We start from the raw sequence: 288,358 nt of genomic DNA on the forward strand, positions 1-288,358 counted from the left end.
ACACAGCAGCTCACCTTTCTGAGCTTACACTATTGGAGGAAGAATGGATGTTGTTGTCATGATTCAGTTTCTTTACAATTACTCTGTAGATACTGGTGACAAGCAATACTCTAATTTAGCACAAAGATCTTCTCACTCACGTCTTTCATACAAGTCTCAGTGCAGCAGAGGCACTTCCACACTGAAACACGCCTATGCTTTATTGAGCACAGTTGGCACGGTCTGAGCCAATGATGTCATCCTGGTGAATGGGCCAGCAATATGGGGATCAGCAAGTTTCTGAAATGAGAAACGGTAGGGTAGCATGATATTGGAGTTGTTATAGTAGAAAGGTAAAGTTGCAGCATTTTGGCGTGTTTTTCTTCTTCCCCCTCTGTAAAAGGGACAATGGTGAGCTTTGGAGACTGTATGCCCACAAAAGCTGGTCTCAAATTACATGTTGCAAGTCTCAAAATATTGAGGCACGGTTGGAGGTTTTCATGTGGCGGTGCTGAGGAGTTTTGATAAGTGGTTTAAGAGTCTGCCAGTGAAATCTGTTGTTTTCAGCCCGGGCTTGTAACATTGTATGATGAAGATTATAACCATCCATTTGAGACTCACTTTTTTAGAGATGTGTGTGTGTGCTGAGGTGGGGATAGCATTATCAGTTCTAAAACTAGATTGTGAGGTCCGGGGCTTTGGTCATGGTGTTCACCCGTCTGTCCCGTGAGAACAGGCCAGGGCCCCCGTCACCTCCACCTGCTCCAACCTCCAGAGGGGACCGGGGGCTAAATTTAGACCAACAAGGAAGCTCGTCTGCGGACACGAAGCAGGATTGAGCTCCTCCAGATTGTTGGAAAACTGGGGCCCTCATCTTTTTGCCAAGCATACAGGGAGGTATTTACTGCAAAAAATAGAGAGAAGTGTTTCATTTTTTCAGTTTTTAAATATTTATGTAGCATTATAAATGAAATTATTATCAATGTTAGTGGCATGGCTCTTGAGATGGCAACGTTGGTTAGTTTGTCCGCCACTTTGATCCAGAGTGAACTATAACAACCATTGGATTGGTTGCCATATACAGACATTCATGGTCTCCACAGGATAAATCCCAGAACTTTTTTATGGACACATTCAACACTCACATTTTTGCTTTTAGGTGAAATGTCTCAACAACAATTGGAATTTCATTGCCATGAAATTCCATACACACCTTTATATCCCTCAGGATAAATTATAAAAACACTGATGATCCCTTAATTTTTTACATAACTCCATAGCAGGTCTACATTTTCATTTGTCCAATACTTTGGTTTACGACTAAATATGTACAAAAATATGAACATTCCCATCCCTCTCAGCTTCACTTTCTGTTTATTGCTATTTACCCACTGTTAACATGCTAACATACTACATCAATGTGAGAATGTTAGCATGATGATGTTAGCATTTAGCATTTCTGACCATATTTCTACGCTTCTATCATCTACACTGCCATGAACAATGAACCCTTTCACTTACACACAGTAAATGCAGTGCAGACGTCAATAGAGGTTTCTAAGCGAGACAATCTTTCAGTCTATGTGTATAAAAAAATCAAAATGTTAATGCTCTGATGATTTGTGTTAAAATGTTGCCATGTCCCTTTTTATTGGGTGGAAATAATCTAGCATTAACCAATGCAGCCTGACCCGTTTTTGATAAGCACTGTAGAGCGAGAACACGCACACACACTCAGACACACATGCACAAGCGCATGTGCACTCCTGCCTTGCATGCACCTGTTGTCTTATATGGAACATGCAGCTCTCCCTTGAACAGGAGGTAGAGCACTAAGAATTTCCACCTGTGCGTGGGTGGGGTGTGTGTTTGTGTGTGTGAGTAAGTGACAGATAAAGAGGGAGGAAGTAAAAGAGGGAGGAGAGCGACAGTGGTGTTTTATCAAGGGATGACTTGAATAAATTCCCCCCTTTTAAACACACCCTCCTTAACTCACTCCTATGCCCTTCAGCTGCTCTTTGTCCACCCTTCGGACCCCCTCCTCCTCCTCCCCCAACCTCCCCCTTCCACCCCGTGGGCCCAAACGTCGCCCTAACATTGACATGTTTTGGGTCATTTCATCTGATGGGATCTCCTGGGAGGAATTAGCATGTGCAAAAGAAAAGTCCACAGTTTTAAAAGCTCAGTGTTTCCAATTTGCCGCCACATGCTTCAAATTAGCCACGTATTTACTAAGGTCAGGCACTGGGCATAGAGCCCGTGGGGGAGCCTGTGTACGGGTTTGAGAGAGAGGGAGGGAGAGTGACAGGGAGAGCGAGCAAGAGAGAAGCAAGTTAGTTTAATTGCAATCCACTGCTGCCATCATAATACCACAAAATTTTAGTTCAGTCTATCTAAATGAATGCACAGAAGCATAACCGTTTCAACAATTTGTCATCTGAGCAATGCAGAAGTTGAGTTCAGATAATATAATCACTCATGGCTCTTTTCGCACTCACACTGATTTACTGCCAATTGTTTTATTTTTACTTTGTGAGGAAAATTAACACAGTGGCTTATAATACTATATTGGGGTATTTTAAAGGAGGCTCAATAGGATTGCATTTAGAGTCTGATTTAAAGTAGCTTTTTTTCCTGGCATGAAAGAATATGAGAAGCTGCGGCCTGGCTTCTGTCAGAAACCTGAAGTTTTACAAGCTTATTATCAGGCATTTTTAGTTCTGGAGACTTGCTTTATTTGTTCTGAGGCCAAATTACATCCTTATCGCATCTGTTGTGTGTTCATCTTGTTTATATCACGACTCAGTCTTGGGTGAGGCTCCTTGAGTGGGTTTTATGCTTGTCCCTGTGTCTATGTGTGTGTGTGTTAACATGCACACGCTTTAGTATGTATGTGTATGTGTCTGTGTGTGTGTGTGTGTGTGTATGTGTGTCTGTGTGTGTGTGTGTGTGTGTGTGTGTGTGTGTGTGTGTGTGTGTGTGTGTGTGGGTGTGTGTGTGTGTGTGTGTGTGTGTGCCGCCAAGCCTAAAAGCATTTAAGCGGGAATGGGAGAGGGTCTGGAATCCTGGGATGACATCATTATCCATGATGTCATTTGTGCAGGGTGACTTTGGCACATGTGATGGTTTTGGGTGAGGTCACACTTTCACTTCTAACTCACTGTAATTGACAATGAAACAGCAGGTCACCGCTGGAGATTGAGCAATGTCAAATTTAGCAGCAAATTAGGTAGTCAGAAATAACTAATTTAATCATTTAATTTGCCTTCAAAAGCACAGGATTCATTTTTGTCAAATTCACGTGCCAAGTCCTTCAACCATAAAAATCATTAAACACGATCAAGATTAGATACTTATCAATCTATAAATCATAAAAACTGTATTGATGTGAGAATTTATGATGTGCTCCGTGTGCGCTCCATACTACTGCTTGTGCACAGCTTTTGTATGTAAGTGAGGTCAAAATTTTCTCCATATGTGCACTCATAAAAAAAGAGTTAAAGAAAATTCTTATGCTAGCTTTGCCAATGGTTACTGAGAGCTTTACAGGATGGCAATAATTCAACATTAAATGGTTCAGAACTAAAATAATTTGACACCCATATATGAGAAAAAGAAGAAGGAATGAATGCAGAGATGTTTGAGCTATTGCGCTTCAGTGTGCAACAGTCCTTCAGCTTCACGGTCAACTTTTTGATGTGAGTGTTACCTATAAAGATGGAAAGAAACTCTTTTTTATTACTTTCAGCCCTTTCAAAGCTAAAATGAGTGGAGCAGTATGTTATCATGAGACATTTCTGATTATTTTTATTATTACCTTTTATATTGCATTTAAAAAAAAGAACAATCCTTTGAGTCCTCCTCATTGTGTACTGGCTGACCTTTTACTTTCTGATATAGAGGCCAAGTCAAGGATCACGTCATATAAGACAACTAACATATCTTTCTATTTGTGATTAATATATGGGGAAAAAAAGAGCTGTTACTCTGGTTTCCAACATTTGTTTTTAAAGGACCATTATGTAGGATTAAGTGGTATCTAGCAGTGAAGTTGCAGATAGTAACTAACTGAGCACCACTTGCGTCTGTATTTGACAACCTGGACTCCATGGAATGAGACCCACGGCGTCTGCAGATAAAAACAGCTCATTATGAGGTAATGATAACACAACGATTTCTATATTCAGGTGATTATACACTGATGAAAACATACCTATGAATATTATATTCCATTTCGGCCAATAGGTCCTCCTAAATGTTACACACTGGACCTTTAAGATGTAATGTGCTTGGAAATAGCGCTCAGAAAATTACACCCTCTATTCTTATTCCATCGATTGAAATAAGGAGAAACTCCCCACCAACAAAAACCTTTAGGAGGAAAAAAAAGGAGTGTAGTAAAGTTAGCTGGTCCACCTTATAGGTCAGTCCACCTCAAGCCTGATTAGGTTCGAATAAGTACGAGGTACAGCTACTTTATGCTCCCCTATACAGTATAGAGCAGGCAAATTCTCAAGTTGCAAAAGACACTGTTGCTTGCCCCTTGGGCCTGTGGTGAGTTAATTTGAGGTACTTATTTGTTTATCTTTAGTGTATGTGTTATGTACGAGCATACTGTCTTCCCCTAAATTTCCCCACTGCTGGGTGAACTGTGACCCTTACTGTGGTCAGTATATCCTGGTTGACAGTTATACACATTGTCTCTGTATAAACCCACCAGTTTGTTTCCTGTAGCATAAATAAATTGTTATAATTTTTTCTCTTAGTATAAGTTTTTTTTTTTTTTTACCTTTTTGCCCTTAAAAACCTGGTCTGTGCTATTCTTTCTGTGTTTTATGGGTCAAACACTGTCTGAGATGGTTAAATCCCCACAGTAGGGAACCTCAAAACATCAGAATAAGAATCCGTCTCCCAGGGCGGACCAACGTGCATTATACGTTGTACGTTCAGAGCAGACGAAAATAACAAATGACACTATGGACTAACAGAATGACAATGACATCCAGCAGTAAAATAAGCTTTGATTGCTTTACTACCAAACTAACTAGCAACCAGAAATCAAAACACTGACGCTCAAGGCATTAAGTTCACAGCACTCCTGTGGCTGGAAGGATTATGTGTGAGATATTGTGGTGATTGCTCAGACCACAAAGAGTAAATTTGGAAATAGACTCAACCTCTGGTTATTTTGACTGACTGAGTTCACAGTGACACTCATCTGATGAGTGATTTTTGTCTGTATTCTTTGCTTATGAGACATAAATGTGTTAGTGGAAAAATTATTCAGATTCATGTAAAACCCACATGCTTTCCTCATGTGTCCTCCTCTGGTGTGTAGCTGTAGGTCATTTGCATCAACCTCCTCTTGACTACGTCATTCAGCCAGTAACCATCAATTTATCATAGCATGAACATGAACACACACACACACACACACACACACACACACACACACACACACACATACACACAGGCACACATGGATAGCTTGAGGTGGGCCATCCATTCTCATTAGTACCCTGTTGCAGTCGGCTGACGGTAAACTGAGCGTGTGCCAAAGTCATAAACTTGCACCCCCCTGTTGCCGCCATTACCTCATAATTATGATATCACACAAGTGTCTCATAGTGATGACATCACACCACCAGATTCACGGTCTTGGCTTTTTCGATTACATTACACGAGGCCAGTTCATGCCAAGACCCTTATCCCTGAAAAGCCAAGGACAAAATGCAGACTGTGAGACTGGGTCCAGTCTGGAAAGTAATTACCAATTTTACTATAGAGATGAAAGTGTCTGGTTCAGCTATTGTTGTCCACTTAGAAAAGCTTATTGGTAGAATTTAAACTCTTGTTCACACTCTGAGATAATGGTGTTGGCAAGTAAAGTTGTCATTACCTATAGCATGGAAATGTGCCAAAACCCTCACTGTATGAATAATGTTTTAGTCTTTCTGGTCACGAATAATGAAGTCATTGGTCTTACACACTGTCTATCCATTCATGTCTCTATATAAATATTTGCTGACATACAGCATTTCATACATTACTTAAAAATGATTGTGTTTGAAATGCCAATGTGTTTATTGAACATGTGCACCCCTGCCGCGAAATTCAGCACCGCTCTAATGTGAAGTCCTTCAGAGCCCATGAAATCATGGCGAGAGTCGTTTTAGTCTAGTGGAAAAATGACAGTTCTGACATTAAAGCATAGATCCATCACGGGAACAATTTCACTAAGAGACTGACTAGTTATTTCATGAAGCAGCTGGGTCAATCCATCTTCTGAGGTAAGTTAAAGGCTACACGCCGGGCTCTCAGCCATCCGGTACCTGTCACTGCTGTGTAGCCACTCAGCCTCCCTCAGCACGTACACCTTCATGTGTTCGCCTTTCTTTCAGTCTGTCTGTCTGTCTGTCTGTCTGTCTGTCTGTCTGTCTGTCTGTCTGTTTGTCCTTCGCTTTCATCCAGCATCTGCTTTTCTGTTCCAGTAATGATTCTCAGAGTATAGAGTGTGAGAGAACTGAAAAAGAAATCAAAATGATTCAAATGCAAAGCTGCTTATAAACACTCCAAACTTCATTGTTAAATTATTCAGCATCCTTGATAAGAGATGATGTGCAATACACAGTAGTTTGGTATCAAAATATATTTATATCAAAAGTGTCCTCCAAAGCTGAGAATTTCTCTAAATACTGGAGAATTTATGTCTGAAGGGAGAATATGAAATAACAGCACATATACTGCAAGACACACATTAGTACACAAATACATTGTGTAATGGACTGTTCCTTTCCCAATGTGTCACCCTCTACCTTGTAGATTTATATGGAATGAATATAATGACTTTGCGCCCAAATTATCCCAGTATGCTGGTGAAAGATCCAGATAATCTTTTAATGGCCAGAGTTGTCGACTGTCTCATTGCGCAGCTCATAAATCTGGGAGTGCAGAAAGTGCCCCTCGGCAGCTCTGGGTCCCATTGACTATTTTGTGTCTGAAACTGGATCCCTTCAAAGTGAAATGGGAGACGTGCTGCTGTCAGTGAAGAAGAGGAAACAGCGGGTCTTTGCTCTGTCCGAGAGTTTCACTGACTTTTGAGAGTCCCAGTGGTGGACTTGTAGCCTGAGGAAACAGTTGCTATGGAGGTACTGAAAGTGTGGTTGGCAGATGTGTCTTAGTTCAGACGTTTAGAAAAAAAAAGTTGAAGATGAGATTTTGTAAAAAGAAATGAAAAACAAAATCTACAACCACTTCCTATGCTCTTGTAGGTGTGATGGGAACATAATCCATATTTTCTTGCAATGAAGCAAATTCAGTTTTATTTATATTATTGGAAAAATATAAATCACACCAAAACCATAAAAACCTGCTTTAACAATAAATACACTGGTGCTTAAGAAAAGAGCTGCCACTACAGTTGCATACTCTCCATCAGGGGGTTCTGGTGCACATCCCCTGACATGACCCAGCCTTAGAGAGTGGAAGCACAGAGAAGTGCCCTGGAATTCTGGGGTCTCATAAATAAACAAATAAACACATTTCATACACAGAGTACTTATTCTAATTACAGCCCTGGACATGCGCTGAGCAGTCTCTAATTTCTCTCTGAGCAGAGAGACTTGCGGAGCCGTCTGCGGCAGACCAGCAGTCGGCAGATGTAATTACCACATCATCTCTGGTCCCTGGTACACTGAGGGAGAGGGAGGAAGAGAGAGGAAGACAGTGAGTGAGAGAGAGAGCGAGAGAGAGAGACAGACAGGGAGAGCGAGACTGATCCTAGTAAACAATAATTAGGGTTGGGGATGGTATATTGTGGGACATCTACTCGGCGGGACAGAGTAAAGAGAGGGAAAGAAAAGGGAGAGAGGAGACAGGCAGGGATCATGGGCACATGAAAGCCTCTGGGACAGACAGCCCCCCCTGAGAGGGTGAAAGTTAAAATTTTATCAGGACCCACACACCAGTGCTCCATGCAAGGCTACAACTAACGGGTATCGATTTGGAATCATCCATCAATCATTCTTTAGATTCATAAACTAATTATTTAATCTATATATTGTAAAGAAATCCTTAAATTGCTTGTTTTGTCCAGCCAACAATCCAAACCCTAAATGTATTACCAGTAAATTAATAATAATATTAAAACATAAAATAACAGGTAATTTCAGCCCTCATTTATAAACAGAAAAAAGGCACAATGAAGAGACACAAATTTCACTTACTAAAAAGTAAAAAACGCCTATTAGTAAAGTAATCTGTACCATATATAAAATGTTTTACAATACATGTATAAACTTGGTAGTACACTGTTCCTTCCAGTTTTCAGTTTTACATAGAAGGGGCCTTGTGCAGTTTGATTAAAAACAAAGAAAGTCCTGTTAACCTTCAGTGTTTCTCACCAAACTCCTGTCTCATAAAAACCTTTCAATGCTGATGTTTTTGAACATTTTGAAAACTAATTTGTTTACATCCATTTGTGCAAGCTTGTAGTCTTCCTCCTCCCTGGAATTTACTGCCCCAGTGTTACTTTTCTTGGCACATTATAATCAGTGGAATAGTGTGAAGCTACTGGCAGGAATCTATATTGTGTGACTCTCGTCCTCAGTGGTGTGCAGGGCCGGCTCCGTGGCCATTTTGGTGCCCTAGGCGAGATTGGGATTTGTGTCTAGGAGGCAGAAAGCGATTCTAGCCTTGTCAATGATTTGATAACATTAAACAACAGAAACAAGAACTCATGAACACAGTAAGCAAAATACAGCTGAGAAGAACAGCCTTCTCACTAATGGTTAAACCGGTACAAAAAGCTATTACCCATTACCTCGTGTTCTGAACAGACACATTACAAACACTATAACAAAAAGTTAGAAAAATTTGCATTTTGAAATATAAAACTTGTCCTGGCATTGGCCTCGTATTTCATATGGCTCCATTCTCCTATCCCCTTCGCTACAGGAAACAACAACCACCTCCGAGCTACCAAACCTAAATGCTAAAATTACCAAGTTACCCTAATATTGTCACTATTGGTAGGAACATTAGCAGCTGTTTGTGTCCATGTGTAACGCTGACTTATTCTAAAGGTGGGGTAGGCAATTCTGGAGGAATCCAAAACCATGACACATAACATGGTATAGTGAAGAAAGACACAGCAAGTAATGTAACTAATATTTGCTGGGCTGTGGGTTAGTAAACTGTTGCTAAAGTTAAGCAGCTTATATGCGCAGAGGACGCACACTGGCTCCAGACACAACTCCCCTGCTACTACAGCTAACGTCTCAACAACAGCGTATCAGATGAATGTCCGTGGGAAAATAATTCATTGTTACCTGACACACAAATCCTGGCTGGAATGGCTGGAATAACAAGTTAGTGTTGTGTGGCTCAGTCCAATCCACTTTGTTGATTTTCCATTTACAGAGCGAGAGCTGGGTACAACCACCAGATTCTTTTCAGTGCACACACACAGTGATGGTAGACCGTGACGAGATATTCACTGAATTTGAAAAAAGAATCATATTACCAAGAATCGCTTACCCCACCTCTAAAGGTGCAGTGTGCAATGTGGCAGAAATGGATTGTTGTGTGTTTGTTACCTAAAGACCTTTTAAATACTTGCTTGCGAATATGTTGCATCAAAACGATTCATACCGGCAGCGATGCAAATTTGTGACACATTAAAATTGTATTGTATTTTATCACTTGCATTATTATTGGTTGCTGATTTTAATGTGTTCTTGCCCATAGTGTTTTGTTTTTTGTTATTTTTTGTTTCTTGGTTTCTGTAGCACTTTCAGATTTTTTTACAAATAAAATGTATTATTATTATTATTAATAAATATAAAATTAAATCCACACACACTGCGGAGCAGGACAGTGGTGATGAGAAACAAACAATTAACAGGTCCACAACACCGCCATCAGTTGTGATGTGACGTCTCTTCCGTACAATGTGATTGGTTGATGCCTTTATTTGCGGTGTTAAAGCTCAGAAAAATCAACCTCAATCTCAGTCAAACTCCCCCAGTGTGTAAAGGCCTTATAGTTTTGATCTACGGAGCTCATGGGTCCTCTTCAATGGAGGCCGCCCATGGATGTATAAAGAGAGCTGGATACACTGTTGTAGGCAGCACTACATTCATTCCTCAGTGCAACATGAAGCCAAAAAAGCCACTTCCAAAGAAATTACCAGGATGAATGCATACAGACACTTCAGGGGGCCAAAATAGACAGGAAAGGGGGCGAGAAAGGAGATGACATGCACCAAAGGGCCTCAGGTCAGAGTCAACCCATGACTCAGCCTGGTTGCAGTAGGTGAGCTATGCCAATGGATCATATTCTGATACTACAATGATTCATTAGGGGGTTGTAATGCTCAAAAAATTTATCCAATGTTTTACAGCTGCTTCTCTCGCAATGTAAGTTCATGGGAAAATGTTTTTGGACCAGTGTGCATCATGTGATAGACGCCATTGCTGTAATTACACGGTTTGGCCACTATGTCAAGTCTGGCGCTCATCCTCTGAACCACCATGTTTCAACCAGAACGGATAGACCAAACACTGGGAAAGTAATGGGAAGGATTGCCGTATCACCTGCATGCAAAATTTGACTTTGGGGTATACTGCATGCAGTTTTAAAGTCATGATTGCACCAAAGATACTTTTAGCTCCTAGTTTAGTTCCTGAGATCAGTAGCCCTGATTCCATACCATGTGTTACTAGTAGTCACAAACTAAGCCTACCCTTTAACTTGACAGGGTTGATGGTTAGGTCCAATGCTACATTACCGACCAGGCAAATCAGGCACTGCAATGGACCTCAGACATGTAGTCTGAAAGCCCCCTGATTTGGCAACAGTTTGTAGTAATTTGATCAGTTGCAAATTTGTACTGAAGCACAACATAAACTTAAAATGGTGAAGGCTTTAATGTGGCTCTTGCATTTTTTCCTATTTTGTCATGTCAAAATATAGTTTAAAACGTGTAATTGTACTTAAACTTAGTAAATGTAGGAACTCAATGGGTTCTTAAAGGTTGGCTAATTTATGTGCTGGGGCCACGTAGCAGGTTGACACGGCCATGGGTAGGTGGTTTAAACATAAATTCGCTTATTTTAAGTTCTGCAAACTAACTACAGTCCTCAGATATGTAGTAGAATGTAGCGGAGTTAAAAGTAAAATACTTCTTTTAAAAACATATCTCCAGAGTGTGCTTAAGTACTGTAGCAAATGAATATCAGGATTTTCTACCAAAATATAAAAATCGATATATTTTCTAAATTATTACTCCAAGCAACACAACAGTTTATGTTTAAGCCATCACGCCATTCTCTGCCTTTGAGGAGAGAGGAAATACCACATTCAACCAGAGGCCTCACCCAGAGCAACTCATGCTGGGAATAAGGAGTAATCATCTTGTGGGGTGGGTCGGGGGAAGAGGAATAATACTTTACGGGAAGGAATATCTCCCCAGTGAGAGGATTGGCGAAGAACACAATGTGTGTGTGTGTGTGTGTGTGTGTGTGTGTGTGTGTGTGTGTGGGGTGCACATAAGGCATACGTGCTGAAAAGTCAGATTGTACAAACATGCATGTGGAAATAGCATTTCAGTGATTCTTGCATTCCTGGCATTCCTTCCTGTGAATTTCCAGTCAGCATGATGCTTGTTGTTCCGGAGCTCTGACATCACGAGGGGGTTCCACTCTGCCGTCCACATTCTGCCTCCCGCTCTCTCACAATCTCACCCATATTTGGAAGTGAGAGGAAGGGAATCCCAGATGATGACTCAAAGGCTTCTGCTGCCAAGGGGAATTCTCTCCACATCTGTTTTTGTGTGCGTATGTGTGTGTGTGTGTGCATGCCTATTATTAATGTGTATCAATGTATACATTACCTCCTCGAGCTGTTGATGGAGTTTTCATCTGTAGGGAATTCAAAATGGTAACGTGGCTTCAACGGCTATGAGAAATAGCCCCGTGTTTGCATCTATACAGAAAAAGTGGCACCCAGAGTGATGTTGTCTTTCTATTTATAACCTGCTTCTCTTGGCAGCCATGATGGTTAAAAAAGAACTGTAGTGAATATGCATGCTCTAAAATCAGCTCTTTTCACTCTAGAAAATCCTCTAGATAGACAATGAAGGGGGTAAAAATACTCTCTTGATAATGCACAGCACATGGTGGTGACATGACAGCTCAAATCCATGTGTAAGCTGTAACCAGTCATCCTGCATTGGACCACCACAAATGAGGCCACAGAGATAGATAGGACCATGGGCTGTTCAATGTGCTCAGCAGAGTGTGACCAACTGTCTACAGCCTGCTGGCTGCAATAAACTCCTACCTCCACAGAGAAGTTTATTGGAATCGTCTTATTTCTAACAAGAAATAGAAAGCTCAAAAGTGAATTACATAGGGAAGCAGGAAGTAGCGCTTGAATGGTAGACTGAAAGAACGGACATGGCTCTGGCTGTGCTGAAATTCTCTTTCTTGGATGTTATGATCGATGAGGATTTGGGTTTGGGAGAGGATAGAAGGGTCTCGGACTCCGGATCTACGAAGCCATATCGGGGCCTAAATTTAGACCCACTTTGTTCTCGTCTGCATGCTGGTGACAGAGGACTCGGCTCTCTGGGGTTGTCTGTGGTCCAGTGTATCAGAAAGGCTGCTGTTGTTCTCCCTGGCAGACAGAAACACAGACGTTCCCTCAAGCAGCCCAAAAAGAAAGAAAGCTTTCATGGAATATTCTGTTTAGCTGCAGACTGTTGTGTATGATACTCCCGGGACCCATAAAACAAGTAATTCACAGACAATATCTCACCCACGCTCTCTTTGCCACAGACTACAGCAACATAAATCTTACTGATTTCAAGGAGTTGAGACAGTGTTCAAAGCATTCAGAGCATGTGTTGCTCAAATCTGGGAAAATGGGCCTGCAAGGCAACATTATTTTTAAATGGACAGAGAAGAAAGTGATACAATTCCCCCAAAAAATGATATGCAGGAAAAGGTGACAGCATGAAAATGATCAAGGCTGAGACACTTGAAGCCACAATAGTCCCTCCAAATTGGCTCTAGTTTTCCTCTACATCATGCTACTCCCCACAGGGACACTGTATGGCGATGTTTAAAAGCTCAGTCACCCAGCACACAAATCCCTCCCTTCCTCATTACCAAAACAAGCTAATTAAAAACCTGTTAATGAGCTGTGTTGTGGGTGTCTTTAGGAGAGAGGGAAATCAACAGCTCAAAAAAGCTATATAAACATATCAGAGGGACCCCTGAACAGTTAAACAAATTGATGACACAGCTATAGTCATCTTATGGGAATGAAAACACACACAATGGGATGCATGCATCCCCATTTGAGCATGCATTTACACATGAACAGTACAGAAGGAAAAAAAACAAGTGACTCACTGAAAACCAACTGGGACACACAGTGTCATATCCTGAGAGAGCGAGTGAGAGATGCCCTCCTCTTACTGAAGGACAGATGGATCCCCCAATCTGTTGTGTGCCAGTGTGCCAAAGGACAACTGGTCACCAAACATCCTGCACCTGACAGTGGAGACCTTTTGGCTCTCGGTGAAGACCAAACCATATTTCACAAATATCAGCTAAGTGGCTGGTAGGTAGGTAAACTGTGCAGGACAGACCCAAATGTTACCATGTTATTTTTATCAAAGTTCTTGCGCGACCTCTAGCGGCATTCATCGGAAAATTCACGTTGGCGTGACGTCATCGCGGACTGTTCCACTGCGTTAAAATCCAGGGGGAGTTAAAAGTCTACCGAGGTGTCTTTTTCTGCTTCTTTTTGAGCTTGTTTCGACGCAAGAATATTTACGTATGCTTTTAAAAACGTGTTTAGTATTGCTTGTTTAAAAAATGATGGAATTGAGCTGACAGCGCAACAATAAAAACATCTTGTTTTCTCCTCTGTGACACAAACAGGAAGTGCACAGAGAGAGGCGCCTTTTCTGAGCTCATGTTGTCAGGCAAAAAGTAACCATTACGACCTGTAGGCCGACCCTGTATTTGGCCCAAAGAAGCTTTAGTTATATGTGAACAACAAACCACGTCAACAGAAATTCCTCCACTTACAACATGGCTGCTAAAAAGAAGCGAACCCCTAATGTGCAGACTGACAGCTGGGTTGTCATTGCCGCAGGTATGTTTAAGCAGTTTGAGCTAACGATAGCTAACCTCGCTATGTGCTGTAAGTTGCACAGGTTATAGTTATAGTCTAAAGTTATTAGACATTCATACCTCTGTCAGCACAACATTTAACTAGTGGCAGAACTGTTAGTCAATGTAGTAGCACGCCCCTAACTTAAGCTACATGTTATTACACGTTACTAAGTTACAACCAAAGTTAACTAACGCTAGTTAATGTTGTTGGACTCCAACAAAGTGAACGTCAGTCATTAACTAGTGCTTGATTCAGTGTTTAGTGAGATTAACGTTAGGCCTTTTGTTAATGATGGACCTTCCTTTTGTTTTGGTGTCCACAGACTCTGTCATCGACACACAGAAGCACGACAGTGACCCGGCTTTTGTGAGACTCAGGAATCCCTCTACAGGTCTCTGTTTTTTTTATTGTTATATATCTGTCTAGGGCTGCAACTAACAATATAATTATCCTAAGGTCTTTAAGCTACCAGAGGTTTCCAGAGCCCGAGGTGAAGTCTTCAAACTCATTGTTTTTGTCCATAACCTGATGATGGTTTAGATCCAGTTTGCTGTCACAGAGATTATAAAAAGCAAATATTCACATTTGAGACACTGTAATCATGTAATGTTTGGCATTATTGTTTATAAAAGGACTTAAATGATTGAAGGTTCCCTGTGGAGTTTTTGGTCCAGTAGCATGATGGACCATGATGGTTTTGTTTTTCTTGCATGCACATGAGGATACACACGTGTTATGCATCAGTATGACAACAAAAACAGAGAGGAAAGAGACAGTTAAATATGGATGTTGGATTGAAAATGTGCAACTTAGCAAATATTTTATGAGGAAGGAAATGCGTTCAACACATCTTTTAACACTGGGTTTAAACATGACTTTAAATAGTTTATGAGAAAATCCCACAGGGCACTTTAAATCAATGATCATGGATGCTGCAAATCAATTCTGATCATTATTGCTGCAGTCGTAACAACACATTAACATTAAGTCAAAATATAATAAAAGATAAAGCCAAGTAAACTTCAGCCTTTGACTTCTCGCAGCAGTCTAATTCAGTGAACTGACATGCATTATTTACAGATGTGTTAGTGAAAGTAACACAGTTCTCATTTTTGTATCCTGCAGATGCTGCGTCTCTGTATATGCTCGGTAGTGGCGATGTTCAGCTGTTTGAGGTCAAAGCGTTTGATGAAGATTTCCACTCCTGGTTTGTGGGCCAGACTGTACAGAGAGGTTGGTCTCACTCCTTATTGTTGTTGCTGTGTTCCCATTAAAATAATAATTTATGTGTGTTTTGAAGAATCACATTAGAAAAGTTAAATTTTCCTTTATTACATCATCTTTTACATCACCTTGTTCTGGTTTTCCGACTGGAGAACTGGCGCCACCTACTGCTTATCTCAAGATCCTACTCTTAATAATCGCAAAACAGTAGTAGATGGAAACAAGCATTCATTCACATTTTCTTTGGCCAATTTACTTGAAATTCGGTTAAAATGTGCAGTATATTTTGATGGAGACATGGCTGGTGTAAACTTCAAAACACTCCCAAGGTGGTTCACATTACCTTGAATCCCCATTAGCAGTGTTTGTCAGACGTAAAAAGAGTTTTTGTAATCAACACTTACAAAATCATATTTAGACTGTCTAGAGGAGTGTCCATATATCATGAAAACATACACCACACACAGACAAATAATATTGCGAAAGAGGACCTGCTGATACAAATTAAAACTAACCAACAGGTCTTTGACAAACTGGTTCAAGTTGTTTGTTGTAAACATGATGATGTTAACTGTGTGCATTTAAATATTCAGAGATGCTGCACTTTTATCCTGTAATTTCAACTCCTGGCCATGTGTTAATTAATTGTTCACAGTTGTCTCTTTTTTTAACAGATGGGAGGCTTCTCTTTGTAACACCAATGGATCCTCTCTATCTAATTTTGCCCTATTTGATTAAATCTGGCAGAGAGGTAAGAAACAGAACTCTCTGCTGTGATGTTTTCATGCTGATCATTGTGGTGTAATGCAGTCTTGCTCTGCGCCTTAACGGCTCTGCCAGAGCAAAGAGTTTGATTCCCTCTACAGTTTCACAAACCGTGCGATATATTGTTACAGTGTTATCCAGGGCTAAACAAGATCAGTAAATATAAATCAGCACAATTAGGGGAAGAAGGGGAAGTGGTAAGCTTAGGTGTAATAAAACAAAAAAACTTTACTTCTTCCAACTGTCTCACAGTAATTGTATCTTATTAATTTAGTACACACAGAGATTAGTGCTGTCAAACGATTAAAATATTTAATCGCGATTAATCAGAACTGGGCCCTCATTAAATTATGGATTAATATATATATATTTTTTTTAAATAGGCCTATTTGTGGAAAGAATGTACAATATTTGAGTTACATAACATCTTTTTATTTGTGTTCTTCCTAATTGTCCTTGAAATGGTGGTCAAGAACCCCCCCACCCCCAACACAAAAATGGTTTGGCCACTGATCGAAATTTGATGTTGTGTTGATTTGAAGTTCAGTACGCTAAAAAGGTCCGGTCAGCACAAGTCCGGTGCTCAGAAAATGAAAGAAAAGAGAAGAGAAGAAGAAAATAAAGAGGCCTTAGAGATTTTAAATATTTAAAAAAAAAGGTGGTGACAGTGAAGCTGGAACTAGTAAAGTTAACGTAGAGCAAAGTAAGAAACAGCGCAGCCAACGTTTAGCAGCCTTGTAACGTAACCTAACAGACCAGCTCTAATGTTAACGTCCATCAGCTTGTATAAGTGCCTGACACAACACGTTATCTCCGACAGAAACAGCTGAGTTTGGTAGCTCCGTCAGAGAGGATGAGACAGAGAGGAGAGAGATCCAGCTGCAGGCAGGTGACAGAGAGAGTGATGCAGGAGGGGCCCGCTGCCCCGCAATGGAGGGACAGAGTCAGGCTACCGGTGAGAGAGAGAGAGAGAGAGAGAGAGTCACAGTGGAGCGGGAGGGGCCCGCTGCCTCGTCGGAGAGTCTGAGCAGAATGGGTCAGAGATCACACACTTAATTTCAGCGATCCTGCATTATGGCCAACTAGAATGACCGACTGATAGAGTGAACCTCGTACGTGTGATGGCGCCTTTCTCAGAGAGGGAATTGCCAGCAGATGCAGAGGGCAGGGAATTCCCAAACTATCTGACATATTCCACATCCCACAATGGAAGGGAAAAAATCGATAGGGACTGGATAGTATAGCAGCTCAAAAAAGGCCTTATTTTGCCTACCATGCTTGCTGTTCTCCTTTGAAGTAGAGAAAAAGTCAATTAGGGCACTAAATTCCAGAAATTTACAGAAAGCTTTATGAGAGATTTCCAGAACATGAAAGAAACCGTGTACACAAACATTGTTATTGGAAGGAGAGGAAGAGCAGAGGAAAAGGAGAGATCTGGGCGTGGGGGGGGCCCATCTAAGATTATCTCGTCCCGGGCCCAGGCAAGACTGTCAGCTGGCCTGCCTTGCTTTGAGGAGGGGCGGAGAATTCACATCAGCTGTGTGTTTGGCCATCAAGTGGTAATTCAGACTGGACGTGCTGCGATGATAGCTCAGTTCACAACGACAAAACACACACATCACTTTGGTCTTGTCAATGAAACCATTTGGCAACTTTTAAAAAGTAAACTTTCCATTCAGAATATTATTTGCATCCATTTTGGCGTCTCGCGCTCGCCATCCACTCAAAACATAATGTCTACTACTCTTAAACAAGTGTGTGCCGCGTGCCTGTTTCGTTGGTTTCCGGTCTAGCTAGATACGGTGTGGTGTTGTAGTTTTTCTAACGTTACTAGTTGTTGCAACAGCATGTGAAAAAACTACAAAGTGTGCTAGGCCAAACGTTAATCTCACGAAAAAAAAATTGACGCCGTTAATAACGCGTTTAACTGACAGCACTAATAGAGATGAATGTTAAAACATTTCCTGGTTAATGTGTTGGAACTATTTCTTATCAAACAATCATAGGGAGCACCATTTCGAAAGCTTTGTATTAGGGATGTCCCAATCAAGTTTGTTTGCCCTCAATCCGAGTCATTTAATACTGAGTGTGTGCCGCTACTGAGTACGGATAACAAAGTGGACTATAAAACAGCCTAACAAACCCTCAGTGTAATCTTTTTTGGACTTGTTGTCATCTTGAGTGAATTTCTTTCTCCATTTAAAAGTGTCTTGCAGTGTTTTCTGCTTTGGTGCAGCCTTTGTTTGAGTTACCTGTTGAATGTTTATTTTCATCTGCTTAGTCTGTACATCTTTTGCGTCGATTACATTAATAAATTACTCACATAGGCTCTTTGTTGGCGGGGCATTTGTTGCAATTGCAAAAAAGTGCACACAGAACTCAGGAGGAGGAGAGACAGACAGCGGAGAGAGCTGACAACGGCTACACTGCATGAACTTTTGAGAGTGCGACAGCTGATGATTTAAACGATTTCTCTTTGATTGGGACATCCCTACTCTGTATTCATACAGCGGTTGCCAGGTTGAGATTTCTTCTCGCAGTCAAAGTGTCAGGTTGCTAATGGTTGTCAACACATGCTGTAGCTGGGGATGCTGTGCAGAAATGGCTCCACATGTACAACTCCTTCAAGTTTTTTTCCTGTTTTATCTTTGTCATCTGTTGCTCAGGGGAAGTTCCAGCCTGTGGATCAAGTTGTTATGGATGAGGAATTCCCAGCTTGTTCAAGGCTGCTGAGCTGCACACGTTCCCTGACCTCCCTGCACCACATTACAGAGGAGAAAGGTGAAGTTTACTTTTGAAGCTAATGTCACTCAACTATAAAGTTATGTTGATTGCAATGTTTACATGCTGTGTTTCATACTTCTAGAGGTGGGAAAACTGAAGTTCCACCGATACAGTCAAGAGAAGACAATGGATTGGTTGAAGAAAAAGGTACTCCAATAATGTAGACATACCATTATCTTATATGAAAATTAAGACAAATCCTAGACAAATCCTTTTTACTGCACTGCAATACAAAAATGTTAGGAAACATGTGTTCATGTGAAACATGCCAAGCTGGCTTTACACAGTGGAATTACAGACAGTTTTTGATTGTTGATGTAGGTGGAGAGGACCGTCATTGTGCTCAAGAAGAGAAATATCTCTGTGGGGGAAAGAGTCAAATCCACAACATACATCAGAGTGAAGTCAGAGTCAGACTACCATGAGGGTAAGTCACCTCAGCTTCAGGCCACTTCACTGTTCCAGACAAGTACTGTCTTAATATTGTGGGGAATTCTAGTCTCACCTTCCTGTGAAAGGACGACATATATAGGTCTCATTTCTATTTTCTTCTCAGTTCCTTTTTTTGCAGCAGATAGGATGTTGACCAACAGATGGCAGTAATATTGCATAGTTTATATTTATGACTTATGATCCTCAAACAACATTTCCCCAGCCTCAAACTATATAAAACATAAAGTATAGTTATATTGCTAATTACTGGCACTGTCATTCTCTCTTTATGATACAGAGGACTACCTGCGCTATGCCCATGGCCTGATATCAGAGTACATCAGTGAGGACCTGAGCAAAGCCCTCCTCAAACACTTGCAGTAAGTTCAGACATCTAACACTTCCAAATTAGGATCATTATTACAGCTAAAGGTATGTAAAGGATGCAGATCAAGCATATTCTACTCCACAGGTTACCAGAGCTCACAAGCCCAAAGGAGACAGAACCTCCTACCAAGGTACGTTTGTGTCTCTTAAGACATGACTGAAGCCTGTATATCAGACTCTCTTGTCTTTCTTCATGCTGCTGAAACTGCCTTGCATGTTTTCTGTAGTCCTCCACCTTGCTCTACCGTGGTTGTGTTTGCATATTTTTGATTATGCCTTAGAGATATGATCCTCATATGTGTGTTTTTAACTTGGGTTATAAGAGTGTGACGTCATCCCAGCTCACGGTGGCGTGTGTTTCTGTGGTCTTTGTCATGAAAAGCATTTCTTACTTCCTCGTTTGGCAGAAGCGGAAACTTTCAGACAATCCGGTGGAGGCCGGAGAGGACTACACCAAATTCAACAGTGCAGACTTTGTGCGGAAAGTGAGTGTGTACGGAGCAGTCTGGCTGAGTGGACCAAACAATTATTGGAGGAATATGTGCTTTGATCATCAGCATTGATTATGTGATAATGGCTAAAGTGATCCTTTGTTTGCTTTCATCCCTTTTCAGTCTTTTTTTACTATTTTGTCCCGAAGACCTTGATTTCTTAGTGTTGCTCTTGCTTTCTTTAAGCTTTGTCTGTAGAGTATACAAATGGGTCAAAGGGGCTTCCACCTCATGGAAATGTGTTTCTCCTCAGCCGGATAGATAGAAGTTCATGATGTGTAACGCATTACCTGCTGTCTCTTTGCAAAGTTGTTGAGTTATGTTGATTTTTTTAATTCCCCTTATTCCAGCCGCCCAAGAAGATGACTGCTGCTCAGAAAAGTCTGGCTAAGGTGGACAAGTCCGGCATGAAGCCTATGTCATCCTTCTTCAGCCCCAAGGTCAAATCAGAGAAAAAATGATTGTTGTATAGTTTCTGGTTTTGTATGTGACACATTTGTAATAAAGAAAAGAAAACTGATTCGACATGATTTTCATTTTAAATGGTTTGAATGAAATGTTGAGATGAGACTGAGTAGGAAAAAGAATAAGTAATTTTGCATTATTAATTTTAACATTACCACATTATTGTTTGTATTTTGCATAATATCAGCATGCTAACATATAGCCAGTGGTATGTAAGCATGCAGATTATTCAGAGTTTATTTAATATTCAATTAACTTTATTTGAACTATTCCTTCAACTCAGCCTTTGAACTGAGCGTGAACCTCCCTCTGAAATGAAAGTATTAATGCCGTACTCTGAGATATGTTTACCTTTCAGCCATTCTTATTGCCAGGAAGGACAGTGCTGCATTTTTCCGCTGGCTTTGATACCTTGAAGGAATGCGGTCTCTACAGATCTGAACCATAAACTGTACTTTAAATTAAATTCCATATAATTCAATATTCAATGTTTATCTTATTTAATTCAATTCAATTCAAAAGCACACTTCAAAGAAATGCTATTAACTGATGGGTTAGAGTAATCTTGAAATTTCGGAAGGAAGTTAGGAATACTGCATTAGAAGTCATCAAGTATATGTTCTCATTTAAAGTGGCATCCTATATGAACTGGATATTGATTGAGACTGAGCTTTATATCAATCTGTATCGTTTGCTTCAGGGAATTAAAATAATCCCTGAAGCAAACAACACTGGACAGGCCTTTTTTTAAAAAAGAGACATGCTGACATTTCACCGTAGGAAAAACATTTAATTAATGAGGGCTGGATTCCATTTAGCTGCTTCAGTTTGAGGGTCCTGGTATTGTGCATGCTGGTTCATCCTCACACTGTCATGACTTATGGGGACACTTTATCAGAACAGAGCAATTGTTCATGTTATTAGTAACATCTGTGCACTTCCTGATATGGCAAAAGATCTTGTGTGAAAAAATTGGGACCAAGAGGAATTAACTTTATGTAATCGGTGTTTTGTTGTTTTCAAACTTTACTTTATTAAAATTCCTTTAAATGTTTTATGCTAGTATGAATTGGCTGGATGGATTTTTAGCCACGCATGGTGTCCATACAAACTAAGTTGACCTCTACGTCAGCAGTGTGGCAGTGCGGCTGGTTTCAAATGTCTATCAAGCTTCACTGCTTTTTTAATTTGGGCTTGAAGCGCAGAGTCTGGAATGCGCTCTCGACCACTTTGGGCAGATGGATCGGGTTCCTCTGCAGCCGCAGTCGGCTACTCGTGGACCCGCTCTGGTTTTTCTTCTTCGGGGCGCTTTCCTTGGCACAGTCATGAACTGCTTTCTGTTTGGAGTCACCTGTGACCCGAGGAACCCGCAAGACCCAGTTAGAGTGGAGGTCGTGTTCGGCTGAGCTGGAGGCCACTGTGGGAGAGAGGAGCACAGAGCAAGAAACAGAATTATTTTTAGGCAGTGACCGTTTGAATGAGACTAAATAGCTGGTATAGATCATCAGCTGAATGAGACTAAATAGCTGGTATAGATCATCAGCTGGCCCCAAGAAACAGGAGCAATGCTGACACACTATGTTTGACTTCCCAAATCCGTAACCTCACCTACCTACCCCATCCAACCAGTTGTGGAATAAGAACAGACTTCACAGCAAACTATCACAGTGTTCACTAATAAAAGTAGTGATATAACAATCTACAAACAACCTGAAATTACATTTGCATATGAAAAACTGCAATTTAGAACTACAACTGATATAAGAAATAAAGTGCACAATATTCCCATTTTAAAGGGCTTGAAACTAATAAAACATCTAAAAAGTTGTTTTTAAATGTATTCCAACTGGTTGCTGTCTGATCATATCAAAACTGAAGTTGTCAAGCTCATGTTGTTATATTTATATTTATAGGTGCAATACAGGTGTAATTCATCCCGCCCTAACAGGTGCAACAACACTGACAGGAAAGTGATTGAGATGGCAATTAAGTGTAGTTTGTACACACTGACAGTCCAGACAGGAGTTCTAATCAGGGGCGATCAGTGAAAACTTCTGTGTGGGTGTACCATGGACGTGTTTAAAGCTTTAAGGAGTGAATGTTCATCTCTGACCTCAGCTATCTCAGAAGATCCATCAGTAAAAGTAACAATAAAAGCAAATACTGTCAAAAGTAAAAGCCTTGCAGTTAAAATATTACGTAAGTAAAAGTACAAAGCCTAAGTATTATCTGCTAAATAGAGTACTCAATGTAGAATGTCCCTTTTCTAAGTGTTATATTATTGTATGTATTGTCGAGGTAGATCTAATTTATTTGGTATCTTTATTATATTTATTTTCTACTCCAGATAAATATAGTGGACTAGAAGTGGAAGTAGTAAAGTGCAATGCAATACCTCAGATTTATACAGTATTATCAAGTATAGTTTTTGAGCAAATATATTAAGTCTGCCTCCACTGAAAATATGTTTTTCTTTTTGTTGAATGTCGGAGCTTTGTGGTGCAGGATGATGTATGTGCAGAGTTTGATACAAATGGATAGATTGTGGAATGAAATGTGGTAGAAGGAGTGGAATTTAAAGGATTTTAATGCTTTTTTTAAAATATCTATCTAAAGGGGATCTTTAAGGAAATATTCTGATTCAGAAGTAAAATTAGGTAAAATGATCAGCAAAATGTACAAAGAGAAAAAAATACTCATTATGGCATATGAACAGCCCCTGTTATGTTTAGATTTAAATATATTATATAAATATAACATATTACATTAACATGTAAATAACATTTTAATGTCACAATGGAAATCATGCAACTATTCTACTTTGAATACTGTTGTGTTGTTGTATGTAAAGCAATACATATTCACATAATCCTCTTATATTTTATACACAATCAACAGTGCTTGAGTAAATCTACTTTCCACCAACTCTAACCTAAACACAACTGTTTGCAACTTAATACATATATATATATATGTGACAGTCTCTGGGTACGACTGTATTAGCATTTGACTCCAGGTCAGGTGATATTTATTTGTTTCACATTAAAACGAATCTAGTTAGAGAAGGATTTTAAACTCACCTATGAAGTCCACATCTGCGTGTCCATCATCAGTGTAAGGTTTGCACAGAGGCTCGCTGTCGCAGCTGGCGATGACCGCATCAAAGAACTGCAAAGTGTCCTCCTCATCGGGGACTGGAGGGGCAGAGGGTTTGGCCCTTGATATCTGTGGTTCAAACAAAAAGAATATATGGGAGGACATTTGTCTTTGATATCTCCTGCCACGCGCTCTGGGATACATGATGTAAACTTACCGGTTCTTCCTTTTTAGGCGGCGGGGGGCAGGCTTCTTCTTATTGGAGACTGTGGCCTTGGTGTCGTTGCTTTTCAAGTCACTCACACTCTTTGTGTATTGCCGCCTCAAAGCCACAAGTGCCTCCAGGTACTCCAGGCAGTTCTGATTCTGAGAGTAGAGCCATATCCTGTCCTCTTGTCTCTGATAATAGTACAAGGTCGACTCGATGCTCACCGTGCTTTTGCTCCGTTTTAAAGTGGAGCCAGCGGCTGCCTGAGTCCTCTCTCCCACCACCAGCATGGAAGTGCTGCGGACCAGCCGGACGGTGCAGGCGTTGTGGTAGTCCTGCTCGGACCGAAACCCACCACCACCTCCATTATCCCGCCCTCTGTGTCCGTGATGGTTGGGACGGAACACATTATTAATCTTCCTGAACATTCCTCTAAACGCAGTCTCTCAGGGTTGTTACACACTTAGATTCCTTGGTGTGTGTGAAACATACATCCATATTCGTCTCTTCAGGACAGCCAATACTTATCAAAACAAACAAACAAACAAACAAACAAACAAACAAGAGCTCTTATAAACCTGCCTGGAGCTGTTCACTATGACCAGTCGCTGTCCAGGGTGCTGAAATCGCCAAACTGCTCTCCTATTGGGACACAAAAACAAAAGCAGGTCTGAGCCTCTTGTCTAACCTGATCTCAACATGTCTTTAATGTTATCGGATGTTGCTGAGCAACATTGCTGTAGCAACGGGTCGGTAACTCTACACTTGGTGCTACCATTACTACCGAGCAGCAGTCCTGTGTCAGATATCCTGACTCATCCCAGACTTAGTGGTCAAAATAACAACAGCCAGCAATCCAACAAACTCCGGGCCTGTAGTTTCACTCCTTGTGGCCGTGAATCCACCTGTTCTATATATAACATGAGCCATGTGTTAGACAAGATAGAAGAGATGGAATAAAAAAGTATGAAAGTCTAATTTTGGGTTTTTTTAAAAAAAAAAATGTGTACAGAAGCAAAATAACAAATTCAGCTGTATGAATGACCTGGATATTGCAGCAGACTCGAGAAGTGATATTACGTTTGGCTTATGTCTAGGTTTCCTCGCCTAATTAATAATAAATCATTTTCTCTCGTGTTTCATGCGCATCTATTGTCGGGCTTCCCTGTCACATGCGGAGGAAGTCTGAATACAAGAGTCATATGAAACAGGCAGGGTACTTTCATCTCGGAAAAATCCCGGCCATAAATATAGCCTGAAAGTTTCAATCACTCTCATTAGATGACTGATTTAGATTTGCCTGTGAAAGACATAAGATTCATGCAGAAGTTTCTACCAGAGGAGGAGAAGAGAAAAACACTTTCACAACTGGTGAAATAAAGTGTAATTTCAAGGTCTCAGGCAAAGTTCAGCATTCACTTTAACATGCCGAAGAGAGGGCAGGGTTTCAAGGAGGAAGTGATGACTTATAGTTACATAACTGAGCGTGAAGTCACACTTCTGCTTTGGTGCAGACACAGATAACAGGAGGAGTGAAGCTATAAGCTGTCCTCAGAGAGCTAACTCAGTATTTGGGGTGTGACCTATCAGAAAACGAAAACAGGAATCTGTCGAGCTCTCTGTTTCCTGATATTTTTATCATATTAAATATGACTTTCTTTTCTGCTTTTCACATCACACCCACACCTGTTTGTTTTTACAAAGAAACAAAACTCCTCTGGTTTCTTATTGCAGCCTATTTTGCATCCATAAGAATAACAAGTGCAGTTTCACTTCATTTGGCAGGAAGACAAACTCATGCAGAGGTAGGTACATTCTTATTTATGCAAGGCTGTAAAATAGGTATAACTTAGTAAGAACTGCAGGGGAAGATGCCCAGCCTGTCTGTAAAAATCATATAAAAATAAGATATATTATTTGGCAAGAATATATTCATTAATCCAGATGCAACATTAAGTTTGCAGAAATCGGAAGAAAGACAATATCTGACATTCCCACTTCCTCTTGGGGTGGGTATAAAACAGCCCTCATACATGCATGTACAGTCTTGAATTAAATACAGTATACACATTTTGCTGGCTGTATCGATAGAAATTTCAATATTTTTAAGAAGTACTTTTCTCTAAAGACTGTGGAAGGACACTTAAAAGCTGAGAGACTGTGATTTCTGTCCAAGGTAGGAAGCTCTATGGTTTATCTGTATGATTGTTAAAGTAAGTGGCCCTTCTATATCCTCTTTTGGACATTTGCTGTTTGTTCAGGAATGAATACGATGATTAGAGTTGAAACCACTTTTAAGGAAGACTCATTCATGTAGTAATTAAAGTGATTGTTTGTGTATTTGTATACAGGCTCTAAATTCTGTGGTATGTGGCATTGGTCCATGCTATAAATTTATGCTGATAGTTGCATCTTTGTACATGTTGAATACTAACATGCAGTTCAAGGTTGTTGTTTTTTAAATTTTGTCATTATAACGCAAGATTGCACAATGCAGTGCAGTTATAGCCCCCTCCATGCTACACACACAGAACATGTAAAAACAGATATTCAAGTATTTAATCATTAGAACAGAATATAAACAATATGTGTGTGCTATTTGTTGCAGCCATGCTTTGTGAAGGCAGATTGTTTAGCATGATCTATGGTGAATTGGGAGAGCTGGATCCCCTCCCTTCTCAAAAGGGTCTCCAGAGTTCTCATGGGCTGCCGAGAGCAGCTGCTACCCTCATGCCAGGCTCCACCAGACACGCTCCACTCGTTCATCACAGTTCCCCCGAGCAGACAGGTTGTGCGGACAACAAGAGTGCTTCAGTGGAGCTGTACAATTCTCCGCTGCTCTCCTTGGATCTCCACAGTGCCCAGCCAGGCAGACAGATCTCTCCGGAGATAGAGATCCCAGCTCAGGCTTACTCAGGTGGTGACTCCCCTTTCTTGGTTCCCTCCTTCTGTCAGAGCATCTGCCAAAACTACAGTGACCTCCATATTGGAGGCGACCAGGTGCTGCCTCTCTCAGCCAACGACGGCGAGCTCCGGCTCTGTCCTGACGCCCAGGTTGTCGGCCCCTTCCTCCAGTCCTGCGATGTCCTCCCAGCTGTGGAGGATTCCCCCCCAGAACAAACATCTCAGGGTGGACTTCTGCATCCACTGAGGGGAGGTTCAAATCGCTGGAGGCTGGGCAGTGCCCGTGATAGGAGCTTTTTGTTTCAGGGGCGTGAAGGTCCATTCTCCAACTCTCTTCTAAATCAGTATCTGGAGCAGAAACTCATGGATTTGTACCAGCAATACATGATGGAGAACATGGCCAGGGAGGGGGCTTCAGGTTCGGATTCTGACACAGGCCCCATTTGCCCTCTGCTGGGCTCAGAGCTGGTCCTGACCAGCCTAGACCAGATCACTTTGCAGCTGAGTCGGGAAGGGAACCTGGAGGCCGGCCTGGCCAAGGATATGGTTCTCAGCTGCCTGTTACGGGTGGCTGGTGACAAGCAGTCAAGTGAAATCAGTACTCCCTTTCTGCAGATTTCAAATGAGACATCCAGGGAGCAGCTCACAGAGAATAAAGAGGAGTAACCCCAGTGTCAAGGAACTCATTCATCCAATTCTCCCTTTCATTTTAGTTTTTATTACCAATAAATAAGATGAAACTGACAACTGCATTTCATTAATTTTTACAAGCTGTTAAGTAGATGATGCTGAAAGCAAATTCTGTAGTAATTACCAGGAAAGTGTTCTGTATTTATGTATCCTCATTTTGACAGGCAGTTATACAACTGGTGTATGTGCATATGGTGTGCTGTTTTCAGTTTTGCAAAGGACAATAAAAACAGGAACTGAAAATTTAAACTTATCTTTCCTATTTTTCCTTCAACAGAACAACACGTCATCATCAACATCATATTCCTACTTTAACGATTAGCACATTGTATGTCTGATCATCATTTCTTCAGCTGATGTAAATGTATCTCTGTGGTTAAGTGCATCCTTGTCATCTTGGAAAATTATTCAAAATAATTTAATAGTTTGAAAATCATCAGTTTTGCTCCAGGTTTGTTTATTGGAATAAACTCTAGGATTAAAGTCCCCCTCCTGAATGTGTATGTGTATGTACGAGCATGATTTTTTGACTGAAGCCAATCGTGGCTCACAAACACTGTGAATTAACTTTCAAGTGAAATAGGACACATCTTGTGTCCAGCAGTTTGTAATATTTTTATTAATAACTTATGTAAGTGAAGCAAATTTCCCCAATCATTTTTTGTAAACAATATCTCTTAAAACATGTATTTTTATGTTCAGAGTATTGACATGTCTGTTGGCCCTACAGGGGAGAAGTACAGTACAAAGCCCAATGGAATAATTTCATATTGTGCCTTTAAACAGATAATATAGAATGCCACAATTAAATCAGTTGCTTATAAATATGTCATTTTGTGCCTAAAGATATATTTCATACATATAGATTGAATAGTTTATTCACATGCTGCCCTGTTAATGATGATGGTATCATGAATTACATGCTTCAAAATCTGCTGTTTTAATAAACAGTCACAAGGGGGAAGCATTATCACCAAACTTAATAACCCCAATGACTTTTATACACGTCTTCTACTCTATTTTCCTTTATTCCTCCTCTTCACTGTCAGTCCCTCCTCCCTCACCCAACTATCTATCCATCCACCTAATGCTTCCTATCATCTGCACCCTGCTGCTGCTGCTAATAAGGAGGCATAAGTCATAAGGACTGGGTTGTAAATCTGCAGCTCACAGGCAGTCGAGCACTAACACCAAGTTTTTACACTGTGTTTGTGATACTGGTTCCTCTACCGTGTATGCAAAATACAAGTTTAAGATAAGAGGTTATCTGCACTACGTGATTTATTTTATTTGCTCCAGCACAACAAATGAGAAACTCAGCAGGGCTGCAGACCAATGGATTTGCACACTCAAAGTGACATGTTATTTTTCACGTTTCCCCCTATTCAAAGTGTTTTGAAAGACCCGCGACTCCATTCCAGCTCAGTGCAGCCGTGGCCTTCTGGGCCAGTGTTTGATCAGCTTCCTTGTTTCCTGTCCAAACAGAGAGCCACAGGAGGAAACTGTGTTTACCGAGCTGAGCGCCGCAGTCGGAGCCCTGTGAAGTCTCAAGGCCACAGAGACACATGTTTGGTATTTCTGCTTCTATCCGGATTGAACATTCCAGGTACATGTTAAAGGAACCCAATCCTTACAGACCTAAACAAAAACACGCTCACATATAAATATGATTCACCCAATGCCAAGCCCAGCAGCGTGAGCATATTCAAACAAACTGATTTCCACAGACCTTGAAAAAATGAAAAACAGACCTCTTGTTCCAGCGGAGGTTGAGAATTGTCTGAAGGTAAAGCTACATACTGCAGTCTCTCACACACACAGGTTGTGAATATTTACTCACAAGACCCTCCACTTCACCAAATTACACAAATTACTAACCTACGATTGACAAAGATCCCACTGTGTTTTAGTTTTTTGGGTGCAACTACAGTATTAATATTAATAAAAGTTTTTTTAATTTTCTGTAATTAGTAGTAGTTTTTCCTCTCTAAGAAAAAGTGACAATAAGGCCAAAGAATTAAGGAGAAGCCATGAAATAAGAACAGGGAAAGAAACTGATTAAAACGAATGGCAAGCTGCAGTGATTTCAAAAACCCTCCACACTTCTCTCATAGTCTAGCGATGAAACTAACAGGGAGGTTGAAGTGTTGGAGCGTCTTTCAGAGGTTCATAAAGTAATTTCCTTGTCACAAAGAGCTTTTACCATGGAGTGCAGTAAAGGCAAGGCCACAAGATTTCATATCAAAGCCAAGGTCCCAGATACACTCTCACTATTGTTGGTTTAATGCTCTGTAGCACTCTGTGGCTTGCTTTTATTTAAAAAGCTTTTAGTATGTGGCCTTGTTAATTGGAACAGTCATATACTGTTTACTTATATTTCTTCTTCCTTTGTGACTGTGTGATTTAAGAACCTCTATCACAATTTTTCCAAGGCTTATTGATATTCAAGATCCTTTGAAGTTCTTTATCGGATTAGACATGGATACACACACACATATGCAAACAAGCACACACACAGATTTCAAATTTTCAAAAATTATTTCTTATTATTTTAACCCATGAATCAGTTTAGGTCAGGCAGGAAAATAATGCTCCCTCTCACACAATGGTGGCAACATTTTAGACTACAGCTGGGGTGTCAAAGTACTTAATTTAATTATCATTTGTCCAGAAGCTGAACTCCTCCTAATTTCTAGGGTGGCCTTGAGCGAATGATTTTTAGTTTTTTTTAGATTACATCTACTGGAGTGACCTAATGTCCAAGTGGCAGCATGCTGGAACATTTAATGACAATCCTGCTCTGTATCTGGCTGATTGACACCAGGATATGTAGGTGGTGGAACGGGAGAACACACATTTCCCGGTCAGTTAGCCGCTCAAGGTTGCAGGGAGCCTGCAGCGGCGCGGGTGACCTTGGCTAAGCTAGAGCAGACAGAGAGAGACCTTGAGAGACAGCGGGGCAGCAGGATCTGGCGCTCAAAGAGCTGGGGAACATAATGTGGTAATGCATGACTATATATCACAGCACACAGTACCCATGTGACTGTGGATGGCAACTGGCTGGAAATGAGTGGATTTTTATCCACTCACATGTTCTTCTTTACTAGATATGTTTATACTGGTACTGGTGGTTTTAACACTATGTTGATTTGTGGATCACTGACATTTCTGGCTCTATATGCTTCTGCAAAGTGGGCAAAGCATGAGTGGGAAATTTCTCCAAATGTATACTAATACTTTGTTCTCATGACAAATATATTATATCTGTGGGTTTATCACACACGCAAACGTTTTGACCCCATTTTCTAAAGTTTGTGACATACTTGTTTTTTTATCCCGTGTTATTGTCTCTGGTTTTTATCTGTCTTAGTCCTCTTTACATGCTATCATAATAATAAATAATAATAATGTATAATACATTATCTTACACTATCCATATTCTTATTATAATCCCATGAACCTTTTACTGTGTATTGTGTACCAGCACTTTTAATGTTACAGTCGTTTATTTTTTTGTGCTGCTTTGCAGCTGTAATGTTTTATGTGGGCCAATTAAGATCTTTAGTTCAGAAGTTTTGAGCATTTGTTTTGAGTATTTACACACTATTAAAAAACTTTCACTTGCTCATATAAAAACTGTGGAAAATTCAATACTATTTTAGTTCACTACACTGCCACGAAAAGCTCAAGGTTAATGTGCTTGAATAAAATGGGAAAATTGTACAGGATTTTTCCTTTGGTGCAAATGTTGAGACTTTTCAATAAAAAAATATGTTGTGTTTGTGCACTATAATGCAAGTTTGAATTAACTTGTAACTCAGGTGTAAGTGAAGTTCACCATGTGGTCATTGAAAAACTGTATGAAAAGAAGCTCATAGAGCCAAATAGCAAAGAGATGTAAGTGTTTAAAATCCAAAGGTCTCAGTAATAGTTAATCTTTGATTACTTTATACAAAAGGTAACTAAAGAGATGCAGATTGACATTTGACATGTAGTGGAATAGAAGTGCTCTATAAAGGTGCATTAATATAATTGTCTGGAAAACATTTCTGAGGTTGGCAGAAGATGATGAGTAATTTCATAGTTCTGAAAAACGAAGAAAGTTTGATACTGTCAGGCTGGCATACTAAATGATAAAAAACATTGCATTTTCAAGGCCTTGTGGATCTTTAATCACACAAGTATCACAGAAGCACAGAAAAGTCAGACAGTATGACTCAAAGCCTGCTGGTAAATCACTTCATAAGTCTGAAATTGTGCTTGTTGTTGCTCTCGTTGTACATTTCTCAAATGAAGAACCTCACTGACAAATTTAATGAGAATTCTTGATCGTCTTTATCTCCTTTATTTTATTTTTAAATGTGTTTCACCTACCAATGTTTTTTTCCCTCACCTTGGTCTTTCCCATATGTGCGCCCTTCCCTGTTTTCCACTCACCCCCTCACCTCCTCCCACATCTCTTCCTTGCACGCCAACATTGTTATTAGTGTCATAATTTACCTCCTTATGCAAACATGACCCTGTCCTCGATATGCTATAAGGCAAAATATTCATACTGTAGTCACTGTGAGACCAATAAAGAATGAGATAGGAGGGACATAAATTATTGCTACACAGCTACAATATTTCATATTTCACTCAGTAGCCTCACATCACATGACACACATGCACACACACACACACACACGTACAGACACACACACACACACACACACACACACACACACACACACACACACACACACTGATGCATGCGTGTCGTACATGTGTTCTCAGTAATGGCTATACATGTGAAAAAGGAACATTATTTCATAGTGTGACATATATTTGGATAAGATAGGTAGATCAGCAAGGACAAGCGGAGATGAGAGGAAAAGAGGGATGGAAGCAGGTAAATAGGATATGCATATAGGAGCCAGGTGAGGCAATCTGCATTTTGATTGCTGTTATGTCTAAACGTGTTTTTACAACGCTACTGTCAAGTGAATCCTTTGTGACTTACAGGGGTAAGAGTGAGATAATTGGAATAAAGGTGTGTATTGTCAAAGTGAAGTATTGAGGAGACTGAATGAAGTGAACCCATCAGAGTGGCACTGGGGGACCATTGAGCTGTATGATTTCGGTAGCACATGCACACTCATTGGTTTGACCTTGGCAGCCTCTCTTTCCTCCCTCCTCCTTACATGTTAACCCCCCCCCAATCTTTCACCAACCAACCCCCGAGGGTCCCACTCAACCTTGGCTAATTAGCTCACGTCCCAGCGGCATATGTTCAACACACAATTTATCCACAACAAGGACATTACAACTGCAGTGTGCCGCCTCTGCACAGTCTCCCCCTCACTCCCTCATTTTGTTTTAGTGGGTTTCTTTGTATTTGTGTTTGTATGGGTAGGATACAGGTAGTACTGAGTTATCTTAAACCTCTAAATCTGACTTTATGTGCACCTTTTTGTGTTTTTTTTAGGACATTTGAAGCTGCTGTAATCAATATCTTTTATATTAAGGAGTTGAAGTCTGTTGTATAAATGTATGTAACCCTCTGAGCAGGCCTCTCCCTCTAGGAGCCTGGTGGGCTGAGTTGGATTGTCAGGAGATGCAGCTCATCTGGTCTGGATGCAAGATATATAAGCGGGTGGCAGTAAACCAGTGGCTCTCTTCCCTGGCTTCCACCCTGTTTAGCTGCTGGACCTCTGGATCATGTAGTGGGGATGAAAAAGAGTCCTTTGATTAGAGCAGAGCTGATGCACCCATCTAACCAGCAACAGTTTAAGACAAACTATCAAATACTATCAAATCTCAACTACTTTTACACTGCAAAAATATCCACAGTAGAACTGGGGTGATCTCAGCCATCGGTGGGTAGAACCACATGGTACAAACCATACATACTCTTTCCAGACTCCATGCTCTTTGGCAAACTATGTCACAAATCAGAGACAGAACCCAAATGCAGGCAGGTCGGTAAGTGAAAAACTGATGGTAGGCTGGCAGGAGTTTGGGCTGAGGTGAGTCGGATGGTGTCCAGGGGCAAATGCTTTCAGGGGGAAATCCTGGGAATGAGAGCTGGTTGGCAAGCTGGTCTGGTGAGCTGGCAGACAGGTGATCCTGGAGACTGAGAAAACAGGTGTAACACTAGGTTTACACTGCAAGCCCTAACACTCAAATCTGATTCAGATTTTTTAAAATGTGGCCCATATCAGATTCCAGTATGAACAAGTCCTTAAGTGACTTGCATAACAAACGTAGATCCAGAGTGACATAAAAGTCACATGAATTCTGATATGACTGTTGAAGACCTGTATCTGATTTGGACCGCATATGGAAGTGCCCTGAATCTCTAATTGAAGAGATCAAATTTCATGTGATTTGTGATGTTGATGGGAAGTAACCCAGGCAGGCAAACAAACTAACAGGCAGACAGACAGGGTGGAAAACTAGACTTTATATTGAGCTTGGAATGGCACACAGACAAACTGTGTATGGCATAACAATCCAGCGGGGACTGGCTGTTGGAGCAGTGTACTTGTAGTGAAGAGGTAATGGCTTGATGATGGACAGGTGGGCAACAAAAGGGAGCGAGAGAGAGAGAGAGAGAGAGAGAGAGAGAGAGAGAGAGACTGAAAAAGGCTGAAAATAACAAGAACTCACAACAGGCAGGTGTAGTGACGCTATAAGGTTTTCCCTACAGATTCTATCCAGCTAAGTAAATAAATAAAGCTGGAATACAATTGGTGTTCATGTGACACATGTCCAAAAGGCTGCAGAATAAAAGGATGAAGACACATGTGACAACCTACACACAGATGGTTCTTGTTGGCAGCTGGTTGCCAAGTGGTCTGGCTGAACTCAAGACTCCCATGTTCGGCTGGAGAATGGCCCGAGTCTGCAGTTTGAGGGGCATCGTGCCCCGGATCGATGTCACTGTGGCTCATCACTCCCTGTATCTACTCACCACTGGGATCTCAGTTAGAGAAATGTTAATGTATAAACATATTTTACACAGAATACTCAAATTCCTAAAACTGAAAAACATAGTTATCTGAAAAAAAAAAAAAAAAAATCAGAAAACGCTTTATAATAATAACAGTCCTCCCTAGCAAAGTCAGAAATAGTGTGATGACGTTATTGCACATAATATCTAATAAGGAAGGAAATTGGGATGGATGGTTGTGGCGACAAAGTACGTGACTTTGACGAGAGAGACATTTTCCTAACCTCAAAAAAACTCTCCTATGAGTTTCGTCCATAACAATGAGGTCCATTTTATATAATAATATCTACATTTTAATGTTATAAAATTTTGAAAATATGTACTAAAGTTACTTTGGGTATAGAATGAATGTATGATACTGGCTAGCACTCACAACACAAAACCCAACAAAAATATAATTACAAATGAATAATGAAGGAAACTTGACGTGATTTTTTTCTCAAACCTCTCTTTCAGTGGGTTAAAACACAGATGGATAACATCACCATGTAACATGACTCATTACCACATATTTTATCACAACATGTTAGCAGCAGTGGGATGTAATAGCGAAATCATTTGTGCCTGGCCTAAAAGCTAGCATATCTGCCGCTTTGTTTGTTATAAGCAGGGTGACCTTGTGTTTATATGCCGACCTTGAACACTGTTACAAGAGGAAAGACAAATAGACTATGGACCATCGTATCATCAAATGTTTACCCACATTCAGAGAGAGGTTCACAGTTAAACAATGAGCAAAGCTGTGTTTGTTCAAGGAGAGGTTATGTGTGTCACTGAGCTGTTTTTATTAATTGATGGGCTTGCTAAACACAAAATAAAATAATGTAAATCTAATGCCCAAGGACCATTTTGGAACAGACACAGGGTTTTGATGTCCCTGCCCCGCACCATCTACGACCACGTGGTATCACCTTTTACTTAAATCACGTGAAGAACAGTGAGTTATCTCCATGTCAATCCTCTGTCTCCTCAAATATCTGTTGAAGGAAACGCAACATCGACCAAATTACGTTTTCTATTAAATTATGAGGGGATATTGTTAATCAACAGATATGGAAAGTAGCAAAAATGTTAATACTGATCTTAACAGTAAAATGTTCACTGTGAACATAGTTAATTTTTTTTCTGCCAAAACATCCGATCTGGCAATGCAATATCCTCTCCTACTATTAAGCTTTTTTATGGTCGTGTTTAGGCACTGGCATCACTTAAGGTTAGGGAAAGATCTCATTTAGTGACAGTGAGACACAATGTATTTCTTAACACTTAACTGAATCCATGATCTTTCCCTGACCTCAACCAAAATGCTTTTGTTATATAAATATAACCACAGACAGGAGTCTGGATGTGAGCCTGGTCTCTGATGTCAAAGTACTGCACTTTGTACACCCACCATCCACTTTCTATGTCCACCTTCCTGTGACTTCAATGCGACCGGCAAATCTAATGTTTCAATCACTGCCTCTGAACACAATACAAACTGCATCCCCTGTGGCCCTTGAGTTAAGATTATGTGATCAAAAACTGTTCATCCACTAAAGGGATTGAAAGCTGTTTCACAGGATGTGTTTCACTATCTTTACATGCATAACCATGACCTTAAAGTGTCTTTTTAGGATTGAAGTATATTTGACTGTCTTTTGAGAGAAGATTTTAACTTGTTGCCTTGCTGCAGTGATGTACAGGTGTACCTCAAGGCTGTGTGACATCACTGTTGGGTATGTTTACGGGTAAAACAGCCTGGTGTTAAGTTACTCTTTAAAGCATTACTGTGGTTATATTTTAAGTTTTTATTCTTCAAATCCCATAAAAATACCAAATCCAAGCTTATTACTCTTTCCTAAAGACATCCAATGAACACAGCTACTGTAGTTTATTTTGAGTTAATCTCACCTCACCATCCAGCTTTCATACTCACAATAACAAAATGTGAATTAATCCACAGCTGAAATCAGTCCCCAACAGATGCACTATTTGCTCCTATTTAAGTAAAGTTTGCCAAAACCACAGTGCCCAGCTTAAAAAAGGAAACTACTGAGCCTTTTTAAACAATGAAACAATGTATTTGTGAGTGCGTTTTGGTTGTGGTCTTTTCATGGGATTTGAAAAGAAACATGATGCGATTCCTCAAAATTGAGAAAAACAGGTATGATTTATAAGACTTGAACTATACTAAGTACACTACCTTGGCATCTATAGATATCTTATGTGCTTATTTGCATTCTGAGTTTTCTATTGGAGCTATGATTCAATTTCTAGTTAAAATATGAATGGTTGGTGGACTGACTGGGCAGTCCTCATCTGATCCATTAGCAATAAAAGTACGAGTTATGCCTAATAATAATTCTGATGTACCTTGTAGTCCTTTTAAATCCTGTCTTTTTTTTGTTCTTTGTTGTATCTTTACGTATTTGGTTTGTTACATTGATTTCACTGTTTGTGCTGTTTATGTAATTGCATTATTATTATATTATTATATATTATTATTATATTATTATTATTTTTGTATCGTCTAATTCACAGAATAAATCAAGACTAAGTAAAAAAACATTTTACCTCACATTCATCACATCTAATGCAAACTTGTCTTCTTTCTTCCTCTCCAACACACAAACACACACACTCATACACTCACTCTGCTGTAAGTTGGTGACATGAGTCCTTGGAAAGTGCAGTATTCAATTTGTAACTATTATGGAGACAAGGACACAGTCCTTTATGTGAGCAGCCACAGAGAGAAAATGGAGGCAGTCACTATAGCAACCGCCAGAAGAGTGCCCAACAAATCAACAAACAATGCAGTACAAGACTTTTCCAGGGGAGCCATTTGATGCAAAGCCTTGAATCATACAAAGTTGTCCTCTTAAGTTTCTGAGACCTGTCTTGGAGTGTCTGTGGGTGTCCAAGCCCCAAGTGTTTGGTAAAAACCTTGTGTTTTTCTCCACCCTTGTGTTTCAAGGCCGACTTGGCTGAATGTGCCAAAGAGCTGTCTTCTTGGGTCATGGCAACCTCAAAATTTCATTTGTGCAATCAGCCTTCAGGAAATGCTTACTGCTGCAAAAGCACATAACGTAACAATACTCACTTACTGAAAACATTTTGTGTATTTACCTGGCACATTGAAAAGGAATTGCAAAGTATTAGTAAGTTGTAGACATTACACAGAGTTACAAAAGAAGTTCCTTCAAACGTTTCAGCTGAAAGGTTGCGAAAACTCCAGGTGAAGACTGAAGTTGACACAATTGCACTTGTCTTTTTAAATTATTGCTTTTAAAGCAAAGTTTTTACTAAACCTACTCTCCATTGTCAAACGCTGAAAACTTAAAGCACTGGAATTTATTTTTAATGGTACTTTACGCTGTCTTTTCTTCCCACTTTAATTCCTGCATGTGCTCTGCGCTCACTTTCCCATGCCCCTTGTCCGAGTAAATAACATCTTTGGTACTGACCTTGCTCTAAATTTCAGCACTAGACACAAAGCTGTAGTGTGGCTGATGCTGTCTGACTCTGACTGTCTGGGTGCCACAGCAATTATTTTAAGAAGTGCAGATCAAAGACAGATGAGAAAGTTGTGTGTGTGTATGTGTGTGTGTGTGTGTGTGTGTGTGTGTTTGTGTGTGTGTGTGTGTGTGTGTGTGTGTGTGCACTTTTACAGTTCAAACTTTTTGTTATTGTGCGTGCAGATATTTACGAGCAGACCAGTCATTGGCAGAAGGGAGTTGGGGAAGAGAAGAGAGCTTAGTGTTTTGTCTGCTAAATAGTAAAAATACACTTTAGCATCATAATAATTTGGTAAATTTAGCCAAGAAGACCAGTTTTAAGAGCCTTGGTCAGAACTCATATTTGTAATGCTGAAATATGACAGTTTACTAGCTGTAGACAAACACTAACAGGGTGCTGTATTTTGTGGGAAGCGTGTTCACATCCTTAAAGTTATGGGATAGGGCTGTGAGAAGTCCTCCCTATGCCGAGCCATTTTAAACTGGGCTTGGGACCAGCAGGCACTGGGCCAGAGAAAGAGCCTGCTCTATATCACAGAAAACTAAGAACAAACTGGATCGCTGAAGCTGATACCATGATTGTGGCTCTGTTACTTGATGGTATAGCCTCTAGAAAGCTAAATGTTCTTGGCAATTAGTCCAGTATACAGTAAACTATGTTTTTGATGTTAAAGCAACAATGTACAAGAATTGGTATTTTTTGCAATTTGGAGCTCAGTTTCAAAGACGCCACTGTAAATATGGACAGCTGCACATGTGCATTTGTTATGACTTTCCTAACACAGCCGAACATCAACCACAAAAGATACAGCAAACCAGCTAACAGCAAGAAGGCCAGCTTGGCATCTGTCTTGCAGCTTTTTATTTCACAACACACTTAACAATGACTAAAAAGCCAGACCAGGATTTACTCTTGGTTGGTCACTCCCTCCATTTTTCTCTTCTTAGCTTCCTCGATCCTCTTCAGTCTCTTTGTCTCTGCTGATGATGTTTGTAGAGGCTGCTGAGCCTGGTGCCGTTCCAATTTTTGGCATATCCCCCACCCCTTGAGACTCCCAGTGGTCCAAAGCTCCTGTGCCATTGGTGTAAACACCAACACTCCCCTAGGTTGTCCGAGCTTGTAGTCTGGGCAGCATGGCTAACTGAGCTATCTATCTATCTATCTATCTATCTATCTATCTATCTATCTATCTATCTATCTATCTATCTATCTATCTATCTATCTATCTATCTATCTATCTATCTATCTGGAAACGCCTTACATCACTGAGAATCAAGGCGGAGCAGCTGGAGGGCATCAGAGGGAAAAAACAGAAAACCTTTTCTCCATAAAATTAATCTGATCCAGTTTCACCAGAATGATGTAGTGCCACACTCGTAGGAGACACCCTGTTAAAACAAGTTGGGCATCATTCAACAATTAGATGCATTTCCAAGAACTACCTAGAAGTCCCAGTTGCACTTTGGCTCTCTAAAGTAACTTTAATGTTTGTGGCAGAGTCCGCCATTTCCTACATGCTCGTTTCAGACTGCCTACCTATACACAAGGGAGTCAGAGAAAATGATGCACACATGTAATCAAGAAAAAATTTATGACAATGTATTTATCCCCACTGCTTTCAGTGGATCTCTTTAAATATTGGGAGTAATGGAACAAAGAAGGTGTTTTTAGTCACCTGTTTTAATCTATTTTTCCAACATAAAATACTTTGTAACTAAATTCTAATATCATATATAGTATATTCGGCATCAAGTGAAAAATTCAAACCCAAGACTTCATGTATTTTATGGATTCTTCATTCAGTAAATGTTATATTCTTGTTCATTTTATACACATTTTTTCTTCTTTTTTCTTTTCTCTTTATCTTTGAACACGTTTGGATTTGCGCTGAATTTAAAATAAAGTCTTGTTAGTCTGAACAATATTTGGATACACATCATGCGCTGGAGGCCAGTGGATTCTCACTATATTAAAGGAATATTTTAAGACATATTTTATTTGCACTGTCTGAGGGAAGATGGTGGAGTGGAGAGATACTTAAGTACATCTTGTACAAATTTGATAAATAAACAAAGGAAGCCGTGAGCAAGACAAAGAGCGTCAGAGAACTGTAGCTGTCTTTTCAACTCTGTGCTTTTGCAACAATAATGGAATCTCTCCTTGAGACAGAAGGATTTTTATAACCTGCGCTGGCTGGGCCTTGAGCGGGAGAAGAGACAGACTGGGCGAAGGCTGTTTATCCCGCGGTGTCCTTGATATAAACATGTGAAAAATCTCTCTGTTTTCTCTCTCAGCCAAATCAATACAAAGACATTCATCCTCTGAACAATGTTGTAGCACTACTGCAAAAGTTTTTCATCCTGCCTCCATTCACAGCCGTGTCCTTCAATGCAACAGAGCAGGGGACACTGAGGTCCTGCTTACTGCTACATGTATTTCATGAATGTGGCCATGCACTCATTCTCCACATCAAAGATAACCTTACACGCAGACCCTGTGTGGCAGTGTGGGGTTATTTGTTTGAGGGTATTTGTCAGGTGCTACACCAGAATTTCCCGAACCTGTTCCCAACATACTGTTTAGTAAGTCAGGACTTCAGCTTGGTACCTTTGCATCATCCTCTCAGTTTTTCTCATTCTGACAATTAAACTCCACTGTAATCACCTCTGATTTCCCCCTAAGCCCCCGTCCAGCCTGTCTCTCTCAGGTAGCAGCCAACCCTAACCTGTGGTCCCTCTTAGGAGCATTTAAGATAAACCTCTAATTCATCTGCTTTACCCCGACCTGTCTTACTCAGTCTCTCATTCACTGACCTCCACTCCTCCCTTCCTTTGCCACCCACCCTCCCTGCTCCCCATCCTCCTTCAGTGACAGAGGCAAGGAGAGCATTGAGTCATGACATCATAATTCACCAGCTCCTGTTTTCACGGTTAAATCAATATCAGTGTGTCCGAGTCAAGGTTGGAGGCTGGCCTTCACAGCTCAGCTCTTCCTACTTCTTTCTCATAGAAAATCATATAAATTGTCCCTAAAATAATTAAGCCTTCAGATCCGTCGTTGGCCTATATTTTTTACCGGCTCCAGTCTGATAAACAGCACTGCCAGAGAGTCAAGGTAATGCTGAGAATAGAACTGGGCTCTGATTCCTTGTCTGTCTTTGCCTCTCTCTTTTTCCCTTCTCTCTTACAATCTGTGTAACTAACCAGGTCTATTGAATGTTGCCTTTTTTGATGATTAGATTATTGTTTGAAGTTTTTTTTAAATAGTGGTGTGCCTTGAATATGGGCAAGTATGTGTGTGTTTTAGATGTGTGTGTGTGTGTGTGTGTGTGTGTGTGTGTGTGTGTGTGAGAGAGAGAGAGAGAGAGAGAGAGAGAGAGAGAGAGAGAGAGAAGGGGGGAGAGTAAGAAGAGGAGGTGGAGAAAGAGGAGGTGCCTGAGCCTGAGGAGGCGGAATATGCAGAGTCTGAACAAGCTCTCAAAGCGCGGGTACAGACGGGAGTTAATATAAACGTGCTGCCCTTCACTCGGGGCTATCAGGGGCTAAGAAAACAGCGCTACCTCTGTCACTGACCTCCGGCGCTTCAAAGAGACAGCGGGACGCGCTGAGCTCCATCCCATGTAGAGCGGCCAGCGGCCATGGCCACGCTGGAGGGCTGCCGCTGTCGGGGTGCCAGCGGCCGAAACAATAACAGCATCCTCTACAACATTTTGAAGAGTGACAGCCTTGCGACTGCCGAGGAGCAACAACAACAACAACAACAACAACAACAACATCCCCAACAACAACAAACCCTGCAACAATTGTTTCACAAGACCTCCTCCACCGCCGCCCCAGCCTCTCTGCAGGAGCTCCGGCAGCAGACTTGCTCCTGCGGCTCGACCCGGCGCAGAGGTATCCTCCGCTTCCCACAGGTGACGTGCAAAGCCGCCTCGGCGGTTCTGGTGAAGACGCTGCGGTTCGTGAAAAACGTCCCCTGTTTTCGCGAGCTGCCGGAGGACGACCAGCTGATGTTGATCCGGAGCGGCTGGGCACCCTTGCTCGTGCTGGGACTCGCACAAGACCGAGTGGACTTTGAGACCACGGAGACCGTGGAGCCCAGCATGCTGCAGCGCATCCTCACGGGTTTACCAGACAGGCAGAGCGAGGTGCCGGCTGGCCAAAGCAGGGGGGCAGCCGGGGTCTCTGTCGTGGATATCGAAGCTATCAAAGCCTTCCTGAAGAAGTGCTGGAGTGTAGATATCAGTACGAAGGAGTATGCGTACCTGAAAGGAGCTGTGCTGTTCAACCCAGGTAGGCTCTTAATACCTGTGCGTCAAAGTTATTTTACGCAATAAAGTGCAAACTGTCAGAGCATTTCTCAGAATAGGTTTATTATATGCTTATTGATTAGCGATTATTTATGTGTTAGGTTCGGTTTATTAGGGTTAGGGTTAGATGATGATTGGTCAAATATCTACAGAGAAGATATAATAGATGTAATTAATCTACTTAAATAATCATGTCAAGCTGTTATCATTTTGAGACTTTGGGATTTGGGTAACAAACTGGTTTATTGCGTCCTCCTACTGACAGCTGTTACAGCATGATTGTATGAAACCATACTCAACTTTTCCTTCCTCTCATTTCACTCTCTGTTTCTCCTCTCCTTTCCTGTCCTCTCTTTTTCCTCCAGATGTGGAGGGTTTGCGCTGCCTCCACTACATCCAGTCTCTGCGTCGGGAAGCGCACCAGGCTCTGAACGAGCACGTCAGGCTGATCCACCGCGAGGACACGACGCGGTTCGCCAAACTGCTCATAGCTCTGTCCATGCTGAGGGCCATCAACCCGCTGGTGGTCGCACAACTCTTCTTCAGACCCGTTATAGGGGCCGTCAACATCGAGGAGGTGCTCATGGAGATGTTCTACGGGAAATAGGTCACAGTCCACAGTGCACTGAGGTGAATTCAGCAGATTCAGATGCCAGATGGACTGAAATGCTCCAATCTCTTATTGAGTATGAGATGTGGGAAGATGAAGAGGATAATAGGGACTGAATTTACAACTACTGTGTGTTGGAGATCTTCAAGGACTGTGACAGTGACCAACACAGCCTAAGTGTGTGCGTGTGTGTATGAGAGAATGAGAAGAGAGAGTGTGTTGAGGGCAAACTATGTTATAATAGAGGAAAAAACAAAGCAGCTGCTGGAATTCATAACTTATTTGTTTTTATATAAACTATTTTTCTATAATAAAGAAATACTCTCAGAACTGTTTTTTTTATTTGCTGTTCTTGTGCATTTGTGTGTCTATGTGTGTCTATATGTGTGTGTGTGTGTGTGTGTGTGTGTGTGATATCAGCTCTGTCATAACTGACACACTTTTCACTGGGTAAAATGTGAAATCAGTCCCAGACAGAATCTTATGAAGATAATAAGTTTCAGTTCGTGAGCACTGATAACTATAAAGCTGACGTAAGTCAGCTTGAAAAATCTGAGTCACACTGATTAATTTCAATGTTATTAACAAAGGTTTATTCCATCAGCTTTAGATTAAGATGAGTCTTGGGAAGCTATAGTTGAGTTACCTACACAGGCTGTTTGCTGTACAGTACGGCATAAGGTGGGAGTTTAACAGTGGCACTGTGACTTCTAAATACTGGTGAAATGCCATGTCAGACCACCAGAGTGCAACAGTATACCACATGCAGCAGTTGTGCGTGCAAATGCATCACCCTCCCCATCAACATCACACACACACACACACACACACACACACACACACACACACACACACACACACACACACACACACACACAAACAAACACACACAGACAGACAGATTCAGAAATGATCTAGTCAAACTGCCCCAGGTAATGTTCTACCTGTCCCTCCAACTTTGGCCATTACAGTGTGGAATTTTGTGGATGCAGACTTAAATGCCCCTGGCAGAAAGTAGAGGAGGGATGGAGGAAAATAAATCGTGCAGAGGTAGAGGATCTGGAAAAGGCACATGAAGGCAAGGGTAGATACTGTAGGCTTATGGCCTCATCATACAACATTAGATTCCACCAGTTCAATAGAGATCTATGTGATGAAACACCTGTACAACTGAGAGTTTCTCTTGGACAATGCGGCAAGATTTTCTGCAGTTGCAATGCATACAACAGTGTGACCAAATTATCTCTGAGTCCCTGAACACCTGATTCCTGCTTGCAGCATCCACACTCAGTCACTGTTCAAAGGCCAGATGGCAGCCTGTACCTGTGCACAGTCCCTGCTGCTTTGTTTCGCCCACCACTGACAAAAGAATCTGTCCAGAAGGTTATTATTTTAGATGTAAATCTAACCCTAACCACTAATTATTATACCCTAGATGGGCAGATTCTCTCAGTCAGACAGCCACTGGACCATAAAAATACCTCTTGTTCCCAGGTAGACCTTAAAAGTGAGAGCATTGTCATCAGTGGCTGTGCACCAGCCAACAGGAGGTGGTACATGTTGTTATGACAAATAAAAGAAAGGTGAAATACTAAAAATAGACATATGGATTTTCCAGTAATTCAATCAAATTTCAGTCTATCTTCTAAACAAAAAACTCAATGACAAGATATTTACAAGAGCCAGTGGGGTTTTCAAGTGCTCCTCAAAGTAGCAATGGCTTTGTCTATGTGTTATATCTATTCCTATTCAGCACTGATTAATCTCATGCAATCGAAATGGAATTCCACAGCAAGGAAGAACTTGAATACAATAATAAGCAGCATCAATGAAAACATGAGATACATAGTTAATGTTCATGTGAGACCATCACTAATGCTCACACACCTCCCGGTGGTGTGATAAGGCATTGCAGGAAAAGACAAAAATGAGACACACACACACACGCACACACACACACACACACACACACACACACACACACACACACACACACACACACACACACACACACAGCCCCCTCTTACATATGCCACTGTGGACTTTGCTCTGAAGATATGCTTATTTCTGTCTATCTCCTCTACATGTTCCCTCTCGATGGGGCCTATTTTCTCTCCAATTAGGTCCTTAATTGCTCTGGGTAATAGAGTCTATTAATCCTGTGTCTGCTAATAAAACCCCAGCTGTCTGGCAGGAGGCTGCCAACACGCAACAGTCACCGGCTCTACTTGTGGTTGACAACATGTTGTGTGTGCTTGCATGTGTGCATGCCTCCAACTGTTGGCGTCTTTATTCAGCCAAAGCAAATTCCAGTGGTTGATTTATGTTTTCATCGCTGCAGTTATATGTGTTTTTTCCCTTTTGTGTTTGCATAGTCTGAAACCATCTGTGCTTTACAGCTTCTTTTGGGCACCCTGGCACCAACAAATATGTCCATATAATGTCTTTTATAGTGACAAACCCTTTCATTTGCTTTCTCCCTTCCTCTGCCTTTAACTGTGTCCCCGTCTTTTTCCTCTGCCCCAGTTTCTCTCTTTCTCTGTCCTCTCCTGGGATTGTCAGGAGAGTCAGTAATTTTTTCTGTGTTTCTGTGTTTACCAGTGTTCAATCATAAACAGCGCCCGTAGATATTGTGAATCCCCAGGAGATGGCACTGTTTGGCAGCACTCAACGTTGTGTTTAGGTTGCCAAGCAAAAGTCAGGCATCAAATGAGAATCCTTGACTTTAAGCCAAAATGTTTCCTACATCAGCACTTTTCTTTGGCATTTCTGCCTCTATCTGACAGGAGAGATAAACAGGAAACATGGGGAGAGAGCCAGGGGATACCATGCAGCTGTCCCCAGCCAGTATTGAACCAGGGAAGATTACATGGTGTTCTAGACTACAAGGCCTCAGTGACCCCCATATCAACACATTTTAAACTGTGAGATTCCCATCATGACCTCGTCATTACATCGTGTCTAATTGTTGGCCTTTCTTTCCTTTGCACACTGCACTGACTTAACCTGACTGTGCCAGATGGTTTATTACACAAAACCGTCTGGAAAGTCATTGTCGGAAAAGGGCAGGTTCTAAAAATAGTTGGCAGGTGATTGGATGAACCATCTATCACATCCATCACAAGCGAACTTCAATCAATCAGATCAACGAACCATATAATGTAGTCAAACTCTCTAAACCAGTCGAGAGAAGATTGAAAACATGTTTTCTATTAAGAAAAGCCTTCACTGTTGTTCTTTGCTCTTCTTTCAGTGAATAAATACTCTCCAGTTCTGATAAAACTGATGCTTGAAACATAAAAACAAACCTCTTTAGGAGCGGCCATTGTTGCTTTTGGTCACTTCTCACACATATCGTCACACACACACCTAGTGTTACCACGCCCTCAGCTCATTCCAGCTGCCAGTAGTTTCTCACAGGACGCTGATTGCTCTGGTATCACTGTGGTTCGGTCTCCAGCAGCCCAGCAAGGTTAGCACTGAAATTATGCTGTAATGATAAAGTTGGTCAGTGTTGTATTATGTAATGTGTTTCTTAAAAGCAAGATAATTACTGGAAGATAGGAACACAAACAGTCCAAACATACAACTGGACATTAGTTCCTATAGTCTCCTTTTGTTACAGTGTAGTACAGTATATCTCTCATGATTCATTGATTCGTTCATTGTTGGCTTCAGATACTTGCTGGAATACAACTGGAACTATCCTTTAATAACCTGTAGTTATTTATGAAAATAATCCGAATGAGCACATGGAGAGAGAACAGTTGTACGCACATGCACACAGTGCTCTCAGGCTGTCTTGTACTATAGTCCCGGTGTGTTGTCCACTACTAGAGGAGTTGGCAGGTTAAGGCACAGTTAAGTTCTGCAGTGTTTAGAGGCATTTCAGAAGCAGCAGTACTCCACCAGTGTCACCACTGAAGGCATAATGATTGATGAAAATGCCGTTCATCTGACTATTAATGTGGATTTTATGAGCGTAATCAGTGCGTGAAGCAGATGTTATGAATTACTGCCAACAAATGGTCAAAGTTGGACACAAAAGGAAAACATCAAAAGGAAATCAATGTTTTTAATGTGCAGTGAGAAAGTAAGGGCAACTGATAATGATTGTGTTTCTATAAAGATAGACATTTCTTTCCAAGTGAAAATCGTGTTTATATATTTATATAAATATCTATATTATATTTAGAATACATATCTATTTGCTATGCATACTCAAAAATCACACCTTCAAATATATTTAAAAAGTCTTTCAAAACACAAATGTATTCTTTTCTTTCCTTAAACATGAACTATCCATATGAACCAAAGTAATTATCAGGATGGGAATAATATTATGTTTTAAAAACCAAAACATTGAAAATGCTTCACTTTTGAATCTAGAACAGTAGAGGACATATTTTTTCTTGTGGAATTCAAAAGCCACCTTAATCTCTTAACAAACCAGGAACCACATTGCAAGTGTACAAAACCAGCATAACACTTATACACAAATCCCCTTTCTATGGTAGATGAAATGCAAATAAGTATGACTTCTCAAGCAAACTCTTTTCTGTTACAAAAATAGAATTCTTTTCAAAATAATCTACAGATTTCTTTTTAAGGTGAGGCATTTCACTATCACTCTAAAACAGCAAGGCTGTTTGTTTCAATAGAAAATATGAAGCTTTAGAGAAAGATCTGCCAGTCTATCGGTCTATCTGATTGGAGAGGACTAATGCGGCCCCCCAACTGCTCCTCCTTCTCGGTCCCACAGGACGGTATATTTTTGCCAGCTCGTCCTTCTTTTTGCATATTCTATGATTTTTTAAAAGAGAGTTTCCATTTAAACTAGATACACCTTTTACAGGTAAACAAAAAGAAGTTTCAGCTCCTTGAAGCTCCTGAAATGTCCAGGCAATTCCAAAAGTGTTAAAAAATGTTCTCTTAAACTACACAAAGATTTAAAAACAAACAAACAAACAAACAAACAAAAAAAATTAAAAAATCCACAACAGCGCAGGTACATGACATACTGGCTTTCCAAACGAACAAATTGAAATAAGAATAAAAAACAAACTAAAAAGAGAAAACAATAAAAAATATACAACTCTGTATAACAAGTTAAAGCAAAGTCCTACAGTAGAGAAGGCAACAAACATGATTGAATAGAACAAACAAAAGAACAAAACAGGAAAACACTGATGCTACAAATAAATTGAAATATATATACAAGACCCTGTTTTCCTTTTGTTTGTATGTATGCACATTTGTGTGTGTATTTTTATGCAGGTGTATGAACAATTGCCATAGTGTGTTGGTTCTTTAATGTGGAGTTCTTGCAAGTCTGTGTCTCGCTAGTTTATGAAACAGTGTTTTTATTATATCTCCTGTAGTTCCACATAGAAAACATCCTCTGCACCAGAGGCGCTGTCCACTTGAAAAAACAAGGGAAACTGTCCAAAAACCTGCTGTATCTCTTCTGCCAGTTGGAACCAAAAGGATCCACAACACTTTTCGCCCTTATCGCCACCAAAAACTGTGTTCCTAAGAGCTACCAGACTGAACCTATCCATGTCTGATCTTGACTGACCTCCCTACAGCTGATGCTGAGTCTGTTCATCATTACCAGATGACGCTGGAGATGCTGGTTTCTCTTGGCAGCAGAGGGAGCATGGCGTTGTTAGCATGTGCTTCCTCCAGGCTATGCTCTCGGCTCTTCCCAGGAGGCCTCTGTCCGTTCAGCAGTGTTAGTGGGATGTTGCAGTAGGTGTGCTGGTTCCCCAGAGAGGAGAGAGGTGGCAGGGTCCCTCCAGGGGGTATGTCATACTCGTAGCTGCGGTAGTAGTGTTTCTGCCTCATGGTGGTGTGGTAGGTGTTGTGGAAAGAGGAGCGCAGCTCGGGGTGGGCGGTAGCCATGGCGGTGGAGGTGGCTGCTGCCATGGAGATGGCGGAGACGGTCTGCAGCTCTCCAAAGGGGCCCTGCTCGCTGACGTCCAGCGCCGGCTCGTGGGTGAGCATGGGCTCTGTGCGCCTGAATGGCATCTCGTACTGCAGCTGCTTCCAGAACTTGGAGTTGAGCTTGTTGCTCTTGGTGCCACGCCACTTGATGACAGTAAGGGTTTTAATTGTATGCTTGAGAGCCTCCACCTCCTGGTAGTTCATGATGCCGCGCAACTCGGCACACTCGATCAGGATGACTTTGATCTCACCAGTCACCAGCATGTTGCGCAGCCGCGTCTCCAGCTCAAAGATGCTCCAGCCTCGCCGCACCACATAGTTGGGTGTCATCACTATAATGAGGCGTTTGCTCTGGTCCACACAGCGTGCAACATCCTCTATGTAGGCTGCAGGTAAAAAAGAAAAAAGAACAAAAATGCATAAGACATAGGAGTGGCAAAATGGGAGAGTAATGTACATTCAGTTGCAATAAAGATATGATTAAATGAGGACACGACCACAACACTTAACAATGATGGATGAACATAGATCAACAAACACAAAACACGAGACAATGACAGGTGGCTATTTTGCTGTCCACCTCCAGCATCCGCTTTAATTACACTAATTTAATAGTGTAGAGGAAGACATAGGGGCTGTATATGTGCGTATAGATACATATGTACATCTAATTGCATGGTGTTTGTTTAAATAAATGAATGTGTCTTTTGTTCTAGTGTAGTGTAAAGTATTATTCAATCAGTTTTAATCAATACTATGGACAGCAGACCCACAGAGTTTAGTGCTGCACAAAATGGTAATGTTTGATAAAGCTGCACAGTCTCCGAGTCTATTGAACTGGGCCTGATGTTCACACAACAGTGCCACTCTCTAAGCGTCTCTTTGAAACTTCCTAGGAGCAGGTAAATGACAGCAGCTGATACAAGAGGAAAAGACTGAGGGCGAGTACCTCCAAAGAGTCGTGTGTCATCCTGGTAATGCTCATTGGTGAGACCTAAACATAAACATTTTAACATTCAGGTCACAGGCAGAACACAGTACAGACACAGAAACATACTCAACACAGTCGTAAAAGTGGTTGCATCTCCTCTCACTCATCTTTTTATTATTTCACATATGATTAATCACATACCATGTTTTCCCTGATTGGACATTCATCTACAATGATTTTGCTTGGCACTGATGCTGGTGGCAATTTTCTTTTGATTAAAGGAAAGAGGCGGCTCAGTCAGCAGGGCTCAGAGCCTTCACACATTTCCCACTGATGTTTAATTCTGTCTGGGCCAACTAGGTTTGCGTGTTTGCGTTTTATCTGTTCCACATGAAGCCTACAGTACAAACACACAGCATTGCTACTAACTAGAGCACACTGCATACCACTGGCACAGACGGAGTACTAAGCAGAGTTAGCATGCATGAGAATATGTTCAGACAGAATTTTCATGGATTTTTTAATGCATGGATGAAAACCAGGGAGGATGAGAAATTTGTTAAACATATCAGTTCCTGATAAACAGCATGTAGTGTATGCCCATATATATAGTACCTAATATGAGAACAGCAAATGTGAAATACTATGAACTTTTATCCAGAGAGATTTGAGAGGATACAGAAAAAACTATTTTGTTGACAGTATTGGACTGAATATTGCCTTTTTCTTCTTCCCTTATTTGGAAATTTGGAATAATCATTCACTTATCACTTGTGAGTGTACTGAATTTTCCAAAACAGCACGAAACATTGAAACACAGGACAGTGACAGTGAAAAACAAAACTGAAGACAAACTAAACACAAAACAAACACTTCAAACTAATGAAGTTAACCTGGGTTGGGGAGCAGGGCCACGCCTCAACCACTCCTCTGATCACCTGTCAAGCTTACTTACACATGGTTAACTCATCTTGTCCTGTTTGTTTCAGTTTTCCTGACAGACCATGCTTTGCACTTAATTGCACACTTGCATCAGTCTAAAAAGTTAGACTAATGCCACCTTTGATTACACCAAAGAATCATCTCACCATGGATCCAAACTGCATCTGATTCAGGCAATGATCTTTTGTCCACCCACTCCAGGGCCAGGGACCAGGACCTGGTCTAAGGCTTATCAGGGCTATGTCATTTTGCCCTGCTCCTCCTAATATTTCCATGCACACACATCATTTCATACCACCATCCCTAACCTTCCTTTAGCTGTACACAGCAATATGGCCTCTGGTCCTCCTAATATTTCTCTAACAGCCAACCAAGAGCTCCATGCAGCAACCCAAGGGGCCCCATCACAGGCTCCTCTCAGCATCATTTGTCATTTTCTACTAGTCGATCTTTTCTCCCCCTCGCTCCTCGCTTTAGCATACTGCCTTAACCGCTATATAATTGGCTCAACTTTTTCAGAACAAAGATCCGAGCTGGATGATTATATGTCAGTTGTACTACGCATGGTTTTACGTTCTGGAGGAACAGGCTTTTACACTACCATGTTATTTTTGCTACCCAGGCATCAGGGTGACCACACCAGTTTAACCAAGGAACATACTGGGGAAACCTCCATTCGGAACTCTACTGCAACACTTTCAAAGCTCCAAGATTCCTCTCCAGCATGCTATGTAGCACCACAACCCCCCATCACTGCATTGCTTCCCCACCTGGCTCACATCCCTCTTACTAATGCAACCATCCCATCACAAAAGGAAATGACATCAGGGAAGGTCAATTCTCTACGAGGGTGGCAGGATGGTGGGCAACAATTTCAACCACCTGGGCTGCATCCTTTCTAACCGCTCTCCTTCTGCATGCCTACTCCTTCTGTGGAAGTGCCCACGCAAGGAATAGCTGCCCTTGCAACCCAACCACACCTGAAGATTGACTAGCAAAGCACCTCAGTACACTCTGTAAGGTAAATGTCCCAGTCACTGCTCTACAAACACATCCCAAAACAGAGTTTGTTCACTTTCTCATCAATCATTTCATAAATGGAAGTCATGCCTGGCACTTCCCATATCTACCACAACCTCCAGTCTGCTCTCACTGAACCCCTCCAAGGTCAACTTAACTTTAGAATCCATGTTCTTGCTTGCTTTCTGGCTTTTCTTTTCTCAGCTACCTGTGGTAATCTGAATTCTCAAACAACATCTACCTGTAAATATCCTCTTCATTACAGTCTATCTGACAATGCCATTCACACTTCTGACCAGTCCTGCACTGTGTTGGGTACCTGGCTCGCACATACTCTTTGAGGAAACAAACAGCTGCAGCAGGAGCACAGGTGTTGCCCCAGTTAACAATATATTTGTCCAAGAACATAACTCACAAACCGCCAAAACAGGAGGACAAGGACGATGTAACTCAGTTAGCGCTAAAGTTTATATGCTGGGACATCAGATCGTTTGAAACTGGCACAGGGCTTGATTGACATCAGCGCCCAGTTGAACATATTTGGTGATTAATTCAGCAAACAGCAACAGCAACAGACTACATTTAATTATGCTTTGAATTCACTTTTCTGCATATTCATCCTCAATCTCATGCTCACTAGATTCTGGTGTCACTAGCATTTTCACCAAGTCCTCTGTATTTCTGGCACATCTTCAGAATGCAGCAGCCAGACTGGGCATCTCAGATCAAACCATTTAAGTCCTCGGTCACTGGTCGTCTCTGGCATAGTGCTCTGACATTTTCAACAACAAATATCCGGCAAGCTCATTCTCACCTCAGCTCCATTTAAATGTGTTGACTTTTTTGAGGGGGATTAAATTGGCTCAGGCTACTTTACCCTGAGTCAACTCCACGTTCATCCTCTTCCTCACATCCATTCATCAAGCCTCAAAATTGAATACTTCATTCATTTCATCAGACATTAAAACTCAGTGTTGTGGCGTGGTCCCTGCTGGTGAATGACAGTGAACTGTAACAAATGTGCCAAACACTACAGCAACTACAGTATACGAGCAACTGTAAATGCCCTCGCACTTCAGTACAACAAGTTACATGAACGTATGTGTACAAACTTATATACGCAGACATGGTGCTTACTTCCTGTTGGAATGAGGTCTCGATCTGGAATGAAGAGTTTGTAGCCGTAATGTTTCTCTAGGACATCAGGGAGGATCTCCAGGGCGAAGCGCTCCTCCTCCCTGGTCTCCTGACTCCACTGGTCAGGGTCCACTTTGGTGTAAGACAGATACGCATCATAGTCTTTGTTTTCTAAAAAAAAAAGAGAGAAGCAAAAGGGAGGAGCTTATTACAAAGGTACACTGAATGCATTGGCAGCTCAAAAGGGCAGAATCTCCCATGAGTCCTCATGGCACAGTCAAAAACGTGTGTACACATATACTAGATGAACAAATCTGTTCTGGATTGACAAGTTTGTTTTTATTCATAACACCAAAACATTGAACTTTTAAAACCACTTTTACCACTTATAAAATGCTGCCATAACAGTCTCTACTCGTCAGGGAGGGCTTCTGGCTGAATGGGAGCATTAGTGGGGTCAGCCACTGATGTTGGGTGATAAGATGATAAAGCTTGTCTTGGGGTACAATTTTCCAGTTCATCAAGGTTTTATATGGGGGTGAAATCAGGGCTCTGTGCAGACTGGTCAATTTTTTCCCCACACCAAACTTAGAAAGCTATTTCTTTCTGGATGATGCTCTCTGCACAGAGGCACAGTCATCTTAAAACAAGAAAAAAGACTTTGCTTTATGCTTAATTGGAACAAAGTGGCCTAGTTGAAAAAAACAGCCACCTATCAAAACTATACAGGATTATTTGGACAAGGGTGTCCAATACCTTTGGCCATATTTTGTATATGAGGTATAAATTGGGGTAAATACAAAAATACCCAAATCAAAATTCAAGCAATTACCCTCTTCCCCATCTCAAAATGATTTCCCAGAAGACAGTGGGAAAAAATGAAAAAGGGGAAAAAAGATGATGGGAAGCCGTACTGCTGACATGTTCAGTAAGTCCTAGTCATTATGCTCTGCAGAAACTTGAGTGTGGGCCATCCAATAAGGAATGTGGGGTTTTTCACAAACTCTTTGAGCAGCACACACAGCTTTGAAACTAACTGGAAAGGCCAGGGCTGCGCTCGATAGGATCCAAACATCAAACAAAGCTTTCAAATTAGCAACCAACCTCGCAAATTAACCACCTAGCAAACTTGGAAAATCAAAAACAGCTTGTATCGGCAATCCCTGACGGTATGACTTAATCATGTGGAAGTTTGAGTCAACAAAACAGTGTGTAATAGATAATTCATGCTACTGTAGAAACAAACCAATGAATCAAAAATGAGTTCAGTCTTTCTGGAATTTATGAAAAGAAAGCAGAAAGAGCCAAAATACAAAGCAAAAAGGGAAAATACTGGGACACGTACAGACAAATCCTTAACTAAAGCAAAAGTTTACTATGTACTGTAGCAAAAACAATAAGATGCCCTCCAATTTCAGGCTGTTTACGCCCCTATTTGTCACTCAGGGAAGGAACCTGCCCAGTCCCAATGTCCCGCTATTTGGCAACCGACAGAGGAGGGTGGGCATCATTCCATGACATATTGAGACTGATCTCTTTTTAAATGGGCAACAAATTGAAAATCTGTCTCCTCTCTTCCATATGCAGCCATTGCAGCAATGTACACACACACACACACACACACACACACAATCACGTGCACCTTTACACTGAAGGATGAGAAAGAGAGAGAGAGAGAGAGAGAGAGAGAGAGAGAGAGAGAGAGAGAGAGGAAATGAGCTGCTGTCACTGAGATAGGACCGGAGAAGACATTTGTATCAACCAGGGAGTCTGTTATGGATAGAGGCTCTGACAGAACATGTGTGCACACACACACACACACACACACACACACACACACACACACACACACACACACACACACACACACACACACACACACACACACACACACACACACACACACACACACACACACACACACACATTTTCACATCCTTGAAAACAAACCCACTCAGGCACTGCTGACGTGGAAAAGGCGTGGTGAAAAAAGTGAGAACAAGTTGAAGGTTAAAGGGCTTCGGCCAGAAACAATGAGAGGATTTCTTTGTAATGCTTTGTGTTGTCTTTACCTCCATCCACATCCTCGCTGCCAAAGTGCCTCCTATAGAAAAGCATCAGCTCTATCTTGTAGCATTTGTAGAGGGAGATGAGGAAGATGAGTAGCAGCAGGATCGCTCCAAGCCCTCCTGCCAGCTCCACGGTGTACATGAGCTCTGCTGAGAACGACACATACAAACCAGAAAATATTTAAAACTGCTGAGACGACCAAGGTTTATGTCTTATAAATACACAAAAATAGACTAGTGACGTATTTCTGCTCCAGGTTGGAATGAGGTTGTCTTTGCTCTTGTTGTTTCCCTGTTAAACTTAGGGATGAGGCACTGATAGGGCACATTTACATTTTCTGGGAGGCTGGACAATCACCAGGATGTTCAGAGCTCAACTCAGAGTGAGGCAGCATCAATCTTCAGGGGGGAAAGACATGAGGCTTATAATGACATTGGGAGAAATGAGAGGGCACAGTGCACGGAGACACATGGGGAGAAAGGAGATAATGAGAAACTGGGTTCACTTATTTGGAGCTGCGCAGCAATGGTACAGCTCTGCACTTGGTTGTTGTCCATTGTGGGACAATCCTGGACATGGATGGAGGCCTTTTCAAAACAAGAGACTTCAGTTGACTCATATCACTTTCTCTCTTCTCCATCATACCTCTTCCCCCCCCACCCCTGCCCCCCCCATCTCTACATTCATTTCTCTTCTCTATTATCTCCTCTCCATCTCCCTAGAGACCTAGCTTGGGGAAGAATGAATTATGTTGTGTATGAAAGCAGGATTTACCTGGTTGGCTCAGCTGGAACAGGTTCACTTTATATCTCTGTCACTGTGGGCTGGAACACTGCACGGCTGCTATGGCAACCACAATGCAACTGCTACATAATCACAGATTATATATTCCACATATATAGATGTATCTTTTATAAGTCACAATTCAGCACCAGTATAGAGTCATATAATCGTATTTCTTTTATTTAAACAAGTTCAAATAGCACCAGCAGCTGAGATATTCTTTTCAATGCAAGCCATTTTATTTTAGTAAATTTTCTCTCCACACACTAAGTGATTGTTACTTTTAAGATAATGGCACTTATTTGAAGAAAAATGCAAAAAAATGTGGGGCTGCGTTGGAAGTTATTTCACCATGTTTGCCACTTGAATAAACAGTTTAAGACTACATATTTATTTGATCACAAACAGGTTTAATTTAAGGCTTAAAATTAGACTAAATTATACCACTCACATGTCATGTATGGTTAATATGAAGCTACAGCCAGAAGATATTCGTTTGGCTGAGCATTAAGACTGCAAACAGGCATTATATTTCATTTGTTTAATCCATGTAATGTAAAAATTACACAGTGAGGTTTTATTTGGGTTTATGGACTGGACTATTTCTTGGCCGGGTCAAGAAGAGTCCAGGAAATTGCTGTTTCCATTCTTTATCCTAAGCTAAGCTAACCGTCATATGTCGGTACCTTAATTTAAGGTCTTGTAAAGACAGATTTTCTGCATCAGTCTGCACATTATCCTTGATGTTTTTTCATAAACAACTTATACTCTGTGTCAGAAGGACAGCACTGTTGTTTTGGCCCTGTAACATGTAATTTCTGTAATTTAATGCTTTTAACTAATTAACAGCAATCATTCTCACTCTTTAAGTTGTTTATGTTTCACTGGCCACCCCTTCCCTACTGTCTTCTCTTATTCCATTTCTCTCTTTCTTCTGAGATGGAAGGAAAGGGGACATTCCCAGACCTGCTGCAGGGCTTATGAGTGATGAAACATGAAATAAACATCAGAATAATGTGGGGAAACAGAGAGAGACAGAGCTCGACTTGAAGTCTTTCTTAGCATCCCTTATCATGGAAATGCTGCTTTGACAGAGAGAGTTAAATGAAGCTGTCTAAAGTCTACAAAGACCACTCAAATGGAATTGGGCCATCTAAAAAAGACGGTCACAGAGACAGAGATTAAAGCGGGGAGACAGACAGATAAAGACTTAAAATGTAATTGTATGCTGAACTTATTGGCCTGTTGGGAAAAGCTGAGGACCAATTTGCTGTTTAAACAGCCATCAAATTACCTCTCTTTGCAGGGTGACAACCAGTGCATGAAAAGAGCTTCAGACAAGTCATGCTAGAGAGCCAAAATAGCTACACAACTGTGGAGCACATGCAGAGAGAAGCGACAACCAAATGGAGCTCAAGCACGGATTGTTAATGCAATTGTGGATGGAAGAACAAATAAAAAATGGACAAGAAAAACAAAAGAATGCTGTTTAAGAGTGCTGTGAAGTATTTGTGCGGTATGAAGGGTGGTATATGAAGCCTTCTTATCTTGTGAAAAGAATAATCCAATATCTGAATTGGATTGAAAGATTGAAAGAAACAGATGTGTCTGTACTGTATACACCTAAAAGCTTTAAACCTGCAAATAGCTGATCTGACCACTTGGGGGCAGCAAAAACAAGCTGTCAACACAACATTGATGATACAGTCCTATGACCTTAAAAAGGTTTGCGTTCTGTTGAATGTAAGTCCAATATTTTCTCTCCTTTTAGCTCTAGCGCTATTTTGGTCTCCACCAAGTCTTGAGGGAAATATCCAAGTCTAACCTGCTGGGCTGGTATCATACAGTGGGTTTATTAGAGCTTCTGAAAATGGTGTGATTGGTTGCACTGATGAGAGCAAACAGAGTCAATTAAAACAGCAAAGTTATGGACCATCAAATAAAGCTGAAAGACACTAAAATGTTCTGTAAAGCTGAGGGAAACTGCAGAGTCAGGTGATAATACTCTGGGTTAGTGACTATAAGTGACCCCTATCACATTACAGATAGTCATTTGATTCATTATTAATTTAAAAATATTGATAAGAGCAGCTTTAACCCCTTTAACCTCAATGAAGCCGTGAATGCTTTGCAGCCAAACTTCAAAGCACACACTTTTGAATTAGCGGAGATCCTGGAGTTAATATGTCAGGCTGAAGTTTGAGGAAATGATATACAAGACATCTAGAATATATCCATTTGATGAAATGGTGCAGCCTGAATGCTTTAAATAATTTATTTATCATATAGCTTTAATGAAGATTTGGAACAAGCTAATACAGAATATATATGATAGTGTTAGACAGCGAGGAATAATACGTTTTCCAACCTAAAACCCACTTACGCGGAAATACAATGCAAAAACTGGTTGCAGTGGGAAATGTCAAAAAGCCCTTACCCCGTCTGAGGAGCTGGATGGTAGCTTGGCGACGGCCGTTACCATTTTCCACATAACAGGAATAATTTCCCAGGTCCTCCTCCTCCAAGGAGTCAATAGTCAGGGAAATGGCCACTTCCTGCTCACCAAGATGCTCCTTGACAACCCTGCAAGACAAACAAAAACTTAATGAGCAATACTTTTCTGCAGCACCTGTTTTGAAAACATTAGAAGGGAAATAGCTTTTATTTAGCACATTCTTATGATCTGTGCTAATGTACAAGAACATGTAATCAGTGCAAGTGAGTGTGATGGGGCTTCAAGATCAACAGTGCACAAACATATTGTGTAACATTTCACAAGGGTTAAGCACTAAAAATGCATGTGAGCAGCGTGTTTTCTGTACAACTGTACCTCAATGAAGCTCCTTTTCGTTACTGTAAGTACTTCATGGTATGTAAATTTCTTTCTCTCCACTCAAAACATATGAGAAATGAAAATCAATAAGGGCTCTTCCTCGGAAGGGTGTGTGTGTGTGTGGGGGGGGATCAAATACTGGCAATCAGAAGAAAATCTTTTTATAGCGGATGCCATGGTAACGGAGAGAAGGAGAGAAAGTAATATTCCATAAAGTAAATGAGTGTCCCCCGCTGGGCTGGTTGAGCCTGATGGAGGAGAGAATGGGGAGATAATGCTCCCTCATACCTTAGACACACTACTTAGCCCACTTTTACAGCACCCTCAGCACAAATGACACTTTGGAGGAAACAAAGTGCAAATGAGAAAGAGATCTCCTCTGTTTGTATGTGTGTGTTTGTGTGTGTGTGTGTGTGTGTGTGGGTGTGTGTGTGTGTGTTTGTGTGTGAGAGAGAGAGCATGTGTACGTATCATGTACTGTATGTGTGAATAACGGCTATGTGTTGAGAAGGAGGAGTGGGATGAGGAAAGAGGGGAGTGAGTGTGAGTGTGAGTGTGTCTTTGAGTGTGTAGGGGGATAATGACTCTGTAAAGCATCTCTCTTCTCTCTCGCCTTCAAGCCGATAAACTCCACATAAGGACAGCTTGTTGGGGAGATTTGGCATCAGTAATTGAACGTGTATCATGGGCTTTGCGCGGAGAGGCAGCGCTGATGATATTTGTAGTTTCAGCTGAGTTTGTTGTGCAGTGAGGTGGGGGCTGGGGCGCTGGGAGAAGGAGGCACGGGAATAATTCATGTCTCTCCAGGGAGTGGTGGGTACTTTGAAGCCTCCAGTTTCATATTATCACACTATATGAGCCAACACAGCTCGGTGGCACACAACCTGATGAATAATGACCAACACTGTTCAACCTGAGCCTCAAATGGAGATGATGAGGGCCTGAAGTTAGAGCAGCTGGATAGAGCAGATGAGAACTGACTGACAGCTCACACACACACACACACACACACACACACACACACACACACACACACACACACACAGCTGGGCTGAAGTGTGAATTTAAACAATACCTGTAAAGCTGCATCTACTGCAAGATATTGATGAATCAGATTAAATAAGTGTCAGATTTGTAGAATTCATTGTAAAAGTGCAAATAAAATCCTAAACTTTTCTGTTGAGCGATTGAATTTATCAATATAGAGTTAGCAGAACGAGTAAATCACAAACGTGTTCTCAAACTATGGCTGCAGCCACATTTTCTTTTCAATGTTATCTCCCTTCCTCATTAGCAAAACCTCTGTGTTTGCTCATTCAGTGATCAATTTCCAAGGTATTCATTCCTTTTATACATTAAATTCAACGTACACCTGCAAAACACCAACTGAATTGGGTCAATAACATATCGATCACCCTCTTCATTATGCTGAGCCAGATTTGTTTAGCTAATTTATTAATCTCTCCACGCTATGCTAATGTCCAGTCATCCATGCTATGATAACAACAATAGCCCTGTCCCGGTGGTGTAAATGAGAATTTATGGGCTCGGGTTACCATAGAAATGAACTCCTCCAAATCAATAGGCTTGGAGTTGGGTAAATAAATGCCTGCAGAAACTGTGAGCCAAAGGTATGAGTGTTCCTCTCTATGCTCAAGTTTGGCTGCCGATGCATTAGTAATAAAGCTAAAAGTGTGTGGGTGCCTGCCTGAAGAAGAGAGGTAACCAATAGTAACATGCCCACTGTATCATCTGAAAGGGAGACATGGCTGCAGGGTAAGCACAGATTTGTTCATGTGTAGTTTCTCCCATCCTTTCTCTCCATTGCTCTTTGCCCGGTCCGCATCTCTGGCTGACTTTATGGAGGCAAAACCGAGGCACTGGCTCGATGCGAAAAAGCTTACGGTAGCAGCATCAGCAACAGAGAGTGGATGATCAAATACATTATTGATCCGCTGCATGAAATATTGGTATGAATTATTGAAAAGATAACCCCATAGCCAGTGAGTGGGGGAATCCTGGTGTCAGGGAGTAATGGAGGAAGAGGGAGAGAGAGAAAAAAAGAGGAGGAGAGCTGTGTTGGTGGTTAAAATGAGATTTGCTTCTGTTGTATGTTCATATCAGTGCACAAGCACACTCACTATCACAGATGTGTCTTCTCTACTTTCCTCCTCAGTGAGTTTTACCATATTTACTCTTTCCACTCATTCCCCGTCTGCTCCCTCTCTCTTTCTCTACCTCTCCCTCTCTTCCCATGCAACCCCTCCTCCTGAGTTCCCTGTGGCCTATCTGCATGGTGCTATAGGTGGGTGCAGCGAGGGAGATAGCGACAGTGGCAGCGGTGTGAAAAATGGCGGTTGTTAACCATCTGACAGGGCTGTCTCCCCAGAGCTGCAGCCTCTCCAAACAGCCCTAATGGGAAACATGCACATGGACCAGGGAATGGACTTGTTTAAATGTGTTACACCACTAGGGGGGAGACACATGGAAATGGGCTTGTTTTAAATGTCTCAGACAGAAAGTAAGGCTTTTTGGGCAAATTTTACAATGTTACCTAGAAAGTAAATAGAAAGGAACGGCAACTTAAATTCTTTTTAAAGATGTGTTAAATGTTCAGCACATATGTCCTTGGTGCAAAATGTTAGAAAACAAATACATGTATGTGGACAGAAAGCAGACATGGACATGCAAATGGATATTCTGTCCTGCAGCTGTTGAACAGAAATTGCTACAATGCTTGCTATGGAAATAAATGGTTAGACAAGCGAAAAAAAACCCCAAATTGGATCCCATGTAACAACTTGCAGTAGAGACATACTTTCTAATAATGTGCCCAATACAATAATACTGACATGAATTCCACGATTTCTCCTCCCTTTTCCTTGCAAGAGAAAAAACTACAGTAGATTTGACTGCTTTGATCGAAACATAATAGGGTGGCCATTCGTCTGGCTTTAGGCCGGACAGTCCGGCTTTCAAACACCCTGTCCGGCTGCAGGCGCAGCCTTAAGCCGGACACTCATTTGTCCTCCTTTTGAGAAAATAACAAAAAAGGTCCGCCTTTTGACACATTACCTCGTTAGTTTAATACTTATTGGCTAAAAATGTGTCAGACTAAGTAATTTCATTGGTTACATTTTCATGTGACCTATCAACACATGGCTAATTTTAATATTCAAATGAGCCATGTGTTGATTGCAGATCACCATAACATAATGCCAATTAAGTGTCACTGAAACTAAAATTGAGCCATGACAGATTAGTGAAGATAGTTCATGGAAGGCAAGAGTTTAAAGGACAGTACTTACATAACAATGGCATAAGCTACCAGTTTCAACTAATTTCAGTATGAAAACATTTAGAAGAGACAGATTTAGCATCACACACAATTCAGCACCTGGATTGTTTTCATTGTTTTTCAGGGACTGGTTCAAAAACTGTCTTTGTTGATGGACACAAGGACAATTGTACGTACCTGATTTGAGTCAGCAGCAGAACAACCAACTTTTTAATCCAAGAAACAACAAAACAGAACAGTTTTCTTTTCTCATTGTACAGATTGTACAGATTTGCTGTTTTTTTTGGTCTTGACTTTTGTCTTGACTTTTCAACAGCATATTTGGTAAACGCAACGAGGCACTGCAGAATACAGCACACTGGCACCAATATGGCAGCATGTTGTGATGATATAGTATTTAGCCATATTGAAGCAACAATGTTCAAAATTCAAAGTTTGCTAAAATATATTTGTCAAAGCTTTATATTGTACATGTGTTGTGTGTGTGTTCCTATTCACTCACACATACAATATGTTGTGATATATAATTGATGATTATCTTGCTTTGTATGTGATGTATACAATTCTATTGTGCACAGTGTAGCGTATAATAGGTTTCCTGTTTCCAATTGCTTGCTAATGCATTTTGACAGGACAATAATGTAAGTTAAACAAAAAACAAAGGTGATAAAATGATTGAATAAAGATTTAAAACATGCTCAATGTCCCTGCATGATGTTCACACCATAGGAAAAAAAAGGAAAAAGAAGAAGGAACCTGCAGCTGCTTGAAAGGCAGCAAATAAATCTCTGGAAAATGGTTGCTTTAGTGTATGCAATTTGAAGTTAATGGGCTAAACCATGCAAAACCTTTTGTATCATCCTTTATTATTTTCCAGTGAATTTATCTACATAGGCTATTAATTCCTCATTACTACCACATCCAGTGAAATGATTTCAACTTCTGCAGTGTTTCTTACTTGATGTCGCTTTCCTGGACTCTCTCTTCGTCCAAGTCCTCTATAAACTTCTCTCCCTTCATCCAGTAGATGAGTGGGCTGACGTCACCACTGTAGCCGAAAAATGCCCGGCAAGTCAGGTTCAAAGCACTTCCTGCAAAGACAGAAGATAACAGGCTGTCACACTTGAAAGGCTTGTTAAAAAGGTACTTGTTTCATGCGCACAGTCCAAAACATATTGTACTATTACCAATACCATTATCATTTCTATGCCTTCAAAGTCAACATCAACAGAAACACTTGATGTTATGTTGTTGGTGATGTGTGCATGCACAATTCTGTGTAATTTGTCCATCATACACATGTACTGTAAGCCAGTAAACCCTCTTGCCTGCACTCAGACATACAGACATGCACATATACGTGCACAAAATTAATTTCAAAAGTGGTTGCGTGAGAGAACATGTAAGCTGGACACTCAAGAAACTTTGAGGAATGTACAGATCATTGAAAGAGACAGAATTTTACACAGAGTCAAGGGGAAACTATTTTTGTATGTGAGGAAATGTTTTTATGTGCTAATGCCAATAGCACACACATTCAGTATACTGATCTGAACCCAAGTAAACAGTAATGAACACATGAGGGCACTCAAGAGCTTCCCTAAAACCTCCCTCGAGACTTAGGGGGAAAAGAAGGCAAAAGGAAGTGAGAGGAGACTGACTCTAATATTATTTTATTTAGAGCTGCTGCTGGGTATGACGAAGGGTCAGGAGTCAACAACTGCAGCTTGCTGAGAGTTGATATGTGGAAGAAGAAGTAATTGTCACTGAGGAGCCAATAGGGCCTTTTGTTCAATGAATTGATGGATTATCTCTCTGGTTCAACAGAGAGGGCAAGTATTCAAAAGGAAGAACACGGTGATACTTCATGCACCATTAAAAACAAGTTTTCTTTTAAATCCATTCAGATAACACTGGTGGTTATTAGTGTGCAATTTTAGAAAGATTGGAGATTCAAAATCAGGGGTAAAAAGAGGAAAATGTAATCCTAATATTACATGTAGCACTGGTATGAACTGATTAGAGTTAGCATAAAGAAGCCCTTTTTTACCTCGTGCAAGACCTTCAGTGCCCATTAACTGTGCATGTATTAGGCCGGTGAACATAAAGAAAGAGCACTGTTGGCATATACTATGCACATGTTTATTTTGCATTCCTCTGAAGTGGCATTCGCAAAAGGCCTGGGGTGTAGCAATCACATGCTGCTGCCTCAAAGCAACATGTAAACAACACACTGATGAGGGGGGCTCATCTGAGTGCAGCTGTATGCAAACTGTATGGTGGAGGGAACGCTCCTCTTGGGAGAGCCAATGCTGTGTCTGGCTTCGAGGCATGTGATTTGGGAAGCACTGGGAGAAAGGCATGAAGGGGATAGGGGTGAAGGAGATGCTTTTCCCTGTTTTCACAGCAGGATTTATGAGCACGAGTGCAAGGTAAACTGTACTGGTATGGGGCGTGTATTCATTAATCCTGCTTAGCATACGACAGCACCATGGACAGCTCCCCACAGTCTAGTGCAGGGAATGGAAGGCAAACTATGGTACTTAACTACAGCTTCAAAAATAATTATGTTTGTCAAATCCTCTGATACAGTCAAAACAAAGAAGTCATTGCAACTGCTCTAGTGGATATTTCACCAGGGTTTCCATTTTTATTTGACCTTTTGACCCATCGCACTCGTCTTCACAGCAAAATCGGGAAGGTTATCTTTGAAAGACTGTTTGTGTTTGAACTAAGGCCATGTATCCTCTGTGCGCCTCCTGCCCACAACCCAAACCCAGCTTCAAAAGATTTCAGTAGGTCACTCTCGGCACAAGGAAAGTTTTAAGGCATGCAGGGAAGGAGGATGGGAGGACAACCAGGAATGAACTGATAGTGCTGTCTGTGAGGAGCAGTGGCTGACATTTCCAAAGTTCAACAGCCACTCTCAGCTTGGTATTTGTGCACAGCCAGGCTCTACAAAGGCTACACGCTGTACCTACAAAATAGGAACCTCCTGCGTGTGATTACACACATACACACACACCCACACACAGATTTCGGTGCAGCAGTGCTTTCCTGTACAGCCACACTTAATAATTTGTAGAGAAAAGTTGCAAAGTAACCATACTGTGCAAATTACATATTGTACAACTGTGGATCTATCCGAGACAGATGCAGCACTTCCCTTTTCTCCCGTTTATAAATCTCCCCCGTGCTGTTAGTTTATCCCACAGATCAATTACAAACTAGGAATGTCATGCTGCCGGCAGCCGCTGCCTGGAGAGGAAGTCTCCACTGAGCTCCCTGGGAATCTCAGGAAATTGTTGAAGGCCTCATGCTGTCTCATTCTAATCCAAGTGCAGCACTCCCCCAAACTCCCTCAAATGCTCTTACGGCCACCTTTGTTACTTCTTCCTTCATTACAAACACTAGTGGGTAGTGACAAACCTGCAACATTATCATCACATTTAAGGATGCAGTATGGTAGCTGGACACTGTGTTGTAAGACAGTGGCGATTCAGTAGTTTTTGCTCCCCCAGCGTTGTTTTCTATTTCAGATTAGGCATTGCCATGTGAATAGGTGTCTCTTTCTCTTGCCCTGCCCACTCTTCCCATTTATTTTGTATTGAGATGATGTCATACATAAAAATAGCTTTTCTAGACTCAATGGAACTTTCTATTGTAACACACAATCTTAATCAGCAGACAGAGTCGGCAGACAGTTTCAAATTTCCATTTCTCTGAGCACTTTAAGCACTTCTTGTCCATGTTGGCTTAAAAGTGGAAATTGAAAGTTTATTCTTTAGAAGAAAGAATGCAAAATAAGGAGGAATATATTTGAGACTGTTTTGCCAACAGTTTTTTTTTAAGGTAAAAAAAATAATCTCAAAATTATTATTTTTAAAATATAACATCCATTGACTATTTACAAAATAAAGAAAGTGTGCCATTCAAGATGGTTTGTCAATAGATTTGCAAACAACTGAGAACTATGGTGAAAAAGATTTCTTTGTTGCTGTCATAGGGATAAACTGGAAGCACAGCTACACCGTACCTAGGTCTGTTAACAGATCCATGGTCACATCACGTCCTCTGCCTACATTAAACGTACATTCACCTCCCTTGAGCCCTTCTTTTATTTCCATAACATTACAATGTACAGTTGAAATGTTAAAATAACATATTCTCTCATTGTTGCATATACAGCATGTGACTACAGCTGCAGTTTAAAGAAAAACACAATATTTGCCAGGCGTAGACAGAGGATGGTTTAATATTAAGCTGGCATGACTCTGTCATTAGCCTCTGAGCCAGCAAACTACTATGATGTTGAAGTTTGAGCAGATGGTAGGAAGACTATTAACCAGGAATGGAACAATGAGGTGAATGATTTGCACACTATCGAGTTACGGAGGAGGAGGAGCAGCTTTTTAAATCCCTCTGTTCTCTCCTGCTGTCAAACCCCACAGCAGTGTCATTATTATTATGATCTATTATTATTCTCAGAGCCGTTTGTAACCCTTGGTAACTCACAAGAATGGTGTCTGTGTTGACTCTAACTGATCTTGAGGGTGAATTATTACTGAGACGTTATTGTTTTTAAATGGGTAACGTGCACGGACAGACCTCAGACTGAGCAGACAGTAATCAGTCCTAATGATGTTGCATGTGTGTAGGTGGATGGGTTAAGGGACCACCTTCAGCGTCATAACGGAGGAAACACATAGACTTCTAAAACTTGGGTAATTAAAGCGTGGTCCATTTTCAAAGAGGAGTACAGTAAGTTTCAGGTAAAAGCATCACAGCAGGTGGAGAAAACCAAATAAAGCTAAATTATGACCTTGGACTCCAGAGAAGCTTTTAAGAGAACAGCATGAAAAAACAAGAACAAATAATGTTCCAGCAAAACCTTTTACAGGCAAGCTTCACATTTCTATGATAACTTGTATTGGCAGCTGCAGTTAGTTACAGGTCATGTTTTTAAAATGTAAAATTATATTAAAATATTGTTTAATTTCCTTGCTTCTCTAAAATAATTTGGATTTAGATATTAAAATGTCACCCTGTTTAGTAACAAAGCCACAGTCACTGTCACGTTATTTAATGTGGCACAAGTGCTTGCACACACTGCCTCCAAAAGCAATTTACCCAGATAAGCAGTGTATATAACTATTAATATACAGACTATTTTGAACATTTGCAGTGTAGGAGACATTGAAACCCACACTGATAAGATGTTTTTGTTATTGTTGCGATTCACAATATGATAACTTTGGAAAACATCTATTTTAGGGCCGCAACTAACAATCATTTTCATTATCAATTAATCTATGTATTACTGTCTAGATTAATCAATTAATCATTGGGTCTAAAAATCCATTGAAATTTCCAATGTGATGTCTTTAAATAGTTTCTTTTTGTCTGTTTAGCAGTCTCAAACCCAAAGATATTCAGTCTACTATCACATAAGACAAAGAAAAGCATCAAATCGTCACATTTAAGAAACTGGAACATGGTCATTTTTGGCATATTTGCTTGAAAAATTACTCAAACTATCACTTGATTATCACATTTTTGTGCATGATGTTTTTACTATGATAATCCTGAAGTAAATATGTATATAGTGATACCCCTACTTACAATAGAAAGTACAACATCAGCTCAACAAATGTTGACACAGCATGCCTTTAATACACTGTTAACAAAACAAGTTGAAGCAAATAAGACTTAAGGTGCCAACAATATTGGTTTACATCTACATTTACTTGCCCTTGTCTCTGAGGATTATACCAGTCTTTTGGTAAAAACTCAGAAATTCAAGTCCATCACTGTGTCATTTTTTGAATTTCACAAATAAATGTGCCATTACAAGACTTGGCAAGATTTGGTGTGAAAAATATCCCCCGCTGACTGAATGTGTGCCTGTACAAGCTCACAAGAGCATGATTAAGTGTTTTCATGAGTGTGTGTTTCTTTATATGTGCAAATCTTTGTGTGTTGTTTCTGCCTTCATGCATGCGTGGGTGTGGAACAAATCCATGTAATCTGAGTGATTGACATACTCCCCCTGGCTGAGAGTTGGTCACAGCGCCTGATGGAAATGAGATTTAAGATCCACCCATTCTTTGATTTCTGCCCAGAGTCTCTTAGAGTCTTATAGACTTCCACACAGACTGAATATGACTCAAACTCAAGCCAGAGATGAATACTTGGTGGAGGACAGTATAATTTGAAAGGTGTATCCCTAACCTCCACAACACCGTTTTCTCATAGAAGGTTTCTTTTATTGGTCTGTCTGAGACACTAAAACTGGAGTTACTATTTGCTAAGACAAATGGGTACTAGTGTACTGGCACAGTATTTCAACAAAAGGTTTTGCTTTGTAAGCATTTAGCAAAATAAGTCACACAAGAACCGTCAGAGCGTCATGGGATCTGTAGTTTTGTATGCTAAAAAAAACAAATCACTCATTAAACATTTTGAGAAATAAGGTTATTTGCTGTGTTTGCAGTCTGCATGGTAAATGTGAAGCTACTGCCAGCTGCTCGTAAGGTTAACTTAAAGACAAGAAACAGGGAAATAGCGAGCCTCTTTCCAAAGGTAAAGAAACCTGCCAACCAGCACCTCTAAAGTTAGCTATTTCACACTGTATATCTTGTTTGTTTTGGCGTAGTGACTTCCTGGAGGTTTGTCATCACAGTGTGGATGCCAGGCAACCAGTGGAGAGTCCTTCTTGCATTTAGGTTTTTATACAAATTAAACAAACAAGACATAATGTGTTGCTCTTGAGCTGTACAGATGGAGATGTTACCTTTGAACAGCAGGCTATCAAGTTTTTTTGCAAAGTTAAAGGACTACAGGCTTTAGCTTCACATTTTGTGTACAGACCTGGTATAGATCTTCTCATCTAACTCTTGGCAAAACGCGAACACACAAATAATAATAAACAAATAATTAGATATTATTTACGTGCCTAACTATTCCTGTAAAGAGCAACTAACAGCAGTCTTTTAGCTTTGGTTTTGCTATTCTTTAATGGTTCAAATAATCACCTAGTTTCAGCTATGTCAAAGTGTACTCCATGATGTGTGAGTACACAGCGACATCACTATAAGGTGATCCAGACTTTCAACCAGAGAGGCCAGTGAATCACTGCTTTTCACACAGGAGTTAAATTAGTCTTTAAAGTGACGAGCTGCCCATTACACAACATTACAATAATTTGGCAGATGCTTATGTCTAAAGTGACTTACAATAACTGAATTGCTTATTGAATGCACTTACAATAAGTGCATTGATACTAAATAAGGATGTACACAGAAAACCACATCATGCCTTTAAAGAGAATCATAAAAGGAGCCCTTTATTAGAAAATACATTCAGCAATAAAATCTAGTGAAACACAAGCAAGCCCTGAAGCGGGGCAGGTCTGTTTATTGCATGGTCAGATGAATGAATGAATAAATGAATGAATGATTGAGAGACCAAGAATAGTGATCGAATTTAGAGAGACTATAAAGTGACGAGTGCTACACAGGGTCATGAATTTGATTTGCATCAACCCATGGTGCATGTTTAGCTGATTTCACAGTATTTGGGATAATTTGGCTTCACAGAGCTGGCACTCAGACTCAGACAGAGGAATACTTTCCAAGCCAGAGGAGAGGAAAATAAACCTTGCACAGAAAACACTCTGCAGATGCTGTCCAAATTCAGCACAGATGCATAGCACACACAGTGAGATTGACAGATACGTAGACAGAGGGGCAGATGAATGAACAGACAGGCAGAAAGAAAAAAGAAACAATAAAACCATGCGCATACAAACACGATTATAAATGAACAGACACACACATGCACGTCAATGTCATTTCTGTCTCATCTCTTTCTCCTAGAATCCACTGAATAGGCCTGTTGTCTTCCACATGCCACAGCTCGGAGCAGAGTTGGTTTGTGTGTTTCTCTGTGTATGACAGCCACCACCATGTTTTATTTGTGGAATAAGAAACAATCTGAAGTGCTTTTTGAATAAGTCATAGAGTGTGTTTGATGTTTCATAACACACTCTGAACTTCAGTGCAACCCAATGTTCTCTTAGTGCTCTATTTTCAAGGCAGGGCGAAGTCTGGCACAAGAAGCGCTACTGAATGTTGGTGTTTTCCTTACCCTGAAGTGCACTTTGCTCATTTGTTTGATTTTCTTTGCCCAGTGCAGGTAGGAGGAGAGGCACAGTGAGTTGGGAGTACCATGTAATCCAAGCAAGTTGAGGTGTTGGTATTTTGGTAACAATGGGCTATGACAAATATCTATTAAATTTTCATCAAAATAACACTCATTTTGGAAATTTCTATCACACGTGTGCCTCCTAATTCCATTTTTGACTCACACTTGGAATTTCCCCATTGTGGGACAAATATAAAGGAATATCTTTTTGTGCCACCAAAATGCAGTACCATTATGTACAATGATAAGTTTGAGTTGCCATGATGAAATTGTGCAGAACAAAAACAACCACAAAAATAACCACATCATCCCAGCATGAATGTAAAACATTTGACTGCCTGTTCCCACCAATCTTCTCTCTGTGGGCTCTGTGGTAACATGATGTTACCAAGGGAAACGGCTGTGTGCATCATCCCACTTTTTCCATATCTTCTTGCAAAAGCACCGCTTCTTTTTAAAAAAGCATTTTTAATTGCAATATGAAAAATAAATGGTCAATGGTGAGACAAACTGGCTTTGCGATTAATCTTGTCCATTACAGATTTTCCAGAAAAAGGTGTTTGCCAAACTACAAAAAAAAGCTTAAAAAACACATCGACTCATCCCATCTCATTAAAAGAAATTGATAAACTAAATATACAAATTCTACTGTACAAATATATGTAGTTTCAAAACTACAGACTCAAGCCGACTCTCACTTTCAACTTTCAAAGTTCATTCTGAGTGTACAGTATGCGCACTGGAGATGTCAAGTATGTCAAGTTTTCACTTGTGCTTGTGTAATTAGATTTTTGGGCCACGATGACTGGCTTCCACTCTGGTTGTGATGTCACAAATTCTTGCCCATATGTGCATGTCTCAAACTCACAGTACAGCAGGCGAATGTGAAAACAGCTTTCTAGTGACAAACTCACAACATACTGTGCATCAATCTGTACAGTCAAGGTCAAACATCCACAGGAAGCGACCATAAGAAACATAAATTATTGAGTTATATTTAAAATAAATAAATAATTACACTACTTGTTATGAGAATATCTAGCATTATCTTTGGTCTTTGTTTTTGCAACACTTAAACCAACTATTTCTTCACTTGTATTAAATATTAGTCTAATTATTTAAATGACTTATTACTCATTTTGAATAATTAAAAATGGAATTACCAACATTTTAGTTGCACATTATTTTTATTTTGGTGTTCCCACTTATAATGTCCATGGATGTAAATGCAGTTGTGCTTCATTATACAATCATGCCCTTTGCCTCATGAATAAAACATGGCGAATGGGCTCTCACTGTCCTCACATATATAAAATTAAACTTAAAAATCATCTACATTTGATACTATGTTTGTGTTGCTATATGTTTGCACCTTGCCATTGTGTCTCTACTGGATAATAATCATATTTTTTTCCACTGGAAGAACCCAGTCAGTCTGCTCTCCATTGTGTGAGCCTTTAATTCTCCTGTGTCATGAACACTTTGTGCTAGTTGCTGCAATTAAGCAATTATATTAAAATAAGAACAGAATAAAACTGAAATGTAATTTTCTATCCCTTTTTTCTATATATGACATTCCCTTGATGCCTCTACTTAATGACAGCCAGTTGGCGTCCATATTGCTTTAGTTGAGACTTGGTTTGGAAACCAGGAGGATACAAGAATAAGCAAACCTATCAGATCATGTTGGCAGTAACTTAATGGTGTACTTAATGGTGAAAAACTCTATTCTTTAAATATCAACATATAATGAGTTAAGAGCGCAGTTCTTATCTTTAGTTTATCAAATGAGAGACTTTAAGGCGAGAATGGGACACGTTTCTCATTCCATATAACCCTAAAAAAAGCAGAACAGGAGTTAATGTACAAGGCTGTCATACAACAAAAGCCTAATTTTATAGCCTTTACAGCCAAGTGACTTTAGTTTCAGACTTTGGGTATTTTAAGCATTAATTAAAATGGCCAAAAGTGCTCCTGTGTGCATATATACTGTATTTGTCTGTGTGTGTGTGTGTGTGTGTGTGTGTGTGTGTGTGTGTGTGTGAGAGAGAGAGAGAGAGAGAGAGAGAGAGAGAGAGAGAGAGAGAGAGAGAGAGAGTGTGTGTCTGTGAAGATTTCCTGTGGATATCGCTGCAGGAGAATCTGAAGTCCTGTCAGTCATGATTCTTCCCCCACAAGGTGTGAAACAAGCATAAAAAATGGTGCACATGGTACTGTGTAATCCTTTTTCTGCACACAAGAAGGATAAGAGGGCGACAAGACAAGCAATAAATATACATGTGTAGCTTTGAACAACAAAATCTTATAGCGATATATTTTAAGATATCTTAAGCTTGAGTGGTGCTTCATGGTATATTTGAGATTACTTTCCATAAATGTGTCTGTGTGGGTCTCAGTGTGTGTTTGCTCAATGTAGCAAATGTGGATGGATCCATCTGTGTGGTTAAAAATGGATGGATCACTATGGAAAGTGGCAGTGAAGACTGTCCCCGGTGCATGTTGCATGTTATGATAAATAAATTTTATGTACTGTAGTCAAAGCAAGAGAATGAGATGAGTCTCGCGGAGGCAGAAAGTGGTAAAAAAAAAATGGAGCACTGAGAAACGACGTCAGACAACAGCTGTAGCCAGCATCAACAAAATCCCCTATGGATTCCTTGAAATTCCCCATTGCTAAAAATATCCCACTTCTTTGTCCAGACTCATCTCTCCATGTAAGGGGCTCCTTCAGAGAACCGTAACTGGGGAGACTGAGGAGGTGTGTTTTGTTTTCTGCCTGTACCAGGAGTGAGGTGTTGAGCTCAGGAAAGTCCAAATCTGTCTGTCAACAATCCTTTTCTTTAGCCGCCTGCAGGTTACCATGACAACGCCTACTGTGCTGGATAGGAGCAGCTCTGCAGGCTCTGTCAGGACAGAAAATACAATAAAGACAGGTACTGTGCCACATAAGGACCTCTGTGGATTTGCACCGATGGCAAACAGCAATCAAAGTCAGCTCTAATTGGAGGAGGGCCAAAAAAAAAAATCCTGGGTGCACACAACCAGAAAATGCTTGTTTTATTAAGCAGTTTTAGAACAGCTATACCTGCAAATAAGCCCCATTGTACGGAAAGATGTGGCTTTTGAGGTTCATGGCATAGCAGGGAGCCGGTGTGGAACAATGACGATAGGCTGAACTGATTACTTTTTACCCTGCATTGCGGAGAAGTGCAGGTTGGTGCTAGGTGGGGGAATTGGAGAGGTGAGAAGTACAGTGCAAGAGTAGATTGGAGGATTTGGGCAGAATAAGTGGAAGAATGAGTAAGGGCAATGAGAACATGAAAGAGCTGGGGCCCACCTCCTCCACAACCTCAGCCTCTCTTCTGTTCTAATATCGTCTCCTCTCCAGAGACAAGCCCTTAATTACCATTACAAGCCTGAGAGCTTTTAACAGAGGAGAATCCTGCTTCTTTTCCTCTCGGTCGCTCCTTCTCCCCGTTTGTTCCGTGGCCCCCGATGATCCATCAGGGAAATGTCAGCCTTTAATTACCGGTAAAAATTACGGCCTTTGTGAACAGGTAGTTGGTGCCCTCACTTTCCTCTCCCCTTCCGTCTGCTAATCGTCCCTTTTTGATGACATAATAGCTGCTCTGTCCGAGGCAGCGGAAGACTGAGGCCCATTGTACCATGAGAGGCACTGTGGGGGATTATGTGATGATGAACTAAATAAACACTCCATCTTTCTAAGAATTTCCCCCTGACTGAGGGATCAACGTAGCAACCAACAAGTGCCAGTGCCAAACATCTTATTCAAACCTTAGCCTGGTCCATATCTCACGTCAGACCCTGCACCATGGCAGTAGAAGTAATATTCACCGATGTTGTGAACTCTTCCCTTTCTAACCCCTCTACACTTATACTGTAATTCAGACATTTAGAAAATACTGTGTCTTGTTCTCTTACAAAGTGTCTTTGTCGCTCACGTCTTATCATCACTGCAGGCTCCACATCCTCCCTTTCTTTTATGTGTATTTCATTTTTTACACCAGAGGGCCTAGGGACCACTTTCCCCACTGCTGTGGGTTCACATGAAATCTCCTTTTATGGTCAAAATGAGACCAAAGAGAATGCAATTTTCCCTCAGTGACACTGGGAGTCATCCCTCTAAAAACTGCCTTTCAAGTGCATTAAGAAAGCCGGGGCACTGACCAAGGAAATGTTTTGCAAATGAAAATATATGTCAAAACTTGTGATGATGAAAATGAAAAATGAAAGAGAAGAATAGTGTGAACACTGAGCTAAAAGACAAGCACAGACATGCAGAGCAAAAGCTAGAGGGAGCTGTAATTGGCTTCTGTCCAGGGGGCTGGAGGCCAATTAAATGGTGTGATTTGAACACTTGACGAGGAACATCACTTTAACGAACGACCCGAGAGAGGCTTGACTGCAGGCGCTGACCCGCTGACCAGAATACCAACTGAGGCCAGACTAACTCAATCAAAACTAGAGCTTACTTACTAGGATCAGGTCATACCAACCCAGACCATCCACTATTATTCCACATATCTCAGAGGATTTAATCACACCCCATTCACATGGTTGTCTCATCTTACCCCTGTCAGGCCCTCTGTTCCCTCAGCACACTATATTTACAATCTGAAATGAGGAACAATGTAACCCGGTTGGGATTTGTGAATGGTATTTTAGGTGGACTTAATGACTTTATGAAGACAAGATAGTCAATAATAATTATCGAGGGCCAAATGTAATAGATAATGATGATACAACACCAATACAATTTAAAAACTTCAACAGCCCAAGTGAAAGTTGCAGTTGAGTAATATTGGTACAGTTGTAAGAAGTAAGATAGATCAGAAAGTTGAGTGGAGTAGGCTTGTGACTGATGAATCAGTGGGATAAATGCCAAATTGGATAGAAAATGCGGTCAGGGAAAGTCCCTTTCTGTTTAGTAACCACTGCTGAGGTGTTAATGAGACAGGAAAGGCACCTAAACAACCCCTGCTGTGGTCACCAGAATACAAACACTGTATTTGTCCCTGGTTTATTCCATTTGTCAAGGCAACCATTATGAGCTGTTGTTTACATGGCTAATGTTTTACACAGGTCTTTAGCTGCATTGGCTCATGTGTTCCACCAATCAGTGAAGGCTATACTTATGTCTCGACCAATCAGAGTACCCTAACTCTCAAAACAGCATTTTAGAACTACATTCTTGCAGTATGGACAACTTTTACTTTTATTGATATCCTCAATATTCCTGAAGAAATGCAAAATATTTCAATTATGTTTTTTTTTTAATTTATGTTAGCTTTACATGGCAAATTGCTCTAAATATTACAGTGCCCATCACCCTCAGCTGCTGTTGCTATGGAGACCAAGCTACAACTTTATTGTTAGTCAATTACGTTTCAGCTTGTGGCCATCCTCAGGGTCATCATACGACGATGAAGCCAGTCAGAGGAAGCTAAATCGAAACTGGAACAACATACGGTGGCATAGCTGCTGTGTTATCAGTTTTCTAAAAGTACAATACAATAAAAGTACAATACAAGGAGTAATCTTTACCTTCCACTTCATTACTAGTGCACATAACAGAATTGTAAGCTCCGTCACTGGATGTTTCTTACCGAAATCAATACTGGGAATTGTAGTCACATTACATCTGTCCTGATGTTCCTGTGTAGACAGGTAGTTTCAGTGGGAACCTCAGGCATTAATGTATGTAACTGACACTGTGGCGCAGTATATTTCTGAAAGATAATTTATCCCTTCACTACTGCCTGATCATGTAGTTTAAATAAATAAATAAATGAGATTGATTAACAATGATTTACAATCACAATTACCAACCATGTCATAGCTGAGGTTTGTGTTTCTGATGGGACTCTGGACATTCATACCTAATTTAAAAACATGAGGATAAATTACACTAATTTGCAGTTTAAAAGTGACAAGACTCGCTCACTCCATTTGTACCTAAATGTAATAATTTTATTCACTAATTGTGTGGTTTTTTTTTTAAACCCTCTAGAGCTTTACACATACCCCTGGCTTTACGCTCATATACTGTCTTGAGAATAGCAGATCTAAGGAATTAATTTACTATTTCTCTTTCATCTCCTTTCACCATGGATAAAAACACATATCTTCACATCCTGACGACCCTCTGTCTCTTGTCTTTATCCTCAAGATACTGCATGTCGCCCCTCCACTTTGCAGCTAACCTTTTTGTGGGTGTTCATCGAGCTATTTCCTCCAAACCAAGGCTTTGACTTATCTTCCGAACATCACCCCAACCTGCCCCTCCCATCCTATTTTTTTTATCACCTGCCTCCTCACAGCACATCCCTCCACACACACCCTTTCAGCCCTCCTCCTTTCTGTAACACAAAGGGGTGCCCACCCCTCTTCACCTCCCACACCTCTGGCTCTTATCGCACCTCTAGCACTCTGTCCTGTCTTTCACCCTCTGGTTTTGGAACCCGACCCTTAAATCGCAACAAACCAAATCAACTACTTTCAACTGACAGACACACAGGCCTCGCTACCCCTCCTCCCCATTTCTTTTTCTCTGTTCGTCTCACACTTATCTCTTACCCTCCCCTTTTCATCTCTTTCTCTGCCCTCTTTTTAAATTCTGTTTGTTCTCCTCCACCACCAATGCGGTACACACCAATTGTACCGACAGCGTGTCCGGTAAATATAGGACTTTTGAGCGGGAGTGCAGATTGAGCTCCAGCCGCTAGAGGCCCATGTGTTGATAAATCTAAATCAAGGCTGACAAATGACATGTGCCGAATGGGCTGGAGACACTGGGACAGGGACACTGGGGAAAACAGAAATGTTTACACACTAACACAGGCTGATGATGTCCCCTGGTATTTGCCAAGCGCTGGGATAATTTCTCTCCTGCAAAATACCTGTGGGAGCTTTGCAGAGCTGCTTCTTAGGATGACTTTCAGCCAATCAGAGTGGCAACGAGGGAGCACGCTAGGATGTTAATTACTGCGATGATTTCCTGCGAGAGGCAGGCTGTGTTTGATTTGTGTGCGTATTTGCATGTGTGTGTGTACATACAGGATATATATGCACCATCATGCCAGGGGGAGAGCTCAGCATCAATCAGTGCCTCCTTGTCTCCAAATGAGATTAAATAAGATGCAGTGCACCCTTAGAATGAGGACTCATCACTCAGTTTATGTCACTTTGACCATAACCTTAAGTTCTGCTGCCCTGTTATTGTAATGATATAACATGCTGTCTGGCAAAAATCTAGCAGAGCATCCTCTTGATGATCCAAACTATGAGTCCTTGCCAGGACCCTGTTTTGAAGACATCAAAATGAAATATATCATATCCTATTTTCACTTTTCTCCTTTTGTCCCTGAGGACAAAAAGAATACAACTGGGATCTGGTTTCTATAGCAACAAAAAGTTAACTTTGCTTTACTAGCTTACCCACGAGCAGAGAGAGCAAGCCTTTCAATTATCACCAGAATATGAACATTTCCAAGCTCATGGTAGATTCAATACATGTCTTATGAATGCCACATCTTGTTATTTTCATATTAAGAAATTACATCAGCTGGCATGTCAGTGGTGCTATCAAAAGTTATTTTTGCCTGTATGTGCAGAAATTGTTTTGACACATCAACTATCTCTACATGAAAGGAGATCTGGATTTCTGATATTTTGTTCTGAGAAAAAATCTTTTCAAACTTAACTTTTGTTTTTCTTTTTCTTATTTCCATTTGGAAATAAGGTATTTTGCTTTGTTGCCATGGAGTAAATGAGCTAGGTGTGGGTTATACCTGGGGCCTGTTTTTTTATAAATATATTGATGAACCATGGAAAGTCATGCTGCATAGTCTAGCATTACTGTAATTAAATGTGCAGAAAACAATTGACACATGATGAATAAGGACCATTCTGTCATTAAACTATAAAGTAGCCTGGTTTTATCTATAGTCTATTTGGCTCAGAGAAAGTGTGAGTGATTATTCTCTGCGTGACAACAGAAGCTGTGCCTTATGGTGGACTCTAATTGATTCCATAAAGAGACAGGTATTACCAGTGAGGCAGGGTGGTAATTCATTTCAGAGACAAGTGGCCCTGAGACACACTTAGAAATATACACAGCCAGCAATCGTGTGTGCATAAACGTGAGTACACAATATATGATTTGGTCACATTTAAACAATTATTAAACAATTATTATAACAAATGTGCCTCCAAGTGAGCCGTGTTGATCACACAACAAATTATCAGCATGAGTGTTGCTGACTCTCTCATAATATCTTTGGATTCATAAAAGAAGCTGAAATGCCATTTGTATGTGTGGGTGGATGCTTGTGTTGCTATGTGCGTGTGCGTTAGTGGGCTGGGATCAAGTCTCAGATTTGACAACTTTAAGTGACCTTCAGGCAGGAATGAATCAGCTAAAAAAGAAAATATGATGGAAACTCTTTTCAAGTATCGCCTACAAACTGCTTGTTAAATTCACTGTCAAGCAAACTGTTTTCATCTACCTCTGTTCTTCCAATGGAAACAAATATACCAGCAATAAGTGGTCTTTTCAAACACATGGGTGGATAGTTTAATTCAGCATAATAACTGAGACTTTGAGCAGGCAAGCACTGATCCTTTCTCCATAAAGCCAGCCTTACAATTACCTTGAATATAAATAGCGAATACAGTTTCAGGATTTTTAAATCTATTTTACTTCTCCACCAATGTCCAGCTCATAAGGCAAAGAGCTCAGATTAAAATCTCTGTATGCGGAAGGATTTTACATAAATACAGTGATCACCGACTCTCAACTGAAACAGGTCAATGTAGAAAACTGTGGCTGAAAAAAGAAATAGGAAAAAGGATTTTGTGCACAGTGGGAAACAGAACTGGTCTATTCTATCACTGAATGCCGCAAGTATCAAAGAATTAGAAATGATCTACCCCACAAGTTACAATCTTGAATGAAAGAGATTCTTCATATACAAGTACACTTAACTCTTCTCCCAGTGTGCTTAAGATTATATCATACCTACGAATCATCACTTTTAGCGTGGTGTGTAGAACACAAGGTGTGTAGAACACAAAGTCTCCACTATCTGCCAGCAGGTCACCAAAACCTCTCCATACACACTCCTACTGCCTGTCTACAGACAAAGTACAAAATAAGACTGAGGCTTCAATCACAGAAAGCCTCCTTCAGCCAGTCACACAGAACACTCAAACAAATTGTATAACGATGAAACCTGTTGACTTTGAATCAAACCTCACATAATATGTAATATGTTGAAGTGGCTGAGCAAACTGTTTTCAATTGTTGATCAAGCAGAAACACTGACTGCACTGTAGTATCTAACTTTTTATGAAGAATAATTGGGTATTATTCTATTAGATATGTTTCAACAAGGAGGAGAACTTTCTTAAATACTGTAGACAAACACTGAAATGATTCTACTCTACATAAAAACGGGAGAGAGTAATTTGTGTGCTATATCTTGAGTCTCTCCTTTATAGACATGAAAAACTATGTGATTTGGTATTAATTAGAGGGAAAACAGAGAGAGTTCAGAGACAGTTTTGGGGGTTTAGCTAGTATTTATGGAGGAACAGACTCCAAAAGAGTAACAATAAAAAGTTTGACACTTGACCACTGCAATGCAGAGCTACTTCAGCTTGATGGATGGCCTATACAGTAGGCACAGTATTCATGAGCACACACAGTTTTGTTTACAGTGGTGTGGAATCCAAATAGAAGAAGTTGAATGAAAAAGGAAGGCAGGGCCAAGGATGAAACATATTACATATAAATATATAGATTAGATTAGAGGTGGCCAACCTGCAGTTCATGAGCAGGCTGCAGGAGATGTGTATATGACGAGGGTCTACTGAATGTACGATCAAACCACGACCCATTACAATTCCAGTTTTCATTGTCCTTGTCTTTGTCTGTTGACCTCTTTCTTGTGTGCCTTTAAGCAATGCCTACAGTACTCAAAGAGTGGTGTTTACTTCTCAGATTATTCAGTAGATTTTAAAGTCCTAAATTTTCATAACTTTGATATATAGATTTTAGCAGATTGGTGGAAAGTCCCACCTCCAAAAAACAGCTTGTTCTCATAACCGACAGCAATGATGGCCAAAACTATTAAACCCTGGGTGAGAAAAAATATAATTTTCCCTTAATAGCTTTGAGTGGGCCAGTGGTTCAGTGTTTTCATTATTTCTAACAAACCATCTGCTGCTAGCTCACACCCACCACAAATGTAAATATGAGTGAAAGATTCAAGGCAGAGGCCCACTAAAAAGCTGTTTGCTAAACTTTGTAATTACTACAAGATGTTGCACCATCAAATCTTCAATCACACAAATGATAACTGGAGGTGTTTTAGTCTTAGAAACCTGGGACTATGTCAAAGATCAAAGGGTGTAACATCACAGAAAGTAGAAACAGGTAAAAAGTGCCATGAAGCAGAATCTTGGTTAGATAAAAATGGCTTGAGGCACTACTGTTGTGCGATGTGCAGAACATAAAACCTCTGCTTGTTTGTCTGTATTTTGTGATTCTTTGATTGATCTTTCTCTGGCTAAAAAACTCTTCGGTCCTCAAACTGGCGACAAGGCCATTCACATTCAAATGGCAATGGCTTTGAGCAGAAAAAAAAATCAAGAAAATTTAAATTAAGTCCCTCTGAAGTTCCATATCAGCCATCCAATGTCACTGTGGTGCAGGAAATTTCACAGGTAGCTCTCTCGTTCAGGAGTTAAGATGCAAATGAATCCACAATGTGCTGCTCCAAACACAGGTAGGCAGGAGGGCTCATACCAAAAAGCATGCCAGAAAACACGCATACAACAGACATGCAAGTCCTCACACAAGCGGATTTTCTTTTCCACATTATTCCAGCTTTCTTTGCTGTCTTCTCTGTCTCCCATTCCTATTTTACTTCCTCTTTCCCATCCTATTAACTGCAGGCATTTAGTCTGTGTGGAATCTTGCTGCAGTACTCTCTCAGAATGCTAATATGCTGGGCTGATGTGGGTCAGGACTTAATCCTGTAGAAATGATTATCGCTGCACGGCTGGAACTTCTCCTGTAGGATATCATTACCATTCTGCACTTCTCCACTGCACTGCACTATCATTCCCACCAAGACAACCACATCACTCCAGAGAAACTGGAACAATCAAAATGAAAATTCTATACAGCTGGCACCCGACTAGGAAATACTTTGTCCCTTTGTGTATTCAGTAGCACATTGTGTGTGTGTGTGTGTGTAGACATGTATGTGTTCATGGGGACGTGTGCTGTATATACGGCATGCATATACTATATTATGCATTACTTAGGAATTACTTAATAAAGAAAATGTACAATTGATTGCCTCTGATTAAATCACAAGGATAAAGGTAGGATGGGCATGTGACAAAATATATAATACCTTGTCACAGTTCCTGTGTCATATAGCTGAACCATTTTAACATGTTTATTGACTGCCTCTGTCCAAACCTAATAAGAGAAGAATCAATTTAAATTGTGATTTAACATTATTATTGGTTAGTTCGGGACATGACTTTTTGTTGAAAATACAACGTGGCAGTGATTAGAATGGGTCTGTGACTGGAAGATCGCTGGTTCGCCAGATCGGCAGAAAAATATCTGGGCGGTGAAAGTAAAATAGCAGCACTTTTCCCTCTCTCATTGCCACCACTGTGGTGCCCTTGAGCAAGGCCTTTAACCCAAACTACTGCTCAGTGCACTCCTGCAAAAGATAGCTGGGCTTATGGTGAAATCTCTCTGAATAAATAAGAGGTTAAAAAAAACACAAAACCTTAATTTATCATGTAACTTTAGCTAAATCTGACCTAACTTCCCTACTTTTGCCTGGTCTTACTATGGTGTCTGAAATGTTACACGCACACCAAAGGGGAGGCGACTCCAGGGGCAGGCCTAGAACATATTAGAGAAATATTGTATATACTGCATATTGTTTTGTATTGTATGTATATATACTGGCTGGCATGGGAGTATCTCACCGTTCCACAGGAAGACCTGAACGATGTGGCTGTGGACAATCATTCTATAATCTGCCATCGTAGTGTGTTTCTGTTTGCATGCATATGTGTTTGTTTCCTTGTGTGTTCAATAGTGCGTGTGCAAGCTGTTAATTCACAGAGGTGAAAATCCAAGCTACCTGCTGAGCATGGGGATTCTGGGTAATGGAAAGTTATTTGTTTCACAAATAGAGTTAAAGCCAAAAGGGAATACTGTTGTTCTGTTGGAAATAACATGAGTGCATGCTTGAACAACCACACATAGAAGACGAGGGAGCCTGAAACACAGCATTAGACTGCACAGTGCTACAGTGTATATTATATATATATATATATATATACTCTATATATTACTATGTATATGTTTTTTCTCTTTAACTGCAACCATAAAGCCCAGCCTAACATATTAGAGATACAATATGCTTACTCTTAAATTACTTTCAATGTAATCACTCACTGGTGAATAAGGTGTATAGAGAGGATAAAACACAATTTATTTTTAAAACCTAAAAGTAAAAGTAAAAAGGGAAACATGGAGCTCCAGCTTTTTCACTACTGTGCTACAAATAAGGTGAACTTTGATACATTTCCCTCAGAAGAGGATTGTAAATTAAAGTATATATGAAGACTACTTATCCACCACTTCAGTCGAAAAAACCCTCAAACTTAACACATTTATTCTGCTAATGAGAATCACAAAAGAGGGAGAGATATACTGAAAGGGTGATAGAGAGAAAATAGTAGCAGGGGTCCCAGACCAATGGGCGACAAAGAATGTGATGAGGAGGAACACCACGAAAGAGTGAAAGTGACAGATTACTTGTGAAACAAGGCGTGATATGGAGGGCCTGTTCGCCTGACGAGACAAAGAGATGAGGTCAAAGGAGTCCTTGTAAGCCTGGCTACACTTGCACATACGTAAAGGTGACTAATTTTCTCATTTTCCAGTTGAGGACAAAGAGTTGTAATGGCTCTCTCCGGCTGAACTCCGTGATGGAGCCCCACATTATGCCCCACTCGATCCACAGCTGTTCTAAGTCTGCCTTACTCTTAAAGGTCATACAGGAAACTGCCAACACACAAAAGGTCATATTATCTCTAATAAGGGAGTGCATACGATTAGAAACGCTGCTGAGTAATGGGTAAAGTAAATTTGGGATAATATAGTAGAAAGTCAGTAGAGTGAAGTCGAATGTTTGCTTTTATCCAAAGCGACTTACAATAAGTGCATTCAGCCATGAGGCTACAACCCAAAATTACAGGAATCATGGAAGTACATCAACTTCATCAAGTATGCTTAACTGCTTCAAGTGCTATTACCTGCCTGGTCACACCTCTTATGGAAAAGGTCACGCTTATATAACGATTCTCAATACTTAAAGGACCAGTGTGTAGGATTTAGAGCCATCTAGTGGTGAAGTTTGCAAGTGGCAAACAACTGAACAGCACTCGCCTTCCAAGTGTGTAGGAGAAACTATGGGAAGAGGACTCCCTCTCCAGATAAAAATCTCTTATTCTAAGGTAACGAAAACACAATGATTCTTATTTTCAGGTGATTATACAATAATGAAAACATACCTATGAATATTGTTTTCCATTTCTGCCAATAGATCCTCCTAAATGTTACACACTGGACCTTTAGGGGTGCATAAATAGTTTAATAAATTAGAGTATAGAAGAAGGCATTGAGATATAGAACAGAAAATAAAGTAGAAAAACTGACGCTTTAATGTTTATATCCAAGGATCATGCGGTAAGCTTTACTGATTTTCGACTAGATTTGCAAAAAGACACTATGTTTACAGTAAACAAGCTTTTAGTTATAGAAAGTAAAGAGAAAAACGTAAAAAAAAAGAAAGTGAGCTGCAAACTTTCCGTCAGAGTGCCTCTAAGTAATTTCAAAATTAAGTAAACAAAGAAAAAGAAGATATAATTAAACTTCAGAGTGCTAAACTCAAAATAGTATTTTCAAATCAAGTTTTGCACGTTTGAAAATAAATAAATAAAAACCAAAAATGACATGCCCCATCTCTAAAGCTCATACATTGTCAGCTGACAAAGGAAGGTGTGGAGGATTAAAGTGAAGAGTCAAATTTAAACAACTCTGTTGGCTGTTGGAGGCACAGACTAATGAGTCTTCACAACAGGCAGATTTTGATGCCAGCAGGCAGCGCTGGACAGATGGTGAGAGCTTTACAGGAATTTAAAGAACACCTCATCTGAGTGTTGACATAGACAGTGACAGAAACCTGAGATGAGAGTAAGAGTGGAGAGGAGACAGGTCAGGAAGTGTGTGACAATGTCTCATGGTCACCATCAGACCTTAAAGAGTGACTTAAAATCAATTTTAGCTGTTAACAAGTCGTAATGATTAAACTACATTAGTGCCCTTCAAAATGACTCATGGAATACTCCGCTGTTTGATCTGCCACGATGTGATTGAGATTTGATTACATTTAGGTAACTAAAATTAAATATTGTCATCATGGTTAAAAGCTGACCATTGGGACGCCTCTTCTGCCTTTGCTACCAAATGTATTATAACATACAGTAAATTGTTATAATAAATTACCAATGCAGACATATTTCTATAGAGGACTACTTTTTTGAAACTGAACAGTGCTGGCATCTTCTTGGAGAGGACATTGTCCTGACCAGATAGATCAGCATGTAACCATGTAACTTGAATGCAGGGAAAAACAAAAAAACAAAAAAACAAAAACATCCCCTCAAAGACACTGCCATTTCCCCTTCTCCTTGACAGTGAGAGTTTATCAAAATGAAAGCTGTTTAGAGTTATCTTATATAACATTGATGATGATGGTGAGGATCATGCGGTACTTGGATTAAGGGTCTACTCAGGATACTAAATAGAACACTTTCTGTTTTGGTTTGATTTTCAAGCGGTATAATTGCCAACAACATACTGCACAAGCACGTCTCTGCTGCATTATCAGCATGTCTGACGCACATGTGAGGCTCATTAGGTCTGGCCTAAAATTCAGACTGAATTGTTTCAGACTTTCAGTTTGAAAATAGTTTAATTTTAACATATTCAATTGTGGCTTTGTCATCGAGGCTGCCAAATACATATCAGGCACTGCCTTATCTAATGACCAGTCTTAAAGTAATGACTTTCCTTGATGGTATAAACAAGTAACCATTACTGATTTCAGTGGCTGGTCTTTGATAATATTACTATTTCACTACTGTATAAATCTCAGGTGATAAAGGGAAGGAAGGTATAAGAAAGAGAAGACCAAATTTAAAGCACTGGGGAATGATATTGTTAGAGCCAGGACTTATCCAGAATGTGAAGGTTTTGGTAGATTGTGTGGATTTACCTAATCTGAGTGAAAAGAGGCAATATATAACAATGGAAAGGATCTTAGTTCAGAGATAGTGAGGGAGCTTGCGCCTAGTGTCACAGTCTGTAGCCTGAATCATGAAACTGTGATAAGAGCACATACTGTCGAGAAGGGAGCGAGGAAGCCGGCTTTTATCAAAACCAATCCATACTCTTAATCTCCCACACTGAGTCACCGATATCAATATTAGTTAGCCAGTTAAGTGGTCATAATACCACTATGGATGTGTTATTCTGACATGTGGCCAGTGTTATTAGCCCACAGGAATGACAGTTCAAAGATAGATTGTGACTTTTACACAGCTAATATGTGGCTTTAGCAGTCTGACAAATCGAGCCAATACCTACCAAAGTCAGTGTTCATGGTTCAAAATTCCCTCTTTGTGTTTCCCCTGCCAGTGTTTCCGCTGGTGGACAACGCTGGTGTCAAGACGAAGATTTTTTGTTTTGTTGTGGACATTTTTCCTGATAAAGCGTAAGGTGGCATTAATGTGGAAAACAAAACCAAAGTGAAATCTGTAATGACATGTGCTCAACTGTAAGTGTGCACCCACACACAAACACATAAAACACACAATCCCAGCTGCATGGTTATTGCCTAGTAACCCAAGAAGGGTCTTTTCTTTTGTTTCAAAGGGGATAATTATTACCACGGAGGGTAGTTATTAAGGAAAGTAAAGCTTATACTTAAAATGCCTATTCTTCCATTGTTCAATACTAATAACACATTTCAGGGGTTGAAGAGAGTAGTTAAGGGAGGAAGGAAAGAAGCGGGAGGAGAAAAGAGCAGACAAGAGGGGAGAAATTGCAAGGAGAGGCGAAAATAGCTAAAGGAAATGAGGGTTTCTATCATCCTTTCACTGGGTAAATTACAGTAAAAAAAATGTTTATCTGTTTTTTATTTCAAATTTACCACAATTTCTCTCTCTCTACACAGTTTCCTGGACATTAGTGACAATAACAACCAATGTGAACAAAAAAACATCAGCTAATTTCAGCTGGTCATACTTTCCCGTAAGCATTCCCCCAGGCAAGCACCAGCCATTAGCTTCTATTCTTTAAAATAAAATCAGTAGCAGCAGCCAATCAGAGCCAATCCAACAATGTTTAATAACAAAATTGAGGATAATTATCTGCCTAAAACAGTGTTTATCCATAAAATTATGCAAATCATGCACTAACCACTTCTATACTGCTGCTGTTACTCTGCTCTGCAGTATGTTTTGATTTACTGTACTATGTGTGACTGCTATGTGGAGGGAGTAAGAGAGAGAGAGAGAGAGAGAGAGAGAGAGAGAGAGAGAGAGAGAGAGAGAGGGGGGGGGTAAAGAAAAACTGGCAAAGGAAGAGAGCGGGGGAGAGAAAGGGAAACAAGAAAGACAAAGATAGAGAAAGTCCATTAACACACTTGTAAATGAGTCTCAGCTATTTACCCCACGCTGGGCCTCTCGAATTACTGACTGTATTCAGGATGCAGATTGCAGATGGCAATTAAAGATGAACCGTGTGCACAGACACACACACACCCACACACACACACACACACCCCCCCACACACACACACACACACACACACACACACACACACACACACACACACACACACACACACACACACAGATTCACGCAAAAAACACATGCACATGCACCAATGTAAGCTTGCATACGCAGCTCTCCCCAAGGCAGCAGTTTGGTGCAGATCTACTGATCTCCATAGCAACATTCACTGCCGTGGGCGATGGTGACATCATGAAGATTGATTGTCATAAAAAAGGCAACAGTACAGCAGAAAGAGGGCAACTGTAATAGAGGTGTTAGCCAAAGTGCAATAGTGCTTCTCGCTGCTGGATGAAGCCGCAGCCTCTGGCTGGGGGTCTTCTTTGGTTAATGAAGAACAAACATGTGCGAAGGGCATCAGCTGGTCTCCAAAATACCGAGCAGTGAGGATGGAAAGATTGGCTTATGTAACACAGAGAAAGAGAAGGAGAAAGATAGAGAGCTACTGTAGATAGCTCTCTGGGGTTCAAATGCTCAGTGTGATCCCTCTCCTCTCTATTTATCCTCCCTCCTCCTCTGTTTCTCCCATCCGTCTCCTTATCTTTTTCTGTCCGACAGCCTCCTCTCAACCCTCCTTTTCGTGTCTCTCTTCACACCATTGACTGATCTCCTTCTTTTTCTGCTTACTCTTTTACCCCTCACTCAAGACCAAAGCTTGGTGTGGCATGGTGACTAACTCCCTCGTCCAGATACGGCTACTTGCTTTCCGGAAATATCAGAGAACTGAAGTTTGGAAGTTCTGCCTCTTTTTTCTCTTTCCACCCTGCCTAGTTTTTTTTTTTGCACTTGTTTTTCTTCATTTTTCTGTTACGTAAGACAGACAGAAGTGGAGCAAGCTTCAAAGTGAATGGCAAAGCCGCCTTTTCCCCTGCTCGCTTTGCTGTTCATGCATGTCATTCCAGTGCCAGCTCCCTCTCCCCTTTTCCCTCTATCTCTCTCTATCCTTGTCTTTCTTTTCTCACATCCCCGTCCTTCCTCCATATTTTCTCATTACTGTACATTCATCTGCACCTATTGGGACAATTACTAAATGTTCACTGCATTTGCTGTATGCCGAGTCACTGTTTCAGATGACATCCCCTGATCTTGTGATTAACACCTTGACCAAACAGAGGTGGCAGTGACCGGAGGAAGAGGATGAAAGGGCAGTTTCTGGAAGCCTCTGAAAAGGAGACAGGTCTCATTATGTCTGCCTCTTCCTCCTGTCTGCTCTTCTTGTATAAAATACAGAGTGATGCAGGGATGAGTGGGGGGCTCCTTCTCTTTGATTACCTGTCAGTGAACTTGAGCATCAGAGGCAGACTAGGTAAAAGCTACCATTACCTAAATCCTCTCTTTAAAGACATCCCTTGGCATAAAAGGTGGAGAAACCCCTCACCGGTGACAGACTTAACACAACTGCTCAGGACAGCCTGGATAATGGCTGTGGTACAAGCACACAGAGAGACACACATGCACAAACACATGACTGACAAAACTGAATACACACACTGACAGTAAGCATAAAGTTAAGCTCAGGCCAGAGAGAGAGAGAGAGAGAGAGAGGAGGCAGATCTGTTGCCTTGTGGACCTGACACGCTAAACAGAAAGTGCTGACAAAAACCGACTGTTGCGTCACCTCACATCACCTCACATCCTCTAAGTAGCACTTAAGCACACAGCAAAGTCTGCAGAAGACAATGACGCCTGGGCATGCACATTCTGCATATGAATGACAAGAAAGAACAAATCAGTAGTTTATATTTTCGACTCAAAAAAATATAGAGCTTCTTATATTATTTAAGTTCATACAACAGTTTATTGTATAATTTGAATGCTATAAGACGACCTATACATAGAATAAGGTTATGTTTATATTTACTGATATTCTGTCTTTAAGTGGAAGAATACAGATATTTTCATTACTTATGACAGTTTGTAGTGTGCATGAGTAAAAAAGTTGTAGACAACTACAACTCTCAGGGGAAGCGCTGTGTTGTAAACCTTCAAACAAACCCTCATTAAGTGCTCTCCCTGCCTCTTGGACTTATTGAGTACACTGGTTTAATATACAAAAAAGTTGGATTTAATTAAATGGAACACAGGTCAAATCTAAGACAATCCTTTGCAGACTAAGTGGGATATGAACTGAGAATCCGTCAGATAAAAAAGTTGGTACTGTCACTGTAAAAGTTTTGCTTTGCTTTGCACTGCTGTTCTGTGCTGCCTGTGGAAGACGTAAAAAGCAAGAACTAAGGAGAAACCGCACTAAATGGGCCGAAATCACTGCTTCACTGGGCTGAGCAGCCAGTCAGACAGCTCTTTCTCACCGCACATTCAACATGCTGAATTGGCTGAACGGCTGCTGATAAGGTCTATTAAAACCAGCAATGCTGGACACACCGCTAAAACTACGGCTGCTGAAAGGCAGTGCCTGACAGTCCAACGTCAGCCTGGTGCCTCAGAGAGACAATAACCAGCAGCCTGGTATGAATCAAGAGCGGGTTCACTCCTTTTTCATATCTTCTTACTAGCCTCACTGGCTGTGGTGGGCAGCAATAAACAAGTAGCTGTATATGATGCACAGTGGGGTGTTGTGTCTGTCTTTATTGCCTGCTATGTGCTGCTGTTTCTGTCTTTGCCTTTGTGCATTTTCTCATTCCCCCCTCTCCCTTTCCTGTTAGGCATGTGTAGAGGCACTGTTAGTTCATTTATCATACTGCAGGCTCCTGCTCTCAGCCCCAGACTCAGTGATTAATGATGACCGTTCACACACTTAAACATTTAGCTTTGTTTCGCTGACACACTAGTTACCATAACAGTCACCATGGGTTACTTAACGCTGGGTCACTGTGGGACTCAAACCAAATTAAATGACGAACGTTTTTTCCTCCCTCCTGTATCTGCTGCGGGACCTTCAAGGGCTGGTTTTCAATGTAAATTGAATTTACCGGCGGCAACTCGGTGGCTCACCTGGTAGAGCTGGAAAGCTGCAGCAGCCATGGGTTCGAATTGAACCCGTGTGATCCCCTGTCTCTCTACCTTCTTTCCTGTCTATCTTCAGCTGTCCTATCTAAGAAAGAAAAATTTAATTTATCACAAAAAATTAACATGTGTACACAGACACTGCCAGTTGTTCCATGGCCCTTCTGCCCCTCCATTAAACATATACATGTGTCCTTGTTTAATTAAAATGCAACATCCTTTACTGATTTCATCTCATTAAATTATTAATGTGAGAATTTCAAACCATGAAGGGAGCAGTTAGACTACATGCACCTGTCTTTTTCATGGATACTCCATAATGTGCGTATGACTCGTTTTTACTGAAAAAAGACAGTGAGTGAGAGGAACTGTCAGAGGTTTGGCGTTCAAGTGAGAGAATTAAAGAGTGTGTGTCTGTGTCTGTGTGTGTGTGTGTGTGTGTGTGTGTGTGTGTGTGTGTAATATACAGACAGACAGAGAGGACGAGAGAGATAGAGTAATTTAGTGAAGTGACTCTGCTTTGACCTTTAGTAACTCTCCAGAGCAATGCCAATTTCAATTTCACCTTTCTCCATGGAAAAGGTGACATGTCTAGTGTCACAGCTAGGTGTTCAAGATCAAGCATGTCTCCAGTATTGTGGACTTCTTAAAGAGAAGAGAAGAGAAGATGGAGTGATAACCACTTCAACAGACTTCAGATGACGGATGCTCAAATGTTCAAGCAAGCCATGTGAGGCAGTGAGGAGAGAAGAGAGGTAAGGGATGAAAGGATCTAGGCACAGATAAAAAGGAAGGGTGAGCGCAAGAGCATGGATATGGGCTTAGGAATGAAGAATCAGGAGGGGGAAAACTGAGGTGTTATATGTGTACAGTAGGTTTATAGAGTGTGCATGAGCATATTTCCAATTGAAATGACAAAAGTCAAAGCTACAGCAGGTTTTTATAGAGGGAGTATGATAAAAAACAACAAAAAAACCCCAAAGATATAGCCTGCGGAGCCTGTGGGTACTTCTGGTGCACCTCACTGCTTCACCTGCTGGCCAGCCAGTCACATGCTAGTATTGGCTGACCATGAAAGCCTGCCAGCTTGTCTTTGCTACTTGCCTGTTAGCAGGCTAGCTAGCTTGCAAACCATTGACATCTGATGACTGAATAAAAACCCTATAGTACTTTTACTTTGATTTTAGAATTAGGCTATATAAAATTGGATGCTGTGACATAACTAATCTTGAATTTTTTCATCAAAGTTGGACTCCACATGAAAGCCCTGCATATATTTACTTCACTTACACAAGCTAATTCACTGATTGGAGGGATTCTACTGAAAAAAATAAAAATAAAAAACCCTGTTAATGTTACAGTTTGGTGTCTTGGCCAGCTGACAGATGTTTCCAAATTATGAGGGAAGAAGATGTAGGTAATTGGGCAGGAGAGAGTGGGATCAGAGTGGGACAATGTTTGTCTGAGCTTGTCAAAAACATATTGCTAAAACACCAGGAATGTCAGGATCTTTGAGTGTAAGTCTACTACAAATGTTGGCTGACAGTGGAGAATGTGTGTGTCTGTGAGTGTGCATGGCTGTTTTTTTGTTCATTTGTGTGCCTCTACACATGTTGAAGTTAAGTAGATATCCCCATCCTGTGCTGTTTGGGTCCTGTTCTCTGAAATAATTGATTTTAATTCCTTTCCACTAGAGTGCACCCATCTGCTGGCTTTGGGGGTCAGTAAAATCCTCTATCAGTTACAATTATCCCTCAGTTACAGAGGACTGCGCTGCAAGTGTGTGTGTGTGTGTGTGTGTGTGAGAGAGAGAGATCTACCCACCCTAACTTGTGCAGGGGCATGTGCGAATATATGTGCATGTGTGTGTGCGTGATGAAGAGGGAGAGCAACGTGAGAAAGAGAGATGCGCAAAGTGGAGTGCTGCGTAAGCATGAGCGTGAATCCCTCCACCCCTTCCTCTGGGACAGCGAATCCATGACAAATCATCCCAAGGGAATCGACACCAAGTCAGAGAGTCTGTGTGTGGGTGGGTGTGTGTGTTTTAAATAAGGAGCTTTGTGTAATAAGCCACATACTGCAAGTGTGTGTGTATTTTTGCGTAGCTGTGTCTCACAAACCCCAGACACAAATGTGAAACCCCACAATGTGAATTATCCTCCTGTTCCGGGGAGGTGGAAGTGGACTGCACCAACTCACCACTGGGGGACAGCAGAAAATTTGGCAACAGAGAAACTGGATGGCTACTGAAAAAAATCCAAACCATCCTACACAACTTTGATTTTGTCTCTACATTGAAAATGTCAAGATGTCTGAAAAGTAATATTTGTGACGGAGAAACTGGCTGGCTTTCAGTATTCGCACAGTCACACGTCCCAGAGGACTCCTGAAGCCCTGAAGCCTTGTAGATCTGTGATGATAGCAGCACACACTCACTGCTGCTGGTGTTGTGGTTTAGTGTGTGTAGTCTTTGAGTGACAGAATCTTAGCTGTTCGGGAGAAAGGGGACACAGTGGCAGAGACAGGCAAGGCGACCCTTGGAGAGCAGGGGAATGGACACTCTGACAAGACCCCCCCCTCTCCTGAGACAAACAAACTCCCTCTCATACCCTGTGTCCATTTCCCTGCCATCATTTTCTCTCAACGTACCCAATTCCTCCTTTTACTCTGACAACCCTCTTTGCTTCTATGAACACTCGCTTACACTTTCACTCCTTTTCGTGGACTTTTGTGTTCGTCTCTCTGCATCATCCTCTTTGACTTTCTACTACATCCCTGCTATGCGTCCTCTGCGAGAGTTTATGTAACACATGTTTTATTTATGTCTGCATGTGTGTATGTGTGAAGCTGGATGCGATGGCGGCTGTCTGAGACCTGCACTGGTTGCGGCAGCAGAGGAGATAAAGTGGGGATGTGTTTCCCGGCAGTGTTGCAGATTTATCTCTGTGCTTACGGCTCTGATTTTACTGCCCATCCACTAGCCTCCACTGGATCCCATCTTTTTCTTTCTCCTCCTCTCTCTATCTCCTACTTGCCACAAGAGACCGGCCTCTCTCTGTGCACGTTCTGGCTACCGTAAATCTGCCACGTTGCTCCATAAAGCTGCTTAGGGCATGGCTCAACAAATATTAAGAAAGAGGAGAATAAATAAATAAAGCTAAATAAAAGAGAAACTCTCGTATGGAGGGAGAGACACCTTTTCTGCACACAAAATGGAGCCCGGCTGTAAAATATTTACCTCGGTGTCTCTCTGCTTTAGACGCTCCGCTGGGAGTCTGTGGGGGCTCGCTGCACGACATCACTTTTTCTTTCTCTCCTTATCTGCCTTCCTTATGACTCTCTTTCTGCCATGGTATTGCCATGTCCTTGTGCACCATACCATTAGAGGGGAACTCCACTGATTTACACATCAAGCTCAATTTACTTGTCATGGGGAGTACTAATTATACAGATTTATAGTGTCTTCTATGGCTCTGGAGGAAGTTTTGTTAAGTCTGCAAAAATAACCTTAGTGATGTCACCTGGGCTATCTTGGGCCTGGCGACAAACTGCATAAAAAAGACATGTATTTACCAGGCATGGAGGGTTTAACAAAGAGACATCACTGAGTTTTTGGAGCTTGACTGAATGGGTGCACACATTTAGACCATTATTCGTCTCTCACAAGTCTCTAAATCACTGTGCACTGAAACACACACAGACACTCCACAACACATGTAAACACTTACACAGCATACGTGAGAAGGAACTAATAGCTGCTACAAAGTTATAGAGGACAACCCAACCCTTTCCTAAAAATCCCAGCAGTATCAAGATAGAGACACACAACACAAATAGCTGCGTTCATGCATGGGTGAGACAATGCTGACATGTGAGGCCATGCTTGTCAGTTTATCAACAGCAGCAATTCTTCACTCTTGATCAGCCAACCGTGGAGGCATTTTAAATGAACTACCTGGATTCCAACAGCATCAGATAGAAGACAAAAGGTAACCATCTCAGTGAGTTATTGGGCGTTCTTTGTCTCCCTCCCCAGACGCCTTTCTTTCTGTCACATACTCATCCAATCCCTCTCTGCTTTCCAGACCTCTCAGTCTTGTCCGATCGGCTTCACCATGACAGACACATAAGCCATTCGTAGAGCAGCGAGCGCCATGTGGACAGCGGACTGTGCCCAGAAATCAAGCAATATGCTGTCACAGAAAAAACAAAAAAACAAACACAACCACACACACTATATTCACTCACGCACGCACGCACACATGGTAGGCCCATCGTGACCCCACGTCAAAGAAGACGAACAACGGCGACTGAAAGCAGCCGCGTTTCCATGTGGCGAGCCAGCGTATGGAACCCTGGCACCATATGGGCTCTTCATTGTTGACAAAACAGCCTTAGGGACATTAGCGCCCACCATTTGCATATATGGAAAATACTTTTACAATTGTTTTTTTTCTTTCTTGCTGTTTTCTCTAGCAAATAAAAGTGTCATCATCAATCTGTGTTCAGTGCCTGGAGGTGTGTTGGAGAGGATTTGTAAAGTCATCCATTTCCTGTCATTTGGAAATGACACAGATTGTACTGACTGCTGCTGGAGGAAATCCCATGATGCTCTTACCTAGCTGCAGCTCCATGTTGCTAATCTTGTTTTCAGAGGGAAACAGGATCTTTGGCGGCTTGTCGGTCAAAGGAGCTGAAAAGAAGAAAAGACACAATTTAAATATAGTATGATACACGACAAACAAACAATACAGGTATACTGTCTTCGAAGAGGAATAGTGAGGATTTCTGATTGAGATATTTCTAGTTAGTTCCCAATGTCCTTCTTGTACTTGGTTCACAATATTTGCATCCCCTCTCTGCCTTACAGAGATTTGTTAATGTTTGAGCACAGGGCATAGACAGAATTGATGTCCTATCTCCAACTGTACCTCCTTTTCAAAATGAATAAATGCTCATCCCCTTTCTGTCTGTCCTCATTCCTCTCACTCTCCCAACTTGCTCTTTGTCTCTTTGCAGAAACTCTCTGGTATCTCTGGTGTCTATAGACCTTGGGTTGCATTCATTCTAATCATAAATTAATCACCGCTTTGCCCAGAACATGCCACCATTTAATCTGCATGAGTGTTAGGTATTTGAAAAGCCATCATGGAGTGTGTGTGTGTGTCTGAGTGAGAGGGAGCAGCTGATGCTCTAATGATGCTAATCATCCATACGGCGGATGTCAGACCTGCTGCTGAAGTCCTTCCTCTGGGGAATGCCAGAACAAGCAGCAGTTTTATTGTTGTTAAAAGCATTTGTGTGTTATGCAAGAAAGGCTGCGCTCTTTAGAGTTGAAGGGTTAAGAGAACAGAAAGAGGGTCTTGTATGTACATGACTAAACAGTAACATGAGGGGAGAGAAATGGAGTGGCTGTGTCTATGTGTTAGATGTCTTGATCACGAGGTACTTCATCTCGCACTCAGAAAGACATAAACAACCGTTGCATATGTTTTTTTTAATGCTTTTTTTTGTTAGTTTGATATGACAATTTTGACCCATTGCTCGTAGGCACTTCAACAGAGTGTTCTGAGGTTAAAACACTCTTGTATCAAAGCACAATTATTTTAACATTGGTATGGGTTTAAACTGTATCAGAGCATTGTCGGCACAGTTAAATACACATAAGCCAAAGAGCTCCTGGCTAACTTAATAAATAAATAAAATTCAATGCTGACTTTACTTTTATTATGAATGTATATTGTATGTATGCATGTTACAGTTGTGTTTCTGATACATACTAAACTGCAAATCCATCAGGACCAGATTGTGTTGCACGTTTCCGTTGGGGTATTTTTTAATGTGAGCATATATTTTCTTGTGTATGAGTGTTGTCAGTGTGGTTGAATATGCCCACATTTTTAGAGCTGATTGTTGGCAGTTTCTGTCTGTGCAATTACTCTGGACCAACAACAAAAAGTCATTACCATGACAAGTTGTGACCGTTAAGTCAGTTACATGCCAGTGATAATGGAAATATTTATTGAAGTCCCCCACTGTCCAGGACTAAACCCACTTAATCAAATATAACGGAAAGTCATTCTTTCTCAGATTTGGCATATTCAGTGATCCATTCAAACCTACGACACAATTTTTTGTTGCTGTGGCATTACATCATGAGGAAGAATTGGGGCATGTTAAGCTCATTATAGCCCACATTTCTCTGCTAGCAAGCATGACATGTTTGATATAATTGCAGGTCTTGGAATTTCTTCTTCTATATTAAAATGAGTGCAGAACTTGACCTTTATAATTATACCACAGTGCTTATGAGGCTAAAGATAAATATGAAATTTACTGGAATAAAACTTGTTTGGCATATAGAATGTTGGCTTGTAGGTACTGTATATCTCTGTGCACAGTGACCTGGATGTATTTGTTTATGGTAATAACTCTATGCATTACATTTTTAAAGTATGATCAGATAACAGGGTCATAACCTTTGACCATTGACACAGCAGCACACAACATAGTGAGGTGCAGTAAAAAACAAGCACACACAGAGCATACAATTATATTCACTAAGGAGGCAAACATTAATTCTGCACTTCCTAAATCAGCTATGAAGACAAAAAAAAAAAAAACATTTAGTGCTTTATTGAATAAAACAGAGGCTACTTCCAACAGCAGACCTTTCAGGCATATCTAATTATTTAGTGGTGAATTTGCAAAGGCGGCTTATATTCAGGCCAGTTTGCACCCTGGTGCTTTCATTAAGATGTTTCCTTAGAGTGTCCTCACAAACCCTCTTCTTTAGCCTTATTATAAGAGCGTTCTAGCAGGCTGTTTGAAAGCCCTGCTCTGTTTTGTCTGTATTTGTGAGGAACAAGCCATTGCAATGTTGCTGAGCTCACTCACTTAACACGGTAAATGTGCAGTAAAGTGTGCGGTCTTGTCTGAAGTAAAGTGCATGGTCTTGTAAAGTGCTTGGTTTAAGACTGCAGTCAACAATCACTCAAGCTGTCAGAAAGGAGTGTTCATGTGAAGAGATGTAGGAGAATTGTTTATTATGTGCTGATATGAATAGAGTTTTTTGCTCCAACGTAGCACCTGCTGGTATGTAAATACCGACAGAGACGCACATTGACATCTATGAGAGGGGCGGTCACAGGCTTTTAGGCACAACTGTTTGCACTGTTAATAGGTAATCACACTGCACAAATTACACTGGATACTGATACAATTTTAATTACATATCAAACTGCTATACATAATTACACAATGGGTGATCCTATAGCCAATTATGCACTGGCAAACAAATGAGTACAAGCTGTGTATGGGAGACGAGAGGGGAAGCAGATGTGGTAAGGAGAACACAGATAGGAGGCAGACATCAGGAGGAAAAGTAGAGCCTGGTGAAATAAGGAGAATAAAAGAGGAAAATTTATAAAGCTAAAGTGAACCAGTCAAGAAACACGCTCCCCCTCATTTTGGCATGCTACACTTGCTTCTGAAAATCTCATTATCTTAATTACCATTCCTTTATGGGAAATACATCAATTATCACGGTTCAGGGGGGGGACACCATTTAAAATGTGGAGGATTGGGAGCACCTCCTAACAAAGGAAAGAGTCTCTGATTGCCATTACCAGGAAAAGTCTGGAATTAAGAAACCATAGACATAAACAGGTAATTAAACATGCAAATATATCTGGTGGCTGTTGACTTAATGAAAGGTTGTGAGAGTGTCATGAGACAGGAAATGGATGTTTTATGTCTCTTATTTCTCAAAGACTTTCTGTGATTATGTGACATCTATTCAAGTTTAGAAACAGGTTTTATTTCGACCGCTGTCTACCTGCTACTTCAAAGGATAGGTTTGGATTAAATCTCAATGAAAATTAACTCTTGGCCCAAGCATAATTTGACTAGATTTGTGTTGTGACACTATTATGCTGTATTCATGTGACGGTGACAAGTTCTAATTTCACGTCTGTACTATGCAAGGCATTGCCCTAACCATCGGGAGCCAATTGGTGTTGAGTGTCTTGATAAAGGACAATTTGACATATGGACATGAGGAGATTGGGATCAAACCACCAATCCTGCAATTAATGAACAATCCACTCCTGATTCACAGTGCCCTGGAAAATCCAACCTTAAGCATCTATTACATTTGCAGAAGCTGAGGCTTTGCTAGTTAGAGAATTGGATAAAGTTGGCAAAACTGTCTGAAGCAGGTTCCTCTTCACTGATACTGTTTGGGTACTGCATGATATGGTTGTCTGTGAGCAGAGTCAATCAATGTCTCCTGTGAATATGTGTCTTTAGGGGACTAAATGGTCACCAAAACCCCACAAAACATAAAAATGAGGCACCAGGGAGGGGAATTGTCCTGCCAGCAATTAATTGAAATATTGTTTAAATTGCAATATGGCCAAGTGAAATATCAAAATTGCAGAGGCTGCAATATTTTTGATAAAAGGTCAAATATACAGCATTATAATAAAAATACTGTAGTTCTATAGAGATTCCCTGGCCTACAAATCTTGAGATGTAAGAAAACATGTTTGTTTGGAAAGGAGCCTAATTTAGTGAAAATTAAATTTGTGATGCAAAAATGATCTTTCCCACAATGAGTCATATCACAATATTGGTCAAATAATTGCAATATGATTTTTTTTTTACCATATTGTGACCCCTTCTGCCCCCTGCCTTGAGTCCCCCAGTGGCTGGCCTGGTATTCTTGTGCTAATTTTGTGCTGGGATCAATGATTCACCTTTAAAACACTGATGTCTGAGTACCCTCAGGGCAGAGGCATTGTCTATTCTCTGCTGTAAACCAGGCTGAATTAATTTCAGAAGGTGAAACTGTGACTGTAAACTCTTCAGCCACATGACAGTTGACCTGTAATCCTTTAACCAGGGATGTATGCTGTAAATATGGAAAATGTTGCTTTCAGTGTGTTGTGGGCAAAATAAATTCAAGCAATGTTTTCAACATTTTCAAAGCCTGGGGTGCTATGCTTCTCTGTGAGAAGTTAAAGGCTATTGAGGAGAGGCTGGATCAACCTTTGTATGCATGCATGTGTTTGGGTGTGTGTGTGAGTGTGTATGTAGGTAAATTAACACAGAGTGGGACGCTGTGGATATAAGCTTTGTGATCAGTCATCCACAATCCCATTTCTGCTTGGTGGCAGAAAAGCTCACTGGACTTTCCAGATGGATTATTCTGGGTGACTGACTGTAGGGAAACAGCAAATTAATGAATTAAGGATGGAGCTGAGACACTTGGATCACTGGGCTTTTTCTGTTAGTCATTCAATTTGAGGGGGTGGGTGTGGGGGATTTGCAAGAGAGAAATATGCTGTGGGCAAATTGGTGACAAAGGTGAAAATAAGAACAAATCGAATGTATAAATTACTGGCACATGCAGTATATGTCAGCGTATAGGTACTTATATACCTATACGCATACAAACAGACACAGCTCTTATGCAGTCACAGTGACGGACATTCACACACACACACACGCACACACACACACACACACACACACACACACACACACACACACACACACACACACACACACACACACACACACACACACACACACACACGTGAAGTTGTGAACACAGGCCTACATTGTCCTTTGGTCTCAGGAAATTGGCTCCCAAAGGTTTTCAGTATTTTTACCAACAAAGGCAGTCGAGCTAGAGAAGAACAAAAATAGAAAGACTGAGACTTGAGCAAACACAAAGTCCTTGTGAGTCTCCCAAGACTGCTAAGCTTGACTAGAGAAGTCTCGATTCTTCTCTACGCCTGGCAGACTCCTATATTGTACTGTAGGAGATCACCATATATTAACACTGACCTTCCTCTGTACAGTTGTCACCTTTGAGCCAGTTTCATTACATTCCTGATGGTGCAATAACCATCCTGTATGAGTCCCTTATAAAGTCACCTCAGAGTATACAGAATTCAATCCCCGGACGAGCATTTACCACATGAGAGAAGCTGAGCAGGGAGCTGAATGGTGTCATCCAGAGGAAGCTAATAAAAGCAGTTATATTCATCCTAAACCACATCACGCTCCCCCACTGTCCACCACTGTTGTGCTCTCTCTCTAAGAGCCCAGCCTCTGGCAAAGCTGAACTACTTCCAACATCAAAGAACAGGAGTGTGCACTCTATCCCGCAAATATGTCTGGACGGGTTCTTGCATCATAGTCACCAGCACTGTCAAATGGCTATCATCACGAAAAGTGAGAACAATTGGCCCCCTTTTCGCCAAACGACCAGTCAGGTTTTTCCGATTAAGCAGCTGATGATAAAACATGGCAGCGTTAAAAGCTGTTCAAAGTAGGATTCCAGCTGTGGGGCCTCAATAATCCATATCTTTGTGAACTAAAAAGAAAGATGAAATTAAAAGCCATTGCCTCCATGTCAGTTCCTTGCTCATTTGCGGAACATGTCAACTAACCAATGGGAACAGCATTTAGCAATTTATTGCCTTACAAGTGCTACATGGAGACCAATTAAAAAGGAATTTGACAAAAAAGAGGAGGAAACTGTTAGAGAAAGGGAAGGAGGAAGTGAGCAAGCAATACGGACTCAATGAACAGACTGAGAAAATTTGTTATTGATTGCTGGAGGTTTACCATGATTCTGCCCCCTCAACAGGTATGTGTACATGCGTTTATGGGTGATATATATACTTGTACGAGAGCCGTCCACAGGCTTCCCCTCCTCACAACTACTTCAACAGGCCTTTTTACTACAACCCATCATCAATTAGCCAAAGCACTGGTTCCACCCCTTGGGGTTGCGAGGCCTTTTTATTTTAAGGGGTGTAAGAAAACTTAAATATATACATACAGAAGGCCTATAACTTAGCATTTCATTCATTTCTGTGGAGAAAATTAAATTAAATTAAATTTAAATTTAAAGTTCAGATTATTAATTAGGATGCAATGTTTTAAAGAATCTCACAGGATAAGGTTAGCTATAGTCACAGATCCTTCACTCTCTGCTAAACAGCATCATTAAGCATTAAAAAAAGAACACAGTTAAAACAACCAAAGAACTAATACAACAATGAGAAGACAGTAAGTAAGTATGATTGTTGAAAATTAAATAAGTACATAATACAGACAGAGAGGTGTTTAAATAGCTCCAAAAAATATGAGGAAAACTCATCTCTGATGCACTATTCACAGGAAATAATCTGCTCAAACTTCATCCGAATTGCATGTTTTACACAAACTTCCTTAAGTCATTCAGTTTATGCAGATTATTGTTTGATTATCATTGTTCTGTACAGTTATTGTTATGCATTGAATATAATATGAAATAGCCATAACCATCCATAATCCCTTGAAGAAAAAGGTTGGGAACCACTGAGCCAAAGCAACCTCTTGAGTTAGGTTTCAAGTGGCTGCAAAAATGAATGCTCAGGAAGTATGTGTCTCCACACAGTATAATAATGTATTATTCTCTACTTAAAAAGCAACCTCATTAAGACCTTCTTAATTAGTTTTTTACAGACTCTCAACAAGGATTATATTTTACGCAGGTTGATAGAATAACTTGCATTGTATTCACAGGAAGAGGTTCAATTAAGCAGTCTGGGAATGTGAGGAGTGTTTGAAATGAATGAGGAGCATTTTTATGGGTCTATTGTTTACAGAATAGTGAGCAGAAAGCAGGGGTGGTGAGGGGGAGTCAGAGGTGCCCTCGAGATTTAATCTTTTCTCCCCGTGCATCAGAGTTGAGCTGAAAAATTAAAACATGAAAACACTCTACACAACACTTGTATGCATGTTCACAGACAGATGTAATTCATGGAGTGTATACGGAATATAATAATATGACTTTGATGAGTGATATTGAGCAGGTTTTGCTCCACTGTTGAAATGACAACAGTGACTTTGTCTCTTCATTCAATTAAATGTAATGTAAGCAATTACACTGATAAAGCAGATACAGTTCACAACCAGTGCAATAAACGCAATCTCTCTCACATGTATACACAAATATACCCCCGTCACACACACACCCACACCCACACCCATACCAACCCCCTGACTGGCCGAGAGGGGAACACACCAAGCTGTTCTTTTTAAAAAAATTTTTTATTGCCTTTATGATAGAGACAGCTGAAGATGGACAAGAAAGGGGGACAGAGAGAGGGAATGACACGCAGCAAAGAGCCGCAGTTCGGATTTGAACCCTGGGCCGCTGCAGCAAGGACTCAGCCTCGGTGCATGGATTGCCAGCTCTACCCACTAAGCTAACCTGGCAACCCCACACCAAGCTTTTCTTAATCATTATTTATGAGTCAGTCCACACACCCTGTGCAACAGGTGATCTGAATAACCCCCCAATCAACTCAGAAACATTCAGCTAAAATGATTTGGGGAAAATGGAAATGAAATGACAGCAAGTCCGAAAGAATCAGGGACTGCTACAACATCATCACATCAATTCATCAAGTCATAATTCTGTATTCTGTATTTCACATTATATCATATCTTAAAATGTGACACGGCAGTGTTTGCTTCGTAGGAAGTTGGGAAGGTAAGCACTGTGGATGCCATACGTAATGGCGCTGCAGATTTATCAACATATCTGTCCTACTGCCTTCAAATGGCAGCAGGGATATAATGTACTGTAGGACAAGCAGTATAAAATATATTTCAAGTCCAACTGATTTACCAGTGTTCCTGCTTGAACCACATTAAATGTTGCTTTTGATGCAGGCTGGAGGTTGTTTCATTACAATGTATGCATTTATGCAAAATGTATACGTTGTGCTGCTTGTGGTCATACTCTGTTGTGTTACAGAATGATATGTGAGTGTTCCAGACTTACACTTACCAGATGCTCTAAAACAACTCTGAACAACTTGCACATGGACCAAAGACCAAAATCCACAAGGCAGAGTTCGGAAAAAGTGTATGATCTTTGAATGTACTATAAAGTTAAAGACAGCAGAAGACCCAGTAAACTCACATAAATGAACACAAGAAGGAAGTGTGTCTATAACTCAGCAAGTGATAGTATAAGTCTGCATGCTTTAAACCCCTGCAAGTGTGTGCTGGGGCGTGTGCACTCATGCATGTTCATATGAATGTTCTGGGAGAGAAGACAGGCAACTACTATTGCCAAACAGAGTGCAAAAGAAAGAGAAGAAGAAGGTGTGAGAGAAAGTGCACACTTGCATGTTTATGATCTTCACAGGGTTATGTGCCTGTGAGAGTACATAAAAATGGAGCATGTGAGGATGTGTGCGTCTGTGATATAATTCAAAGTTCACTTGAGAATGAATAAATGGGAGGGCACAGCACAAGAAGTGCGATTCTGTCTGTTTGTTTTATGAGTAAGCGCAGAACATTACTGCTTCTGGGACCTTGGATGGATATGATGTGGAAAGAAACAAAGATGAAGAGGAAGGAAGGCAAAGAGGAGTGATCAAAGAGGACAGAGAGGGGTGGAGGAGATAAAGACAGAAAAGGAAAATAAAGAGTACTTCATGGGGAGAAGATCCTTGTAAGACTCCAGCCTCAACCACACTGCTGATGAAGTGTCAACACATCAACAATCTGTGTGGGTGTAGCTTCGCACGGTCTGCTTTGTGCCCTCTCTGAGCTCAACAGCTAACTCTATTCATCTGTCTCTGTTCTTAGCACAGAGCGATATTTTGTTTCATTCTCACTAAGATGTGTGTCCCTTTCTCCCCCACTGTTATCTTTTCATCTTTTTGTCACTGTCCCAGAATTGGCCCCATCACACTCTTATTTACCTTTCAGTAAACCTCTCCAGTTTTTTCTTTAGCGTCTTTCGCAGCACACTCACCCCAGTTCATGCCCTCTGCCGCTCCCTGGCAGTGTGTATGTGTGCTTCTTTGCAGTGTATCTTGGATAATATCACTGTGAACTTTAATGTTCCCTAATGGGTAGAGTGTACACTACACTATTCCTCCATTAGGGCCCGGCTCACAGACAGCGTGTACACATTCAATAATGCAGGTCAGTGCTTAACGTCTGCCAGTGTGCAACATGAGCATACACCCTGGCTACCCGGTCTAGTGCACGTGGATGCACGCACACCCACAAAGCCGCACACATGCAAACATTTGTACGTGGCCCTGTAGCACACATGGGCTGCTTGCAAACACACAGTCTAACAGACATACAGTCGTACAGTACACACACCTTCCTGTCAGCCTTAGATAACAGAAAGCAGTGGTGGAGTGGCGATAAAGAAGTCATTCCTGCTAAATGAAAGAGTAAAATGTACAATAAATACACCTATGTGGAGTGTATGTTGATAGACGGGGGTAGAATCGACAAGGGAGACATGCGACACTCAACAGAGACATAAAAGACATTTTCAGAAATGGCAGATACTGACCATCAAACCATCCAGCAGCCAGTTCTACAGTAGGCAATGAAAGAGGATTAGCTGTCTAATCAGTGCCGATCTCCGTGGGCCATTCAGAGGGAAGCCCTAGTGGCCTGGTGTCCATTCTGTTATTCTGTCAGAGCAGGAGGACAAGGCTGACCCAGTCAACTGCAGGGGAGAGCCAAAGCAGGTGGATACACACCTGAGAGACAGGATTAACACAGTCCTGGCACATTACAAACCAGCACGCACAGTGTTTATAATCCCTCTGGAAGGGTGTATGTACGTGTATACGAGCCTCAGGTCTGTCCAGGTGTGTAAACACACTGGTAGTGCCAGTAGGCTTTACCTGAGGTGACACCTATAGGACTGAGATTTACATGAAGTAACAGGGGAACAGAGAGGCAGCCTGCGGGGTCACCTCACTGCCATCTGCTCCATCAGCTCCCTTTGACCCATCTCCACAGCAACCTCAGCAGCTCACGGAATCCACTGTTCCTTCTCATCTGTGTACAATAACCCTGTGATAAATGTGCACAGCTACAACATACAAAATCTGCTTGTCTATACTGTAACTTCACTGTGCTCTACTTGACATGCAGGTTAAATTATTTTGTGCCTGTGACAGGTGTGTGTGTTTCCGAGCAGGATCTGATTCTGTAATGTGTGTGAAACACTATATATTTATTTCTAAAAAACTGAATTATATTGTTTACCCCGCAAGATGGTACATCAATATCAACCTTGAGCTAAAATGCAGTAACTAAAGAAACGTGTGCCCTACCTAATGAGAGTCACTGAAAGACAGCAGCATACTCATCATCTGAATTGGATACAAATAGTGTGCTTGACTTTAACATCTGACTGATTAAATACTGTTCATCTGTTTTATGGCCCTAAAGTTTCTGTTTTTGGACAGATGCATATGCAACAGACATGTCTGAACAATCAACCCTTTGTTTTTTCACAAGCAGTGTGAGCACATCTGTGTTATTGGCATCAAGAAGTTCAAAGGATTTTTTAATAGGCAAATGACTGCAATGATCCATTCAGCTTTAATTATATTCACTTAACTGGATATTTTTTACATTGTTTAAGTCTGTTTATGATGTTTGTATTTATTGTAGCTATGTTTCTATGCTGCCCACTTTAGAAAAAGAGATTTTTCCGTAATTTCAACGAGATCTGGTTAAATAAAGGAAACTTTAAAAAAGAAAATGAATGAAACTTCTACTATGTGTCACGTCATCAACATTATTAACCAGGCTTACGATCTACATTAATACCTGAGTAAAACATTTATATGTTTTACAGCTCAAAAGGTCTGAATGAAGAAAGAATAAACTGCATCACAGATTTTCTTTGTTTCCAACAAGATTTTATACTTTTTTTTTAAATTGCCTCTCTGCATCTTCAGAATGAACCAGTTCCAAAGGTTAAATGCAGTTTTAAACCAGAATTGGCACTTTTTTTAACTACTGCAGATTGTTTTCACATTGTCATATTGTTTGGCTGTCATAACATCATATGTTGCTGTCAAGATGTGATTTGCAGTGTTGTGTGGGCCACATAATACACTCTTTTGATGGTTTATGCTGTATGTTATGTCATATTTAAGTAACTTTTATCTAAAATGCTGAAGTAGAAGATGGATGTGTAATTGCACCTTTTTCTCTCAGTCCCGTCCATCTGTCAGTTTCATCTTGTTACTTCTTACTACTTATATTCTCTAAACTATAAACTATAAATACTTCATACTGTACTGTAGCCTATATATTCATGATCAAAGTGACAAATAGCAACATTGCTGCCTGTAGAATTCCTGTAATATTTCGATGATCATGCTCCCATTGGTTGGTGGGTTGTTTGGTCTGTTGGCAGCACAGTAATCCCCACTCAAAACATGTTCCTGGGCTATGCAGACACAACTAGTACTAATCTCTCCATAGACAGTCCCTTAAAGTGGAAATGGTTAAACAAGAATTAATATTTCCCATCAACCTGTGCATGTGTTTATTTAATACAAATGAAATGCTGTCCTCCTGGAGCAATTCCACATTTTGGCCTAATAACTAAGAATATAATAAAAAAAAACAGCTTTGGACATGTGGACAATGTTTGAAAAACTTCAACAAGTGAACAAAAGGAATGTATCATTATTCAACCAGTGAGAAGTGTTTGTCAGGAGAGGCAACTCTCTCAGTAGACCAAATGATTTTTACATCTCTCTCAGAGAAGCTTAACTGTCAATTGGCACCTTGTTGGTTCTTTTATCAATAGGGCAGACATGCAAAATGGATCTTGTTCAGGTAAAACAGGTGGTGATGTTCGACTAAATGATGAGGACAGGCGGACGACAGGCACCTTCCCTAAAAAGGAGAGTACCTGAGGAGCAGGAAGCTGGAGACAACTGGCCTCTCTGCTACAGCTCACAGCTTAAAAGAGACAGAAGCAGAGCAATATTCCAAAATGAGCCAAAATATTCATTTTGAACTCGCCTGCAATAAAGAACATTTTGTTGATTTAATTGCTGGGCCTTTCTTCCATCTTAAATAACACATTTGTCTTCTTTCTCATCTCCATTCCATGGCAGTGAAATGTTTCCTACAGTAACTCCTTCATACAGAGAGGCACTTACTAAAGTAAAACTGACTTCAAGCGACTGTCCACCCAAAAAGAAAAAACGACAGCATCAGTTGTTTTAGCGCCCCAAAACAACATATGTTCATGTTTAAGTGAGGAAACTCTCTAGCAATCATTGGTATTATGTTGGCAGCAAAGCACGATGTCAGGTGACGGTACAGAGCGACAAAGTCTGTGTAGGCGTTCAGGTGGATTGGTCTTTTACACTGGTTTCTTTAACCATGACCACAATCATTGCCTAAATGTAACATTGTTTTTATCATCCTTAGCGTTGTCACACCATAAATCAGATTTATTTGTATAACAGTGAATGCACTGACACATATCCTACCAATATAAACGTCAGATAGGAAAATGCTTTTGTGTCGCTTTGGAGGACATGGATGTGTTTTACTGTTAAATTTGGACTTAAACAGTCTATTCAAATGAAAAAACAAAAACTAGAAGAGAAGGTATTCTCATAGCCAGCTACAAAATCTTTGTTCTAGCATGAGTGGCCACACTAATGGTCACACACTCCCTTCTCCTTGATGTTAGAGCCACTATAGAGTGTGTCTAGTCTGTGCCAAGTTCTAATTAGAGATTCAGTATAGTCTCATCTGAGATCATGATGCACACTCTAAACTAAATACAAAAATTAACATAGATACTGCACACACATTCAACACACATACAAAAAACCCTACACACTGAAATAGACTCTGGCATGCATACAGTATACAGTAAACAAACATATTGTTACACAAGCTCTCTTACTGGAGAGCAGCGATCATTAGGATGACACAACCGATGGTCTAAACTGTCTCTAAGCTACGTTTTACCAGCTGACTCAAACGAAGCCAGTCACAAAACACAGTGCCAGGGTGAGATCTGCAAATCATGTGTTTGTTTGCTTCCCCTTATTCCAAAAGCCTAACGATGCTCTTCTCTCCCAGCTTTCTAAGACAGATGGAGATCATTAGCTTCTCTCACTCCCCCCCCCTTCTCTCTCCACTCTTTCCGATCTGTCATGTCTAAACCATAGCCGCTCTTTGTCTTGCCTTCTCACTCATCCTCTCCTCTGTTTGCCCCTCGCTCACTGTCCATCTCCCTCTACACAGATTTATATCTAAAGGTTTCAAACTCCAGCAGAATCTTACAACTTTAACAAGTGCTTCATCACTCTTGTCAGAAGTAGTTACAGGAGTCATGACACACACTTCCCCAGACAGGAGGAATTGATGAGAAGCCATTAGACTCTGCTGGTCCTGGAGTGAGCGGGACGGCCTCCATCACTGCATTCCTCTACTCCTTGACGTAGAAGCATGGACACCAGTGGCTCTTTAGATATGCTCCAGACACACCATTCCTTTATACACTGTGACTGCACATGTGTAAAGAGAGTTTTGTGCAGTATGTTATCAGCTAGGGGAAGTAAAAGAAAGTGATCTTAATATTGAACTTCACAGCTGTGACTGGCACAGCATGTGCCAAAAGGCTTCAGATTGCAATTCCCCAGTAAACCACAAATCTGGAAGAGGCAGGCAGAATCTATTATTTGTTAATGAATCTCTGTCATTGATTGTATTATTATGACACATGTGGCTAAATAAACACCACACAGTGAGGAGTGATGTGGTTTTCTGTTAGTATTGTAACAGTTTTTACCGTGTCTGTTTGCAGGAGTGTTGAAAAGTGTTAACAGAGCCCCCGCTGTCCTGCCTGCACTGGTGACCATCTGGACTGAATCCATCACTTCCTCCCGCATGTCCTTTCTGTCCCCGACTCCTAATTTCTCATTATGACACTGTGGTTGTGGGACCAACTATAGCAGGGGCCATTTAGCCGTAAGCTGATGAGCTGACTGTCAATTTTCTTATAGATTTGTGTTTTGATAACTAAAATGTTTTATTTTTCCTGTAAAAGTGAAACAAAGTGACAGAGAGACATAATGGATAGTAAATGCATCACTACATTCCAGATATCACCACCATACTAGGGTTGAATATTTCCTGCGGTTTTAAAATTCTTTTCATCCTTTTCCTTGGAAAACTAGGATATCTTGCTATAAATGTTTTAGTGGTGTGTTAATGTTAATGAGGTTTGGAAAAGGCAGTTTCAGTGCATATGGCAGCCTTCAGTGAGTGAAAACGCATATGCTAAAAAGCCTGGATTCCTGCAGGTATCTGTGCTCCGAAAATTTTAGCAGATTTTGGCAAGAATTCCCATTAAAGACTGGGATCACAAATTGTGGTATTCAGCCCTACACCATAGGCTTATACCTCTAAGGAAACCTCCCCAGTTCCTTTCCTGCTCTTTTTAAGCCACTGTAAATAATAGGTTTATGCAAATGTGAGCCTCCACATGTACCTTCAGGTGCATACAAGCAACATAACAGCATACATGCGCTAGTCTAAACCAACAGCCACACTCCTGCCAGTATTTTACATTGAAACCTAACCTAATAAAAGTAGAGGTGCTGATTGAGTGCTTTGACCTCCCTGGAGGTGGTCTAGGTTAAACGGGTGCAGGGCTGGGCTCTCTTTCTCTGCTTTTAAAAGCCTGACATGTTCCCTGCAGGATGCCTGACCCTCTGTGACCACATATCAACCAGCAATTACAACCCTACAGAAACCCACTCACATACACATAGTACACACAGAGTACGACTGCCCAATCAGAGCTGTTGTGTAGACCAGAAACAAAAAGGTGAGGCAATATATTTGTGAAAGAAGCAACGTGTAATATCAGGAAAAGAAGTACAGGGTGGAATGGTAAGTAGAAAGAAAAAAACAGAGTAGGAAAAACATTAGAGGAAATGAGAGTCAACAGAGAAGATGTAAAATAGTATTAAGCCAACAAGTAAGAGCTATGTATGTAGCCAAGTGGTCTGTATCTCACTGCTTTTACTGACCTTTACTGTAATGGTAACATCTTCTTTGGCCCCTGAGTTTAATTCTGAGAACCCTACATTTTAGTGATGTGTCATACCTCTAACTTTTCATTCAGTCCTCCTAAGTATGTCTGAAATATTGGATGTGAAAGGATGTATAGATTTAGTCCCCCACACAAATACATTCATTGGACAGAAAAAGCACTGGAGACTTGAGGTCTGAATGTCGTGCTTGGCTGTTTTATTCTATGGCAGTGTATTTGCTGGTGTCTCATAAATGAAGCAAGTCCCAGAGGGACGGAAAGCCCTCCTAAGTCACTGCTTTGTTTCAAGACAAAGCCCTTTTTATTCCACTCGGAATAACTTGTCACAACACAGCCGAACCCAAGGTGCCACGCTATCAATTTCCATGGCAACAGGGTTGGTGGCATTGGCAACAATGGGCAGTTATTCTTTAGGGCCGTCTCTGTGGAGGTGGATATTCACTTGAGATTCAGATAGAACAAAAATTGTAAGGATCACTTCACAGTCGGTATGAAGACAGTGACTCATCTGTCTAGTAATGTTTGTTCTGTATTAAGATAGACTTTAACAAATGTGGAACCAAACTTTGACAAATAAAACAAACCTATAAAACAACAAAACATATTATCTGTAACATGTTACTTCACCATTAATGTTCCAGGATTTTCTCCTAAACTTATGTGATGTTCAATGAACGCTTCTGTTAGTGTGTGCGACCATGAATACACATGTTAATGCCAAAACAGTGTTCTTATGCGACACCCTGAAGTGATTGCTGCAACTTCTATAGATCCATACACACTCTCTTACCCATGACTCACCCTATAGTGACATAGTAATAGCCATCTTAGGATCCTTTTGTGCATGCACGGAAACAAATTCTCCAGCTCAGATAAAAGGGAATTAAAGAGCAAAAAGAAGCACCATCATCACTGTACTATCACATTCTCTAAGAGCTAAGAGACACAAGAGGATGTAATGATATCTGCATTATTTGCATTTTGGATACAACCACCTGTTGGCTTCAAAGCACAGAAGCAGAGGGAAATACAGAGGGGGTTTGACAGTGATGACTAATCATGGACCAGCGATACAAAGCGGGCCTCTTCACAGGGAGCCTTTGATGCAGGTGAATCACATCCTAAACATACTTATTAGCAGGAGTGGGGGAAGGAGGAGAGTGAGGGAGGAAGGGTGAAGAGAGAGAGGGGGGGAGAAATTTGTTCCGCACGTTAGCTGGCATGCTTGGGTGCGCGAGAACAGAAGGTTGGCATAATGAATTTTGGCGTGCAAGCGGCTGTTAATGAAATAAAGAACCCCACCCCAACAGAGGTGTGAATGTGTGTGTGTGTGTGTGTGTGTGTGTGTATGCTGGAGTGTGTACGCATGTGTGCAGAAGAGAGAGGGAGTAGACAAGACAGAGGAAGTTAGAGAACTGAGGAGAGAGGAAGAGATGGGTGAGGGCTGTGAGAGTTTAAGCTGTTTGAGGAAGAAAAAGTTTGCTGCTATATGTGAAGCTGCATTTTGTATTTGTGTGTGCTCTTGTATGGCTTTTCAAAGTAAAAAAACATTGTTCCCTTTAGCTTTGGATGCTTTGGTTGCTTATCTCAGACAGGGATGCATAATACAGGAATAATCTGGGACAACAAGGACTTTCCAGCCATGTTGGTTGGATGTTAATTCTGTTTCTTTATAATCTTTTGCTTTAGGGAGAAAAGAGACAGCCTCAACAAAATACTGGACTGCAAACAAAAGCCTAAAAGGAAATGGGGATACTGAAAGTTTTTTTGCTCGTCAGTGAGGTAGCTTCCAGAAAAAAAAACATGCCTGTCTTAGTCTTATTTCTTCATATTTGTCCTGATAATGCAGAAGAATATTGCATATGGCACCATCGCAAATGGATTTGCAAAAGCTCACTTTGAGGTTGAATTTTGTCAAAACTTTCTCACTTTTTCTTTCTCACTTTATTCTCAAGAGGAGTATCCCAAACTGCCCACTTTTGTAGTGACTCAATTCATAAATCAAAGCTTTTTGCTGCAACAACACAAAGCACATCTTATTGGAACACATCAACCCTGATCCTTCCTCCCTGTTGGGGATTCCTGAACATTGTAGCCAAGCAGACATTCTGCTTAAAGCGTTAGAAAAGATATTGTATACACGGAAAAATAGGCATGAGGTATATGTTCATATGCAAGTGATATACAGTATGTTCTCAGTGGGCCAGGTGGTGTTTGAGGCTCTGATGTGATTTCCAAAGCCTCTGAAGACAGTCTGTCCCCACCCTCTCAACACGGGTTGCCTAATTGAGTGTTAATTCGGTGCTAATTATGTAACATGTTATCCCAGCGAGACGCCCCAGATGCCACCAGACAAAGGCGCGTGGAACAGTGTGCAGAATCGCAAAGCAAAGCATTTAGGGATAGACTGTGTGAGGGCTCGTCTGCATCTGCCTTCTGAATTCAATGAGTCATGATGCAGAAAAAAAGCACACACATTCCGCATTAAGAAGCATTCAATCAAGTCAAGAAAACTGTGAAAAGTAAGATTCTTGAGTAATAAGGCCATCCTCACATAAACCACAACTTATTGTTAAACAAATATTCCTCTCTACAAGTAAGACTCTTTGAATTAATCATTCAACAAACATTTCCCAGTGAATGTTCGGCCCCCACATAAAAAATGTAACCGTTTCTTTTAAACCAAGAAAGTAATACATGCTGAAGTTGGGTTATGTCTTTGCAGGCAATGAGTGGTTGGGCCAGGGACAGTGCTGTGGTACTCCTACTCACGCTCTGTGTTCCTCAACATAAATATAACATGATTATGAAGACCTCTCTGCTCTTTTATTTATCAAAGTCATAGAGCCTCATACAACACACACTGTAGAGTACTGCATGCTCACCAGAGTGGGGTATTAGGATTTAGGAATGTGTGTGCACTTCTTCCTTATTACATTATATGACAGTGTGTGTAGGTCTTTGTGTGCATACACTTGGTTTTTTATGTGTGTGCAGTAGCAACACCAACACTTCCAAGGATAAGGCTGTCATTTTCTATGTTTTTGTTATTGTCAACAAATCCCACGAAAAGCCACAAACAAACTATGCATCACTCTGTCTTTCAATACTCTCCCCTACCTTGTCTGTGGCTCTCAGCCCCAAGCTCATTTGTTCCTACAAAAGACGTAAATCTTTAAACACCAAAAATATATAGTTTCTTTTTTAAAAGTTAAAGTAATTTTTAGCAAACATTCTTCAGACAACTATAAATAATGCATTGGTGGGGGACTATTTTCAGCCACGGATGAATACACATTTGGTGCACTATAGTGAGTATTTACGACAGCAGGACACAGGATGGGAAATGTACTCAAAATAATGTTCAGTTCCCATGTTCCTTTAATGTAGAGCAACGTGGTTTTTGTTTTTAATAGGATTTTTAACAATATGAAAATATATAAAAAATTGCTATCCTTTAAGAGGGTCTCTTTTATACATTTGGAGGAAGCTGGAACTAGCCCTGACCCATGTAGTGCTATCTGAGTGAACCTGCCATTTCAGGCATTCAGTCTTCCAAAAAATTTTGAATGTTTAAAAGACAAACTCACAGCAGTAGGGAACGATCAGAGACTGGCCCGAATTATACCACTACTCATGTAGGAGCATACACATCTGCAGTATAGGTACTGGCATCTTCATTAACTTAATTCTATTTAAGTAACTCATGTTTTTGTTACAAAAAACCCACTTGATACTTAGGTTTTTTCCTTCTGATAGGTGAGAGAGAGCGCCTCAGTTGTTTACTGGCGAATGCAGTAATGGCAGGGGAGATGACTGTAGTTAGTTCAACACTAACTGAACTCAGCAATTCCTCATTCAGCGCTGAGCCTTCTCTGCATTCACTAATAGATTTCCTATTCTTGTCTAATTAAAAAGGGAAGCCTTTTTCCCCTGAAAGGCTCCCAGAGCTATATTGAAGGGTGGAGAGGTCGCTGGGAATCCATCAGATGTGATGCAGTTAATCAGCATAAAGCCTGCTCCAGTGCACTGCTAAACAACAACTGCAGGAATGGGCCCAACCCTCACACTGCGCCACACTGGGACTCAAAGCTACACAGGCATAGAGGCAAGATAAAATTCAAATACAGTATTGTCTAGAATTTTAAGAGGAACTACAATACCTGGTGGTTCCTCTATTCTCTTTAAAATGTGTAATTAAAGGGGATTTAAAAATAACTATAGGGACAGCTGGGGAGAGAGCAATATGGCGAGACAGAGAGACAGAGAGAGAAAGAGAGAGAGCGAGAGAAAGAGAGAGAAAGGTAAGAGGGGTTTGTGGGAGAGAATATAAAGAAAATGAGAGGAATGAGCCCTCGCCCACAGTAATTACCTGTCTGTACTTCCTATCTTTTTGAGCGACAACAAAAGAAGTTAGGAGCGAGGAGGGGAGACAGGAGACAGATGGAGGAGAGGAGAGGAGAGGAGAGGAAAAATAGGTGAGGATATACAGGAGGAGAAAAACCAGTATGACATTCCTGACACCCACATCATTCTGCAGCAAACTGGCAAGTCACTAATAAAGGCTGACTCAACCTCCTCTAGCAAAGCACATTTTGCTTTTCTCTTTGTTCCACACACCTATGACTAAGGTAAAGTATCTACACAGCCAAGAGCAGAGTTAGTCAAGGTGACAACAGTTGTGTCACCCTATTGCTGTTCTGACTAGCTAGACAGAAATGTAAGCGTGTAATCTCAGTAAAGTGAATGTGGCAATAACAGACATTCATCAGCATCATACATATCTGCTGGCCACCTGTAGCATGGGCAACCATCCCCTAATCACTGCTATAGCAAAGAAAACTGCTATATGGCTGCACCTAATAACATCACCTCATCCATCCATTTTTGGTGCTCTGCCTTCTTCTGAGAAACCAGCTCCTCTTTGTCTGAGAGAAGCGATGAGACTTACACCTGTGTATCCAAAGTAGCAACTGGCTTCAGGGAAGAACAGGTGGAACAGAAACTCTGCCTCTCATTTGCAGTTATCACAGCTGGGCAGACTGCATGGATACACACACACACACACACACACACACACACACACACACACACACACACACACACACACACACACACACACACACACACACACAAAGGTCCGCGCATACTCTTATATGTGGGCATAGGCACAAGCAGAGGCACAGACAACCGACTGTTTTCGCACACACACATATACCTACACACAGTGAAAGCAAACTGTAGATGCTGACAGTGGCTTCCTGGACAGCCTCTCTAACTGTGCAGGGATGCCAAAGGAAAAGAGAAAGAGAGAGCAAGAAAAGCAGCAATGCTGCTGTAAAGACATAATTTCCATTGTGTACCAGGGAAAGTGGTGGCAACACAAAATGGTAATGACAGTTAAGGCGTTTAGTCACGGACTCACTGGAAGGAACTGAAAAAAAACCCTCATTTTGACATAACCGACATTCTCTGAAGCACTGCTATTGGGTCCAAAATAACTATGATGTAGAAGGACACAAATTCATTCAGTGCACCACATGAGAGTGGTGGATAGGATAAGGATAACGCAAATACACACATGTGCATTTACAGGACAGTAGTGCTTATACGCACACACAAGGACATGCTCGTGTTAGTAGGAGGGCTCTTCTAAATAAGGCAGTCTTACAGAGGTCTTTTTGTTTCTCCACCTCAGGGCTGAGAGGCTTTGACTGCACACTATATGTATGATTTAGAGTACTGAGTGACAAGGGGAGGGCGAGGGTTGCGTCAACCTCATGAAGCTCCATAACTCTAGGGAGAAGAAGAGCTAGAGGTGAGGACATACAGAGAAACAGAGAAACACAGTGTGAGACAGATGATGTCAGACATTTGTCATAATTGAACCGTATGTGCAGTTGCATGGTTTTGTTTGGTTTGGACCATGTCAAAAAGCTCTCAACATGCTCTCTGTATAACATAACGCATTCACACACTTGTAGGCGGACACATGCGCATGTTTAAAAGTGTATGCAAATCAAGCTTGTGTATTGTAACCGTTCATTAATTCAGGCTCTTCAGGGCTTGCTGTAAGAGTGTGTCCATTGTTGCTCCGTGGCTGAGATCAAATGTGTGACAATCTCTCTATTTTCTGTCACCGTCCCCTGTGGTTGTTAATGGTCACCTTCTTATCTTTTAATTGGACAGAGGCTTTTCTAGAGAACTCTTTTCTTAAGGACACTGTATAATGAGAAGGTTATTTAGGGCCCCCTAATTGACCTTCAGCCTTTTCATATCATGCCATGAGAACCACACTGCAGATGGCACTGTTCTGATTATAACACAACTGCGAGCACATTTTATTCAGTTGAGACTACAGACCCAAAGTTAGGTGGCCACTGCCTGTTGGAGGAGAGAGAGGAGAGGAGAGGCAAGGAAAGGCGAATGTCTGCAGGGAGAAGTGAGTCAGGATGTAAGGGGCCAATTACCACTGGACTACTGGCAAGAAGAACAGGGATTGCAGAGAGATCAGAGTAAGAAAGGCCAGAACATGATCAGTGTGAAAATGGCACACACAGTATTGTAACTTCATTAGCCAACACATGAAGAAAAAGAGCAAGAGAGAAAAACCACTAATGTAAGTAAAAGGTGTCACATGTACTGTAAGTAACAAGCTCACCCACAAAGCATTCCTGCTAGTCGTTCAAATTAAACCACACACGGAGGCCATTAGTGTTACTGTAGCTAGTTCTGAGTTTAAAAAAATCAGACTGTACGAGCAGCTCTAACCGTGCTTGTAAGTACAAAATTGTACTGTACAGGTACAAAATAGGCTTCAAACTTCAAGTGTTCCATTATCCCAGTGTGCAGTTCAAAAAGAGCAGGAACTCTACACAAAATGGAAGCCAAATTACAGCTTAACAGTAGCTGCTTGAACATACATGGTACTGTAAGGTAATTGGTTGCATGAGAAATAGGAGAGAGTCAGAGAGAGAAAGATTTTTCCTCTCCAGAGACAGAGGATTGAATGCAAATAACTGTTCTTACATGAGTGATTTACATCAGGAGGAAAATACATGACAACAAAGCTTTGTGTTTCTATTTACTACTGGATGTACTGCTGCACCAGTGAGCGACGGTCCACCTGCAGTGTTTCAGCTGGCTTTTAAGGGCAGCACTCATGATAATGTTTGTTAAGGCAACTTCAAAAAAAGGTCCTTGTTGTATTTCATACTCTAGTTTCCTTTACATTTTAGGCAACAAAATGATTCTCGTGGAAGATGTAGAGAGCAATGTACTAATAGTGTTCTACAATTAATTTGTTTTTGGTAAAAGAACAACCCAGTAACAGATTTCTGTGAAGGTGTATAGTTTAATACAGATAAGCGTGCATTTTGAAATGCCTTTAAAAAAGAAAGCAATTTGAGATCATTTGGATAAAATAAAAATAAATAAAAAGACACATCAGAGAGGAAATTATGTGATATATCATTTGAACGAATTCTGGGAATTTGAAGGAGATGGCCTTCATGGGACCTGTAAAATCTATTGTGCTATCTATATTTATTTCTTTACTTTTCTTTGCAACAATGAAGCTATAAGGACCATCTTGTGATGATGGTGGAGAGAGGCTTATCTCCTGCCTTTGTGTGTGTGTGTGTGTGTGTGTGTGTGTGTGTGTGTGTGTATGTGTGTGTGTGTGTGTGTCTGCTTCTCTCTCTCTCTGTGTTTGGACATATAGTGACAAATATGTGGAATAAGTAGGTAACAAACAGCAGTGATAATATTACTAATAAATATAGTGGATAGGAAAATGTGTGACATTTCATCATGTTTACTTTAGTGATGAGCTATTTTAGTGTGAATAGAAATGGTTCTGCATCAATAAGAACTTCTAGGTTATTACTTAGTCAATGGTAGTAAGGGACATACTGTATAGGGATATGCTGCTTTTAAGCCTCTGCATCCAAATCACTGAGGTTTCCAGTTGTTTCTGTTTAACTAGGAGGTTTTGTGAGATACAGAGATTCAAGCAGTTTAAGTAGTCTGAAGTGTCCATGTTATCAGGAATAGTGAAATGTAGAGTTGTGTGTCATCCACCTATCTATGAAAATTAATCTCAAGGACTCTTTAACATTTTTAGCTGCTAAATATCTAATCCCAACTGCATACTGCAGCACCTTTTCACTATAAGGAGACCAATTCACTGGCCTAAAATATAAGCATAAAAGTATTTCTTATTCAGATGTGCATTGCCAGCCACTGAAAAAACACTGTTTAATTATTGACCTACACTAAGACCTAAGACTTCAAAAGACAGATTCATTACTTTAATTTCACCATTCTGCTCTGGTACCAGCCCTATAGGCCTAGATAATGATAATAACCAGAGACTGAGGGTGTGTGCGTGGGTGGAGTGGGGTAGGTCAGGCAAGATTAATTGTGGGGGATGTCAATTTCATTCGTCACATGCAGATTGATGTCAATTTTAATTGAATTAAAACAATGTGAACCCTGGCCTGCTTAGATTCAAGGAGGACAGCTGGTGAATAGTGATGAAGTGAGTTGGAGAACACTTGAGAGAAGGGGGAGGGGAAGGGAGGGTTTTTTTAGGTTAGGGGTGAGGAAGAGAGACAGAGAGAGAGAGAGATTAGTTAATGATGAGAGTGATGGTTGACCTTAAACTAATGAGCCGTTCTGCCCCACCCTACACTGGTAATACCGCCGTTTCATGATTAACTCAGATGCACAGCTAATTTCTAGGCATTAAAAGTGTGTGGACCTCCCATAGCAGACTTTCCACATACATGAACGGATAACACAAGGCTGTGACAGACAGTATCTTATACTGCACATCTCACACATTTATAGAGTGTGTACCAGGCCCTCATGGGTGTGACTGATGTATGTGTGTGTGGGTACACAGGTGCATATGTGTGTGTAGGTTGAGTCAGGAGAAGTCAACTGCTGGAGTAACACTTATCTCAGGTGTGATATTATCATCTTCTCCCCAAGGACATGTGGCTGAGGCTGAGTGTTTAGCGTGACCACGACAGGCCAGCACACTGCAGGCGGCAAAGGCGCGATGTATTCACGCAAGACTCAAGCATGTAGACTGAGAGATGGAGTAGGTTTCAGTCGAGAGGAAACCCATCTCGATTTCTCACCCCACACCTCTTATCTCGCCCCACTCATTCCTCTTCTCCCCGCTCTCCAGTATAATATCAGCACTAATCGCTGCCTCTACATCCATCTACCCGGCTGAAGTCGGATAGATGGATGGTGGAGAGAAAACAGACGGAGGAGGTGTTCGTGCCACAGTCTTCTTTCCTTGTGTCTGTGCTAAGTGATTCTGCCTCCACCCTTTCCTGCAGCGCCAACATCTGCTGGTTGTGAGATTGTGCCCAGCTGGCCAGGTAAAAGTCAAGCTATCGCCATACTGAATAGATAAAAAATAAAAAAAATAAATCACAAAGTCCCGCTCCCACGTGCGCACACAGGCAGTAACATTTTATAAGGTTGTGAAGTGTTCATGCTTCTGAAGGTGACCCTGTAGCAGAAGAACTGTAAGGAACCTTTTACTGCGATGAGACGATGTCCTGGATCACCTCCCCACACCTCAGCTTCTCATTACACACACAGACACTCCTTGAAAACACACACACACACACACACACACACACACACACACACACACACACACACACACACACATACACACACACACACACACACACACGACAGACACAGACACAGACACAGACATGCACACACAGACACACACACACACACACACACACACACACACACACACCCTTAAATGTAACAGCGATCCAGCAAAAATACATTCTGACACAGAGAGTGGCAAATAAAACAAACTCCACATACAAGCGAACTAAAATACCCGAAACGGTGACATATTTTCTTTTCATACTTATATGTTTATTCACAGTACATAAAGAGTTTCCCAAGCACCTCCCCTCTCGCCGTGGATATTCTACAAGAGTTAATGTAAAGTAGATGATTCCTCTCCTCCCCTCGGTTTCCTCTTGCCCTCTGCACTTCCAATTCACTGTGCCAAATGGTACATTTACATTGGTCATAACCTCAATCACCATGCTTGCAGGCTATGCTGAATGTGCAGACAGACTTTTCTACAGTGAGGGGATGCAGACAGAGGTATAATGGGAGCAATAGATAGAAACCCACGCCCGAGGCATCCATCAAACCAAACGACTCCATTACAGTAAGTCCGACAGAGGCAAACGGTAATGTGCACTGTGATAAACACTGGGATAATAGTCTGTTTATAGTCCTGGACACACTGTTTCTGCTGGGAAACACTGGCAAGGAATACAGATAAGATACAGGAGCAGCAACCCCTCTATCTCTTTCATTCTTTCTATCGCTTCTCCTCTCTCTCCTTTGCTTTTATCAGTCACTTTCACTCCCTTGTTCTCTTTATCCTTTTCCGCACTCTCTGTATAATATTTTCCTTCCTACAGAATGCAGAGGGAGCTGCGTACATCAGCTGAACAGGGCTTTTATCTGGTGTTATACTATTGTAGCATTACCATCACAGTGCTGGAATGAGGCCTAGGAGAACCATAAAAATTGAACAGAAATGATTCAGATGTACTATTATAAAACAGACATCAAGCCACGCCAGACGCCTTGTAGGTATGCAACTTTAAGAAGACAAACACACAAGCAGACATACATAGAGTGGCCCAAACCGTACATGCATGTATCAATTAATCATAGCTGGGTTGTTGCAGCCGAGGCGCTGCTTCTCTTGTCTCTGATAGTAGAAAAGGGTAAACACCAGAGTAGACTAATCTGACCACGCTCTGTATTCCTCAGAGGCCGGCAGACAGCGAACCTGCTGCTGCTATGAATCAATTATAAGAGTACACAAAAAGGCACTCTCTTTACAGATGGTAGGTTGAGGTGAAGGTCTATGGAGGGTAGAGAAAAAAACAAAATCTTTCCATCTGTTGATAATGGTGTTTTTATTCTCAATACATACCTCCAATGCTGCAGAGGCTGTACCTCGTTGCGTCCACACGCTCAGAATGAGATAAGAACATTTAAATGCACCCTGACATAAACTGGAGAGAACATAAAATGAGGCAAGGGGTCGCCGTTTCTTTAACATTTCTATTAACCTGAGGAGCATCAGCGCTTGATTAAGGGGTTCCTGAATCAGCCTGATCTGGGCGAGCCTGTGTTTATGCCCATAGTTAACCTCTATTACAGGACCTTCAGATAGCAGGTCCTCTTACTGCTTGGAGGCTGTTTTACATAGTGCAGCAGGGTTGGATCAGAAGACACACATGCACACAGGCGCACACACACGATTTGCAGCAAAGGCAGGGTCAAAGCAAAGGCCAGTATCTACTGCTTTATATTTAAGATCAGTTAAACTTAATGACCTCCTTCATCCTCTTGGCCTATCAAGTAAACTACAACATTAGCCCATGGATCTCCGACATAGTTTGGCCTTTTATGCTTGCTGTCCAGGCAATGTCGGTTTTAACAGGATGTGATAAAATGTGGATAATCTCACGCCCACTTGAGAGGATGATGGTGTAGGTTTATTAAAAGGAAATGAGCCTATGGTCATAGTGAGCTAATCTAATTCTACCAGGATACTACAGCTTTAAAGAGGAAGTACCCCACTGGTATGCTAATAAGGCAAAATGCTGTGGTAATGTAGAGCAAACCATATTTTCTTACAGCAAAGGCAACACAACTGTGACTGAGACAGACCTATTGTAAAATTCTCTAAACAGCCATTGACGGTTTTCTGCTGGTGGCAAGTTTTCTAATAAATCAGTCACACTCAGTCAGTTTACAAGGGGACATTGAACATGGCCTTCATTTGGAAATGTGCTTCATGCAAATTGTTTCATGAGCTGAAAAAGGATAAACAATTGTCAAATAAAATTACTTTCTCTATTTTGATGACTTGTTGACGTTTCATTACAGGAAACATGCGTCGAGGTACCTCATAAAGTGTGTGGGTGTTTCTATGTGGCTCTATATGTGTGCATGCAAGTGTTACACAAAGGCGAGAAACCAAGGTTGGTTTAGTAACAACAGCACAAGGGAATTTTGCACAGGTACTTGAGTTCTTTTTTTTTTTTTTGGTTTGCTGTTCTTTTTTGTTGTTTTTTGTTAATTGTTTCACACTACGATGTAATGTTCTGTGTGGACCCTAGGATGAGAAGTTGCTACCTTAGTGGCAAATGGGGATCCAAATAAACAAAAAAACACAGAAAAAAAATATTTTGATGTTGCTGACTCAATCCTGTTCACACGGTTGATTTAACCCTAAGGCTTGCAGTTCCCAGTTATTTACACCAATCAGCCATAACATTATGACCACCTGGTACTGGTACTGACCACTGCAGACCGGGAACACCCCACATGAGCTGCGGTTTTGAAAATGCTCTGACCCAGTCGTCTAGCCATCACAGTTTGGCCCTTGTCAAAGTCGCTTAAATCCTCACGCTGCCCATTTTCTGCTTCTAACACATCAACTTACATCGCACCCACTGACAGGTGCCATGAAAATCAGTGTTATTCAATTCCCCTGTCAGTGCTCATAATGTTACGGCTGATCGGTGTATGTTCTATTGTTCTGGCTTCTACAGTTCAGCCAGGATCATTGGACATTCATACCTCACACTGCATACAGGCCACATGCAGGGCTCTTGTATGGAAAGAAAATGGCAATTTAACGTTTCTGTCTCTGCCTTTCTGCCTTTTTATGCATATTTCTTCTACATCTTTCTACTTTCACTTTCCTCTTCTGTGTGATGTATTTAATGTGAACTGTGTATATTTATAACCCAATAAAGGTTTTATGATCTCCGTCATTATATAACATTGAGGTCATGCTAACAAACACACAAGGATAAAGCCAAACAAAATACATAAGTTACTGCATAGAGCCAGCACAGACTTCACTCGCCATAATACAAACTGTAAAGCACACAATTGAACACATTAAAAACATTAAACACGTATTCACAACAACCGTTAATAGGCCAGACCAAATGACAAAAACATAGAAAAGTAAAAATAACAACATTTAAATCACAAAAATGTTACTATAATATTTTCCCAAGTATTACTCCTGGAACTAAGTATGCAGATAGTATTCTGCCACCAAAAGGTGAAGTGAATTTAGCACACCCACATTCTGTTTTATGTTAATTGTAATGGATTAGCAGCAGAAGTCTCAGAAGTACATATCTCAAAACATGTTACAATAAAATAAACAAACCAAAACAAATGTGAAATACGACAAAAAATGGACCTACTCACACTGCATACAGTAATATTGTGTCCGTGCATGATCTAAGGAATTTCTAATTAAGGCACTTTACAGGAAACTGTGGAAACATGGAGCACCTGGAGCACTCCACTGTGATAGTAATGGTGTTAAAATGGAATCGAGTGTATCTTCCTCCTATCTGCCTAATATTTACTGAGCCCCACTGGGGATAAAATGTAGGCCATCAATCACAAGAGCAGCCAATCTGGAAGCCACATCTCCAGCAACACATTTTAGCCTCATCCAACAGTACACCATGCTGAGGTTGAAGTATGTGTCTTCCTGTTTGCTAGATAGCAAATAGCCTGTGTTATCTTACACTGCTATTGCCCCCATATCACAAAAGAGCAATGACCAGCCACACAAATAAACAGCAAAGAAGATACTAATCAAATGCTAACACTTCTTCTGTGTGGACAAACATCGTACACACACACACACACACACACACACACACACACACTAAGACACTCTCATACACAAGCATCATTGCAGCTGGGGCAAAATTGTTTGATTTATATATAAAACTAAACACATAATCAAACACCCAACCTGATGCAATGACCAAGCAAACGGGGCTGTAGCAAAGTTTAAATCCACTGAAAATTAATGTGGACATCTATTTGAGTGGACCAGCTTTAATCCATCACTGGTGATGATATATATTTATAATAAGCAGTGCTAAACTTATGCAAAGAATGAATCTACAGAATTCATATTGGCGATTGCAACATTATTATTACAAATTGAAGGTCAAGCAATGATCATTTTATTTACTACAGCATCACTGAGCACAATAAAACCAACCAATTGCTGGCTTTAATTTGTATGATGTGACCCTAGTGGGCACATAACAATAGGTAGCATCAAATAGATGTACACACAAGAATACAATGAGTGGGACAATCAAGATTGGTTTGAGAGAAAGAAACTGAGAGGGAAAAACTGGATTTGACCTTTTCATCAACCCTCATCAGAGCAGTTGACCTGGCAGAACAAGCTCAGAGCACCCGATCCCTGGGTCTCGCCCTGGAGTCCACTCCCACTGAGAAACAACAAATGAATGCATTTATTTTGTCATGTGCTCGCCTTGCAGCTGTGCAAGGCAAAGAGAGAGATGGATAGAAACAGAGAGAGCAGAGTAAGAGTACTGTAAATCTCCTGACCTTGGTCCTGGCTCTTTAGCTCTCAGTGTGAAGGGGCTTAGCCTATAGCCTTAAATATTTCAACACTGCTTGGTTGGCTGGAAAGTGCTGAGCTAGAAGAAGAGAAAGGGGGCAGGCCACAGCATTCAACCTCCCCCAGCAATTAACACAGCAGCAGGGCATCACTGCAGTTCTCAGTGTGTGTGTTTGTTACCATTCATTCCTTTTCTCCAAGAGCCTGTGATTGTTATAGCTGTTACTTTACTTATTCTTCTAACATTAACAGAGTTTGTAAAACAGACGCCTTCAACACATACAAAAACACTTTGACTGTTATGTTTTTTTGTTTCTCCAGAACACTTACCAGTTACTGTGAGTTCAGTCGTCCTCCTGACCACAAAGCCACCAAACTGGACTTCACAGGTATAATTCCCAATGTCATCTTCCTTTACCTCCTGGATTGACAGAATGTCTCTCTTCTGGATGATACTGGCACGCCACTGCTTTGGACGGCACTCCTGTACATTTGAGAAGGACAGGCAGGTCAAACCTAAAACTTCTACCCAAAGCTTACCATTGATAGATTGCTTGAGAAGTTAAATCAAAATGACTGGCAGCAGACAGGTGGAAAGGTGCTGTGTACTGCACATGGTCAGGATTCTAAATATCTGGGCAAATTTAAGACCTTCACTCTGCCTCATAACAAATTAAATCCATAAGATTTCAAGTGGTCTGAGCTGGACACAAAAGCTTTCAAACATCACTAAGTATTACGAGAGTGGATGAAGTGATGGGGATGCATAGCTTGGCACTCTGACATAAAAACTCCATACAGTAAAATGATAAGGCTTAGCCATTATCCTACTTATCTGATTTATTGCACTGAACTAAATATTCTCCATTCAATACTCCACTAGAGCCACAGAGGACAGAGAATGTTATTTAGAATAGTCTCTGCTGGCAAAATAAGTGTGTTGTGCTGCGTCTGTATGCGTGTGAGTATGTGTGTGTGCAGGCACAATGACTGACTCCATGACATGATCCTCTCTCCAGCCCCTCGGTGCTCTGGCAGTGACAACGATGGCTCGGCGGATTCTATTCCACCATTGCTCCCGGCAACCTTCGAATTCAATCACTGTGTCTCCGCAGTGGTCCAAATAACTCTGGGTTCCAGCACTCCCAGTCATTACCCAGACCGTAATTGAATTCTGGAAAAACCTAGAGGTCGAGCCCGGCTGAGCTAATCTACTGCTGATCTGCCTGTGATTAGTCTGGCCTGAGCCCTTCTCCGGGATGCACTTTGTTGTCCGCAGGCCGTGCCTGACCTGGGAAAGGCAAGAACCCAGGTGAGAGAGGAGAGGGTGCTTGCTGAATAAATATCGTGGACTGGAGTATTTGGAGGACATCCACTCATTCCTCAGGGCAGAGTGTGACATCGCACAATTTTCTCCTCATACAAGTTGTGTGTTCATTATAAAATCCATCTCTGATGCTCTCTTCAGATTGCTCTTATAGTGCAAACGCACTTATGAAATTCATCATAATCATTTGCATCCATACATAATCTGCCTAAGTGATCTAGAACCACATTTCCAACAGGGCTTTAAACATAAATAGCCAAGAAATTAGATGAAAACAAACCAATGAACCATTGAAGAATATTCCTCGGTTGTATAATCACAAAGACAGTCTTTCTCCTTCTTTTCTTTCTCCTAATACATAAGAAATAACAGTATTCACACACAAACACACACCCTCAGGCAGGTATACAGAAGATACACACGGCTGTAGAAATAAATATAATCACACAATTTCAAACATGCTCAGTCAGATAGCTTGCCCACCTTGTACCAGATGATGTCAGGCTCTTTGCCAGGTTCAACATAGTCATCTATGTCAGGACAGAGGATGTCTTTACTCTTGCTGAGCTCAGCCTTCTCATTTCGTCTCATGTTGGAGTTGTAGCACAGGTTTGTGTCATTCTCGGCCACAGTCAGAGACATTGACACCTTCATGCAGTATGTGGAGTTCCTGTGGGCAGAGACAATACAACAAAATGAAGATTAATCATTACATGTGTGATTCTGGGAGTTCAGTAAGAACATATCTTTATGATATGTCATACTGCTACATTAATAGTACTAATGTATTAAAGAAAATAAGATGAAAAATATTTTCTAATCATTAACACAAAAATATTGATATTAATTAATACTACACACACTCCAACAAGTGGAATTGTATGTTAGCTCCCCTTTTACCATTTTAACGTTTTTATCCTTTTCCATCCCTCCTCTGCTTTCCTCCCCCTCCCCTAGGTTTGTGGGGTTAGCAATAACAACGTGTTCAGCAGCTTTACCGAGCCAATGACTCACACTCACGACCACTAATGGATTTATGGGGGGAGTCAGCCGGGCCTGGGAATGCTAATCAGAGAAGAGACAAACGCTGAGAGGGCCTCACGACATGACAGAAGAGAAAACTGCTTGGTCATCACAAGGAGTTAGTCCTTACTGCACATCCCCCCTCGTCTCCCAGCAACCATCAACAGACTTCACCTCTGATGCACACTAGCTGGCAGAGAAGGAAGCCCTCCCACCCCCCTCACTCTCTCTCTAATCACTCTAAACAGATATCTGCGAATGAATGTAAAATCTGTAGGCAAGAGACAAGACATTCAAAACAAAACAAACAGTCACACATTGGCCGAAATTTAATCTTGGAACCCACTGTCTGATAAGGATTTACCATGATTTAACAATGCCAACAATGTTATCAGGATATCCACTGGCTACACCGGAAGCCCTGATATATTGGTCGTTGCCCCCAGACGCTAAATCGTCATCAGATGAGGTTGCAAAGTCTTTCCACATGATTGTGGAGCTCATGACATTAAATCCAACATTAAAAGGAGTTCTAAAAGATGAGTCTCTAATGACTTCATGAACAAAGCAAGATTGGCGAAGTCGTGGATGTGTTTGGGGAGGGAGTACCAGACCCCAGGTCTGGTGCTTGGCCCTGAATGGTAGGAGGTTGGCGTCAGAGTAGCAGTGGCGGAAAGGAGTGTGGAGATGGAGAATGTGGTTGAGGTAGGAGGGAGCTTGGTTACGCAGGGCTTTGTGACAGAAGAGAAGGAGTTTTAATTTAATCTGATGTGTGAGAGGAAGCCAAAATTGCTACGTTTAGGACAGGGATGGTGTGTTCAAGGGAGCGGGATTGAGTAAACAGGCAAGCAGCAGAGTTTTGGATGTACTGGAGTTTATTAAGAACTTTGGACAATGTAGAATGAAGAATGCTACTGCAGTCGAGCCTTGGGGTAATGAAAACATGGATCAGAGTTTAAGCAACAGAAAAAGAGGAGGGATCGGCAGAGCGAACGCCAACACTCATCCCTCTCTTTTGGTTTCTGCGTTTCCTCCTGTCAAACCCAGTAAGCTGTTTTTGGTTCTGTACACACAGGAATTGTCATGTTAAAACAAGAAAAGGCTGTCTCCAAATTGTTGCCACAAAATTGGAAGCACACTGTGATCTAAAGTAGCATTAGCTGTGGCATTACGGTGGCCTGGTCCAAACCATTTAAACAGCACCAGACTACATCCACATACTTTAATAATGTCTCTGCCGCCTGGCCAAGCCTGACTGTGATCTGACTCGGTCAGTCACTCTGTTGGTTGAATGGGAGGCTCTGCGTACAGCCATATGGGCTTTCATTTCATTTCATTACATTACATTTACGGCTCACCAGATGCTCCCATTCACTGTAAATGACAGGGTTTCATATGATCTACTCAGGTTATGGAAGCAATAAGGGAGTCACCTCTCTCATATAAACACCTCTGACCCCCTGGGACCATAAAACACAGATGCACACACACACACACACACACACACACACACACACACACACACACACACACACACACACACACACACACACACACACACACACACACACAAAGACAAATGTGGCTACATGCAGCCATGGAAGACTGGGTAGAGGTAGTGATGAGAGGACCAGAAGAGGAGAATAGTTACTTGGAATGAGAAAATGTATAGATAAGATATTGTATACTTCTGCAGCATAGAAGATGACTAAAAGGGCATCTGCAAAATGCTGTAGGAAGCAAAAGTAAGATGCAAGATATTGCAACAGAGGTATGCCCTCTTGGTGCTGAAATCTAACATTATCGACACAGTGTCTCCTATCTAGAAGGAACAGAGTGGGAAGATGCTGTAGGCTCAGGGAGTACACTTGGATAATATATTTGTTTAAAGAAAAAATACAACCGTGCAAACACACATGCATACATGCACATGAACTGTCGGCAAATTCACACCCACAACCCCCCCACCCCGCTTGTCGATGTAATGGGAAGATGATCAGAAATGACCTCTCACAGTCATGCACCTGAGCCATTAAAGTCCCCAGGGAGCCAATAGGAGACATCTCTGCATGTAAAATATTCACAGCAGGCACCCTGTGGCATTGTGGGAAGGTGTCAGTAGCAGAGTTTGATTGATGGACAGCCGGGGGTCGATGCATCCTGTGGTGTCTTTCACGTCTGTCACATTCTATTCGAGTGTAGCTGCTTTGGTTATTAATCTGCGGCTCACGTTAGCAGTAATTCTCCACACATTATTATCCCGCATGTTGGATAATGTAATCATGGGAAGGAAATACACGTGGTTTTACCCACTCCAGAAGACAGACTCATTACTAGAATTATTATAAAATAATTGGTCAGGTGAAACATAGAGGGACTGTGGCAGTGTGTGAGAGAGTGAGGCAGAGAGGAAGAAAGATTGATGGATGTGAATCGATGTTACGGACCATATGTGAGATGACATACAGAGAGGAGAGAGAGGCAGAGAAAGAGCAGGGGAGTGAAAGAGGTGAGCAAAAGGAAACCACAAGGAGATTGCTATGTAAATGAAGTCACCTTCACATGAAAACCGGCGCTCAGACTTAAATTCCCAAACAGAGAAGGACAAAGATAACTATTCACACACATGCGCCTACTAAAGTAAATTTACACATTCACATTTATGCAGCACCAAAAGACACACACCTCAGTGTTCCTCCATATCTCTTTCTGAGAAAAACATCTGGAGGGCTTCAATGACAAGCTGAACTTAACACAGAAGGATTTACTTACATTTACAGATAGTACACAACACGCCCAGAGCTATTGGAAACTATCCTGCCACATATACAGTGCAGTCAGTAGGTATTAGGGCAGTGACACATTTTTTGTAACACTGGCATTGGCTTTTGTACTCCAGTGCACTGGATTTGAAATAAACAGTGACTATGACTTTAAAGTACTGACTGATAGCTTTAATTTGATGGTGCTAACATCACGATCAGATTGAACTGTGATACAGTAAAATGACAATAGCGTAGTGCAGTCATCACCACAGTTTCTGGTTGCATTCTCCATGCATCTCATAGTGACTTCGGTATACACAAATATCACAAATTGACCAATGACCGTGTCATTGTAGTCAAAAATATCTATGCCTCATGCAGCCCTAGGATGTAGTTATATTTTTGAGGCAGTGAACAGTAGCTCCAGCAGTACCTCTGGTCCTTTGACAAAACCACAGATAACCCAATTTCCTTAAACACATGGATAACCTTTGTAAAGGAGGGCTAATTTGATTTGTTTCATTATGTCTTAATTGTAATTAAATGCCTGACATTTTGCCATCACTCAAGTTTTTTTTATACAAACTAAATCTAATCTTAATCTGTAAACTCAGTGACTGAAGCCACTGAATTAGTCTCAGGACTAATTTGCATTGAAATAACATTTATGAAATATGACGCATACAGTGCATGCTCATTCTAAAATGCTCTACAGAGTACGCGACACATAATGTGCTTTTAATTGCATGCATTAATGACAAACAAGCAACCCATTATGGTTTGGGGATGCTATACACACTGAGCTGCCAGTTTATTAGATAGTTAAGTAATTCGAATAGCAAACCAATACATCTGTCCTGCAATAAAACCTACCTCAACAAAGCTTACTGTGTATATCCAATTTTTGATGATAATATGCCAGAGAGGTGCTTATTAAATTCTATAGTGATATAGTTGTGTAAAATTTGTCCATCCCCAGTAATATCAGAGGGAGTTGTTATAATATTACAGTAGGTGTCACTCAGATGAAGTTTGAATAAATTAAGGTATACTGCATGTATTGCATGAAATCAGAATGGAGCAAAGAAGAGACTAAGGCATATTGTTCCTCTCTTTGCCTGCAGGGAGTTTTAGGGGAGAGTGTTTGGGTCATATGTGCAAAAGTGTGTGACTCAAAAGCTTACACCCTAACAAAAAGACAATTGATTTCAGCTCAGAGGCAAATCTCTCAGAGTGTTTTGATTAGAGTATCTGAGAAGTTTAAATCTCCCCAGCTCAACGCGAGCAGACTGAGAAACACAGAGCTAGGGGCACTTTTTTACAACTGTAGTGCTCTACAGAATTACAGTAGGAAGGAGTGGTGGAAGAAGTACTCAGATTTTATTACTTATTGTAGCATTACTTCAGTGAGAAAATACTCTTACAAATATAAGTCCTGCATTCAAAACTAAAAGTACAACAGTATCAGCATCAAGATATACTTATGTCTTGTAAAAGTACTCATAATGCAGAGTGGCCAATTTCAGAGTAATATTGGATTATAATAATTGATGGTTTAAGGTATGTATCACTTTAACTAAACTCGGTAACTAGTTACTAAAGGTGATGAGGTGTCAAAATAAATGTAGAGGAGTAAAGCGTACAATATTTGCCGCCACAATTTAGTGTAGTGGAAGTATAAAGTAGCATAACATGGAATTACTCAAAATTGAACTTAGGTACAGTACTTGAGTTAATGAACTGCCAGTACACTCTTAATTTCCAAACACAATATTTGAATAAGAAGAAGAAGAAGAAGAAGAAGACTATATACGTTATTATTATTATTTGTTCTTTTCACTCTCTTTATACACGCACACACACACACACACACACACACACACACACACACACACACACACACACTTGTGGACATGCAACAGGGAGAGAGATGGTTGAGTGATGGGGCTGCGTGTTAGCAGCGCCCCATGAGCAGTTTCTTGGGGTTAGGTTGCCTTGCTCAAGGGCACCTCGGCAGTGCACAGGCAGTGAATAGGAATAGGAATAGAGCCTTGTTAGAAGAAACTGTCAATAATCAAAGACAATATTAATTTATAGTGAGACAACACTGGAAAGTGTTTGTGCCAGATTGGTCCAACAGAGTGCAGTAATGAAATTAAGTATAGGCTGGGGTATCATTGCACACAAACACACTCCCTTGGTCACACTCAATGTATCCTGCAAGCCTCTCTAGGTCTTTAAGAGGCCTTTAACTGGGTTTATTAAAAACTCTCTCTGAAATGAAGAGCTGCAATGAGGCGTTAATTGAGGGATGTACTCCACTGTAAAGGTTAATAAGTTACTGCCACATAATTATGCATCTTGTATTAGGAAGAGTCTCACTGTAACTGCCCACTAAAGTGTGTGTGTGTGTGTACGTGTGCAGGTTTGGGTTTTTGCTTGTGTTTGTATTCAGTTATCTCTCTTTGCCTATATATCTCCCCTCGCACACCTACCGTGGTTTATAATTCACCTTCTTAGTCCTTTTCTCTTATACACACATACACATGAATACACACATGCCGAAAACACATAGACAGCTTTACCCAAGACTTTTTCAAATAATTGAAACAGACATTAGTAATAAGTCAGTTATTTTCTTCTCTGCAAGAAAGCAAATCATTGTTTCTTGAAAATGCTGAACTATATTAAGCAAAATTAGATGGCTTGTTAAAGTGGAATTTGAAATGCATCATCCCCAGCATTATCTCTCATCCCTCCATCCTACCGTAGGACACAAGAGTAGAGGCCTGCGTCCTGCAGGTCAGCTGGTCTGAACCAGATGGCATCCTCCTCCTTGCTCATACGTATGCCGTCGAAAGAGATGGGCTCCTCGAAGTCGCTGTGGCCCAGGCCAGAGCTGCGGTACCACATGAGGCTGAGGCCCACACTCTGAGCCTGGCTGTAGTTGGCGCGGATGTAACCATAGAACAGAGCGCACTTCAGCCGCACTGGCTCACCCTGCAGCACCCGGTACTTAAGGTAGTCCACTGACCAATCTGTACAGCCGTCCACTGCAGAGAAACAGACAGAGAGAGGGAGACATTCATCAACATTTATGTACTGTATGAGTAGTGTGATTACAGCACATAGAAATATATTTCAATATACAACAAAACATTATGCAGGTTTACTCTACTTTACAAGAATGCGAGGGATGAAGATTACCATGTCATAAACCACCCACAATAATCCTCTTCTTACTTAGTAGAAAACACTCCCTTAAATAGCTTTATTGGTAATGAGACACTAAGCTGTGTACAGTATGCATGTATAAATTGTTTCATGGTGTATACTGCATGGATATTGATGTAGTCCATAGTCTTGCTCCATATTGTGTCTGAGCTTTTGGAGGATTGCATATTTTACTGCACAACGTAATGTAGACACATCTCCTCTCCTCTGCTGTTTTCTTGACAATGCTCACAAATTCAGGGCATGTGTGCCACCTTGGCCTCTGCAGAGACAGCAATATCCAAACATGCAACCTCCACTGTGAAATTTGGAAATAAACTGTAAAATATCTCCATAAATGATGTCAGGCTCCTCCAAGTGCTGAGGGTGCAGCACAGCTCCAGTGCCAAAGAGTGCAAGCCTAGGTCATTAACTGGGAATACGCCTCAAGCCTGTGAAGCAAGGTGTGTTCCTTGTCTAGCAGTTATCTGGACAGATACTTTTCCCTACAGGCTCTTACAGGTCAGTTTTTGTCCCGAGCTAACAGGCTAGTTCAGCTATCTTTCACTTTTAACGTACTGCATGCCACTCGCTAAAGATACTCCACTCTGACTGGACTGAGACTTTATCTTTCATGTCCACCTAGGTTAATGTGCAATGAAAGTAGAGTTGCTCATTTTACAGATAGAATCACAAGCTAACACGTGCAGTGTGGGTGGAGACTGTGTCTTCCCAGCCTAATTTGTGAAATGTATACTGTATTTCAGCTGCTGCAGTATAATAAAGTGCAGAGGAGAAAAAAAGTGAAGCGCACGGCCCAGCAGCTGAAAGGACATTTGACAAAAATCAAAGACACTGGCACAGCCCCTCAGGCACACTGGTCTGTTCTGGTTCTGGCGAGCAGATCTCTCTCAATTCCCAAGCTACCGGAGGTTAACCTATGGCCAGCTATCAGTCTCTGACTAATTAGCTACCATTTGTTTATCCAGCAGGTGTGTATTAGGGCATGTGTAACCAGAGAGACTGAGAGAGAGAGAGAGAGAGAGAGAAATGGTGATGGTGTGATGAGATAAAGTAATAAGAACCCTGCTGCGTGCCAGTCTGTGAGTGATACAGAGCCTCACAGGGACAGCTATGCTTGTAATTAATACTCTTAATTACCAGGGAAGTAATGTGTGTGTGTGTGTTTGCATGAGTGTGCATTCCCTATATGAATGGTTGTCTGCCTAATTATGTCTGTTAATTACCAGTAGGCTTAGCCACAAATGTGTGTGTATGTGTGTGTGTGTGTGTGTGTGTGTGTGTGTGTGTGTGTGTGTGTGTGTGTGTGTGTGTGTGCGAGGCGTAATGTGTGAAACCATGTCCAATTATCACTCCTAATAATGAGAGCAGGGCCCCTATAGGTGTAAACAGGCATACGTGCACTCTCATATGTGTTCACATGTACTCCTCAAAACTTTAGACTTAATTATGCAACTGTTAAGAATCTTACTATTACACTATTACCTGTTTAAGTGTGGAAGACAAGTTGTACTTTTTAGCAAAAGAAAAAAAATATTATTATTATTTCTGTAAAAAAACGTCTGGATTCCCTTCCATCTATCTCCTGTGAACATTTAGGCATTAAAAAGGTGACAATCATCAGAGAAACCACAGACAACTACTCCTCCTCTGACATTAGAGTGAATTTACATTGAAGGCAGCAGGTAAGTCCTTTGCCCTCACTGCATATCAATCTGTTAATCAGCAGGGACAGTGGAGGCTTCATTCAGCCTTTACTTTATTCACCCTCTACCCCTCTAATGGATATGACCTCTGCCTCTCTCTCACACTCTCCATTCCTGCCCTCTCTGCCAAAACAATTACTGTTTATTCTAACGAGCTCATATCCCGATTCACAATGAAAGAAAACATTTTATTCAGTGGCGCCGTGCCTTTCATCTACTTTCAACATGCATATCTGCATATGTGTGCTGTCTGAGAGACAAACTCCCAACGCACAATGGCATGCACATGTAAACACACAACAAGGAGACCTCCCAGTGGGAGTTGTCTAATGCGGTGGCCTTTTGTGGTGGAAACCATATTTACGTGTGAAACTCAAAACGGTTTTATCAACTCAATTAGAGGCTGACATTTCCCACATCCCCACGCTGGGCCGGAAAATCGATGCTTCCCGCTGGAGGAATACTGCAGTCCTCACCTCTCACTCTCTCTCTGTGCTGACAGCACATACACATCTATGCGCACAAATACAAGAGCTCTCCCTTTTCCTCCCTGCACCTCTGGGACATCACACCTTAAGTAGTGATTCTGTTCAGCCACTCTCAGACAAGCCCATACTGTAAAGGATGTGTCCATATGGACACATTCCCATAGGCTGTCAGACTGAGGGAAACTGGCCTCTGCTCCAGTGAATCTTACTGCAGCACTGTAAGCTGCCGCACTCCTTTACTCTGCTGCTAATGCCCTAACACTGCTATATCACATGATGTGTGTAGGGCATAGGTATGGCTGTTGCAAGGAAATAGCAAGGGGGGGAAGTCAAGCTACAGGATGTGTGTGTGTGTCTCGCAGAAACCTTATTACATTCAGCATCGAGGCAGACCTGTCCATCTTACCAAGGCAATAAATACGGACCCCTAAGCTACTATAAACTTACCCACATTCATGCATAAACACTCATGGAGCCACACAAACAAGCAAACGCACACTCGCAAAAAACCCAACCTCCAAAACACACACAAGTGGCCTATGTGTCATCTACATCAACTTCTGCTTTTCTTTCCTCTATAATCCAGTTCCCATTATCCTTTCACAACAGCATATAACTCAAGTGTACCTTGCTTTCCTACTGACATGTCTCTCGCTGGCTCTCATGTCAACTTCAGTAGTCAGCCTCTCTTCTCTCATCACTACCTGCTCTCCTAATGAAGTGTAATTATCAGATGTTGGGTGGGCGGCAGGGTTCTCACAGGCCAGGAAGACATTCAATGATCTATATGTGGATAAGGACTCTTAATAACTTTCTGTCTCTCTCATTCTCTTTCTCTCCTCCTCAGTTTACACCCACTCTGCACACATGACTCCATCTCTATCTCCCTATCAAGCCGACTCCCTCCCTTTAGCTTGGCGTTGATGTTTTCCCTCCTCCATGGCCTCCTCTGTGGTTTCTAGCTGTTCTTTGGAACAATAATGAATAATTCTTTATTTGTTCAGTATACTGTAGAATGTATTTTCATATGATTATTGCCTTACAGAACAAACATCTTGTATAACCAATAACCCCAGAGAAAAAGAAATGACCGACATTATCCACTGTGGAAATTCACCTATGTTGTTGATAGAGTAATTATGGTTTCCATGGTTTTTCGGCTCCACAAGTGCAGGTACTGTGGCTGAGAGCTGCTGTGACCCCTCAAGGTAATTGTGCAGAATCTATAGCAAATGGTTCACTGCACTATAAGCCCTAGGATTAGATGAAAACACCACCCATAATTTTTCAGCAAATGACATAATTCTACTGTACTGCACACGCTACTGTTGTAAGTCCTTCTGTACTGAGATAAAATGAGATAGTTTGATATACAAAATATTGTTGAATTAGTCTTCTTTTTCTGTTGTTCAGCACAGTTTCAACACAGTTGACTACAACCTGAGTCTTAACCCTACAGTGATAGAATCACAGCTTTTAACCAACAGTCTTTCTTCCAGGCTAATACTTAATGGACTCAAAATAGAGGTAGGTGTTCTAACCATGTAACCAGGGTGAATTCTGCATTACTGCATTAGTGTGTTTCCATCAACATGTTTCTGTATGCATTTTCAATTTGTGCCTAAAAACTGATGTTGAAATATTGCAAAAATGTTTGCAGTGGAAACAGACCTAGTGAATAAATCATGACATGCATGAATCATGTGATGTAAACACCACTTAAGCAGCCCTTCCATTGAACAGACGAAAATGTAGGCAGACGAAAACATCAGGTACAGTATATGTGGAGCAATCAGGACACTGTACTAATTAATAAATGAAACAAACATAAATGCCATATTTCCACCATGTTTCCCACATGGTTTTCCATGAGAATCTGAGCAGCATTTTTGTCCTGTTAGTTCTAGTTTTGTTGCTACAAAAACAGCTCATGAAAATAATCGTTCCTAATGCCGACCACAAAGCGTGTGAATAGGACACAATATCAGATCCATTTATGTAAATACTTTCATGGTAATTGTCAGTTGATTTAATTCAGAAAGAAGAAAAAACTGAATTGTGTAAGCATAGGTTACAGAGGCCTTTGAAGTTGAAATGCCATTTGGCAAAAGATTCACCAAACTACAACCTGATGAGGAAAATAAGCTTCTGTGTCATCCATCTTTGTTGTCTGGGACCCACAACAAACAGACCCAGTTAATGTAGCCTGGATTTGTTTTGGTCCTAGTTGGTCTTCCACTGGTCCAGTGGGGCCAACATCTGGTTTAACAGGAACTGACATGAACTGAATTAACAATAAAACCAGAGCTTTTCTGCATATGAGCTGAAAAATCACAAATAATCTATAATTTTAATTATTTTTACGTCTGAAAGGAAATCTATGACACATTTTTAGAATCCACAATATCATTACATATTATGTTTCACTGAAGCATGATTGTGTATTATTGTTTGTATTAAACACCCCTGTTCTCTTGTACTACTCTTAGTTACTTGATATCTGTCTTTTTAATCTCTGCCTCTGTGCTCTGTCACTCCACATTTCTCTGTTTCATTCTCTCTTCCTGACAGTTCACCGTTGTTCATTTATATGCAAATGTGGACCAATACTGATCATTTCTCTCTAAAGACGGTGGTGAACTACCTTTGCTGTCTATCCCAAAAACAGTTAGATGAGGAATAACACTCTTCTTTGTATAAGAAGCTAGCTTTTGTTTCTGTCATCACTGAATAACAACTATAGTCATACAGGTAAATATTTAACCTAAATAATAATAATATATAGTAATAATATATAGCATATAAAGTCAACATGGTATAAATACATATTGTATCCTTCCTTAGGGATTTATGGGAAGACCTATGTTAAGAAAACCAGTGAAAGCAATATGTTTCCCCATTTCTTTTATTTCAATATTGAATATTTTAAAAACAGTGGGTAATTTTTTGGGAAGCAAGAGTATCAATACACAATTCATGCCATCTGGCCAATAGTTGTTGAGTTATCAGAGACAAAACACTGGATGGATCGATCAAACAACTGGCCATCTTTAGGCCCTGCTGCAGACATGTACCAAGCCACTAACACTGCCATGTTACCAAAGTCTAAACCAAGTGTGTAGAAAGGTATGTGATTAAAAACGAGCAAAACAAACAAAGAGAGAGGGACAACTGAACCTGTGATGTGATGTGATGTGATGTGATCTGATGTGAAGGCTGCATATGCAAAGCAAACAGGCAGCATGTCTGACAGGTCTGCTACCATTCAGCTACCTGCCGACACAAAGCCCATCTGAACAGCCCGATGCCAGACTCGGAATATGTCCTCAGTGCCGTGGCTATTATGGCCCAAATCAGGCTGCTTTTGCTGATTGTTCAAATAAGTATTGAATAATTTACAGATTTGTTATTTTATTTGTAAAAAGTTGCCTCCTCTCCTGCTTAGTCGATTCCAGCTCAATTTCCTCTGTAGCATCTCACATCATAACTCTCACAAAATATTCTCCTCTCGGGAAGGGAGAGACTGGATAAAATTACTGGGTAAGGTGAAAGGGACAGGTACGTGCTAGTATTCTAAAAACAACAAGAAGTTAGTTATTGTATTGGCCACGGATTAGGGCCATTTACCAAAACAGTAAGCTGCTGCAGTACTGCTGTGACACACAACTCATGGAGGCAATTACGGTATTTTAAATCCTTTAGCAACCAAATGCTGCAATTTGTGTCAAAATCCTGCCCCTTCTCAGAGTCATAACACACAGACATGAGGCACACATTTTTAGATAGTGTGACAAGGAGTATATCCGATGTCTGTTACAAATAAACGTCCATAAATCAATTTTTTTAAAAAAAAGAAGCTCCTTAGCAACTTGTCTGAGAATCATCATGTTTTTAAGTTTTCCTTAGAAACCATTGATGACTGTCTGTACATCCATGGATACATTGCAAACAAAAACTGCACAGCTCATACTGCATACTTTTACAAATTGCCAAAACAATACAGGCTAAAAAAACTGGGAACAAGTTGCAACATAATATTTTTCATTTACATACTACTTCCCAATCATCAAGTGTTGAAACTACTATACTCCCATAGTATAGCAGTTTCACTTGATGATTATCCCCTACATAGCAGTAAAACAATGAATAACAATTAAGCCATTAAAATTAACTTCAAACTTATTTACGTCACTGGGACCTATAGAATCAGTTTGACCTCTGACTATAACTTCCCATTTTGCACTGATAATGTCCAGCACACGTTCTCGTGTCTGTAACAACAAATCTTTCACACTTAACTTCTTTCTTTCTGGGGAATATGTTAAATACTCTTGGTTTAGCTCTCATCTAAACATTTGGAAGCATTGGCTTTTTCTTTCAGGAAGGTTTTGAGCATCTCACTGCAGGTTAAACTAGGCCTGTCCTTAGACTGTAAAACCATGGACTAAGACAGCCACCACTATTAGGGACCTTGGTAATGAGTAAATGTATGATAATGAACTTCCTTAATGTGTGCTGTAATGGCTGTTATGCTTCACTGGCTGTATTGCAGCGTATTGTCTTTTTCTCTTCCTCCCTTTATTTTATATTGATTTAATTTTTTTCCAGGTTGTTGTTCCCCATTGTTCCTGTTGTGTTTGGCAATTATGTGTAAAATGCATAAAGTAGCTCTCTATGTGTATGTCCCTATATGTTCCCCATAAATTTAGGCCATTATCCCGATTAGCTCAGAAAAATACATCCTGACCATACACCTGTATGTGCCCACTTTAGTATGATAGACTCACCATATCCTACTGTATGTGAATTAAATCAGAGCTTCCATTTCTTGGTATCTTGCTTTATTATTTTTTGGTTTCTGACATTATTTGTAGTGCATGCACTGTAAATTGTGCTGTAATGCACCACAGTGCTACATTAAACTACTGAACCTGCACCTGAGGACCACAGAAAGGATATGGGAACAACAGGGAAATGAAGTAAATCTAATTTCTGGCAGTAGATGTTACCATTTGCATACATATTGGCGGAGTAATTTCAAAGGCAACATGAAGCTTTGAGAGATAAACCAAAAACAATACCTTATAAAAATGAAGCAAATCCTCAACAATGAGATTTACACCACAGACTCTAAGCAGGTGTTCAGAAGAAAACTGCAGGCAAATACATTTGAGGCTAAAATAACTACAAAAAGTAAAATAGGGTGGAATCCACAAGTCTACATATACAGTACAGTATTAAAAGTATTTTATGGGCAAATCATACAAACTTTCAAGTTTGCCTGAAGGTGACTGGTTCTGTTTCTATTGTTTCATATAGAAACCAGGGTGAGTTTGTTGCCCTTGACCAAGTTCAGCACAGCTCACTCAGATCCTTTTAATAACTCTCCAATTGACTTCAAATTAACCAGAACCCGTTATAGAACAGAAATTTCCCCTGTTGTGTGAGAAAGGGTGTCACCGAGACATTAGCTTTTTGACTTTACTCACTCTCTCTTTTTCTCTCTCTCTTTCTTTCCCTTGCTCTTCCTTTCTTCCTTTCTCTTGATGATAAAGGGCTCTTTTTAAGGAGAACAGAAAGCTTGTCAGGATTTGGCCAGCTGGGGAAAGTCATTTGAGGCCCAAATTGATGCGCTCAGGACTCTCAATAGTATCTCTCCAATAGTGGGGGCAGGATAGAGGGAGACGTGGTGGCCGGAACATTGTTCCTCGTAAAAGGCTCTTTATTTCATAGGCGAAGTAGGGAAATGAGCAACACCGTTCATGGCTGCTGCTGTACCGGGGAGGACGGCCATGCGTAAAATAGAACACTACGAAACAGGAGCCACTAATATCTTAACAACTAAAAGGTCTACAGCTCTCCTACATCATGTGCAGTTTTACTGGAGATGGGGACACATGCAAATAAAATCCCTATAAGTTATAAAGTCAAGGCTGTGTGTGAACACCATCCATCATGCTGACGGGTTGTGGGCAGGCTGCACAGACATGAATCCGAACTCAGCCTGACTGGCTAGGCCAAGCCCCTTGGACCATGACTGGGAAGAAAGGCCTGAAGGAGGCGAAGCATTTCAAATCACAAGATCTCCAAATGCAAAGTGTGAGTATGCATGTGTTTTTCTGTAGGGGAAAGCTGTGTGTTTGTGTATGCAGGTGTCAGTCTGCTGTGTAGTATTAAAATGCCAGTAATTTCTTCTCTCTTTGTCTTTGTGTGTGTGTGTGTGTGTGTGTGTGTGCTGGTGCTCTCCATTGTGCAGCTGTGATCCATGAGATTCAGGCTGAGCTGTCACTCTGCTAATCTCCCCCAGTAGAAATACAGCTTGGAAAATGTCATCTGAACATTCGGAATTGTGTTTACACTCGCTGCAGGTTCCATCGCTTCTAATTTGACAAGTCATTATCACCCATGCTCCTCTCTCCCTCTTCCCTCTCGCGGCCCAAGACACAAAAATAAAAGGAGGAGGGGGACTGAAGGAGACAAAACAAGGGCATTAAATTCCAGTCACAGACACACAATTGTGCTCTCAATAATCAGGTAATCCGACCACCTAGGCTAGAATAGGGAGGATTATTGTTATTTTCATTCATTTACATAGTTGCTTCAGATGTCTCTGTAAACTTCACGTCTTTCAAAAAGTCATTCCCTAAGGCCTGCTTACATTTATAAAATGCAAAAAACTAGACAGAAAGCCCTCACGGTGAAGCTGTTGGGTGTCTGGTAAAAAGCAGCAGCTGGTGGCTACATATGTATTGGGAGAAGCACATGGCTCTCCACACCCTCAGGCCCACAGTAAAGTTAGCAGTGACAAGGACTGCAGTACAGTGGGAATTCAGTATTGGTGAATTCAGAAAATGGTGGATTGTCTCACACAACAAGTCCTCCAAATTTAATGACAAAATACAAGGTTGGTCTATGCCCTCCGGAACGACACATATAAGCTTTTTGTCATCTGACACCAGCCGGCATCGACAGGCTATGTCTGAGCTTGATAAAAATTTGTTCTTTTAAAAAATGTAACAGGCGCAGGCTCTAGCAAACAGTAAACAGACTGCATTGATACAAGCAGACAAAAATCTAACCACTATCCTGAAAAACTTTCTGAAACTGAACTGTCTCTTCAAAAGTTTAGTGGGCCATTGGATTTTATATCCTCTGGGTTTGTGAACGAGCATTTCTCATGACCTCTATTACCAGGCGTACAACTTACAGCCTTGGGGGGAAACTCCAAAATACGCAATCTAAGTGCAGATAGGGACACACAGAGGAAATGGGGTCTTAAATAGACGCCACCACCACTAATGGTTAAGACTTGACTTCTGGTTAACTGTGCTGATCCCTGCAGATCAGTTTTTTAACGCAGATTTGTACTCTATTGGGACTCTATCCATGGGGCTATCCATGGTGCTGAACAGTCATGTGTATTAAGTGTATTATTCTGATGCAGACCACAGCATACAATATTCATGGCTATATGCAAAGGCTTCACTTGGCTGTCAAGTTAGTTATAGATAAACTGGTATGCTACTTTTGTCATCAATGTTTTTCATTATTTACAACGTTTTATAATACATTGGGATGATTTATTTATCTGAGACATTAATCATTGCAATGATTCTGTATGCATGTTGTCTCTAATGACAACTCTAATGCTTTTTTGCTAAAGTGTTAAAGGCCTTTGTCAGCATTTATTTCTTTTGTCTCTGCCATCTGTTTGTCTTGAGAAAAGGATGTTGTTGTTTTGTGTGCTAGTTACATTTTGCTAATTAAAGTCATTTTATCAAAACATGGCACGGTGGTGTGGCGCCTTGGTGGGTTATCGGAGGTAAAGTTAAAGGATTAACTTGTTTTTCATGTTGGGTTTGGTGTTTTTCTTTTTTCTGACCACTAGAGCAAGTGGGAACGCAGTATAAGAGGGAATCTGTGCCTCAAAAAAATATTAAATAAAATCATGGCATGGTTAAATAAGAAACGTGATGCTAAATCAAGGTGATAGCAGTGGAATTGACAATGAGAGGGATGGTGGGTGAGGGATGGAAGCAATGACCCATCCATCTATCCGGTCAGTAAAGAGACATCTCCAGTGAGAGTGACACTCGGGCCCAGAGAAGTTAATGATACCACCGCCTTAGGCTTACACCCAGGCAACATGCACATATAAAACACACACACACACACACACACACACACACACACACACACACACACACACACACACACACACACACAAACCTCAAGGTATTTCTATTGAAACTTCTGTGTTTATGGCATTTATAACATTACTGGCATACACTGTGAGGAAATCAAACTGCCATGAAAGGCTGATAAAGTGTATAAGAGCAAGGTCTATCCATCAGTCCATCAACTGATGCTGGTTATTGACTTAGAACACAAAGTTATATAAAAAGCTGTTATTCATATCATTCACTCTGCTGAAGTGCCCCTAAATGATTTCTCCAATCTTATCTCATCCTCTCTTTTTTATTTCTTCACCCCTTTTCCATCTCCTTTACTTCTCAGTTTTCTCCACTTCCTGTCTTTTGTTATCGTTGTTACTGAGGTGTTAGCAGTTTGTTAACAAGGTCAGAAATCTGCAGTGACCACTTATGTAACGAGATAAACCACCACGCTTCTCTCACAGACAGCATGTGCATTATAGCACACACAGTATGATGTTGATTTGATAACTTAGTTTTGTTACATCCAACCCCCCCAAAAAAAATCAGTTTGTGCTTCCTCACCCCTTTCTTCCTCATTATAGGCACCACAGGGGGGGTTCATACTACAGCTACAGTATGATGCCCTTGCTGTGTTTCCCTTCCTTGGTTTCTTTCCATGACACCTTCCGGCTTATAGCTATCATCGATCCTCATTCGATCGTCTGTTCATCCCCTTGTACTCAACCCTTAATTTAATCCCACCCTTCAATCTCAACCCTTCTCAACGTCGCCGACCCCCATCCACCTTGCCCACCTTCATTCCAACTAACTCATTTGCATACACAAGTGGTGGTGTCTTTGTTTTAGACAGTTTAAGAGCAGATATAACGAGAACACCAAGTGATAGAAAAGGTTGATTGGGAGTTGAAAAACAGAAGAATGAAGAATCACTGAACAGTGTGTGTACGTGTGTGTATGCGTCTACTGTGTTCCAGCTATATGTGAGTACTATGAGTCTATATGAGCTATGCTATCCACGGTATATGTATTACACCACTTGTATTGAGGGAGACGATAAATGAGCAAGTGCTGAAGATGAAAGAACATTTTCAATTAAGATGAGTATGAAGCCTGGTTCATTAATAATGCAAAAATCATTACCCCCATTACGATAGCGCTCCAGTTTAAAGACACTGTATATGTGCATGTGTGTTTGCTTGCCAGCTTTTGCATGCAAGCATGAGTCTGGTGTGTAAGTAAAATGGATTCCTCGAGTGATTTGGTGCCAATAATTCATCCCCCTTAATGGCCAAAGAAAAAAGCTTTATAGCTTCTCAGAAACCTGCACAGCTTGCGTGTGCACGTGCATACTATGAGGACATGCTTTGGTGCACCTGCATGCATGTGCAGGGACAGGAGAGTGCAAGTAAAAGAGAGAAAAAAAAAATGAGATGAAAAAGGCAGAGAACACTCAGATAGGCAGACTTGTCCGATGCGTTCTTCTAAAATATTTATGTAACTTCAGATTTCTGTCCCTGATTGTGAGTCCAATTAAAGCTCATTTCTAAATGACTTGCTTGTGCAGGAGCCAGGAGGGGAGGCAGCAGCAGTCTGCAACAGCAGCAAACACAACACTGTAACTCTCCTACTTTACGGTCTATATTTCATAACACCACACTGGTACACACCTACAGTAAGCACATGCTGTAATAACATACTACGAAAATAAATACACACACACCACCTTCTTCCATGGATGCAACACGCTAACCATACAACATCATGTGCTTATTTGCTATGCTTGTGCTGACATTATAAATTACTGCCTGCATTTAATGCAACAGCAAACTCACGACATTAACCTGCTAGCCAGGAATTAAAGCAATCCCCTTTATGTCTGAAACTGCTGAATTATTCAGCAGCTCGCAAATAAGGAGCAGTACTAGAGAGGACAGGGCCTTTGGGTGGGCACTTCTAAGACAAATGACACAGATCCTAACATGCACTGCTCTCCAGTGGCACACACATTAGTCTCATGAAGGCACCTCATAAACATCCAGGAAACAATGGGAAAATAGTGATTTATGGAGACTGAAGAGATGAACTCAACAGAAATGAAACAAAATTATACTGACTAACATAACATGGATTCCTCCTCGCTGCATCTCTGAGCTTCCTGCTCTCCCTCGGCCTGGAGAGCTGGGAGGGCAGTGCCTGTGCGGCAGCTTTAAATAGGAATTAGCAGCGTTTCATTGTGATAGTGATTGAGTATGGGTCCCTGGGGTGGGTCTGCTCATTGTTACCAGGCCTTGTAAATCTACAGTAATCCTCCCAGTGAAGGCCAGAAACACACATGAATATTGTACATACACACATGCATATAAACATTGTACATACATGCATGCGTATTCATTTCTGACAAAAAACTAAATATATATGGTTTTTAAATTTTGTACATCAATCACAAAAGCATATTGAGAATCCTATACCCAAGTTTGTCTCTTGTGGTCTGTGTAAATATGATTAGAATGACTATGTTACTTACAGTAACTATTATCCATACTGCTCATTCCTTGACATTTGCCCTCCACCCACACGGACACACAGACACATAGTTGGTGAGACACATTAAGAGTGCAGAACTAGTTTTTCAGCTTGCTGACTATCTCTCGCAACATTCGCCTGTCTCTGGCACTTTACACATTTCCAAATCTAGCACCAGTCTGTGAAATTCACTGACTGCCAGCACGAAAGATCAAGGTTGGTAAGTATTTCAGCATATACTGGAGAGGTGAGAAGAGGCAGCTGCATGGTCCTTGTTCTGTACACAGCAAAGCGGCCGGCAGCTTCAGAGGAGTAAAAGCCACAATCCATTAATCCCTGTCCTTTAGGGGTTGGGACACACAATGAGTATTCCAAGCTGACATACTAAATTCCTCATGTGGTTTCTGAGCTTAAATGTCTAAGTATCTCAACATAAATCAACCCTGCAGCTTGTGTTAACAATAGAAAGGTCAAGCTGTAGTCGATTGATGGCTGCAAAATTTCAGAATTTAAATATTTCAGCTTTGAAAGTGACAGAACTAATAATACAATAAAAAATGAGAATGGACACATGAGCTGGATTCAACAGCATGAAAAATAAGATATAAACAATAGCAAGCAATATAAGACTTAATGACCAAAATTCACTCTCTTTTAGCTGTTTTTGGTCTCCACCAACTCCTGAGGGTCTTTAATGCTCAACTATGTTCACCAGCTAGTCTCTGTTAAATCTAAATATGAAACTGTCAGATAATTGTAGAGTACGATATATCTTTTTGAAAAATATGAACTAGTATACAACAATCATTTGATGTCTTTCGAACGAGTGTAGTTTGAAAATCCAACTTCAGAACGTACAAAGGGAAATCAATACCAAATATAGAAAATTTTCAATATGTAGCCCTGTGTAATTTAAAGTCATTTAAAGCACAATATAATGCTTTCAATTCAAATACCTATATAAGAAAGCAATAAAACCACTGGTCCATTAGCATGCCCTGCCCTCACATTTATGTGCATGCACTCATCTGTACCCACAGACACACCGAGCCAGCGTGCCACCCCACACTGAGAAATTGTATCTGCTGCTCTCTCAGGCATGTACTTTATATACTATTTTCATATTTAAGCACACAGTGGGTAAAGGCTCCTCTCTGGTTCACAGTAGGTGTTGTGGAAATAAATATTTTATACTAGAATCTAATTGCATTTTGTGGCCCTGAGCGCCCTACCAGACAATCTGCAATACAGCTCTAATGGCAGTGCTCCCCAGTGTATGTTGAAGAGTGCGCACACACACACACCCACACACACACCCACACACACACACACACACACACACACACACACACACACACACACACACACACACACACACACACAACAACACTACAATCTAGTTTATGGACTGTGAAGCTCTCACACATCTGCATTCTGTGTCTGTACACCAGTGGTCTCTCATATAGGTCTATAGGTCATGACGCTGCGTGTGTTTATATGTATGTATGTGTGTCTGTTTATGTATTCAAAAGAAGCAGAATACACTTAATATAGAGAATATACTGAGTCTCTGTGAAGCATACAGTGCCCCTTTTTTGCTTCTGCTCATCGACCGGAATGGCCTCGTACATCCCACATGAGAGGTTTTGAGGTTAAACATATGCACATACACAGACATGCTATAATGAACTTACATACGATTAGTACATCAGCTAAAGGATCTTTGCATCCTAAAAATATCAACCATTCAGCTAGCACAAACAACATGGAGATAACTAAATCCTGTGTGGGCTACAGGCCACAGAGATTAAGTATTGTCCTCCAATGATGGCCTTATTGACAATCGACAGAGCCAGACTTGTATAATCTGAGAGAAAGACCAAATCAATATCCACCACAGAGTCCAGCACCTACCAGTCAGATGAGGGTTTGACCCACTCAAATAGAAGCCTGGAAAAGCTTTATCAACCCTGGAGGCCAACTACCAGACAAATCCCGAGCCCCTTGCTTTTAATAAGGGAATCAAAATAATCGTAAGGCCACAGACTGACCTCGGCTTTGTATTTGTGTCTTTCAGTATGTGTTGTTGTGCTCTATACACCCAGAGAGCAAACAAATAGATGGTCACATAGTCAAACATTATTTTCTAAAGGTTGAGCTGTTGATACAAAAAAATTCAAAACAGTAAAAAATGCGGTGAGTGAGTCCGTAACTACTCAAGTCTGCTTGCATCCCTGCCTGTGTCCAAGCAGGGCTGCAGAGGTCCACAGAAATCCATTTAGGATTACCCAGTATGGCTGTGTGTATCGGTGATGCACAGTCAAAGGGTGGGCTCAGTGCAGCGCAGAACTCCAATATGGTTTTCTGCTGGCACACAGCCAGCATTTACATATGAATAAATATGAGGAAAAATCAAATAAATAAAAGGAAAGCTGGGGAAAATAATCCTGTTAAAGATCAAACAGCAGGCTCCCTTTCCCCTCCTCCTGTCGTTCTCTGCTGCCTCAATTTTTCTTCAATTTATACCTATATTCCTTAGCTCATCTATGCTCCCACCTTTCTCTCTTTTTCCTCACTCGTCTTCGAGGCAACTATCCCTCCACTTTCAATATTCATTTGTAGATGTCCACATCCTCTTTCTCTCCATCTTTTCTCCCTCTCCCCCATCTTCCATCTCCTTTACGATTTCATGGACAGCCATATCTTTAATCTTGCTCTTCCCCCTTTTCCCGTGTCCAACGCTCCCTCGTCGCCCTCCCTCCGTCCCTCTCTCCTCTCCAGTGCAGAACTAAATGGAGATTAATGAAGGGAGGAAGATGTGTCTGTCATCCAGACAGTCTGATGCAGCCACCACAGCCAGTAAAGTACCGGATCTATTCAAAACACACCAGGGAAAGCTATATGCTCTAATACTGCTCCAGCCGAGAGGAACTACAGATTAGTCTACCAACTTCTATTTAGATTATTTGTAAATACTAACCATACCACTGAAGCATGCATTCCTTTCTGCAGTGAGAGTGTTTGGAATATGGCTTTTCTATGCCCCCCTCTCTCATTTTTATCCTATCATTGTAGGATATTCAGAGCACACCCCAGTGTCTCATTTCCTCCCTAAGTTTAAATCCTGACAACTGACGGCCGCTCGCTGCTCACACGCCAGTCAAACAGCTCTGATAAGCCCCGCAGGAAATTGACTCGTATTTTAGAGCTTCATCTCCCACATCACATCCTCCCACCACCCATCATGCCCTTGGTTAGAGGTCAAGCAGCTTTCACTAATCTCATATGCAAATTTCTGCATGGTACAGTGTGAACACGAGGGTGATGTACGTATGTCCATAATTCATGAGCTATTACCAGTGACAAGTTGCACTTATGTTTGAACACAACTTTCTACTGATATGGGCTTTCTTACTACAGTTAGTGCTGGGTGAAAGCATAAAAGAAGTCTTAAAAGTAAGCTGTCATTTGTGTGTATGGTGTGTGTGGGTATTCAGAAATGGATGAAAGAGCCTGCTGCATGAAATATTTAGCATGGATGGCAATAAAATGCTCTGGACTTGAGTGATCTTCCTCTTAACATATCCTTACATTTCTCCCTTTATATGTTCTTGATATTTACCATGTTATGTTATTGAGATGATGTCACGTGTGTTTGTGCCCGTTTGCGTATGTGTGCATGAGACAATAGGGGAGTGCGCTCATCGGCACACACTAACGGAAAACGGAGTGAATTAAAAACAAACATTCTGATGAAGATGATGCATTTACTCACAAGGTAATTACAAGCATCGATTAAGACCCATCCACAAACATCCTGTGTGTGTGTTTAACACTACAATCAAGCTGCTTATACCCACACACTCGCTCGCTTATCAAGGCTCACATAGCCTGTGTGGATTAGCAGCTGTTTACGTGTGCAATATATTCATCTAGCTATTGTGTTCCTTCTCTCAGCCTGGCTGGATGGTGCTTTCAAGGCGCAGACATCTCCCCTGGAGTTTTTCTGTAGCAGTGTGCACAGCAGCCAGGGGAACGCAGCAGGGGGAACAGGCTCATGTGACTCTACTATTGGTGAGAAAAAGGCAGAAAACTGACAGGCTGGCAAACACAACTGGGACTGCAGTTAAGTCGACAGGAAGACTCCTGTGAGGCTATACTGCAGATATGCTTGGAGGAGCTGTGGCTGAATTACAAGAAAGCATCTGCCCAGTTAAAATGGATTCCAATTTCTGCATCTGTTTTTCATATTCAGAGCAAAACCAGAGCTTTATGGAGTGGACTTAAAGGACCTGAAATCAAAGAGGTATCCTTACTGAACAGTGCAATCGAGCTTGGATAGATAAGTTGACCTAAAAATGTACAATAGGAGTTAATGTTTCGAGGCAGGACTTGGCAGAAACGCTCTAGTTAAAAAGTAATGCTGACATTCGTGTGCTTTTAAACATCTGGTCTTTAATCTCTAAGTGTTTTCCACCAGTGTTTCTTCACCTTCTTTACTGGCTACATCAATGAATGAATAAACAATGAATATTTCAGCTTTGAAAGCAAGAATCATGGAGGGGCTGTGGCTTTTTTTTCCAACCCTACCTTCACCACACACACATACACTAATACACACATGCACTTTCTCATAATTTTCTCATAATCCTCCTCCTGCTCCTTTTTCTTCAAAATGTCACAGCAAGAACTGACATCATTAATTGTCATGGAGTGATCCCTTCACGCTACATCCCCCACCTCCTGTTCTTTTTTTCTCTACGTGCCTTCATCCCTCATCCTAATCAGCCCGGGGGTAATGCCTGTGTCAGGTTTGCTCATCTGTGACTCTTACATGGCAACTGCTGGGACCCTGAACCCAACTCATATTCTGCACACCCACAAACACACACACACGGCAAGCATGAAAGTCTACATAGAGCCCAGCCCGTACAGTACAACCAGATTAGCATCACATGGGTGGTAATGGTTTTTGGTTATGGTAAGGCTTTACTGTGGGCTTGAAGGCTTTACATAACAGGAGTGTAACAGGAGCGGCTTATTCAGCAATAAATCTTGAATAATAATTTGTGTCATAATGTCACGGGGGGAAGTTTGATTTTATTTAAGCATGCTTTTACTTTGAATTTGCTGTGTTTTTGTCTTATTTATTATTGCATGCTTTTATTTTGAAGTGTGTTTGTGTTACGTTGGTTTTACTTCCCCACCGGAGACATACCTTAATCAAGCATAAGGACTTACACCTGGCACCCAGAGAGGGGAGTGACTGTTCTTGGATAAAAAGGACACTATGGAAGATACCCGGGGGCACGAGGGAGGACACAGAGGGCACGAGGGAGGACACGGAGGTCACAACGGGCCGGACAGCAGGAAGCAGACAGAGAGACAGAGCAGATCATCGCACTGGAAGAGGTCTGAAGAGACACCGGAGCAAACACCGACCGTTAGCGGCTATAATTGGGAGAAGGTAAAACTTCTCCCTCCCGCGTAAGTCCCGTTTCAGACCGGTGTTTGTGTAGTGTGTAATATATAAAGTTGTGCCTTGTTAAAGGACATTGACTGGCCCTGAGTTTCCCTCGACAGGCTGCCGAAGAGCGGAGCCAGGTGAAGAGCAGGTGGTCGCCACCAGAGACCCGCGACTGCCGTTGTTGACTTCCCACTCCATCCGTGCCACATTATTTTAGCTGGGTTTTAGTTGTTTGTGTTCTTTGTTTAGTTTATTTGAAGGTAGAGCTTTTAGTTGTTTTTACTTATTTTAAAATAAATTGTGTTCAACTGTGTTCCACTGGCTGTACTCATTGTTTTAAAAATAACACTGTTTACTGCTCTCCCCCGACATAAAAGAACCTGTTTACCCTAACTTTAATTTGGTGATCCTAAGAGGTCCTAGGCCTCAGTTAAACCTAGGTGGCGTTGTCGGCACTTGTGTTTTAATTTATCCACCCTTAGCACGGCTCACATTTTGGCGTTGTCGGCAGGATCGGGTACAGAGAGCAGTGTGGTGTATTTTAAAACAGTGAATATGATGATGCCTGTATATCCTGGTGCCCCTTGGCTGCCAAAGTTTAAAGGACCAAATTGTGACCTGAAATATCATGACTGGAAGGAGCAAATACAGGGCTTACTTGGAGCGCAAGAGCTAGCAGAGGCCAGAAAAATTGACATTGTGTTGGGTGCGTTAGCTGGGGAAGCCAAACGGCAGGTCAGTGTTTTAGAGGATGACGAAAGGGATAGAGTACGCAAAATCTTTCTGTATTTGGACTCTCTATATGGAGACAGAACCCCCGCCCCAGTGTTAAGGTCTCAGTTTTTTAGTTGTGTCCAAAGACCAGACGAGACTGTGCCCTCATTCATTCTAAGACTAAGAGAGCTGTATTGCAGGTTGCGGCAACATGACCCTGATGGAACTCCCCCTGACACAGTCCTGCGAGACCAGCTGCTGTTGGGGCTGCGTGAAAGTTCCCTGGCTCAGGCCCTGAAGGTCTATGCCCGCCGTAACCCTGATGAAACTTTTTCTGCACTCAGACAGGAGGCGCTGCTGCTTGATACAGAACATGGGAACCCCCAACCGGAGGTAATCTGTGCTTCTGTGTATAAACCAAATGTGCCTCCTCCATCACAGGACACCAGCTGGAGAGAGACCCTGAAAAGAGAGATCATGGAAGACGTGAAATCTCAGATGACCGGACTGACCCAGGAACTGTTGCGAGAGATTAAACCGCTCCTTCAACCAGCTGTTATTGCACCACAGCCCCTAATACAGCCCTATAGGGAGCGACAACGATCAGTTTCCCAGACGAACACCTGGGATGAGCAAGGTAGGCCCATTTGCCGCCAATGCAGACAAGCCGGCCACATAGCTAGATTTTGTAGGAGGCCAACTACTGCTCGGCAGGCTTTAAACTAGCTTTCCCTGCTGCTGAGGTCCGAGGGGCAGGGGTTGAAAGTACAACAGAAGAAAACGGGCCCACTGAAGCATTTATTGGAAGGTGTCCAACTATAGACGTAAACATTGAAGGAGTTACACTGTCGGGGCTATTAGACACGGGGTCCCAGGTCACCTTAATGCAGCAAAGCCTCTTTGAGCAACATTTTACCCAAGCTAAGCTTGGAAAGGCTCCTATAGTTTTTAAGTTACAGGCCGCAAATGGCCTGGAGATCCCTTATACGAGCTATGCCGTATTAGATCTGGAGCTAGAGGGTGCTAAGATACCTGGAAGAGGAATTGTGATTGTGAAGGATGAACACTGTACACACCCACTCATCATTGGAATGAATGTTGTTACTGCTTGTTGGACTGTTTTTTTTAAATGTCCCAGAGGGTCTGTTCCCCCCCCCACAGACGTTACAGAGACAGCGGGTTTGGAGGGATGCATTTGCTACATGCAGACACATTGAGGCTACCATGACAGAGGACGGGATGTTGGGGTACGTGCGGCCAGCCAGCCGACGGGTCATCAAAATTCCCCCAAAGAGTGAAGTACTGGTGTGGGGTCGGGCTCGGATGAGCCTGGGGGGAAAAGATTACTGTGCCCTAATTGAAGCGCTGCCTGAGACTTGCAGTGTGAGGGTGGCCAGGACCCTAGCAGTGATAAGAAATGGCAGAGTCCCTGTGAGAGTTTTTAACCCACACCCCTACTGTTTGATGCTAGATCGGTACCAGAAGCTTGGCAAACTGTCCCGGGTGGATGAAGCGGATGTACATGGAGCCTGCGACCTTAACCTGTCCCTTGAAGGTGATTGTGTTGTTGGAGTGACACTGGTAAATGCTGCAGTTGACGAGGAGGACCAGAAGCTGCCGATAGGGGTGAGTGAACTCTCCAACAGGCCTGATCTGTCTGAGCAGCAACAGGAGGAGCTGCGCGCCCTGCTGCTGAAATGGCAGAAGGTGTTTGCACAGCACAATGAGGACTTCGGACGTACAGACCTGGTACAACATCGCATCCATACTGGTGATGCACCACCTATCCGAGAACGACATCGACCTCTTCCCCCTGCCATGTATAAAGAGATGAAATCCCTACTCTCAGGTATGCTGGAGCAAGGTGTCATTAAAGAGAGCTGTAGCCCATGGGCGGCACCCATAGTACTGGTGAGAAAAAAGATGGCAGTTGGAGATTCTGTGTGGATTACAGGAAGTTAAATGCAATAACTCATAAAGATGCATTTCCCCTGCCCAGGATTGAAGAAACCTTGACCAGTCTGACCAGAGCAGAATGGTTTTCTACTCTTGACTTAGCCAGTGGCTATTGGCAAGTTGAGATGGACACCCAAGACCAGGAGAAGACCGCCTTCACCACACCGCTGGGGCTGTATGAATTTGAGCGTATGCCCTTCGGCCTGTGCAATGCGCCAGCTACCTTCCAACGTCTGATGCAACAATGTTTAAATGGCCAATTGTCAGAATCCTTACTGGTTTATTTGGATGACATTATCATTTATTCACCTGACTTTTCCTCCCATCTACAGCAGCTAGATGAGGTGTTTAACAAACTGTGGCGGCATGGCTTGAAACTGCGCCTGGATAAGTGCAAACTCCTGCAGAAGGAAGTGAAATTCCTGGGCCATGTGGTGGACCAAAAAGGGGTGAGTCCTGATCCAGACAAAATCTCAGCCGTAAAAGACTGGCCCATCCCCACCACTGTAAGACAGGTACGAGCCTTCCTTGGCTTAGCTGGCTATTACAGACGCTTCGTTTCTGGCTTTGCAAAGATTGCACGCCCCCTCAACCAACTGCTGACAGGCATCCCTGCTGATAAAAAGTCGCAAATCCGAAAGGTACAGTGGTCCTCAGAGTGCCAGACATCCTTTGATCACCTGAAAGCAGCTTTAACACAAACACCTGTTTTGGCATATGCTGATTACTCCCTGCCATTCCTCGTTTACACAGATGCCAGTAATCATGGTTTGGGAGCAGTCTTGGCCCAGGTCCAACAAGGGCGGGAACGAGTGATAGCCTATGCCAGTCGCAGCCTACACCCAACAGAGCGGAATGATGCAAATTATAGCTCTTTCAAACTAGAGCTCCTGGCTCTTAAGTGGGCAGTAACCGAGAAATTTAAAGACTATCTGACTGGAGCCCGATTCACGGTGTACACTGACAATAACCCTGTGGCCCACTTACAGACAGCTCGCCTGGGTGCCGTGGAACAGCGCTGGGTCGCACAGCTTGCCTCCTTCGATTATGACATCAAGTACCGCTCAGGTAAAAGTAATGTAAATGCAGATGCCCTGTCTCGGTTCCCAATTAACCCACTGACTGCAGATGCCTCATGTGAAAACCTTGAGCTGGAAACCGTTCCAGTCGAGGCAGCCATTGAACTGACCCCTGAGGGAGGTGAAGAGGAGTGGACAGGCAGAGAGTGGGAGGAGGCACAAGCTGGTGATGCGGACCTTCAAATCATTAAGAGGTATGTGGAAACCCAAATGATACTGACGAGACCAGAGCGCCTGACATTGTCCCTTAGAGCCCAGAGACTGTTGCAACAAAAGCGAAAACTTCAGGTTAAAAGCAAAATACTGTGTCGTAAAATGATTGACCCGCACACACACGAAGTGTGTTTCCAGATTGTGTGTCCAGAATCTAGGAGCCAAGAAGTTTGGAAGAGGATCCATGAAGCCGCTGCCCATGCTGGTGTGGAGAGAACCCTAAACCGGATCCGTCAGCGGTTCTATTGGCCTGATATGGAGAGGGAGGTACGTCAGTTGCAGCAGGGTTGTGTTGCCTGTAACCTGCAGCGAGACAGGGTGGAGCCTAAGGCCCCCCTAAATCCATTCACAGTATCCTACCCCTTAGAAGTGGTGGGGTTGGACTTTTTGTCCTTAGGTCGGCCCACAGACACCTACCAGAACATTCTTGTTGCTACTGATCTGTTTACCCGTTTTTCTTGGGCTATTCCCACTCGAGATCAAACAGCTCAGACTACAGTAAAGGCCCTGTGGACCCATGTGATCCAACCATTTGGTTGCCCCGCCCGTTTCCATTCTGACCAGGGACCTAATTTCGAATCTGCACTTATGAAACAATTTTGTGATACCTATGGTATAACTAAAAGCCGCACAACTCCCTACCATCCCGCAGGAAATGGCAGTGCAGAGCGTTTTAATCAGACCTTGTTAAATATGCTCCGCTCTTTAGAGACGTCTAAGCAATTTCACTGGCCCGACTATCTGCCCGAACTGACACACGCCTATAATAACACCACACACAGTGCGACTGGGTATACCCCTTCCTTCCTCATGTTTGGGCGACACCTGCGACTTCCTGTTGATGTAGGATTAGGTGTAGGTCCCCAACAGATGAGGCACGATGTAGGTGGGTGGGTACAAGACCACCAGCAGAAACTGTCCTTAGCTTATAGCCTGGCTAAACAAAGAATGGAGAGTGCAGCCACCCAGAACAAGCAGCACTATGACAAGAGGGCCAAAGCGTTACCACTTTTACCGGGGGAAAGGGTGTGGGTGCGAGATAGGAACAGACGAGGGGCAGGAAAGTTGTGTACTTGGTGGGACCCAGAGCCATGGGTGGTGTTGGAGCAGGTGGGGGATACAGGGGTTGTGTACAAGATTCAGCCAGAGAAGGGTGGCAGAATACAAAATATCCATAGGAACTCACTTAAGGTGTGTACAGTACCCCCAACCGAAGTCCCGCTACCAACCACTGAGCCGGTTGTCCAGATGCAGGGACCCATCCAGCCCATGATCTACGGGTTCCTTCCAGCACCGGTAGCCATACCGCCTGTGAATGTGGAACCTGAGGGTGCCCTACGATGCTCCACCAGGGTAAACTTTGGACAAACTCCAGTCCGTTATAGAGACTCATAACATGTTGCAGGGACTGCTAACTTTAAAGTGTGGGGAGATGTCACGGGGGGAAGTTTGATTTTATTTAAGCATGCTTTTACTTTGAATTTGCTGTGTTTTTGTCTTATTTATTATTGCATGCTTTTATTTTGAAGTGTGTTTGTGTTACGTTGGTTTTACTTCCCCACCGGAGACATACCTTAATCAAGCATAAGGACTTACACCTGGCACCCAGAGAGGGGAGTGACTGTTCTTGGATAAAAAGGACACTATGGAAGATACCCGGGGGCACGAGGGAGGACACAGAGGGCACGAGGGAGGACACGGAGGTCACAACGGGCCGGACAGCAGGAAGCAGACAGAGAGACAGAGCAGATCATCGCACTGGAAGAGGTCTGAAGAGACACCGGAGCAAACACCGACCGTTAGCGGCTATAATTGGGAGAAGGTAAAACTTCTCCCTCCCGCGTAAGTCCCGTTTCAGACCGGTGTTTGTGTAGTGTGTAATATATAAAGTTGTGCCTTGTTAAAGGACATTGACTGGCCCTGAGTTTCCCTCGACAGGCTGCCGAAGAGCGGAGCCAGGTGAAGAGCAGGTGGTCGCCACCAGAGACCCGCGACTGCCGTTGTTGACTTCCCACTCCATCCGTGCCACATTATTTTAGCTGGGTTTTAGTTGTTTGTGTTCTTTGTTTAGTTTATTTGAAGGTAGAGCTTTTAGTTGTTTTTACTTATTTTAAAATAAATTGTGTTCAACTGTGTTCCACTGGCTGTACTCATTGTTTTAAAAATAACACTGTTTACTGCTCTCCCCCGACATAAAAGAACCTGTTTACCCTAACTTTAATTTGGTGATCCTAAGAGGTCCTAGGCCTCAGTTAAACCTAGGTGGCGTTGTCGGCACTTGTGTTTTAATTTATCCACCCTTAGCACGGCTCACAATAATGCTCCTGACATTAACTATTTAAACTGAACAACATCATTACTGATATCTGGAGTAGGGTAACATCACCAGACATGTGCTGTAGCTTTACAGAGCTCTAGTAGGGTAGGCAGTGAGTCTGATATTAACCACATTTTTGGGGAAACCGAGGTGAATGTTAACATAGTTTCCCAAACTATCTGTTATAAGTGGATGGCCAGATGACATTGCATTACATTGTTGCCAAAGTATTTTTTATATTTATTTTGTACTGTTTTGCAAGTTTACACCTGCAAGTGGCTTTAGCTCCATTCAAATGCTTGCTTTGTTTCACATGGGGCTGAAGCTGGTAAATGGTAAATGGACCTGTACTTGTATAGTGCCTTTCTAGTCTTCCAACCACAGAAACTAACATTCATACACATTCACACACTGATGCACGGCATCGGGAGCAATTTGGGGTTCAGTATCTTGCTCAAGGATACTTCGACATGTGGCACCAGGAGCTGGGGATCGACTCGCTCTGCCTCTGAGCCACGGCTGTAGCTTTACTAGGTGCACACAGTCTGACAGGTGGGCAGATATAGACAATGCAGGCCCAGATTGGGCCCTTTGTGAGTGATTCAGGTTGCCAGATTGCATATACAGATAGGCAATAATAATTTCAGGATAATATGTATGTTGATGAAGTCCAGTCATGTCAAGTCTGTATTTGATCACGTGGTAGTAACTCATTTGACTGTAAAAGCCAACACATTGTTGATAAAATATATATACGCCTAATGGTGTGAGTGTGTGTGTGTGTGTGTGTGTGCGCTCTGGGGGCCATCATCTACCTTACACCACTGGTCTGACATTGCAAAGGATGATTGTAATACGGGTGCATTCCCTCATGAAAATGTTCAGATAAGGTGGCTAGACTGTGGATTACTTCAAAACCAGCCAGATCATTTAATCACTCATGTTGCTAGCCCTACTGGACTTCCTCATAGCTCAACAATGAAACTGATGTGTACACAGTGTTACCATAACTGATAAGAATGATGGACAAAACTACAGAGGCGATATATAAAGTTTACAAATAAAAATCTGTGCAACTCAAAAAATCTTGCCACTTCTTTCTCAAACAAAGCAGATGGCGGGTTCATCGACAGACCAGTGAAATTATCGCCTCCTGAAGCCTCTGCAACACTCTTATCACCACCGTCTGTTCTCTAATTGAAGGATTAACCAAGGCGAAGCCTGCTAGCTTCAGAGTACAGCTCTCAGTCTTATGCATGGAAATACAGTACTGTTGGCCTTCTATTCAGACAGACCTACAGACAGAGTACTGCGGCTCTGGGGTAAACTGAGAGTGCATTTCTAAACTAAATCAGAAAGAGACAGCGACAGCAAGTTAAACACAGTCAAGGGGATGGCTTGTGATTACCAAAGATGAAAATGTGTCTTGTCATAAAATATGTGAAGCCTAGAAAACTGCTATCTTCCCATTCATCTTCGCTTTAGTATTTACCTCCGTCGCTTTCTCTCTCAATGCAATCATAGTCCTCCCTTTCTATCATTTTATGTATCATAATGTTATATTTTTGCTCTACTTTGTCTTCACTCAGCATACACTTTCGTCTCATTCATATGCTAATATTCTTATTTTAATTCCTTTTTGCCCTCTCTTTTACTTGCAGTGTTCACTTTCTCATCCGCCGTGTTAATATCGGCATTCCTCTACTCCCCCCCCTTCCTCTTTCTCTCGTCTTCCCATCCTCTTTTGATCTGTGAGCTGAATTATTCCATCTTACCCGGGCTTTTAATTCTCTTGATTGAGCCAATTACCTTCTGGCTGGATCAATGTGGGAAAGGTAATGATTTAAATGGCTGCCGCATAAAGCCACATAACCACTTCAACTGGTGCAAAAGGGAAAGGGAGGGAGAGGGGGAAGAGAAGAAGGAGGAGGAGGAGGAGGAGGAGGAGGAGGAGGAAAGAGCAAAGGAAGGTGGTTTAGCAGAGGGAGGGAAATGAATATCCTCTCTTTAACACAACCGTGCATGATTCAGCATGTACGTTTAAGTGCTTCATTTTGTGTCCCTGCCTCTACCTGCTGCATACTACATTGTAAAACCATGCAGGGGAGGCAGGCTGTGCAAACCCAGTTTCCTCAGGGATTATCTAAAATGTATGGGCTCTGTGGAAACTGGGTCAGTCTGATCCTAAATGGTGCCATCGTAGCAGAAACCCGCTAAGTCAATATCCTTCAGTATCCCACATTCCCTCACTTGCTTGCCATATTACCTCTCACATGCACCTCTAGTTCATCTAACATGTAGCACACACACACACACACACACACACACACACACACACACACACGCACACACACACACACGCTTTTCCCCATCATTGTGACTTGTCATCTCCTGTTGAGTGAGCTGTCCCATCCTATTTGGTTTTCCTGCTATCTATTATTGATGTAATGGAGCATTGTATCTAAATGCAGCTCTGCCTGTGACAAGCACTTCAGCCCAGAGGGAACCAGGGAAACAGGCCAACGGCTGCAAGCTCCTACTGGGTTCGCTCTGGGGGCGAGTCAGTGGATGGATGAAGGATTGGGCAGGTGGTTATCTTGGGCTTGGACTTGGCCTGACACAGATATCTGCGGCAAAGAACTTTTTCTTCATTTGTATCCTTGCAAGCCATTTACAGATGTGAAATATGTACCTTTGCTAGCTTCATTTAGCTTTTAAAATAATAGCATTTTATAATTCCACATAGTTGTTTGTTGTGTAAATGTTCCATATGGCTTTATTCAGACGAGAAAGAAAATGTGCTGAAAGTTACAACATGAAGAAAAAAGAGTGCTCTCAGTTTCCTCACTGGCTGCATCAGTGATGGACTTTAAAACTTATTTTTCCGTTAAAGCCTTAATTGATGATCACTGTGAGCAAGGGGGAAGCTCAACCTGCTTCTCAGTTAATCCACTAATCGTTTTTAACATCAATTTTATCATGTATTATTGAATTTTACTGCCTTTTTAGTCACAGTAGTCAAGCATCAAACGATAAGATCCCTATTTGCTAACACACTGTATATAAAGCATTTTGCTGGATCTTAATAATTTCACCCATGCAGGTGGCTTGAATGAAAAGATGAAAGAAGCTCTGTTCTCCACACCGTGAGATGAAAAATTAATTTTTAGAGACTGGTGTGACATTAAAAGAATCTCTTAAAATTGGCTCATTCACAGTGTTTTTCGTGCATTAAACTGATTTTATTTTCGTTGAGAAAAAAGGTTCTGCTCTGAAAAAAGGAGAATTAGATGTGTTTAATTTATACCTTGCCCTGCGGTTGCGTTTACGTTAAAGGGGAATTCCACAAATTTTACACATCAAAGTCTGTCTCCAGGTCTTTGGGACAACTACTGCATATGTGAAACAAAGGTTGTTTACAGCCTTTGACAAATTGACTCCAGCGATGTCACTGTCACGGGCTGGTTGGTCCAGAGAAAACTAACTAAATGAAAAAAAATCTGGGGATTCAGGCTAGGTCATCAGACCTCTGTAGCCCGCTCTTCATTTCTGCCTGACAGGGCTTGGGGTTCCTAACACACCCAGTTATGCAAACTAACTGTTGGCAGCCACAATGCATTGTTGAAGAATGAACAAAATTAAAAAGACGATATCTCTTGTTCTGCTACACTGAATTTGATCCTTTTTTTAAACTGTCCATCATGGGTCCAACAATGTTAAATTGGTGGAACACTTTTTTTTATCTGATGACATTCTATTCAGACTTGTTGAAAATGTTACAGAAATGCTACTAGGTCTGAAGTAATACGATTGCCGTTGGGACTTTTACATAAAAGTGACTCGGGCAATTATTCAGGCATTTTTGTGTGAAGATTTACGAGTCTGAAAAGGGACTTAACACATAAGAGAGCTCTTGCATCACTCTAGCAAAACATCAACCAACACAGTGACTTAAGATACTTGAATTCAAATAGAGACAGAAGATTGAAGGTCATTGTTCGGTCTGAGACATTTGTTCACAGGTTGAGAGCAGTAGTAGAGTTTCAGGTGTTTGAGAGGATTAATAATAAAGGACAGACGACTAATGTCTGGCCCCAAGATACATCGGGGCTACAATAACCAATGAGCTGCCAATGGCCAATCCTATTTTAATTAGCGCTGTTTTGAATTAGTCAAAGTAAATGCATAGTGATTGACAGCAGTAATTAGTTTAGTGCTCCATCTCTTGCATCTGCCCTGTCTTTCTTACTATTAAATTTTTTTGTCTTTCTCATTGGTAACCCATGAGGGCCAGAGTAAACCATTACTTTAATGCTTCAGAGCAGCCACTTGGTCAATTCAGCAAGGTGATAGTAGGCGCAGATAAAAGACTCTTAGATACTTCACAATGAAATGAAGATGAAAAGAATTCTAAGAACAAGTTTGGTGCTCTACATTGCTTTTTTCACCCCTTTATTTATCACCCAAAGACACACATTAAACAGCACTACTGTACGCTCAGAATGTGTTTGGTGACAGAAACTGTTAGTTAATTGCTTAATTGTCCTAAATAACCCCTCGTCTTTCTGCTTGAGGTATGTTAGGAACTCCGGCTGGAATTCAGTCCCTGCTTTCTGATCATACAGCGAATAAAGGCCAGCACCGTGGGCCATTTGAAGTCCGAAGTCCATCTGAACCACTTAACTGAGGACAAGGAGGCCAACAGCAGATTTGGTTACCACAGCAACCAGAGACCGGCTCTGTCTGGGAGGTCAGTGGTGATCGGTTCCCTTTGAGGGAGATGATGTTGAAGAGGCAGTGGAGGCTCAGGATAGTATATCTGCCTCTCCAAACCCTTCACTCTGTATCTCTGCTGAACAGGACTCACCTTTTTCTGTCCAGATATATAAAAGACCGCATTTTAACTCAATATCATGTCTCTCCCTTGATTTCCCCTCTTATATTCCAACGCTCTCTGTTATAACTTAACCACATCCAAACCACGTACATCTCATTCTTTCTTCCTCTCTCTCTCTCTCTCTCTCTCCCGTTGTCATGAAAATAAATAGTAACATTGATTTTTCATGTGCATATTCAATAGCTGCTTAAATATAACTCACTCACAGCATACCTTCAGTATATTCCTAATATGCATTGATAACATGACCTTTTAGTGTCTATGCTCTATATATGGACAAGCCTGCCAGAAGACTTTTTTTAAGATTAGCATTTGCATAATTACATAAATCAGCCCAAGTTAAAGTAGTTTTTATTTCCTTGGAAAGCAAACTGCTCTACACTGAATCATAAATAGCTCACATGCTGCTATTTTACTTCACTGGATTATTTGATGATTAACAACATTTTAAATCTTACATTAGTTTCTTTCTTTTAAACACCATATTGATATCCAGCTTTTATTTTTATTTTTTTGTATGTATGTATTACCCCTGTCTTTCTGTGTTTTACAAGAAATTATGCTTTGAAATTGTTTGCATTAAGTAATCTATGTTTCTGTGTCTTCACCTGCTATTGCTTTAATTAGTTTTCTCATTAAGCAGTTTAGGCTGCATTTCTTGTTAGATGCTGTGTATAAAGGCTTGAGAGAGGATTTTCTGCATTATCAACTTGGTTTTAAAAATCCACTTGCTAAGCTAAGAAGAATGGATAAAACAAACAACAATAAATTAAACCATTCCTGTTTCAGGTATCATGAACCGGCACATCATGCACCGAAGATGGGTTGGATCCACCAGGTCCAGACATTAGAGAAACACTGCAAAGGTGGTGTTTGAAAATGACAGGGCTAAGATCCAAAGATCAAAGTTTTAGATTTAGAAATATAAGTACTTGCAAGCCAACTGGAAATAGATAAAGATCAGAAAATGGCAGCAGTGGGGATAGTAGTTGTTCCAACTGAAAGGCCCTCCAATAGGAGGAAATATAATATTATGGAAAAAAAGAGGCACTAATGGCAAAAGATGTCCAAGCAGTGGCATAGAATAAAGCAGGTTTAACAGTGAGAGAGGCCAGGAGGCCACAGTAAGTGAGTAAACCTGAACCGTGAACAAAGAAACTGATTTTGATTGCTACTAAGACTGTTTTCAGCAAAATTGGACACAAGCCTTGAACTAAGATATAAGAGACCAGGATGATCTACATCTACAGTATTTTGGATAATTAATTGTTTGTCATTTGAGCAAAAATGCCAAACATTTGATGAGAATAAAATAAATTGTTAGTTGCAGGTCTCATATAAATGTGTGTATTGTTGAACAGATTAATATTGATATGTTCTGGTTAAATCGACTTCCTTTTTGTGGCTGTCCATAGAGAAACATACAAGATGGATCCCTTGCAAAGAAGGTGTTTAAAATTGAAATCTGCAAGAGTTCGTGAAGACATTAGCCAACAACATATTTTCTTCTTACATGTGCACAAATTCAATTGTTTTCTTTCATTAATTCAGGATTCTTCTCTGTTGTGCATAATCCTGTTTCGTCTCCCACCCAATCTCCTATTTTTCTGTCCACTCAGCAACTTCAGGCCGTTCACTCTTTTAACACCCCTTTTCTCTACTCAGCATCCAATAATCCTGCAGCGCACATACCTTCCCATCTCCCTGCTTCTCAGTTTTGCATTTTACCCCACTCCCAAGCTTGCCCCCTCTCTCTCTGTCAGCTCAGCTCCTGCCACTCACCCTCAGATGGCATAATCCCTGTCATATTGTCACATTACAGGAGTTCAGATGCTAATGGCTGCACTGCTAATCCAGCTGCCGGCAAGCCTGGACCAGTGCCCATACCCGCTCTCCGTAACAGCTGTGTCTTGCTCAGTCATGCCAGTGATGCATCGAGGATCACAGACACAGTGCAGTCAGACTGGTGGTGGGTGGGAGGACTGGATGCTAAAGGACATTACAGGGGAGGGCAGGAGGCCTTGAGATATGGTTCGGACTGCAGGAAAAGATATGTGCTGGACAGGAGGGAGATGGATGGCAGAAACGTTGTATATGTACTGACAGAGCTGAAAATAGTGGCTGGAGGCGGCAGGTCAAGGAAACAAACTTGAAGGTCATTGTGCAAAGGCTTCTCAGACTGTGATAAAATGTTAGCTGTGTCTGTCCCCGAAATTAACATTTGGAAGTTTAAAAAAAAAAGCTAACAGAGTAAATGAGAGACTTGAGATTCACTAGAGAGAAGCAGATGCAACCAGTAGCTTATTGAGCTGTGGATGTGAATGAGCCTTGGCAGGCAATTATGGTCATTACTGTTTCCTACAATATTTCTGATATAGAAGTTTCCCATTCTTTCGAAAGCAGGGAATGTACTTAAGCTCCGGAGCATTCAGTGTTTGTTGTGGAATTGCTCAAACAGCCCTCCCATCCATTAAAGGAGGGAATTTGGTGTGCCTATAATTATATATAAAGTATAACACCACTTATCAAACATTTAAGTGAATTAAAACCTCCTCCTTTTCAATAAAACATCTGCCGGAAAGCACCATCCCATTAGCAGAAAGCAAGCGTTCACCTACTTCAAAATAATTCACCTAATTTGGCTGAAACCTCTGGGTTCAATTATTGATGAATGAAACCTACAAGAGCAGGGGATGGAGAGGAACACAGAAGTGGACTGAATACATGATCAGGGATTTGAGGGCTCTTTTGGGAGGGGTGGTGTACATCTATGGGTACGAAGTGTCCTTCACCCTTTCACCTACAACATTAAACTCCACTTTCCCACCCATTCTCTCACACAATAACAATGAGCTGTAGATGGGCTTGATGAAATCGTCTCCTCTGACACTAACAAATTTGTGTGTGTGTGTGTGTGTGTGTGTGTGTGTGTGTGTGTGTGTGTGTGTGTGTGTGTTCTGGGGAGTGCTTCAGCTATATGATGGATGGCAACATCAGGCAATTGTCCTGTTAATAGATGAGTATAGTATATCAAGATCAACTCAACAATCACAGTGAGCTACGATACAGGCTCCGCTAATTTGATTGGTGTGTTTTGGGACAAAATCAAACCTAAAACAGGGATGGGCAAATCAAATTCCAAGATTGAGACAGACTTATCAGATATCATTATTACAAAATCAGGAAACAGAGGCTTGCAATCTCTGATTTTAAAACCAGCCTGGAAGAAGAAACACAGAGACAGCAGCCCGCGCATGATAAACACACAAACTCTCGTCTCAATCTTCCAGTGTGTAAAGAGGGAGACCTTTGACCCCCATTCTCAAACAGAGCAAAGTTTGGAGAGTGGATGCAGAGCCTGTGTACTCAGCTCTTGTGCACACAATGGTTCGCCTCTGTGTCTGTGTGTTCATGCTGTTTACCTTTCATTAGACTAGGTGATGTGTCTATTACAGCGAAAGCCCTTGAGTTATATTGGTATTCACTTTTCATTATAATTTACCCATTCCCCAGAAAGAGGATTCTTCAAAAAGATACAATGTAAGTCTTGATTTAGACAGATGATGGATGTGTAGAGGTGGGAAATGTTGCTGTCATGTTCTTTTTATTCCTAAAGGTACTTCATGTTAAGGGTGGAAGATGTGGTAATGTGTCATTTAAAAGCCAATGTAAGACTGTTTGAAAAATCTGTATTTTAAAAGAATAGAAAATGAGTACATAATATGCTCCTCTACATTCACTATTACAATTACAGTTGTTCATTACATCACTATACAGCATATGTTACAAGGAGACAACAGTATGTAGCAGCTGGCGAAAATGAACACTCTTTCAGAAGGAAATGAGCTGTTTCTTATGTGCTCACTGAGTCTCTCTTTTCATTTTCCTCCCACTGCTGCTCCAAGTTCACTCTGGACTGCAGAGAGGGCCCTGGGCTCACGGGTGATGAGTTCACCCAACACACAACCCCAATGAGTGTGAGAGTGAGATTCAAAAGGTTTTCAAATAGAAAATTCCTGAGACAATTTCAATGAAGAGAAACTGAGTGAGGAAAAAAGGGAAACTTGAGCCCTTTCCTGGTATTATTCGCTCTTTATTCCTGGTTTGAAGAGAGGGTCTGGAGGTCAAAGCGGTTGGGAATGTGCGCTGAGAGGGTTGAAAGGGAGAAATGGTGTTCACGATTGGCTGAGATTCCCAGAGGAAAATCTGTGAGGCTTGAGGAAGCCTCTGAGGCTAATCTATCATTAGCATTCTAAAAGGAACGACAGAGAATTGGACAGAAACAAACACCAACATTAGTCTGATTGCCACATTTATGAATATTATGCACAAAAACAAGCATACACGACAAACAAACAATATGCTCCAACGGTGCTCACAAAAGAGACATTTAAACCGATAGGAGGACCCACAGAAGCAATAAACATCAAGCAATCATCATTTCATCTTTTCGATCAACCAACTGAAACTTCTGCAACTATGTAGTTTGATAATTGTCTCACTGTAAAAGTCAATTATTATCAAACATTTTACACTGTGTACCACCTCAGAAAATATTATCCAATGTTTTAAAGTCCAAACGAATAATTGAGAACAAAAAAAATATCGGTACTTGCAGCCCTAATTCGATCAATATTAACGAAACCCAGAGAAAATGTACTCAAACTAAAATGAAACTGTAAGTTGGTAAAAGAGTCTGTCATACAATAAATCAACATGACCTCAAACAGTAAACGGAAGATGTAAATACAAATAAATTATGTAGGGGCGAGAGAAAAGGGCTAAAACTAAGATACCTTATTATGTACAAACAAACACAGAGGCTGACAAACACACATGAACAGAGTTTGATCCCGCTAGTCCATTCAATGGTAAACACAATGAGGTCTGTTCCAGTAATGAGGGAACCCAGAGCTGTATTGATCACATGCAGTGGATCAGAGGACCTCTGTCAGTCCCTCGGAGCCCACTTTATACAGCCGGCGAACCCGACACAATCCCCTCTCATTTACCACTTTACATCTCTCTCTCTCACCCCTCCTGCCTCTGAATCACAACTTGTCCTCTTGATCCATTATACAGGTTCTCCCTCCTTTAGTTCACCCCCCCAATCTTTTGTTGCCTCATCTCTTTTGCTTTCTCTTTCTCTCGGCTTCCATGTATCAGCCTCCTTATTTATGTAAATCCATTTGCTGTGAGAATGAAGCTTGTCTAATGTCCTGAACACTGCTGGATTTCATGCCATTTCTTCCCGGTAACGGTAGAATAATGAAAATGTAAATAGCGTTAAGCTGGGTAGCTTAAGACAACCTCTTAATGAAGGCAGAGAGAGAGGGAGAGAGAGAGATGGAGAGGGAGAGCAGAGGCATTTTTAGCTTCAAAAGAGTCCGAACGTCACAGGGTACAACATCACATACAGAAAGCCACTGAAGCATATGTATGGGAACCAGCTAGAGAATGGACGTTATAGGAATTCAAGATGTGTGGTGAGAGCTGTCTTCAAATAAAGCCTTTTCAAGTGACATTTCAAATGGTATGCTCTAAACACCATTCATGTGTCTTTCTCTACCGTTTCTTTCTTCAGGCTTTTGGTTGCCAGTCAGTCTTGAAGAAACAATTCTAGGCTGTAATCTGGCTGTCCATTAGGGGGGATACTTTAATATTTTGTGAGCAACAACGATATCAACAATCCCACTGCCTCACGTTGCTTTTTACACACGCGCAAGTATGAGGGGGAGGTGGTTATGTAAGAAAGGATCCAGGAGGGCTTCCCTTGAGCTTTGGAGAGAAAGTGAAAGAAAAGAGCAAAGGTGACCTCTCATATGCTGCTGATGAAAAGATTGAGTCAGAAGAGGGGGTGTGGGGTGTGTGGGGGGGCTCGAATAAACTAGAATAATTAGTGATTTCAAACAGTGATTAGAAGAGAATGAGACAGTCAGGCAAATGGAAACAATAGAGGCAGAGAAAAGAATTAAAATGCAAGATGAATTCAAATGAAAGAGGTTTTGCTTTTGTTTCAGGAATACTTTCCTAACTGCTTGTTGTCCCGTGCCTCTTTAAAGATTGTGGATCTATGTAGACTGCGAAACAGCATGTGTGTCCTTTCTATGCTTCTCAACCTTGGGATAACTCTGCATTAGCACATCAGGCTGTTAAGTCAATCCCAGAGCTACTCAGCCAAACAGAGCATTGGCTTGACCTTTGATTGTAAAAGCCTGCCAGGCTGGCAAGTTAATCCTGGAGTGTAGTAGGCCAATCAAGTTGTCAGGCCAGGCTCACCGTCAATAACACATTTAGGTCAAAAACAAAGGCATGGAGAAGAGGTGATCTTCTGAAGACACACATCCACCAAATCCGATATAAATATCAAACAGTCAAAGTTTATATGTATGTGCAAAGACATAAGCTTTATTTATTTTAACAAAAGTATAAAATCAATAAAGGATCACAGAGTTTGCTGGATAACTTGTTATAGCTGCCTTTTTTATTGATCGCCATCTGAGCTCAAGCACTTGACAACGTGAAGCAGTAGAAAGGTTATTGTGCAGTCACCAGAACCACCCACATCTGCAGTGGCACAGAAAAATGAACTCAGAACAGAACAACTATAGACAGGAGTGGAAGAAACGGCGGCAGCGAGGGACGAGGGAGGTGCTGTGGCAACAAGAGGGATGGAAAGAAAGCGAGAAACGAAGGAAAGATCGGAAGGAATAAAGCGTGATGGAGAGAAACAGAGAAAGCGAGAGACAGAGGCAGACAGGGAGACAGCACTATTTACGGTAGATTAGTTGTTATGGTGATAAGCAGAAGGGAAAGGAAGGAATGGAGTTGTCAGGGTGATGGGGCTGCACTGGGCTACTAATGATATGTAAAAATAACTGTGCTTAGATTTTGCCCTACCTTAGCGGGAAAAAAAAACATGCTAACACACAAACATGCTCAGATGAATACACAGAAAGACAAAGCAGTCTGTTGAAGCAGGCTCCTCTCATTAGCATTTGGAGACGTACTCAGATTCCTCCCCCACATTCTCAGCATGGAGATCACTTTTTTGTGAGTTTTTGCTTAATGAGGGATGGTAGATAGATACACACAAACACTGGGGGATGCTTGTGTGAGTGTTTATTCCTATGTATAGTGCTTGTGGCTCTTTGCCTCTAAAGGTCTAACAACAGCAACTGACTGCATCTCACTTTGACATGAGGAGATGGCAGAGGACTGTGGGTAATTGTAGTTTAAATGGCCTGAAGGGGTTTCTAGAATGCTGGTCTTTGTAGTTTTGCTGCCTGCAGTGTAACCTCTGGGTTTTCCAAAAGGCATCTGATGTAATCACTGTCAAAGACCAATCAAACACACCTCCATATGCTGAGTGCCAACAAATAATATTTCTCAGTCATGTCAATAAGTGCACAGTACTGTATTTGTAGGTATTTACAATAAATGCTACATTAGACTTCTACTACCAGTGTCCACAACTTAGTGGCATCTTGCGTCCTTGTAAGCAAGAAGGAGAAACAACGACCCTGTCTGGAGATCTGTGCTGGGCTACTGTAGAAACGTGGCGGTTCAATATGGCGGACTCTGTAGCAGAGGACCAGCCCCCTTTGTGGATAAAAACGTCTCATTCTAAGGTAACGCAACAATTCTTAACACAAAAATTCTTATTTTGTGATTATTATACACTAATGAAAACATACCAATGACAATTATATTCCATTTCTGCCATTAGATTCTCCTAAATGTTACACACTGGACCTTTAAAGCAAACTCCACCTTGAACAGCTGTAAGGCTATGCAAGCTACATGCTAATTAATCCAATAACTATAATGAATAAAGACTGACAAAGCATTTACAAAGCAGGACTTGTAATGGAGTATTTGTACACAGTAGTATTTCCACTTTTACCAAATTAAATAATCTGAATACTGGTTGCGTACAACATTAAAGAGAACACTAATAAGAAATTTAGGAAATTTTAAACCCACCAGGACAAAAATCACCAATCAGCAGAGGAATTACATGTCCATACTGATCAGTGAGCCAACATATAACGCTCAAGGCTTCTGGGTAATTAGATATCACAACTCACCTTGATGCTACATCACAGCCATTTCCTGTGGAGTAAATTGCCTTGATGTCTATAAAATCATCAAGAGGCACTTCTCCTGATTTACCAACATTTCATTACCTGGCAGTCTGTTTCAGTAGTATATATAACACCACTCACTTAAACACACACACACACACACACACACACACACAACCTTATACCAGTGCATACGTTTGCTGAATATTACATTAAATTTACTTTACAACATCAATGATTCCCCAGCATAATTGCTTCATTATCAGTGAAGACCAGAACACACATCAAACCACACGTCTCTATAATCATCTATTTACTTTGGAACATATACTGCCTCCCTCCTCCACATACTGTACCCCATCATCATCAAACACACACGCACGCACGCGCGCACGCACGCACGCACGCACGCACGCACGCACACACGCACACACACACACACACACACACACACACACACACACACACACACACACACACACACACACACACACACACACACACACACACACACGGCATTGCAAACACATACATGTCATTACCATGAGCACACATTAACCAGAGGGAGTAATATTCCAGGTAATGATGGTCTGTAAGTGGAAACCATTAGAGGGGATTTAAAGACCTCCTGTATATGAACTACTTATTTCCAAGTGTATCCCTCTCCCTGACCCTAGACAGAAGTCTTACTCTTACTGTGTATTACTGAATACTTCTAGAAATCCTCCATATTGTTAAGAACTCCATACATTAAGACACTGATGGCTTACAGCAGAGGCACAAACCAATACTATAACAATTCATATCTTTGATAGATGATACAATCAACAACTTCCTTGTCCTTTACTTTAGAAAACAAAATAATAATGCTGTCCATATACTTTCTTCTAAAAATCAATGCATTATAGCTTGATTGCCTGCTTATGCTATCCTATCCTAAGGCTGTGCAGCTGTTGTGAGCTGAGCAAAGAAAACAGGCTTCCTATCTACACAATGCACCATCCAGGGGCAGTCTGGCTCTCCACAAGAAAGCCATTTAATCTCCAGTAGTCTGCATGTGATCAATCTCCCAGCACAGTGTTACTGCAGTGCAGGCCATTCCTCATCATTTAGAGAGAGAGGTATTGACCAGGCCAAGACAGCCTCCGTAGTGCATTTGTATGTGTTGTGAGCCAATGGGAAAGAATGAACACAACTGTCCACTGTATAAAATGCATCCTGTGCTTGTTTCTCTATTGTGTACTTTAACATGTATGTGCATGTATGCATGTTTGTGAAAAGAGTGTGTGTGTATCTTAGGGGCAAAAACAGCAGGATAACAACCGTGTGTATGTTTATATCATAGTCTGCTTGTTTGCATATTGATGTCTTGTAGGCTGATACAGCTGGCCATAATCTATACTTATCATCAATACATCCTTAGTTAGACATTCCTGCTTAGTGGCTCACATCAAGAAAACAGGCACCAAGGACGAGCACAGCATTGTTAATGAGCATCAGATGCAATTGGCTTAGCACAGTGATGCAAAAGGAGAAACAAGGCAGCGATGAAACTACTCTTAGATGGCATCATTTAAGACATGTCAAGTTAAAGGTTCAGGGTGATCAATCATTTAACTAGAGAGTGGCTGCAGTCATATATTAGTGTGTACAGATGTCAATGAGGACAGTTGATCTGTCAATAAACTATTACACTTCTTTCCTGCGCAAGCATCTGGGAAGCCTCAGGCTATGAGACAGGCATGACAAGTAGAGACAAGGTCTCACTACATCTTATTTGTGTAGGTCATTTAGCCTATCTGCTTGACAGATAAAATGTATAGACAGGCACATTTCAGTTTTTTAAGTGTCAGATAAATTGCACCAGTATGATTTGTGAAATGATAGTAGCGCCTCGACAAATAAATTAAATGACTGACTGGATTTTGTGTTCCTGTCCCGCACTTATCGTGAGGTTATTCAGGCGTCAGCTCCATGGACTTCATCCCCCACACTGCCTTGGGGCCACGTCAGATTTACAGTTATCCATGACAGGCCGTTATCAGGGATTTGGAGCGGGACTTTGCAGAGTCATCTAGAATATTGGCTGTATCGTTTTTATCCCCGCTCAGAGAAACAGCAAGAGGCCAAGGTTGGGATATCACAAGTCACACATGGAGAAACTTTCAGATGAACAGAATCAGTGCATAGTGCACACACACACACACACACACACACACACACACACACACACACACACACACACACACACACACACACACACACACACACACACTCCTGACATCTATTGCTGGGATCATTGGGTAGCAATGCCCTGTCATTTCAGCGTACGTAGACAGGAAACCGACTGCTGTGGCTTTTGGGACACTACACAACATTTCTCTGCGACTTATCTGTTTTTACAATTACATTTTCTGACTGAAATTACGACAAGGTATGCAACGATGGTTACTCCTCAAAGACCCTATAAAACTATAATTTTTGAGCCTGTGAATTAGAGGTTAACTTGCATACATTGTTACAAAGACATTTTGAGAAAAATTTTGTTTTTCAGCTGATCACCAAAGGAAATCAGCAGGTTTTATTGTTGTTTTCACAAACATTCTGGATGTAAATAAACTTTGAAAACATATGATGACATACATCGCATTGATGATCAATTTCAGACTGTAAGCAAGTTCCAATTTTCAGTATGTTATCCTTTTATTTATGTTGCACCTCTAATGTGGAGTCAGTAATCCAATTAAAGGCAATTTAGTCAACCCAAGCACTGCACATATTTACTGTAAGATAGTGCCTCTACTGGGTTAAGTGTAAGACATAGCGAGGATCCAATTCTTGAATTTGAGCTGAGTGCAGAGTGTTGTTTTCCACTGCAGCGTGTTCACTCATCCCTGCAGGCTGTGTTTAAAAGCCATTATTCCAGCTAACAGACCGGTCAGCAGGCCTTGGATGTGTTTAGTGATGTGTATTGTCTGCTCTCTCATGACATTTGAAGTGCATAAATGGACAAAGTGTTCATGCAGCGTTTTATTTTTTGTCTCTGTATGGGACAGTAGAGGCAGCAGAGGCTGTGATGTTGCAGAGTCGTAGCTGTGAGCGATTCATAATCAATGCTATGTTTATGTCCTGGCAGTGAGTCTGAGGCAAACTTGTGTGGACGATTCCCATGATGATACACCAAACTCATAACCTCTGACCATGTGACACTGTTGATGTGCAAGTAGTGCCAGCCTCAGCACAGCGCTCACCCTCTGTACATGGTAAGCCAACGAGAAAGCCTTTGGTGCTTAAAACTGGTCCGGAAACGATGTGGGTTTCTTGCTATATCAGCATGAATTTTAATGTGAAACACATGACTGTATCACAGCTCAAATTTTATATAATTCTGTGCTGACATGTCAGAAATGTGGATGGTATAACTCTGTTGAAACTATTCCTAAATGTGTTTGGATTAGGTTGATATGCTTTAATGTGGAATTGCCCATAATAGTAACATCAGACAGAAATGTTCAGATCTGACCAGATCTATTAAGGCATATAATGCTCTCTACTTTTGGCTTAAAATTACTCAACAAGTGGCAGCCTCACTTTACAGTATGTTGACAATGAAACATAAACACTAGAGGTCACAATGGGAATTGAGAGGGATAAGTTAAAGCCAAGCTTCCACGAACAGTGCTGGGTTGTGTGGTGTTTTTGGCATACTTGCCACAGGCAGAATTACTGGTCATGTGATAAATTGAGGCACAGAAAGACCAGTACAAAAGATGCTGCCATTTGGTCCAACAGAAATGAATAAATCTCAAAAGCTATACCAAAGGAATGCCATTATATGTAGAGCAGTAAATTAGCTGGTTATACTGGAGAAGGACTCAACATTCTCATTGGCATATGCACCCAGTGAGTAACTTCCGCTAGAATAGATGGTGTTCCATCTTGTAACAGGGCATCCAGTCCTCTGCATCCATGGTTAAGGCCAATTTACAACATATCTCAATTCTTCTGCCTTTTACCTTTCTACCATCAACCTAGGGCAGACATGCCAAGGCATATGATGCCCATATATCATGACTATAACAATCTTGAGCACAAAGCCATCAAGGCAGAATAAGGGGCTTTTACTGAAATAATATCAGTTCCACAGTGCAAAGCCCCATCAACTGCCCCCACTGCCCAATGGGACTTCACGATTCTCTGTGTATGTCCAAGTGTCCTATTTTGATGGCTCGGGTTGATGACCATCGATCAGGGTATGTTTTTTGGAACTAGACTTAACAAAGGAACACTGGAAGATTCCCTTTGTCAACAGCCTCCAAGAATGTCCATCCTTTCCTTTCCTATCCCACAAAGCTCAGTCCAATTTAGTACACTTGCTTTCAAGTTTTTCACATTTCACATTTTCAGAGTCCAGAGTTCCAATTCTTCCAAATCTTGTACCCTCTTTGGATGATGTCATTTTGACTTATAACTGGGCACAACATATGCTGAGGGTGCCCTTTTGTTCTTAAGACAGCAAGGATTCAACCCAGAACAGTGTGCATTTGAGCAGGGGATATTGGTGAGAATGAAAGCATGAAGAATGAAGACTGTAGGGAATGTTGTCTGCCCAAGGCCCGAATCTAAAGAGGAACAGTAGTTTTATTCGGTTGACTGGCTTCTATTGCCGCTTCATCCTCAAATTCCCACAGTGATAATTTTCTTGACTGATCTCTGCCGAAACTCAGATTCAGTTCAGTGGACAGAGCAGTGCCAACAGGTGTGTTAGAGGAATATGTCTAATTTCCCTTTTTGTTTTGACTCCAGATTCATACATTGGACACAGAGCTGGAAGCTGTTTTCCCCCCCAGGTTAGATAGCTGAGGATGAGGTGGCCTTACTGTAAAAGTTTTATAGCTTCATTAGTGAGGATATCAAAATGGCAAAACACACAGGCACTGTTTGATGTGGTAGGTGTGTGATGACGTGTGGGAGAAGTGACCGTTGACTGATCAAAAACAACAATGGTGGTGATGATGCTGCGAGCATCAGAAAGAAAGAAAAGAAAGCAAAAAGAAGAGCAAAGAACGGCACTGAAGTCTTTTTTTGATGGAAAAGATGTTTTTGCTCTTCTCTCAACTGCTTTTGGTAAGAGTGAGTACATTTTATGCCATTGATCTGATTTTTTGACATTCGCCTGTGATGGATGTGATGGACAGATGGTTTGTCCAATCACCTGTCAAGTTTTTTTTTTTTTTTTTTGAGTGCCTGTGCTTTTCCAAACAGTTTCCAGATGGTTTTGTTTAACAAACCATCAATTAATAATATTTTGCTTTTAGAGATGCCTATTTGAAGTTACCACAGTCCAAAATGTCTTCAAATCAAATCTTCTATGGTGTCTTACAGCAGCCACAAAAATAGAAAGGAAAGAAGTCACTGTCAAATACAATGACAATTGTCCTTGATAAAAGACTAACTGACTGATCTAAATTGTCATAGTCATCTTCTGTTGATCTAATCAATTTATTATTTCCGAAAAACACCTTTTACTGTACAGTATGTACTCTTCTTGATCCCCCATTCTCATGATCTTAATAATGTTTGACAGTGCATTGTTTCAGGGTGTGCAGACCACCGGGTTTTGTGTTTTGTCTGAAAGTTCTTACCCATATTTAACATTCTTCAGTGTGGCTTACAGCCCGCTGCAAACTGGTAATTGGGTTTGCGCGCAGACTGAGACCCCACTTAAACAGTCCCTGTCTTGTCTGATTAAAGTCTGGGTCTTTACGGGCTGATCTCCAACAGAGAGGCTGGAACGGGCCTGCTTTAGTCTAACTGAGCTGGGCCGGACCAAGAGGGAGACAATTGAAGTCTGACGGATGGACCCTGACAGCTTGTCTCTGTCAGTAACCTGCTCAGTGTCCCTGGGAGTGAATCTCACGCAGTGTCAGCATGGCCTTGGTCAGTCCACTGCACAATCACATGAGGTGAGAGGACATACTGAGCAGAGTGCCTGGAGTAAAAACCCTGATTTGCAGCAGCAGAGCATACACACTCCAGGTTGTGGGTCAAACACGGCCAGTGCATGAACAGCTTATACATGCATCAACAGACATGTGCGCACACAGCAGAAATCAGAAACCAAAAACAACAATCTACCCAAATTGATATCCAATTCTACGAAGCCTGACTGGTCATTAAAACAATGTGCAGTGCCAAGCGTGGTGCAAAGAACGAGGGAATAAGAGACACATGCAGCCTCCACACCTTTGGGAAACTCATTAGTCCAGGTAATACAGGCCCGAGCAGACTCCACATTGACTAATTATAGGATTTTGTTGTGCTACAAACTCTGGGAATGCCGTCTGGACATTGGGAGGGAAAATCAATTGAAGAGCTGCTTTATCCAGTGTCTCTTGAGGGCTAATCAAGCCCTCATAGCTGATTCCCTCACCCTTAACTATTCAAGGTTGTGGAGTCAAATTCCCTGCTCTTCTTGCAATCCTACAGAAACAATAGTATTCCCATCTGATACTAAATGCCCCACAAACAATTCATTACAACAACAATCCAAACAAAAAGTCTCTTGCTTTTGCTCAAACTTTCTTTTCCTACTTAACAACAATAGGAACTACCTATAAATGACTTTGACCTAGGTACATGTAAGAAGCCAGAGGTGGTCATTTGAAGTTAATTTAATAGCAGTCATGAGAGTCCAGCTGCTCCATCTCTTTCAACCACAGCACATGAAGACAAGTATCCCAAACCTTTGAACCAGAAAACAATCACCCACCAGGGTCTTTATCAGACAATTAATCTCCTTTAGCACCACATATCATCTTTAACACAGACACCGGACCTTCATCCTGTTCAATTTGTCAGAGAATAGCACTGGAGAGAAGGATAGGGTAAGGCAGAAAAATGAATACGACATGTGTGACTTGTTGACAGTGAAATCACAATACCGGCAATGTCTACATTGACAAAAGGATGCAGCTTCTTGTTCCTTTAAAGGAACAGATGTAAAAAGAGCTTTTTACTCAAGGTATTTAAGGTATTTTTTCCACTGTTTTTTTCAAACAGAATAAAAGAAAACATTGCAGGGAATCTATATGTGTATGTAAATGTGCATGTGTGTAGCCACAAATATGTGTTTTTACCCGTGTGTGTGTATAGGTGTGTGTGTGTGTGTGTGTGTGAGAGAGAGTCCATGTCCCAGATTACCAGTTTAATGTGAGCTTGTCTGATTTTCCAAATGCCTCCATTTATAATCTTTCAGGCAGACAGAGAAGCCTTTCAAAGTGCTATTAAATAGCCAAACTGCCCTGTGACACTCAATCACCTTTGACCCCTCAGTTGGGGGGTAATATTGACTTTACTGCTATCGATATGTGACCAAAGGCCCCAGAGGACTCACTTGATTGATCTGAAGTGCTGTCCTGTCTCTGATCTATATGGAAATCGTCCACGGACCAAAGCGTATGACACCGTTATTCACATGCCTACACACACACACACACACACACGTGTGCACAAGCAATCACATATATTTGCACACACATAATGACACAACTCAGGTAATACAGATACCTAATGAGACACACGAACACAGTCAATTACCTATTAAGGACAGCTCAATAGTTGAACAGAAATCAAGTTAAATTCCATTACATTTGTCTTTTATTGTGTTACTGTATTCTATAAGCATACGACAGGAAGCTTGTTATGACAGTTAAATGACCAAAGCCTTCATATGTTGTAACTTAGCTGGATAATAATTACGCAATGGATTTTCAGACTACAAAATTGCTGGATCAATTATATCTCATTGATCTTTTTTAACAGTCTTTAGGGCATTGTGCTAATAGGTTGATTTCACTGACATGAGCTTAGCCTTGTGTCCTTTTATTTTAGCTAATTATAGGTCTGATTATTATTAAGGGTACTCTGATCAGGCTTTTTGAGGCCAATCACCAATCACTAGAAACAGTATCAGCTGATACCAATCACTGATCACCGATCCCTCATTCTATTTAAAGCCTTATGTCTATAGTGTATGCACATAGGCACACACCTACACCTCTGTCTCACACACACTAGCTGCTCCACTGCCTCTCTCTCTGCTCCTCTCTCCATATACAGGCTGTATGTGTCTGCTCCGTTACTTTGGTCAGCAGTAGTTTTATAAAGTCGCACAAAGAAACAGAACTTGCGTTTTGAATGTTTTTACTCACAATTCCGTTTTCACAACAGCAGATGAGCTGTGTATTTACGAGGAAGCTGGTTAATGACTTTGCCTATCGGAAACTGTTCCTTTACCTGCTCTATGCTTGTTAAACATCAACCAGATAATGTCTTTCTCTCTGTTTCTCTGCAAAATACTAAAATGAGTCCCTGACTGTTAATATACCGGCGGGGCACCCAAGTAAATCTGTGTGTGTCAGAGGCTGAAAAACTTTCATGTAGAATAAAATAAAGGCGGCAGCTGATTGGCTGTTCAGATAAGCGTTTATATAGATCATCGATCAAACTAATTAGAGTGAATATCAGCCGATTACAATCGGAGACCGATCAATCAGAGCTTGCTTAATTATTATCTTAAACAATTAATTATAGTGCACAGCAGGCAATGTCCATAAAAATCATCTATTAGTAGGCTATAGTCTTTTAAGAAGAATAATAACTGCAACTTTAAATGTTGTACATGTGCAGACACTTACTATAAATACAAGTACTTGGGTCTACTCTTTAGCAGCTGAAGGTTCAGTCAAACACATTACACATAGAATGTGTGTAATGTGTTTGACTGAACCTTTGTGACCTGGTTAGACTAGCATTCAGAATGGCAATTCACTTATTTTCAATGGAAGTGCCATCATCAGTGGATTCACAGGGGCAGGTAAATCTGTGCCAATTTTTCATGTCAAGACCAATTTGGTGAACTTTGACACGCAAATTTGCCACACTGACCGATAGCAAACCATCTTCGCAGTGCTGATCTATGAGGGAAAGCAGGGCTTCAGAGTCCAAAATGAAGAAAGCTGGCAGTTGCAGCTATGTTGCACCATCCAGCTTTATTTAAACTCCTCTGTCAGGATATATGCTGCTCCACAAAAGAATAATGGTCTGCAGATTGTTATAAAAGAGGAGATTATTGGGCAATTGAATTAATTGTGTGAACTTATTTTACTGTTAGTGACCGAGCTAACAAGCTAGCTAACTTACAGACTTAAGTCTTTTCTAAGAGATTCCTGCACTATCCTGACACAGTACTTTAGCTACGGTACAGCTACAGTATTTTACCAACCTGCCCTACAAAAATCAAAACACTTTTAGAATAAAATATTTTGAGATAGCGCACAGATTAATTTTGTTGTGCCACTTTCTAGTGTGACCAGGCCTTCAAGCTGTTCAACCTCTTGAAGATATCACACTGACATTAATGTGATTAGTATATCTTAAAGTTCATGTCTTGGTGTGTTTCTTCTGTTTAGTAGGTGTATGGGTAAGCCTGTCTGTATTCTGTGTCACTGACCATCTTCTTTGCTGGTTGAAGCCCATTATTCATTGATAAGTTGCCCTTCTGCTCTTTGTGTCCGTGTCTGTCTAGTGAGTGTGCTTCCTTCAATATAAAACCTTAAGCTAAAGGTCACTCCTTGAATCTTCAGACATGTCCACTCATGTGTTCAGTACAAACACACCAAGACAAACAGGACGGACATAAAACCCAGCATGTAACGTGCAAACACACACACACACACACACACACACACACACACACACACACACACACACACACACACACACACACACACACACACACACACGGCATTGCAAACACATACATGTCATTACAATGAGTAAGTATATCTTACATTATTTTACCTGCCAAGTGACATTTTCAACAAGGCAAGCACTAGTATTAAACTAGTACGTGAATACTGAGTGCAATATAACACACTTTTTCTCTGTAATGGCAGCTTGTCTTCGCACTGTTTTAACTGACTGCCTGAATCCCTATATGTATTCCTGTCATGAAAAGTTTCTACCCTCAATCTTTCTGCTCTCCATTTTCTCTTTTGACCTTTGCATTTGTTCACAATTGATGCTCAATTTGCTGGCATTTAGAGCCAAAATGAGTTTCACATTAACCCTTGGTGACCCAGTCACTGAGCAATTGGATCATTTGGTAGCTGTCACTCTTTCTAGATTGAGGCAGGTCTAGCTAATTCTAAGAGGTACAGTGTATATCTTTTCACTAATTCACATGCTCTTCACCCAAGATGTAGGCAAAAAAGCTGCACTTATGTGTAAATTGCTCAACTTCGTTCCAATTACTGTGAGTCATTCTCACCAAGAAGTAGGAAGGGCATCATCCCTTGCAATTACCCGTCTATCGTCTTTTTGAACAATATGTTTTTAAAGCATGTAGCACACACAGTGAGACACCAGTATTTTCAGGTAGCACCTGAAGCTGGCAGAATCATCACGGGGCAGAGCTGTTAAGTGTGCTATCAGGTACAATGTCAACAATAAACAATAATTAAAGATTTGTCACCAGCTAAACACAATCCAACAGTTATTATCATTGCAAGTTAAATTAAATCAAGTAGACAGAAGTTCATAAAACAACAGCACAAAAAATGATTCATTTGTTTAAGTGAAATTTACCAGAAGCTTCCAAATTACATCAATGACGGCACCAGCCATTGATGGTTGGTGGTTACCATAAAAGCCAGACACAACACTGGAGTATACACACACACACATAAAATTTTGTAATCAAAACATATTAACATGCAGACTGGAAGCCGTACAAGAAAGAAGGAACACAGTGTGTTAAATACCTGAGCCTCTCTTAGAGACCACCTTTACACTCTTGGACAGTGTGACGTACAGCAGGATCAGCAGAGGGCTGGGAGGTCTCATCTTCCCCCCGTCCTCACAGCCTGAAGGAGAGGAGACACGGGCAGGGAGAAGGAGAGAGAGAGAAAGAGAGTAATCAGTCACTGCCTGTATGTGAGATCAAGTACCTCCTTGTTGCTACTAGACAAGAGTAAGTGTCAGTGTGGAGGGATGTTCTGTAATAGGCCAAAAACTACAGCAAGTAAGCACACATACTATTATACAAACATTTGCACACATACACACACTCAGATACACACTTGTACATTCGCATCAACATAGCATTCTGTACATTCCCCTGGGGGGTCTTTCTTGTAATGATTTTCTCTCATGATTGCAATTGAGACAGGTTATCATAGCAGGGATATATTTCATGAGAGACCATTCCCTAAGATGCTGACGAATCAATAAAGAAATAATTACATGTGTAAGAAACACCACTTTTAATAGCTAGCTTCATTAAAAACAGGGGAGACCTTGAAGGGAATTTCAAATTATCACCTTGTGACTCGCAGAAATGCTGCAAATATCCCACCCATATCCCTTATCGACTCATATATCATATTAATTGATGGAGGTGACTCATTCTCGACTCCTCATCTTCTCTGGGTAAATGACATAATCTAACATGTAGTAATTACCCTCTAATAGCCAACTCCTAAAATAGAGCCGGTGCTGCTGTATAAATTTGATGTTAAATGATAAAAAATACACCCATCAAAGAAACTGTTTATTAGCTTATAGTGGTAGCCGATGGCAATACCATTCATAATCGCCCATTATCTAACTGTAATAGAAGCTTTACAGACAAAATAAAACAAATGAAAACACTGGAAAATTAAAATAGTAAAAGTTTAAAATGTTAAAGGAAAAGTTCTATATTTTGGGAAGAGTTAGATGCCAGACGAGAATATTGATACCACTCTCATATTTGCTATGTTGCTATTTGCCTGAAGCTGGTTATCTTAGCTTAGCATAAAGACTGTAAACAGTAGGAAACAGCTAGTTGGTTCTGTCTGCATGTAACAAAATCTGTTAACCCTAAAGCTAAGTTTTAAGTTAAGTTGCTACCAGCACACCAGTTCCAGTGATTGAACTCTCCTGCTGCTATAGTTAACAACACAACAGAATTAAGTTAGGGTTGTGTGGCTGGGTCCAATCCATTTACTTTCTTTCCCATTTACGGAGCCAGGGCTGTGTACTACCAGTGGATGTTTTTTCCGCACACACAGAGTGGAAAGCTAGTGGATTTGCTGAATCTAAAAATAAGTGAATTGGACTAGAATTGCATTACCTATAATCACTTGACCCAGCATTAATTAGTGAGCTTTAGAGGTGCAGATTTTGTTAGCTTCAGACAGAGCCAGGCAAGGTATCTTCCCTTCTTTTCAGGGTTTGTGCTAAGCCAAAAAGTCAGTAGGTTCATATTTATAATACTGATTTGTGCGGTACCTAACTCTCAGCAAGAAAGCGAATAAGCGCATCTCCCAAAATGTTGAACTGGACCCATTGCCTTGTTGTCTTATTTCATTTGAAGCACAGACAGCAACAAAGGGGCAAAAAGTAAAAGAAGTTGCACCGCCAAAGCTCTACCTCTACTGAAGCTGCCAGTCTGGGTAGTTGTATGTGTCAGAGGTATCAGACAACCAATCAGAATACAGTAATTGGAGGAGAAAAGCAGATTCACCAATAGCCAGATCCATGTTTCTGTCAGTCTAACTATAAGAAAAGGAGAACACAACACACAGCAAATTAACCCAATGAACCAGAAAGGAGAAGACGAGTGCCCTGGCCTTTAGAGACAGAAAAAAACAGCGCAGATAGCCAGAGCCAGGAGGGACCTTGGAGTCTGTGGCAAGTCACATGCACTCCAGATTAGCATAGCTAATGAAAGGAGCCTCTCTCAGTGTGTGTTTACACGATCCTTGCAAGGCCTGCTGTGAAAAGAGGCCTTTCTCTCCTCCTCGATCACTTTCTACTAGGAAACAACGTTCAGTCGATAAACACCGCTCTGCCAATAACATTCTGGCAAATTCCACAGCTAAAGGATTGGCTGCTTTTTGTTCAGCTAAAAGGCCTTTAAAAACACTTGCCGATAAGCTGGCTGATTGTAATTGTGTGTTTTTAGCTGCAGCTGTAACCCCACAGTCAGTTTATGCCTATGTGCACACACAAATCACCAACCAGAAGAATCCTCAAAGGCCCAAATCTGTTACAGGTCAGTTCACATTTTCTGAGTCCTCAATCAAAATGACCGTATCCCTCTTTAAATATAAACACATCCTACAACTATTGCTGCAATACTGTGGCAGAAATGTAATCGAGACAAGCATAATGGAGGGACTTGCAGCGACCAAATACACAATGGCAGGAGTGACAAATTGAAAAGTCACTTTACCTAGTATTAAGTGTTAAAGCATTGTTCTACTTGAAGAAGTGGGAGAAGCCAATTCGAGTTAATTTGGTCTGTTTTAAAGAGAGAGATCCTTTCATTTTGGGGATGTCCAGTGGCCTGTGAGTTAAGACGTGCACCATTGGGTATAACCACAACATCCCTAGTTTGTTTCAGGCCAGGGACCCTTGTTGCACATCTCTCTATACTGTCAGCTGTCCAATAAAGGCAAAATGGCAAAAAAAAAAAAAAAAGAGACAGTTTCAAGCTTTTGAGTAATTCACTTACTTAACATAACTGAATGATTGACAGGATGTGTTTCTGTAGTTGCAGGATGGAGAGCTGCCCCCTGTCACAGTCTGATTCAAAAGCACAATACCAGCGACACTCCTCTTTGTCCCAATCGTGTCACGCCTTCACAAGCTCAGAGGGCTTTGGGTCCTGCCAGCCATGACATCACCAGCCTGCCATCCTCACACACAGAGGGGCATTGTGTGCCTCGCACGACCCCCTACAAACAGCCAACACACCTCGTCTCACCTCTCCTCCCTCTCCACTCCCCCTCTGTTCTCTTCTCAGCACAAAGGAGTTGGAACTGTTACACAAACCACCCAAAGAAACAACGTCTAAGAGTTAAAACCAGAATAGCTCTCAGATCAGACTGACATCTCAGTGTACTCTCCTGAGCAGACTGGACAGATTGCGAGAAAGATTAACACACATTAAACATCAAGTCTGTAGAGTCAGAAAACCAGCCTTTTCAACTATAAAAGAGTAAGATGTCACTCCATTCTTAAAAGTTCTCTCATCATTTGGTCATGCTCAGAGGGAGCATACACCGAACTTAAATAACATACTAGTCACCTCTAAGGCTGGGTAGCCTTGCAAACCACCACTCTTAGTGTAACTGACTCATCAGACACTTCATTTGACGATGAATACAAGCTTTATTGTTTCCAGGGAAACATGGGAAAAAACGACTACGATGCTGAGTTGCCATTGCTCATTGAAATCTCCCCAAAACCTCTAAAAGGAAAATCAACCACATGTCTGACAGATAAAAGAAAATGCTGGTCCTGTCCTGTACAGAGAAGTAATTCAGATAAATCTTCTAATTGTAATGCGACATTCTAATGTTGCTCGTACGGTTAACTCTGGCCAAGCTTTTATCTCTGAGGCGTCAGGAGCAGGTGTGTTTGAGGAGGCACACACAGAGGCATGGCATGATGTCCACGCTTCAGCGATGCATGAAGCATGCACACAGTAGCACACATGCCGTTTGCCTGCTGCTTTTAACCAGAAAATGAGGGGCACGGACCTGCACTGCCTGCTGACTCGTCCTGACAAAGGAGCAGAGGAATTTACTGTCTGTTGCCATTGTTATGGGACTGTATCTCCCAGGATAGCTGTATCTCTTACCATCTTCCCTTAATGTTTCCCAAATTCAATTATCACCTCATGCTTTTTGTTGCTAGCACACCCCCTCTGCTGTGTGCATGCAGTGTGTGTCTGTGCACTGTGGCTCTGTTACTCCCATTTTCAAAAACCTTTTTAATCTCTCAAGAATGAACAGGACACACAGAAAACAAGCAGAATCTAAAACCACAAGCAGCTCAGTTACTGTTGCTATAGAATGCAGTTGTGCCATTTTAAGACAGAGAAGGAAACATCCGCCATCTTGGCACAGCAAGCTGTGGATGATTGATCATGTGATTTAGGGATTTAATCCAATTTGAAGGCAGCCTGCGCTGTGGTTTTAGGTAAAGTATGTCTTTATAGCATTTACTAGACGTGGCTCTGTGCCGTGACAGGACCAGAAATGCAGATGGTGAAAATGTGCATCTGAAAATAATTAATCTGAAAAATTTTACTATTTCATTATTTCATAATGCTTGTTGATTTCATCTCATCTGGTTTCATCTCACAAACTATTCCATTTAGTTTTTTTTTTTTTTTTTACTGTAATACACATTTTGGTTCAAGTTAATTTAGTACTGCATAACGAGATCTATTTTTAATTTTAAAAAACTGACTTACTCATTTTAATGTTGAATAGTGTTAGTGTTTTTATAGTTTATAAATAGATAAATAAATGTCTGGTCTGTGCATTCATCAACGTATGAGGTTCATTAAGAAGAGAGGTACAGAAGAAAGTGCTTGAAGAGAAAACAACAGGGACTGTGTTTCAGCCATCTCTGCTGAGTTATAGCAAGGTCACAGAGCTAGGTGAACTGCAGTATGTACACAGCTGTAAATACAGGGAATTAACCTTTCTCTCACAAGCACATTACAAGACCAGTAGTGGTTTTTGATCAATATTGCATGAGTAATAACTGCTGAATATTAAATAAGAATTGGGCAGGTGCAGACTCTTCATCTGCATTCGGATCACAGCCTCAGTCATGAGATGAGAATATGTATATATAAGGTATGTCTATACCATCCTTGATTCTATGAACTACTACATTATTTATATGCTAGAGAAGCAAGCCACTGACTGTACAGAGTAACATTTATAGCTATGCTGTGAAAGACACATAGACTGAATGATGATATGGTACCGGTTAACTCTGGAGTCAAACACAGCAATTAAAAGGGGAAAAGACAGAATTATTCCAAAGTGAAAGTATGTTTGTGTGCAGATGCAACTCTCTCACATTCATTGTTATTTTCTCGCTAACTGTAGTTTTTGCTATGCCAGCATCAAACGTGACACCAACACGCAGAGCGGCCAGAGATAAAGACAAAGAAGACTAGTATAAGCACAGAAAGCACAGACACACACACAACAAGTGAGTGAGTCATAGGTGTTTCTGTGTGTCACTGTGTCAAAGAGATTCATGCTGGGATTGCTAGTAAATGGCACAGCGCACTGCAACTATGCTTACTGTATGTCTACCTGCTCCTACGCCTGTGCCATGTGGCGTGTGTGTGTGTGTGTGTGTGTATGTGTTTGCTCTGCTGTTTGCCAGATGTGTCACAGTGTGAGTCAGGTCCTATGAGTATTATTCCACAGCAGTAATGCGAATCACTGCTTCAGAATAAAAAATAAGCTCAGTGGTGGTAGGCAGAGTGAGCATTCGTTAAAACACATTTGACCGCTTTTGACCACGGGCAGCCCTCGTTAATCTCCTGAGGCTGGCCATAGGTGGTTAGAGTTAACGAGCAAGGTGCGGTGAGCTATGCCCTGCCTCAGTCCCAACATGCACCTCTTCACTGAGTGAGATTAATTACCGCACGATTCTGAGCCAATCCGCACCCCTGCTCTTCTCCTAGCCCCGGATGTGGACACAGATACTGTACATGCTCTTAAAATGCACATAAAATGCAACATCGTGTACATAATTAATTAAAAGAGCTTCAAGGCAAACTAAAGCCATTCGCACATGATCGGTCAAGAGCAGAGCGGTGGGTGGTTTGCGAGTGAGGTCTGAGTTCAGGCACATTCCACCAGCAGTGAAGCATTTTCCTCCAGTGGTTGTTGATTGCTTTCAGCTATATCCCCCATGCCCAGGCCCATTGTCAGCTGTCCAAGGATGACTGGCTGCAGAGACACTCTCATGCTTCCAGTCAATACTGCCTTTGATGGAGAGCAGGGGCCAACACTCTATTCACCCATTTAGTGTACACACCCCACTGGGGGCAGCTGGACCACCACTGACACACAGACAGGCTACAAGAACACTGCTGAACACAAGCGCACACTCATACACACAGGCTGATAAACACATTCAGGTATGCACAGCTTTCACCTGCATTCCTATGTACACTACGTTGTACTTTTTGTTGTGCCGTTTCAAAACTTTGTTTCATATTATTCTAACAATATTTATTTAATCCATATCTTTGTAAAAAAAAAAATATATATATATTCTGTATAAATATTATCATATCCTGCATTCAGATGAGACATCCTTGTAGTGCTACTGTTACCCTAATGTTTTAAAAGTAAACTTTCCATTCAGAATATTATTGGCATCCATTTCGGCGTCTCCCGTTCGCCATCCACTCAAAACGTAACGTCTACTACTCTTAAACAAGTGTGTGCGGCGTGCCTGTTGTTCTGTTTCCAGTCTAGCTAGATCCAGTGTGGTAGTTTTTCTAACGTTACTAGTTGTTGCAACAGCATGTGAAAAAAACTCCAAAGTGTGCTAGGCCAAAAAGAACGTTAATCTTGCGATAAAAAATTGACGCCGTTAAAATGGGTTTGCGTTAACACCGTTAATAACGCGTTTAACTGAGAGCACTAGTTCATATCTCTTGTTATATGTTTTGATACACTTGAAGTTCATATATATGATTTGAACAGTGAATTATAGGTCAACTCTGCTATAGGTTATACTATATTTGGTATTATTCTTTCCTTGTGTGCTAGAATACAGGTAGATGTATTTTTTATTATTACAGTTAGTGATGGTGTGCATGTGTATGGAAGAAGAAACAATGGTTGTCTCATCCGGTGAATCACAATTACAGTATAGTAATTGTACTATAAAACACAAGTAGGTAATACTGTTTTATTGTACACTTAGCACACAAGCAGACTTACAGTAAGGCTTTTTTAGAGTAAATCGTGGTTAAAGCAAAGTTACTGTAAAATGGTAATTGCCAGTAAGTCTGCATAAAAGTACAATAAAATGTTTAACAATGTAGCGTGTAATAAAAAATAAAACATCAAGTCAGTAATGGACCAGTCGGGATAAAATGCACCTGCTTTGCACATAATTTACCAGTCTTCAAATAAACACCTATGTAACAATTTCCCTGTCGTCTGCATTTGTAAGTGAACTGGTTTAAGTCATTGGATTAATTCAGTGGAACACAAGTCAGAACCAAGACATGACCTGCAGACTAAGTGGCCTTATTTGAACTAGGAATATGGTAAAATTACACTGTAAATACTGTGCATACGAAGGTGCTATATAAATAAAGTTTCATTACTAGTAGTATATATATGACATGCAATCACATATACAATGTATTTTTATTCCTATCTCTTTTCCATTTTTTTTCTTTTTTAGTCATTAAGAGGCCTAAAACACATACACAGTACATACTGTGTGTGGGGTGAATCATGTAGCCAAGACATGTAGCTGGGCATTGTTGTAGATTTGCTGAATTGTATCCTCTCATCAACGTAAATAAATAAAAAATACTACCAAATGGTTATTGATTAGTTAATATAGATTCTTATTTTATTAGGCGTAGAACATAATGCCCTTCATTTGCCAAATTGCAGTCTGATATTGACAACTGCTATTAGAGGGCATCCAAGTGCTCAATGTAATGCCAACAGTTTTCTAAATGAGTAACTGTCGATTCTGCAGGGAGTGACAATGTGGACCCATGTGATCAAACATACCCAACTTACAACATCTTAAAGATGAAACTTTATGTCCAAAATGTTTAAACTATGAATGCGTGTATCCCTCCTGCACCTCAGTGCTCTGCTGCATCACATTGCTGTCCCGCTCACGCAACCACACCCTTGCAAGCTACTAGACTCTGAGTCAGTGTAAGACACATTTCCAAATGCTATTTATTGCTTCTTCATGAAAACATACACCAATCAGCCATAACATTATGACCACCTGGACACCCAGGTACTGACCACTGCAGACCGGGAACATCCCACAAGAGCTGCAGTTTTGGAGATCCTCTTACTCCGTCGTCTAGCCATCACAATGTGGCCCTTCTCAAAGTCACTCAAATTCTCACGCTGCCCAATATTCCTGCTTCTAACACATCAACTTTGAGGACAAAATGTTCACTTGCTGCCCGATATATCCCCCCCAATGACAGGAGCCACGATAACCATCATCAGTAGTCATAATGTTATGGCTGATCAGCGTATTTAGAACTGTAAGCCTGAGGGGAAACGTTTGGCTCTGGGGACCCCGTAACTGAACCTAGAAGTAGATCTTTGAACTTCATCAGCTTAGGTCACAACATAAACTGTCTCTGTCTAGGAAACACTATAGCTGAAATTTCACAAGCTTTCCTGGAACCTTTCAATCCTAGAAAGAGAAAGAGGATGTCTTTTGAACGCTTGAGCTGCCATACAGACATATAGCTGCTTTAGAGGAGCACAATCCCCTGATGAGGAACCGGCAGCTGCTGTTTACAGTAGAAACGCATTGCCATATGTTGCAGACTGCACAGAAAACTATGACGGTGATGAAAAAGTGAAAGGTGGCATGCAGTAAATAGCATAGGAAAAAATCCCATACATGTGCTATATTCCTTTCCTATCTAGCCTGCAGCTGTGAAATGTACTGGATGTGCCTGTATTAGTGGTGTGTGGAGAGGCACTGCAGTCCATCCTCTCAAACCGACAGCGGTTTCTTAAAACAAAGCTCCCCAAAGGCAGGAAATGCTGGCCTGAGCGGTTTTCAGCTGGAATGTGCATTTACGCTTTGGTATCCATGACAGAGTCTATCCTATTGTCTAAAGGAGCCATCGTGGTGGCAATGGAGCCTAAATGAGGCCAATAATGGTCCTCTGCTCGGTCCCCAGAGACTTGCCCGTTTAAAAATCGATTCTCTGCTTGACTAGGGACAGGCTGGGAATAGAGAGAACTGAAAGACATGAAGAGGAAAGTGGAAAAAGAAGGAGGTGGTGGGATTGGGGGGTTGAGATAGGTTACAAAAAAGAAGAAAAATAGCACAAATGAAAAATCCAGCAACATGTTAAATGATCAACTCCTTACTATATCAGTGCATCATAAAGTATGACAAACACATCAATGTGACAAAAATGGTAAAGTACAAATCAAGCTTGATTTGCTCATTTCCTGCACGCCATGGCGGAGTTATATGACTGTCTCTATGTTTTTATCTTGTTATGTTCTGTCACGTACACTAATGCGTTTTCTGTGTTTTTGTCGTTCTGCTTTTCGAAAGTAAATATATAAATCAAACACTCTTGATTATGGAAATCCTTGTGAACACAATCTCCTTGAATTCTAAAAGTATAAGTTAGTGTATGGTGTATAAACTGTATCAACCAACGCATACACATCCTCTCTATATACTGTACAGTACATTATTGTATTATCCATGCCTCTCAGGTGCCAATCAGACCAGCACCATGTGTGTTTCTATTTTTGTTGTCCAGCTGTTGTTTCTCTATTTTATAGCTACTTGCCTGTGCATAAAAAGCTATATATTTAGTTTAGCTTTAGTTTTATAGTTTGTTATCTTTGTTTAGCTGAATGTTATTGTTTTTGGCACTGCGTGTTGAGAGCTACGACTGGAGTCAATTATATGACAGTATACCTGGCCAATAAACCTCATTCTGTTGTAAATATGACAAGGTACTCCTATTTTAAAAAGGAGCCCATTTTACGTCATTAAAAATACCTTTTTTCCCACCGTTTTCATTCTCTGGATTGCAGTACCTTGCTTTGGCTTGTATGTTGCCTGACTGGTCTTAGTTATGACTAACAGAAGGCAGGTCCTAAAATAAGCATAATGAATGTTAACTATTTACTGATGGTTACATTTTAGTAGAAAAGATACTGAAATCAGTGAATCAGGAAACAGAAGTTAGACGTTGCAACTGATGTCTCATCTCAGTTCTCACATTGTTTTCAAGCATGCACATTAATATATTAAACAGTGGCTGGAACTTTATGTACCAAAACTTTATGATCATTTTGATGAAACTTGGTGACAATTGACTCCTTGTGATGGATTACTTGTACCGACTCAATAAAACTTTAAATGTTTTCACTGATTTGGAGAAAATGAGCCCAGGAGGTTCATAAAAACTAATTACAAAAATATTTTAAGCCATGCACTGAAGACTGTGGAGACGTACTATATAAAAATGTGCATAAAACTCAACTCATTTTGAAATCATCTGTTGAGATATCATGTCCGTATCAACTTCTGCTGGATCAAAAAAAAACAACAACAGAAAAAGAAACTACCGCACACACAAGCAAACAGCATAAAAACTTACCAAAGTTAGGGTAAACCTGTCACAGACTTGTAGTGAGGTGGAAAAGTCTTCTCTCCTACTTTGCTGCTCACAAAGAGCCCAAGATGCTGTCAGTTTTGGCACAGAGATATATGAGCTTCACTAGCAACTGGACCAATGAGAGACACTTGTGGGTGTTGTAGAACAATAGCTACAGCCAACCAAAAGCCCAAAACACACACACACACACACACACACACACACACACACACACACACACACACAAAGAGAGCAACGGAAGGTGTATGAAACCCCTTTTAAACTGATGAGGTCTTATTGAGCGGATGGTATCGCACACTCGCTGGGGGACGAGGGGGTGGATGGGGGGATGGATGAGGAATCAGAGAATGTTTTATTCAAAATGTGCTCACCTCCTTATCCTTATCTCTCATTTACACAACCCCTCCAGACCCTATCCCACCTCAGCTCTGCTGTGTGTGAACTACGTCTCAGTGACCTTCAACCGTCTCCTGTGTCTCCTGCACACTCATCTGTGCGTCTCAATCAGACCCTCGTGTACACTGTGAGAAACAATGGGTCTCCAAAATCATCTCCCAATAAGCTACCACTGAAGGCAGAGTACAGTATAGACCTCAGCTACAATAGACAATACACCCCATATGGATTTCCTCTTTCTTTGCACAAATGATGTTCAGGCACAAGCGTATAAGCCAAAGGGCAGGTGATGAACTTTTGTTTTTGCCAATTCTTCCATGTGTAATGATGCATATTATATTATCACATTATTCTTTAGGTTCCTTTTATTTTGGTTTATATTCATTTAATTTTGTTGATACAAGTTTCTTTATTTTTACACAAAAATATGCTGAAAAGGGTGCAATCAAAACAATCTGGCTTATTTCAGTAAAACTGTTTTTGGCTGTTCAATTCAGAGTGGCTGTTAATCTTTAATATCCACTTTGGTTGGTGATTCAGAAATCTTATTTAAAATGCTGGATACACACATGCACGCACACACACTCAGTATCATTGATTGTTCTCCGACTATTGCTGTATCAATTCTACAGTGGAGCTGCTGTGTCTTAGAGAGAGGAAGGGGCCCTGCAGGGAGCAGTCCAGTTATCTCAGATGGAACCTTATAACAGGATTTATGTGAACAGAAAAATAACTATAAGACAGTGCATGTGCGTGTGTGTATCCCTGCTGTGAAGTTATCCAAGGTTTTGTCAAAAGAATATGGAGAGGGCTTTGTCAGTTGCTATCCTGGCCAGTGAATAGCCACAGCTCCTCGCAGGCCATGTGTTCAGCATCTTTTGTGTGGCATATTATAATTAGGTACACATAATACTGCCATATTACTGTCATATGATAGCAAAGCACTGCAAAGAGAGCCAGAAATGAGCAGGCATAGTGGGAGAGCCTGGGTGAAAGTCCAGTCAGCTCTCTTTCTCTCATTTTCTGACACCCTTGCAGGCTGATCTGCACTGGTGTGTGGATGGAGGGAGAAAAGGAAGAGGGCAGGAGAGAGGAGAAGAAGGAGGAGGAGAGGCAGCAGGAGAGAGGGAGAGGGAGAGGGAGAGGGGGGAGGCATGGCAGGGGCTACAAGCCTAGGAGAAGTGCCAGATCGCTGCTGGAGCCAAGAACAGGACTGACTGGGCCTGTGTGTCAGATCAGTGTGCACAGGCATACAGAGACACACACACACACAAACACACACACACACACACACACACACACACAAAAGCATATGCAGGATGAACAGACACATAGATGTCACTGACCTTTGTTAAACACACTGCAATGTCACAGCTCTAACAAACTGAGACACTAACACTTAATGATCATCTTGTGAAGATCCACCACTCAATGTACAGTTTACTACGATTGTGCTGGTTTATTATGACTTCTCTATATCCATGAATATCAGGTTGGAGCTCTGCTGTCCCTAAGTTCTTGCCATGTGACATTCCTCTGTGTGAATTCAATTGGGTGTTTAAGGACAGTTGGCTGAGAGTCTTTACCCACTCATTACTGACCAAAAGGCACTAATGGCCAGCATCCTATACACAACAAGAGCCTACATTAGACACGGCTGTTCCACACAGTGGAATATTTATGGCAGTCCCTACTCCCTGGGGACTCATTGCACCATAACACAGACCACTGCAGCTGACAAAATAACAGGGCAGAGTGTTCTTTTAGGAAACAATAGAAACACCTCTCGTTTCCTCATTGCCTCTTACTGCTTCTCTCTCATTCTCCCTCTCCCTTGCCAATTCTCGCATGACCCCGCCTGTGTTTTTGTCTTTCCTCCTTTGTAGCTCAGAGCTGGGGCCATCTGAGTGGATTTCAGAGACAAGTTGACACGCCAAGCAACAGAAAAATTGAGATAAAGTCCCTCCACTCTCTCTCCCTCTCTCTTCGTCTCTTTTTTGTGGTCCAGTCCACCGAGAGATTGTGGCTTACAATTTCACTGTTGTGAGCAAATCTGATCTTGAAAATTCTGACAACTGTCTTACAAGTAACTGCCAGCTCTGAGATTTTCAACATCTATGTCTTGAAGGAATGCTACAATGGTGATTCACTTTCCGAACCGATTCTACAAAAAAAAAGAAGAACGATTAAATTACACCTTTAAATGCAATATCATCCTGTAAGACAAGGCAATTTGCCAAGACTAATCTTGTGTGTGTATGTGTTACAGAAAAAGACAGAGGAGAAAGAGGCTGCGTTTCTCTTTTCGTTTCTGTGTACTGCATCTGCACGTGTTCATATCTCATCTCTTACACATTCCCCCATGGGACATTGGCAAGATTTTCCCAGAACCAATGCAAAGTGACAGCCGAGAGTATGATTCCATTGTGGCTGGTGTGTCCTACCGTCCCTGTGTTATGACAAAGCTGATAGCAGCATGTGAACAGATAGAGAGAAACCTCATGAGAATAAAGTCACAAGTAAACTCTACTCAAGCTTGTTCCCACACCAGACATAATCACGTGGGAAATAATAATCAACATTGTCCAATCCGTTTTAGTTATGTCCAGAAGCTGAGAGGGCCCGAAACCTGCAACACACCACCAATTCATCATGTGAACTCTCTCTGAAATCAGTACAACATCAAAGATCATTGTCTTCCAAATCCTTTACAAATGTCCATCACAAAATTATTCATATGAGCGTTTTCTGATCTCCCACCTCTGTGATAAAGGTTTGGTTAGGTTTAAGCAACTAAAACTACTTGGTTATGATTAGAAAATCACAGTCATGGTTAGTTTAGATTAAGGAAAGGGTTGAAAATGTTCAAAAGAAAACAACATTGGCTGTACCACTGTAACAAAGTCACTCCACTTTGAACCTAACAGACAAGAGTTTCCCTTTGCATGTCCACAAGAAGGCCTCATCTGGAAAATGTAAACACAGCGGCAGGAAACTTGGTTTCAAATTGTATTTTGACTAAACAAGCAACCCCACAACATTTTGCTTCAAATACTTCTAAATCCTGATTGTTGCATGGAGGTAACACTGCCCTTTTCCCAAAAGGATCTCCAATCAGAGAAAAACTCAGGAACTGAGGAATAACTAAACCTCTTTGTGTTTGTGTGTTCACGTAGGACCTCATCGCTCATAGTAAGAAGCTGACATTTTGCAATTGCGATATAAATTACAGTCTTCCAAATTAAACAATAAAATAGATTGATTAACCATGCCCTCTAGTTTATATACGTTTTTTTTTAACTTCGCCTTTCACAAATACTACTGATATTACATTATTGTGGTTACACTGTGCTTTGTTTAAGCTTAGGCACAAAAAACATCTTGGTTCGGGTAACTGAAAGCTTAGGTGACCTCTTCATGGTTCCAATAATAACTGATTAGTTAAGGTAAGGACAATGATGATCATGGTCATGGTTAAAACAAGAAACCAACGCAGACTGTCCGTAGAGGAGGAGACCAACACCTGTGTTAAACTCTGACATTTTGTTGTCCCATTCAACAACCCCGGGACTTTGTGGTGCCATACATCACACTACTACCTCATTTGCTCCAGACAGACAAGAATTATAATTACTACTAGGGCTTCGTCACTTGAATGTATGTCATTTTAGCCATTTGCTGAAACATCTGATACTCTCATATTTCTTGGGAGGACAGTCTCCTTTGTATTTGTGATTAAAAATAGCATCAATAGGATGTGGCCTCCGGTATTATATACGTGGAGTACTTACATGCTTGTATGCATTCAATCAATTTTCAATTTTGCAATCCAGCCCTAATAAAAGATTACCCTCAAACACATATGCTTTCTTGCCAGTTTCTTTGTGTTATCATCGTTCAAAGTCTCTCTCTCTCTCTCTCTCTCTCTCTCTCTCTCTCTCTCTCTCTCTCTCTCTCTCTCTCTCTCTCACTGTTTGGGAGTTATTCAAAGCCAGTGGAGCAAATAAAAGCCCAAGTATGTCCAGCTGTACAGCAAATGAAAACAAGCTCCAGTACCTTCTTTCAGTACTCTTTTTTTCTATTTCTTGTCTATCCTCTTTCCTCACTGATTTAGACACACTGGCCATTTTGCATGACCGCTCTGCATGAATGTCTACACATAAAGGAAAGTGTCACCTGGTGAGTAAAGTTACTCCAAGCCAAAAAACCCACCACTTAAGCCTAAATACTGTAGCTGCTGACAGGTTAGTCTCTCAAATGACTGAATTAAAAGTCCAAGCTCATGAAAGTGACTTTGACATGCCTGACTTTGTTTACCACATCGGCAGCTGTCAAAGTGCACTTTGAGAGAGAGACACGTGAAGTTTTCTGAGAAAGTGCTCCAGGTGGGAACTTTGGGCAGAGAGAAAGAAGTTAGAGTACGAAAGAATAAGAAATCAGTGGAGGGGAATGTCTGCTATGTGCAGAGACAGTGAAGAGTGTAAAGAGGTTATCAATGAGGAGATGTTAGAGGAAGTGAGTTCAAGAATCAATTATTGTCTCCAGCATTAACGTCTGTTGTCCATCTTTGTGATAAAAAGCAGCAAATATAGCTGACATTGCCAACAAAATATCAGTTATCATTACTATTTTTGTTTGCTTAATTATAGGGACCATGCACATTAATCAACCCTGACATTTAGCAACAGCATTATGAATGTTCAGCTCAACAGCTAATTTTCACCCATAGTCCTACAAAAACTGAAAAAATGATAAAAAGCATCATACATAATGGAAAATATCATAGCTATAGCTGTTACATAAATGTCATCATTTCTCTTCCAAATAATAATGTGTCTACATGATGATTGGGGTGAAACTAATCTAAAATCCTGTATATTTAAATGTCTCCTTCATGTTCAACCTGATTTTTTCAGATCACCCCAGTGGTTCCCAACCACCTGGCTGTGGACCAGTACTGGGCCAAAAAAAATGAATGATACTTTAATATCATTATGAGCTATTTGAGCAGTTGAACTTGGTCCATCTATGCTGCATCTTTCCTTGCTGCTCCCTGTCACTCCCACAACAGGATACAAATTCTGAACTAAAGAAGGTCATTATCGCCCAGTTGATACTTGATCTGCATGTGCTGTGGAGCTAATAGTTCACTAGCTGGCTAATATGAATAAATAAACATTTGACAAGGAATTTATGGGCTATAAAAGGTCTAATGTTTGTTCCAGCCCCCAACTGGCTGGTCTGCAAGAAGACTCACAAAAACAGTTGAGGACCCTGCCCTGCACTCCATTTATTTTAAAGTTCATGATTTATAGGGGTAAAGAGGGAAAGAGGACATCCTGGAAACAGTTTAGACAGTTTACTCCTGACAGTTCTGTGACAAGAACTGAAACCTTATATTGTTATGCATTCCTTCTCAAACTCTACCCCACATCATCTACATTATATTAGTGCTCTTAACCTCTGTATCATCAGGGCTCGACTACCTTGTAGAGCTATAAGCGCAAATGCCTTAGGAGTTCAAGCTTCAATGTCTTCAAACCAGCATATAAATGCCATTGTTCTAATTTGTGAGATGGAAACCTGATTTATTGCATGTATTTGGTGATTTTGAAGTGCAGTTAATCAAGCAGTATTCTCTCTGCGCTGTTTATTGTTCCTTTATTGTCAATCAATGTGACAAGGAGGAGATGGTCCTTTAAAGCATGACCCTCCTCCAGATATCAGTTCCAATAGTTCAGTGATGAAAACAATGTTCATGTGAGTGTGTGTGAGCATGCATGCTGGTGGGTGAATTAATGAATTAGCTCTCAACTGTAACCTATCCTCAACCTTTTCTACAACAGGGAAACAAATCACTGACCTGTCCTTTCTGCAGTCATCTGTGGGGCTTCATCAGATGACAGACGGGCTAAAAGCTTCTATTCCCTGACGCAGCTCTGTATTCTACGTGTTATTATTATGTGATTGTATGCGTCTGTGCATAATTGAACATTTTGAACCCTTGAGCCAATATGCCTCAAATGAATCCTCAGCTCCCACATCAAAATGATTATTTCTAAACAAACCGTGTTTAATCGACTGCGCGCCTCCGCGGCACTCTCCATCTGGAGGATGCTGTGTGACAGCTTCCCTTAAATTACAAATATCAATCTGCCACAGTGGGAGCTCAGCTGCCAGTGGCCTCATGGGGGTCCTCGTCAAAGCAACCAGCCTTCAAAACAAAGCCATCAAAACGCTGTGCTCGCTAGATGCTTTGTTCTGAAACAAACATATTCGTCACCTGATCACAGTTCCACTGAAATGACCAGATAACTGAATGGCAAGGGGCTTGTGATACACATACCCATGTTATTGTGAAAAGCACCCGATAACACACAAAAAACAGCTAAACTGAGCTGGATTCAGTAACTAGGCTGAACTGAATTTGGCCCAGTGTGGCTCCACCCCTCTCTCCCTCCACGGCAGGGACTGACAGACGCTAGCACCAAGGGCTCCCAATCTGCTGTGTTATCAGCGATACTCTCCCTAAGCGTGTTCCCCCTCCTCATCACCGGCTGTCTGCCCGCAGCAACACCACCACTTACACTCCATCCACCCGCTTATTGATACACTTCACCGCAGGATCGCCTTCAAGTGCTCCTTGGGAAAGCAGTGGGTCTGTGGGGTGGCCTAATTCAATCAACGTTTAGGGGCAAACACACACATCATTCATCACCAACACAGGACCAGTCGAAAAAGACTCTCTACCAGCTCTTCCTTCTTACTAAATGACCACTGACACACAAACAACTTGCCTTGCTGGACACTGAGTGGCTTAGTGAACATAATAAGGGTAATTTTGCACTCTATCATGTAAAGATATTTTTATACACACTGGATCGTTCACATAAATACATATTGAGCAAAAGTAATCACAGAAAATGAATGCAAGCAATTATCAGTCGCACAGTAGATGTCATGGCTCCCCCAGGGGTTCATTTGATTTCCACTTGGGCTGTATATCGGTTCCCCAACTGTGTTTATAGCAGGCATTGTGTGTGCCCTGTGTATTAGAACAGGCCCAATTGGCCATTTAACCCTGTGGAATCCCAATAGAAACTTCAGCAGGAGAAATGCCTTTAGTAAGCACAATCGTGAGTATTTTAGATTTGGAGCCTCAATAGCACTTTACTCAAAGGCACATTTATAAAATGCATCAGCGAGTATGATATGTAGCAGTTTTAATTGTGCCAGGAATCTCATTGCCGAGAGAGAGAATCCCTGAATTCAACATTAATTCTGGCAAAACTCCAACATTGCCTTTAAAGCTTTATATTTTGTTTTATTTTTGTATATTTTCGCACTTTTTGTACATTTTACACACAGCAAGAAAAGAACATTTATTCTGTGATTGCATTTATTACTAGCACAAACGACTGAGAAGAGATAGCATCTTTCGGATAAATATTATATAATTAAGAAAAAGACATAAGTGGTCCTTAAGTGATTACAGATTACACTTTTCTCCAGTGTTGATATGTTTCATTTTCACAGAACTGATTCTCACATGGCCAAGCCAAGCATCACTTCATGATGATCAGCTAATGGATTTTATCACCACTCAGTAGACATGATGATGGCATTTAAAGCAAACACTGTAATGCAAGGCCAAAACTGAAAAGAAAACATGGGGCACAGGATATGTGACACAGCGTGTTATTAGACTATAGCAGTGCAGCAATGGCACTTAATGTACCAGTAATACGTATAAACCATTATCAGACAAATATGACAAGACAACACAGTCAGACTGTATTCTCAAAAGCCCTTTCCAGATTGATTGTAAATGTTTACAGCTAATTAAAAAAGACTCAGCGCTTTCTTATGAATGCACTCTAATCCCACATGTTTACTTGTGACATGCCCAGACATACATGGCATAGCCTACACACATGTGGCTCAGTAGCTGCTCAAATATTTAAACATAGATCTGAGCCGAGGAGAGTTACTGCAGCCGCTGAACATTTCAACTTATACAAAATCAGCCCAGAGTTGAACAAAGGAGCTGTCTGTTTCAGCACCACGGACAGTTCTTGTCATCCTCCCGGTGACGAGGCGCTGCTGGCAGCAGCTACAGCCTGCCAGTTTTATCTGCTGCACTTTGTAACATCAGACAGAAGTGACTTTACCAAATCATTAATGCAAGGCCCCGTGCTCATAAAAATTACACCGAAAATCCAAAGTGACACCCAGACACATTCTTTCATGACTTTCCACTGTTTAACATCATGCATTGGAGATGTGGCTCACCTCCAGCTGGCCTCTGGCACGTCGCCTCTGTCGGCACAAATAGATATAGGTCACCTGACAAACTAAAACAACACTATCTGCTCTGATTAAGGGTATATAGGCTCGGGCTGGATGGCTGTGTGTGTGTGAGAGAGAGAGAGAGAGAGAGAGAGAGAGAGAGAGAAAGAGAGAAAGTGTGTGTGTGTGTGTGTGTGTGTGTGTGTGTGAGTGAGTGAATGAGAAAGAGAGAGAGAGAGAGAGAGAGAGAGAAAGAGAGAGAGAGCGCCTACCTTGACACAAGCATGCGCGCATTTGCTACAGCACATGTTCAAGACGAGCCACTGACCGACAGACCACCAACAATCTCTCTTTTAAACGACTTGTAACATGGTTAACCAAACATAACATAAAAGATTAATAAGATTTACAATTCCTGAACTAAGTGGTCCGGCTTTTGAGATCAAGGCGCACCTCCAGATATAGGATAATCATCAATCATCACTCAGATTCCTGCGTCATGCGTCGGTATTCAGCGCGGTTCCACCCAAGGGACCGCGCTGTTTGTCCCCATGGGGAACTCGTACAGTAGGTCGAAATGGCAAAGAAACCCAAGACTGTTATTCGGCACGCTGATGGAGCGTTCATGTACAGTTAAATGAGCGTAATAATACGGATAAGCATTTGTCGGGGCAATAAGAAAAATGCCAACGTGTGTTGTCTGTGTCTCAAATTTAGACTCTGCAACTGCAATCAAGCACTGTGAGTGTGTGTGCGTGCACGTGAGACACACGGAAACACTCCCGCTCTCTCTCTCACACACACACACACACACACACACACACACACACACACACACACACACACACACCGGGAAGAGAGAGAGAGAGAAAGAGAGAGCGCATGACAAGTTCTTTTTGTGGTGCAACCATTTAAAAAAAAAACTTATTTCTGTCTATTTTATTGTTAAATCACCACAGCACACCAGACTATATCCCCCGTATAAAGACGGGATTGTTCATATAATAAGGCTTACTGGTAGACTACCTTCAGGGAAAGCTGCCGCTTCGTTTACACCTTTATCTAAATCCTCTCCTTAGTGAGCTCCAGTGAGCCCGGCGGGCCGGTGTGTGTGTGTGTGTGTGTGTGTGTGTGTGTGTGTGAGAGACTGCACTGCAGAGGGCTTCTCCGGCATCTCCATGATTGAGCTCATGAGCAAACATATCGTGAGCCAAATATACAAAACAGGGGCATTCAGTCCAAGAAAAGGAAGAGAGAGAGGGAGAATAGGATTTCGTCTCACACTGCGGCACATACAATTAGTTTAATTATTTATCTATTGCTCTCCTGGGTGTAGGTTATAATAATAATCTATATTCAACTTCATCTCACCGCCTCAGCAGTGGCAGGTGCTGAACTTCTCCACCTTTTAAGCGTTTGACTGGCTCACAGCCTTTTTAAACTGATGAATATCGCAGTTCCACCAGCGTGGGTTTTTTTGTTCTTTCTCGATAATAACTGCTGCAACTGTCCGACCGAGACCCAGAGTCACTGGCGATCAATTCATTGCCGCAATAATCGAATAAGCAGTTAAATTGGGGTCTTCGAACTTTATCAGATGCTCCCAAAAACCGTGTTATGTCGGCAAGCCTAGAGGGAAACTGGCCTACCTTCAACTCGATTCCAAAATGGTTCGACGCCGTTTGTCAGTCAGTGGGGAAGGCTTTGGACATCACAACTCCAGGTCAATAGAGAAAACACGTTTCCATAAAATGGGTGCAAGCCAGTGATAGTCTGTGTTTCAGCGAGGTCACCCATTCAGCCAATCGTCCGGTTTAAATCCAAACAGAATAATGGAGATCTTGTCTCTGTCGTTTGGGGAAGAAGTGCGCCAAGCGCTCTCCTACGCAGATGTGACTTTGCGCGCTTGAAATAAAACGGATGATGGGTAGAAATGAAAAAAAAAAATACTACTACAACCAATGAAAAAATTTAAATCAAAACGAGTGGGGGCGAAGCTGCCAAATGATCACCCCCCCCTCCCAAAATCTCACAGCTGACTTTTACGCAAATCGTGCTCAATCACTAATCCTCTCCTGGGTGCTTCACCATCCCAAACGCACTGTTTGGTGCGATCCCCACTCAGCAGCGCCGCGATGGAGATGGGAAAAAGAAATGTATGGATATAATGGCCAGATCCGATGGGGGATTTCCTCCACAGCTCCGCTCTGTAGTTGCAATGCACACGACGAGAAGGATCTCTCCCCGGTCCTAGTGCACCACACACCGTCCCCTGCCGGCTCCTCTAACACGCGCCGCGATTGCACCTGCACTCTGTCATTTTCATCGATTAAACAGTGAAATGGATGAGGGGAAAAGAAATTCCAGCAGACACCTATAACTCAACTCAACGCTCAACAGAACGGGATGTGCAAAAATCCTCACTAGTTGGAAGAGGGAGAAAGGGGGTATAGGGGCTGAGAAATGGAGAGAAAGAGAGAGAGAAGAGATCACAATGAAGGGAGATGAAAAGGGAGAGAGAGATAGTAACAGAAAAAAGAGAGAGGGGATAGGCTGAAACCCCCCAAGATAGTTAGATGTCCCAGCCTTATATGATGGGGAGCTTGCAATAAAGTCTGAATAAAGAATCTCATTCATGTTAAATGTCCAGATCAAATGATTCAGTGCAGGACAGGATGGAGTCCTAAACATTTAAGACGATTTGTAGTTGTGGCATAAAGCAAAGCACAGAGGTGACCGACATCATGAGCAATATGGAAATGAAGCTAGCTGAATCTCTGAATCATTGCAGTGAGCAAGTGATCAAATGATCCTGGCAAAAGCTGCTTGTGTTTATCCAATTGTCCTGGGTCCTTTAAACGAGACAAAATCTGGCCACTTTTCTAAAGGACACACAGGAACAAAAACGTTCATTTGAAGCAACATTTGGAGCATTTTTACTGCTGTAGTGGTGGTATTATAATGCTGCAGGACGTCCATCACATGAGCAGGTCTGTGTTAATGATGGATGGAGCCCTGAAGTCATAGGAACCTACTAGGTTACCTGCCGGCCCCAATCAAAATCTGCCGAGCCGACTACTGCCCTCTTAAAGATGGGACTAATCTCAGCTCAGGATGGTTAGGACTATCACATATTTATTTATGTAATAAAAACAAACTTTTAATTCAATCAGTGTGGCAGCTATTCAAAACTAAGATAAATAATACATGAAAATAAAATCTAAAACCCGGGAGTATTCTTGAGTGGGTTCTGTTATGTGTCTAAGTATAAAACTGCAGTGGTGCAGCTGCTGTGATGTAGTATGAGATCAGTCGGATCAGCTGCAGTCCAATCACTAACAGATTTACAATAAGGGGGTGTGTTGGACCGAGTGTGAAAGATTTCTGCAAAGGCTGGTCTTGTGTATCCTGGCACCACGATCCCCAGAGCAGAAATTTGAGCCCCGGAGCGGCCTTCATACTTCATGTCCAGTGACATCACATAATTCCCAGCATAGCTTTGCCACTTTTAACCTGGGCAGGGGTTGGCTCTGCCAGATTATAATAGAACACCTGTGTGGGTGAGCAGGTACAAGAACAATAGTGAATGATTCAGTTCTTGTTTTCATCTCCACTTGTAGCTTAGTATGAGCCATCATGAGCACATACATCCTACTAATGTCTCACAAACACACACACACAGGAGTAAGGGTGAATACTGGAGTGACTTGATATTTGCTTAATACTCTCTGTCTCCCTCTTACTCACTACTGTGTGTGTATGTATTTGTGTGTGTGTGTGTGTGTGTGTGTGTGTGTGTGTGTGTGTGTGTGTGTGTGTGTACCTTCTGTTTGATAACTTGTTGGATAAAAATTGCTCTACAGTAAAAGAAAATTTGAGGGACTAATATCAGGGCCCAACACAAACTAAGCTGGGTGGTACAGTTTTTATTGGAGAGAGTAATAAGTCAGTTTCAAAACCTCTATTTTATTTGTCAGTACCTGAAATTCACCACTCCAGAATCAATCTCAGTTATAAGACTCAAAGGCCATGTTACTGGAGCCATATTTATTGATTTTTGCAAAGCATTTCAAACAGTAAATTATTAACATCTTCTCCAAAAACATCAAGTGTCTTTTCACAAAATGTTTCGTGCTTCTGTGGGTAAATGAGACAGTTGTCTTCTACATGTTGATGGCCAAGTAATTTTCCTCTCTTCTAAACTCCATTCTCTTAAAACTGAAGCTGATCGGGCCTTTCCCATTCAGACCCATCACTTGTGGAATGACCTGCCATAGGAGATCAGGCACTGTCTTTTTTATGGGCAATTTTAAAAACGTACTACTTTAGACTTGCTTTTTATTGATTTTACTGTTTGTTGTATTATATTCCATTGTATTTTATATGTTATTAATTGCTGACTGTTGTCTTTTTTTAAATTGTATGTCAAGTGCTTTGTAGTTTGTACTTTATATTATCATTAGTCTCTACATGTTGTGCTACAACAGAATCACCTATCATAAGAAAATATACAGAACAACAAACAAGAAACTCTCTTTTCATGCCTGCTGTTTATTTAGTAGGAACTAATAAGAAAACAATAAAAACTGTCCACAGCATGTTCTGTGGGTTAGCTGGAGGAACAATGATTCCAGAAAGAGAACATCTCTTTCTGTAGGATTTTTTTAACAATGCTGCAAGCCCCACAAACAAAATTCCATTCACCTGTGCCAGCTTTCAAACAGCTATGGGCAGATGTAATTTTGTTTTTACATAAGCAAAAGTTTCACCAAAAACTATGATCACGTCAGAGCCATCCCCAGTAGTAGAATGTATTGAGATTGTTTTCTTAAGTAAAAGTTGTACTACCACTCTGCAAAAATACTCAGTTATAAGTAAAAGTTCTCTGTTGAAAATGTTTCTTCAGTAAAACTACAGAGTGAAATGTTCTTAAAGTATCAAGAAATTAAAGTAATCAGAGCAAGAAAATGTGTCCTGTGAGTGATATTTTTAATTATTATTAGAATTATTTTTATTTAAATTATATCACTAAATCACTATTACTGATGCATGTGTTAAAAATGTAAAATCTGAATTTTTTAAAAGGTGCTATATGAATAAATTAAAGAGATTTAAGAATAAAACTCCCCTTGTAGGGGAAATTCAGTGTTGCAGAGATCTACTGAAGTTTGCATGCCAATCAGTTGGCTTCGGCCTGTCCTGTCTCATAATACCAGTTTGTGTCTTTGCCGTCCCTAGAATAAGAGTCCTGGTCAGAGGTACTACTAATACTGCATTCCCTGTCGTCAAACTGGCCTCTGTCTGTCCTGGTCTGGCTGTGGTCATGGGAAGGCTGCTAAGCCCGGTACCATTGCCCATTTGCCCACCTCTGGTTCTGATGCATAGTTGCATTCCCCACTGTGTTCCCCCCCACCCTGGGCCTGAAAACCTCCTCCTTCCAGTGATCCAAAGCTCCTGTGGTATGACCGCTAAGTTAGCTGCACAGCTAACTGAGCTAATTACTAAGAGCAGTAATAAATGTGATAAATATGATATAGTGCCCCCTATTATTTTGGAGTATGAATTCGACAGGTGGAGTAGTCTCAATTCTTTATATAACTTTATATATAATTATAACTGTCAAAACATTGTAGTGGAGTGAAAAGTGCAATGTCCCATGGGGACTGTATGGTATGGTAAGTATAAAGTAGCATAAAAAGGAAATATAGTACTTAAATTATGTACAAGTACCTCAGATTTGTATCTAAGTGCAGTACACTTATACATTCCAACACTGGACATCACTTCCCACTGCAAACATTCACATAAACAGTTTTTGTTGGAAGAACGACTGATGAAAGTCATAGCATGTAAGACAGCTGCTCCACCCACACACCCCAGTGTAGCCTTTCGATTTTGACTTTTGAGGATTTTTTACTTTCTCCAACTTTCTGATGGAATTTTGTTAAATATATTGTATTGTATTGTTGTATTAATTATGATATGTAAATATGCTGCAGGAAAGCTGCCCAGTTTTAGCAGAGTCAAGCCAGTAAACTGATATTTTCTTCAAATAAAACGAAAATGGAAGCTGACAGAGAGAATATTCATTTTGGATGTCAATCACTTAAGAACATATCAACCCTTTTCAAATGGTAGTCATCTCAATTATAGGGATTAACATTATTCATCATATTTAAATTACACTCAGACAACAGCAATGGTGGCAATGATGTTGAAGAAGGCTATAAAGTCTATAAAAGGAATAAATCTTTTCATGAGTCTGAAAGCTCAAGAACATACAGCGCAAGTGCACTCCAAATGCACCTGTGTGTTTGTGTGTCAATATGAGGACAAACACCTGTCTTTATCAAATCCCGTCAGGATCTGTGGTGTCTGTAAACTAGATGGGAAAGAAGAGGGCTGTCTTGTATAACCACACTTGCTCAGGGCTCAGGAAACTCGTCACAGACATATCTGCCTCCACAGTTTTTCCTTTCAGAGTATGAGTAGGTACCTGACCGTTATCCGTCATGCAGAAAATATAGAGCTTGACTGATATGACATAAATCCTCCTCTTCATTCTCCTTAAAAAATCTCACCCACTCGCTCACTCTCTCACTCCCTCACTCACTCACACATTCACTCACTCACTCACTCAGATATTGCTGCCTGCTAAATATTCAGTAGATAAATGGTGCATGAGTGATGCCATAGAAACTGCTGAGAGATCATAGGACCATCACATCATACACCCACACTTCTTATTTTTCCTGCTGTTGCATTGTCCAGTTTCCTTCTACTGAATGGTTCTCCCCAGCAGCTAATTTGACAGTGCAGTAACAGCTCCATATAAGAGCTTGCAACAATTTCAAAAAGGGACCAACCTTGCTTTAAAGAGCAATATCTTGAATTAGCATCATGTCCCACTTTCCCACACAGGCAGAAATAGACTTTGCATTAGAATGCAATCAGAAAAAGAAACAAATATTTGCTTGGTTCAAATTGAAAATAAGAAAAATAATGTGAATTCTCATTGGGAAAGAGGCTGCACTAGAACAGATGTAACCATAACTTGTGAAACACTGGTTAATTGATCGTTACTCTTTCTTCTTGATTGTTGTTTCGATCTAACTGGATAAAGACTCCTTTTCACACCACAATGGGTGTGATTCAATACACTCTAATCCGCCACTAAACACGATGTACATGGGGGTACTCATGCTGAGCCATTACAGTTAGAACTTGAAGTATTAATTGCATTTTTGTAAACACACTGACTTCACCATACAAAAATGTCATGGTGAACATGTTAGCAGTTGCCGATTTACTCATACTGCGGACACACAGCAACATTACTCTCATTTGGACTTCTACTTCTTTCCAGCCAACAGATGATTGATATGACATACGTTATTCACTCTCCTCTTTTGATCGTCACTAACTCCTGAGGGAAATACCTTTCTCTTTAGCTGCCTAATGCTCTACTTTGTTCACCAGCTTAATCAGCAGGCTTGATTAAGTGCCTTCTATGGTTCCCTTCCAGTGGGCAATATGCGGTAAAGTGTCTACTTAGGTGTCTTTCTTGTCAGCAAAACATGATAAAGTTCCCTGGGGTGCCCCTCCAGTGGACAAAACATGGCCTTTAGGGTTCTTACCCTAACCAAGCTGTTTTGCCATTAATGCATCACTAATTTCTGCATAGCTGGTGCCCTTTTGAATTTTTTTGCCCCTGCCCTTCAAGCAGCCTGTGTACAGGTAGTGTAGCATCGGTTTATAAAGCTTTTTGGCTGAAAACAGCTGCCTGCAGTATCTGGATACGGTGCTATACAGGTGAGAAGGTACCAAACATAAGCTGAAAGACACTAAAACTCTCTGCTGAGGGCATCTGCAGACTAGAGTGATAATGTGTGTATGTGAGTATGTCTCATTATACATTTTCATGTTATTATCAATTCGAACAGCTTTAAAGAGGTACTGCACATTTAAACATGTTTTTAAACCGTTAAATAAATGATAGGATTTTACCGTGCTGAAACACATCAATGCTGCTGTTAATGCTGGTGGTAGCCCACCTCCTCCAGCCTCCACTTTGAGTGGGAGTCCATGAAGCCGCTACGCTCATTTGCAAATGTATACTGATCGAGACATCGACATTCATGCTATTTTTTGTCGCAGTTTAAACAGAAACTTTTACCATCATGGACCATCAATGAGTCACTAGTGACTGCAAAAGCTCCAGTAGACTGACAGAAGCTGCTCAGTCGGCCATGCTGGTTAGCTCCAACTCCGGCTCCGAGCTAGCTGTTCCCATTCCCTCTAGTCTCAGTCGAGGCCACGCCGCCTACAATGGTTGTTCATTGCAGTCCTCTACTGCATACTTAAAATTTTCTAGAGAGGAAGTTAGCAGAACTGAGGGGTGTAGTTACACTTTAACTGTTGTCAGATGGGAAGCCAGTGAGGGACCATGCCCTGGTTATTTGTGGGCACATGCACAGACCATTGACAGTCTATGTAATGGACAGAGCTTCCGGGTCTCTAAAGCGAAGCAAACGCAGCAGTATCTTTTTCTATGTAAAGGTCAGCAGGGGCAGAGCCATTGGCTGCAATTAAAAAAAGGATACCATTCACTCTAATGGAGAAATGAGCGCACCGCATGAAACTCAGATCACACTGTCAAACAAGGTAGTGCAGATCAAATACAAAGCAAAAGAAAATGGGCATTTTTCAGTTTTGCACTAATTGTTGTCAAATAAGACAGGGCTAATAATTTTACATCTCAGCATAACAAAATTATTCTCAGTCTCTCAATCAACACGTTTCTTTTCCGTCTGCCATTTGTCTGCCTCCCCTATAATCTCTCTTACTGAGATACACATGCATGGACAAACACACACACACACACACACACACACACACACACACACACACACACACACACACACACACACACTGACAAGCAGATGTTTCACAGAGTGTGCTGACTGATACATGCCCATTGCCTAATTGCAGGTTTATGAAATCTGCAGGTTGCTGGTGCCAAGCAGTTTCCAAACGGATGCCAAGCGGTTGCTGTGACAGCAGGTCATGACCTTTCCGTAATTGTAGAGATGATGCCATTTCCCCTGTTCATCTGGTATGCACATCTGCGCAAGCCAAAAACCACTGACAGTCAGAGCATACAATTGAAAAAACAAAGCATCATAATGAGAGTCATTTTATTGTCATTAGTCCCTCAGGTTTACTTTACAAAATATTGATTCATCATTTTTCCAAATCTTACCTTTATGCCTAATTTGTACGATCAATAATTGATTCTGATACTGCCAACATGTACACATGGGACCTTAAAGACAAAAGTCTAACCCATACAATAAACATGATATCTCTGGGATATTTGGAGACGTTTTCTTGTCCTTTTTTCATTTCATTGTTTTGGCCTTTCCTTGATGTTGTGATCACCTCCCTTGGCAACTGGCAGACAGCTATCCTGATCAGAGTGGAATCTTTTTGTATCACAGTGCAGTGACCTTCCAGTTGGACACAAACACATTTCACCCGATGAGAGATGGTCCATCAGAGAGGACTGAAATGTGGAGTCTCATTTTAAAATCCAGAACATCAGAGGAGAGGGTTAAGGGGAAGTTGCTGAGTAGGATGCACAAGGGTGGTAGATTCGGAACAACTTGTCTGTCTGGGCTTTGACAAGAATGAACCACCCACTGCTGGATGTTCACAGTCTAAACACACATATAACTGCTACTGTGGCACTGTGGTGAGATCTAGTTATGACACAGAGTCTTAATACAGCCTACGAATTTGATGTTTTAATAACATTTCTTCCCGCCTGCTTAGGAAGTCCAATATACTTGAACATAAAATAACATTTTCCTCATTGACGTCAGTCAGTCACCCTCTGTTTTTTTACGCCTAAAATTTGTTTTTGTAATAGGACCTTGCAGGAATAATTACTGTATTAGTCTGAGACGCAATTGCAAGCGCCCGTGGTGGGAATGCTGAGACACTTAGAAGCAGCGCACATCAGACGTAGGTACAAGGCACTAATGAAAAAGGCAGCAAAATAACATCAAACCAGATTTTTAAAAAAGGTTTCCAATAAGCAGTTAAGCTGTGAAAATCAATTCAATTTAACCAGTAAAAAAAAAAAAAAAGATTTAAAAATAGTTCAAATGTATGAGACTGGTGTACATACATTTTAGGAAACAGAATTGTCTAGAAGCGGAAATTATGCTTTTTTTTTTTATTATTTCTTTTTAAAGGACCAGTGTGTAGGATTAAGTGGTATCTAACGATATTTGAATAATGTGTAGGAGAAACTATGGTGGCTGCAAAAAACGTTGCTTTGTCCATTCTGGGATACTGTAGAAACATGGTGGTTCAACATGGCAAACTCCTTCTATACATACGTGCCCTCCCTCTAAAGAAACATGACGGTTCAAAAACACAAACCTTTTTTTGATAAATGCCTCACTGTAAGGTAACAAAAACACAACAATTCTTACTTAAAACTTAGCTGGCAATCTTATTGGGCATCAATGGTGAGCGAGGCATACAGGCCGACTTTCTGGCCATTTTTCTAAACTGAGTGATTTTGCAAACTGATGGCCAGATTTCAGAAACTCTACAGAGGAAACAGAGGATTTATCAGGAGGACTGCTGCTTTACAAACTGTTGCTATGTATGAACCTGGAATGTGTGTGTGTGACTATTTGGATGCAGAGGAACACAGAACATTAATTAAAGGACAATTCCAGCACAAAATGAACATGGGGTTAATAACACATGTGTACCGAGTTCGTCTGTTCTCTGGGATATGTTTTCATGCTAATCGAACATGACCAGTTTTAGCACAAACTGCTAATTACCTTATAACGCTAGTCAATGGGGCACAGAGTAAAGTGAAAAGAAATCGCTATTTCTATACCACTAACAAGGCTCAAAATGGCACCACACTTACAAGGTAGCATAATGAGGGTCCCTACTTGTAAACCGAAGCATTGAGAACTTTGTAAGTGTACAGACAGTTTATTAAAAAGATAGTTTAGAACAACAGTAGTGTTCACCTATACAGGCGGGCGCCATCTTGGGAAAACAGTTACGCGACCAGTCGAACTCTCTGAGATGTGAAGTGAATCTCGTGTGAAACGTTGTTGCAGGAAGAAAGCACTGAGTGCATAAGAGAAGCACTGAACGCAACAGAGACTAGTGCTTCCACAGGATACACACTAAAGAGATGGTGGATTATTCAACCGAATTTGAAGACATCGACAACGATCCGTTTCAGTTTGATGGACGTCCTTATCTTTTCGAGCCGGAATATACAGACGAAGAGCTGCAGGAGCTCCGTGAAAGGGCTACGAGAGAGAGAGCTACCGCTAGTCAATGCCGCGACACAGCCTCGTACTTCGGGAAACTGGTGGTGTACCTGCGGACATTGTGAAGCTATGGCCACCGAAGAGGAGTGCCTGTGTTGAGTGGGACCTGACCTATCCCAGAGAACGGACTAACTCGGTACACATGTGTTATTAACCCCATGTTCATTTTGCGCGGGAATTGTGCTTTAACATTAGATCCTGACCATCCTGTCAGCATGTCAGAGATTTAAATAATCAGTGAATGTATGCTGCTGTGCCTTGTGCGTAAATGCGGACAACCTCTCTTTTAATGGGGAGAAACTTCATCCTTTACCCAATCTCAATCCATCTGCTATCATCAGAATGAAAGAAACTGCAATAAAAAATGACGCTATGAGAACAGTGAGAGTCAACCAAAACAGTAAAGTTGCGACTATGCAGACAAACAATAAGCTGAAACTGCAGAGCTGCACATTCAGGTAATTCTCTATAGGTTCATTACTACGAGCAACCCCTTTCAAAGTGTCACATTGTTTTCACATTGTCATTCGTTATGCTTGGTTCAGATGGTTTGGTGTCAGAGTTAGACCTTGACAAAGACCTGGTATCAAATCGTTATCCATCTAAATGAATCTGAGGTATAGAGTGAGTGTGTTTCATCATCCCTGAGACACTTGTCAACATCATTAGCCAGTCTCATTAGTCTCCCATCTAACCTTAATTATACATCAAGCAGCCAATCAAGAGCCTGCATCCAGAGTCGTCATGGGAGCGTTCCTGACGATTCCCAATTGAGGCTTTTCCTTTTAATCAGACGACTGGAGCAGGATCAGCATTTTCCATCCAAAGGAATACAGGGAACGATAGAAAGAGGAAGAGGGGAAGACAGAAACGCAGGGAAGAAAAGATAAAGAGAGAGGTGGTGCTGAGGAATCCCACAGGTACAGCAGTGTTGAGCTTCACATGTTCTCTATCCACATGCTTTTCATGTATGCACGGTGGGGTTTAAAAAAGAACATTTAAAACATGGTTATATATACTGGTGTCTATTCATCCATAAGCCTTCTTTTCAAAAGCACAAATCAAACGGATGGTTCAGATAACAGCCAACCCCAAAAAAGCGACAAATTGAGAAAATAGTTCAAATTAAAATGAGGTTCAGTTCAAGATATTGCTAAATTTTGTTTTTTTATCCTTTGTCCTTAAATATGACTGATTTACAGGTTGACCAAAGTATCCAATACTGCATTCATGCAATATTGAATGAATATTGCATGAATGCAGAATGGAAAGAACAGTAAAACTTCACATTATTTTGACTTGGGAGTGTTCACACATTATTCCCCACTGTAGTCTCATCATTTAAACAAACCTAAATTAGCTAATCTGTTGTGTCTACATACTGTAAAAAACAGATACAAACTAAGCCTATGAAGCTCTTTAAAATTGTCTGAATTCATTGTAGCGTTAATATTGGATTTCATATATTTCATATATCCTGATATCTCTGACTTGGAATTAAACTAGGAGGCCTACTTGAGGGTTTTGAAGGCTACTCACAATTATGATGATAAAACATGAATGCAGAATAAGCATCCGATGCCTTGTTGATGAGGCAAGAGCCACACCCCCTCTGTCTACCTCTGGGGGGACAAGAAACCCATTCAGCCAGATGCAGTCAGGAGGAAACTGTTCTTGTGGTGTGAGGTTTTGCTCACTGCAGCCTCCTGATGGAAGGGAGTGTCTCAAAAAGTTTGGGCCCAGGGTGGAAGGGGTTGGCAACAATCTCTCCTGCTCACTTCAGGGTACTGGAGGCATACAGGTCCTGGAAGGGTGGCAGATTGCAGCCAATCACCTTCTCAGCAGAGCGAATGATATGCTGCAGTTGGCTCTTGTCCTTGGCAGTGGCAGCAGTGTACCAGATGGTGATGGAGGAGGTGAGGATGAACTCAATGAGTGTAGACGTGCACCCTAATAGTCTTTGGAAGGTTGAACTTCTTCAGCTGCTGCAAGAAGCATACCCTCTGCTGGGCTTTTTTAAGGATGGAGTTGATGTTAGAGCGTTAAACTCAACAGCTCCACACCAGGTCACCAGACTGAGTCTGTAGAGTTTGTAGGGTTACGGGTTAGCTGCCTTGAAAGGAACTGGTGCTGATGGCTGCAGGTGGAGTCAGGCACATTCTGGAAGAAATTTTTCTTCAGCAGAGCCAGGATGATGGTGTTCATCCTCCATGTGCTGGAGGATGAAGTGGAGGATCATGTGGAGGGCCATATTTACTGCATCATCTACAGACCCTTGTAACATCAGAGCAACTGTGTGACTTCGAGTGCGTGGTGAAAAATTCAGCTCAAGATAATGTATGGCTTACTTGAGACCTTGTGCTTATTTAGTTTGCAGAGACAGGCCATAGTTGTGCAATTATTAAAGTAAAATATGAAAAATGGGACCCCAGGGTGCACTTTGACCACCTCTTTTAAGATGGCATTTTAAAGAGGGTAAGTAAGATAGTTAAGAAATGTAAAATAAGTGGGGAAGCAAAGGAACAGTAGGGGATTATTTGGACTAAAGATTTAAGTCTCTATATGTCTAAAAGTCTGTAACTTATCAGTATGTTCTTCTCAAAGTTGTGTTTGTCCTCTATTTGAGACAGTGTAGAGATTTGCAATACTATATGACAGTTCACAATACACGTAGTAAAAACAGCACTACTTTTGCGACTCAGGATGGATTTGAAATTGTGCAAAGGAATTGAAAAAGTAAAGCATTTGAAGAACATTTGTTATCGTATGCCTTTTAGTTCTCTCTCTTTTAACACAAGGTTACTTAATAGTCTTTTAATCACGTATCTCCTCCTCGGAACATCAACTTTGTCTGAAAACAATTGTCCCCTCCCTGTCCCTCCCCATAGCCTCTAGTGTTCATTAACATAGAAATTGACGAGCCACAATTGATGCTCTAAAGCAAAGTTCAGACAGCAAGGTCAGCCAAGAATCAGTAATTAAGCCAGTCCTTAAAGTGTGGCGGATCTGCTTATTAGTAGTGTAGACCAGGACTCATCCACATAGAACTGAAAATGGAAATAAAATCCATCTCATTCCCGAAGAAGCCCGCAGGACGTCAGCACTCAGCGTGTAAAACAATTACAGACTATTACGTAGGGCATAGAGGGCTGGACTCTGTCTCCTTGCCTCTAACTGCCTCACACCATGTCTTTTGAGAGACACAAAGTCTCATATCATGTGCTTATATATAGGTCTGAATCAGTATGTCTAAAGCTTTCATACGTAGACAATTCCATCATTCACATCCTATCTAATGGTGTAGAAATGTCCCATAGAAGATGTGCAGGAGCTCACCTGCTGCAGGCTGAAAGCAACAGGAAATCCATGACCCTTTGCCACAGACAGAACAAGGTCTGGCTTTTGAAATGCTACTCAGATATGCCCAATTACCTGCCATTTCAAGCCCAATTTGGTCCAAATGGGGTAAAAAGAGACTAAAGCTACATTCTCTACTAACTTTTACCTTCTACTGGGTCTCTCTTCCTTCTGCTCTCTCACGTTAAACAGCTATAACAGCAAGTGTTTCGATGGTTTGAAGGACAAAAGGGGTGCTTTTAAGTATAGCAGAAATGATTTATTCATTGTTTTAAGCTCCATTGTATCAGAGGCCCTACCGCAGGTGGTAGAGGCGGGCTAGATCTGCACTTAAATTGTCTGACAGAGGCGTAGGCAGGAGTGCTACAGTTGCTCTTTTAGTCTCTGTGTAGCTTTCCCTCGTTCTCTGCCTCTGTCATGGCAGTGTTTTTCGATGCTGCAGTATGAGAACTTGATGTTGATGTAAGGACATGCGGTTTTCATACGATTTTCATACGTCTTCATTAATTTAGTTTTTAGGCCCAGGGGCTCTCACTTGCCTGGCTCTCCCTTGCCTGGCTCTCCTGTCGAAATACTCTCCTTGTATTCCCGATTGAATCCACTCTGACCCTTTGCATACTGCAAGAAGGATAAACATGAACACTGTGAATTATTTAGATAAAATATGGAAATCATAGAGAGAGCAAACACATCACATAACATTTTCAGACCTCTATCCTTTCCACTTTTGCCATTGGTTAGTTGTTCTAGTATTAGATTTTGTACACGGACATAAAATAGCTGAATAATAAATCTCTACTAACTGCCTCTTATTCAGACAGGTTAAGTCTGTACAGACAGACTGGCAGGCTTTGTTGTCTCGCAGTGGGTTGTGGTCACATGTACTCCCATTGGGAGGGAACAGCAAAGAACAGCAACATTACAGAAAAACAGTGACAAACCAGCAAGCCCACACAGCTATGGGTTGGACTGTCAAATCTACCCATAAACATATGACATGATGTCAGTTTTCAGTTATATAAATTCCTGGGGGGACCCTTTGACCTCTTTTCCAGGAGACTCGGGGTCTGATTGCAGTCTCTAATATTGAGTGCAATCATTGGTATTGCCAATATTTATGTAGGATTTAATGTCATTATAGTGCAACTATATACTATTTTGTACCAATCACCCCCAGCTTAAGATATAGAGCCCTACTCCACCACAACCTGCCTACAGAATAATGTGTATGTTTAGACCACAAAACACACACGTCTTTTTCACAAGGTATGTAAAGATTATGTCATCTTATTTAGTCTGTCTCTCTCCTATTATACATTCAATAAAGACAAAAATCTTCATTCTGAGATCCTGAGCTCAATTGATTTGATAGAATTGATTTGTGTTGCCTTGAATAGTGTTGGGGGAATGCTGCTCCAGTTAGAAGACAATGAAATACAAACCACAGGTTTATAATATGATGAGGAAGAGTTTCATTGTTCCACCCTGTAGGTGATCATGGTTGCAATTATTTTATCTTTTGTCACAATGACGACAAGGTAAAAGGAAATATGCTGTTCAAGTAATAACCATTACAAAGTAATACACCAGGATTGTGAGCTTGCATCTGACCTGCCAATATAGTTGAGCCAAGTTCAACTTTTTCTGGACAACCCTGTGGGTTTTTCTTTTCCATGGAGCCTGTGTTGGCACACCCACTGTGTCAATGAAGGGGTCCCATTCAAACAAAAGGGGCTGCAATTTTTGACACAGAGCTAAAGTCGGTCTGAACTTGGCAAACTTCACTGAAGCCTAATCTTTTAACTAGTCTAGAAACCCAAGTATTAAGACTCAGACAATAAAGAAAAGACATCTTGACAGGGTAGGCAGGGAAACAAAACGCCCACAAACAGTTTTTTCCTCTGTTACTAGGAGAACATCTGAAGACAGCTGTTGGAACATCTGCTGACACAGTGTCCCTCATGCAAGTGTTTCCGGTTCATTCTGGGGTAATGGGCGAGAGTGACAGGCCAAGACGCATTGTAAGTGCATCCAAGCCGCCAGCTACAATTTCAGTAATTACAGTGGAAAACAGTCAATGACACTCCTTTCTGTGGCTTTTCAGCAGCTACATCATCGTGACAGATTTCATGTGTTGCAGTCATTGCCCTGTTTGTCTCGATTGAAAAAGGTTATGGATGTGGTTGAGGCAACAAACATCCAGATTTTGGGGCATCTTCTTTCCGATGTGTGACCGTTCCAATAAATAGTCAGTTGAGCCAGACAAAACACAATCAGGGTCCTCTGAGTGATAGCGATTGACACTCACAGTGAGAAAACTTTCCACAGCAGCACCATTTTGGTTGCTTGTACATCAGTTGTTTTTAAGCACACTAAATTACAGCACTTATCTAACATAGTGTTTTCCTCACCATCAACACAAAAGCAGCCCCGAATTTAATCAGTTAGCGTGGAAATAGGCTTCTTTTCTGTCGCTCTCTTAGTATAAGCAGGCAAGAATAAGAAAGACAGACACGCTGGAGATGTGAGAAGAAAGCTCCAATCAGCCAACCGGAACAACACACACAAAGGACAAATTCAAACACAAAACCTGGTGTAGTAGTGGAAGGCAGCAAGTTATTGAAGGTCATAAGACAGACTGTGAGAGAGAAGGACAGAAGGAGAGCACTATTAGCCTAGAGTGGCAAAAGGAGGAGTGTTAAATGCTTGCCACTTCATCATTTTGCTGTGAATGATTTTGCATGAATTTGTAGGATGACTCATGATACGCTGTGATTGATTTGCTCTGCAGCTAAATGCTTGTAATTAGTTACTGAAAGTTAAAAAAAAAATCCTGAAAAAAAAAATCAACCATGTGAATGACTTTCTTATAAAAGTTAAAGTAGTTGTTTGTGTCCCTCCGTCTTCCCTTCTAAAGTATTTTTTGTTTACCAAGCATAGCGATAAAGGTCTTCTATTCACTGTCATAACAAATGTGTCCTCAATAGACCAACATATTAGATATGTACTCAGTATTAATGCATGTCTGGCCAGTCATGCTGTTATTGTTGTGTTCATTATGGTGGGTTGGAAAGCTAGAGTGGGTGTGTCATTAGTAGTAAGCTGATCTGGAGTGAGGGAGCAGGAGTCTCCCCTGGCTCACTCATGTCTGACAGCCTGGAAGATTAGTATGAAGGATGTTCTTCATTTGTTAAGTGCTGATACTAATCCCATCTATCGACGTTATGAAGTGACACTCTGTCTTCATATGGTCTGGACAGCGTCTCCAAGATCAACACTGACAGAAATTAAAACCAGAACCTCATTCAGCCATCACTTATTCATGTCTGTGTGGTGTCTGTTGTGACAACAGTGTTTTATTTTCACACATGAAAATGTAAATGTATAAACAATACAGTGCACTCTTATTCAGTTCTAAATACTCATAGGTTTGGCAGTTAAAGCTTTTTTTTGTCTGGTATGACCAGTAACTAATGATGGCTAATAGCAGTAACCTTTAGATAGATACCATTAACTGCTGAAACTGAAGGTCCAAATCAACAAACAGTAGAAGAGGACTTAAATAATGTTAGCTACCATGAAGCTGGTCACCTGTAGGTCTGAGTGTCATCTACAAGGGGGAGGAGAGAAGACTGAATACGGAAAAAACAAACAGTCCAACTGAACCGCACAAAGGCAAAATGAAACACGCACGATATGTTACTATGGTGAATGTTATATTGTTTACAAAGGAAGATGGCAAAAAGTTTAAATATTTTTACTTTGGACAGCTAAGTCTACTGTTACCAGTATTTAGTATTCTCTGCTGCCCTCATCTAATTCTACCGTCCTGCTCTCATCCACTAACATGACATCCGGTTTGACGTCTCCCATTTGCCTGAATTCTTGTGAATGCAGCATTAGTGGCATCTAAGTTACAGATCACAACACCCTCGCCTCACCCTCCTGTTCCAAGCGTGTAGTAGGAGAAACTATGGTGGTTACAAAACTTGCAAAAATGAATGGTCGTGAAAGGCCCTATCTAGAGCCAGTGTGTGGTTTGTCCGCTCTGGGCTACTTCTACAAACATGGCAGATCAACATGGGGCCTCCATGGAAGAGGACCTGCTACCTCTGTAGATAAAAACAGCTCATTCAAAGGTGATGTAAAACACAATGAGTCTTGTTTTCAGGTGATTATACACCAATTAAAGCATACCTTCTCAATATTATATTCCATTTCTGAAAATGAATCCTCCTAAATGTTAGACACTGGATCTTCAAGAGTTAGGGAGGGTGTGGTGCTAGGTAAGCAAGGCTAGGCTAGTAAGATTGTTTTTTTTTTGTAGCAGGATGCGACTCTACAATATTCTTGACATTTAAATTTTTTTTTCAAAATCTGTTTCTCTCTCCAGCTTTAAAAACTTGTTTACATATAAAAATCCTGGTCCAGCCAAGTGAACACCTTCTTGTTTTGCTAAATGTTGCCTAGCAATGCAGGTTGCAGTTATTCTGGGGCTCAGGGACTATATTTTATGACATTTAAAGCCAGATCAAAATTTGTTATATATCACAATGAACAACTGATATTTTACAGTTGATTTTAAATGGCCATGGTTTAAATGGGATAATAACAACAGACTACCCTCTACTTTACGTAAGTGGGTTTTAGTATCATACATTTCAATAATGGAACATAGAACTTGTCAGGTATCTTTTACGTTACTGACATTACTGACTCAGCTTGCTGACTCAGTGACTCTTGTGCTACTCTAAACATTGTCCCTTAATTGTCACTTGTGACCACAGTGACCGCTGTTAAGCAAGTTTTTTCCATTTAAGTTTTTGGTATTTCCATTGTGGCACAATTGACAGAATGTGTGTATTGTGCATGTATTGTACTTCTGAAACAATAATTCAACACAAAAACTGCAAAACAATGTGAGAAGTATTGTTGTGAATTGAATACTGGTTCAATATATATATGACTTTAACTGTTCAGACGAAATATGATACCAATTTGTGCTTTAGTAACTGAACGCGTTTTATGGACTGAACAATTATCGTACGATTAATTTATAATAAAAAAACAAGTCAAATCAATGTCACACAATGACAAGCACAGAGGAATGCAGAAACTAAACGATGCTGACATAACATAAGACAAAACAGCAGAGCATCCATTACTTCAAAATGTGCAGGTTATAGTTCCGGAGGGACCATAATATTTAAGCAACGGAGGGTGTTGGGACGTTAATGTGCCGAGCAATGGAGGTGGGTTCATAAATAGTCTTGTGCACTGACACGCTGAGCTGGCTGAGGAGGTTTTGCAAGGCTGCTGAACTTGGAAGCTCCTTAGTGAATGAAAGTTCAGAAAGTGGCGAGGCCCTCCTCCACTCTGCGGCCCACACAGCCAGGCCTTCACACCATTTTATATAACCATAGAAGAAGAGAGGCAACAAAAGAGGCAGAGAGATAGAGAAGGTGGTAAAAGAGAGAGGTAGGAAGAGAAAAGGATGGAGTCACAGAGAAGAGTGTCAAAAGTGTATTTTATTTTTATATATATAGAAACAATGAATAAGATGGATGCTCACTTTTCTTAACTCTAAATAGCATAATGAAATCTTGTTGTTTGGTACCTTCCTCAGAAAAAAAACTTTACAGGACAAGATTGGCATAATATATTTTTGTTACTGTCAATGAATCCCATGAAAAGACCTAAACCAACAATATGTAAGTCAATGTCTCTCTCTGTTTGCGGCCCATTCCTTCTTAGCTGTAATTTCTTTTAAAAAGGCTCACAAATGTATAGTTTTATATTATTTAACAGCTGGGCACCGTAGTTTTTAGAAAATATTGCTCAAAGAGTAGTAAATAGTCCATCTGTTGGGGACTATTTTCAGCTGCAGACTAATACACATTTGGTGCACTAGTGAGTTTAATACGGTAGAATGTTGTGTGTGGGATTAACTCAAATAAACTACAGTGCCCATGTTCATCATAATACGGGAATATGTCACCCAGTGCAACATAATGGCTCATTAATGTTTTTAAATGAAAGTCTGTGGCACAGAGGAAAAAGCTTTATCAGACAGTACCTGCTAGTGGAATCAATTAATTCTTGGTTTTTCAAGGGATTTGGTAAAAATAAGAAAAGATATTTACTACTACTACTACTACTACTACTACATAAAATAGTTTCTGGATACTAAGTTGAGACGTATAAAGAGCAAAAAAGTCCACATTTCGAGTTTGAATGGATGGCACACAGGACTTTCACCCAGGACCACTGTTGGAGTCCTATGAGACCCTCTTCCTGATAGACAGATAGCTTTATGTGTTGGTAAAGTATCTGTTAACTGCTAGCTGCTGCTAAATGTAGCTGCTGGTGGGGAGCAGCTAATAACTTGGCAATGTAGCTGGGCTCAGTAGCCTCTGAGGACATCATGGCAGTGTCGAAGAGACCGAAGAAGACGTTGATGAAGGAAGTTAACAAGAGAAAAAGTAAGAGTCACTGAACAAGTTGAGTTGTTGGCAAGAGCTTTGTGAACTATTAGGCTCCATATAGACGTCGATCTCCCCGTCTTGCTGTAATATTAAGTAGGTAAGTAATATTAGATGGCTTGCTATGTCTCGTGTTGTTGCTCTTGCTTTATGTTTGACTGTGTTGTCGACTGGCTAGTAATGTAATCATAACAAATGCACGTACACAGCTGTATATATTTACGACAGCCATTTTTAAGTGAATTGCACTCTCAATCTGTAATCACGAAACCAATTCTTGCATAATGTTGCTTTAACAGATCAGTCTGCACAGACATGCTTATTATTTTACAATTTTCCTGTGAGTAAACAGAGCAAATATTTTAGAGCAGAATTTTATTCTTATTTTTTGTAGTTTAAGTATGACAGTGGGAGAATGACCTCAGGAGGTAAACAACATCAGACAGAGCATACCAAACAAAGTCAAACCATCCTATATAAAAGCAGTGTCTTACACAGTATGTTCTATGAAGTAGGCTGACTGCACATACAGGCTTCTATCTAATAGCGACTCCACTGACTATCTGCATGAGTGGTGAGTTGACAGTTCTCCACGGCTCAACCTTCTAATGCACTGTAAGCTTTGTAAAGTGGTTATGAAGAGCAGGAGTCATGGTTTCCAGTGCATGGAACAGAAACATTGTCTCCATGGAGCCCTAAAAATAGGTCATGCTCTGCTCTCTGATCTACTCCGCACTGTTACATAAAATATACTCTGCTTTGTACCAAATCCCTGTTTCTTTGCCTCACTCTCAAACAGACATACAGTACACAAACAGAATCTACATGCAGCAACTATGCTGTATTCATCACTGAGAGCTAATAAATTAGGTTTTGGAGGCAGGACTTGACAGAAAAAATCACTATTAACACTTGGCTAAAGATGAGTGCCATTATCCAGACTTTGAAAAATAGCAATAGCTGAGATACAGTAGGTTATTGAAATGCACCATCTGTTTGTGCAAGGTTATGCAATGAATATTTCATTTGAGGTAATGGGATAATATCAAACATGGCTAGGCAGTGTTGATGAATCATGCTGATAGCTACAGGATCATGATGTGAAGCATTTCTATGGACTTTTTGGGGACCACAACAAAGTCTGTTGTGGTCATCAATACACCACTGCTCTTTATAATTCTCTACCTCTCACTCTGCCATTTGTTTTCGAAACACACTGTTTTCTTGTCTTTTAGTTCTATTTCCCTGCACTCAAATAAGGCTTATGCACTAATCACCGCCATAATTGGTGATAATGCCATTGTTTGTTTTCAGATCATGAAAGTGGTTGAGATGAGAGACCGGCTTAGTGCCACTGAGAAAAGATCATCTGAACCCTTTAACCTTTTCTATTGATCCCTGAGCAACATGAAGCCCTTGACTATCAACACTGTGATAAACAAACAGAACTGAAATACAGAGGAGTTCTCCATCAAGAGTAGAAAACACTGTCAACACTGTGTACTATAGGGTTCAATTAGATATTTATCAAATAGTATTTCAATGAGACACTTACATTGGTGAGAAGATTATTAAGGTCTGTCAAGGATGCTAAATCAACATCCAAACATAATGAGTGATTGCATTTTATTACTTTAAGTGTAAATCATGCGCCCAATAGGAAGAAGTAACTGCTCTAGTAAACATAGAACACAAACTGATAGAGTCAGATGTCTGACAGTTTAAAGGCCTTTCACATTGTGTTAACACCAAAGCACAGATTTAAAAGCAATAATGTGTTAATACATAGATTTTACAATGTGGCATATTGGATAATAATGAAGCACTACGAGCAATGCAAAGGAAAGGAATATAAGACGTGTTGTCAGTGACAGTTACCTAATCAGTTTTTCTCTATTGGCTGTGCTTCAGTAGGCCATGTAATGCGCTGCATTCTCACCTGTTTGGCAAAATGTCTAAAATCATAATTTGTCTGAAGTTTATTTCTTGATGTAGATGTTTCATTTATTTTAGGGATAATGAAGATAATGCCGGAAATATGTGTGGGAAAATGTTTCTAAAGCCGTTTAGGGAATAGTATCTAATTTCCATCCACATGTAATGATTCATAAAAAATCTGTTTGTGTTTGTGTGGTAAATTCATGAATAATGATGCCAAAGACAGAGAGAGAATTTAGAAGAAAATAAAGATTTTAATGTTGATACTGTTTGTGCATTTTATTCTAATAAATGTTATTTTCAGAGTTGATTCTAAAACATACGCTGTGCTAAATGTCATACAATATCATTAACAGCAGCTATGAAAGCTAAGTTGCACTTCCAGGACCTGCTGCTGTTTGATTTTGTGATCTTTAATGCAAGTTATGAATAAATGGAAATAATTGACAAGCAGTGTTTTGACAAGCATTAATACATAATTTGAGAGGATGTGATTTATATCAACAATGTCACTTAATATTTGTCAGACTAAAAGTTTGCATGCATGAAAATAAATTTTGCACGGATGTGTGTGGGTGTTTCTCTAATCTCTTGGGTCTCTTGTGGTTTTTTTTGCTTTTGTTTAACAAAGCTTTGTTTCAGGTCTGAGCTGGGTTTTTTTCTTGAAAACAGTGTGTTGGAGAAGTGACCCTAAATGTGTATTAAACTGTGTGTGAAATACTTTTTTTTCTTGCTCAGTAAAGACGAGAATTACAGTCAAACTGTTTATTTAAACCAGTGTGAATATTACTTGTAGAAAAATTAGGCTATTGAATAACAAGTCTATCAATTGTGAATCATTCATTTGATCATTTGATACTTTGCTCAAGGTTTCTGTAAAATTAACTGAACGATTGAATTGTGGAGAATCTAATCGCTCTAATGATCAAGTCAATATGAACCATATTTATATTTGTGTATGGGATCTAAGCAGCTTAGAACTTGCTTATGTGGACAACCCAGTGTTGTCTATGATGCAGTGATGTTTTATACATTTTCTATAAAAATCAGACCAGATATCTAATTCAAGCTTCAAGCAGTATGCAGCTGAATCCAAACCAAGGGAATAAAGGGACTTGGGTTGATTGATTTGCAGCCTTTAATAGTGCAATCAGACCAACATTTCAACACTATTGTGTCTTCATCAGAGTCAGAATGGACAAAGACATTTATAGTATAAGGCTCAACTGCATTAAGTGTATCAATCCAATAACCCTGTGGCATTGTCAGCTCACTGCTCTGCTGAGTGGCTTATCTGATTCATACTCTTAACATAGTTGAAACTTTTGGCCTAAAATAAAGAACTGTCATGTTTCCTTATGGATTACAAGTGATGATTGCATTGTATTTTATTTATTTAACTATGTAAGAGATAGTGCACGAGGTATGGCGTTTGGAAACTGGCTATGGCAACTCCTACCATATCCTATCCATTATACAATTGTTTTAAAGTCCTGTTAAAACAATTATCGAATGACAATTGTACACCTATTCTAGGTTGGTAGTATCGAAACATTGCTCTGTTCGGACTACTGAAGGCTGCAAAACAATCAGTGTGCTCTAGTTCCTTTTTCAGCCCTTGGTAATATAAAAGCTCATTCCTACATTAGATATGTGTAACTTTACATGTTGTCCTGTTAACCCAGAAGCTGCAGCAGCATATCTGAGCCAGTTGAATGATACCCATCCCTAACCCCCTTCATTCTCACCCCAGGCAACCCCTCCCCCACCACTTCTCTCCCTCACTTCTCGCCACAGGTTCGATTAACAGCGTCCGCTTTGTTCTGAGCCCCTGGGGCTGTTCCTATTGCAGGGTACCTGTGTGTGTACATGTGTGCGAAAGAGTGTGAGTGGAGTGCGATGCAAGACTTGAGAGTCTTTGAAGAGTGAGGGAGGAAAGGAGGGGCAGCCAGAAATGGATAAACACAAGAATACCAAGGGATAAAATAACCCCGTGCTGTTGAAGTTATTTTACTCAGAATAGGGAGGGTGCTGAAAAATTCACAGAGACGAAGAGCACTGCATGGAGACAGACGAGTGTAAGGATCAAAACGATAGGAGACATGCATACATTCATAGCAGCCACTAATCTCTTGTGTCATCTGTATGTGATTTGTACCTTTCTTACGAGTTAAAGAACTCCTGAACGAAAAAATAATGAAACATTTAGTGTTATTCATGCATGTGTAGTATTGCTCATAAGACCTTAAGAATCTGTACTGAATGTTCAGAGGGAAAAAGCTGACATGTAATCTCATATCTTGTACCAGAGAGTGTGTGTGTGTGTGTGTGTGTGTGTGTGTGTGTGTGTGTGTGTGTGTGTGTGTGTGTGTGGCTGATGTAATAACTTGTAAGACTAAGTGTTGTTTACTGGTAATATAATTCACACACTATCTGCATAGGGTGTTTCATAGGCGGGATACGCTCATGGAATAACATACACTTAGAACTGCGGACATTTTCCCATCCTAAGACGCCGACGACAAATGGCGACTGATCAATACAGCCGCATGCAGGTGTGCCTGGCCATGTAACCATGTGTATGCATGTGTGTGTGTGTGTGTGTGTGTGTGTGTGTGTGTGTGTGTGTGTGTGTGTGTGTGTGTGTGTGTGAATGTAATACAGTTGGGTCTGTCATTAGATGAAATGGGGCTGCGTTTGACCACCTGCGGAGATACTGCTATTTGTTATACTGAGGCACTGAAGGCCTTCTGCTTACTGACACAGCAGGAGACTCGACAAAAAATGTGGAGAACCACAAAGACTTGAGTGTAAACAAGAATTTTTAAAGCAGCTTCAAGTGGAGTTAATAATATAGGCAGGGCCGGACTGGGATAATAATTCTGGAAATCTAACGTCAGTCCAGGACAATACCACAATCACAACAGAACACATCTAGCCTAATAAAAGCATTCTGTTCTGTTTACTGTTTATGCCAGTAACATATCTTTCACTAATAGGGCTTCCAGAATCAAGGCAAATACAACTTAAATATAAAAATTCACATACTGTATATAATTTTTGTGTATACAGGTCTTTATTTTCCAGATTATTTCCAAGCAAATGCATCTCCTACTTTACACAGTATGAGTGAAGGACCAGTGTGTAGGATTTAGAGGTGTTTCTCCTTTTAATGTGCTCCCTCTCAGCTCTACCTTTTTCTCTCTCTCTCCTTCTCTCCTTCACCTACGGTGTCCATTTTTTTGCCACGCTGCTAGACTGCATGCACTCAGCGCACTGACGGAACACTGCGTTTATGTGTATGTGCATGCGACCAATCGTGTGTGTGATGACAGACAGAGATCATACCATTAAGCTAAAAGCAAAATGTCAATTTACTGATAAATGGAAATGCAAACTGAAAAGGGCCCTGTTTTACTGTCATTTTCTTATTAAAACCTGTACTTGAAGCAGCAACAAGGGACTTTCATTGTTTTGTTGATTCTGGTGGCCCCTGTGGACAAGAATGGTAGTGTTTCCACCCACTCATTTCATTGATTTCAAGCCAAATCTTACCGAATCGGACCCAGTGGCAGTCTCGCTGATGGTGTTTCCTCATGTAGAGGCATCAGTATGAAATTGAGACCGTTTCATAACCGGTTAAAAACTCCCTGTAGTACATTTAAATAAATAATTTGTTTGTTGCAGCTATTTATTTCTTGCAAAACTGTACTGTCATATTGATTTACTTTAAATCCATTTGTTAGTAATGTATTAATTAATCTAGTGTTAACTGTTCCATTTTTAGTTTGACCTTATATATAAATCCATTGTTGTTTATTTAAATACCGTGATCATTTGACATATTTTAGATGGAGGGCTGTGTGTTTAGTGTCAAATTAGATATAATTTAATTAACTGCTTTATAACCCTATATGCAAGACCTTTAAGGTCTCTGACGCTATAATAAAATAGAACATTGTATAATGAAGATATATTCTATTTCCACTCCTTTAATTTTCTAAGAGGAGTAATGAGCAAATGTGTGCTCAGGTATATACAGCATACAGTAGTGTGCTCTCATGTCTGTATTTATTTCAAATCCCTTCTCAGTAATTGCTTTCATCTCTTCCTGTCACACGATTCTGTGGATAGGAAAGCCCTTCTCAGATGGTGTTCCACAGAGCAATACTGAACCACTGGTAATAGCTGGGAGGTACACACAAAGTATTTCCATCTCTATGTCCATCACAACGTTGTGTGACCTGTGTGATTACCAGGGACATATGAATAATAACCTGTGTTCATCGTAACCTCCTCATGCTAGTCAATATGTTCTATATTAGAATAAATGGGTGTCAGGGCACATATCAAGACCATTCCTCAGGCCAGATCTCATTAATGTGCTCCCCCACTCATAACACAGAAAACACCACTGCCACACAAAGACCAGAGTAAAAGCATGAACAAAAACTGTGGATAACCACACACAGACAGACAGAAAGGCAGACAAATCCACAGCACCATTACTCAAAACAAATCGTGTTACTATGTTGTGTGCCCTCTGAGACTACCATGCTGAATTCCAAGAAAAGCAGGTTTAACAGCACTTACATGGCGTTTACATGCAGACTGACCCCAGCACCAAAACCTCAGTATATAGGCCCATTATACTGTACAATATATGACATGTCATGGTTTTTCTTACATTTAGCATTTTTCTAAACATTGAGGCATATTTTAACTATTAAAAACAATAATAATAAAAAATAAAGTACTGTAATATTTAACGATGAGTATTATAACAACGGGATACTGGACTTCCAAGATGGCGCCAATTCACATGAATGAAAATTGCTTGCTGAATGCATAAATCAAAGTGGTTTTCAAGCCTCCAGGTTTGCTTCCACATCATATGGGTCACTGAACATGCACATTGTGTTGTGTTTCCTCTTGATGGCACTACCTGCATGTTCCCAATCGACCCCATAGACTTTACATTGAGATGATGTCAGACAAATAAAAATGGCTTTTCTTTTGGAAAGTTTTACTTTTTTAATATAAAATTTATTAAAAATGTGTAATTACATTTACATTACATGAATAATATAATTAACTAACAAGTGCGCTTGCTCACAATTTGAGTTGTCCTACGAAAGGTTTTTTAAAAAATGCCTCTTTTACTTTTTAATGGTGGGAAAGAAAATGCTTATTAAGCCACAGGGGATTTATACATTGTTGTTGCTTCTACAGAGAGGTACTGCTGAGCTTCCAGCACTGATGCGGTGTATATTAAAACAGTGTATACTATGTACAGTATATAGGCTACTACATGACAAAATTCATGCTGTTCTTACATTTAGATTTTACTGTCTGTCATAAGGAATTCAAACATTGTCAGTAGATCAATCAGGCAATTTAAAACAAGAGGAACTTGATATTTTTGTCTATGTCTGTGTTTAAAAAATCATCACTGGCCATTTTGTTAGCCCCTGGCACAACACAATGAGCTCTCTCAGTCACCTCTAAAGCAGAGAGATCCACACTGTGGTGTATCCTCTTTTGTTGGACTATGTCCTTTTATATAACTTAATGCACAGCCCACATTTGGATCGGCTGATTCATTCAACTCATTTACATTTTCCCAGTGACCTTCTTTGCTCTCCCCAATCCCACGCATTCCTAAATACAGAGTGCTGTGTCCACACATACGTAGGACAATAGCAGAGGAGAGAAGGGGCGGCGCTGAAGTCTCTCTCAAACGCATGCAGGCACACAGGCACAGACTGATGCGTACAGGGAAATGTGATGCTATACACAAAGACAGCCATTTTCTGCTCATTTGTCAAAGCTGCACTAATCACTTTCACGGGGTTTATAGTGTCTCATCTTAAAACATACTTCAAAGGAGGACATACATGCATCTGTGTAAGTGTCTGTGCATCATTCCCATGCACAGCCAGATGTGTTGAATGTTCCATTTGTATCTTATCACTGCTGGGCCAGCCTGGCAGAGCCTTGCCATAGGCTGACATTGTGTGCGGATAGAAGGAGTAATCCCCGATTGTGTAGGTGCGGATAAGTTCCGAAAAGTGTTTTTCTCCTCAGCTTCAAGCGCGGGGTGAAATGAGACCGGTAAGCCATTTCTGGTGACGTCTTTTCCTGTTCTCGTCTTTCCTTTTTTTTCCCCTTGACTTTTGGTTTCCATGTTCTTTCTTCTTACCTAGGCTTTTCCTCCTCATGCCTGTATGATCTTTTGACATACACACGTCTCTCTAGTCTTCCCTTTGTGTCCTTGCTCTATGAACATACCACCTTCCCTCTCGGTGCTCTCTCACTTCGCACTCCACTTTTTTCTTTTTTTTTCCGAAGCTACTCAGCTGAATCCTTTCCATTAGAGACTGTGAGAGGGAGATTAGTGTTGTATCAGTGTGTATGTGTGTGAGTCTGGGGGTGGAGGGCCGGGAGAAAGGATTTCCAGGGCTTTCTTAGTAACTGTAAGACGACAACCAGGAATACCATCATTGTCTTGAGGGGTTTGAGGGGGATGTGGAGAAGCCGGGGGATGCTGTACTTGTATCTAATGTGGCTGTACCCATTTCATATTGGCTACCATACTGTGTAATGTTTATCATATATATCATGTTCTGTAGTCATCAGGCTTGGCTGTTCTGCTTCTTGAGTTAACCAACGTACTGTGTGTGTACGTATAGGAAAGGAGACACAAATGCACATGCACACAGGTACACAAGCATGTAAATTCACAGGAAACTAAAGCCTTTTTGCATACAAACACACACACGCACGCACGCACACACACACACAGGCATGCTACTGCATCTGCAGGGGCCATCAGCCATGAGACAAGCGTGTTGCTTAGAGACCAAGAGGTCACCCCAACAACAGAGATCACACAAACCAGGTGTGACATCTGTTCCAGTGTGGTGGCCACAGCCAGCACTGGAGCCTTGCCTGCTTGGAGCATGTAAATGTAGAAACACCCAATGGCTGCTCAGAAAAAGCAGACACTTACACCCAAATGTGTATCACGCTTTACAGGTCGGATCACCAAATCACTGAAGAAAATACAATAGCTCTCCCTCAACCTGTGAATAATTTTTTGATTTATTATTGTTTTGTTTTTGTCACATACTCAAAAGGAGAGTAGAATAAAATCTCTTCAGGCAACCGACACTAAATGAGGATGCGTTTCTGTGGATGAAAAAGAAGTTACGTTTCCTTTAAAATGCAGCACACAAAAACCTCTGAAGTTTCTGCTAGTTAAAGTGTGAGTCAGTGTGTTTTGATCTACCTTCATGCAGATAGTCAAAAGAACACAACAAAATTATATTTCTGCTTCACACCTACTTTTTCTCTACTGATTCGCATGTATTCTGTGGTGTTTTGATAAGGGCTGCACGATATGGTAAAAACATGACATTGCAATTATTTTGATAGAAATTGCGATTGTGATTATGATTCATGATTATTGCGGGAATGATCATTTTTGCATTACAAATTAAGTTTTCACTGAAAATAATATTAAAATGATGGTGTGATCATGTTCGGGTCTGTATCAAACAAACCTGAGTTATTAAATAGATATGTAGGTCAGGGAATCTCTGCAGCACTACAGTACTTCATTTAAATGCTGTTTTGTCATACAGTTTACATAAAAATGGAGCTTCTGTGATTTGCATATTGCACACGACCATGTTGCGATTTTGATAATATTTGATTTATTTTGCAGCCCTAGTGTTGATCAGCCACTGTGATAGAGGCAGGGGAAATGGAACAAGGGCCCCTGTCTGGACCTAAAACTGAGGTTGCCACAACATCCCGTGATGGTGGAGTCCTGTCAGAGTGAGTGGCAGTATGTCACAAATGGTTGGTCTACTGTAGAAGGAGGAGAAGTAGGTAACACAACGTCAGCGTGAAGAAATTTTCCATCAGCCTTTTTTGCATTCTCTTTGTCAATAGTGCAGTGTTTTCACCTCAGCAAGTCATAAGAACTGATATTTCATTTCCATGCATATTATTTTATACGAGAATTGAAAGTGTGGACAAAACACGTCGATGGAAACACTGACAGGTAAAAATTACACATAAAGCATATCATATCACCAGTTGTCACTTATTCAGATGAGGCCAGAGGAAATAATGTTGTTTTATCTCCTGTACACTGCCTGTTTTAGGATCTTAAGCTCTATAAGTTGGCTAAAGTATTATAATTATTAACATTAGTGTGGCAGTATGGTAACCTATATATGCACAATACAGCTACGATTTTAACATGACAACATTTGGTTGGTTATCCTGCTGTGTTGGCAAGTACAGCTTTAAAACTGTTTTTTTTTTTTTTTCATTATGTTATGAAATTAAGTGTTAAGTGTTAAGTGGAAATTTCAACCCAGTGGTGGCGGGAGATAAAAAGTAAGAAAATCACCAAAGTCATATTCATCTTCTGGTAAACATGAATGAAACACTGTGGACAAAAGTGTTGGACCAGCAAACTACATTCCCACTCCTACTAGCGTAGCTATAAGGGGAATATCCACTGTCTTTTGCTGATTAGAGTGTTTCCTATGAGAACGCTTGAGGAAGTGGATCCTCGATCACCAAAGTTAGGCAAATAGCAGTTACAGCTTATATCTGCATTTAGCATCTGTTTGAGCTGGTGAATTGGCATGCTCACTGAAGCATTTGAGAGACATCCATCTGCAGTGCCACTCAAGAGCAGTGGAGTGCAACTGCAGTGACAAACGTGCTGTCATCCAATTTCCCACACGCAAACAAACACAATACCCCCCCCCCACACACACACACACACACACACAGATGTGCCCTCTCATAAAACATTTTCTCAGCTGCTCTCCCCCTCCCACTCTTACTTCTTCTGATCGATTATGTTCTGTCTTTCTGACACAATTCTTGACAGTAATGAAATAGAATGACTGTTCAGAAGTGTTGAACAGTGTGAGTGGTGGCGAACAGCCCAAACATATGAACATATTATGTATACAAAAAAAATTGTGGAGGTAGAGGTGATAATGTACATGCATAAATATACATTTATTTTCAAAACATTTTCTAAAGTGAACAGAAGAAATTCACTTCTATGATGAATCAAATTTGTAACAATTACTGCAAAAACGTGTTAATTGTGACTCATTGATTTAGCAGCGGGCTGTAATTTCTGAGGCTTTAGCCAGAGTTCTTGCCTCTCAGCTTTCCAGCTTAAGCAGCTCAGTATAAATTTAAGCCGATGATTGCTGCTCCTCTATCTTTATCCATCCACCCATTTATTTGCTACAAACTCCGCTTGTATTTGTAGTCGCACTGTCTGTCTGTCCAATATTGAATGCGCTTTGAAAAGTTGAGCCCCCTCTTTGTAACCAAACATATCGGGGTGAGTGTTTTTGACCTCCCTCCCTCTCCTTTCTCTTTCACAGTTTCTTTCGCTCCTGTTACCTCTCCCTCCTCTTGCATGTTTCTGTCCGGCGCTCACTGTGACATCAGACCGGGGCCACCAGGTGACCCCACAGATGGCACTTTGACACTCAGATGTGAAATCAGGTGTTGTGCTGTACAGATCTGCATATTTAGTGTCACATTATACGCTATATTAACACACAATGTTAGCAATTCAAGGTAATGTCTAAGTCAACAGAGACAGGGTAAGGAAGGGGAGAGGAAAACGAAAGAACAACTTTGTGAATAAATTGCTTCATTCCTCCTGTTCACTTTTCAAGGGTAAGGCTCGCCTTGGAGTCAGGAAAACAGGAAGTCTTGCTGCTTCTTGAGGGATTGTTTATAGATTTCTAATCTAGGCCAGCAAGTTGTAATTCTCTCTGTCTTACTCCTGCTGTGCATTTTCTCATTAACTGCATCAATGCTGTGCTCAGCAAGCCACAGCAGGAATACAAGAGACCAGGAGACAATTCATTTTTTTGAAAGTAAGGGATTGAATTGCCTAGACATTAAGGTCATATATGATGACACATGAATTAACAGCAGGGGAGTCTTTCTGTGTGTCACACACTGATCACACAAATAGCCTCCAAATAAAGATAAAGCAGAGAGGCAAAGGATAAAGGCAAGGTTGATTTGTTCAATTGATAATTTTCTTAACTGGCACATCCCGTAAGCCCCTCTCAGGCTTGACAACGAATATCTCTAGTTATGAATACATACATCAAAATGTAAATGTGTAAAGCTATGTCTTACCAAAAAGTACCAAAAAGCATTGTGTCTCAGTTCTTAATCTGAAATCGATATCACTGTATTCTTCCATTATTGTCAAGACGCTCAGGAAGATGCTGTTTAATATTTCTATCAAATTTAAAGCAATACATGACACTTCCTGACTTCTGTGTGGCCACAAAGTAATACATTTGTTTTTTTAAGTAAACTTGAATTCACCTGATATAGTATAAGTATATAAGTTAGTTCTAAATGCAGAGCAAAATTTACCTGGCGCAAACTGGTGTCTGGTCATATTCAATTAATTAAACTGGGATGCACACTTTTGATTAGCATTGCAAAAATACAATACAGATAATATTACTGCAATATGTTTGATAAAAGATGTAAAGATATTTGAAATAATAAAAAAGTTTTCCACAAGGTTTGTGATGAACAGGGTAAGCATTTGGTCAACTGTAACTTCACCATCTATTAGGTTTTAACGTGCAGTCAGATCAAGTATATTATAAAGCTGCACTAATCAATGTTTGGTCTCTCAGATATATGGCTAGCTGTATCAGAGCTTATAAAGTGCTATAGAGCAAAACCCCAGCAGACCCAGAGCAATGTTATTTATTTGGAATCTTATATCTGGACACTTAATGAATAAAAGTTCAATATTCACTCTCCTTTTAATCTTGTTTTGGATTGTCACAGAATCCAAACAAAAATTTGTCTTTAGTTGCTAGCTGTCTTGGGCCTGTACAGGCACAACATAATTTTTTGCTGTCTTGGGCCTGTACAGGCACAACATAATTTTTTGCTGCAAGACCTGCCTGCTCGGAATTAATGAGAGCAGTGAGACTGAACCATACAGTAAACATGTGGGCTGAAAAACCAAAACGTATTGCTAAAAGAGCGCTAAAGCCTCTGTTGAGCTGCAGTTGTTATTTAGTTTTCTGTGATTTTCAATGACAATATTTAAAATATCAATGCAGGTGTGAATAAGTGTCTTAATTAGTTTTATCCAGAATATGCTGAAATACATTTGTAAGAACTCCCACTACATACTGTAGGCCACGTAAGCCTATAATGATATCCGGTGGAGCCAGATAACTTCGTGATTTAGAGACTGAAAAGAATATGGTTCTGCTTCAGTAAGAGATAACCCTCAAAGTGAGCCAAAGATTGATGAGATGAAACTCTTCTGGCCATTCTCTATTGTCTTCTTCTGGCAGGGCTCATATTCCAGTCTCCCTGTGGGCTTGTAGGAGGTTTCAGAAGATTTAGATGAGAAGGCAAGCTGTTGGAAACACCTCACCATCACACTCCCACTGGGTGCTCCATCAACAGCAACATTAATCTATATGCACTTCGTCATCACATTACCTGAGGTGGTTCTTTCAATAGGACATACGCTATAGAGTGAGACATACAGTAGAAAGTATGAAAATGCTGTGCATGTGGATGTTAAATTGATAGTTGTTGCAGACATTTAATGCTCAAGTGCCTCAAGCCTGTCTCCAACAGTGCAACTTTACCTACAGTAAGTAAGAACAAAGCAAGATGATTGTTATCCCATCTACAGGCACTTATTTGGAAGTTTTGACAACCATCTGGCAAGACAAAGACACGTGTACTTTATATTCTGTGGATAGCACTCTTCAATAAAATCCAGTCCATGACTTCCAAATCCAACTGAAGGTTTACAATTGCTTTGCAGCTGCTTTAAGAAAAAGATCAAACTACTACACCAGCAAACAATCACTCATTCCCTCATAACGTTTCCTGCTCCATAGATCTTGTTATGCCAGTCACCATGTGGCCACGCTGAAGGTTAGGTATTGGTTTGATTGGAAGCTGCTGTCCCTGCCATACTGAACTCTACAATCCTGTCACACTCTGATTCATGGGTTTGTGCCTGCTGTCGCTTAAGTTTTATGGCCAGTATTGGCAGGGTACTTTTTCACACATTCAGAGCCATTTTAGGGCCTCCTCTCTTTCTGTCTCTCCCTCCCTTTTGCCTGGTCCATTTCTGCCAGCATGAATCAGCATCCCACTCTCTTTACTGATATACACAGTGATGCACGACAGGGTGAGGACAAGGGAGATGAAGAGGTAACCTGCTGTCTACACCTTGCTCTCCACCATCAACAATCCTTACTCTGCCTCCACAGTTTCAGTGTCTGACCTTTACTTGCCTGTAAAGCATGTGCACGGCTGTGGAAAGCTAGGATGCTAAAATAGGTATGCTGCTGTGTGTGTGTGTTTGCTTGTACATGCACTCCAAAAAGCCCACTCGGCTCCAACCCGCTGTTTGGTTTTACCCGATGTGTAAATCTGAGCAGGACTTTAATGGGCTGCTCACCCCTGATGCTCCTGAGACACATCACCTCGATGGGACAGCGCTGGTCAGTGTGTACTGCCGGCACGCAGCTGCATCCAACAACTCCAGTAGTAATCACATTTTAATCTCTCAGCCACACCAAACGCGGCTGATGGAAACATATCCCAACTCTTTAGCCCTGTGCATTTCTTTTGCAAGAAAATTGCCCCAGTGAGTCAAGCAGAAGGGGGGAAATTTAAGTATATTACATGTACACTTTAGAGCTTTAGTACCAGGGTTAGTGGGGTGCTAACATGCTTGGCACTTAGCAGTCATTTTAAGAACATTAAAACTAGCCTTGCCCTACTAAGTGAGAATAATAAAAGGAAACTATAAACACCTGCTCGAACTAGCAGACAATGCCAATACTCTGTATCACATGGAGACATTACATGAACACTTAATGGTAGTTTTTCTGTGTGCCTGTGTATGTGTAGTATCTGTGATTGGGCTATATTTAATTACAGAACTTAAAAAGGTCCAGTGTGTAACATTTAGGAGGCTCTATTGGCATAAATGGAATATAATACTGGTATGTTTTCATCAGTGTATAATCACTTGGAAATTAGAATGTTTTTGTTATGTTAGAATAAGCCATTTTTATGTAGAGATGCCATGGGTCGCCTTCCACAGGCGCCGCCATGTTTCAACACGAGCCAAATGTAAATGGGTCAACTTCAGAAACAGCTCTATGAAAATGGCCTTAATGTTCATTGTCACATGTGAAACTTAATCCTTTCACTACTGATAAGGATGAATTATCTTTAGAAAGAGTACCCGTTTACTAATCAAACCAGTTTAATATAGTAAATACAGATAAATATTTACAATATTTGATAATGTTCCATATTTATAGGTTACCTGCACTTTGAGTTTTGATTTTGGATGAAACGCTGTGTTTCAGCAGTAATACAGTGCAAGGCTTGCAATGTTTTTATGTAATAAAGCATATTGGCATTTGGTCAGAATACATCATTTTACTCCAGCAAATACAATTTTCATAGTTGAATAAACAGGTCTTATTTAGTCCCCACATACAGTAATGTCAAGAGCAAAGATGTTTTTATACCTATCTGGTATATCTAAGCAATGTTTAGCGATAACAATAAAGAATGTTTTTGTAATACACAATATAAAGATGAGGAAATAAAAAATCCATCCGGTTACTCCACCGGGCCTGAATACTGTGCAGCGAACTTCACTCCTACCTTTGTTTATGACGGCAGCAATCATGACTCACAGAGGCCGAGAGTTTGAGTTTGAAATGCTTAATCTACCCGGCATCACAGTGATGTAAAACCTAATGCACTGAAGGTGCACGGATCATTCTGTTACCAGACAGAAAGTCAATTTTTACCGTCACTAATCAGAAAAGGCAACCAGTCTCCTGGAGAGGAGGCTGACCACTGGGCTGCCACCACAGATCAATGACCTCCCCATACCGAGCCTTCAGCCCTTCGAGCGCCATTACTTGTCTTGAGATCACATGCTGATTCCATAACTCATATGCATGTGTATTCACATGCACAAGTGCTGTGTAACCAGATGGCAGCAATTTTAATTCTAAAACCACCTGAGAGTAAAACAACAAGGTCTCCTTCAACCAACAGCAACTCATCAGTAAGCTCTTTTCTGTGAGGCACTGAACCCCTGTAGCTTCAGTGTAACCGCTGAGCAAAACCACAACAAGCGACCAGATGTCCGAAACACCCCACCTAAATCCCTTATCCTCAAAGATTTTTCTGTCCTGCCGCTATGAAAAATTGTCCATCCACTGCACAGTAGTTGATTTTTAAACCATTTCACAAGCTCTTTTGCCACAAAGAAATGTCTTCTTGTACAATGCAAGAAAAATCATTTAAAATACTGAACAAGAACATGAATAAATGAATGAGCTTCACTTTGGGGATACAAGGTGAGCAAGGTCACTTCTGGTTGCTGGTATCTCCGGCAGTATGTAGAACGCTAACCTTGTAAAACAAATAAAAAAGATAACTATGAAGCAAATTCAATATTTTAGTACAGACAGAATTTGAGATTCATTTGGTAAATTTCTTTGGGAATTTGATTCCTGAATATGGAATGAGCATGCTGACACTGGAAAACCATAGTGATTTGGAGCTGTGGAGGACTATTTCCTTCTACCCACAACTTCCTTACCTGTGTTGTCACATCAAGAGGCTGAGGAAGCACTCACACAAATACTTTTGGAAAAGTCAGACACACACATAAAATAGTTTGTACACATAAATATATCATCGCAAACGCTTATAACATATATTGTGCATTATTAGTCTTCTGACCACACATGCCACATTCACACAGGGGTGGCAAAGGCCATCACAAACAGAAACTAACTTATTTATTCACATTCATACACCGATCCACAGCATCGGAAGCAGTTTGGGGTTAAGTATCTTCAACATGCGAGATTGAACCGCCAACCTCTTCCATCACATAAACCTGTATTTAACTTACTGTTAGTTGGGTTGTAGAAGCATCAATAGACTGTATCAAAGGCTTTTGATAAATCTATAAATATAGAGGCACAATGTTACTTTCTTATTGCAAGATGTAATAGAGATATTAAATATATGGGATGTGCTTTACAATGACTGGTGCAGACACTGTAAATGTGGGAAGAAAGGATACAACAAAAATGATTTATTGTCTTTCTAACATCTATGGCCTGTAGGCCTAAAGTAAAGCATCTATAGTGGAAGGGTGAACAGAGGAACAAAGACCCAGAGGCCGATGAATGTGTAGCTGATATATGGTGGAGCGGTCCTTGTCTTATCAAACAAATAGCCAGAGGCAGAAAAATGTCGTTTTAAAGCTGAACAGATATCATTCTGACTTATTGCAGCACGGCCATCAGAATGAATGCTAGAGGGTAAAGAGGGGATGACTTTATTTCATGCCTTACAGAACAAACCAGATCTGAATGGGGGGCTTCAACAGGGCTTAACTGATAAAGACTGACATTAATGTGGACAGATAGAGGGAAGATTAAGTGGTCTTATGAATACCCCCTCACATACTGACAAACAACTGAGACACACAGGTGACCGACATACATACCTATCTTGTGCAGGCACGTTAACGAATGGATCGGCAGCGTACTCTGGGTTTGTATAATTAATATTCCACAGGGACTCTTAGTCTAGTAATTAGGAGCTGAAACTCCACAGGACACCATTAATGAAAAGTCAGTCCAAACGTTGATGAAAGATTGATCATCTCTCACTTTGTCAAGCATGGTATCCAGCTATTTTCCTTGGTTTGCCCTTTAAAATGTCCCCTGCTCAAAAAAGTGTCTGCTGGGAGCAACTGTTTGTCCTTGATAGATTCCTTCAGAGGCCAGAAAAGAGTGTCTGGACCTTGAACAGTGGGACAGAGGGGAAGTAGAGGGAGCAGTGAAAAATGCCCCTTGTCATCAGACACTCAATCCTGCCTCGTTTGTGTTGACATATTAAAGCAGGGACCGTAGAGAGGCCATAAATACAGTGGCCATGTCCTGACCCAACACTGCTAACCCTTGACCTCTCCGGAGTCCATGGAGGGAGGCGAAACAGCTAAAGGAGAAATAAACCACTGTAAGCCAACTGAGCAGGAGGTTGTGATTATAATACTTTTTCTAAAACTACCTTTTCCAGTAAACATGTTTGGAAGGAAATACAGTACTTATTATATTTCAGAGCCATTCCTAAACATTATTTATCAAAAAGCAGAAGGGGTTTGTAGATTGTCTATCGTGGTTAGTTCATAAGAGAGAGCTGGGCACAGTGCAGCAAGTAAGCACTGCTTCCAATTTGTCCCAGTGGCCAACCATAATACTGCAACAAAAATAAAAACAGCTTGGGGATCCCCAAAGATTTTGCCCATACTATAGACCACCATTATGAAGGAAAAGTCTGTAAAACTATAGACAGGAAACCTAAAACCGCAAACAAGGTCTATTATCAACTCATAAAATGAATCTTTTACTGTTTTAGAGTGCTGCCTTTTTTTCCTGACTTTGTTTTTTTGCCACCAGGGAGCAGAAAATACATTAGTACAGTCTCATAATGGCTTATGCATGGACATTTTCAGCATTTTAAAATAGCGCACCATGTTGAAGAGCAAGAAAATTAGTTAAATTACTTATCTTGGATAGGACACTTGTTCTCACTTTTTTTACAACTTTGTTTATGGCGTGCCACATGAAACACTGATTTCTAATGAGAAATGGCTGCTTGTAGCAGTACGGACACTAATCCGGATTACACCAATACATTTCTTCTTGCAGGTGGTGTGAAATTGTGTGATCCCCACAATTCCCAGACCACAAGATTAACGGCCTTGACACACCAAACCAACTTCGAAGAACTAGTCGAGACAAAGAGAAGCTGATGCACTGGCTCTCGTGGCCCCAGATGTTAAATGTTGCACTTGAATGCACCACAAAAGCTACAGCTGATAGGCAGCTGACTGCTGACTTACAACAATGTTCTGAGCCTGCGTAAGAAGAAATAATTAGTAAGTCATACTTGTAAATATGGTTAATATGTGTAAATCTGTATTTGTGCCACTGCGCAGATCTAAACAGCAGCTGACTAGGGTTGAATACAGCTTTCAATGCTGGATACATCATAAACACTACAGACGTCAGTTGGCCAAAGACAACACAGCTAACAAAGAATGTAGGCTTGGTGTCCCACGGCTTTAACAAAGTGGCCCCCTCAACCTCACCTCAGCACTGGTACTGATAAGAAATTCTCAGCAAAGTCAGCCAGACAACATCAAAAGAGACGCAATGCATTCCTGTTGGGGAAAAAAAGCATTTAAAAAGTGCTGCATCTTCCATCCAACGCTACTGCTCTGCCACCTCTACCGAACATGAATTAAAACTAAGTAGCAGCTGCCAAAAGGTGCACAATTAAATCTACAGAGCTCGACACACACTTATTGAACAGCGAAACCCTGACAAACTGTGGCCCTTCTCATTAAACCTGCCAAAGAAATTCAAGAACAGACTTATCCTCAACCTAGTATTTTTACCTCACTGGTTTCTGGGCAAATCCACGATTGTGAAAAGGTGTGATTTAACAGCCATAGGACAAGGAGCTGAGAAAACCTGAGTCATTGGTGTTTGTAGATCCTTTTTCACAACTTAGAACAAGCTCTGTCCTTGACATTTGTGACTGGCTAGTATTTTAAAATTAAATGGATGGGACAAATTTGTGTGCATGTCTATTGATTCCTTTTTTGAGCATGGGGGTTTGAATACACTGTCAATGCACTCAATAGCATTTTAAAACTATACAGCTGGAGAGCAACAGGGATAGGCCTGTGATTGTGTATGAGATAGTCCAAGTGGCCACACAACCTAATAAATGCACATATCTAACAAAGATGCCTTTGGGGTATACTAAAGAGAGCCTGCATTGTTATGAAAAGAGCAAACTTGCATTGGATATAGTATGTACTCTTTGCTGGAAGGGATGTTTCCCTCCTTGGATGCTGAACATTTTCCACCCATCACTTTTGCAATTCGCTTAAGTTACTTTTGACATTTTCTCTTGAACTTCTCTCACCATTAACTCTCTACAATACACTGTTTGTTTTCTTCCCTCTGTCTCAGTGCACACTATTTTCCTTCTCATTGCTCACACATTCACTGCCCTGTGCGTTCCCTCTCTCTATCTCCCTCATACTCTCTGGAATCAATCGCTTTCTTTCAGCCATATGGGTAAGTGTGTACTTGAGACCAAATAACGAGCGCTCAAAGTGTGACATATCGGTCACAACACCCAGGAGGTGGAGATGGTTTGGTGGATATAAGAGAGTTCATCAGCTTTTTTAGAGCTGGTCAGTGTCTGAAAGGGGGTGAAGATATGGGCAGCTGGAGGAGAAAAAGGGGCAGAAAAGAGAATCCAATCCAAGAAAAACCTCTGCAGTATATGCCCACAAATCAATTCAAAGTGATAGGTTGGTCTCCGTCTTGTGGACAGGTTTATTGTAGGAGAATTGTTTTTAACTGCAAAACCTGCCAACAATTTAATCCCTTTAATCATTTTATCACCGGAAGACTCCTTAATAGGCAAGGCCAAAATTAAGTCTGAGAATGTCAAACACTGTTTGTGGCATTGACGTTTTGTCCTGCTTTCAGACTGTCTGGATGTAAGCCTGTTGCAAGTTTAGTGGGGAAATATTCTTGGGTCCATGTTTGAATAAAAAGCAGGATTTGGCGGTAGCAGAAATTTCTCTCCAATCACGATTTACATACCAGGTAACCACTTGCTGAAGGTGCTACAGTACATTATGGTAACAGAGATGAAACCACAACATACATCATCCATCTCTGCAACTCTACTCAGCCTCTTTTTAGATAATACTGGTTCTACAGCATTTTTGATGTATTGTGCAGTCTCACTCGTGTCACCAACCCCATTCCTGGCAAGAGCAAACAAGCTCTTATAAACCAACTGTACATTACCAGTCCAGCACAAAAGCTAGTGACTGAAGAAACGTCTAGCAGCTACGGACCCATCCTTTCTTTAGAGTTAGTGAAGACGAAAACATAGATAAAATGAGAATAAATATTGGAATTACATTTGTCTAGTGGTCAGTTACACAACTCCAAATGAATGCTAAAGTTGTTCTGTTTCTGCTGAAGGCGTAAAAATATTGTTGCTAAGATGTTAGCAACTTTATAAAGTCATAATATGTCAGGGCAGACTGTCTTTTTGCTCAAGGCAGCCAAAAAGGACATGTTTCTTTAGATGATCTTGTTCAATTTTATATTCTATTATTATTTATTTAAATAACTCATTTCAAATTCTTACCCATAGTAAAGGATATGTAAAACATATTGCAACACCCCCAACTTATGCCATTCACTTTACAATAGTGTTTAAGTCTTTAGGGAACATTTTGAGAGAGTTGGCTGTGATTTGACAGCATCACAGGAGGGCAGGAAAAGCCTGCTGAGGAATGTTTTGAAGAACCACTGTAGTTGAGTGGGGGGGTTCTCTGTTAGCATCCAGAGAGTGTCTTGTCCTATCAGTGTTTTTCAGTTTTTATTACCTTACTTGCTCTCTGTCTCTTATACTGTATGTGCTCTCTGGTTTTTTGCAGCAGGCCCTCGGAAAGTAAATGTCTGTTAGCATTCATGTTTGATCATTTTTGGGGCACTCTCAAAATTGCCAAGAAACCTTTCGGATGTACAATAAACTGAATGGCAGACAGAGGTCAATTTCAGACTCAGACTTTGGGCCAACAGTGTTTTCTTATAAAGCACTACATGAGCAATATCGACTTTCTCAGTTTACACACCAATCTGTTTACTGTTTTATAGTCCAAAGCAAAGTATTCACGCATCTTTTCTATCCATGGCATGATTTAGACGGTAGATGATATAACTCTAACCAGTAACTTCTCATCATCGTTTAGCAGAGAGTTGAAACTGGCTGTTCAGACACAACCTTTATGAATTAACTCGTAACTATATTTTTTATCATTCCATTTAGCCAATGAGTAAAACATATTGCTGCCGTAGTGACAGAGAGTGGCATCCATGTTAACATACAAATCTCTGCAAGTTGATGTATAGTCTTGCCAAAACTAGCCTTACCTATTCAATGGCATAGAGGTGTAAATAAGAGAGCGAGGTGACAGGGTTTATTTGCTGACTGGATGAAAAGTGGGGAATTACAGCGACAAGCCAGTATAAAGTAAAGCAAAGTTTTGGCACTATTGTTTTTCTATGGGAAGCAAGTCACCTCTCAAAGCATTGTGGGATTGAAATGAACAATGTCATGAAAAAAGGAAGGACCCAAGAATTTTTTTTTGTTTCCAATGGGTCAAGTGTAATCTGGCTAAAATTGAATTCACACACAATGCACATTTCAGATGCATGTTGATGGCTAGTGTCAAATTAGTCTTCTTCACATAGGCTTATGCAAAACTTAAATGTTTACTACTGCAACACACTACTAGGTAAAATTGTTCCAACAGAAACCTTTAGATTAAGCTAATGAGAGACTGTGTTATAACTCTGCTGGCTACAAATAGCTCCCACAGCATTTGTGATAAAGACAGATTTGAAATGATAAATGTCCATTTACACCTACACATTTTCTGTTGCTAAGAAACCTGAGCTACCTGGTAATCTTCACAATCACTAAGCAACTGCTCAACATGATCCATGGACGTGAAGTTTGCAAGACCTCAACAAATTTGTTGACAGCAAGGTAATTTATTTTCTAAACTAGTTTACACTTTAATGATGCTATAATATGCTGATTAGAGTTCTATCATACGACCATAATAAAGCCTGTCATCTACACATGGTACAATCTCAACCTGACAATGTGTGTGTCATTCTCATTTCGACATTTTGACTCTACTTTCTTATCTGCTGAGTATTGCATTTTAACTCTCGATCACACTGAGTCAGTTAAACTGGGCAACAAATGCAAGGTAAGATAGATGCCACTGATTAAGCATTTCACCTTGCAGGATGAATAAAGAGGATGGATGTGTAGATACTGTAACATAACTTCACCCATTCCTCCTGCCCTCCAAAATCCACACTTCATCTCACCCCGGTAAGCCTGGTGATTTGTGACAGATGCTGTTAGTATTTGCACTAACGGCTTTAGTTCAGCTGTCGAAGCCTGATTGAAGTTTGTACCGGAGAGGGCCAACATAACGCTGGGCGGGCACACAGGTGTCACACTCCAGACCAGCTGTTCACTGTTGTCAGGACAATGTTTGCCCTTTTGTGGTGCGTCATCATCTCTCCGAACACCTGCTGGCCTGTCATAATCACAGATATTGCTCTAAACACTTCTTTGATCTAATTATGATACAATGGAGATAAATGTAACTGCATTTTTGGCTGACAAATGCGCAAAGACACAAAAGACACAAGGAAAGTTTTAAAAGAGAAGACTCAAACTATTGGGTCCACTCACAGAAGAAAATTAGAACAAATCTAAAAGATATGTAATTTGGGGTTTGTCAGCATCCACTATCCTCTTTTAAATGGCTTTATAAATGAATTTACCATTTCTGTTTGTATTTCTGGTAACACTTTACTTTAAACCTTCCCATACAGCATTTATAAGCACTAAGAATTGGTTTATTGCACACTATAATGTAGTTGTAAGCAGATATGAACATGTGTTTATCAAGGTACAGTATTTGTCAACACTTATAACGTATCATATGAAGACATAGTTCATATTCACATTATAACTTATCTACTACATTGTCATTTATTATCTGTTTATACAGTCGGCTCCATTTATTAGCTACAGTTGTTGACAAATACATTAATAAAGATTTATATATTCCTAAAACTACTATTTAATATATTAAATAAAATTATGATTTTTTTAAGTATTTAATGTCTATATACTGCATATAAATGTTAAAAATGGGGGATTAAATTGTTAGTGTTTCTATCTTACTTTTTCATACACAGTATATACATTTTTTTTATGCTTTTGTGGATTCTGTGTGAGAAAATAAGTGTGTGTGTGTGTGTGTGTGTGTGTGTGTGTGTGTGTGTGTGTGTGTGTGTGTGTGAGAGAGAGAGAGAGAGAGAGAGAGAGAGAGAGAGAGAGACGTGAGTCTAGGTGGAAATGTTTTTAAGGAAGAACATCTTTCATTCAGTTTGAAGAGTGTTTTCAGGTTGTGTGATAGCCGCAGTGTCCAAGCTGTGACAGTATTAAACAATGACAGGTACATGTGCAGTGTTCCTTTGCAGCATGTGTATTATCTTTGTGAGCCCGCACACAAGAAAGGCATATTGCAACAATCACAAAAAAAAAATATCCCCTGTGGCCCAAAAACAATTTTTCCCATTAGACCTCCATTATAAAAGAGACTTCTGTAAAACTGTTGACAGGACACCTCCAACTGCAAACAGGGCATATACTGTATATATATCTATATAAAAACTTTCCCAAAGCATAAAAAAGCTATGCAACACAAACCCAGGAGCTAGACAACTGTTTTTGCTTATGTGCTCGGTAAACAGTTTTCATCCAAGTGAATTGCCACCATTTTGCAGTCCCAGTAGTCAGTTCTCATAAATACCCCACGGTCGGCATTGCTAGCAGAGTGTTATCATGGAGGGAACAGTGTTTTTGTATCTCAGCTGGCAAAAAAAGTTTCACAGTTGATGAGGTTTGCTTTATTAATTTCTGTGTCCTCTACCTCCTGATCAACAACACAGGTACAGCTCTGTATTACTCTACAGCTACACTCACTATTCAATCCAATCAAATCTCAAGGATTTGATTTAAGTCATCAAAAAGAAAACCCTACCCACTCATAAATACGTCACATTATGGAAGATAAAGATACTCTTTGGTTTTTACTATAAATTTAAACCTCTGCTGTGGCCTGAAGCAGCGTATCCATCAAAGGCTACTAAAGGCTTTTATTTTTCTGAATCAACATTGGAAGTGCAGTTAGTTGTGGTGAGTAACACAATGTTTCCACTGGCACACTATTCACATGCTTAGGTTTTGCTTATTTCTAGCTTCACTTCTACTCCACTTCCTCCCAGCAGGGGATAACTGCGTCGACCCTGGATATTATGGCCCTGTGACAAAAGAGGGATGCTGCCCTCAACAGTGTCATTACCGTAGACTGATTGGTTCAATATGTGTGGTCATGCAAGCAAAAAGAGCCTCACTGTCTCCTGACCCGCTGTCATTTGCTGTGCTGGTGAAGCTGTAATGAAATCTGTTGCTATGTTATTAGCACTATAGTTAATTTAGTGCTTCTTATTGAAAACTGCCCTCCAGCAAACCACTTATATTGTGAAGTAGCTTCAGTGTGTGTTTATTTAGATACCAAGGTTAGCAACAGACAGCTAAATCCTTATCAATATCTAGCTTTTTTTTTGTTACTTTGCAAGGAAGGAATGTCAGGAAGAAGCAACAAGTGAACTGTTCAGATGAAACATTCTCGCTGAAGGCCAGAACGAAGCCCCGTATACATGTAATGTCAATAAAGCAATGGTGTGTATAAGGATTTGCATTCATATGGATTGGCACTGTTTAATCAAGAGCAAATCCATTACGAATCCTTTTATTTTTATTTTATTTTCATTTTCTCTGATCCGAGGCCCAGTAGCAGTGGCAGCAGGATAAGCAAGGTAGTCCAGACATCCCTCTTCCCAAGAACAGGCCCAGGAGGCATCCTGCTTAGATGTCCGAACCACCTCAACTTACTCCAAAAAAAGCGAGCTCCTTCTGGATGTCTGAGCTTCTTACCCTATATCTAAGGGGGAGCCCAGACACCCTGCAAAGAAACTCATTTTGGCCACTTGTATCAGTGATCTGATTCTTTTGGTCACCACCCAAAGCTCACGACCAAGGCTGAGGGTTGGAATGTAGATCATACATCGAAAGCTTTGTCTTCTGGATCAGCTCCCCTCCTCACCACGACAGTCCATATTTCTGCTGACACTGCACCAATCCGCCTGTCGATCTCACACTCCGTTTTTCCTGTCACTCGTGAGCACCCGAGATACTTGAACTCCTTGACTTGGGGCAGCAACTCACTCCCAACACAGATGGAGGAATCCACCATTTTCCGGCAGAGAACCATCGCCTGACACTTGGAGGTTACGACTTTCATCCTGACTGCTTCACACTCGACTGCAGTAATATACTTTGCAAAAGGTACAAAATAACCAGTAGTAATAAACCATTTTAGATTAAATTAGCTTGGGAAGAGATGACATTTGTTTACTTTGCTATTCTGGTCAATATTCATTGCCAAATGTAAAAAATAGCTTAGTAATATTTAGCAAAGGGCCTAACAGTGGAGGACAGGACAACAGGAGGTAACCATCCACCAGCCATTCACTTCCTGTACATGTGCAATATGTGGTCAGATCTGCGCATCATGCAGGATACTGACAGCTCTATGAGAGCATGGCAATCATTCACACCACAAGCCCAATTAATATCTACTTAAAAGTCCAAATGTTTTGTTTCCTGCTTGATGAATATATGTGAAACTGATTAGGATCTAATCAACAAAAAGGCTTTGTAGGCTTTTGAATAAGATGTGTTCTAGCATAGATACTACATGAACTTTTGCTTTTATTTGAGAATTCAGAATCATAATATTCCTTGTTTAAAGAACGCTGCACCATCTAATCAAAACTGACACACCTACTGATACTCTCCTCCCACTTTGATACCATACCAAAAGTGAAGGTGGAGAAAACAGAATTATGACAATGGAAGGCATCTGTCAACTCAAACTTTATTATTTCATTTGATCACTGCCTCATGTACTTTTAGAATTTGAATACACATGTTTTTTCTGTGAGGCTTTGGGTCATTAATTAAGCAGGAAATAACCCTTTTTGCAATCTCATATTTAAAACTGCTTATGTAAAATAAAATGCAAGATGCAGGATGAAACAGGAATTAAACAAAAGCCATTTTGAAACATTTTTTAACCTGTAGACTGAATATGAGAGCACTAATGACACAGTTTACATGGTGAAGGGCCTGAGATCTACATAGTTTGAACCCTTCTCAGATCTCAGATTAAGCCTCAGCCCTAACGCTCCAACATCATGTGCCAATAGCTCACAGGCCTGAATTTTCTCTCCTCTACAAGCTTCTGCTCCCAATTGTGGTGGGAAACACGAAAATAAAGACAAAGGCCTCTAGTTTCACGGTGGTAAACTAGCGGCAAGGGAAGATAATCTCACAGCGGTGTGTGTTCACTCTGGCCTTAAAATAATCTCCTTTCCGCTCTGGTCCACACCGCCACACTGAATGTGAAAATCCTGATTTGGGTGTGTTATGAATGTTCTACTTGCACTGTTCGGGTAATCAGAAATCCTGACAGGACACACAGACAGACAGACAGTCTCTATAATATCATACTCACACCATATGAGAAAAACATCATAAACTCATATTGAGTAGCCTCAACAATGCATATGTCACTAAATTATATGATACATTTGAATTCCCATCATCATCATCATCATCATCATCATCATCATCATCATCATCATCAGATCCCAAATAAAGCACTGTTAAAAGAGTTTCATCAGCTGATATGGCTTGTACAGTGGCAACACACATACTGCCATATCCCACCCCAGAGAGACCATGTGTTGACATCAGAAGTTCACCGTTTGCTGTTCCTGTGGCTGAAAAAGCCTTGCTGTGGAAGCCGGCCTATGTCAGCGGAGACATGAGAAGCTCAAGCTGACGCAGTGTGTTGAGGTGTGAGGGAGAAGACAGGGTCACACCACTACACAGATGCAGGTAGATAAAGAGAGAGAGTGAGAACGCGCAGGAAACCCAGGGGAGCCGAGAACACACAGGCCTGAATATCAATATACAGACAGAGGTCCTCAGAGCTTTGACAGAGATGATAGACCCAGCCTTACATTGGCTGGAGCACACAGCAGCCATCCAATAAAACCTCCAGCATGCATCAGAAAACCTCAGCCCCAGATAAGGCTGGCAGTATTACCCTTCCTTTGACATGAATCTTTAACCTTATTCACTGATCTTTTGTCATGACAACCAAATCTATGCAGTATAACCATAAACTGTACTTTCAGTGTTGTCACTTTAGCTACAGCCAGCCTGAATGTGGAAATAACTCTTACTGTTGGACTGGTTACAGCTAAACAAAGATGATAAATGGCTCTGAGACAAATTACTGTCTGCCATCAACTTGTCTAAAGGTCTCACTTTGAAAATCATCCTGGAAATAAAGGTTGCTAATCTGTCTCTTTCTGCACTCTTTGGAAAGCATCAGTCATACAAAGCTATCATGGCATTTTCAAATGAAAAATGTATCTATTCCTTGATGTGCCAAATATGCCATGATGGACTTATCTATTCTTTTTCATTTATATGCTTTTGAGGAGGCTCCGAGACTACTAGATAACATGAATGAAGGACACAAAAATCTGATAATAATCTGGTAGTTGCACAGAATTGTCTTGGTGCTTTTAAGTGTGTCTAAATGTTTTCCCTGAAAAGCCTAAAGTTAACTTGAATGGGTTTATGATCAGGATCAATGTTGCACTGATTGACTGTCTTTAGTGTCTTATTTTCTCATTAGTAGCTTGATTTTTGGGGGTAAAATCAAATGCTTTCAAATGCCTAATATTTGTGATAAAAAACAAAAACACAAGATGGGAAAGCCACAAAGTCATAACTAATAAAGAGTTAGTCTAAATAGTTTGGCAAGCTGCTTTTGCTCAGGATAAATAGTTTGGCCCACAAACTATACTTCAACACCCCTGCCTAAAAGCTGAATTAAGCTATTTTTAACAAAGAGACTGACTCCAAAGTGAATTCATAGCAATGACCAGAACTTGTTATGGCCAGCGTTTTAGCAATGGATTGCCTACTTACACACTCAGCTGAAATGGAGCTAAATCAAAGTCCAACAATCCTTGACCTTTTAGCTATGGTTTAGCCTTCCAGCTCCTGAGAAAACACCATGTGAGCTCATGTGCCGAAAATGATTTTATACATGGTTTGGTCAGTCCAACTAACAAAATGAGTACAGTTGCCCAAAAGCTGTGTAGAGCTGCAGACAATGCTGTTGAGTGTGATCATCAGAGTAAGCAGTCCTTTCACATCGAGTCTTTTATCTAAAGGTATTAGATAGATGGCTTTTATTCATGGTAATTAAATGTATTAAATCTTTTTAAATGGAATAAATTTGTTCACACAACTACTTTTGACAACTTTTATTTAGAACATAACATTCTCAACAATCCATTTTAAAGATGGATCTTTAGTAGACAACATAAATAACAGTTTCGTGGTGCATGACGCAAAAACAAAATGCCAATGTGAATGAGTCATAGCATCCCCTCATACTTCTGAAGATGATTTACCCAATTAATTGTGGAGGAATCCTGCATGTGGAGTAGTCGCTTTCAAGGATCCCGAAGTGTTTAAAGTCACTTCACATCTCCTCTGAGACTGTTGTTCATTAAAATAACAGCTCAAAACTCAAACAGCCTATTTATCAGAAACCGTGGTGGATGGCAGTATGGACAAATTGAGGTATAATTATAGTGTTGGGTTGCAAGAGACTTTTCATCACCACAAAAAGCTCTTCTCACAAATTATTCAGAGAGGAGAGGTGGAGAGAGAGGTTTCACTTGCTGATGCCAGGAAAACAAGCGCTGAGCTTTTCAGCATCAAAAGTCTGGAGAGTGGGAGCCATTTGTAAACAGCATCCCTCGAGAGGGTCATATTTGGAAAGAGAGGGAGAGAGAATCACAGGACCGAGTGATAAACATGTAACCATCAGATAAGCTTGTTGCATTACCACGCTGGAGACATCTTCTTTAGAAAAACTCTGACAGCTTCCAAAGACTAATCACGCATCAAACACCTTCATGGTTCAATTATCAAGAGGGGTGATAAGATGTAGAGTTTTTATTCTGAGTCAAAACAAGGCACCATTACCTACTCCTACTCCCTATTTTGAATGACCAATACAATTTGATAATAAGGACTCTTTGTTTACAAGATTAGACATTACAGGCTGCCTTATCTGCTACAAAAATGCCACCCAAAGCAGATCTTTTTTACACTATGCTCTTTAAAGCTGCACTAATTGATATCTTTAAATTGACAATGAATCAAATTACAACGTGTAATGTGCAAGCATCAACCTCATTTCCAGTCACAGCAGGCAGCTGTGTTTCAGTTCAAATAAACCCACCGCAGACAGACACAGGTAGCAACTAGCCGCTGAACATAGTTGACCATGTACCAGCTAAAGAAACAGATGTGTTTTACTACCAGAACCAGCATGAACCTTTTCAGCAGCTTGAGCTACAGTAGCTCGTCTGGCCAGTCTTCGCCCCCTCCCTACATCAATAAGCCTTAGCCTCCCATGACTCTGTCTCCAGTCACCACTTTTCCTTCCTTGGACCACTTTTGATAGGTACTGACCACTGCAGACCAGGAACACCCCACTGGAGCTGCAGTCTTGGAGATCCTCTGACTCTGTCGTCTAGCCATCACAGTTTGGCCCTTGTCAAAGTCGCTCAGATTCTCATGCTGCCCATTTTTCCTGCTTCTAACACATCAACTTTGAGGACAAAATGTTCACTTGCTGCCTAATATATCCCACCCACTCATAATGTTATGGCTAACCGGTGTATGTCCGTATGTTTACAGATTGTTCCCTAAAATGAGAAAAAAAATGTAAATCAAATGAGACTGCTTTAACTTGATAACTGAAATACCAGAAAACACTAGTAATCTTATCTAATGCTGCAAATGTAATAAATCCTACAAAGTTCATCATATTGTGTTTTTGCTGAAGGTGTCACAGAAGTATTGATTTAACTGTGCATGTAATTTTTGGAGCCTGTGGTTAGTGTTGGCACTACATCATACTCAAAAGTGTTGTTTTGTAATTATTACCATGACCAGAAGTGTTAATTATCTTCCACAGATGTATGGTCTTGAATCCTACATTCTTTATGCAAGAAAAAAAAAACAACAAGAAATCAGCTCTTTTTTTTTTTTTTACACTCATGAATCCTTATTGAATCTTTTCTGAAGTATAAAAAAAAGTAGGATACAGTAGAAATGAGGGCTGACATATATTCTGAGATTTAGGCTGCAGCTATTCTCTAAAGGGAAAGGAGATAGTACGTGAGGGAGAACTTGGTAAGAAAAGGACAACAGACTAGGAGCTGGTTAAGTGTGAGTGTTCGTGCATGCCTGCCGTACTCACATGTTGTGTGGGTTTGCCTTTGTGTTTGCGTGCTTAAATTTGGTGAGAGAATCTTGTGAACAAGAGCTTATGAAGTTACAAGAAAGGAGATGAATACAAATAGAAACACGGGGTGGAGGAGTGGGGACAGGGGGAGTTAGAGAGAGAGAGAGAGCCTTTGTATCCCTGAGGATTGCAGAAGATACAGACCAGAATATTAACTCACAAAGATCCTATAGAGCCTTAATTATTGATTACCGATGAGCATTCACTGCCAAAGCCAACACGTGCTCCATGAAGAATCAGCTGAGAGGATATTATAAAAGGAAGCGATCTGAAGCACAGCACCAAGAAATTCAAAGAGCAAAACCATTTCTGAAAAGTTTTATACGGCAACAAATCTTAGGAGACCCAGAACAGTGAAATCTTAAAGCAAAACCCCATGTAATCCACAAAGGGAAGCAGTGAGAGAGAGGCTGCTAGATAGTACAGTATCAACACTCAGGTCGGTTTTGTTGTGATGAGCATTTACCTCAGGGATGGATTACAGCTTGCTGCTACAGTAGAGTGGAGGGTGAACTGATATAGTGGTTGGATTCCAAAGCACTACTAGTTCTGGAGAAAATGCTGAAATACAAGGAGTTTCCGATGCTGGTTTCTGTGCTGTTGAGACATCTGTCAGTTCTGCCTCTCATTAGCCTACTGGTTCTGTCACACTGCATCTTGGTGGACAATTACTAACGCTTAATTTCATTTGTCTAATTGGACGCTGAATCTCACACGCTGCAGATGGAGGCTGAAAGGCATGGCAGTGGCCCCAAGGTAACTGAGCGGTAACCTCTCCGTTTTATTCCGTGCTCAAGTTCAACTTAGCCCCAGTGACTTCATTTCACACTTCATCTCCCTTACAGTCACATCCACTCACGCACACAAACACATCACACAGATGCACATTCTCTCTCTCTCTCTCACTCACACACACACTTATATCGTGGAATCAAGCACACAGGCGAGTCCAGTTGCAATTCAAGACATTTCCAGAGAATGTCTGAATCACAAACAATCAACCTACACAAATTAGGCTGCCACGCATGGGGGAGTAACGCTTGATGCGTGAATTATTACATTAAACAGCTGTGAGTGTATTTTCCTCGCTGATATTTTCCTCTTAGACAAGGATTGCTTTTGCAATTGAAAGTACTAACAGCAGGACAAGTGATATTTCATCTGCTTTAGTTCACGACGTACAAGGGGAATACATGACACAATGTCAAACTTTGATTAATTTGGCATGGTATTCTGTTGAAAAAAAAAAATGAGTAAAATCTACAAACTGGGAAACTCTTAATGCTCTGCAGTCCCATCCCATCTGTTAGAGCGCTCGGCAGGCACTTGGACTCTGTGCCTGTGTCCTCATGATGCTGAGAGGCCTCACAACACAGTGCTCATGTTCAGCCTGACCTCGGCGTGGCCAAATCAGACTAGATGGCACTTTACAGTACAGAGCCACTCAGAACCCAGCCCGGCACATAATAAACAGTGGGTGGGAGTAGTGGAATTGAGCGTTGCTATAAGCAGGGAACCCAGCTATTATGTTCTGTATTAATAAGTGATAATGTCTCCACATGGATATGCCTGCCAGTCTCATCCTTGTCTATGGAGGTGCTATTTACGCAAAGTTTAAACATAAATAAATTAAATATATGAGTTAAAAGATCTCTGTGGCATTCAGGTATACTTATTAAGCCCTCTAAACTGACCAACCCCCAAGGTGTCAGTTATTACAAACCTATTTTGTGTAACATTGTTAACTTAACTTTATTTTAAATACCACTGGAGATCCAAGAACATTTCTAAAGATAAGAAACATGGAATTTTGGGAAACCGCATCTAAAATGATAAATCTAGAAAAAGGTTTGAAAGTTTGAATATTTAACTGAAGACCTGGAACAAGAATACAGAATATGTAATATGGTTACTGTAATAGGAAGATTTGCTCCATCCTTAAAGTCACTTATATCTACCACTAATAGAGCTATGGAGCTGTGTGCACACAAGGTATCTCGCGAGAGTAGGCGGTTTTGTCTTTTACTCGGCAAGCAAGACTAGTCTGGCATTTGGAGAAACTTCTCAGTTGTTACGGACACAATGAAATAACATCTTTTCACCTGTGGGACAGGAATAGACACAAAACCTCTCTATTGTGCGGGCGTGAATGGTCAGAATGTTTGCGGGAGCATACACACACACACATAATGGGAGGTGGCAGTAATGGTCAGGAATCCTACGGGAGCAGGATTAAGAAAACAGTCCTGCACAGGGCTGTACATCAGAGGGTAACCAGAAAACGTTTTCTCCACAAAATATCATCCAGTTTCACCAAAACCATGGACATAGTTAGTGATGTGTGACATAGTGCCATAAAGATCGTACCCAACAACCCAAGTTACATAGTGCGAGGCAGGCATTTGGGGTGGAGAATAACAGAGGTACTTATTACAAGTCAGTGAGCATGAAAATAATTTTGAAGTTGTTATTTTAAAGTAAAAAAAAGAGTGCATAATGTTGCTTTCAAGGAATTAATTCAACTTTAACTACCTGTTCCCAATGTTATAACACAGCATGTTCTGAAATAGAAATTAATGTCTTACAGGTGATGCCTAATCACTGAAAGACTACTAACGATTAACCAGGTGAAGTGATCATGAATTATAGGTGCAGAGTTTAGTACAAAGGCTGTTGGCCTCTAAGTGTGTTTGCGGTTTAAGGATGGTGGGGTGAGCTTTAGAGGGAGTCATATGGTGCCCGCGGTGTGTGTCCTTCAGGCAGTGTGTGTTTGTGTGTGTTTGTGTGTGTTTGTGTGTGTGTGTGTATGTATGTGACACCATCTGTGGCCTGGTCAACCGCCCAGAGTTTTCCTGCCAATGGCTCCCTTAGAGGAAGATTGTTAGGGGGCATGTTGAGACTCATTGTTAATCCCAGCTCAACACACACAAGCAGGCACACAGATCATATCAAGATATTTTACTGCATTTTAAGTGCAGCATGCATGCTCCCATTATTAGCATGCATGCTTTTGAAATAATTTTTTTATGATGAGAGCTGGCAAATCTCAAGCTCATTAAACAGCTGTGTCCACAAACATTTGTGCATTTACTTCCCATTGTCTGAGTTTCCTCCTTCTACCTCCCCCTTTTTCTTCCTCCTCTGTCCCTCTCCTCCCCTCTGTTACATTCTGCCAAATCCTACAGCAAGACGTTAAGTGTCAGAGTTTCACCCAACTGTTCCAATCAGATCAAAGAAATGAATATGAGCTTTTAAAAGGGGCTCAGTCTCTTCAATCCCATTTCAGCGGTACAGTTTTCCTGACAGCTTTGTGGCTAAGGACATGTTTTGCTAAGGAACAGGCCTTGAAAACACTCTAATGCTGTGTCGGCTCATAAATAGCAAAGAGCTATAAACTTATCTTTTTACTGTTGAGGGGAGAACATTTACAGTTTTTCATTATGGATGTTAGCGAGAGCACAGATATCATAGTGTTATGATGTGGCTGTGGTTTTGCTTCTGAAAATGAGAGAAGTCCCTGCCTCGTGTTGAGTTTGCTTCAGTATGGTAATGGCCATCTGTTGGTAGTGCAGCAGTGCAGTAAACTACTTCTGATAGTCCGACAAGATGAGACACACACACACACACACACTCACATACACACACACACACACACACACACACACACACACACACACACACACACACACACAGTCTACAAGGATGACCTCTCTCTAGTCACAGCAATACATTTATGTGTTTGAACTTCAGCATGAGGATGAGGATGCTCATTGTTGATGCCGTAAAATGAGTATAGTGCACACATGAACCTATGAACCCTCTCTATTTGGAATTATGTTGATATTTTTAGCAATTTGCTGCAACATGTTTTAAAACGTATTGCTGTCCCAGTTTCCCTGTTTTTAGCCAAGCTCAATTAATGGAAATGCCGGTCTCGTGGTCGGTCCACCACTTTGATCCAGACTGAAATATCTCAACTATGGAATAAAATTGCCATGAAATTTTGTACAGACATCTGTGGTTCCAAGAGGATACAACCCACTGACTTTGGCTCAAGCACCACCATGAGGTTGACATTTGTGGTTGACACTGAAATATCTCAAAAACTATTGGTTGGTTTGCCATGAAATATGCCACAGGCATTAATCTCTCCCTCAGGATGAATTGTAATATCTTTGATCTCCTGACTTCACATCTCACTATCAGGTCAAATTTTTGGTTGTTTGGAAAAACTACAGGCATTCCCATTAGCCTTGTACTTTCTTTTTAGCGCTGATGAGCAAATGTTAGCATTAAGATTGTGAACATAGTAAACATTAAAGGTTACTTGCTAAACATGTTAACGTGAGTGAGTACACCTCTGTATCTGTTCACTATTATCTGTAATCATATGCATACTCAGAATGGGCTGGGCTTAAACCAGAAGTGGGCGGGGTTAACCATAAATAGTTAATTTAAGCCTGCAATTGATATGGGTTTACAGAATTGAGCTTAAGATCAATGTTTTTAAACACACAAGTAAAGATCTATTTACAGAACAAGTTATTGCTTTAGTAAAAGTAGCTGTATTTACAAATACATATAATGAAGCATCCATCCACTCATAAAAAGTACATTATCTGTACCTGATACTTGTTTCAGCGAACTACTTGCTTACAGTGTAAATTAGGGTTGCGCATGTTAGCAAGCAAATGCTAGCATTAAGCTCAAAGTACTTCTCCAAGTACAGCCTCACAGAGCTTCTAGCATGACAGTTAACATTCCTCATTGTTAACAACAGATGCTGATATGTCAACCGTTTTAATATCTATTCCTGCAATATTATATCTGCTACAGCATGATTAAATATTTTTATGGTTATGTGTAGGCACTAGGCACTTGGGTAAGATCATGGTCTTGGTCTAATTGTGACAAAAATCAACGGCAACCTCGAAGCATGAGTTTACTTTAACATTAGAGGAATCAGTCTTTCCCTAACTTTAGCCAAAGTGCTTTTGTCGCCTAAGCCACATGCGGGATCAAGATAATAACACTGTGTTCTGGTATCAAAGTCCTACCCCAACCTCACTACAACTTGCATATGGTAAAAAAATATAGCATGTGCTTTTTATTAAACTTAATATCTAGCAGATAGTTACCCTAGCAGCTAGCCTGACAATGTAATGTCCTATCTATAAAACTATAAAATAATAACGTAAGGCTGCTTTCATACATGTAGCTCCTTTCACTCTGTCCAGTCCAAAGAAGATTTCAGTTTTTCAAGATTCACACAGATGTATTTCAAATGAAAGTCCCATGGACTGACAAGTATGCAACTCATTCAGTTTTGATGACCCTGACCCTGACCCTGGTTTTTTGTGACCACCAACAGGTTGTGCTGCACTTCATTAAGTTTGTGCACTTTATCTTCTACGATGCCTTGAAAAGATCTGGGTTATGAGCATTGTTAGTCAAGACTGCAGCTGCAGTAAAAAGTGATAGGCAACAGCAAAACCCTAAAGAAAAAGTATTTGATATTGACTCTAAAAGCAACAGGATTTTGAATAAACTCAGATTCTTCTGTGGATTTTGGGCAATCCAGTGAAAACAGAATTTCAATATCTTTAGGTCTGCAAAGGATATTGACAGATTTAGACTGTGTCAAGGCCTAAAATATAACATTTGATATTAATATGTACATATTAAAATGTATCTTCAAATATATAGAACTTTAATGTAGACATAGCTATTCGGTATTACACTGAATATTAAACATCTGAAATAATCAATAGGGCTATTTCACAGCAGTCATTTGACTTGAAAAAGCACTGGCGTTACTAATGACATTAACGATGGCTCTGTTCTATTCAAGTGTTTCAGTAAGACAGTGTGACAGTGAGCCAGCATGAACAATACCAGGACCCGGAAACAGAAGCAGCTAAGGATCATTAATTAGATTATTTACTGTGCTTTTCTTACTGTGACATGTCTCCTGTGAAAACGGTCCATCATTCCTCTTGGAAATTAGAATAAAAGTTTATGTCAGAATAACACAAAAACAAATGACCTCATGTCCAAACGAGTGGAACAAAGAATTACTTATAGTTTATTCTCTTTTCTTATAAATAAATACAGAGAAACATTTTGCTTTTGTATTTTCTTACTGTAAGTTAAAGATGCAATAACATCTGTAGAACGTTACAAATGAAACCCTTTCCTTTACCTCCTAGTGTGGAAAGAGCAGTAAAATGGCTTTATCAGTAAAACACCTTGTACTAGTGACAAATATCTTTAGCTACAATATGCGTGTGGTATTTCCACAGAGGTAGATAATTATTATCAGTATGAGCACAGTGAGTGTTAGCAATGAATCTAAAAAGGGAATTGGGAAGATGTGAGGCTTGGCAGCAAATTATATGGATATACTAAGTGAGATATTACTGTACAAATAGCACAAGATACATGGAATTAAGGGTGTCATTTGCATATTCACATTCATTCTGATCTGCTGTGTTACAGTATAACACAGCTATTTATCCTGTGCACAACACACTTACATCTATGTTAGTTTACTGCATCAGTAAATGTTAAGGATTTCTGTATTTCTGTGTTCCATCTTAGTGCAAACATATTGTTATATGATGATAAAACACATTTACTTTACAGCTCAAACTTTGCATCACCAATGTGTAAGAACCGCTGCATTACAAACTGTTTCATCAGATGCTGCCAGTGATATTCATGTATGCAGTGTACACTACAGTATAGAGTGTGTACTCGTATGTGTGAGAGAGAGTGAGAGAGAGAGAGAATAAACCCCTGCCACTTCATGTCAATTGATCCAAAACACTCAAGGTCAATTGGAAGCATCTCACATCTATCTGTAGCCCTCAGATGGGCGGTATGGGCTCTTTGCTTTGTTCTGATTCCCTTCTTCAGCTTTTATACCGTGAACTCTGTATAGACAGATTCATATTATTACCCCTTTGATATAGTGTGGCACTTGTCGGCATGTTGTGGGATGAGATGACACAAAACCACAGTACATGCAGGTACACGCAGTACATGTTGTGGTTAAGGTTTGGTTAGTTTTAGGAACAAAAACTACTTGGTTAGGATTGGGGAAAGCACCAGGTGGGTGATACACAGATTGAATGAACCATCTGTCTATCACCATGTATCCAGGATGGACTTCAAACTGTCAGATCGATGGACCATATATCCTAGTCAAAGTCGGGAGAAGAGTTAAAACATACATCCTATGTTACATGGTTACAATAATAGAAACAAGGTTAAGATCAGGAAAATTTTTTTTTATAACATTATAAAAGCAACTACGACCAGTGCTGTATTCAACACCACCTTTGTCAAGTCCAGGGGCCAGATGTATAAACCATGCGTACATACTATAAGTGTGCTTACGCCACTTTCCACGCCGGTTTCCAAATGTATAAAAATCCACAGGCGGTAAGAATGTGCGTACTGGTACACATCGTTACCACGATGTGTACCCCACATAGTCCTTTGAGTCTTACCGAGTGATGTTGCGAGTTGAGAAAAATGAAAGTGTGAATTTGAAAAACACGTTTTCTTAGCTTGATCCACCATTACCTCCAGTTCACATTCCATACAACTGAGCTTCAAGCCATTTATAGTAAACGGTGGGAATGCACACAATTTCAGGATGATTGAGATGTATAAGGGTAAAACACGTCGGAACAGTTTCATATGTTTCCTGTTTTCTGTGTGCACAGATTTTTACCCCGTAAATATACACAGAGTTTTATGCATCTGGCCCCAGGACCAGGACTAGTCAAGGCCGAGACAGAAGAAAAAGGATGCTTTTGCCTTTGCCAATGAGATGGATTTTGGCATACAATTGCAAGTGACATTGATTGATCAGTGCCTGTTTTAGACGGATTTGGAATTAAATCAATGCCCATTTTCTGAATTGGTTGTGTTTTAAAGGAGGAAGTTACTTAAAGAAAAGACACACACAAAAAAACAAACACGTATATTTCTGGACTCCAAGTAAAGACCAACAAAAATATGTGGCAAGATCAATGGCCAAGTCCAAGAAAGGTCCGAGATCATATAATTTTTTTTTAGTACGAGTACTACAGCACTAACAACGACTGTCTGTTGGAAAAGATAAATTGAGTGGCCTACCATGTTAAAGTCTGATGTTTTGTTGACCCAACAAGCTTGTCCCTCTATATTATCTTTCTATAATAAAGTCAACAGACTTCCTTCTTTGCTCCCATCATAAATCCTACTGCCACAAGAGGGCAGGATTCTGGGGCATTGTCGGGGCTGTTGAAATAAAGCTATCTACATTTATGTTTACTGGTATGTTTAAATGAGGTGCACTGAATGGTTTGTCCTCTACAGCTCTTTAAATATATTTTATGTTGTCCTGATATTTTAAAGTATCTCCATGACCATATTTCAATAGAATGATTGACTTTGTTTTGGCCACTTGGGTTGTGAACACAACGTAGACAGATCATAGCCTTATAAATTGATATGGCAGACAACACATCCAGCGGTTACAGAGTAACATCATCATTTATTTGGAGTCGTGTTTCTGGCCACCCAATGATTCAATGTCCAGTACTCACTTTCTTAGCTCTGTTTTAGTGAGGGAAATATCTGGCTTTATATTCACCAGCTACTCACTAACTGTGTCCATCTGCTGTTTAGAGCTGGGCAGGTAGTGTACAATGGGTTTTTAGAGTTACCTTCTGCGGTAACTCTAAGCCATAAGAGCATTGAGATTAACTAAAACAGCTGTTGGCTATACAGCGATAAGCCAAAACTCTCTACAAAGCTCTGTAAAACCAAGGGAAGCTGCAGATTCAGGTGACAATTCTCTGTAGGTTCATCACTACGAGTGATCATATTGTACATCATCATTTGATACAAAAATCTTGATCATAGCCGCTTTGTTTTGCCAAGTACAATACAGAAGTTTTAAGCACAGCCAAAGAGTGAAGCAGCTGTATACACTAAGATCTGTAATATTATTTATATTTATTCACATGATTATTTCAATATACCAGTCACTACATGATTACAGACATGATCTGAGGAAAGTGTCATGAGGGCTGTTACATATGACGATGCAAACATAGGCCAAGGAGTAAGATTTATATTTCATGGTTGATATTATTGAGCATATTTGGAGCATTTTCAAACAAATTGTATGGGGTTCTCCAAGGATGACTGGAAATTTTCAAAAAAAATTTCAAATACCACCAGATGACTGCTTCCATGGGCTAAATACCTCTCAATGAACTTAAGTTGTTACACTCTGTTCCCCATACAATACTGTTTACCTCATTCACAAAGTATCTACAACAACAACACGCTCAGTCAATTTCCTTATGGCTCAATTGCTTCTAAAATACATTCAAACTGAACAAGAGTGAGAGAAACAGGAAATGTAGGGAAAAGGTGAAGAAAGGAAAAGTCCACCAGGGCAGCAGAAGAAATGGAGGCAAGTACCAGTATAATTTCCCATGGTGCACTACTTCCCTGTGCTGTGCTGGTTTCCGTGGTGTTGACTGATGAAGCCTGACTCTGGCTTACATGTGACGGCTTTCTCACCAAGGTCCTGAGCACTTCCTCGTCCAGCTCTGCCTCTAACTACATCCTTCATTATAACTCATCCTAGTTTCCAGTGTCCCTCTGTCCAAACTCCTGTTCCCAATTTCTCCCTCTACCTGTACAAGAAGATATTGCCTGATATTTCCTGTCTCTCAGTACCATCACTATTACTGAGCTCCTCTTCTCCACTCAGCCTCCCCTTTCAAACCTGCCAATTTTCTCTCATGCTTTTAGACCATTCTATTCAAATGTAATTGTCTCAAAAGTGTGCCATGATTGTCTCATTTGTAAATGTACCCATAAAGCAACAAACATCAAATCATCCATCTGATTAACACTAACGTTTTTAGTAATGTGAATCAGACCAGGAATCTTGTAGTTATATGGTATGCATCTTAACCACTAAGTCACGTTTTTAAGGTTGAACCCAAATGCAGACACAGGACAAGCAGATAAGGTAAGAAAGAACAGATAAACCAAGATCACTGGAAAATCCCGGTTTACACTGCTGCCTACGGTACCTAAAAAATTACATTCTTGTTTCCTCACTCTCAGCTCCTCCAGAAGCCTCCTTTCCCCTCACTCGTTGTCTCCTTCAGGTGCATTTAAGGAATTGGAAGCAGCTACGTGATGGTGGAGGGGAAACGATTTCCAGGTCACAGGAGGAGAGAGGAGACGAGGAAGCATAAGTTAGCGTAATGAAAAGCACCCAGAGAGAGACATGGGAAGGCAAGAGACAGGATATATAGGGAACAGGAAAACAACAAAACAGAGGCACGGCCATGACATTAGCATTAACTCAATAGACTTGAAGTAGTAGGTTTTGCTGAACAGTGATTATAGTTATAGTTTAGAACATTTAGAACATAGAACGTGTTTTTTTATGTTATGTTTATGTTAATTTTCCCAAAAAGGCTCCCACGTACAAAAACACAGTTAGGTCCAATTAGTAATCTCACTAAAATTGACACTGAAGGGACGAATACGTCTGTCACTGCTGATTGATAATTAATCATTCTCTGCTTAGAACAAACAGTCAAGCAGGGACATAATAATGATTTGCCTAATACTCAGTAGACCTTGTTCACTGTCATGGCTTACTGAGTAAGGATTGGCGCCATCAGTAATGTTATTATTTACACCTGTACTTGACAAGTCAAAATGTGGGCTATGAAAAGGCTCTATTCTCCTTGAACTTACTGCATAGTCGCACCACCAAAATAACAGAGATGGTCACTCATCTCAACAAAAGCAACTGAGATGGTAGTTTCAGAAACACTGTGTGAATCTGACAGCATATTTGGGAAAAAGAAGTCAAAAGGAGTAGGTGTCCTTTATAGCCAGCACAAGTTCTCTCACAGTAAATATGCCCGACTTCTCTCAGCTCTGACAAGCAATTATGCATACATAATCACTGGTGTTATGCAACTAAATGGGTTACTGGTACATGAATAATTTGTATTTGATACTCAGCCATCGCCCTCTGAGTTTTCTTTTTTGCCTTTGTTTCAGTCTCATTTCGCAAGTTTCTGCAGATTGTTGTTTTTCCCATTGTCATGGTACTATTTCACTTCATATAACGTTGCTGCTGTCTTGGAAGTTGCAGTTGTGTCAACTGTGTGTCACACACTGTCAGCTCCTTATGAGAAGATGTTGAATTATATGTGCATGTGTGTTGGTGTGTGTCCAAATACAGGTGTGTGTAGGGGATTAAAGAATCTTAGTTTTCAGTCATCACTAAAGTGGTATATTAAACTAATTTTTAAAATTCTAATTACTCATTCTTTAAAGGACTAGTCTTTGTTGCTGAGAGTTAAATAATGTATGTAACGTGAGCCAGCAGGCGGTTAGCTTAGCTTACACAATGGAAACAAGTTCAAAAGTAACAAAATCTTACTAATTAAAATGTTATATCTCAGCACAAAACTGAAGTATAAAAATGACATATTGTGGTGTATGCTGGACTATTTCTTGGCTGTGTGCAGTGGCTTCATCAAGACACAGTAACCGCAAACAAATGTTCAGACATGCAAGACATCGAGATGATTATGCAGGTAGATACCAAATGTCTGCAGGCATTTGTGTGTGTGTTTGTATCTCTGTTTGGCAACTAATGAGATGTCCAACTGCGGCAGCCATCTTAAAAAGGTGCTTCCTTTATCATGTAGATGTGAGGGAGACAATTTTAGCAACTAAAAAGACACGTGTCAGCAAGACAGTTGAGGAAACTGTGCACGCGCGCACATGCACACAGACAAACACATCATGCATCAGCTAGATGTTGATTGTGCGATGCGGGGAAGCAGGAGCTGCCCTTCTCCCTATGCAGGTGTAATTAGCAATGCCATCTGTATGTATGAGACTCAGAGGTGAGGACAGCGCGGGAGGAGCACGGCTGTCCATCCTCATTTACACTCAAATCATTACTTCGGCCTTTTTTCATTACTCCTCTGCTCTTTTCCCTGGAAAATGTTCTCCCAGATTAAGCCATCAACTCCAAACTGCTCTATTTTCTCTGCAGTGGCATGCCACCTCTCTGTCCTCTTTGTGCCGTATTCAACCTCTCAAATGTCAATTCACAGCTGCCGTTGCTTCACTGTGCCACATTCTTCTCCTCTCAGCCTCTTGGCTCCATCCATCACATTTTCATGCGTCCACTGATTTCACATCTTTCTCTGTCTGAGTCCTGTTATCTGTCATTCTGTCTCTATCCTCTATCTGGTCTCTCTCTCTCTCTCTCTCTCTCTCTCTCTCTCTCTCTCTCTCTCTCTCTCTCTCTCACTCTCTGCTCCAGGCAGAAGTGCTGGACTCTCAGAGGAGAAGTACAGGTTTAAATGACGGGCTTGTTAACGGGGTCACTGATAATTCTGCTAATTAGCTGCCATATCACCCTGAGCTGCGGTCCCAGCAGCTAGATGAGAGACAGTGAACGAGTGAGAGTGAGAAAAAGGCAAAACAAGCCAGTTTGATTTATAAAGAATGTTTCCTACATGGAGTTACGTTCAAGGTGCTGTATACAGGAATTGAAACAATGAGATACAAACTTGTGAACACCCCTATCCAGAGCCAGTGTTTGGTTTGTCCTTTCTGGGCTACTGTAGAAACATGGTGGTTCAAAATGGCAGACTCCATGGAAGGCAACCTGTGGCATCTGTAGATGTAGGCTCATTCTAAGGTAACGAAAACACGATTCTTATATTCAGGTAATATTCAGGTGATTATACAGAATATTATATACCATTTCTGCCAATAGATCCTCCTTAATGTTACACACTGGACCTTAAAGAGCAAAAATATAAAAAGTCTTGGGCTTTAAAAAACACTTAGTTAAAAGCACAAAAAAAGGAAGATTGTATATGTTATTACATTACTAACCATCATCATCATCATTTCAAGTTTAGCTAAAAGTTAATTGTGTCTGTAATGAGAAAACTGCATGCAATGTTTCCTTTTAAAATTTGTCCCTGAGAATATAATGAATCAATTTAATCACCTGTTAAAAATGGTACAAAAAAGCTAATTGTAATTAGCTTTAAAAAGTTAAATTAGTGTTACTTTCAGTAAAGTGTAATAGATTTAATGCTGCACGGAATACTAAAACCCAAACCTGCGCAGTAGCTGTTAATAAAATTGATATAGTTATTTACAATTAGCATGGGCCGCTAAAAAAATTGACAGAGCTTGTCGTTTTGCCAGAGGGCAAAATCATCACATAATTAACCTGTTAAAAATCAATACACAGCAGACTGCATGCAAAATGAGAGGCCAAGTCCCTTATTAGCAGCAGATTTCAGAGTGGTTCCTTTTGTTGTACTATTGGCTGCTCAGGCAGTCACCAGACCTCCTATTGGTCCTGGCAACTTGTTAACGAGCCTCAGATGTCCACTTCACTCAGTGGGATTATCGTGGTGTTTAATATTGATATCAGCTGCACTAATTACAGCCTATTAATTATGGAATAAATAATTGAAAGCAAAAACTATACTCCAGTTAGTGTAATTAAAGAAGACTAATTAATGCATTAATTGATTTTATGTTAATTTAATTTTCCATGAAATTAGAGGAATCTTGGGAGAATGACGCAGAGTGAAGTACAGGCCCTTGGACAAGGTCGCTATGATTTGGCGAGATTAAAAAATACTTCATAAACTGGCAGCGCAGTGGAACTTTGAACTAACAAAGCAGGAAAAAGTTGTGCAGTTTGATTAAAGAGTGATGAGGAAGTTCATGACAACCAAGGCTGCTCTAAAGACACACTCATGTGGATACTCAACAAGCATACTATTTTTTTTTTGTTTTGCCTTGTACTTTTTCCTAATTGGGGAGCATGCTGAAACCGGATGCACAAACGAGTGGAATGGAGGCACATATCTGAGGGCTAGATGAGCCTTTGTTCTAAAAAGAAAGAGAGAAGATGAAAAACCGTGTTCGTCTGGGATCTGGGTCAGAGCTCTGTGTTGCAGCGCCTAGTGTCTCTCCGTGGCTCTGTGCCGCACACTGTACCAACTGTATCTCTCTCTGGATAGGCTATGAGACCAATCTACCTGGCAAAGAATCACTGAGTAGGTCAAGTACCCGCAGTCTACTGTAATATGCAAACAGCAATCGGAATTAAAGTAACTCTTGCACTCACTGCTCAGCCCTTGTCCTAATACACTGCAATGCAGAGCCAGTGAGGCGAGAAGCCATATCAGGTTATAAGATGGTAAGCAGGCCAGATGAGGCAGACTGTTCCCTCCATGAAAGTCTGCTCCCCCCTCTCTGCTCGCCTGATCTGTTTCCCCTAAAATACCACAAGAGGGATTGTCGGAGTCAGCAACAACACTGATTTCTTCTCTCCCTCAAGTTTCACCTCCCAACCATACTCTCCCCCCTCCACCTGGCGTCAGCATGAATGAGCTCTATTAGATTAGCAGCATGGTGAACTAGCCAAACCCCCTTCTCATTTCTTCTGCATTCTGGCTTTGCATTATGGCGAAGCGTGTCTTTGCACAACTTTGCTTCAGCAGGTCACTGCACCCATTTTTTGAGCGACTTAAACGCATAAACAATTAATTCACTAACATATGCTGGCACATAAACACATGCTTGGGAACACAACGTACACAAAAGCAGCCGCCGCGGCATAATAGAGGCAACAGAGGCATTTGATTGACATTAGCACGGCGACTGTAGATCTAATTTTCTCGGCTTGCTGGAGAGGAACAGCAATGGAGAATGCAGCAAATCAGCCTGTCAGTCAAAACGGCAACCTGGCACTGATCGGGCGCCGTTAGCGAACGTTCTCCACAGCAGAGCTACGGCGGCACTACAGCACTACAGGTACATCAGTCGTGTTGTTCAAGCAGAAAGGATTAATCCCCAAGTCGTTATCGCTAATATATTGTTATAATTGAGCCAATCAGTTTCAGCGATTGTAATGACTTCAGGAAGACAGCAATATTTGGTGAATAGGAACAAACATAAAGTTTCTTTTGTTCCATTTCAGTACCCATGCATTCATTGTGATCGGGTTCCACTCCTTTGTTTGAAAATAACTAAAAGGACATTAAAGGCTCTCAGACATAAAATGATTCTGCTTTGAATAATAATTTTGGTCTTTTATTCGAAATTGTTAAATTTACTAATCTACTCTTTCTCCCTCATTGAAAAATCTATCTCCAATATGTTTCATTTCAAACACTTAACTACTGGACACAAGATAACATGACGTTGATAATTTACACGTGACATCAAGTTGCATATTGGACCACTGGTGCACTCTTGGATGCCCTGTAGATAAAACATGACAAAGTGCCTTTTAGGGTGCTAATCCTAACCCTGACAAAGTGGTTTTAACATAAATGCAACACAACTTTCTGCACACTGGTGCCCTTTTTATTTTTCACTGAAACACTGGTGCCTGAGTCCGCCACTATATTGAACAACTGGCTTCCAAACTAGTTTTAACGTCACAAAATCATCTCGTATGTTCACATCTGAAACTGAGATTTAAGGTGAGCACAGAAAAACTTCATCTTTCAGCAGATGGATGTGAAAAACAGTCTTCAAGTGTCAAACAATTAGAAAACAAGTTTTTGAATAATGCATTTTAACAAAGAAAACATATTTTATTTTCAATTTCATTGTTGCTGTAAATAGCAGCAGTGTTTGTCTTTTTTTTCCCCACGACATGAGGTTATTATCAGGCTTTAAGTTTGAATGGATTGCAGGTTAAGATTTGATTCTTAATCTAAGGGAACCTTCAGGGGGTTAAACAAGGTGTATCAGATTGATTTATCTGCTTATGGAGGAGGACTTAGCAAGGAAGAGGTGACGCTGATGGGCCTGAGGCAGACAGAATAAGATCTCAGCGCTAGATATCTGCAAATCTGTGCTTCGCTGGCGGGAAGGAGGTAGGTGTCATATATGCTGTTATCAGTAGGACTGCTCCCTGTATCTCTGATATCTCTGTTTTATCGTCGGTATAAGAAATGGCCTGAGGGCAAGAATGGCCATCTAACTGCCCTCGTCTTTTCCTCTCATTCTCTTTTTCTTTCTTTCCTCTCAGTTGTCACATGAAGAGACCAAAGAAGAAGAAGAAGAAAAAAACACTCTACACTGACAGCCCATGCAGATTCTAATCTTTTCTCATTTTTCTGTTCCTGTTTAAAGACCACCGGTGAAGGACATCGGCTTCTCTGCTCTATCTAGTTGTGTTCATTTTAGTCTTCTTTTATCAGCCGATGAAAGGTGAGGACAGACTTTGCAGTGGTCTGGGTTTCAGGAGAAGACCCTGGAGGTGTAGGTTTTAAAAATCAAATTTAAAATCTAGTTTTGTGTTGCCAGCTTTAGGAGGATACAAAATAACTCAAGACTTTATTCATGAGGAAAGCGATACAAGGGCATCTCTTTTGGACTGTAAGCTGGGTGCTGAGTTGAGGCCCCCAGAACAGTGAGTGCATGGGTGGAGGTGAACGGGACTCATTGAAGGTGAATGAATATCTGGTGGGACTTGGATTAATGCAAATACTTCAGCTGAACAAGTCAGTCTCTCTCTCTCTCTCTCTCTCTCTCTCTCTCTCTCTCTCTCTCTCTCTCTCTCCCCCTTTACCGTAGTTTGTGCCTGAAAGCAGCACTTCCCTTTGCGTGTACAGACATCTCCTTCACTTCTGCTTTCATTAACCTCTCGGAGTGCTCCATCAGAGAGAGGGGGAATGTGCTACAATAATATCCCAGTGACGACACGTGGGTCAGGACCCCTCTGATCCTGAGAGGGGAGAATATCTCATTAAGAGAGAAAGCCTCTGGGACACTAAAGCAATTTGGCTTGCCCTCTGTTCTCAGGAACCAATTAAAACATTAGCCTAAACTATCGCAGTGCTCACAGATGTTGATACGCAGCCATGACAGTTGTGTGCGTAACGCTGAAAAGTCAAAGCTGCAGCAGTGACTCCCAAGGCTAAAATAGTAATCAGAAGTGACAAATAGGCTGCATAATGTAAATTAAAACAGCCAACGAGAGAAAATGAAAAATGTGCTGTAGTTATATGTATGTGACGTTTAAATGGCTTGTGTGTCCATGCAGTGTGTATACCCCTGTCCCAGAATCCCCAAAGTAGAATATGCATTCCTTTTATATCTAAATATGAGCATAAATCTAGTGAATAAACCTCAATTCAAACTCTAAAAGTTGCTCCCTGACTGCCTTCTCCCTATCCATTTTCCATCCCACTATTTGATTCCAGTCTATTAAACTGTGCTTCCAGGCCAGCTGCAAAAGCCTCAACAGCTTCATTCTGTGCTAATGAAGCGCAGCCTGTCCATAACCAAATCTCACCCTATGAAATTTCTGGATGAGGCTGGCCTGTGAGGAGACGGGTCCTCAATCTTCCTCCTCAATCTCTAACTCAATTCAACAATTACATGCAAATAATCCACAGATTCCAATCATTCACTATGACACATTACTAGGGAGGAAGAAGCAAGGTTCAAATCAGGATCATCCACAGATTAACATCTTCCAAATGATCAAAAAGAAAATAATCAAAAGTACAACAACTGAATTGATAAAAAACTAAAATTTTGTCTGTCAGCTCTCTTTCATTTCAGCTTTGATTTTTCTGAATATTTAATTTGTCCTCTTTCATTTTATTTTTCACATTTATGACACTAAATTCTAACATTAAATCTGCTTTGTGGTCAAGGACTTGTGCACTAAAAAGTGCACACAAAACATCTGTGTCACTGCAAAGAAAAATTACAAGCTCGTCATTCCAAAATCTCTCAGAAAATCTGATTACTCACGAATAGTCCTCTAGGGGTGAATATGCTTTGCTGCTGTTCTTTCACAAGGTATAATCAGAGGTGAATCTGTGCTTCCATTGAAAATTACAAGGGAATGCAGAGTCCTAGATTCGACTCGGCTATTAAACCATGAAAATTCTTATTTTCTTATGTCAAAACAATATTTACAACCGTTCAGAAAGATTGCTGACAGACTGCGGCAAAGAGAAAACATTCAAACGTCACCTCTGACCGCGGGTTCCTTCCTCGTTGATATGATTGACGGGGGATGAGCGCAGATATGCTGAGTCCACAGGGCATCTCTCTGAACGATGTCACTGTGAGGTCACGTGATGACAGTCCAGAGTAGTGGGTCATCACCTCCTGACCCCTGAGCTGAATAAACAGAGAAGATTCACAATGAATCGCCACAACTCGCTGGAGTGAATGACAGACAGAGGCTGGAGTCACTGGGTTATCCCTGCACTCGCCACTGGCCATGGGAGCTACAGAATAAGCGCACTCCACTGTTACTGAACATTAAACACTTGATCAAACACATAAATGCAGCCAAAAGGCTACCAAGATTAGTTACTTTTGAGTTTTCATGAGCGGAGTACATTATTTGCAAATAGATGATGAGCCATTATCCATGCAGTTAAAGGCTGATCATCACTCTGTAGGTCAGTGGTCCAATCACCCTCGACCTCACGGGAGAGTGTTACTTGGATGCAGGCCAGCGCTTAGAGACAGGTTGGCATTTCAACCATAGCGCCTAACATCACTGCCAAAAGCATGCCAAGGCCTTTAACGGCTACAGATCAGTGCTCCAGACACAGTGGTTTTTGGCTGACCTGGTGTACTGTGACCCTGCAGTGGAAGATACAGTTTGTGCAACTCTGAGTGTGTTGGGGGGGCTGATTGGTGGTGCAAAAGAACTTTCTCACTGAAAAAGTTTTTCCACCTAAATTCATTTCATATACAAAAATCATTTGTGAGAAGGAGCACAGAGGAAAGCAATCAACATTTTATTACAGAAGAAATACACTGGATGAGTTCTCTTGACACTGTAATATAGACTTCTGCTTGTTTCCAGTCTTTTTTTTCATTTTATGTCTCTTTTTCTTTCACCAAGACACACCACTTTAAACAATTTCCATCAAGAGACATCCTACGATGTTGTCTACTAGAAACAATAACAATAATAATACACAATAATTGCTCTGCAAGGCTGTACTAAATGCTAACACAAGCAGGCTAACATGCCCACAATGACAATACTTGCATGCTGATGTTTAGGAAGTATAATGTTTACCATGTTCCCCATCTTAGATTAGTGTGTTAGCATGCCAACATTTGCTAATTAGCATGAGGAATAGGATGGGAATTTCCTGGCAATTTATCCAATAGTTGAGACGTTTCACTTCTCCCGATGATGAATAAATACATTTCAAGTGACAAATTTAATGTTATAATTCTTCACACACATTTACACTCATTTATTCAGAGTTCACAGAGGATCACTGTCAGACATCTTATATGAATGAAAAAGGTGTTTGCGCGTGTATAAGCTGTGTCAGAGGTAGACAGAGAATGTCAACCCTAAAATTATATTTCACCAACACACATTCATAGAGAGTTGAAACTGACAATATTTATAACTTTAACTTAATGTAAGATACATTAGGTGCTGACCAGACTAGGGTGGGTGAAAATAACACTGCACATTTTACTTCTTGTCCTAAAACAGAACGTTTGTCTACCCACAGACCACAACAGCTTCAGGGTTAGAACACATCAGCACCAGATATAATATGCAACTTAAAGAAAAAGAGTTTCCAAATCAACCCGATTATTAAAAATCAATTTAAACTCACCACTGACGTGTCAGTAGCACAATCTGCTCGTTGTTGCTTAAAAAAAGCTTGCTTATCCAACACCTAAGGACGTTAGGACCATAATTTCCCAATTTAACAAACAAATTCATGTTACTAATTTTACACTGCAAAAAAATAACGGGTATGGTGCACTCACGTAATAAAGTAGTTACATGACATGTGACAGAGAAGCTTTGCGTTGTACGGACGGAGACCGCACTCGACCACAACAACAACATGGCAACCGAAGCAGGTAGCAGCAGTGTTAAACCAGCGCCTTCAACTTTAAAAGCAGACGTTTGGAGTCATTTTGGATTCCAGTGTAAACCCGGAACACAGGAAATAGACAAAAGTAAGGTAGTGTGTAAGCTGTGCCAGGCAGTACTATAATACTGCAATAACACAACAAATTTGCGCAACCACTTAAGCCGACACCATGCAGATGCTCTGCAGACGCAACTCGACAGTTCCTTCCTTTGCAAACTGCCGCCAAACTCTTCCCGCACACAGAAGATAACGGAGTCTGTGGCCATCTTCATATGTAAGGACCTACGACAGTACAGTGTCGTGGAAAACGGGGGTTTTAAGAAGATGGTATACACACTCGAACCACGATATGCCATACCAACACGCAAACACATGACGGAAGACGCCGTCCCGAAGCTGTAATTTACTTATTACTGAATCGATATCGAAGCATTTAAATCAATATCAAATCGAATCGAATTGTGACCTAAAGAATCAAAATCGAATTGAATCTTTTAACAATACCCAGCCCTACTAATTAGCCTACGTGGAATACCAATATGTGGGTACTGAATGGCAGATCTGCTAATGAACTCAGATCAGTGTGATGGTGACGGCACTACATGAGGTCTGGTGAAGTTATTTTTTTCAGTGATCATTTTGGGGAAGCTAAGCTTAGCTAAGCCCCTAGCCTCTAAATAGTGTATGGATTTATCCTCCAACAATCTTTAATATCTTTACATCACGGCAATCCATCCATTAACTGTTGAGCTATTTCCATCTGGACCAACAGACCAACCAACCTAGCGTGGCAAAAAATGATGCATATCTGTATACATTTAACATGTTATTTCCGTTAACATGTTAAATCTGTGACCTTTATTCCCTGTTCAATTATTTTTAATCCTGCAGAGAAAAAAAAAGTCTGTATGAAATGAAATATTAAAAACATAATTGGTTTCAATCGACAAATCTGTTGTGTAACTGTTACAGGAACACGTGACAACACACACATATAGACTGAGAAAAGACCCATGCAAACATACATATTCACAGACCCTGACACACACACACACACACACACACACACCCACACACACACACACACACAAATACGATCCCTCTTGGCAATCTATGACCCAAATCCTCTGTGAACCCCTCCCTCTTGGCTCCTCCAATTCAGTTTTCTCTCAGTCTGTCTTTCTGGCAAGGGATTGGGACCTCATACATACACTTACGGCTTCTTTTCCAATCAGTTTCAATTTAACATGAGCAGAGACACAAGCACACACACGTTTCTCAACAAACAATAAACATTTTCTACATCTCTCCGAGGAGAAATCTCCGTTGTCGTAAGTGAAAGAGTATCATTTCCTGTGTTTTTTCTGTGGATAACAGGGGCGTGTGAGTGGAAGACAGCAGCATCCTTCCTTGCGGCCCTCTCCAGTCAGCCAGTGATATGATTCCCCTCTGTTTCTCTCTTCTCTTTCAGAAACATCTCTACCTTTTGTACTATATAGATCACTGGTCTTACCTCTGAGTCAACAACTTCCTCCCCATGTGAAAGAAGAACAGGTGTCCAGGAGGGAGAGAGGCCACAGAGGGTTAAACGCTGGCTCTGACCCCCACTGATCACCCTGCTGAGTCTATAATGCCACCCATAGACTGAGGGCAGGGGGAGACACACATGGCTCTGCATTGAGAATATAAACTAGGCGAGACTTCTGTGGGTTGCAGGGAAAACGGAGGGAAGGGATTTCAAAGAAAGTCTTCTGAGAGTTGCCATATGCTCAATAAGCCCTTTAACGCCTGCACTCTTTACCATAAGCCGTCACTGGGATGATAGTCACAGAATGAACAGACACCTCGATCCTTCAGAACTTTCCCCTTTCTGACTGCTTTAAGTGCCTGCACGGAAAATATTTTTAATGCATCCTTAAGTATTTGAAAGCAAGATCTATAGCTTATTTCCTCCTTTAAAATGATTTTGCTCATTTGGTGAATACGTGCCAATTATGGAAAAAGTACACAGACCCTTTAAGTAAAAATACTATTACTTGTAATGGAGTATTTGTTTTAAAACTCCTACACTGAAAATCTTACTTAAGTACTATCACCATACTTAGGGCAAAAGTAGTCAATCTGCATAAAAGTGACCCCGGAGAGCATAATATATGACATTATTAGAGTTAATACTGATACAACTGTTGTAGCTGGTCGAGATGGAGTTAGTTTTAACTAGTTCATGAAGACAAAAAGGTTGGGAACTGGTTTAATCCTTAACAGTCGGTTTTATAAACATATCGGTTGTTGTAAAGTAACCTCTAACTATAGCTGTCAAATGTATATAAAGCTTAAAGTATGTAAAGTGGACTAAAAGGTACAATATTTTCCTTCGACGTGTAGTGTAGAGGAAGCATTTAGTCACATAAACTAGAAAAACTCAATTAAAGTACAGTAAAGGCACTCCATCACTGCTATGTACACACACTATACTGTGCTGCCTGTGCCTGTTCCTAACGTTGGTGATTGAATAAGACAATGCTCACACAGCAGATCTCAGCGTCAACAGAAACAACGGCAAAAAAGGTCACACAAACGCATCATGGCAACAAAGCTCTAATCAGCTGCTCAGCCTTTCTGGAAATTACACCATTACATGGGCAACTCTCTGATGAAGTAAGGAGACAAGCAGTGGGGAGATAATACACTCTTGCACACTATTGCGGGGTTACTAATATCCACTCTGGACTGGCAGTGATGAATGAGAGTCCTGGGCTATGTGGAGGACTATTGAGCGCGAGGTAAAGGATGCAGAGAATGGAAGGAGGCAGTTGGGTGATTAACCAAAGGTTGCATGAATGGTCCCTCTGATAGTTATTTCAAACATGTATTGTTACACTGGTGCTCTACAGTGTTTGAATGTGGGGTCTTATTATTCTCATGGCAGATATCCAAGTACTCCAGGAGAGGGAAAGTATTCTTTATGCAGACATTGTTTCACCAGGCAATCTTATCATGCTTTGCTTTACTATTAAGTTTTCTTTGTGTTTTCAACAAAGCTGTTGTTTTATACATCCGCTCAGTGGCAATCAATATTTTATCACTCATCTGATTTAAACTGGTAGAAATTTGCACAGGCCAGACCCGGCAGACTACTGAGAGTTGAATCATCTACCTTATGTGGCATGATCAAGCCCACAAAGAACAATATGGTACAATATAAATGGTTCAATCATTTACACAACAAGCCAGTGATGAAAAGTAACTAAGTAAATTTACTTGAATGCTGTATCTAAGTTCTGAGGTGCTGTTAATTTACTTGCGCATTTCTCTTTTTTGGTACTTCATACTTGTACTCAACTTCATTTCAAAAGGGAAATATTGTACTTTTTACATTTCAGATTAAAATTTTCCAGAAATGATCTAACCAAAGACAATAAATTGTGATTAGCCAAATAGTCACACACTTTTCAGCATTTGATAGCTTAACAAAAGAGCTACTACTCTATTTTTTGTCTCAAAATAAATAAGTGTTTATGCTTGGCAGAGGTTGCTGTATCAATAAATCAATAAAAGCAAAATACGACTATAAAAAAAAGACACAGCAAAATAATCATGATGCACACGAAGAATGTGACTTCAATGTCCACTGAGGCTTCTGCTAAAAAAACAGCAGATATGTGTGCAGACTAACATTCCTCAAATGAATAAATGAAACAAAGCACCATTTAAAATTTGACTGCCGCTCTTTTAACTACATCATCTTGCTGCGCCATCTTCTTCTGCACTTGTTTAATTGGCCCAAACTAAAGAATTAGAGACACCATCTGTTTTTCTCTATATGCCCAGACTTCTAACATTGCCTAATATTTAGATTGAAATGCACATTCATTTTTTTTTTGTCTCATTTTTGCTGATATTCTGAAAAGTTGGTTAAAATTTGTGTTACATTTGGATGAAAACATAACTTGTCAGTTGTCAGTTGATCCAGTATTTCACAAAAAAGCAAAAATGTGAGAAACGTGGACACACATTTCTGTAGCTAAATTTTGCTTTCATTTGTGCATCATTAATCACCTCATGACCCCTCAGATTTAATAAAAAAGTAATAATCCAGTAATACCAGTAATAATCATTAATTAATCATGTAATATAATAATATATCATTGATGGGGGACATTTTTCTGCAGGGGAGAACTTCTACTTTTGATACTTTAAGTATATTTTGCTGATATACTATCGGTTAAGTACTATGGTTACTACTGATGTAGGATTTTTTTATGGAATACTGTATGTTTGCATTTCTGTTTTGGGACTGAGTGACACTGCTTCAAGCCCAGTTTAAGCTGAGGAACTTATCAATGATGCAGTGCAGAGCAGAAGGGAAGAGGAGCAGGAAGAAGTGAGCTGACGCCTAACTTAGAGCGAGTCCTTACTTAACATTACGCCTTCAGATTACGTGTATTGTCTGCTGTCCGCTGCACAAACCACTCATCAACAAATATATGGCTGCAACTACTGATTCTTGCCATTATTGATTAAATTGTGAATATTTTTTTTCTACCAATCATTTAGTCAATAAAATGTCTGATGTCTCCAGATTGCTTGTTTGTCCAAAACCCAAATATATTAAATCTACAATCATAGGAAACAGGGAAAAGCAGCACAATTTACATTTTAGAAGCTTTAAACGAGGACTCCTTAACATTTCTGCTTGATGAAGGAGGAATTAGTTATTAGTTATTAGTTACAGTTATATATTGACTAGTGGATTCATTGACTAATCTTTCAGCTGTAGATACACCTCATTGTTTGTTTAATACAGTACACAGATGGTTTGTATTGCAGCTCTGAGAGAGATAAATCCTTCACGGAGTGAGCAATACACAGTACAGTACGCTGGTAAATTAAAGAAATTTGTCTTTCAAGGCACAAATGTCAATGCATTACAAAGCAGACAGAACATACTGTGTGAAGTGCTGCATATTTCAGACTTGTTCCTGTTACACTTCTGACTGTTTAAAGTAAAGCTCTTCCCAATTTGACCTCATGGCTATTCTAAGGATGCGAGAGCACCTTCTCAGATCTATAAATGGGTGTCTCATAATGAGTATGATGACACCAAGCAGAAATACTCCTCTGTTTCATCAGGGAACTCACACAATCTGATATATTCTATTCTTCTGTGGCAGATCCACTATAGGAATGTCCTTTGTTCAAAAGGACTGTTAAATCACATTTGAAAAAATTGACGTGGGAAAGTCAGCTTCGAGCAGTCAATTGATTTCTAAAGCTCTGTTGCTCTGATACGTTGCATCTTTCAGATTTAGAAGATGTTACATTATGTTTGGCCTTGTGACTGCAGAGTCAGGTCTTTTGTGTTTATCTGAACGCTCTCTAACCTTGCTGAAGGGAGAAGAGCCAAGACAAACCTCGGTGGGAGAAGAGAGGCGGTTAGCTTGCTATGATTACACGTGCTGTGGTTGATGTTTCTGCTGCAGGTATAAATGCACTTTCGATTCAAGATTAAAGCGCTGTGAGAGGTATTCCGATTATATAACTTTAATTAATAAGTAAATGTGCAGTCCAATTTATTTAAGACTCCACAAACCAATGAGTGACATCACAACTGGTTCACACACTGATACATTAACAATGGAAGCAGGATTTTAATGTTGTAGCTGGTCAAGGTGGAGTTAATTTATTTATTTATTTTTAACTTTATACTGTTGGGTGGTTTATTTGTAACATTGTTATGTGTGTGGTATATTTATATATAAAGTACTGGGCTGAAACTAACAGGTATTTCTATTATCAAATTATTTGGTATTTAATTTTATTACATTTTTTATTGATTAGGAATCTGCCCTCATTTTCTTGATCAACTGATTGTTTGCTGTATAAAATGTAGTGTAAACCCGAAGATATAATTTTTTTGTAATGCCTAAGAGAAAAAAAAGCATAACCGAGAAGCAGGAGCCAGCCAGGGAATGTTTAAAAGGTCCTGTGTTTAATATTAAATACTGGCAGAAATGGAATATAATCATAGGCACAGTTTGAACTTTAAGGTTGGGGGTTCACAAAAATGTAATGTGTATAAGAGAGCCTTCAGGTTTACACAATAACGACCAGCATTTTAACATCCTTACTAATATCACGACTACTTTTTGCTCTTTTGCTCTTTTCATTTTCCATCCGCTCCCCTTTTTTTACTTTGTTACAGTCAAATTTAGTTTTTCGTAAATAAGTAAACAATATGAGTGGTTTTGGGAACAGTTTAGTTAAAGAACACAAAGGGGAAAAAAAGGGCCATTACTTTCCAACAAAGACATCTGCTCTCATTTAAGATACCTAATCCACTGAAATATATTTCTACAACATATCCATTTATTTAGGCCAAAACTTAATCACAATAAAAACAAACCCTTAATTCTCAAAACGGTTGTTGTGCAGCACTGTGGTCACACAATAATACACACATCGCTGTAAATCATAACAGACAGTACAGCCAGACTGATCAGCAATCATCACTGAAAGGTCCAGTGTGTAACATTTAGGAGGCTCTAATGGCAGAAATGGAATATAATATTTATAAGTGGGTTTTCATTAGTGTATAATCACCTGAATACAAGAATCGTTGTGTTTTTGTTACCTTAGAATGAGCTGTTTTTTATCTGGCTTATGGTCGCCTTCCATGGAGTCCACCATGTTGAACCGCCATGTTCCTACTTTAGCCCAGAAAAAAGTACCCAAACACTGGCTGTGGGCCTAAATCCTACACACTGCTCCTGTAACATTAGGTCACATTAACTTAAATTACTAGCATCATTTCCAACACCAACAGGCCAACCAACCTTGTGTTAACCACGAGCTGAACCCTGCTGTCTCTCCCCTGCTGAGAGGCTGGGAACCCACACAGGTGTTCCGACTTACAATAATGAGCCGGCTCTGTTGTCCTGTCTGCGGTGCACCGACTTATTAGCTCCGCTGGAAAGTGAAAGTGAAAGTGAAACTGAAAACTTAAGTTCTGGCTGGCTTTTCTACTCCACCAATGTGGAGAAATGCCAAAACAAAAGTTCCATATTTGTACCTCCAAGTGGCATATTTTCATATATTTGAGGTACAGTAAAAACAGGTACAAATGTGGAATTTTATGTTGAATTTCTCTAAATTGGTGCAGTAAAAATGCTTGATATTAAGTATGTTTTTTATTCATCATGGGCGCATGAAACACTTTAATGTAACATATTTTATTTTACATGTAGGTTCGAATTATAGCTTACTGTTCTTAATACCTTTATTTTGAAAAACGGAAGTGAATAAGCTGTAAATTTAAGTGCGGCTGATTTGACCACAGAGATCGGAGTAACGGCTGGCTTGACCGCCATGTATCATATCACAGTCATTATCTCGAGATCTCAAATTAATTCTCTCGATATCTCGGGAAAACAAGGTTTCGTTATCTTGAGATCTTGAGAAAATTTACTCGTTATCACGGGAAAACCGAGGAAATAAAATGTATGAATACATGGCCCTTTAGGGCTTCCGTACCTCGCGTTACTTTATGATGGTTCTTTTTTTAAAGATGATTTTTCCTTTCTTCATAACGTGTACTCCTTTGTTCTTTTCAGTAGTTTATATTAACAAGTAGGCCTAAACCATTGCATGAATCCCTACATGCCCTTTAGCTACGGCCGCTAGGGGGTACAGTGGCCTGACCAAACGCAAACTGGGCCTGTAAATATAACACTTGTAGGTATGTTTTCATTAGTCTATAATCACCTGATCACCCTTTTTCCACAGAGGGAGCAGATCCTCTTCCACACTGTTTTTATGTAGCCCAGAACGGACAGACCAACAGACTAACATTGGCTCCAAATAGGGCCTTTCGCAGTTTTTTGCAGTCACCGTAGTTTCTCCTTCGCATTTGGTTGACCCAGGGGGTTTCAGTTGGTTGCAATATGCAATCTCACCATTAGATGCCACTAAATCCCACACACTGGTCCGTTAACATATGTGATCTAAAACAAATACTGTGTTTAATAAATGATCTTTAAAAGGTACTCTAAAAGAGAAAATAAAGTGTGCATTGCGAAGCACATGATGATCGTGTGCTGATTATGAAATAAATAGGCAACAGCGATAGATTTTGCTTTGCCGAATGAGCATCAGAGAGTGTTTTATTTTCATTACAGCAGTTTGTGCATGGAGGGAGGTTACGATGATTAATATTACCTCTGCATGAGCCTGAGTGATGGAGCTTGGGAAACAGAGAGACAAGGACAGGACATGAATGCTCCACTGCACGTCGGCCCTGGTTAACCCTACAGCCACACAGGTTGTGACAGAGAGCGAATATAAATGGGCTAATAGGCCCCTCCAGTGCATTGTTGTCCAGTGTTTCCCCTTCCCCTGTCAGATACTGTGCGTAGCACCAGGACTAACTGTTATGCACTAGAAGTTTTGATGGTTTATAGTACACAATAGTACAATCTTCTGTTTTAAAGGACCAGTTAAAGGACCAGTGTGTAGGTTTTTTATTGGCATCTAACAGGGAAGTTGCGCAAAACTCTTGAAAAACGGCCCTCTCTGTACAGCCAGTGTTTGGTTAGTCTGTTCTGGGCTACTGTGGAAACACTGCAATCTGCAACTACACCACTACATGCCAATAAATTCATTGTGCCTTTATGTCAGCTGGTAGCATATAAAGTAGTTAAAATGACTCCCCCTTGTTAATGGAAATAAATTCTGAACGCACCCTTGACATACCATCACCTTTTAAGTTGGTGTAGCAAACTTGTTAGCAAACAGTTGCTTATTTACACATCCAGCAGGTAGAGATAAATCATTTGGAGTCGTAGGTCCGGTCCAATATTCACTCTATTTTAGCTCTGCTTTTGGTCTCTACCAACTCCAGAGGGACTCATGCTCCACTGTGTTCACCTATAATCGGTAACTTTGACTGTCACACAGCTAAACTATGATATGAAAGTACAAAGCTCTGTAAAGGAGACCTACAGATTCAGGTAATAGTTCTCTCTAAGAGTGATCCCTTTTACATTGTCAAATGGTTTTTACCACAGCGTCATTATGAAAATATCGATTATAGCTGCTTTAAGTTCCAGAGAAAGACAGAGTATCCAGAACTGCTGATGTCAACAGTGGACATCAGATATATAAACAGTAACAGTAAACATAAATAGTAAAAATTCATAATTATTACTAAAAATATATCATAATATTAATATCCTTCAGCAGACAATAATAAATATCTAAAAAAATGTCTGTTTATATGCCCCTGCACCAGTGTTGGGCTAGTTACTACTACTGGTTATAACTAATTACGCTTTTAAAAGTAATTACATTACTTTACTTATTACTACCTGCCAAAAGTAATTAGTTACACTACTAGTTATATTACTTTTCCCAAAAAATTGGTAATTGTGTCCCTTATCCCCAAATTTCAGACTTACAACGATTTAAATCCAGTTTTGTTTGTTAAAATCAGAGTAATGGGAATATTTCCAGCTGCTGAGTGTTTCCATCTTTCAAACTAGTTTCCTCCACGATTACAAAAATGAATCCAAGGATGTGATTGTATTGTTGGATAATATTGTAACAAATTATTTTATAGGGTGGTTAATATTATGGTGGTAATATTATTACTGAAATGTATTAATAATTAGTTACACTATTTGTTACTGGGGAAAGTAATTATTATTATTATTACTGTAATATTATTAGTAGTAATGAGTTACTGCCCAACACTGCTCTGCACATGTATGCCTCCATCATCCATTTCTTACACGTTTTTCTTTCTCTAAATCCTTTCTTCTTAACACATCCTCTTCTTCCTTCGACATTCCTCCCTCAGTGTCTCTCCATCTCTCGCATTGCAGTCGTTTGTTTCTGGCTGTCTTTGATCATGAGCTGAGGAGGACAGTAATCTACTGGAAGCCAAGTGTTTATATCTAGGACAGCTGAGAATTAGGTCACACGTGATTTCTGCTGCTCTAGGCCCACATGAGCGCTACCTCAAAGTTTCCTCATGATTGTCTCTCTCCACTGTGCCCAAGTTTGTCAACAATGACTCGGCAGAATGGATGCAAATGTCCAGCCAAGTGTCAAGGTGAGAGCATGACGAAAGACAGATGTCCTGCATAATACTTTCACGCTATTTAAATCAATAGCTTGGCAGCAGACCAACTTCAAAGGATATTACAGTGATTTATAGAGTCACTGCACTACACCCTCAAATTATGCTAGAACCCTCTCTTGTATCATATTTAAAAAATGCAACAAAGGAGCTTGACCACTGGAAAGACTAGAGTCTGGAGGAGCTTAGACAGACCCTAGAAGCACATGGCACGGTGGCTGCTACCACAACTGTGGGTCAGCGTACAAAATAGACCTCAGAGTCACAGTAGGGTGAGAGAATTTTACCTGAATTTACAAATCTAAACAAACACATATAACCTAGTTTTGAGGAGAAAAAGCACTTTTTACACACAATATGTGTATTGTTGGAAATATCATCAACAAGCTAGTTATAAAATTCAGCTCAGTGATTGGAGGAGGAGTTGAGCTAGTATTTTTGGCACAGAGTAATATATCTTGTAACTTGTAACTTGTAAATTCATTTTGCCACATTATTTGCATATTTGCATGTATGTGCATCCTTAAAAAGTATTACTTTGCAAAAAAAAGTGTGCCTTTTAAACAATTTTATTACAGCCTGGATCTGGTTTATAGTATATTACATAATTAAATGTTTACCAGCAATTCACTTTTGGACATCAGGCATTTTGTCATATGCGTACATGTACAAGATATAATTAATAGTTTGCTGTGAACAGAAAATTAGCCACAACACTAGGGACTGCTGAGAAAAAAGGGGCAAACTATATGCATCAGGCACAAAGGTTTCTTGAGTTTTCCTTATTCTATATTTTAGCCCATAAGGTGCAGACCTTCGGGTGTGATCATACACATTTCACATACCCTTCAAGCAAGCCATTTAGATTCTCTATATACCGGTAGTTTCCTCGCTCTAGTGGCTAGCAATTTGTCTTTTTCAGGTAACCAGAAAATAATATATATGCTGAATCTCATCAGAGACTACACTGACGCAGAGAAGTGTTGCTGTTACCCTCTCTACGTGTTTTGTCACATTTATATAATAAAAGCGCTTTGAAATTTGCCTGCAGACACAAAGCAGCAGGAGGCCTAGTTGGCTTCTTTGAAAAGGTAATACAGCTGCTGATCAGTAATGTGCAGAGACATAGGGAGGCTAGGAAAGAGCAAAATTTGGGACTTTTGTAAAGCAGATAGTTAAAAAATATTTCTGTCTGTACATTTACACGTGATTCTGCTTTTTCTGGCAGGCAGACTACCAACAGACAGCAGCACGCTGGCCTGGCAGACCGCACAGTGATGTCAGGGAGGACGGAGGCACGTGTGCTCCCGCAGATGTGCCGGTAATTGTGGGGGATTGAATAGTGATGTTTTAAGAGGAGATCAGGGGCAATTACAGTGATTTAAAGCAATGGAGCCAGGCCCTGAACACACACCTTCTAATTACCAGGCAAGATCTCAGATCTCACAGCGAGCACGACAGATTTGGCATGTTTGCACAATCAAACAAAGGCTTCTGTATGATGTTTATCTTTCAATATTTAAAGGTCTTGATTCTGCTCGTGCTTGATAGCGCATTCGCTCTGTGATGTGTTTGCTACTGCTGCCGTTGTTGTCGCTGTTAATGACTTTGAAGGAGCCTGGTGATATATTTAGCTGCTAATCAGACAAAATTAATCTAAAGTCGTTTGGAAGTTTTGTTGCATTCCAATAGCTTGTGGGAATGCGTTAGATATGAGTGTGTGTGAGGGGGTATCCACAAGAGGCCAAAACAGGGATATAATTTCATTTGATTGCCACACTCATCAAGTCCAAATGAAGATTAATGAACACATGATGGAGGATTGAAAATAATAATATTCCCGTTGTCTTTAGGCCTCTAATTTGTTTGAGAACATGCTGTCACGCTACAGAGGGCTTATTGGCATTTGCTAATGGACTGCTCATTGTAATGGAGACGTGGAGGGAGGGCATCTGTATACACTAGTTAGGCCACAAGCTATAAAGAATAAGAATAGAAAGTGGTGTTGCAATGTATGTGTTTTATAAGTGCTACTCGAGGAGACTGTGAAGAAGAGAGACTTAAACATAACGGTGAGCAGGAATGAGTTAGTGTATGAGAAGGGGGGTGGCCAATTCCCTAAATAACTTGTTCATTGATTGCAGCAAGTAGATGCAGTATTGATAGTGTTGTTCGCCCAAAGGACCCAGATCCACTAATAATTAATTGCGATAGAATAAGGAGGCAGGGCATCTATACTGCATTGCAGCTCTACAGAATAGATTGGAGATACAGTATATAATATGTTCAGCCCTATCTCCTGTATCATACAAACAAAGAGAGTAATGCTGTGCGTTTAAGGTCAGACCACATAGTGTTACATCTGGCCGCTACTTCACATGTCCCTCACAGCCTGCATGTTATCCGGAGTCCTGTAGAGTTTGTAGGTAATAATATATAGCCTACATGCTCCCATAGACATCAGACCATTTCATTAATGCCATTAATGCCAATAGGCTATGGAAGCTGCCAGGACATTGCATATTTATTCCCCCTTATTAGAATGTCTTAGAGTGTAATTTGCCAGAGATAGTGGGATGTTACCTTGTATAATTGGCTCTATGTTTTCCTCCCTCTCTACCTCAAGCTGATGTGTGGTGAGAGTTTTGGTGGTAATGGCTGCCATGCATCACCCAAGTGGTGGTGAGTTTCCCGCCTGAAGCGCTTCGAGTATCAGTGATAAAGCGCTGTACAAATGTAATTCAATACTATTATTATCATATCTTCTTTTGTGTGCATTTTATGTTTGTCCATACTGCCACTGAGCAATATAGCTACTTCATATTACATATTTTAAAAACATCATTGTTTCTTTTCTTTTAAATCATTAAACCTCTAAATGGTAAAGCTGCAAACCCCGTGTTTACAGTACATGTTTGTTTTTGTCGAAACAAATAGGCGACATCCTGTGGTGATGCTTCATCCATTTGTTCTGTTCCCTATGAGAGCTTGCTGTTAAACTGCTCAGTATCCGCTGCTTTGACTTCTATGTGCCTAGGGTTTTATGAAGTGCCCTGTTGGGATGACACTGTAGCATTGAATAAGCTGGTTTGCCTGAAAAGAAAAAAAAAACACACCAAATTTCTCTCTCATTAGTTGGGTTTCTATGCAGCCAGCTAGTTGTGCAAAGGTAGCTGTGTAGCAACAACACACCTTAGCTAGCGTATGTAGAGCTAGCCGTAACCACAACAGTTAAATGTTTTTGATTATAATTTAACTCCATTAGCAATCCGTTTCCCTCACTGGAGCAGTTATGGTATAAATTGTTTTAATTTACATCATTTCAGGTTGCATGCTGACTCACATCCAAACAAAAGAAACCCAACTTTAATGGCTGAACATGGCCTACTGTATTAAAAAGCTTTAAGGTAGGCTTCATCTTAGATGGTTATATTTATGATATAAAGATTCAGCTCCATATGCTTGAGCCTCCAGATGTGTTCCACAGCAGAGTGCGCAGCTTGCTTGTTCTCCACCCACACAAAGTGATAGGTGATCTATACAGTAGATAGAGAGCACACTGGAACAGAATATTCACTTCCCTTTGTTTGTGTGTGTGTGTGTTGTGTTTGGATACACACAGATTGAATAGACTAATCAGTCAATGCTGCTAGAGCAAGTACCTCAGAATACTCTTTCAACAATGGATGTGTTTTCATTAGATGGAAATCTCCAACATTTATTAATAATACAATCCCTCATTAGACAAAGTAATGCCCTATTTGAGAGGACTAACCTGGGACCCTGAAGCTTTTGTCAGGGTCATTCGCCGAGATAAAGTTCTACATAATGGGCCACAATCATTGTCTCCTTCCTTTCATTTATTAAGAGCGAGTGACATTCAGAGTTTGTAAGCGGCACAGCTCAATAACACCATGTTTGTGTATATGAGTTATTAGTAATAATATGCGCTCGATGCTCATGCGGAGCTCTCTACGGCTGACACTGCAATGTCTTTTTCCAGGCAACGTTGTCCAAATTGAAAGTATGAAGATGCCTGAGGTTTATGAGTTGTGTCGCAGTCAGGGCCGGGAAATCACGTCCAACAAGCAGCTCCAGATGAAATGTGTGATTCGAAAGGAAGGAGATGACATCCCTATTATTTCCTGAGTCATCAAGTATCCACTCTAATACCTTCCGTCTGTCCTTCATTTCATCTCTCCTTTCACTCCCACTGTGTGTTTAAAAATTTAAGCCTAACTCAATTGCTATTTTATTAACTTTTCAGCATTTAATAAGTTGGGAAATGGAGAGACAGAATGCGGTGTGCAGAGCTTTTCTGTTCAGAGTAAAGTGTCTAGCAGTTACTTTTATCCTATCCCAGCTAAATGTTCGCACAGGTGGGCTTACGCATAAGCACATTCGCATTTATGCACAAACAGCAAGAATTTCTGCTGCTACCTTACTCGTCGCTGGGGGATAATGTGTGGGCGGACCCTCTGGGCAATTTCTGATCCCTCACACCACCCGAGACAGAAAGAGAAGGGGAGAGAAAGAGAAACAAGAGTGAGACAGTGAGAAAGGTGGTGTGTGTGCGTAGGTGTGTGTGTGTGTGTGTGTGTGTGTGTGTGTGTGTGTGTGTGTGTGTGTGTGTGTGTGTGTAAGGTTATGTAAGATATGAGAGAAAAAATGTCAGCTGCTAACATCTCGAATGACCTTTGAAAATATATCTCTGTGGTAAAGTAGACTTGTTGCCTATAGAACAGAATAACATTAATTAAACCATGCAGAAGTCTATTTTTGAGTTAAAGATTCTGGAGGAGAAGTAGTAACAGGATCTTTAAGGAGACAGAAAGCATCGCAGAACAACAGGCTTCATGTGTAGCCATGAATTCACAACACAGGATTAAAAAAAGAAAACGTGTCAAACAATACACAGAGGAGTGAAAACAGTGAGACAAAAGACATATTATTTTTTTAAATGTCATGCAGGTTTTGCTTGGTGTTCTAAACATTTTTGGCATCACAGTAATGGTCTTTTTTTGACATTTGGATTGACCTGATCTCCAATTTTTTATTTGTCAGGGTGCCGATTACTCACACACAGACACTGCTTAGCACAGCAAAAGAAGAGCTCCTTATTTCAGTGGCTGTAGTTCAATCAGCAAACTCACATAAAAAACATAAAGTGTGGCAGTGAGTGAAAATAGGACTAGTGCT

General features: G+C 40.8%; 6 protein-coding genes across 14 annotated transcripts; 4 read left to right on the forward strand and 2 right to left on the reverse strand.

Moving 5' to 3' along the window:
• Positions 1–13,901: 13,901 nt before the first annotated feature.
• rnaseh2b (ribonuclease H2, subunit B) lies at positions 13,902–20,772 on the forward strand. 2 transcript variants are annotated; one of them, XM_051404447.1, is made up of 11 exons: positions 13,919–14,148; positions 14,492–14,560; positions 15,295–15,402; positions 16,068–16,144; positions 18,825–18,939; positions 19,025–19,089; positions 19,264–19,369; positions 19,673–19,754; positions 19,847–19,892; positions 20,169–20,246; positions 20,603–20,772. In XM_051404447.1, exons 1-11 carry the CDS (start codon positions 14,085–14,087, stop codon positions 20,711–20,713), a joined length of 921 nt encoding a protein of 306 aa, XP_051260407.1. In that variant the 5' UTR covers positions 13,919–14,084; the 3' UTR covers positions 20,714–20,772. The 2 variants fall into 2 exon arrangements, with proteins under 2 accessions (XP_051260408.1, XP_051260407.1); XM_051404448.1 differs by lacking the exon at positions 20,169–20,246 and having other exon boundaries at positions 13,902–14,148.
• A 621-nt stretch (positions 20,773–21,393) lies between these two features.
• Positions 21,394–25,281, reverse strand: LOC127365893 (uncharacterized protein C13orf42). The gene is given in 4 exon segments (XM_051404449.1): positions 21,394–22,134; positions 23,798–23,942; positions 24,031–24,059; positions 24,062–25,281. Coding segments are annotated over 4 exon segments (807 nt in total). The 5' UTR covers positions 24,450–25,281; the 3' UTR covers positions 21,394–21,889.
• Positions 25,282–25,555: 274 nt separating this feature from the next.
• On the forward strand, positions 25,556–28,112 carry LOC127365891 (TLR adapter interacting with SLC15A4 on the lysosome). 2 transcript variants are annotated; one of them, XM_051404446.1, is made up of 2 exons: positions 25,556–25,826; positions 26,630–28,112. In XM_051404446.1, exon 2 carries the CDS (start codon positions 26,632–26,634, stop codon positions 27,589–27,591), a length of 960 nt encoding a protein of 319 aa, XP_051260406.1. In that variant the 5' UTR covers positions 25,556–25,826; positions 26,630–26,631; the 3' UTR covers positions 27,592–28,112. The 2 variants fall into 2 exon arrangements, with proteins under 2 accessions (XP_051260406.1, XP_051260405.1); XM_051404445.1 differs by lacking the exon at positions 25,556–25,826 and adding an exon at positions 25,864–26,197.
• Positions 28,113–41,511: 13,399 nt separating this feature from the next.
• nr0b1 (nuclear receptor subfamily 0, group B, member 1) lies at positions 41,512–43,359 on the forward strand. The gene is made up of 2 exons (XM_051403848.1): positions 41,512–42,402; positions 42,785–43,359. Exons 1-2 carry the CDS (start codon positions 41,748–41,750, stop codon positions 43,024–43,026), a joined length of 897 nt encoding a protein of 298 aa, XP_051259808.1. The 5' UTR covers positions 41,512–41,747; the 3' UTR covers positions 43,027–43,359.
• Positions 43,360–47,090: 3,731 nt separating this feature from the next.
• il1rapl1a (interleukin 1 receptor accessory protein-like 1a) lies at positions 47,091–202,980 on the reverse strand. 4 transcript variants are annotated; one of them, XM_051403835.1, is made up of 13 exons: positions 200,964–201,006; positions 200,514–200,540; positions 181,393–181,494; positions 132,476–132,761; positions 126,404–126,590; positions 124,924–125,077; positions 94,761–94,835; positions 62,948–63,080; positions 58,296–58,441; positions 55,078–55,224; positions 53,006–53,176; positions 49,925–49,969; positions 47,091–49,361 (listed from the first exon to the last, which is right to left on the reverse strand). In XM_051403835.1, exons 1-13 carry the CDS (start codon positions 200,989–200,991, stop codon positions 48,640–48,642), a joined length of 2,223 nt encoding a protein of 740 aa, XP_051259795.1. In that variant the 5' UTR covers positions 200,992–201,006; the 3' UTR covers positions 47,091–48,639. The 4 variants fall into 4 exon arrangements, with proteins under 4 accessions (XP_051259795.1, XP_051259796.1, XP_051259798.1 ...); XM_051403836.1 differs by lacking the exon at positions 200,964–201,006 and adding an exon at positions 200,783–200,819; XM_051403838.1 differs by lacking the exons at positions 200,514–200,540; positions 200,964–201,006 and adding an exon at positions 202,160–202,980.
• Positions 150,897–154,226, forward strand: LOC127365600 (uncharacterized). 4 transcript variants are annotated; one of them, XR_007885233.1, is made up of 4 exons: positions 150,897–152,654; positions 153,179–153,264; positions 153,489–153,928; positions 154,017–154,226. XR_007885233.1 is itself a non-coding variant. In XM_051403855.1 (4 exons), the coding sequence occupies exons 1-4, from the start codon at positions 152,646–152,648 to the stop codon at positions 154,020–154,022; spliced, it is 588 nt and encodes a 195-aa protein (XP_051259815.1). In that variant the 5' UTR covers positions 150,897–152,645; the 3' UTR covers positions 154,023–154,226. The 4 variants fall into 4 exon arrangements, 3 of the variants coding, with proteins under 3 accessions (XP_051259815.1, XP_051259813.1, XP_051259814.1); XM_051403855.1 differs by having other exon boundaries at positions 153,179–153,311; XM_051403853.1 differs by having other exon boundaries at positions 150,897–152,317; positions 152,459–152,654; positions 153,179–153,928.
• Positions 202,981–288,358: the final 85,378 nt, after the last annotated feature.

This window comes from Dicentrarchus labrax, unplaced genomic scaffold (assembly GCF_905237075.1).
Source record: "Dicentrarchus labrax unplaced genomic scaffold, dlabrax2021, whole genome shotgun sequence".
Classification (NCBI taxonomy): domain Eukaryota; kingdom Metazoa; phylum Chordata; class Actinopteri; family Moronidae; genus Dicentrarchus; species Dicentrarchus labrax.

Excerpts from the sequence above, each read along its gene's own strand:
- nr0b1 (XM_051403848.1), top strand. The coding sequence starts at position 41,748 with ATGGCCACGCTGGAGGGCTGCCGCTGTCGGGGTGCCAGCGGCCGAAAC. Across the intron at positions 42,403-42,784 it reads AGCTGTGCTGTTCAACCCAG|ATGTGGAGGGTTTGCGCTGC; the intron begins GTAGGCTCTTAA and ends TTTTTCCTCCAG.
- LOC127365891 (XM_051404446.1), top strand. The coding sequence starts at position 26,632 with ATGCTTTGTGAAGGCAGATTGTTTAGCATGATCTATGGTGAATTGGGA.
- rnaseh2b (XM_051404447.1), top strand. The coding sequence starts at position 14,085 with ATGGCTGCTAAAAAGAAGCGAACCCCTAATGTGCAGACTGACAGCTGG. Across the intron at positions 14,149-14,491 it reads CTGGGTTGTCATTGCCGCAG|ACTCTGTCATCGACACACAG; the intron begins GTATGTTTAAGC and ends TGGTGTCCACAG. Across the intron at positions 19,893-20,168 it reads AGACAGAACCTCCTACCAAG|AAGCGGAAACTTTCAGACAA; the intron begins GTACGTTTGTGT and ends CTCGTTTGGCAG.
- il1rapl1a (XM_051403835.1), bottom strand. The coding sequence starts at position 200,991 with ATGATTGATGATTATCCTATATCTGGAG. Across the intron at positions 58,442-62,947 it reads GTCCAGGAAAGCGACATCAA|GGTTGTCAAGGAGCATCTTG; the intron begins GTAAGAAACACT and ends TTTGTCTTGCAG. Across the intron at positions 55,225-58,295 it reads CATCCAGCTCCTCAGACGGG|CAGAGCTCATGTACACCGTG; the intron begins GTAAGGGCTTTT and ends TGTCGTTCTCAG.